Source organism: Schistocerca nitens, chromosome 4, assembly GCF_023898315.1.
Source record: "Schistocerca nitens isolate TAMUIC-IGC-003100 chromosome 4, iqSchNite1.1, whole genome shotgun sequence".
Classification (NCBI taxonomy): Eukaryota; Metazoa; Arthropoda; class Insecta; order Orthoptera; family Acrididae; genus Schistocerca; species Schistocerca nitens.
Genome location: NC_064617.1, coordinates 890,633,509 through 890,862,181, shown reverse-complemented (window position 1 = coordinate 890,862,181; position 228,673 = coordinate 890,633,509). Strand labels below are relative to the sequence as shown.

Sequence of the window (228,673 nt, the reverse complement as noted above, 5' to 3'; positions counted from 1 at the left end):
GAAGCGCCAAGAACCGCGCGGCCACAGCGGCCGGCTATTTAATAGTACTCCTTCGGATTCATAGAGAGTATTTGTAACGTATTGCAATCTGCATTAGTCAAGTACACCGCTCGTCCGGCCCAGTAGCCAGCACCAGCTGTGCGACCATGAAAACCAACATCTCCTCCCCTTCCAACTCCACAGCAAGCTACGTTTTTAGTGCAGGGTGACGACTCGTAATAATTTGATACGTAACAGACAGTAAGTTTCGCTGCATCTGCCTGTCGTTCCCATATGGATGGATTGTTTGCACGTACGATGGTTGAATGAAAAGTAATGCCTCCACCTTCGTTAATTGGTACTGGATGGGAATACTTTAATAAATCAAACGCAGAAATAATCCTTAGACTGTGATCTTTAATTACCAAAATTCACTTTTCCACATAATCACCAGCCAATTGGATACATTTCTGACAACAAAGATCAAGTTTCCTGAAGCCATCACATAAGAAGTCAACACTCTGTTTCCGCAACCACAGTCTCACAGTTCTCTCAACGTCTTCATCAGAAGCTTAAAGATGTCACACAGATCGTCTTTCATTATCGGAAACATATAGAAGTCAGATGGTGCTAAATCATGGACTGTATGGAGGATAACGTACAGTGGTGAGATTCAGTCTCTGAAGTTCTGCTGTGGTGGCATGGGAAGTTTGTGGTTTGGCACTGTCATACTGCAGGAAAACATTTCCCTTTTTATTTGAACCCTTGCTAGCCATCGTTTCAGAGTTTGCAGCATTGTGAAGTAATGCTCTGTAGTTATTGTTGTTCCACAATCAAGGAAATCGACATGGAAAACACCGTCTGCAAGTATTGGGCCAAGGGTGGTTCTGGAACACTCTGCATTGTTGACCGGATGCTTCCAAGATGGCGTCGTTTAGACTTGGCAACAGCGCAAGACGTCATTCAAGATGGCGGCCACGACATCATTCAAGATGGTGAATTTCGGTGGGAAGTTTGAATTTTGGCGGGAAGTTTAAATTTTGGCAGGAAAGTGCCACACCCCACCTCCCTAAGAAAAATGGCAGTAAGTCTAAATTCCAACACGATAATGCAACACACCACGGTTATCTCTACTAAGCAAATAAAATTTCGGGAAGATAGTTCACTTGGCCTAACTCCACTAGTCTATGTCACCCAACTGCCACCTCTTCCTACAAACTGGGGCCAAGTTTGAATTTTGGCAGTAAAGAAAGGTCACTTGGGGTTTCACTACCAACTTAAGAAAATTGCTAGAAAGAAAGGACATTTGGACTAACCACAGTCACTCAACCGCCACCTCCTCCAGGAAAATGGCGACAAGTCATATTCCAACAGGATAATGCATCACACTGCAGTTATAACTACTACGCTAAGAAAATCGTGGGAAGATAGGCCACTTGTCCTACCTTCACTAACCTAAGTCACCCGACCGTCACTTCTTCCTATGAACTGGCACCAAGTTTGAATTTTGCCAGTAAACAAAGGTCAATTCCCATATCTCTACTAAGCTAAGAAAATGGGGCGAAAGAAAGGACACTTGTACTAACCTCTGTCACCCTACCGCCACTTCCTCCTAGTGATTTGTGGGGAAAGGACTTGCACATAAGTCTTTATTTAATCATTTTCATGCTGTATGGCCAATATGTGTTTTCACTATTAGGCGTAGTAAACATCGCAACCAGCAGAGGGCGCTCTCATTTGGGACGTAATCCAAGATGGCGTTAAACAGTACATTCACCTAGTGCTCCAAACTCCAACTGACTTAGTACACAGTACCGGCACCAGGGTGAGCTGTCGTCCGTGATGTCATCTAATGACACGACTACCGTTATTCAAGATGTTGGCATACATTGTGGTTACCACGAGGCCTAGTACACATTGACTCCACCAGAGGGTACTACTGTGGACTTGGAATGAATTTTCGTGAATGCCACACCCACCTGGACTTGGAAGGAAATACTTAAACTATCCACCACGATCCTCAACCAAACGCCACATCCCCTACCAACCAATGTTGTCGGGCTAATGTACACTAATGTGCACCAAATTGTACTAATGTGTACTAAAGTGAACTAACGAGCACTAACATGTACTAATGTCCACAGTGAATGATGTCATCCAAGACAGTGGGGGGAAACGGCGTGAAAACGACTCTGCCTATGATGGACATAAGTTTTTATTTTGCAAGCAATGACTTCACCATGAGGTCTAGACTCCAACTGACCTAGTACACATTACTGCCACCAGAGGGTACTGTTATCCCTTCTGTGACCTAATTCCAGATGGTGGTCTTTAGGGGGGAAATGGTGTGAAAATGACTCAGGCTGCGCTGGGTTGCTGGGGAGAGTAGAGAAGCAGTGCACTCTAATTATTTTGGAACGTTTTGTTTAGGGATGGAGTATATTTATCACACTGACACATAACACTCACCCTTATGTGCCTCAGGTCACAATACATAGTCTACAGACACTCATGCAACTCCTAATTTACCCAAATAATTTCAGTACACACCAGCAAACTGTTCCTAAATAATGCAGCAAGTGATATGTAGACATGCTCAGTACTCGTAAACTGTCCAAATAACGCATATCACAACCCACAGACATGCTTGCAAAATAATGCAATCAACTCACGCAAGCACCCTCCGCCAACCCCTGTCCAGCAGAGCGCACAGGAGTTTAGCGGCAATCCCCGGCAAGTGACGTGGCCATCAACTGTCAAACCACGCACAGCTGCCCTCAAGCATGTGGTGGCGACATCCCATTCATACTTGACACTTGACAAATTCCTATCCAAATACGTGTTCACCTAGACACCGGTGCAGACGCTGCAGGAGCGTGCACAGCCACAAGCCGACGCCGGACGCAGGTGAAAGTTTCCCCTAACACAACATACAAGCTGCGTTATGCTGTGCATACCCGCAAAACGTCCACTTGGCGACTTGCCATCTAAAATGTTCTCAATGTTCTTCTTGCGTCACATGGCTTTGTAAAAAATAGCAGCCAAGTCGACCTCTCGGGAATTGTATAGTGTCCTAGTAATAGTAAACACTCGCTTCCTTGATGTCTCAGCTTGTATGTTGGAAATTCTTGCCCTAACAGAATCTGTTAACGAAAATAACAACGAATGAACTCTGCCCAGCGCTCCTAACTTTATAGCCTTCATGCTCACCACTATGTAGAGGCTCCTATATCCCAGCAGAAAAGATGTGAATAAATCGAGCATTATGATTGGCTCTTATCGAATTTACCTACCAAATTACTGATGCCACCGGTATCGAAGCACCGCCAGCCTTTTTTTTCCGTTTGTAGATGAGATTGTCAGTGGTTATTTTACCAGATCAACGAATTGCAACGACAACTAAACCCGCAAAGTGCCATAAGTATCGCCAAATATGGAAAGAATCTTAATCACGCTGCTCTTCCACCGAGAACAGGAGCTTCAATATTAGACCGTGAAACCGACCTGCGACCCATCAATATATCAATGCGTACCCTACATAACGTCAAATACTTAAAGACTCCTACTCAATTACTGTGCTCCCCCACCGAGGACAGGAGATTAATATTAGTGTGTGAAACCGAGCTCCAACCCAGCTATATATCACCACGTACTGTGTCAATGTACTAAACATACAATTCATATCCTCTGCCAAACAAAATCATTCCTTTTAGATCGGAGCACCCTCAGCGGACCAAAGTCACACTCAGAACTGTTCTACAAATTCGCAAACGTCAGCCCTCAGCACAAACACGTTACTGTTTCTGCTTCTTGCTTGCTCGCTTTTCTATGCACATCTCCAGACTTGGGGATTACAAGAACACACGTATTTTCACCATAATATTATACCATTTTCGCAGTGCTTCTCAATATCTAGCGCAAGGCAGCATCCTACCGATCACTAGCGCAACATAATTCCCAAGATATAGCCTGGAAATTATTTCTCTACAAACCCCAAACTTTTGCGAGGTGCAGTGTGCTGTAAACCACTGAGTAACTAGAAACAAATAGAGGAAACTGATATTCCCACTCTCGAACACCGAAGTCGGCTATGTAACATATTCCAAATCATTCCTATAATTCACAAGCCAACTAGTCTTCCCCATGTCTAGGGAACAGGCAAATGTGTCTTCCATACACCACAATTGATCTAATCTCAACTAAATAAAGACGCGAAATGTGCAGAAGCAGTCAACCGAACAATTTAAATGGGAGGGAATAATGGTCCAGCGCAAATGCACCATCTTCTCAAATTACCATTGATCACAAAAGCCACCCAACTCATACTAATTATTAGTTCGCTATTCGGTCGTCTAGAGGATGGGAAAGTAAACTCAGATACATTCCTATGCTCCAACAGGCCTCTGCCATTAACGGGAAATGTGAATCATTCCCACCACAGGCCATTCATGCACGGAATCAATCTAGAAAACCGCTCACATATATGTTTTATCATTATACTTACAATTAAATGTTACGATCGTGCTCTCATTGAATGGCATTCGACAATGAGCCAAGTATCGGAAATACATCCTGCTGTCGGCAGTGGCTATAGAAATAGAAATTCCTGCTTAGTAGAGATAACCCAGGTGTGTTGCATTATTGTATCGGAAAGACAGATTAGATACTGTAGAAGGTGGTGTCTTCATTGCAGTTGACAAATATATTGTGTCTACTGAGGTCGAAGTAGAGTGTGACTGTGAAGTTATCTGGACACGTTTAACAAGGCTAGGGGAAATAAAGTTAGTTGTTGGGTGTTATTACCGGCAACCAGGTTCCACCGTGACAGTTATAGAATCATTCAAAGTGAGTCTACATTCTGTGTCGCAGGAGTACCCTGATCATGCTATATTAGTCGGAGGCGACTTCAACCTACCTAGTATAGACTGGGATGTCTGTGGATTCATTAAAGGTGGTACAGACAATCAGTCATGTGAATTACTTTTGAACACATTATCCGAAAACTGTCTTGAGCAGCTAAATAGACAGGTAAAGCGTAATGTAAATATTTTAGATCTGGTAGCCATGAACAGAGCAGACCTCATCGACGGTGTCAGTGTTGAGACAGGGATTAGTGATCATGATGTTGTCATTACCACTATGGTTACAAAAGTTAAAAATTCGGTCAAGAAGGCTAGGAGAGTATTCTTAGTAGAAAGAGCAGATAAGTAGTTGTTAGCTTCCCACTTAGTAAATGAATAGACTTCATTTACTTCCAGTATGATGGACGTCGAAGAATTATGGGTAAATTTTAAACACATTGTAAATCACGCATTGGGCAAGTATGTGCCGAAAAAGTGGGTTACGGACAGAAAAGACCCACCTTGGTTTAACAGTGCAATTCGGAGAATGCTCAGGAAGCAATGACAGTTGCACTTGTGGTACAAGAAAGATCGGCAGAATGAGGACAGGCAAAAGTTAGTAGAGATTCGTGCTGCTGTAAAAAGAGTGATGCGCAAAGCATTCAACCACTACCACCGTCATACCTTAGCAAAAGATCTTGCTGAAAACCCAAGGAAATTCTGGTCTTACATAAAATCGGTAAGCGGGTCGAAGGCTTCCATCCAGTCACTCACTGATCAGTCTGGCCTGGCAACAGAAGACAGCAAAACGAAAGTTGAAATTTTAAATTTAGCATTTGAGAAATCTTCCTCGCAGGAGGATAGTACAAACATACCGCCGTTTGAGTCTCATACAGATTCCCGTATGGAGGACATAGTGATAGACATCCCTGGGGTTGTGAAGCAGCTGAATGTGTTGAAAATAAATAAATCGCCAGGTCCTGATGGGATTCCAATTCGGTTTTACAGAGAGTACTATACTGCATTGGCTCCTCACTTAGCTTGCATTTTTCGCGAATCTCTTGCCCAAAGTAAAGTCCCAAGTGACTGGAAAAAAGCGCAGGTGACGTCTGTATAGAAGAAGGGTAGAAGGACGGATCCTCAAAATTACATACCAATATCCTTAACATCGATTTGTTGCAGGATTCTCGAACATATTCTCAGTTCGAATATAATGAATTTCCTTGAGACAGAGAAGTTGCTGTCCATGCATCAGCACAGCTTTAGAAAGCATCACTCCTGCGAAACGCAACTCGCCCTTTTTTCACATGATATCTTGCAAACCATGGATGAAGGGTATCAGACGGATGCCATATTCCTTGACTTCCGGAAAGCGTTTGACTCGATGCCCCACTGCAGACTCCTAACTAAGGTACGAGCATATGGGATTGGTTCCCAAGTATGTGAGTGGCTCGAAGCCTTCTTAAGTAATAGAATCCAGTACATTGTCCTCAATGGTGAGTGTTCATCGGAGGTGAGGGTATATCTGGAGTGCCCCAGGGAAGTGTGGTAGGTCTGCTTTTGTTTTCTATCTACATAAATGATCTTTTGGATAGGCTGGATAGCAATGTGCGGCTGTTTGCTGATGATACTGTGGTGTACAGGAAGGTGTTGTCGTTGAGTAACTGTAGGAGGATACAAGATGACTTGGACAGGATTTGTGATTTATGTAAAGAATGGCAGCTAACTCTAAATATAGAATGTAAATTAATGCAGATGAATAGGAAAAAGAATCCCGTAATGTTTGAATACTCCACTAGTAGTGTAGCGCTTGACACAGTCACGTCGATTAAATATTTGGGCGTAACATTGCAGAGAGATATGAAGTGGGACAAGCATGTAATGGCAGTTGTGGGGAAGGCGGATAGTCGTCTTCGGTTCATTGGTAGAATTTTGGGAAGATGTGGTTCATCTGTAAAGGAGACCGCTTATAAAACACTAATACAACCTATTCTTGAGTACTGCTCTAGTGTTTGGGATCCCTATCAGGTCAGATTGAGGGAGGACATAGAAGCAATTCAGAGGCGGGCTGCCAGATTTGTTACTGGTAGGTTTGATCATCAGGCGAGTGTTACAGAAATACTTCAGGGACTCGGGCGGGAGTCTCTAGAGGAAAGGAGGCGTTCTTTTCGTGAATCGCTACTGAGGAAATTTAGAGAACCAGCATTTGAGACTGACTGCAGTACAGTTTTACTGCCGCCAACTTATATTTCACGGAAGGATCACAAAGAGAAGATAAGAGAGATTAGCTCTCGCACAGAGGCATATAGGCAGTCATTTTTCCCTCATTCTGTTTGGGAGTGGAACAGGGAGAGAAGATGCTATAGTTGAATTATTTTAACTTGGCGGCTCGCGCATGCCCGCCCAGACGCGGGAGATTGCTGCGTTGCCAGTTGCACACGACGCACGCGCCAAGAGAAGCAACGCCATAGTATAGTATAGTTCGCAAGCTTATGTTTAGGGGGGAGCGCGAAGTTTATGAAGTAAAGCCACCACGGCCGCATTAACCCTTTCGCTGCTATAGAGACGTGCTCTCCGCATTCCGCGCTGTGCGGGATTTTGTCACTGCACTGTTCGCCTGTGCTGACACATGGTGTTTCCGACTGCTTTGACACACTTATCATTCGATTCCACAAAAACTATTTGGCCCAAAAATTAGATTTTTACACATCTTCTTGACTGATACCTTCCCCCCACTTCCTTTGACTGATTGAAGTGCTTTAAAATAATGCCAAACGCACCTGGTGTAAATAAAACTTTTATTATAGTCACGAAAGACGGAATATTTCGCAGTAATACATACGACACCTATGTGGTACTTAAATTAAATGAGATATTGTTATACAGTAAATTTTATATGAAATTTAGGTACCTTGTCCACATGTCATTCTCAACATTGTCGCAACTAAAATCGACCATACGGAAAGTATACGCTATGGACTTTTACCTCTGCAAACTCTTCAAAATTTCGTGAAGTGGTTTACTAAATTTAATGCTGCACAATAACTGGGTTGAACATCGAAGCAAAATTAAGTCATTTATGGGGGTAAGGTATCAGTCAAGAAGATGTGTAAAAATCTAATTTTTGGGCCAAATAGTTTTTGTGAAATCGAATGATAAGTGTGTCAAAGCAGTGGGAACACCATGTGTCTGCACAGGCGAGCAGTGCAGTGATGACAAAATCGCGCACAGTGCGGAATGCGGGGAGCACGTGACTGCAGCAGCGAAAGGATTAATGAAGAGACAAAGCACTAGAAATTTCAAAAAATTGCATTCAAACGAATAAAATTCGTGAAGTAAGACACTTCGATATTGTTTTTAAATAAAGAGAATTTTTAGCATCGCAGAGGGTTTGAACTCTATACCTTCCACTTACTAACCTAACACCTTAACCGTTACGCTAGCGCAACTCGTTCTACAATGCTACTCCATAAGAAGTCTAACAGAGGACGCAAAATTCTGACAAACACTGTTGGTATGCCTATGAATTACTCGCACTTCGTCGAAGTACAATAGGAAATAAACAATTACCGCAGTTCTTTATTGCAAAAAAGCGGTTCGTGAAATTGATACAAACACCTTTCCTTGCTATCGCCTGAATTAAGAGTCTTATTGCTTGTTTGGCTTAATTAATAGAAAATGAAGCAATTGGTATAAAGAATGGGTTTCCAAACTTTCAAAAAACAAAGTCTGCTACCAAGACATTGCTTTTGTTCTATTACTTTATTTATGACTGAACGTTTCTAAAACTGAAGACACTCGTCCGTGCTCTGCTCTGCAGTCGAGATCTGGCAACGTCGTTCTCTGTTCATTGGCTGACTGTATTTTTTGACGTCAGATGCGCAGAACGAACCTAAACTCGGCTGCCAACATAAATGACGCACACTTTAGTTGTGGTACACGGTACCCTCTGCCACGCTCTGTACAGTGGATTGCGGAGTATGTATATAGATGTAGATGTAGAATTTGAATGTCCAGCCATTTTGCTTGGGGAGGGAGTGTGTCACTTGAATGACGTCATGGCCGCCATTTTTGATGTCGTCATGCGCTGTTGCCAAGTCTACATGACGTCATCTTGGATGACGTCATGGCCAGCATCTTGGATATATCTGGCAACAATGCAGAGTGTTCCAGAACCTGTCAATGAGATGAGGTGAATTGTGGAATCTTTATCTTTCGATGTGCTGTCGTCCTCCCTTTTGGTTAATATGATGTTGGTAACTTTCAGGCAAGGTCCATTTATGTGCAATAGAATAAAAACAGTTTTATCATGCCTTGTGTGTTTTGCCTTCATTTATTGAAAAGTATTATCAGCGGCATGAAATTATACATATCTCTGTATATACTATTTTGATTAACTAGTTAGATATTGTTGTGTAAGAGTGGGACCTTACAGGGAACTCATATTGAATGAGATTCAGTGTATCAAGTGAAAGGTATGAACAATAAATTTAAAGTTTTCCTAAGTCGATTTCTTGCCCCATTTGAAGCAGTTTTTCCAAAGTGAACTCTAAAAATTATTTCATTTCATGTTTGCAATCGACAGTAATCAGAAAATCCAACAAAACAAGACACCATATGGATAAGTTAAACTATCTGGAATACATTAATATGCTAAACAGTGTGATTAAAAACAGTATGTTCGTAAAGTCTGAAACTGACAGCTCAAAGAATGAAGTAAAAACTTTTTCGAAAATAGTAAAAAGCGAGATTGGTAGGCGCAATGGACAAAAGACAAATGTACTTTAATCGCAGAAAGGCAGTGGCAGTATCATCTGTTCTTCACAGTTGCAGTAATCGTTTTACTACAACAGCTGTTCGGATTGGTTGTAAGGAATTTGTTACTAAGGCAATTTGTCTCCAGCAATAGCTATAGACAACTCAATTAACCAGATTTGTGTAATCCTAATAACTTTAAACGAATTAGAAAAATGTATCAGAAAAATTAAAAATCGAAAGCCCACTGGTGTGGACAATTTATCTAACAAAGTTCTGAAGTACTCTTTTACATTCATAAGTCAAGTATCATCTATTCAACGAATCGAGCAACTGAAATACAGCCAGACGGGGTGGGCGAGCGGTTCTAGGCTCTACAGTCTGGAACCGTGCGACTACTGTGGTCGCAGGTTCAAATCCTGCCTCGGGCATGGATGTGTGTGATGTCCTTTGTTTAGTTAGGTTTAAGTAGTTCTAAGTTCTAAGGGGACTGATGACCTCAGAAGTTAAGTCCCATAGTGCTCAGAGCCATTTGAACCATTTTGAACTGAAATACACTCTCATAAAATCACTTTACAAGAGAATTAATAAAACAAAGCTCTTCAATTTTTGTCCTGTTACACCAGTGACGAACATTTCTTAATTTTTTGAAAAGCTCGAGTACAATAGATTTATGGAATATCTTATCGCAGCATGCTCAACAAAAACCGATTTGGATTTCAAAAAGTCATTGCAACTGAAGTGACTGTGTTCTCATTTGTAAATAAAGTTTAGAGTCCCTCAACAATAGCATGACACTAGTGGAAATATTTTGTCACCTCTCTACCACAACATGTTATGTCATGGAAATGTGGCTTTAATTGTATTTAAATAACGGGAACACATGCTGTTTCTAAACACAACACCAGCAGCCTCTGGCACTAACTTTTCCACATTTTTATAAAATAATAATCTGCTTATCTGTACAAGTGAAAACACACACTTAGCGCTATTTACTGATGACACTATCTTTCTAACTGATAGGTTCCCCCAACAACAGTCTGAACAGCCCTAGCACCACTACTTTTGAAAAGATTCTGGACTAATTTGAATCAAACAGTCTCTCTCCGAATGTCAACAAGAATAGATTTATACAATTTTGCACAATAAAGGAAATTATGAGATAATGTGACCAGAAAATGAAAAGATGAAGAAATATCAATGGTAGAATCTTCCTGATTCTTGGATCTAAATATTGTCAGCGGGTTCAGCTGGAGAGTACGCATATAGTTAGAGACAGAACACAGTACAGTTTCTATTCATATGGCTGTGTCTAACAGCTAAGAAAAAAGCGTAATATACCTGCAGGGAATTATTCGAAGAGGCAGGTTTTTCTGTAGAGTTTCCTTTCTGTAAACCAAGCTGTACAGAAACCAGAACATTATGTTTCTCTAGGAATGTGATCAACCTACTACACATAATCATCTCCAGAATGTTTGAGAAACCAGGTATTAAAGAGATTTGTCTGTACTTATATGGCACATTTGTCGCCTTTCTTGCATATTGGTATTACATTGCTTTTCTTCTTTTTTAAAAAAATACTCTCCTTAGAATCTGCAGTTTGCTGTAACAAACCAACACAACAAGTGTTCAGTTATTTCTTATTTTAACGTTTTGTTTCCAGGTATTCTGCCGAATTGTTTTTTCCGTTATATGCTGAATATTTTGATGACGGCTCAAGCTGATCACATCTACCTCACACTCTGCACACCTCTGCATAGTAAATGACAGAATGTATGTCCAACTGTATAAGTTTTTAGGGTTTCTTGCCGTTCCATTTACGTGTGGAGTGCAGGAAGCATAATTATTTTAATGGCTCTGTGCATGCCGTAATTAAAATTATCTTGTCGCCAAGATCCCTATCTGAGCGATACGTAGGTGGTTGCCATATATTCGGGGAGTCATAATTTAAAGCTGGATCTTGAAACTTTGAAGAAGACTTTCTCAGGCTATTTTACATCTATCTTCAACAGTCTGCCAGCTGAATTTTTTCAGCATCTCTGTGACACTCTCCCTTGCATCAAACAAACCTGTATCGCCCTTCTCTGTATATGTTTAATATCTCCTGTTAGTTCTGGTTGGTGTGGGTCCGCTCATTTGAGCTTTATTCTAGAATGAGTTGCACAGGTGACTTGTAAGCAATCTCCTTTGTACACTCATTGCATTTCTCCAGTATTCTACCAATAAGCCGAAGTCTGCCACTTGCTTCTGTGTACTTGCTTCCTGGATTCCAACTAGAATGTGAACTGTTGTTGTCTCACGATGCTGTTTGTAGCCGAGCAGCTAGCAGACATAACAGGAAATCTCTCAGCACCTGAAGAGGAAAAAGATATTGTGTATAAAATGGAAACAGCAACTCAGTAGGTCACCAGGATGCACACACTGCTTATCATTTGTGCCAAGAAAACATGCGCGATCACATTTCTTATTTTGCAATTTGGCTTTCACTGGACAGTTGTCGTCTATTTTTAAGAGTCCATTTGTTCTAGTTTTTCAGCATCTCTCAAGTATGTTCTCCTGTAGGACAATGAAAACTTTGTAGTAGTAGTAGTAGTAGTAGCTTGATTCATCTGCAGATCTCTTTTTTTACAAGGATATAGGACACGTCAAAGTATTTACAAATCAATTTAAAATAAGCTGATTCGTATACACATATATTTACAGACTTTTAGTTAGAGACAATAATTAGATTTACTCCTGGTATACAGTACTTGTTTTACAAATAACTTATTAAATAACTTATTAAATAATAATATCTCACTATCAGTCACTGCACACACTATAAACACATTGTTTCATAACACTTCACTCACTACACACACACACACACACACACACACACACACACACACACTGGTGGTCTCTGGGCTATTCCCTGTAGCGCAACCCATTTGTTATCCTGGAAAACTGAGTCAGCATCCCTCCATAATGAGTGAGATGTTGAGCTCAGAAAGAGGAAGAGGTGTTAGTCTTGTGCTATGCATAGCTCAGGGGTAAGTATTCAAATGGTTCAAATGGCTCTGAGCACTATGGGACTCAACTGCTGTGGTCATTAGTCCCCTAGAACTTAGAACTACTTAAACCTAACTAACCTAAGGACAACACACACATCCATGCCCGAGGCAGGATTCGAACCTGCGACCGTAGCAGTCACACGGTTCCGGACTGCGCGCCTAGAACCACGAGACCACCGCGGCCGGCGGGTAAGTATTTCTAGAAAGGTAAAACAAAAGAAAAAAACATAAAGTGGGGATGTAATTTGGAATGTTGGATATTTTATAATCATTATTATTGTTATTATTATTATTATTTTGTTGTATAACATTTTTTATCAAACCCCTACTCTGTTTTAGCTAAGTAGTCCTTGAATGTATCAAATGTATTGCAAAACAGGTACTTTTTAGCTGCCTTTTTAGATAAGTGTATTTTTGCAATTTCTTTAATCTCTTTTGGTAATTTATTGTACAGTTTTATTCCTTGGTAGAAAATGCTGTTCTGAGTTTTATTTTTATTTTTTCTTGGCAAATGTAAGTTGAGTCTATCTCTTGTTGCATGGTCATGGACAGAGCTGTTTATGCAGTAATTACCATTGTTATTTTTGATGTGTACAACTGACTGGTAAAGGTTTTCACATGGAGTAGTTAAAATCCCCAGTGTTCTGGACAGATTTTTACAATGAGCTCGACTAGTATTTTTAGTTGTTATTCTTATGGCTCTTTTCTGGAGTTTGAAAATTGTGTTTATATTTTGTGCATTTGTTCCCCAAAAAAGAATTCCATATATAAGAATTGTGTGTGCATATGGATAATATGTAACTAGAAGAGACTGCATGTTACACACTGATGATACTATTCTAAGGGCATAACATGCTGATGACATTCTGTTTGCAAGTACCTTTGTGTGTTCACACCATTTCAACTGAAAATGGTTCGAATTGCTCTGAGCACTATGCGACCTAACTTCTGAGGTCGTCAGTCGCCTAGAACGTATAACTACTTACACCTAACTAACCTAAGGACATCACACACATCCACGCCCGAGGCAGGATTAGAACCTGCGACTGTAGCGGTCGCCCCGGTTCCAGACTGTAGCGCCTAGGACCGCACGGCCACTCCGGCTGACCCATTTCAACTGAGAATCAATATTCATTCCTAGAAATTTTGATTTGTTACACAGTCTAGAGAGGTGCCATCTACATTTAATTTAACATTGCCATTTTTACTCTTCAAACTGAAATTCATGGCATTAGTTTTCTTTATGCTCAATGTCACTTCGTTACTTATTGACCAATCATAAACTTCCTTGAGAGTTTTATTTGCTTTCGCGGCAAGGAGTTTTCTTGTTTTCTCAAGGACTATAATATTGCTGTCATCAGCGAAGAGGATTTTTTCACCATGGGTAACACTACTGGAAAAACATTGGTGTGTATCAGGAACAGTATTGGTCCTAATATGCTATCTTGCGGAACCCCGATATTAATGTATTTTGGTACTGATTAGTGTTTTACCACATGTTTAGATCTATTTGAAGTGTGTGTTATCTCTACTGTTTCTACCCTATCTGTGAGGTAAGATCTAAACCAGTCGTTAGCTACCTCTCTTATTCCTAATGCTTCTAATTTATTTAATAGAATCTTGTGGTAGACTGTATTAACCGCCTTAGAAATATCCAAAAATATGCCTGCGACACACTCATCTTTATCAAGAGCATCAAGTGCAACTTTTGTAAATTCTACTATGGCTGACTCTGTATTTTGCCACTTCGGAAATCAAACTGTGATTCGCTTAACAGAGTGTATTGATTCGTATAATTCATTATTCTGTCTTTCATAATTGCTTCTATTATTTTTGAGAATACTGACAGCACAGAAATGGGCCGGTAATTCTCTATGTCTTCTGCATTACCTTTTTTAAGCAAAGGTACAACTCTTGCCTGTTTTAACTGCTTTGGAAATGTCCCTGATGTGAAGGATTTATTTATTATATTTATTAAGGGGCCTTGTATAATCCCTGTGCATTGATTTGGTACACACATTGGTACTTCATGTAAGCCTACTGACTTTTTATTTTTGAATTGTTTTACTGAGTTCATTCTCTGTGGTTGGAAGTAACATCATTGTATTTAGTGCAACATTATTTACAGGTGTTATATTTGCTTGGCGTATTTTTTGCTGTAACTTTTCTGCAATACTTAGAAAATGCTCGTTTACATAGTTTGCTAAGATGTGTGGATCATTTATTACTTTATCCCCAATATACGCCATCGATTTCTCTTCTTCGTCATATTGGGTAACTATACAGCAAGTAGTTGTTACATGTGACATGTTCTATATCCGAGTAATGCAGTTCCAAGGAACAGATCCAAGGAACAAGAAGTGAATAAAATAGAATATAACTAATCCCTATACCCTCTATTTATCGCTTCCTCCAGAATATCGATACATACAAGTCGATCACGTTCTTGTTTGATATGTATTTCACGTTTGTTTATTTAGTTGACATGTGACAGCAAAATATATTCTTTCCCGTGTTTGCGTGTTTATGCAGTATTTATGTTTCATGCACTGCAGTTTTGTGACAGATGAAATAAAATTTTCCGAAATTATGACAATGATAATGACAGTTTAGTCATCGTTTTGTATACTTACAAATGTGATTAATGAATGCACCAAACAAAAACGAGCAGAAAGGAAGTCACACTTCAGACAACATTAAATATTATCGTAGGCGAATGGTGAGTTGCGAATATGAATATTTGATGGATGGGTTAAGTGAGAGAAACAATTTGTTAAATGGATAAATGATGTGCCGACCGGTTTGTTCTGTATGTGTGGCGAAATTTTATATTAATGAGTTAGTTTCTGTGCTTTCTGTTGTCATTACGTTAAAACGGTTTATATTAATGGGTAGCTGAGAGTTAATTTATTTTTAAATGTCGAAAATTAGAACCAAGTATTACTTGCAGATTTAAACGTCTTTCCAGTTAAATCCACATTGGACGAGTAACTTGGACTAGATCATCTACCGGTTCTACAGGTTTTTTTGTGTTTTCAATTTCTCTTAGTACGCCACAGAATTACATATTTCATGGGCACTCTGTCGATTAATTTACATAAATTTATAAGAATTATATGTGTATGTGTAACACTATACTAGCCTCTTTTTGTAGGAATCTCTTGATCGCAATGTATTAGAAATTGATATTTTTCACGGAAAAATCTCCAAATCTCTTTTTTTAACCGAGAAACGGTAGAGTGGGCTGGACAGCTGAACTCAATCCGTAACCACATATTTCCTTCCCGCCCAAAATATTATGAGTGACAAGTTTTAAAATTTCTTTCTTACGCTCCTTCGTAACACATCATTTAAACTTGCTTCAACTTGAGGGCTACAGATTCTAATCAAATTCAGGAAGCGATTCGATGTTTAATGCGTCAAGGGCTTTAGTCCATGTAACCCTTTTCTTTACGATTATGTATCCCGAATAGTTTGAGTTTACCAAATTTCTTCGCTTTATCACAATCTGCTTCTAATTTATCATTAAATTACACATCCATTCGAAAATCTCTTTACACCATACTGTGCGAATGTTTCCCAGTATTTGTGACAAGGAACCTGCTCATGACCTGTTGGCACATAATAATGAAACACCTTTTACTCCCTCACTCTGCAGCTATCGACGTATGTTACCATAAGTTACGGGAAGATTCAGATATGATCTATGTTGTTTTTCATAGAATTTTTTATTCAGTGCAAGAAAATCACAGCCACATTAAGTGTGAAATGGTATAATAAAAATTGAGCTATTGTATGGCTTAATCTCAAAATTGTGATGGGGCTTTCTGAAACAAATCGAGAAAAAATATTTGTTCATTCCACATAGATGTCACATAATGGCCATGACGGTTATACTAGAATTGAATGGAAGGCATAATTTACTGTGCACCATCTGACGTACATTGACTGTAGTAGCTTGTGGATTACGTATAGTTGTATGCATATAGGCTACAGAAATTATTTAGAAGGGAGAACTTTTGTAATGTTCCTCATAGGTAATACTCCTGTTTGTGATTTGTGGTATTCTAGTACTGTTCTAAATTAAGGAATGCATAAGGAGCAGATAGAGTTATAGCACACTAAAGTTAGGTACAGTCTAATTTTTGTTCTTCAAAAAATTTAAGGTAATTACACGAGTTTATTATGTGAAAAAATATACATATCAGTATGAGGAGGGGGGGGGGCACACAATTGAATAAATAACTAATTTGCAATAAGTTGCACTAGATCATTTATAGCAATAACACACACATTCAGACACAGAACCACACAGATACCCAAACGCACACTCCTGTGATGATGGCAAGTCTTGCCTAGCCACAGTAGCCTACATTTTGGTACCAGTGTGGTTGTGTGGTGAGTGTGTGTTCTATTGTTAGGATAAGAACTAGTGCTCAAAGTTAGTGTGAGTGCTGTTTTGTCCACTGTAGATGAGTGGTTGCCTTATCCACTATGTGATGAAAAGTATCTGGACACCGCCAAACTCATATGTTTTTCATGTTAGGTGCATTGTGCTGCCAGGTACTCCGTATCAGCGACCTTAGTAGTCATTAGACATCGTGAGAGAGCAGAATGGGGCGCTCCACAGAACTCGCAGACTTTGAATGTGGTCAGGGATTGGGTGTGACTTGTGCGATATGTCTGTACACGAGATTTCCACACTCATAAACATCCCTAATTCCACTGTTCCTGATGTGATAGTGAAATGGAAACATGAAGGGACATGTACAGGGTCAATCGATATGAAGTGGTCCAGTGATGGTTGCTTGACCATTTTTAAATATTTTAATTTTTTTATATGTGATTGCCCTATATTTGAGAAGTTCAGAACAGTTTTTTAAAATAATTTATCTTGCACCTTTACTGGATGGTGGCCATTTTTATTTGTAGGCCCGTGACGATTTTTCAGTCTGGAGACATTGGCGAAAATTTGGATATCTCTGCACTGCGTTAAGTTACAACATTGCAATTGACATGATTGTTTTTAGAAAAGTGTCCTCTACAACATTGTCTATTACACGAAGTACCCTAAATTCAAAAATAACCACTCAAAATGACCTCCAAAGTTGGGTATCCAAATTCTCAAAAATCCACTTTTTAGGCCCAAAAATAACAAACAAGGCGTGCTTTATGAGAGTCTATTTTTTTCCTATAGTTACATAACATACACTACTAGCCTCATATTGAGGAAGAACACTTAGAAATGTTTTCTTAATTTTTTATGAATTTTTGAAATTTGAAAATTTTCATTTTTTTGTAAAGTTTAGGGTGGGTTATCTCAGGTGGGACTGAATATAAAAAATGATATTTGCACAGTTTGTACACCTATATGATAGCAATGTACTCTAAAAATTTCAACATTGATATCTGACTGTGAACAAAGATATGAATTTTTGAAAATGAGGATATAATTCTTTTTCCAAGGGCATGCAGCTCTACTGTATGGTTAAACGATGATGGCGTCCTCTTGGGTAAAATATTCCGGAGGTAAAATAGTCCCCCATTCAGATCTCCGGGCAGGGACTACTCAAGAGGACGTCGTTATCAGGAGAAAGAAAACTGGCGTTCTTCGGACCGGAGTGTGGAATGTCAGATCCCTTAATCGGGCGGGTAGGTTAGAAAATTTAAAAAGGGAAATGGATAGGTTAAAGTTAGATATAATGGGAATTAGTGAAGTTCGGTGGCAGGAGGAACAAGACTTCTGGTCAGGTGAATACAGGGTTATAAATACAAAATCAAATAGGGGTAATGCAGGAGTAGGTTTAATAATGAATAAAAAAATAGGAATGCGGGTAAGCTACTACAAACAGCACAGTGAACATATTATAGTGGCCAAGATAGACACAAAGCCCACGCCTACTACAGTAGTACAAGTTTATATGCCAACTAGCTCTGCAGATGACGAAGAAATTGAAGAAATGTATGATGAGATAAAAGAAATTATTCAGGTAGTGAAGGGAGAAGAAAATTTAATAGTCATGGGTGACTGGAATTCGAGAGTAGGAAAAGGGAGAGAAGGAAACATAGTAGGTGAATATGGATTCAAGATTCAAGATTCTTTATTAGCCATTGATCATGCAAGATGAAATAGGCTTCGTCAGTACATAAAATAATATTAATATTCCAGACACTATATATAAGGCCTAGATATAATTAGCATATGAGTAACTTACAAATAACCTAAACCTTAAGCAGGTGACTGCAATGCTTAATACATATTCTTGTTTCAGATACATACAAAGGTACCAAAAATGAGTTACATTGTAGTAGCAAACACAGTAGTTACGTAACACATCATAACACTGGCAAATAAAGTAGTTACCTAACACAGTTGAAATACAAAGGTATTAGATATGAAATATTTTGTAACAGTATATATAGTAGTTAATTGAGTTAATTATGCAATTACAGGTTTATCTCTGTGCTTCTCAGATCATAATATTCTTGCATAGAATAAAATGGATTGTCAGATAACCAATTGTACAAATTTTGTTTAAGAATTTTTGTGGGCATGTCCCGAGCAGATTGCGGTAGTTTGTTGAATATTTTTAAGGTATTCACTTTATGTGAGTTACTACTTTTTGTTAGTCTGTGTCTTGGTATATCATAATCTGCCTTCCTTCTAGTGTTGTAGTTATGAATTTCTTCCCTGACAACACCTTCCATACCATTGTTTTTAATGTGTAACACACAGATATAAATATACAAGTTTACAATGGTCAACAGTCTTAGCCTTATAAAGAGAGGACGACAGTGCTCCGTGGGACCGACTTTACACATTATGCGCAGCATTTTTTTCTGCATCAACAAAATTTTGTTACTGTGAGAGCTGTGCCCCCATATGAGAAGGCCATATGTAATATGTGACTGGAAGAGTCCACAGTACATTGTTCTCAGAAAGTTCATGCTAATCATGTCCCTAAGTTTCCAAAGGAGATAGGAGACTCTTGAAAGCTTTTTGCAGACCTGATTTACGTGTTCTTCCCAGTTAAGTTTGGAATCAATATGCATTCCTAATAGTTTTACAGTTTTGTTTTCTATGGTTTTGGGTAACCCTAAGAGAAGCTGTTGTGTTTTCTCTGAGTTACATAGTAATTTATTGGATGTGAACCAGTGGATGGCTGATTTGAGTGATTCCTGTGTGTTATTGTCCAAAGCTGAGATGTTCTGATGTGAGGTGAGGAGGGTTGTGTCATCTGCATAGCATATGGTAGTACTATTTATGTGATGAGGTAGGTCATTGATGGCTATGATGAAGAAGAAGGGTCCCAGAACCGAGCCCTGTGGTACACCAGTACTAACTGCTGCTACAGGGGAGTAATTATTTTTAACTGAGACAAACTGTCTTCTATTATGAAGATATGACTCTATTACTGCTAATGCTGGGTTACATACACCATAAAATTCTAGTTTTGCAACCAGGGTGCCAAAGGGAATGCAGTCAAAAGCTTTGCTCAGATCACACAAGACAAGTGACACCATATTCCGGTCTTCAAAGGCTGTTAATGTCTGGTCAACAATTTCCAGGATGGCCGCAGTGGTATTTCTGCCCTGTCGGAATCCGAACTGACTATTGCTCAAAAGGTTGTGTGTCTCAAAATAGCTACTTAATTGAGTGTACATAAGTGACTCAAATACTTTAGAAAATATTGGCACAATTGAGATTGGGCGATAACTTTTAGGAAGTTTGTCACCCTTTTTAAACACTGGAATAACTTTGGAAATTTTGAGGGAGTCGGGAAACACTCCTGACTGTAAACATTTATTAAATATGAATGCCAATGGTTTAACGATCGAGTCTACAGTTTTTTTTACTATGTAATTGGAGAGCCAGTAGCAGTCCATACTTTTAGAATTTGAAAATTTTGTGACTGTTCTTTTAATCTGAGCAGGTGTGATACTATACCAGTTAAAGACATGATCTACTGGTGGAAGGGCATTAAGTAAATCGCTTGCAGATGTATCTGTTTTTTCTATCTTACTTTCAATTTCTTTAATTGAGCTAATGAAGTAGTCATTTAGTTCCCTTGGAGTGAGCTGAGTTTCATGTGTGTGACGAGTGGGATTTTCTTGTGCTACAATCTGCCATGCTGCCTTGCACTTGTTTGTTGCACCTTCTATGTACCCTTCATAAGCAGCCTTTTTTGTCTGTAAGAAGTGAAAGAGGAAGCCGTCTGGTAGAATTTTTCACAGAGCATAGCTTAATCATAGCTAATACTTGGTTCAAGTATCATAAAAGAAGGTTGTATACATGGAAGAATCCTGGAGATACTAAAAGGTATCAGATAGATTATATAATGGCAAGAAAGAGATTTAGGAACCAGGTTTTAAATTGTAAGACATTTCCAGGGGCAGATGTGGACTCTGACCACAATCTATTGCTTATGACCTGTAGATTAAAACTGAAGAAATTGCAAAAAGGTGGGAATTTAAGGAGATGGGAACTGGATAAACTGAAAGAACCAGAGGTTGTACAGAGTTTCAGGTAGAGCATAAGGGAACAATTGACAGGAATGGGGGAAAGAAATAAAGTAGAAGAATATTGGGTAGCTCTGAGGGATGAAGTAGTGAAGGCAGCAGATAATCAAGGAGGTAAAAAGACGAGGGCTAGTAGAAATCCTTGGGTAACAGAAGAAATATTAAATTTAATTGATGAAAGGAGAAAATATAAAAATGCAGTAAATGAAGCAGGTAAAAAGGAATACAAACGTCTCAAAAATGAGATTGACAGGAAGTGCAAAATGGCTAAGCAGGAATGGCTAGAGGACAAATGTAAGGATGTAGAGGCTTATCTCACTAGGGGTAAGATAGATACTGCCTACAGGAAAATTAAAGAGACATTTGGAAAAAAGAGAGCCACTTGTATGAATATCAAGAGCTCAGATGGAAACCCAGTTCTAAGCAAAGTAGGGAAAGCAGAAAGATGGAAGGAGTATATAGAGGGTCTACACAAGGGCGATGTACTTGAGGACAGTATTATGGAAATGGAAGAGGATGTAGATGAAGATGAAAAAGGAGATACGATACTGTGTGAAGAGTTTGACAGAGCACTGAAAGACCTGAGTCGAAAAAAGGCCCCGAGAGTAGACAACATTCCATTAGAACTACTGGCGGCCTTGGGAGAGCCAGTCCTGACAAAACTCTACCATCTGGTGAGCAAGATGTATGAGACAGGCGAAATATCCTCAGACTTCAAGAAGAATATAATAATTCCAATTCCAAAGAAAGCAGGTGTTGACAGATGTGAAAATTACCGAATTATCAGTTTAATAAGTCACAGCTGCAAAATACTAACGCGAATTATTTACAGACGAATGGAAAAACTGGTAGAAGCCGACCTCAGGGAAGATCAGTTTGGATTCCGTAGAAATGTTGGAACACGTGAGGCAATACTGACCTTACGACTTGTCTTAGAAGAAAGATGAAGGAAAGGCAAACCTACGTTTCTAGCATTTGTAGACTTAGAGAAAGCTTTTGACAGTGTTGACTGGAATACTCTCTTTCAAATTCTGAAGGTGGCACTGGTAAAATACAGGGAGCAAAAGACTATCTACAGTTTGTACAGAAACCAGATTGCAGTTATAAGAGTCGAGGGGCATGAAAGGGAAGCAGTGGTTGGGCAGGGAGTGAGACAGCGTTGTAGCCTCTCCCGGATGTTATTCAATCTGTATACTGAGCAAGCAGTAAAGGAAACAAAAGAAAAATTTGGAGTAGGAATTAAAATCCAGGGAGAAGAAATAAAAACTTTGAGGTTCGCCGATGACATTGTAATTCTGTCAGAGACAGCAAAGGACTTGGAAGAGCAGTTGAACAGAATGGGCAGTGTCTGGAAAGGAGGATATAAGATGAACGTCAACAAAAGAAAAACGAGGATAATGGAATGTAGTCGAATTAAATCGGGTGATGGTGAGGGAATTAGATTAGCAAATGAGACACTTAAAGTAGTAAAGGAGTTTTGCTATTTGGGAAGCAAAATAACTGATGATGGTCGAAGTAGAGAGGATATAAAATGTAGACTGGCAATGGCAAGGAAAGCGTTTCTGAAGAAGAAAAATTTGTCAACATCGAGTATAGATTTAAGTGTCAGGAAGTCGTTTCTGAAAGTATTTGTATGGAGTGTAGCCATGTATGGAAGTGAAACATGGACAATAAATAGTTTGGACAAGAAGAGAATAGAGGCTTTCGAAATGTGGTGCTACAGAAGAATGTTCAAGATAAGTTGGGAAGATCATGTAAGTAATGAGGAGGTATTGAATAGGATTGGGGAGAAGAGAAGTTTGTGGCACAACTTGACTAGAAGAAGGGATCGGTTGGTAGGACATGTTCTGAAGCATCAAGGGATCACAAATTTAGCATTGGAGGGCAGTGTGGAAGGTGAAAATTGTAGAGGTAGACCAAGAGATGAATACACTAAGCAGATTCAGAAGGATGTAGGTTGCAGTAGGTACTGGGAGATGAAGAAGCTTGCACAGGATAGAGTAGCATGGAGAGCTGCATCAGACCAGTCTCAGGACTGAAGACCACAACAACAACAGCAACAATTCACATTACTCTACAACTGATCTTAGGGTGGTTGCCTATTTAAGTTGTTTATTGTTTCTTTGTAATAAAATTTAATTGTGACATATTTAGTTAACACCATCACCCAATATTCATCTAGTTTATTTATTTTTAATAATGCAATATGAAACGATAGGAGCTTTTGCTTTTGTTCTATTGTAATAAAAATACCCATGTACGTTTAGGTTTATTGTCAATAAAGAAGTACATTATTGCTGGGTGTGGCATTGTGGAAGTACATTATTGCTGCGTGTGGCCTTGTTGTAGTCAGTATGTTCTGAAACCTCTGTTAAAGTGGATGTACATACTTCGAGAGTGTAGGCTGTGTTAAGTGCTTTGTTCTGTGTGTAATTTGTAATTAATTTTGAGAGATTAACTGGAATGCAATAACATGGATGAACAGTGCTCTGTTGGATGGATAGCATGTGAAGTGTGTCACAAAACAGTTTATGGTTCAGTTTCAAAAAACTTGAAAAAGTCATTGACTATGATGAAGTTTGACAAACTTTGTTTAAATTCCGAGTAAGTTCTTCTGTAACATCAGTGTGTGAGTATCATGAGAAGAAATATATTCTGAAGTACAATCACATTTTTGGAAGAAAGTGCTGTGATCTACGTAAAGTTCATAAAAGCCTATTACTAAACGTTTGAGGGAAATAAAACTTGAACATTTTTCCTTGTTATGTGAGAGTGAAACAGCTTCCCAAGTGAAATGTAATGTGATTCTTGGAAATTCTCTGTGCCCAAATTGTTACTCAAAAATATTTGTTGTGAAAATCCAGAGCCAGAATCATGTAACCTTGTTAATGACATCTATATTCCTACTGAGGAAGCTGTTAGCACATTGGATTTTGCTTGTTCTTAGTTAGACGTATCTCCTGCGTCGAAAATAATAAAATGAAGTAACAGAAAAAGAAAAGCAGCTATTGAAAATAAGGTTCAACAATTTTCAGACAAAATTAGAAAAGACTTGGAATCGTGTTTTAATAATACAGATACTGTACCAACATTATTTCTAAAGAAGAAGGAAACCTACCACCAGCATCACCTGACACTGAATATTTGAGCTTAATAGAGAAATTAAAATTAAATGTTCAATGATATCTAAAGAGGAAAAAGTTAAAATTTTAAGTTGGCTCCCTGACTCATGGTCAAGAGAAAAAATAGTTCATGAATTCAATGTTTCTCATTGTTTGGTTAAACTAACCTGAAAATTAGTGAAAGAGAAAGGCATTCTTCCAGTTTTAGGAAAGAAAAAAGGAGTAGGTAAAAGTGAAGATTAGATTTTAAATTATATTAGATTAAGTATTCATTCCATAGACCCATAAAAGAGGGAATCATCCTGGGTGTGGAATATGTCAGACAAAGACATTACAGAAATATAATTAGAATAAGTTGAGTTTCATTAATTTTAATGATCCTCAGTCAGTAAACAGTAAAATTATGTACATGAATTAAATTTAAACTTCTAATATTTACAGGTTTAATATTTACATCTGTTTTCATTAAATCCATCATTCAAACATTTGCTAGTTTGTTGGCTGTTACAACCAAAACAATTAAAAAGATCCAGCAGTTTTTTTGAAGATGATGAAAATAGTAGAATGTGCCCAGGTTGCAAAGATAGCAAAAGAGTTGTTATAAATGGAGTTAAAGTAACAAAGCAGAAACGACCAATGCTGTCAAATTTAAATGAACTTTATGTAGCTTTCAAAAATTCTCATCCTGAATGCAAAATTGGAAAGTAAAAATTTTGTGACCTCTGCCCGAAGTGGTGTATTTTGGCTGGATCCTCAGGGACACACTCCGTATGTGTTTGTTTATATCACCAAAATGTCAAACTGATGATTGTGGGTGCATAACTCAGTGATCTTAACTACAAACAGTTACTAGATTTAATGGTATCACGAATATGATGAGGAAATGCCAGACAGTATTACCTTCAAATAGTGGGTCACAACTGACAGGGCAGAAATGATAACAATGGTTAAATCTCAGGAAGAGTACTTGGAATCTTTAATTGATAACTTAACAAAAACTCAAAAGTCACAACTATGTTTCTAAATCCAAAGTAAGTTTTTAACGGACAAAAAAGCACAACTTCATGAAACTGAATGCAAAGTGCTATCTGATTTTGTGGAAAATTTTACATTTGTGATTGAGAATGCAATACAAGGGTACTACTGGGCCAATGACCAGGCAACAGTGCATCCATTTATTCTCTACTTTAAAAATGAGAAAGATGAAGTTTGCAGTTCTTCAATTTGCATTCTAAGTGACTACTTGGAGCACAACACTTTGGCTCTACATGTGTTTCAAAAGTATGTAATAAATTACATAAAAGAAAATTTTCCCTATGTTGAGAAGCTGATATACTTTTCAGATGGAAGTGGTAGTCAGTATAAGAACAAAAAGAATTTTTCAAATTTGTGCAACCACAAAGTAGACTTTTGGTTGGAGGCTGAATGGCACTTTGTACATCTTGCCATGGTAAAAATGCATGTAATGGAGTAGGAGGTACAACAAAACATGAAGTAAATAAAGCCAGCCTACAAAGGCCAACCACAGACCAAATACTCACAGTACAGGATATATAAGACTTTTGCAAGGATAATATTAAAGGCATTGCATATTTTCTGATCAAGAAAGAAGAAGTGGTTCTGCATATGAAAACAACACCTCAAATCAGGTTTGAAAACTGTATAGCTATAAACGGAAGAAGGCATTTTCACAAATTCCTTGACATTGGAGAAAACTTAGTTTGATGTTATGTACCGTAACACGAGAAACCGAAATTTATGGGGATCATTATGTCAGTAAAATCACATCTCTGTCTTTAATGTTGAATGGCATAGCAGCATGTGTGAAAAATGGACAGTGCTGGCTTGCAGAGGTTGAAAGAATAAGTTTGGAGAACATTGATGTTTTTGTGCATTTTTACTACCATGCTGGTCCAAGAACATCATTCAAGAAATCTACTAGTGATAAAGTTTAGATACCAATGAAAAATGTTTTAAGGAAACTTTCAGTGCTTGAACTTAGCACAGCAACTGAGAGGTCTTCTTCTATATCAAAGAAGCTGTCTGAAGAAATAAGTGTTCTTAACATTCACCACCAGTTTTAGGAACAGTCGCATCTCAAAGGATGTTAACTGAAAATATTTATTTTTAGTATGTCAAAATAATATAAATGTTACTTTCAGTAATGCTTCCACTTTTTGTGTATAATTCAGTACCTTACTTCAATAATAATTGATTATATCCCGCCAATATGATATATGAATAGGCGACAGCCATAAGATCAGTTGTAGAGTAATGTGAAGTATCTCCTCATTTTCAAACATTCATATCTTTGTTCACAGTCAGATATCAATGTTGAAATTTTTACTGTATGTTGCTATCATATAAGTGTAAAAACTGTGCAAAAATCATATTTTTATATTCAGTCCCGCTGGCCGGTGTGGCCAAGTGGTTCTAGGCACTTCAGTCTGGAACCGCGCGACCGCTATGGACGCAGGTTCGAATCCTGCCTCGGGCATGGATGTGTGTGATGTCCTTAGGTTAGTTAGGGTTAAGTAGTTCTAAGTTCTAGGGGACTGATGACCTCAGATGTTAAGTCCCATAGTGCTTAGGGCCATTTTATTCAGTCCCACCTTAGATAACTAACCCCATACTTTACAAAAAATGAAAATCTTCAAATTTCAAAACTTCATAAAGAGTTAAGGAAACATTTGTAAGTGTTCTTGCTCTATATGAGACTAGTAGTGTATGATATCTAACTATAGGAAGAAAATAGACTCTCATAAATTACTCCTTGTTTGTTATTTTTGGGTCTAAAAAGTGGATTTTTGAAAAATTGGATACCAAACTATGGAGGTCGTTTTGACCGGTTATTTTTTAATTTAGGGTATTTTATGTAATAAACAATATTGTAGAGGACTCTTTTTCTAAAAACAATCATATCAATTGCAATGTTATAACTTAACCCAGTGCAGAGATATTCATATTTGTGCTAACGTCACTAAACTGAAACATCGTCACACGTTTACAAACTAAAATGGCCGCCATTCCGTAAAGGTGAAAGGTAAAATTTTTCTAACAACTGTTTTGAACTTCACAAATATAGGGTAATCACATATAAAAAAATTAAAATATTTAAAAATGGTCAAGCAACCAACTTAATTTTTATTGGACCACTTCATTTGGATTGACCCTACAGCACAAAAGTGTACAGGCCAATCTTGTCTGTTGACCGACAGAGACCGCCAACAGTTGAAGAGAGTCATAATGTGTAATAGCCAGACATCTATCCAGACCATCACACGGGAATTCCAAACTGCATCAGGATCCACAACAAGTACCATGACAATCAGGCGGGAGGTGAGAAAACTTGGATTTCATGGTTGAGTGTATGCTCATAAGCCACACATTAGGCCGGAAAATGCCAAATGACTCCTCACGTGCTGTAAGGAGCATAAACATCGGACGATTGAACAGGAAGATAACACTGTGTGGAGTGATGAATCGCGGTACACAATGTGGCGATCCGATAGCAGGGTGTGGATATGGCAAATGCCCGATGAATATCATCTGCCAGCATGTGTAGTGCCAACAGTAAAATTCAGAGGCGGTGGTGTTATGGTGTGTTTGTGTTTTTCGTGGAGGGGCTTCCACCCCTTGTTGTTTTGTGTGGCACTATCTCAAGTTCCAATCCTTAGGCATTACCTCCTTTATCCATATTTCCTTTATCAATTCATGGACTGCCTCCTCCATTTTCTTCCCCCCATATTTTAATAATTCGCCCTCTATGCCATCTTCTCCTGCTGCTTTATTATTTTTTAGGCTTTTGATAGCATTCTTCACTTCTTCTAGCTCTGGTCCTACTTCCTCTTTCCGATCCTCTACATCTAACTCTGATTCCAATTCTGAGTCCTGTTCCCTTTCATTCTCAATCACGGTTCCTTCTTCTTTATCCCCTTCTTACCATCAAGCAGTTCGATAAAATACTTTTGCCACCTTTCTAGGACTTTACTTTTATCTCCAATTAGATTTCCATCCTTATGCTTATAGAAAACTGCTCGCGGTTGGAAGCATTTCTTCAAATCTCTTGTTCTTTCATAGAACCTTCTGATCCCTTTATTGTCTTCCATTTCATCCAGCTGCTCTATCCTTCTCCTTTCATGCTGCCTTTTCTTTACCCTACGAAGCTTATCCGCTCTTTTACCTCTTTTCTCTGTATTGTTCTGCTGCTAACCTTGTGTTCCTTTGCAACATTCTTCGTCTCGTTTCATTTGTCTCGTGTATTACCGTTAAGCATTCCACGGCGAACCACTTAACCACCCTTTTGCTTTGTTCTCTTCTCAGTATCTCTTCTGCAGCCTCGCTAATTGCAGTTTTCAATGACTCCCATTTAGTTACCACATTATCTTCATTCCCTGTGTTTCTCCTTGCTTCCAGTATCTCTTCTAGTTTTTTCCTATATTTTTCCTGTGTTTCCTTCATTTGGGGTCTTTGTATATTGTGTTTCATTCTTATCTTATTCTTTTGGTTTCTTACCAAATCTGTCTTCTGCCTGTATCTAATTCATACTAAGTAGTGCCCTGTGTCTCCATCTGAACCTCTGCAGCTGCTAACTTCCATAATATCTGTTGCATGGCTTTTGTCTATGAGTATGTGATCTATTTGTTTTCTTGTGTTTTCATTGTGTGATACCCATATACATTTCTTAATATCTTTCCTTGGGTGATAGGTGCTTTTTATTATCATGTTCTTCTCACTGGCGAAATCCATCAGTCTGAGCCCATTATCATTACTGTCATTGTGTAGGCTTTCCTTTCCTATTATACTTCTATATATCTCTTCTTTCCCTATTTTTGCATTTAGGCCTCCAAGTATTATTTTCACATCGTGCTTTTGAATTTTACCAATTTCTTCTTCCAATTTGGCATAAAATATATCCTTTGCTTCTTCATCTGCCTCCTCCATAGGGGCGTAGACATTCACTGTTGTAACGTTAAAAAATTTTGCCCTTATCCTTAGAGAACACATTCTGTCACTTATTGCCATAAAACCAATTACATTAGCCTTCATAGAACTATGTAGAATGAAACCAGTGCCATAAAATCCTGTATCTCCACCATTGTACATCATTAAATGTTCCTCCGATGCTATCATTCCTTGCCCTTTCCATCCAGTTTCTTGTATTGCTGCTGTTTTCACTTGATACTTATCTAGTTCATTCCCAATTTCTTGTAGCTTTCCAGGCCTCTTGAGTGTCCTCACATTCCATGTAGCTATCTGAATATCCGTGTTCCTTCACTTTAACTGTGTTTCTTGCCGGGTCATCAACAGGCAATCCTTTCCGTTCTGAGGCACTTGTATAGTATCTGCAACAGCACTTTTTTCTGGGGTGGAGTTGTTAGCCACACGCCCAACCCCCAACTTGTGAGGACCTGGATTTTTTTAGGGTTACTCATCTAGGAGGGTTGGCTGCCCTACGCCTATAGAGACCCCCCACCCCCGCCCTACATTGTGGGACACACTTTGTCTGACCCCTCCATTGAGACCAATCTGGCTTGTGTGGCCCTGCCAGTAGCTACACTACTGCCGGCACAGCTCTGGACTTTGTCAGAGCGTGCAAACACTCCCGCCCAGCACTGAAGGTGCCTTCGATAAGGCGATGTCCCCTGGGAGGGAATGCCTATTATAAGCAGCTCTAATATGGTGCCTATTACGTCAGTACATACACATGGCAACAAACATGAAAATACATATAAATAAATCAATAACATCTCCCTCCAAAAATACAGTCAAACTAACAGAAAAACTGCGGAAATTGGGGGGGGGGGTGTTAGGGTGGGGCAAGCTAAATATAACAGTAAAAAAAAAAATTGCACCACTATCCCAAAACACACAAAATGACGAGAAAAAAAAACTCAACAAAATTACAACATTCCGCAAAACCAACAAAAGTCTACAGGTATTGGACAATTCACTTGACCTGTATAGGTCAGCCACAGCTGACAATACCAAAACACCAACACCTACAATTAAAACTATGAAAATTGTATTATCTATATAGATCAGCCACAGCTGACAATACCAAACACCAATACCTACAGCTAAAACTACAAAAATTGGAATTGGACATTTCCCTTGACCCAAATAGCTCAACCACAACTACTGATACCAAAAAAACCAACACCTTCAACTACGAAAAATAAAACCACAACTACTTAAAAATCAAAATATCCTGATGCTTGATAAACCTTATCCTAAGCACCTCTAAAGTGTTAACATTTTGTTTGTTGATCTCATACACCCATTTCTTATCTACAATCATTGTGCTGTTTTGGAAAGCTCTATTGCTTCTACGCTTTTCACATGTGATTTTTACTTTATAGCCGAAGCCTAAGAAAACAGTGTGTAATTGCACTTGTCCATCACACATACAACAAAGACATCTTTTTACTTCCTTAAACATTAAATCTATATTACAAATCACATTTCCTCTGTTTTCTGTAGATTATAAAGTAATGAAATTGCTATTCACTTTTTTCGTTGGTTACAGTTGCATTCCCCTGCAAATTACTATGTCTTTGTCCATGATAACATGCATTTTTTTTTTAATTTGAAAATGTTTTGCACTTTTTTGTTTCTAAATCAAAAAGTACCATCTCAATAATCGCAATAAAGCAGCTACAGAAAGTCATATGCACACTCAATAACATGACACAACTGAAGCAACAAAAAGTTCTAAAGAGAACAACTGAGGAACTGAACATTGCGTGACAAGTATGAGAAATTTATAGTGACATCTGGCCTCTGAGAAGTATGAGATGTATGTGTGAAAGGAAAACTCAGTCAGGAAACTAAAAGTTCTGTGTTAATGGCTGAAGTGAGTGTGGAATGTTCAAATAAGTGTTGGAATGAGAACAGTTCGTTAAAATATGACAAAATAGAACAGTCAGGATTGAAGCTTAAACATATCATAAACTTCACTCTTAAATGTGTGAGAAAGATAATATGAGGGAACAAAGATCCATTTTGGTTTGATTGCATTGTTAGAAGAATCCACATCTACATAGATACTCCACAGGCAACTGTACTGTGCATGGCGGAGGGTACCTTGTACAACTATTTGACATTTCCTTTCCTGTTCCATTGCAGATTGAGTGAGGGTTAAACAACTGTCTATATACCTCTGTATGAGCCTTGAGTTCTCGTATCTTATCTTTATGGTCCTTATGCGCAATGTATTTTGGCTGCTGTAGTATTGTTCGGCAGTCAGCTTCAAATGCCAGTTCTCTAAATTTTCTCAACAGTGTTTCTCGAAAAGAACGTCGCCTTCCCTCCAGGGATTCCTATTTGAGTTCATGTAGCATCTCCATAACTCTTACATGTTGTTCAAACCTACCGGTAACAAATCTAGCAGCTCGCCTCTGAATTACCTCAACGTCTTCCTTCAGTCTGACCTGGCATGGATCCCAGACACTTGAGGTGTACTCAAGAATAGGTCGTACCAGCATCCTATATGTGATCTCCTTTACAGGTGAACCACTCTTTTCTAAAATTCTCCCAATAAGCCGAAGCCTACCTATTGCCTTCTCTACCACAGTTCTCACATGCTTGTTCCACCTTATATCGCTTTGCACCATTATGCCCAGACATATAAATGACTTAACTGTGTCAAGCAGGACACTAATAATACTGTATCCAAACATTACAGTTTTGATCTTTCTGCTTATCTGCATTAACTTACATTTTTCCACTTTTAGGGCTAGCTACCATTCATCACACCAACTGGAAATTTTGTCTAAGTTCACTTAAATCTTCCTACAGTTCATCAACTTCAACATCTTATCATAACCACATCATGATCAGCAAACAACTGCAGATTGCTGCCCACACTGTCCGCCAAATCATTTATGCATATAGAGAACAACTGTGGTCCCGTCAAACTTCCCTGGGGTGCTCCTAACGATACCCTTGTCTCTGATGAACACTCGCCGTTGAGGACAAGATGCTGAGTTCTATTATTTAAGAAGTCTTCAAGCCACTCACATATCTTTGACTTATTCCATATGCTTGTATCTTCATTAACAGCCTACAATGGGGCACCATGTCAAATGCTTTCTGGAAATCCAGAAATATGGAATCTTCCCATTGTCCTTCATCTGTAGTTCTCAGTATATCATGTGAGAAAAGGACAAGCTCAGTTTTGCATGAGAGATGCTTTCTAAAACCATGCTGATTCGTGGATATAAACTACTCAGTCTCAAGAAAGTTTATTATATTTGAACTGAGAATATGTTCAAGGATTCTGCAGCAGACAGAAGTTAGAGATTTTGGTCTGTAATTGTATGGGTTCATTCTTTTATCCTTCTTGTACACTTGAGTCACCTGCTCTTTTATCCAGTCACTTGGGACTCTGAGCTGGACAAGAGACTCATGATAAATGCAACCTAGGTGAGGGGCCAGTGCCATAGGGTACTCTTTGTAAAAATGAACTGGGATTTCTTCCAGACCTGGTGATTTATTTGTTTTCAAATCTTCCAGCTGTTTCTCCATGCCAGGTATGCTTATTACTATGTCGTCTGTACGGGAGTCTATCCAATGGTCAACTGATGGTATGTTTGTACGATTCTCTCGGAACTTGGGCTTTCGTTTTGCTTTTTTCAACTGCCACACCAGACTGATTAACAAGAGACTGATTGGTAGCCTTGGACCCACTCAGTAATTTTACATAAGACCAGAATTTTCTCAGGTTCTCTGTCAGATCTTTTGTTAAGGCGTGACGGTGGTAATTGTTGTATGCTTCACGCGTAGATCTTTTCACAGATGCACGAATCTGTGCTAAACTTCACATGTCGACATTTGTGCATTCCCCTTTGAACCGAGAGTGCAACAGCTTCTGCTTCCTTTATCTACTTACTATTTACATAACTCTCCAGACCATGATTTACAGTCTGCTTAAACTTTGCCCATATTCCTCTATATCTATCTTACTGGAACTAAGTGATGACAATTCACTACCTAAATGAGATGCTAATAACCGCTTATCTGCTCTGTCTAGCAGGATACTGACTTTGTCGATAAGGTCCAGCCTATTTTTAGCTACAGGGTCTAAGATATTTACACTGCATGTGAGATACCAAGTTAACTGCTCAAGACAATTAAAAAAAAAAAAAAAAAAAAAAAAAAAAAAAAAAAAAAAAAAGTAGCGAATCATGTGGCCAGTGAAAACATCCAACAGTTAACTTTTTTTCACCTACACCATTTCTACGCGACCAGATGACCTTGACTGTCACACTAAACTTCAATTTCAATAGAGAAGGTACTTTGTCAAATGCAATGAACACTTCCCCTCCTATGGCATCTAACCTGTCTTTCCAATATACATTCTATTACTCGCTAAATATCTTGGAACTTTCCACTTCAGGTTTCAGCCAGCTCTGGATTCCAAGAGTAATTCAAGCACGAGAACTTTCCTCGAGGGCATTAAATTTGGGAGCTTTATTACATATACTTCAACAGTTTACTGATAAAATTCTCACAGTCGAACTGTCTTTACTCTGAACTCTGTTTGCCTTCCCTTGCTGCATATCGACTGGTGATTGCTTATAGCACCTCAAACTAGTGCCTAGGCTAAAAAACCCTCATGCACACTCCACAAGTACTCTGAGTAATTGCTTCCTTTGTGTATTGCACCCCTGACCTACCAAGGGGAGTCCTACAAATCCCCATAAGATAATGCAGGTCTAGAAATCTTCAGCCAAGACCTTCACAGAATTGACAAAGCCTTTGTCTGATCAGCCGCAGTAACGATGCTGCAAATTGTGTACTCTGGTTGCACTCCCCGTGTGTTCAGCAGTCTCCACCACCTCCACCGGTCGCCCATACGAATGTTGCAGTAGCAGATGTGTGCGTTGCATAAAAAGAGAAGGTAACATAACTAATAGGGAAACAACGTAACAAGGATCTCTTGTGCAGCGTAGATTGATGCATTACACGAAAAGACCTCAGTATACTCCTGTTCTTAAAAATGATTAGAGAACAGATGTACAAAATTACATTCCAGTATCTGCATCATGTGTCTGTTGCAGAATCCTGGAGTATATTCTTAGCGTAAGCTGTAGCTAATTTCAACAAACCAGCAAGGGTTCCAAAAAAGACGTCTCACATGAATTCCTGAGTATGTTTCAAAGAAAATGGATACCTACATTTGTACAAACAGAGTAGTTTACAGTACAGTACAATTTCTCGTGAAATTTCACAGTGAACATTCCTATGCAAGTAACAGAAATTTTCAATACTTGAATTTAGATAAAGAGATAATTTGTAGGAACTGTTGGTTATGTAGTGTGTTCTTATTTCTTTTTATTTTCTGAATTTATGAGGTTTCTCAATTTTTTGCTTTATATTAAATGAGGGACTGTTAAATTCCTTTACTCCAATGTACATACCTCCACTCTGAAGTACATTAAAATTATTTTTGGTTGTACTATTGTGATTTTGCAAATCACTGTTCAGCTGAAATGGATATGCCAAGGTTACTCAAAGTACATTTCTTTAATGTACTTTGTAATTGTAACCATGGACTCACTTGTTACTAAAATATTTATTTATCGTCGTGCCAAAATGCATAATGTGAAATTATTTGTTTTATATTTTTAATACTGATGTGTATTTTGCTCGACATAGAGTTTCACGACAGCATGGCAGTTAAATTTTAAATGTATTGCTACAAATAATTTTAAATTGTTCACCCTTAATTTTTTCACAGGATTATCATGCAGTTTTTCTTTCAGGCTCAATGGATAAATCAATAGAAGATATAAGAAAACAGCATTCAGAACAGGAATTTCTCGAAAGAACCATTTTGTCTCTAAATCAAGATTCACATGAGATCAGTCCAAGTGATCTTATTGTTATTTTGTTGTACACGTTGATGTTGGAAAGTGAATTCTCTCCATGTGAAACAGACTGTGGAGGGATCCATGAATCTGAAACACTAAATAGTGGAACTGCGAGTAATCTCCCTAATGCTTGGAAAGATGATCAGACTAATGTATACAAAATAACATTTATACTAAATCAGATTGCAGAACATAGATGCAGACTTGTTGGTTTCTTAATTGGTGATATTTTGGAGCTTAATCTGATTGTATCGAATATTGTCCCAAAAATAGTATTTGGTTTGAGTTTCCGTTGTTCTGATGTTATAAAGAAGACTCAGCCATCGACTCCTGTGTTAGCCAGATATGCAAATATAAGACAGTTAAAAGAGAAATTAAAGAAAGAGCTGCTGTACCCTGTGAGGTGTATTATTTTGAATGAAGTACATGTATTAAATGGTTCCCTCCTGGGTATTCCAGATGACCTAAAACATAAAATATACTCACAACTCAAATTAAATGATATTTATAGTTTATTGATGTCATGTCGCTACATGAACAACTTAATTGTATCTGACCGACGGCTGTGGAAGAAATTGTTTTGCAGATATTATCCAACTGCTTACAATGAGCTAATTGTAGACAACCGAGAAAACATTGACTGGAAAAAGGAATTGCAGAAGAGGAGGCAACAAAGGATTGCATCAAGGGGACCTTTTGGCTTTTCAGATTTCAGGGTACTGTCTTATTGATTGTGTGTTTTGCATGGGTATTTGAAGTGTGCTGTGTGTTCTTGTCACGTAAATATGTAATATTTTGTGTTCAGATTTAATAAAATTAGTGGTCAATTGATGCACTGAGAACCATAAGAACGCAAAGCACAGAGAGAAAGTTTTGAGAAAAACACATTGTGAAAATCGACTTTATAGACAAACCACCAGTCTCAAAGGTCTGACTTATTTTTTAATGAAGTGTTAACTACTATATTTTGTATGAAAAAATAATGTACCCATTTTATTAATGTTAATTCATGATATATCTATATCTATGCTGGTGACAGTAGTGTCTTTTAATATGTGTAAAGTTTATAATTAATTTTAAAATACAAACAAAACATAAAGAACAGACACTAAATGCACCACACATACACAGTTATGACCTATTCCAACACTTTATTGTCCTCCTTAACATTATTTTCACAAAGCATATTCTGTGACTTGAGGTTCAGATAAAACTGCTGATATACCTCTGGTTAAGAAGTACTACTACTATGTATGTGATGTAGACACTAAATTAAGTTGCCAAACCTAGATAACAATTGAGCAGCGTAGAGCAACACAGTTATGCATTTTGTTATGGGTCTGTATGGAAATAAATGTGCGAGAAATCAGGGAAACAGTTTTTCATGAATGTTCATATATACAGTGTTGGCTTACAGATATGGGCGAAGCTGGTTCACCATAAAATCAAAAGGTGTCAGGAAAATGCATACATGCTTAAATCTCAAAATCGATTATAGTGGGCTTTAAGTACTTGTGGTTCTCAGCACGTCAATTTGTTTAAACAATTGAAAGTCCAGGTTGCAATATCAATGATATTAGAAAAGTATAGATTCCTACTCATTATAAAGATGACACATTGAGTTTCAGACAGGCATGAAGGAAAGACCATTACATATAAGCTTCCAGCTAATGCCTTCTTCAGGAAGGAGAAAAACATGCACACATTTACACAAGAAAGCACACCTCATACACATGACCACTACCTCCAGCCAGACTGGCTGGAAGTAGCATTTTGTGTGTGTGTGTGAGAGAGAGAGAGAGAGAGAGAGAGAGAGAGAGAGAGCGAAGTGTGCTTGCTTGTGTGAATGTGTGCATGTGTTTCTCCTTTCTGAAGAAGGCTTTGGCCAAAAGTTACATGTAACAGTCTTTTCTTCGTGCCTGTCTGCAACTCAATGTGTCATCTATATAGGGTGAGTAGCAGTCTATCCTTTTCATAATACTGTCGACCAGCTTATTTTGTAAGCGGGTCATGTTTGCCATTTTACTTTTATGGAGTAGCAGTAATCACATATCTTTTTACACAAAATTTCAATTGGTAAACCAATTTTGGTTTAGCAGTCATTTTCATTTGCCTGTGTAATGATTGTTGCCATAAGGCTGTGTAAGAATATGTTGAGGTTCACCATATGTGCAAACATTATCAGTATAGTCTATTTATAGGAGCATTACACATGTGGTAATCATTGACTTATCTTGACTGATAGATAGAAATCAGGATAGATGCTGAATTATTTGATGTGGCTGTAATAAAATTTATTATTTTTTTATACAAAATATGTAACCGAGGACTTCCTTACTATTTATTTAAATCCATGATGAGTGTGATAGAAAAACTTATTTCAGTATTCAAAAATCACATGATGCTTCAAAATTGGGTTCCTCTTCTTCAAAAATGATGATAAAATTGATTAATGATATGGAAAGACATTCCTTTTGGTAGCCACTTACATTTTATCTATGTGAACTTCAGGCCTTTGTTTTTATGCTGTTCTAAGTTCAACTTCAGGCTTCCATTTTTATGCTGTTTTAATTGAAGTTTTGTGCAACAAGCAGCTTCATTGATTTATTCCAATCTTAATTTGTTGGGCCAACAGTGTATACTTGTATACAGAATAAATCTTTCACATTGCATGAGAAAATATGCCGTATTGAAACTCAGTAACTTATTAAAATTGTGTACTAAGCCTCTGCCTTTGTCCACTGACTGCAAATCAAACATGAAAATTGTAAAATGAATGCCAAAGTTGCAATTCTGATACATTAGCTATCACAGGCAAGTCATGAATAGCTACTAAGTGCGACTGTGGTGGGTGGATGCCATGTAAATTAATCACATGGCCAAGATAGTCAATTTCAGTGAGCAAGAAGGAATACTTAGAATGGGTGGATGTCAGTGTTGCTGTGGACAACACTGGAAACAGTGCCTCTGAATTTTTTTAAGTGTTCTTCTGGCATACGTCCAGATACAACTATATCATCTAAATAGTTAGAACAAGAAGTTTACTTGCAACATCCTTTGCTCAAGGTTTGAAAGGTAGCTGGGACAGAAGTGCTACTGAATGGTAACCGCTGAAACTGGAATAATTACTTGTGTGTGTTGATCACAAAAATCTTCTCTGACTCTTCACCTAAAGGCAGTTGCAAATAGGCCTTCTGGAGATTACCCTTACCTTGACCCTGACCTAAGTGGTTCATCAAATCCTCAGGGCAGGGCGACAGAAAAGAATCAACAACAATTTGTGGGTTGACAGTTGTTTTAAACTCGCACAGAGTCCCAACCCGACCGACGGTTTAGTAAGGACCGCCAGGGGTGACACCTATTGGCTGGTCGACACTGGTTTGATGACATCACTGTCCTGCAACTCTGCAGCAGCCTGGTCCCGTAATGCATAAGAGACAGTATGAGCGCAAAAAAACCGCACATTGTGTTTCAGTCCCTTGGGTCTCAAACCCTTGGGCCTTGTCTAAACTACCATGGAACAGAGAACTGGTCTTATCACATAATGCATTAATATTGGCAAGGAACTCAGCTGAATTAATTTTAACACCTTTTTGTGAACTGACAATCCAAAAAGGTCAAAGCTATCCTTGCCAAAAATGTTAGTAGACTCACAAGAGCACAACACATGAAATAACACTTTTTTAGTAATACCACGGAATGTGGCTGGCAAACTGCTCACTCCAAGCACTGGATTAGGTTTGTCCATTGTATGCGGTCAACAAGTTATATGGTTGCTGAAGCTGTTCCAACGTGTTTCATACGTGGCATTTTTGAGCATCGTAGCAGCACCCCTAGTATCTAAGTGGAAATTAACACATGCAACTGAACATACAACTTATTGGATAGCTGGTTGATAAGTTCAGAGTTTGTGTCCTGGCAATCTGCCGAAACAACAACAGGATTGGCAGATGAGCTCTTTTGGCTCCTAAACTGTTTTCCTCTTGTTACTCTTGACAGTAGATAAAGCAGGTGCTCGATCATGCTCTCAGTTACATCGACAGTGTCCTGTTGTGACTCAATGATTGACAGTACTGTACTGAGCTCAGGGTTTGGATGCTTTATTAATGCAGCACGAATATGGGACTCAGACATGTTCTGAGTAATTGCATTGCTTATCATAATGTCACTGTATCTTAACCCACATGGAAACTGAAAGAGACATTGTCTAGTAAGACCACTAAGTTCTGTTTCCCACTATTTGTAGGACTGTCCTGGCTGCTGTTTTAATAGGAAAAACTTATAACAAGTTGCTGCTACATGCACTTGTGATTTAAAATGATTTGACAGTTTATCAGCGCACTTGTCGCAGGGGGCCTTAGGAGGTTGATAATCTGGAAACAGTTTTACATCTGGCCGGAATACAGCTACATCTACTTCTACATCCATACTCCGCAAGCCACCTGACGGTGTGTGGCGGAGGGTACCTTGAGTACCTCTATCGGTTCTCCCTTCTATTCCAGTCTTGTATTGTTCGTGGAAAGAAGGATTGTCGGTATGCCTCTGTGTGGGCTCTAATCTCTCTGATTTTATCCTCATGGTCTCTTTGCGAGATATACGTAGGAGGGAGCAATATACTGCTTGACTCCTCGGTGAAGGTATGTTCTCGAAACTTCAACAAAAGCCTGTACCGAGCTACTGAGCGTCTCTCCTGCAGAGTCTTCCACTGGAGTTTATCTATCATCTCCGTAATTCTTTCGCGATTACTAAATGATCCTGTAACGAAGCGCGCTGCTCTCCGTTGGATCTTCTCTATCTCTTCTATCAACCCTATCTGGTACGGATCCCACACTGCTGAGCAGTATTCAAGCAGTGGGCGAACAAGTGTACTGTAACCTACTTCCTTTGTTTTCAGATTGCATTTCCTTAGAATTCTTCCAATGAATCTCAGTCTGGCATCTGCTTTACCGACGATCAACTTTATATGATCATTCCATTTTAAATCACTCCTAATGCGTACTCCCAGATAATTTATGGAATTAACTGCTTCCAATTGCTGACCAGCTATATTGTAGCTAAATGATAAGGGATCTTTCTTTCGATGTATTCGCAGCACATTACACTTGTCTACATTGAGATTCAATTGCCATTCCCTTCACCATGCGTCAGTTTGCTGCAGATCCTCCTGCATTTCAGTACAATTTTCCATTGTTACAAACTCCGCCACACACCGTCAGGTGGCTTGCGGAGTATGGATATAGATGTAGATGTATACCACAGCATCATCTGCAAAAAGCCTCAGTGAACTTCCGATGTCATCCACAAGGTCATTTATGTATATTGTGAATAGCAACAGTCCTACGACACTCCCCTGCGGCACACCTGAAATCACTCTTACTTCGGAAAACTTCTCTCCATTGAGAATGACATGCTGCATTCTGTTATCTAGGAACTCTTCAATCCAATCAAACAATTGGTCTGATAGTCCATATGCTCTTACTTTGTTCATTAAATGGCTGTGGGGAACTGTATCGAACGACTTGCGGAAGTCAAGAAACATGGCATCTACCTGGGAACCTGTGTCTATGGCTCTCTGAGTCTCGTGGACTAATAGCGTGAGCTGGGTTTCACACGATCGTCTTTTTCGAAACCCATGCTGATTCCTACAGCATCTGAGCCTGCGGTGGAGGAAAATAGTAAATACGCTGGTTACCTGTTATGCCATAGGCATTGAAATGTGCCATCAACTGCTCAACATAAGCAGCTCATTCTTTGCTTTTCCTCAGAATATCTTTGAATTTAGGCGGTTGAACTTCTTATGGAGTTGTTTCTGATTGAACAGGCTGGGGTAGCAGTCATGGTGCTGCCACAATTTCTTGCAGTGCTTGTAGTATGCAACAAGCCCACTAAAGAGACAGCTTACACTACACTCGTTCGTCCTCTGTTAGAATATTGCTGCATGGTGTGGGATCCTTACCAGGTGGGATTGACGGAGGACATTGAAAGGGTGCAAAAAAGGGCAGCTTGTTTTGTATTATCACGCAGTAGGAGAGAGAGTGTGGCAGACATGATACGCGAATTGGGATGGAAGTCATTACAACAAAGACGTTTTTCGGCGCGGCGAGCTCTATTTACGAAATTTCAGTCACCAACTTTCTCTTCCGAATGCGAAAATATTTTGTTCAGCCCAACCTACATAGGTAGGAATGATCATCAAAATAAAATAAGAGAAATCAGAGCTCGAACAGAAAGGTTTAGGTGTTAGTTTTTCCCGCGCACTATTCGGGAGTGGAATGGTAGAGAGATGGTATGATTGTGGTTCGACGAACCCTCTGCTAAACAATTAAATGTGAATTGCAGAGTAGTCATGTAGATGTAGATGTAGTAATTGTTTAGTCCTTTGTCATGTGACTGTATAGCTTGCATTAAAGACTCACCTGGAAGATTTATCATGAAACTCAATACGACAACATACACAAACAGAAAAATAACACTGCTGCAAGAGAGGGTTGTTGTTGTTGTTGTGGTCTTCAGTCCTGAGACTGGTTTGATGCAGCTCTCCATGCTACTCTATCCTGTGCAAGCTTCTTCATCTCCCAGTACCTACTGCAACCTACATCCTTCTGAATCTGCTTAGTGTATCCATCTCTTGGTCTCCCCCTACGATTTTTACCCTCCACGCTGCCCTCCAGTACTAAATTGGTGATCCCTTGATGCCTCAGAACATGTCCTACCAACCGATCCCTTCTTCTGGTCAAGTTGTGCCACAAACTCCTCTTCTCCCCAATCCTGTTCAGTACCTCCTCATTAGTTATGTGATCTACCCATCTAATCTTCAGCATTCTTCTGTAGCACCACATTTCGAAAGCTTCTATTCTCTTCTTGTCCAAACTATTTATCGTCCATGTTTCACTTCCATACATGGCTACACTCCATACAAATACTTTCAGAAAAGACTTCCTGACACTTAAATCTATACTCGATGTTAACAAATTTCTCTTCTTCAGAAACGCTTTCCTTGCCATTGCCAGTCTACATTTTATATCCTCTCTACTTCGACCATCATCAGTTATTTTGCTCCCCAAATAGCAAAACTCCTTTACTACTTTAAGTGTCTCATTTCCTAATCTAATACCCTCAACATCACCCGACTTAATTCGACTACATTCCATTATCCTCGTTTTGCTTTTGTTGATGTTCATCTTATATCCTCCCTTCAAGACACCATCCATTCCATTCAACTGCTCTTCCAAGTCCTTTGCTGTCTCTGACAGAATTACAATGTCATCGGCGAACCTCAAAGTTTTTATTTCTTCTCCATGGATTTTAATACCTACTCCGAATTTTTCTTTTGTTTCCTTTACTGCTTGCTCAATATACAGATTGAATAACATCGGGGAGAGGCTACAACCCTGTCTTACTCCCTTCCCAACCACTGCTTCCCTTTCATGTCCCTCGACTCTTATAACTGCCATCTGGTTTCTGTACAAATTGTAAATAGCTTTTCGCTCCCTGTATTTTACCCCTGCCACCTTTAGAATTTGAAAGAGAGTATTCCAGTCAACATTGTCAAAAGCTTTCTCCAAGTCTACAAATGCTAGAAACGTAGGTTTGCCTTTCCTTAATCTTTCTTCTAAGATAAGTCGTAAGGTCAGTATTGCCTCACGTGTCCCAGTATTTCTACGGAATCCAAACTGATCTTCCCCGAGGTCGGCTTCTACTAGTTTTTCCATTCGTCTGTAAAGAATTCGTGTTAGTATTTTGCAGCTGTGGCTTATTAAACTGATTGTTCGGTAATTTTCACATCTGTCAACACCTGCTTTCTTTGGGATTGGAATTATTATATTCTTCTTGAAGTCTGAGGGTATTTCGCCTGTTTCATACATCTTGCTCACCAGATGGTAGAGTTTTGTCAGGACTGGCTCTCCCAAGGCCGTCAGTAGTTCCAATGGAATGTTGTCTACTCCGGGGGCCTTGTTTCGACTCAGGTCTTTCAGTGCTCTGTCAAACTCTTCACGCAGTATCGTATCTCCCATTTCATCTTCATCTACATCCTCTTCCATTTCCATAATATTGTCCTCAAGTACATCGCCCTTGTATAGACCCTCTATATACTCCTTCCACCTTTCTGCTTTCCCTTCTTTGCTTAGAACTGGGTTTCCATCTGAGCTCTTGATGTTCATAGAAGTGGTTCTCTTATCTCCAAAGGTCTCTTTAATTTTCCTGTAGGCAGTATCTATCTTACCCCTAGTAAGATAAGCCTCTACATCCTTACATTTGTCCTCTAGCCATCCCTGCTTAGCCATTTTGCACTTCCTGTCGATCTCATTTTTGAGACGTTTGTATTCCTTTTTGCCTGCTTCATTTACTGCATTTTTATATTTTCTCCTTTCATCAATTAAATTCAATATTTCTTCTGTTACCCAAGGATTTCTACTAGCCCTCGTCTTTTTACCTACTTGATACTCTGCTGCCTTCACTACTTCATCCCTCAAAGCTACCCATTCTTCTTCTACTGTATTTCTTTCCCCCATTCCTGTCAATTGTTCCCTTATGCTCTCCCTGAAACTCTGTACAACCTCTGGTTCTTTCAGTTTATCCAGGTCCCATCTCCTTAAATTCCCACCTTTTTGCAGTTTCTTCAGTTTTAATCTACAGGTCATAACCAATAGATTGTGGTCAGAGTCCACATCTGCCCCTGGAAATGTCTTACAATTTAAAACCTGGTTCCTAAATCTCTGTCTTACCATTATATAATCAATCTGATACCTTTTAGTATCTCCAGGGTTCTTCCATGTATACAACCTTCTATCATGATTCTTAAACCAAGTGTTAGCTATGATTAAATTGTGCTCTGTGCAAAATTCTACCAGGCGGCTTCCTCTTTCATTTCTTAGCCCCAATCCATATTCACCTACTATGTTTCCTTCTCTCCCTTTTCCTACACTGGAATTCCAGTCACCCATAACTATTAAATTTTCGTCTCCCTTCACAATCTGAATAATTTCTTTTATTTCATCATACATTTCTTCAATTTCTTCGTCATCTGCAGAGCTAGTTGGCATATAAACTTGTACTACTGTAGTAGGTGTGGGCTTCGTATCTATCTTGGCCACAATAATGCGTTCACTAAGCTGTTTGTAGTAGCTTACCCGCGTTCCTATTTTCCTATTCATTATTAAACCTACTCCTGCATTACCCCTATTTGACTTTGTGTTTATAACCCTGTAGTCACCTGACCAGAAGTCTTGTTCCTCCTGCCACCGAACTTCACTAATTCCCACTATATCTAACTTTAACCTGTCCATTTCCCTTTTCAAATTTTCTAACCTACCTGCCCGATTAAGGGACCTGACATTCCACGCTCCGATCCGTAGAACGCCAGTTTTCTTTCTCCTGATAACGACATCCTCTTGAGTAGTCCCCGCCCGGAGATCCGAATGGGGGACTATTTTACCTCCGGAATATTTTACCCAAGAGGACGCCATCATCATTTAATCATACAGTAAAGCTGCATGCCCTCGGGAAAAATTACGGCCGTAGTTTCCCCTTGCTTTCAGCCGTTCGCAGTACCAGCACAGCAAGGCCGTTTTGGTTATTGTTACAAGGCCAGATCAGTCAATCATCCAGACTGTTGCCCTTGCAGCTACTGAAAAGGCTGCTGCCCCTCTTCAGGAACCACACGTTTGTCTGGCCTCTCAACAGATACCCCTCCGTTGTGGTTGTACCTACGGTACGGCTATCTGTATCGATGAGGCACGCAAGCCTCCCCACCAACGGCAAGGTCCATGGTTCATGGGGGGGAAGAGAGGGTTAGTTACACAATATGCCACAGTGACCTAATCACGAGCTGCAGCCTCATCGGCACTTTAGTTTTTGTGTCTGACTTCTTGGACACTAAGGTGGCTAGTAATAATACAGTTAATTAGAACACTCTGAATAAGTAATACTTTATTAAGTACAACAAAACTTATCTTTGCTCACCAGGCTCGGCTGTAACTATGAAACTGCACATGTGGACTTGTGGTTCAGAATGGCCATAGTATGGCTTCACTACAGTCACTAGAAAAAGCAAGTTTTTAGCCACTTGTTGACACAGTTCTGATGGGGTTGGTGCATAGGCAAACCTCTGCCCCCCTCCCCCCTCCCCCTCCCCCTCCCGCACACACACATACCAACACACATGAGACAGAACTGTCTTCACTCTGAGTAGGCAGGATGATGACGTTACTATGGCAGGAACTTTTCGGAAGTGGGCTGAGTCCAACCTCGAACAGAACTGCCCTCCTGTCCTCTGGTGATACTGTTTCAGGGCAGAGCCACAGTGGTAGCACCTCGGAAGTACAAGAGGCACTGCTTTTTCCTAGCATCTCATTGGTGTCTCATGATACCTCTTTGCTGTGCAGTATCTCTGTGGTGACTAATTCTTTTTCCCCTGCTTTCGATACTTAAAAGACACCGCAAAAGTCCTAAATTCTGTCTTCCGAACATGCTTAATTGAAAATCACCATAGAGCGTACCATTCATTCCACTGTCATGCAAATGAGGTAATGAAAGATATAGAAAGAAATGAGCACATAAATGAAACACAATTCCAGTTTTTCAATAGAGGAAAGGCCACAAGATTTGATGGTGTGCATTGTAGATTCTGTATTCAGTATGTGGAGGAACTGGTCCCACTTCTAGCATTATTTTACCATAGGTAAAGACTAATGTGCCAAACTATAGGACTATCTCATAGACATCAATTTTTTGCAGGATTATGGAAAATGTGTTCTGCTGTTGTTTGATGACTTTTCTGGAGACCAAACAATTCCGTTGTATGAATCAAGCACAGATCCTGTGAAACTCATCTTACTCTTTTCATTCACAAGTTCCAGAAGGTAGTAAAGTGCACACCATTGCCCAATAAACAGAATATGTATGCATGGTATGTGTCAACCTGTTTGTAAATTACAAAGTTGTGGCTGCAAAATAGGGACATGAACATGATAATTGGCCGTTGCAAAGATCTGCAGGTGACCCTAAACATAAGCAAATGTTATGTAAATGTTGTAGGAGAGTTCTTGTAGAATGTAAATTTGTTTTGATTAAAAGAGACCACTCACTGAAAAACAGAAGGGTTAAGCAGTCGACAGGCACACACAAAAGAAAGAAACATTGCTAGCTTTTGCAGGTGGCCTTTAATGAGCTAGAGTAAAAAGCATCCTCCCCCCCGCCCCCCCCCCCCCCCCCCGCCCCACACTCACACACACTCACACACAGACACACACACACACACACACACACACACACACACACACAAACACTGCTGTTCCCCTAATTGGTGCTGGCTAGGTTAACAGTGCCTAGGGTAGGGACTGGGGGTGGGTGGCTAGCATCTGGGAAAGAGGCGGCTGGTTTTTTGGCTAGGAATGCAGGAGGGAGGGGTGGCAGGTATATGGGTCTGCCTCCCTCTACCCACTGCATGCAACAGTACCCCCACCACAACCATTCCCTCTACCCATTGCATACAACAATACCCCCACCACAACCATTCCACCTGCCAAAAAATAACATTGGCACTGTTAACATAGCCAGCACCCTGTAGGGACATAGGTGTGTGTGTGTGTGTGTGTGTGTGTGTGTGTGTGTGTGTGTGTGTGTGTGTGTGTTAGTTTTACTCTAGCTCATCATAGGCTAACTCCAAAACCTACCAAGGTTTCCCAAAGTTTCTTTCTTTTGTGTGTGCCTATCGACAACTCAACGCTTCTGCTTTTCAGAGAGTGATCTCCTTAAATGCACATATAAATAGGTGAAAAGGTTGAACATCATTTGAATATATGACTGGCAATTGATTAGTGGAATAGGTCACAACCTTAAATGTTTTACGAGTTTATCCGCAGTGATTTAAAGTGGAATGATGGCATAAAGGTAGCCCTTGAGAAGATAGATGTCTTACTCATATCTGTTGGCACCATGAAGCTTGGTTATTAGGGGAGGACAGGGATGAAAGTCGGCCGTGCCCTTTTAAAGGAACCATCCCGGCATTTGCCTGGATGATTTAGAGAAATCACGGAAAACCTAAATCAGGATGGCCAGATGCGGGATTGAAACATCGTCCTCCCGAATGCGAGTCCAGTGTGCTAGCCGCTGCGCCACCTCAAACAAACACTGTGCATAATGATCATAACACTGTTGTTGTTGTTGTTGTGGTCTTCAGTCCTGAGACTGGTTTGATGCAGCTCTCCATGCTACTCTATCCTGTGCAAGCTTCTTCATCTCCCAGTACCTACTGGAGCCTACATCCTTCTGAACCCGCTTAGTGTATTCATCTCTTGGTCTCCCTCTATGATTTTTACCCCCCACGCTGCCCTACAATACTAAATTTGTGATCCCTTGATGCCTCAAAACATGTCCTACCAGCCGATCCCTTCTTCTAGTCAAATTGTGCCACAAACTTCTCTTCTCCCCAATCCTATTCAATACCTCCTCATTAGTTACGTGAGCTACCCACCTTATCTTCAGCATTCTTCTGTAGCACCACATTTCGAAAGCTTCTATTCTCTTCTTGTCCATACTAGTTATCGTCCATGTTTCACTTCCATACATGGCTACACTCCATACAAATACTTTCAGAAATGACTTCCTGACATTTAAATCTATACTTGATGTTTACAAATTTTTCTTCTTCAGAAACGCTTTCCTTGCCATTGCCAGTCTACATTTTATATCCTCTCTACTGCAACTATCAGCAGTTATTTTGCTCCCCAAATAGCAAAACTCCTTTACTATTTTAAGTGTCTCATTTCCTAATCTAATTCCCTCACCATCACCCGACTTAATTCGACTACATGCCATTATCCTTGTTTTTCTTTTGTTGATGTTCATCTTATACCCTCCTTTCAAGACACTGTTCATTCCGTTCAACAGCTCTTTCAAGTCCTTTGCTGTCTCTGAAAGAATTACAATGTCATCGGCAAACCTCAAAGTTTCTATTTCTTCTCCATGGATTTTAATACCTGCTCCGAACTTTTGTTCTGTTTCCTTTATTGCTTGCTCAACTTACAGTTTGTACACCTTAGGGGATAGACTACAACCCTGTCTCACTCCTTTCCCAACCACTGCTTCCCTTTCATACCCCTCGACTCGTATGACTGCCATCTGCTTTCTGTACAAATTGTAAATAGCCTTTCGCTCCCGGTATTTTACCCCTGCCACCTCCTGAATTTGAAAGAGAGTATTCCAATCAACATTGTTAAAAGCTTCCTCTAAGTCTACAAATGCTAGAAATGTAGGTTTGCCTTTCCTTAATCTTTCTTCTAAGATAAGTCGTAGGGTCAGTATTGCCTCACGTGTTCCAACATTTCTACGGAATCCAAACTGATCTTCCCCCGAGGTCGGCTTCTACCAGTTTTTCCATTCGTCTGTAAATAATTCGCGTTAGTATTTTGCAGCTGTGACTTATTAAACTGATAGTTCGGTAATTTTCACATCTGTCAACACCTGCTTTCTTTGGGATTGGAATTATTATATTCTTCTTGAAGTCTGAGGATATTTCGCCTGTCTCATACATCTTGCTCACCAGATGGTAGAGTTTTGTCAGGACTGGCTCTCCCAAGGCTGTCAGTAGTTCTAATGGAATCTTGTCTACTCCGGGGGCCTTGTTTCGACTCAGGTCTTTCAGTGCTCTGTCAAACTCTTCACGCAGTATCATATCTCCCATTTCATCTTCATCTACGTTCTCTTCCATTTCCATAATATTGTCCTCAAGCACACACAAGTCAACACTAATGTTCGAAAAATTCAAGGCTTCTTTCTTCCTTTGTAGCATCCACGAATGCAGTAGGAAAAGGGAAAAATTATTCTGGTACACCATGTACCCTCTGCCACTCAGTTTATTGTGACTGATGCAGGTAAAAGTGAATGACACAGTTAAAGTCAGTTAAGTACTTAGTAAGTGCCCCCCCCCCCCCCCCCACACACACACACGCGCGCACACACACCTCTACTTTGATGTAAAACTGTGGCAGTGCTCCTGCATCTTCTTTCATCTGCAGATGAGTGTGTAGTCGCCTTTTTTTTTTCCTGAAGTTTCTACCATCATAATACTATCTTAACAGCCGAGTATCATAAAGACTGTCTGAAAGCCTCAGTTGTCAGTACTGTCAATACCTCTCTCCTAATGGTCAAATTAGACTGTGCACCAGATATAGAATCACACCTAGATCCTTGCCTTTCAAAGTTGATGGAAAGGAGGAGAGAGATACTGTCAGATGAAAGGTTTCAATTGGGATGTGAAGTATTCTTAAACATTGCCTGTGGAAGGCAGTGGTCAGGTGTGAGTTTGTATGGCACACAGGTTTAATGTGTCAGTAATTTTAACTTAAATTTGTTGCCTCGCATAGTTATTCCTAATTTGACATAATTGAATGATCGTGGTCTTTTTAAATTCGAAATCACTGAATGGCATTACAAGTATGCTCTTATGTCATGAGTTGAGATTTGTTATAATTATGGTGATGGCTTTGAAGCTAGGAAAAAGCATTCAACAGTGCAAGAAGTCAGTTATATTTAGATAAATAGTAAAACACTAAGGTAATACTCAATTCTAGTGAACCCAGCAAAAGTTTGCAATTGCCTAGTATGTATGGAAATTGAATAAACATCCTAAACTCCTTCCTCCCCCCTCTGTCCATCTCCTCTCTCCGACCTTGAGCCTTGTTTATTGTTATTGCAAATGTTGGGAACTGAATTCGCTTAAAATGAATGGGTAAATCGGTTGGGATCATTGTTTTATGGGGCATGAGAGAGGCCTCTCCAGCCACTGGATCTGAGGAACACAAGTGGGTAGGATTATAAAGTTTTGGAAGATTCAGATTCCATTGTGGTATTCTGATCATAAGTCATAAATACAACTTTCATATTGTCTGTACAACTGACACTAAGTAAGAAAACAAAACAGCACATCATTGTGTATATAATTTTGTAAAAAAATTATGTATAAGAAGAAAAAAATTATATGGGAGAAACAATTTGTCTAATGATTTATGTGCCCTACTAGTGCAGTTAAAACTTACTTTGAGAAAAAAAAAAAAACATACATTTTCACACCACAGCGTTTTCTTTCTCATATCGAAGAAGCAATGAAGGAAATAATGTAATGGTTTGGAGGTGGGATTAAATTTCATTGTGAATGGGTGTCAGTAATGAGTTCATTGATTATGTTACTATTCTTTGTAAAAATATTGCAGAATTATAAGACCTGTTGACTGGAATAAACAGTCTACTGAGCTCACAATATGGATTAAGAGTAAACAAATTAGTATTGAGGAGAAGCAGTGACAAATTTAACATGAAAAAATGGCGGCCACATGGTAAATGAAGTGAAGGAATTCTCCTGAATCTACTAGTATCAAACATAGGTCTTAATTTGAGAAACCAGTCTTTCTGTATCTAATTGCATGATATTATTTCATGTGGCTACATCTGACTTATCGATTGCTTCAGTTTTGTGTGTCGATGATGAATCTTCCTTCTGTGCTCATGCAGACATTGATTTTGAACATAGTTCAAACCACTTTTATAACGGTAACTGTATAATAATCAGCCATAACTGCCCTGCTGTTTTGTGCAGGAGGTGCTTCTACAATCATGGCTACCAAGTGCCTTCCCTATTAACTAACTACTAACTACTTGGCACTGTGCAGTTGGTGTGCTCAGCTGCATATATAAATCACATAGCATGGCTGCCAACTCCAGCATTCCCTCTGTTGAGGTGAGCATTTTTTGCTTCATTATTTATATTTTTGCATTGCATTGAATTCAGCTGGTGCCTAGATGTGATATCAGAATCCTTTACAGAGCAAAATTAAGATAATAAGTCAAAGCTTTATACATATCTTACAAAAATTCAAAATGGGGGTCCTTCATGATATGGTAGATATCTTGTCAATGGTTCATTACCTACCATACTCAAATCAACATGTCTCTTGTAATAACAGCAAAGGCTTTTTGATCCACTCTTTCAGCTCTGTCAGGTCTTCAGGTAATGGTGGAACAAAGACACAGTCTTTGATAAAGCCCCATTAAAAGAAGTCGTACCAAGAGACCTCTAGAGCCATCTCAACAATGCTTCATCGTCAGCAACAATGTGACCTAACCAAACTGTCAGAGATGTTCATTCAGATACTCTCTCATGTCATAATGGAAGTGGCTGCAGCTCCAACCTGTTAGAAAAGAAATCTCAGGAGTCTTCCTCAAGTTGCGGTATCAAGCACATCTGGAGCATGTCAGGTATGAGTGTCCCATTACAATTTTTCTGCAAAGGAAAATGCCATAAAGCATCATTCTGCACATGGCAGTGAAGATTTTCAACTTGGTAAAATCTCAGGCATGCTCAGTGATTTGCCGAGAATGTTCTGCACCCCAGCTTTGAATATTATGCCCCTGTTGACTTTGCCATTGATATGGAAGGTTGCCTCACCAGTGAAGACTACCCTGTGAATAAAATTGACATTTTGTGGGAATCCCAAACTGTCTCCACTGAAGACAGTGGGTGCCTTCACAAGTTACAGTTTGTAAAAATTTGATGCCAAACACTCTTATGAAGAATGTCCCAGATTGTTGAACTAGGCAGTGCTAAACCATGGCTCACTTTTAGAACTCACTTCGCAGGCTGCATTGGAAGGATTGCCAAACTCTAACCACTGTCTTCTCTGAATGCAAAGGACAACCTGTATGTTTGCCTTGGCATAGTGAACCTGTCTCCATAAGTCGCCTATGCCAGTGTTTAATGTATTCGTTGTCAGATGGATTGAACCCAAACTCCAGCTGAAAGCTGGAATGAGATGTGGTAACGGACATTGTTTTTGCATATTCTGCTAGTCTGCAGGTAGACAGATATCGGTGCACGTGTCAGAGTTCCGAAGGATAAGGGGAAGTGGAGAAAGCTAACAGCGGGATGCCTCCTGTATAAGAATAACCCAAATTAATAGTAGATGAAATAAATGCAACAGATTGCTTTGGACAAGACAACAGACTAAGACAAGGACAAACAACCTACATGACAACTCGGTGCTACACAAAGCCATCACCACAACAATGACAAGAAGGCCAAGAACAGCAGAGAGACAAATCCAAGATGCAATCAAAGAGAGTAATCAGTTGACAAGCAAGGTAATTATCGAGCAGTCCCAGTACAGTGAAGATAGACCCTGAGGTACCAAGCGCGAAGACTGAAGTGCTTTGCAGCCACCTATATACCTGCCTCATGGAATGCTATTTGCTGCCATACTCACATGGCGAGACTATGGCATTCTCACTGTGCAAGCATAGCACTGTGTGGCCGCATTGCCCCCTAAGGGCTATTTAAGTCAATCTCCTCTGGTGGGCACTCAACATCTGTGCCGCCTGGTACCACATATTCTACAACACAGACTCTCTTTCGTTGTTGTTTGGGGGCAATCTGGAAAAACTCGTGGTGTTGGGAATGGCAGATATTCAAAAACGGATGTTCAAAAACTGAAATGTACTGCTGGGTGACATTCAATACAGTGTTGCTACATTTTCTGCATTGTAATATAGTTGGTTCCCCCTTGGTGTACTATACACATGATGAGCAAGATATTGCTGCACAACCCTATCCCACTCAGACAGTGGTTCTCCTGAGATTGTCTTGTGTGTGAGGATGATTTCTGTGATGATGCACTGAAAATTTCAGCTGGTCCCAAGTTGCTAAATCAAGTTCATGTTAGCATGTATGCAGGTCATTCCATTAGGTTGATTAGTACCTCCTGGAAGAAGGCATTAACAGATGGGTGTGGTGTGACTGCGCAAGCTTTCCCAGTGTAATAACTCTTGGTAGTCCCATCATGTTCGCTGCTGGATTCCAAAATCAACAAGACTCAATATTGTGGCAATCCTTCTGTCCAGCATCTTCAGGAAAGATGCTGCTGTTGCTGCTGAGTCCAGTTGAAACCTGATATGAAGGCCAGGAACCACCATCCTATACAGACCCCCTTACTGCACACAGTGCCTGGGCCACACACCTCTGGTGCTGCCCCAAAGACTGGGCTTGTGGCATGGCTCACAGTGGACACCCAAGCCAGTGTTATATCATAAAGGGTCTGGCTGCACCAAAGAACACTGAGCTTTGATGCAGGATAATACAGGGCTCCATGTCCTGCTAAGAGGAAAACTGTTATATCTATTAATCAAGATGTCAGCCAACATAATTTCAGTTGACTCCTTATAAACAACGAAAAAAAAAAAAAAAAAAAAAGAGAGCAGTCATACTGGCTACTATCTGGGTCGCATCTCATTTCATTCCAGGGCCTTCGTTGTAACTATGCTTTGCTACCAGCAATTTTTCAGGTTTTTGTAGCCTCATGTGACAGCAGTCTCTCATGCAGCTGTCATGAACTGCGTGAATCAAACAGTCAGTGCAAGTTTTCCCACACTAATACAGAATTTTATATATGCTGGCCTTCCTGAGTGCCAAATCATGCATTACAGAGCCAAGTAGTGCCCTAACACTGGCAGATGGACAAACCTCCTTAAAATTATTCCAGTCTTAAAATATATGCCCCCAGCATGCCTCGTCATGCACCTCTGCTCCAAACTCCTGAGGCTGATGAATCTCTCTCTTGGAGTATCCATTTTCCTCAAACTTAGATGCCATGTGTGCAGGTTCCTGTGTTGGACTATGTACATCAGAAATGGCATAATTATGCTCTGTGTACCAGTGTCCTAAGGATGACACTGTGTTGGTACTGTGGGTGGCATCTCTTTGTATGCAGATATTGGTCAGTATGTGTCTTGTTTCAATTAACACTTTGTCCCAGTCCTCACCACATTTCTTGTAAACTATTACATCCAAAAGTAGAAGCTATTCATCACTTTCCTCCATGGTAAATTTAATGCTGGAATGATTGGGGAGATTGAGTAAGAGCATCATGTCCATGGGTGTGATGTACTTGTGCTTTATATTCTTGAAAGACAAAACCTTCATTGGAATTCTGTGTGTACTAGAGCTGAACAGCGTGTTGGATGATCCTGTCTCGATACAGTTCAGCACTCCAAATTACCCTCAAGAGGGATAAGACATTTGGCATTCATAGACTATGAGATAGCGCGCCTGAGATTTGCATTGGTGGTTAATCATCTCCAGCCACTTCTTCAACGATAATCAGGTGTCAGACAAATCCTGCACTCATTGGTGAAGAGAACCTGATGTCATTGACCCGGGTTCAGTTCCAGGTGTTCCTTACTCTGCCTCCTTCATACACCATGCTTCTGAGGATTGATATGTTGTTCGTAATGATGCCTAGGGACCATATTGATCACATGGAGGCAGTTACATTAAAAAAGGCAGCACTCAGTTCTGTTGCATTGTTCTTGGGGTACCTAGGAGCTTTAAATGTGAACATTTTAGTTTAGGCTTTACCATGACTTATTGACATTAAATGAAACAACAAGTTTACTGTTACCAGTCACTGTTTATTTATTTCCATGATGTGTTTCAAAGATTTAAACCTCCATCATCAGATTGATTTACATTTATGACATTTGTGTGTGTGTGTGTGTGTGTGTGTGTGTGTGTGTGTGTGTGTGTGTGTGTGTGTTGCGTTATGATTTTTTGGAGAAACTTGTGGCACTGTCTAGTGGAGAAACAAAACACTATTTCAGAACATGGTTTTGGGTTTCTTTTGACAAAAAATTAAACGTGTATCTAATGGTAAACATAAAATAAGGAAAATAGAGTTTCAGTGTTACAACAGTGAAAGGAACCTGTGACCACTGGAGGTACTCAATTTTACTTATTTTGTGTTTACCGTTACATACACATTTAATTTTTTGCCAACAGAAACCCAGAACCATGTTCTGAAATAGGTTTTGTTTCTCCACTAGACAGTGCCACAGGTTCCTCCAAAAAATCGTAGCACAACACACACACAAATTTCATACTAAGAAATGTAAATCCACCTGATGATGGAGGTTTAAACCTTTGAAACGTGTTGTGTACCTAGGAGCCATAATATGTAAATAGTGGTCAGCAAACCAGCCGACTATCACTGTTGTTGTTACTGTGGGTGACCTCCAGATTTTTTTTGTCTCATGATAGCAGTTAATTGAATGATCTCATTGCCATGTGCACCATTTATATGGGCTACTTTCTGTGCTATCAATCCGTCACATCTTAAAGCAACAGTGTGCACACTGTCTAATGTTGAAGTGACCTTTCCAAGCTTGTGAACAGTGTACAGAAGCCACATTGTCCTGCTCATGGTTGGAGACGCGGCCCACACTACTGAACTGTACCGAGAATGCAGGTTTACTTTTACCTCCATTACGGAGGTGGCTTTGTGCAGAGATTTTCTATGGTCTGAAAACTACTGAGGACAATTATCCCAGTTATTATTATTCTTTTTAATACCAATTGTGCAGGTCATGAGGCTCCTGCAAAAGTTTTTCAACAGTTTATATTGGAGCAAAATTTTATCCGCTTATCTGTTTACAACATGCTTCCTCTCTACTAGTTTGAACTTCTACATTGTTCCACATTTGTAACCTTATTTGTTTTTGTATCTTCATAATCTGTCTTTATTTATGAAACTCAGTAATATAAATATTCAGTGCAACTCAACACAGTGACCCTTATCATGTAAAGAAATTTTAGTGAGAATTTATTTAAAAAAAAAAAAAAGAAAAAAGAAAAAAAAAGAAAGAAAGAAAGAAAGAAAGAAAAGGAGTGAAACTTCCCATTAACAACAGTAGAGGTGGTCTTGGGCAACAGACACCAGATTTTCCATTGTTATTGTTTTAGTTATGAAATCTTAAGAACATTAATACCTTTTGTATAAGTACTATGTTTCAAATTTATATTTTGTAGTTGATTTCAAACAAATATATTGAGCACTTAACCCGATTGAACTGTTTGTTTTAGGCTGACTCATTCCATTATCTCCCACTTGACTGGATAGAATAATATATTCCCAACATGACAGAATTTTTGGCTGACAATAACCCATGTGGTCAAACAATCTTACGTCTTGTATCCAGAGGAAATGCTATTATAGCAGAATTATTACGGCTGAAAGATTATGTTCCACCTGTTTTCAGGTAAGAGCATTATAGTCTTATTTATTAATTCTACTCTTAATGGGAAATGTTGTGTGTTTTGTGTCATAATAGAATAGCAGTGTTGTTTTGAATCACTGTTTGCCTCATTCATACACACATCATGTCCTGCAAAATACATAATGATGGACTGTTGTGTAAAATTAGTCAGTGTATGAGTTAAGATAAAAGTAGCTGTCAGAAATTACTTGTTCATGCTATATTAACTATTCTTGAAGGTAGCCTGATGTACTCTGTTTGTGCTTAAGAAAGAAAGAAAAAAAGAAAGAAAGCTAGTACACAAACCACTTCTATCAGAAAAGCTGCTGCTTGTCTAATTATGCTTAATAGCTTTAGAAGCTTAGGCAAAACTTTTAGAATTGCAGCATGTATGAGGATTCATGAGTGGCTGCTATTCATTTCATAGAGCAAGTTCTTCATTTCTTTGACAGTATTTTCACACATCTTCTTCTGCAAATACCAACAGATAAAGAGTAGTTTCAGGAATAAAGAAAAAACTGAGAAATGTAAATACTTTGGGAGTAAAGGAGACAACTCATTAAAAGGCAGAAGCATTGAATTGTTGACAGGCACACAGAAAAGGGCAAAAAACTTGCTAGCTTTCAGAGTACATCCATTTTACACACACACACACACACACACACACACACACACACACACACACACACACACACACACACACACTCGTACTTATACTTACTTTTCTTCTGACGATAATTCAATTAATAGAAAAGATGTTTGTAATTTTGCAAATCCACCGCAGCTTCGTATTGCTTACCCAAACCCTTTAGATCATTCCAGACCCTTGCATTATGTTATACACTCTTTCCATATTTTGAAGTGCATCAGAAATAATTGGTTGAATTTGAAAGATGAATGTCTGACATTTTACGTCCCGTCTATACGACTGCAAGCTTCATTTTATGCAATTAGCTCTATATTTGATATTGAAAGCAACAAATTATTAAAATTTGGGAATGGTTTATGTACGAAGTCACCGTGGCCTTCTTCGTTAGAAGATAAAATGTAAAGCTTGGTTGTCAAATTTTCAGTGACAACAACAGGTGTAGTGTGGTGTTCGAACCTAAAAATGACATTGAAAATTATGAAGGAACTGCTGAATTTATTAAAATAATAAGCATGTGGCAGAAAATTTTGGATCTGAAGTCTTCTTTCAAAAAATGGTTCAAGTGGCTCTGAGCACTATGGGACTTAACATCTGAGGTCATCAGTCCCCTAGAACTTAGACCTACTTAACCCTAACTAACCTAAGGACATCACACACATCCATGCCCGTGGCAGGATTCGAACCTGCAACCATAGCTGTCGTGCGGTTCCAGACTGAAGCGCCTAGAACCGCTCAGCCACACCGGCCGGCAAAGTCTTCTTTGAAAGGCATTAGACATACGGAGGAAATGCAAAAGCCTATAACAAGCCACAAGGATGATGAACCACATGGATTTGTCAGTTGGCCAGCTCAGTAAAGAAATACACTGCAAATAATCATACAACATATCTGTTATTAGAACTGAGAAATTATTGTCAGTCAGAGCTTGAAATGTCATATATGCCAACCAGAAAATTTAAGACTGATGCCTTAGAATCCAGGTTTGGACTGTATTGACAGCTTTGTGGATCCCAGTACCATGTATCAACAAGGAAAATATTTGAGGCAGATGGAAAGCTGAGATTTGCAACTTTGTTAGCATTTTTTGTACAATATGACTCAACTAAGAAAATGGTAAGTAGATCTCTGCAGATGTGTAATGGTTGTATATTATTATATCGCTAGTTTCGCTTTGGACATATACGTATTCAGCTTTTTTAATTTTATACTGAAGCCTCATACTGCCACCTAGGAGGTGTTAACTATTTACAGGAAGTATACTTTTTGTAAAAACTGCAGGACATAGTAAGGCTTCATTCAGACTTTTGACTTCAAGCAGGCTATGTAATAAATCTAGGTGAGACTGTATTCTTTCATATCCAAATGGAACAACACAATGTGCATTCCATTGTTCTGTATGATTTATTTTGCTGACAAATTGTATACTCAGTTAAATTAAAAGCCTCTCTCATTACACTTGCATTTTGTGGTGTGTAATGCTCACTGTGCTGTGTTGGGTGTACCGTTTGTTGGATACAAAATCCAAAACGTAAAATAGCTCTACTGCTTTTTTTTCTTGTAATATTGATTTGCACATTTAAAAGTGTGATTTTCACACTTTTTGTTTTCCTGCAAATCTGCTGCAAACCCAAAAATTTGTGAACCATCAATTTTGCAAAGAATGCCTGGAAGATGATATCATTTAAAAATAGTTTTTGTGTGCATTTATTGTTACATATTTCAGTAATTTTGTGCCCTTATGAGTAATGTATTGAAAAAAGTTCTTAATTATATGAAACATAGCTACATCAGCCTCTTAGCTTATTATGGAATTTTGTTGCAGGCTGGAAACGAAACAAGAGCAACAGAAATATGGGGAAATTATTTCAGACTTCAGTTATTTTAAAAAGTCTGATGAGTTTGATTCCAAAATAGATAATAATGAGGTAAGTTGTAGTTTATAGTCTTTGACGGATCAATAATTTTTGTATGCTCATAGAAACAAAATAATTAAAGCAACATTGGCCGACTTCAAACAGTAGATACGGGACGAAGGTACAAAAAATCAAATTCTGTCTTCACATAACAACAAAAGGAGTTCCTTGAGAAGGAGAAAAACACAGACAAGAAATGGAAGTATAAGAAATAAAAGTAATAGAGAGTAAGAAAGATGAGAAGGTATGGCAAGGTGGTCAGAAGTAGTGTCACTAAATGCCCAGAATAACTCAGGTATGCCCTACATTTCACCCTTCTGTTCAGTGTTCCGGAAGCATTTAAGAAATATCTTGAAGGCAATTCAGCTATACAAGCATCAACAATCTTAAGTGGAACTTCTTTTTCTTATGCAATTTCATGTGCAAGGGAAAGGGCATCTGCTGGTGTATTTAGTTCCTAATTAACATTGGACTATTTGTGTCTTGAATTGTGCTATGTGTTGCAGTTGATGTGGCAGTGCTTTATTTTCTCTCTGATAAAAAGTGTAGATATTGGCTTATGATCAGTGACCAACATAAACAACCAGTCTTTAAGCCGTGGGAGAATTTCTTTATGGAAGCATACAACTTGTGGTCATATGATGACCATCTGTGCTGTGACGTAGATAGTTTTGGAATGAAGAATGCCAACATCTCCCAGTGTTGGTCTATTTGTTGTTGAAGTTCAGCACCTATTCCAGTATTAGATGCATTAACCATCAAAGCAAAAGATTCTTGTGGAAAAGTGTGTGGCCCCAGCTATAGCAGTATTCACTTTGTTAAAAGCAGTTTCTGCTTCCTAATCCACTGTAATTTATCATGTGGTTTCAGTGAACCTTGCAAGAAGGTGGTCAGCAGCACATTGTTATGCACAAAGCAATGACAATAGTTACAGAGAGTATATGCCCTGTGACAACGGGAAATCCAGGAAAAACATGGGAATTTTTTCATCCGGGAAAAGTCTGGAAGAAACCCAGGAATTTTTAGAATTTTGGAAATTTTTAATTTTTTTAGTTTTCAGTTAAATTTTAGTAATTTTGACTGGTATGAGCTGATACTCTAATGAAGAATTTTACCTTATCCCGCTAGTGCAGAATAACAATGCAGCTACAAAATATACATGAGAAAATAACACCGAAATAAAACTTTAATTGCAAAGAAAATGCATCATACACAACAATAAAACATAGTGCAGACACAAATGTCTACAGACAACAAAATGTATCAAAGGCTTTAGGACGAAAACTCTGCACTACTTTGTATCAACAAACTGCTTCGTATGTGTGTGATGTCACAACTGTTTACATTTCTAACTGGCCGCTGTAAAATATTGTGAATGGTAGTTTGAGAAGCGTTACTTTCAAACTAAATTTTGTTTTATGCAAGATGAATTATGTTGCTTGTGAGAATGTGCAATAAATTTCGTAAATCATGGAGCATTTGACTCTCGTTCAGAACTTTATGCTTTGAGGACCAGCTACTTCGAGAAGTTTCAGGCCCAGAAGACCAGCTATTCAAGCCATTATGTAAAATTTTACTGGCATGTTTGTGTTTGATAGACTTTAAAGGGTAACACACGCAAAAAAAGACCAACCTTCCAGGTTACTTTTTCGTACTTATTTTAGTTCTTTCATAAATTACAAATTATGAAATAGTGATAGAAAAAAGTATAGTTATCCAGAAAAAGGTTTGGGGGGGGGGGGGGGCAAGTGAGTTCTTGAGCAATATCAGACGTTGTTGGCTTTTCCATGGAAGAAAAATTGAAGTGCTTGGCAGGACACGTAATCAGGTAACCCATGAAATGTTCAGTGCACAGCAGTGAAATTTGTGATCATGCTCATCAGTAATTTTCAGCCGCTGTGATTTAAGCTGTGCTCTTAGGATCCTGCATAACAACAGCCTCTGGGGAGGGGGAATGATGACCAGTATTATCGGTGAAAGATTACCGTAGCTTTTCTTGTAACTATACCGTATGTATTTTGTTTGGCTTACTGCATTACATGTCCTGTGCTCTGAATATCTGCTGTCGTTGGCTGGTGAGGTCACTTGACATGGAATATGATTAGCTGAAAATCTTGCTTTCAGTGCTTAGGAAGCTACTGTACTGTATTTCGTAACAGAAAAATATGCAGTTTACGTGTCACTGCTCATCAAAGATTTTCCCCAAACGCTTTTTTTTGAGTTTGATGTCTGAAAGTGCCAAGAAGTTCTACATCGGTGTATAAAACCTTCACCATTCAGAGGATTGAAGTTTTACAGTTCTGGGGGAGAAGGTGTATTTTCGCCCAGCAAAAAGTGAATTTTTAACTGGGAAATCTGGGATTTTTTTGTCCTCATGTACGCCCTTTAATTAAAAAAAAAAAATTCATCCTTTGCAGCATGTAGGCTGTGGACTGCCTTTCACTCACTCTTACATCAACCAAATTCTTGGGTGTTTATGGCATGACCCAGGAAATGAACTGATGCTCCACATATGCACTTTGATGTATTGAGGAATAAACCATGTGAGTGGAGATAAGTGAAGATTTGCTGTAAGTGGTGCAGGTGTTCTGTTTCGGAGCTGGAAATCACCAAAAAAATCATAATCAGTAAAGACATAAAAGAATTTGAAATTGTGTGTGAATTTGTCCATAAAGGGCTGGAAGGTTTGTGCAGTGTTGCATAATCCTAAAGGAATCCTAGCAAATTCGAATAGGCTGAATTTAATGCCAACAGTGATCTTAGATATGTCTTCCAGAACACTGTGCATTTCATAGAAAGCCTGTACCAACTGTGTTGTTTAGAAGATGTGTTTTCCATGGATATTGAATGAGAAATGTTCAACATACAGGACAGGACACCTGTCAGAAATAGTTGTAGTGTTAAGTTGCCTTTAATCGCCAAGTGGATGCCATCTATTGCTCTTCTTTAGAACTTTGTGGAGAGGCGAGGCCCAGCTGCCGTTTGACAGATGACCGATCCCTTGGGTGAACATAAAACAAAATTCCTGCTTCACTATCTTCAAATTCTCAGGTGGTAATTGACAGGGTTGAGCATGAATAAGCAGTCCTGGTATTGTTAGAACATAGTACGTTGTTGTATGCTGTATGGGCTCTAGAATGGGTGGCTGCTGAGTAATGTCAGGAAATTTCTTAAGGAGTTGTAGATATAGGATATTACAAGTGATCATGCATACAGCAGTGTTGTCTACACGGTGTTAACACCCGCGGCTAGCTAAGTTAGATGTTGTGTCAAGAAGATGGTGGTGTCGATGGTCTGATTGCAGGCCACAAAATCATAAAATATGCTCCAAGGATGGTGTGGATCATGTCTGTTACTATGATTTGCCACTTACACTCACAATGAAGCTGGAGTTAAGTGAGAATGTCGCATGAATATATGTCTTGATTGTGGAACAATTGGGAACAAAGGGGCTACGGCCATCACTGTTGCAGCGAGATAGCCGAGAAGAAAGGTATATCGATATATCAGCACCTATGTCTACTAGAAACTGCAGTTTTATACGGTTTTTGTTGACAGGCGATGGTTGCCATCTAGGAAGCATTACCGACTTCTGGGCACATTTCCCATCTCACACAAGAAACATTTTTAAGCTTCTGAGCTAAATCGTTTATTGTATCAGTATACGTTTTCAGCTGAAGGCAGTCAGTGATGTTTCCACTGCACATCAGCTCTGTGATGGGTGACTAGAGTATTGCGTTTGGAGAATGGCGACTTGTGCTTAGTGATGGGTGCTTATAATGGTGCCAAGGAAATGCCTGACTGTGGAAATAAGGCTGCAGTACATGTGGATGGATAAATCTCAGTAATACAATCTTTCATTTGTGCTAGGGTGTCAAGATTGCAGTCACTTACTGTGAGTAACTTCCATGTGTCAGGCCATAAATGATGCAGTCTGCAAAACAAGCACTTATAATCTTTATAATCTCACTGCAGCCGAGTCCTGGCAGCCTGTTGTGACCTATGTATTACATAGATTAATCGGAGAACTTCTTCATTAACAGCATTGGTAGATAGAGCCTGTATGTGATGCAATAGTTGTGAAGGTGTGTGATCACCTAACTCTTCTGTGTGGAGTAACTGTCTCAATCATTTGGCTTCTGATTGAGACAAGCAACTGATTACAGCATTTTTAATGACACACTTATGTCTTACATCCGTGTGTGTGTGTGTGTGTGTGTGTGTGTGTGTGTGTGATGGTGTCATTATTATTGCTAAAGGTCTGATGTCCCTACCACTGATGCAGTTCACTCGGGGGGGGGGGGGGGGGAATCTTTCCTCTGCTTTTTATTCTAGTTAACTGTGCACTAACACTCCACATATAAATTTTTTTATGCCATGGGTGCCGATGGGGGCTTTTGGAACCTAAAATTAAAAAATGCTGGGGATCAGCTGACCTTGATGTGAAGCTTTGAGGGACATCACTTCGCTCACGAAAGCATTGTTCCTTTCCAGGCGAGGCACTGCAGTGGTCTTGAGCTTGAGGAATGTGTAGGCACCACCCTAGCTGGTAACAGCTCCACACTGTGACATAGTGTGGACAAGTCGACCCATGTGCACATGTCAGAACAGTTGTTGTAGCTAGCCACTGTGCCCATGCTCATAGGAATATGAAAAAAATGTTCTAGTCTGTGAAATAACAACTATATCTTCATACATATACAGTGCCTCATGGCACCGTCTTTCATGTACACTACTTAAAACATAACTAACCCCTTGAAAATGCAGTGTCTACTAAATAAGCACTAGTACTCTCACTGCAGCTGACTACTGGCAGACTTTTCCTTCTCGTGGGAACTGCGGGTATTGTCGAAATATACTCTATGGGTCCTTGCTGTAAAGAACTTGGCATAGTGGCAAACTAATATTCTCATGTTTTAAACTGTTCATGACTTGTTTTATGTTTATTTCTGCAGTATGTACTAAAAAGATGTCCCTAATTCCTCATCAGTGCACACCACTGGGTTTGATTGTCGATGGTGGTGAGAAATCCAGATCTGCCTTCATTTGATTCAAGAAATTGGCTCCAAATTTCTGACTTAAATTGATATCCATTGTCACTTAAGATGCACTATGCCTTGATTATGTTTTCAGAAAAAATTCCTTGCAGTATCCTGACCATGATGTTTTCATTGGCCTTTCTAAAGGGATAAAGTTTTACAAATTTCAAAATCATTGCTTGCACTAATTTTTGTATGGCGGTAGGGAGTGTGTCATGAATAACATGAAAAATCTCCACCGGTGGGGTGGGGTGATGGCATTTAAAGGTAACTTTTTTATGTTTTTCTGTAACAACTTGAGAACCATGTCTTGTAGCACAAATGTTTCCCAGTACAAAAATAAACTACTTTCAATTTCCTGCAAAAAGGTCCTATTCACTTTTTTCTAAAGGGCTTACAGCTTCCCCATTGCAAGGGATGTAAAAGTTATAGATTTTTAAAAATAGTATTTCAGTAGTATAAAATTAATGTTTACTGTTAAGTGAAGTGGGTTAAGAACAAATATTAAGTGAGTGTACTATTTGTAAGAGCAGTAGAGGCATATTAAGGGATAACTTGTGTTTGGGGGCTGTATTTCGGTCTGGAGGGCCAGGGCTGGAGGATAGAAGCGTGAGGGAAGGTAGGTGTCAGGTTGAAGTCATGTGCTTCCCTCCTTTATAGATCTGAAAACTGAAGAGCAAGCAAGGGATTCTCCACTCTGTTTACCCCACTACACCACTACATCACAAGAAACAAATACAAAGTTATACTGACCTTCTACAGTAAGTCTTATGAATCACTGGTGATGCAGTGCGCAAATGTGCATGGAATGGGAAGGGGGGCAGCTGTTTATTTTCCACAAAGTGTTTTGACACTTCATGGAATGCAGATAAGAGTTATGAATAATAGTAATGCAAGACCTCATACATTCAGAATTTATGTAAATTGGTTCTTACTCACCCTGTACTGCAGCTGTAGCATTCGTTCAGAAAGGCAGCTTACTTCACCATGAGTGCTACTCGCCTTTCATTTTGCAGACAGAGTATAGCTTCGCAGCATTTCCTGTCCAGTTCTTTTAAGTGAGTAGACAAAATAAGTTCACTGAGCTCCTGTTTATATGTTGGAGTTATTCTCAGTTTATTAAATGTAAGTACTTATCTGCAGTTGTTAAGCGAGTTGTTGTAAAAAAAAGATCATCAGCTGGAGCCTGCAACTGTCTTCCAAAATGAAGAGTCTGTACCAAGGGTAACATGCTGTCAATATGTATTCGACAATGTTGATTTCTTTCTATCTATTTAACACTAGTTACCAGCAGATTACTCTTCTAGGCCTGAGGTCATGGGTCCCCTAAGCTTACACACTACTTAAACTAACTTAAGGGTAAATTTGGAAAAGGGAGTGCAGGGGCAAAAAATAAAAACCTTGTGGTTTGCCAATGGCATTGTAATTCTGTCAGAGATGGTGTAGCACAGTTGAACGGAATGGAAATTGTTTTGGAAAGAGGTTATAGGATGAAAATCAACCAGCGTAACACAAAGATAATGGGATGTAGTCAAATGAAATCGGGCAATGCTGAGTTCTTTAAATTAAAGATTGAGGCACTGAAAGTAGTAGATGAGTTTTGCCATTTGGGCAGCAAAATAACTTGTAGAGAAGATATAAAATACAGACTGGCATAAAGGGGATATAAAATTCAGACTGGGAGTAGCAAGAAAAGCAATTTTGAAGAACAAGAGGAGTTTGTTAACATCTGTTATCAATTTAAGTGTTAAGAGGTCATTTCCGAAGGTATTTGTCTGGAGTGTAGCCTTGTATGGAAGTGAAACATGGACAATAAACAGTTCAGACAAGTAGAGCGTAGAAGATTTTAAAATATTGTGTCCTAGAAGAATACTGAAGATCAGACAGGTAGATTACATAACTAATGAGGGAATACTGAATCGAATTGGGAAGGAAAGAAACTTATGGTACAACCTGACCAAAAGGAGGGATTGATTGATAGGACACATTCTGAGGCACCCAGGAATCTTTGAGATGCCAATGGAGGAAAGTGTGGAGGTTAAAAATTTTAGAGGCAGAACTTGGCTTGAATACGGTAAGCGGATTGAAATGGATGTAGGATACACTACTTTTGCAGAGATGAAGAGGCTTGCACGACTGAAGACCATAACAATAACAGCATATCCAGTGCCGTGTGAGTGTGAATAATGTGCTCAGTCATTCGACTGTTGTGGATCCCTACTTATCTTGCCACTCGGGAGTACCTTATGATGCTCCCATTGATATTTATGGTCATTGTTGTTTGCATGTTGTTCTTGCATGACTGTTGTGGTACTGAGATTAGGAAGGACCACTGTCTTAATGTTTGATAAGTGTGTGGACTACTTATCATCTTGGAGTGTAACATTTTTCTATCTTAATTGTTTTGAATTTATGAATTTACCTTCAAAAGTGTGTGTAAATGATATTCAAAGCTGTATTTAGGTTTTGAGCGATAAATTTGTGTTGTGACATATTATGTGATTTAAATACATTTTTAGAAAAAAAATGAAATTTGTATTGATAAACCGGTGAGATTTTTCAGTGACAGCAATATTTCAGTGACAGCAAGCATGAAAGTTGTCACTGAGAGCTACTGAAAACAATAGAGTATTTTTCTACTATTCCAGTGCATAATGCAAATGCTGAATGTGTTTCTTACTGGTTTTTCCCCAGTGGAAATATGAAAGAGAAAGATTCAATATTAACCCTCAAAAGGCTGCTATATTACTGAACTACTATAACAAAGATATTAGTTGCTCAGTAGTTGTTCAGAGAAATATGGTTAAAACTTCAAGAAAAGTGTTGATATCTGTGAGTACAGTATACCAGGGTAAGTCAGTAAATAAGTCAGAAATGTCAGTTTACCTTATACAGTGGTTGAATTACATGCACATGTTTTGGTGGCAGGTTGCGGCAAACATATGCTTGTCTCACAGGCTGCTAGATATAGCAAGGCAGCCAGTGCAAGATGGTGATTGTGCCACATGAGTGTACTGGGGTAGGACAGCATGCGATCATGCACTTTGTGGACCAAAAGACTGTTCATAGAAGTAGTGCATTGCAAAATGTGTCCTGTGTATGGTGACAACAGTTTATCACAGGAAGCTGTGTTCAGTTGGATCCAGGAGCTTAACAAAGGAGGGAAAAGCATCAAAGATTGAGAGCATCCGGGTCATCCTGTAGCGGTGACAATAGATCATTCGTTATGACCAGCATGTGACGATTGGTGACATTGTACGTGCTGTAGGCTGTTCACATGGAACTATATACAACACCATGCATGAGCAGTTGAGTTTTCATAAAGTTTGTGAACAGTGGGTGACCCACATGTTGACTGAGGAGCATAGAATGAACAAAATGGCTGCGTCTTTGAAGCACTTGTTTGGTACTCTGAGGAAGGAGAGAACTTCATAACATAAATTGTTACAAGGAACGAGCCTTGGGCTCACCAGTTTTAACCGTAAATCAATCAGTCATCTGTAGAGTGAAAACATTCCAGCTCCCAAACAACAACGAAGTTCTAGGCTGTTCCATCAGCTCACAAGTTCATTCTCACCGTGTTTTGGGATGTGCAAAGGGTCATACTAATGAAATGCCAGTCTCACATTGCACCACTCCATAGGAAATCCAACAGGGTGCTCGCTGCAGATGACCTGGTCTCCTAACAAAGAAAGCAATTTTTCTGGATGACAATGCCTACCCTCACACAGCAAGACAAACACAGGAGGTTTTGTGAACATTTCATTGAGAATGCTTGAAACATCTGCCCTATGATCCAGACTTGACCCCAAGAGACTTTCGTTTGTTTAGGCATCTAAAATCTCATTTGGGTGGCTGACGTTTTGAAAATAGTGATGATGTAGCCAAAGAGGTTGCACATTCACCGTGACAGCAACTAAAATACTTTGCTGCCTTATATCAAAGACTTTTAAGGAGATTGTGTGTGTCTGAATGTATACATGTGTAAATATCGTGAAGTTACATTGATTATTATTGCTGCTGTTCTGTTTTGTGACTTACTTGTTCACTGACCCTTGTATAAAGTAGTTATGTTTTAAAATAATAAAATAATGGAATGTCAAATCTTAGCTTTCAGTGTCTGATCCTCTGCTGTATCATGATGTTTTATGTTGAGGCCTACATTTTACTCCTTCATGTTCTACATTTCACTAAAACGATCTAGTAACCTCACTCAGAAGTAGTACACACACATTACTTAATACCATGGTTTGTGAAAATGTGAAATGTGATGGTGTGATTTAGGTGCTTTGGCAGTTTGAGGGGTCTGGCACTCATTTGAAAATTGATGTTGGAATCATAATTTACCTTTTATAACTAGATGGAGATTGTATTACCATATGCAATTTCCTTGTCTCTGTCACCATTAACTGATAGGAGTACAATAATGTAGCTATGTTAGTGAGGTTTTGTATTTGAACTTAGCTACACCAGGATGCCTGATCAGATCAAATTTCTGATTAAATTAAGTTTCGTTTTTCAGTTTGATGATTGTGTGTTATGCTTTTTATGTTCTGTGATGGTGCTTTCGTAAGACAGTATTTACAAAAATTCACGTGATGGTGCTTTCATAAGATAGTATTCATAAAAATTCACTACTGTAACTTTTTTAATGTGTGATATTGTTATTCTGTTCACAGCAACTACAAGATTTAGATGAGGAATTTCGAGAAAATTATACAGAAATTTTGACCAGGTTCTACTTAACATTTGAAAGTATTCACAAGTATGTGACCGATCTCAACCACTTTTTAGAAGAGCTGGAGGAAGGTATTTATATTCAACAAACTTTGGAAGGAGTACTTCTCGATGAGGAAGGACGACAGTTACTAGTAAGCAGGATTGATTTTTTGTGGTTGTTTGTTTGTTAATGCATTGATATTCTGTTCTCTATTGATTCTTAGCTATGACTCCATTAAAATTATCAAAGCTAGAATTATTGATTAATTGGAAAATATTAAATAAACAACTTTTTGGACATCTACTCAGATATTTACTGAAAAGTTTGTAGTTCAAACTGCTCCACCAAGATCTTCCACTTGGTCTGCTATTCATGTTTCTGAATAGAACAGCACCAATGTAAATGTCGCCGCTTTTTCCACGGTCATAAAATACTATCTGTCCATCAGGTTGCTGAGAAAGCAGGAGATGAAAGATAGTAGATTGGTAAGTAAGATGCCAGCTTCAGTTCAGAGTTGATAGAAGGGACAGAGTGAGAAAGATGGATTAAAAATTGAAAAGAAATTAAATTTGGAGAGAGTAATTCAGTTATTGAATAGAAAAAAGGAGAAAATAAGGAAGAGGAGAAAAAAGAGGGTGAGAGACAAGGAGGGAGTTGGGGGTATGAAAAAAAAGGGGGGGGGGTAAAGTAAATAATTACGTAGAGGATAAAGGGGAGCTTATGCCAGTTGAGATTAAAACATGGAAGGGTGCAGGATGAGGGGATATGTTGAAAAGTAAACAGTAGCCAACATGCCAGTTGGTAAACAGCAAGATTGGTTTTAGAAGTTGCTGTCTCTTAACTGTTGTAGGATTTACCAGTGTGGGTCTGGAGTTAAGTAGTTGTGGGTAAGTGCATTGGCAGGCCTCACAAAGGGAACGATTACAGGAGCAACAAACTTGCTGCACTGTAATGTTCACAGACCGTTGTCCACACCCTATTGTTGTCATCATGAAATATTTTCACTGTTAGACAATCTTGTAGCACTATCTGATTGATTTTGCTATGTCACTTACATGCTCTCTGATGGATGGCTTGAAACATTAATAGACTAGTGATAAGCCTCAGGCACTGATGAGCTTTATTTAGTTCCAACATTTGCAGCTCCATATCCTGCCATGCGGTACGAAACCCATGTTTCACTTAAAGAAAGACAATTTTTGTTTTATGAAACTTGGCAGTTGAGTTGTGTAACTTATAATGCCATACTTCCTGTGATTTAAATTTTTTCAACTTTATGTGTTGCCAATGTTAATTACCTTAAATTTGAATTCAATGTAGGGCTCCAGTGCATGGTACATTTTCAGATTTTCTTCTGTTTCCAGTGTGAAGGTCTGTACCTGTATGGTGTGATGCTGCTGTTAGTTGACCTCCACATAGAAGGAACGGTCAGGGAGCGCATGCTTGTTTCTTACTATAGGTACAGTGCACAGAGATCCAGTGCTGACAGTAACATTGATGATGTGTGCAAATTGTTGCGCTCTACTGGCTTTGTAAATACTCCTGGTGCAAAAAAAATACCAAACTATCCAGTAGAATACTTCAGGTAAATGTCCTATACTGATGCCAGAGTTTTTACGTCTATTTACTTTCTTTAATTGTATTATTCAAATTTGGCACACTTTGTGAACTGTATGGTGAAGTTGCTTATTACCAGCCGTCATTAGAATTCAGAAACATGCTGTATGAAAGTGAACTTGTTCGTGACTTTTGTAAACCCCTTCATGCAGATCGGCTGTATGAAATGCTAGTAAGTGTAATAAAATTCAACACAGAATACATTCCTATTCAGTTTAAATTTGTAGCCCAAACTATCTGGCCATTCAGTTTTTGCCAGTTTAGAGTGTAAGTTCTCATAACTTTATCTCAGTTATCATTGCATTTTAGATCAGCTTCTTATGTTCTCCTTGATTTATCCATCATCAGGGTCTATACACCCTAGGATAACCAGGAATTTTATCATATGGGCTAAAACAGGGAAAAACCCATGAATTTTTTAGAATTCCAGAATTTTTTGTCTTACCGTATTTACTCGAATCTAAGACGCACTCAAATCTAAGCCGCACCTGAAAAATGATACTCGAAATCAAGGAAAAAAAATTTCCCGAATCTAAGCCGCACCTGAAATTTGAGACTCGAAATTCAAGGGGAGAGAAAAGTTTTAGGCTGCACCTCCAAATCGAAACAAAGTTGGTCCATTGTAATATGAGAGACAATTTAGGTCGAATGAATGACGATACAGCTACAGTAGTTTGATTCGAGCCGTACTCTTAGCAGTTAAGCTTTACCAGGTAGCCATTTCTATGCATCAGGCACTCCGTCCGTATTTATACGGGTACCCTTCCTTTTTCACGTGCTTTGTCTGGTTTGAATTGATTGCTTATTTTTCTTTGATCTGATAAGTGCTGTTCTCTTTGTTTTAGGTGTTTACGTCACTCTAAGCTGAAAATGCATTACTGTACTGTGTCATGCATTGTTTGTCACATTCTGATGATGTGTTTTTGCGAGCCGGCCGCGGTGGCCAAGCGGTTCTAGGCGCGACCGCTACATTCGCGGGTTTGAATCCTGCCTCGGGCATGGACGTGTGTGATGTCCTTAGGTTAGTTAGATTTCAGTAGTTCTAAGTTCGATGACCTCAGATGTTAAGTCCCATAGTGCTCAGAGCCATTTGAATCATTTTTTGTGTTTATGACCTGTCGCCGCTCGCAGCATGGCTTACTTTTGTGCACGCTACCGCCGCTTACAATTAAAAAACGAAAGAGAGGAATCGTCTCATTAGCAAAACAATGCTGCTTTCTTCAATAATGATCAATAAGAACCAAATAATAGACTGCGTATGGTAGAAGATGTTCTGAATGAGAGTTTAGCGAAAATTTTTCTCCGTTTGAAAATCTTTGCAGACGCCTCTTTAGTACATTACATACTGCACCGAAATTAGAGTCATCTTAGATTTAAAAATCTAGTCAATTGCCGTGCTTCATTTCTGACTGTACCACTATTAGGCATAAGAATAATACAAATATAAACATGACATGATATGTATATTTTTCGGCATTTGCTGTTGTCTCACTCAAGTTTCGTAGTTTATTAGGCAGACTGGATTTAAATGAGATAGCAGCAAACACGAAACAATACATGGCAAAATATTTATATTCATATTATTCTTATGGTGAAGAGAATACTGCGTGTGATTCACAATACATAAAACCATCTCTTCTCACAGGTGGGAAAAAATTCAGAACGTAGAGTTGGCCATATTGACAAACATCCCAAACAGTCTTGCCAGTCGGATTTTCGTAGTACATTGAAATGCTGCTACATTTGAAGATGAACAATACGGAATTTGTATTTACTTCGTTGGATAATGTATGAAAATGCAGTGGTTGAAACTCGGGGTAGAGAAAAAAGCTCATCTTCCACCCCTTTTTTTTTTTTTAATTTATTTACTGACGCATAGGTTTTGGCGCCAGTATCTATCTCTGTGCCTGCAAAGCATGCCTGTGTAGCGCTACATATATTCGACGGCAGAACTTAGTTGTGGTAGCACCTACCAACATTTTTCAGAACTTCCGCTTACTTTGCACTCAATTCTAAGCCGCAGGCGGCTTTTTGGATTACAAAAACTGGAAAAAAATGTGCGGCTTGGATTCGAGTAAATACGGTAGTTTTCAATAAAATTTTTGTAATTTTTACTGGTAAGAAATGATAATCTAACAAAGAATTTTACTTTAGCCTGCCACTGCAGAATAATGTGCACCAATAAAATGTAAACAAAAGAAAAAAAACACCAAGATAAAACTAAATCGCAAAGAAAATGCTCAATTTACAACAACAAAACACAGTGTGCAAGCAAACATCTGTCGACAGCAAAATATGTCAAAGGCTTTACGATGAAGACTGTGCAGTACTTTGTAAAAACAAACTGCTTTTGGTGAGCATGATGTCACACTGTTTACATTTCTAACAGGTCACATGAAAATATTGTGAATTATGGTTTGAGGAGTGTTACTTTCAAAGTAAATTTCCTTTTATGAAAGATGAATTACATTACGTGTGAGAATGTGCGATGAATTTCTTAAATCAAAGAGCATTGTCTCTCATTCAAAACTTAACACTTTCAGGAGCACCCACTGAGCAAAATTTCGGATCCATAAGACCAGATATTTTATGTCATTATTTAAAATTTTACTGGCACATTTGTGTTTGATATATCTTATAGGATAACACATTCAAAAAATATTGATATTATATGTGGAAGCTTAGCTTTTCTTCTACATCTACATCTACAAGGTTACTCTGCAATTCACGCTTAAGTGCCTGGCAGAGAGTTCATCGAACCATTTTCATACTACTCTCGAATGGCGCCTGGGAAAAAGGAACGCCTAAACCTTTCCGTTCGACCTCTGATTTATCTTAATTTATTATAATGATCATTTCTCTCTACATAGGTGGGTGTCAACAAAATATTTACACATTCAGAAGAGAAAGTTGGTGATTGAAATTTCGTAAATAGATCTCGCCGCAAGGAAAACTGCCTTTGTTTTAGTGACTGCCATCCCAACTCGCTTATCATATCAGTGACACACTCACCCCTATTGCATGATAACACGAAACCAACTGACCTTCTTTTTGCACTTTTTCGATGTCTTCCGTCAATCCTACCGGATAAGGATCCCATACTTCGCAGCAATATTCCAGCAGAGGACGGACGGGTGTAATGTAGGCTGTCTCTTTAGTGGGTTTGTCGCATCCTCTAAGTGTTCTGCCAACAAAGTGCAGTCATCGTTTCGCTTCCCCACAATATTATCTATGTGGTCATTCCAATTTAAGTTGCTCGTAATTGTAATTTCTAGGTATTTAGTCGAATTGAAAGCCCTTAGATTTTTGTGATTTATCGTATACCCAAAATTTATCAGATTTCTTTTAGTACCCATGTGGATGACCTCGCACTTTTCTTTCTTTAGTGCTGACTACCACTTTTCGCACCATACAGAAATTCTCTCTAGATTATTTTGTGATTGGAATTGATCATCTGATGATTTTACTAGACGTAAATTACATTATCATCTGCAAACAATCGAAGGGGGCTGCTTAGATTATCACCTAGATCATTTATATAAATCAGGAACAACAGAGGGCCTATGACACTACCTTGCGGAACGCCAGATATCACTTCTGTTCTACTCGATGATTTGCCGTTTATCACTACGAACTGTGACCTCTCTGAGAGGTCAGTTTCCTCTCTGAGGGGAAATCACGAATCCAGTCACACAACTGAGACGATACTCCATATGCACGCAATTTGATTAATAGTCACTTGTGAGGAACGGTATCAAAAGTCTTCTGGAAATCTAGGAATATGGAATCAATCTGAGATCCCTTGTCGACAGCACTCATTACTTCATGGGAATAAAGAGCTAGCTGTGTTGCACTAGAATGATATTTTCTGTTGGTTATGTATCAATAGGTCATTTTCTTCAAGGTGATTCATAATGTTCGAGTACAGTATATGCTCCAAAATCCTACTGCTAATTGAGGTCAGTGGTATTGGTCTTTAATTCAATGGGTTACTCGCATTTCCTTCCTTCAATATTGGTGTGACCTGTGCTACTTTCCAGTCTTTAGGAACAAACCTTTCGTCAAGTGAGTAGTTGTATATGATCACATGACATGAGCTGTGATTGGCTAACAAAAACACATCACTATCTCGATTTCAGTGCTTCAGAAACTAACGTGCTGTGTTTGGTGGATTTCATGTTTATACTTTCGTATTATGAAAAATGTGGTGTACTTGCTGCTGCGCATCAAAGATGTTCCCAAAACACCCCTCCCCCCTTTTTTTCTGCGTTTTGTTCCCTAAAATGCCGGGATGTTCGCGCTGGTGTATAAAACCTTTACCATTCAAAGGATTGAGAAGTTTCCCAGTTGTGGGGGAAAGTATACTGTCACTTGAAATGGAAGAAGTGTATTTTCACCTAGGAAAAAGCGTCTTTTTAACTGGGAAATCCGGAAATTTATTTCCTTGTCTGCATATACACCCTGGTCGTGCATTACTTTGCTTTGAAGGTAGCAGAATTCCTTCGCTTCATGTACTATATGGTCCCAAATTTTGATGTTAATTTTATCACTAATCTCCTTTCTCCTCCTAATAATTCTTGTCTTGATTTGGTTTACTCATAGTCCATATACTGTGCTCATTTGACTTAATTGTGTTCAACAGGCCCTGTAATTCTTCGTCTGAGGATAGCAATGTCAGCAGTATATCTTACCAGTGGAATCCTTTCACTCTGAATTTTAATGCTATTGTAGAATCTTTTTTGAATTTCTGATGTTGCTTCTCCATTGTACAATTTGAATGGTAGGGGAGAAACCCTGCAGTCTTGCCTCACATCCTTTATTTTTCCTTAACAGTCAAATCTGGGCTTCACTGTACCCATTTTGGTGGAGTCCCTTAATATGCTGCAACTTAGCTGTGACTCTTGTCCTCGTCACAGAGATGGGATGGGTACTGTGGGTAAAAATGCTTAGGATCGTATACTACTGCATTGGATGATGAGTTTTGAACCTATGAACTTTTAATCATTATTTAAAGCAGTAATGTTGTGTACTGATTGATTTAGTTTCTGTTTTCTTACAGGCGATTTACAATAAATCCACTGTATGTGGAAATGGTTTTGGGTCGTTTGCGGTCAGATGATATTTATAATCAGCTTTCGGCTTATCCTTTACCTGAGCACAGGAGCACTGCACTGTCAACTCAAGCTGCAATGCTGTATGTATGCCTCTTCTTTGATCCAAATGTGCTGCACAACCAGACTGCCAAAATGAGAGAGATTGTTGATAGGTTTTTCCCTGATAACTGGGTAAGTTACATCATTCAGTAATACGTAGTCATCTTATGCCATGTAATGGGCCTAGGTGGTAATGTTTTAAAGTTAACCTTTTGTTTCATCATTTCACATTTTGTGATAAATGTTTTTTATAAATAATAAAGTAAAAAAATCAGTTATGTTTGCCTTTTGCAGGCATTTGTTTGATAATGGATACATAGGTGACAGTTGGCTGCAAGATAACACACTGAAATAGTTACAGTTCATCCAAAAATGACAATTTTGTGTCATGCAGTTTTTTAGCAGACTTCTTTCCAAAGACATCACAAAGTCTTCAGCCAAACTTCAACAAATTACAGTTTACTGGGTGGCTGCTGCTACTCACATTTCAGATCACTATGTATCAGTTACATAGAGCACACTATTTGCTATTACCAGTTCTATATAACAGCTCCCATTCTCCTTTCTTTCGTGGTTCTATATATAGTTTAAATCCGAGTGAATTCATACCAGTTCTTAAAAAATTATTTTAGGGGGCTTATTTCATATAGTTTATGTTAACATAAGTTTAGTTAATATCATAATAGAGTTAACACACACTTCCTTGTACCAGTTCATATTCTGTTTTAAGTTAAAATTACTGTGGTCCTACTTTTTATTGGTATGGAATCTAAACAGTATCCATTATTATGTTTTTATACAAACAGTTTCTTGTGTTTTTTTACTTTGTATGATACCGAAACATTCTGATCCAGCTCACGTAATGAAATATGTGCATAGCCATTTATTGGTCAAAATTATTCAGATCTGGTTTGGTTAACTGATGAAGATAATTGTTGACTAAACTATTGTTAAAGCCTGAGTACTAGAAGGTATTCTTAAACATAGTGAATAACTCAGCTCAGTGTAGGTCTCTTTGAAGTTGCAAAATTATTAATGGCGTTCTTCTGGGTATACAGCCAAGTTGTTAACATTTTTTCCACATTATTTCGATGACCAACCCGATCATCTTCTTCAGATGCTGTGAGTTTTGCTGTTGTGAGTAGTCACTACCTGGGTTCCAAAACCAGAGTGAACTATTGATATCCCATGCCACCATTTATAGCTGAATTCAACCCCTGACATCCACTATGCCATTTGACACTCGTCTGTTTTTCAGAGCCCATACCAACTTTTCCTGAAATGCACATTCTCTTAGTGTTTCCCTGGCCTAGTAGATGTGATAGTTAGAGACCTCTTAATAAATTGAGTGTCAACCCAAAGCCTCATTTAAATTGCAACCTCAACACTTACCAGTGCTGATACCAATCACCTGTAAGAAAGAATGAGTAACACTCAGAAACCTATGGCGGACAAAGAAACTGCAATTCTGACAGCCAATATGAGCATTGCTATTGTCCTAATGTCACATGTGGACTACAATAAAAAGATTGTAGATGTTGTGAATGGCATTACCTAGAGATAGCTAGATGTCTGTCCCACAGATAAAATCCAGAGGAAGACACTGACTCTTCTCAATGAGTCAGGCTGGCTGTGTGATGTCATTAAGGGTCTTGGAACTCAAGCAACTGTGCCACTACCATTATATGACCTTCCTAAGATAAACAAGGAAGCTATTTCTCTAAGATCCACAGTGTGTGGTGTGGCCACATGCAGCGATGAAGTTGAAAAGAGTTCCTTGAACATTTAAACTCTGTCCATCCTAATGTAACATTCACAATGGAAATTGAAAACGAAGGCAAGCTGTTAGTTAAGAGAAAACTGTATGGGTCCCTGGCTAACACTGTATATAGAAAATCCATGTGCACTGACTGTTATCCCCACATTTTGAGCCATTGTCCTCCCTCACAAAGAAATTCAGTATGAAAGACTCAGGTCCATAGGAACACTTTGGCAGGGACAGCATCACCAAAGAAGTGAAACATCTACAAATAGTGTTCTAAATGAACAGCATTTCATTAATTAATCACACTGAAAAATCTAGGAGATCACACTGGAGAATCCTCTCTCTAATGGCACTCTTCTCATAGACAGCACAAATCCTGCATTTGGTCATGTACAAAAAGATCTGCGTGTGTTAACAGTTACAAGACTTTATAATGACTGACTGTCAATACATGGTAAAAAGTGCCCCTGCAACACATTCTGGTGGTGAACAAAGCCTTTATGAATTTATGCTTGTTTAATAACATCAATTAAAGAAATGTGAAGCTATCATCAATGAGCTATTTGGTTGAACACTACAGTGTTTTACTAGGACTGATCCATTTGAAGGTGATATGCCCTCGCCTTTCTGTAACCTTTAACTTGACTCAACCAGATAGTTTTATAGGAATCTGTAGTTTGAGAGAGATTTTGAACTATGGTACAGCTTGGCAACTTTCAGTTATACAAATCATTGCTATAGGCCAGGGCCAGCCAAACGCTGCACAGTGTGCAGACGTGTGGAAGTGCTGCACATGTGCGCACGTGTGTGACAGCGACATCTGTTATTAGACATGTGTCCTAAATGAACGGCGGCGGCTCCACTTCCCTGTTTATGTGGTACACGCAAGAGCTTGTTTGTGAAAGATTTTTCTCGGTGATGAAAATGAATAAATCAAGGTTTCGATCAAGTATAAGTGATGAAAATCTTCGCAACTACTTGCGTTTGTCAATGAGCCATGCTTTTGTGCCCGATTTTAACTATATCATTTCTCATGATGAGTGATAAACGTGTTTGGATTTATTCCTTTCATAATTAATAATTATTGTTTACTAATTGTGCATTATTGCCTCATTCTGCTCCATGTTACACTATTATCAGGAAAATTCGTCATTAAACCGATTGTTCCAATGTATACTTACATTTAGGGTTTTTTATTAATGTGAGAAGGGCTACGCTCAGCTGAAGTCGATAAAACATAACATTCATCTAATTGTCGGTTATTATGGAAATTTCAGACGGAACTGATGAAAGATATAGCAATAATGGTATTGAAATAGCAGGTGATCATTGAGAGGTCTGCAGTTATCATTCTGTTCAGAGGTCAGTGAGACAGAAATTATGTGGGTGTAACTGAGGGCACCGAGAATTAGTTATAGGAAACCTTGCATTAGTTTAATGTTATTTGAAATCATGAATAAGGTTCGTTGGAAGTCGCTAAGTGCTCTCTTTCTTAAATACTAGATCAAAAACATTACGCGTATTTACGTGCCGTCAGTCAAGCTGCCTTAATAAAAACCCACGGTTGTTAACTGTATTGCTTGTCTTACTGGGTTAAACTGTTAACATAAAAGTAGACGTCTCAATGAGCAGACTGTGACAGTAATGTTTAATACGCGAAATACCTTCCCATGGTTGGCTTGCAAGCTGTGGAAAGAGCACTAGAATTCGCCGGTGCAGAGTATCCCAGCAAGTGGATAAAGCGACATATATGTGTAGAAACATGCACTACATGAACGCTGACGGCTGCGGCGTGCATGCTGTGACCTGGAAGTTGCACATGTGCAGGAGCACCGCACGCGTGCAGAATTTCTGGCCGGCCCTGCTATAGGCAAAAGAAGCAGTAAGTGTCAGAAAGAAATTCTTTGACTTACAGCAATGTAGAGAGAAAAAATATTTTTACAGGGCTACTTAAATGAAGCATCAGAAGGTATTCTGAGAGTAATGATAAGGAGAAATCATAGTTGTTTTCTCATTTTATGGTGTTTCTCCAATATTGTTGTCATGGAGTCAGGTAGAGATTTGAAGGAAAAATTATTTCACATTATAACTGTAATGAGTAAAGATACCATCTGACAACATAGTGACTAGTGGATTGGCACGTAAACAAACATAGTAACTTGGCTTATGGAAATATATTTTCATGTGTCTTGCCAACTCAAAATATATTTCTTACTTCCATATACAGATGAATTACTGGAATGTCACCCATTACTGCTACTCCTATGATGGGTAGATATACAGACAAATGCAACAGTACAGCTATTGTCTGAGCTACCACATTCAAGTTTTCGTTTACACTCTCTTCTCTCTCTCTCTCTCTCTCTCTCTCTCTCTCTCTCTCTCTCTCTCTCTCTCTCCCTCCTTCCCTCCCTCCCTCCCTCATGCTTCGTATATACTAGCATCTTCTTACTGTACGTCTGCCTCTGTAGCGTTACTGCCTGCCATGCAGGGGGCCCCGGTTCAATTCCCAGCAGGGGACTGGGTGTTGTGTGTCCTTCATCATCATTGACTCGCAAGTCGCTGATGTGGCGTCAACTAAAATGGACTTCCAATACAGTGGCCTAACTCCACCGAATGTGGCCTCCCGGCCAACAATGACATACAATCATTCCCCCCCCCCCCCCCCCCCCTTACTGTAGAGTTTCAATTAGAAGGGGAGTGTCATGTATTTATGTTAAGAATGAACTCCAGTATAAGGTAAGAAGTGACATTGTCTCTCTTGGTGAAGAAAAACACTTTGAAGTGTCAGCAATAAAGCTATCATATCAAAATGTTTCCAAAAAACCTTGTGATATTATGAGTATATCATTCCCCTAGTGATGATTTTGACATATTCTGTGAAAAACTAATATAGAGTCTAGAACAGGTATCAAACACAAAAAGTAACATTCTGCTATGTGGAGATCTTAAAGTAAACACAGCAAAAATAGATAATGTTACTAATGCTTTTCTGAGCATTTTATGTAGCTTTGGAATGGCATGACTAGTCAGCTATGCAACAAGTATAACAACACACTCAGCCTCTGCTATTGATCATATAGCCACTGATATTGGCACAGAAAACTGTGACTTAATATTCAAAAATCTGGGACTTTCAGATCATCTTTGTCAGATTGCACAAATAAGTGTTCCTATGGGAATAGCAACCAAGCTACAGGTATACAAGAGAATCTACTCCAAATCAGCCATGCAAAATTTTGCTGTACAATTAAATCGTGAAACCTGGGACGATGTATATGCACAAACAGATGTTCTGTCATTTCATGTCATTGTTTAAGCTCAAATTTGGAGAATCGTTTCCCAAAGTTCTACTTCCTATTGGAGCACAGATCGAAATGAAATGGATTACCAGTGGGATTACAAAATCTGCCTAAACCTTTAGACAACTCAGCTCTATAAAGAATACATGCAGTGACCCTGGTTTTGTAAGCTATTACAAAAACTGCAAAAAAATCTACAGAAAGATACTTCCGGCAGCTAAAAAGTCAGCTAATGACAAACTGATAAAAAATGTAAATAAGAAAAGTAAAGCTGCTTGGACTTTAGTAAAACGTGAGACTGGAAATAAAAAGAAAATGCACTCGGACACTAAAATCAAGAAATCAGGCAATACAATCAGTGATCAAAAAGACCTGACTAACTTCATAAACTCATACTTCACCAGTATTGCAAAAGACCTGCAGAGCAAATTTCCAAAAATGTTCCAGTGCAAAATTACATAAAAAATTCAGTGGTTCTGCTCCCCACTACTGAGAGAGAAGTAAGCAGTGCCATAAAACAATTAAAAAACAAATCCTCAACAGGACTGGACAAAGTCCCACTTTGCGTGTTAAAATAGTGCATAGGCAGCATTAAAGCCAGAATGAGATTTTCACTCTGCAGCGGAGTGTGCGCTGATATGAAACTTCCTGGCAGATTAAAACTGTGTGCTGGACCGAGACTCGAACTCGGGACTTTTGCCTTTCGCAGGCAAGTGCTCTACCAACTGAGCTACCCAAGCATGACTCGCGCCCCATCCTCACAACTTTACTTCTGCCAGTACCTCGTCTCTTACTTTCCAAACTTCACACAAGCTCTCCTGCGTACCTTGCAGAACTAGCACTCCTGAAAGAAAGGATATTGCGGAGACATGGCTTAGCCACAGCCCGGGGGGGGGGTGGGGGGTGGGGGGTGGGGGGTGTTTCCAGAGTGAGATTTTAACTCTGCAGCAGAGTGTGCGCTGATATGAAGTTGTGAGGATGGGGCGTGAGTCGTGCTTGGGTAGCTCAGTTGTTAGAGCACTTGACCACAAAAGGCAAAGGTCCAGAGTTCAAGTCTTGGTCCGGCACACAGTTTTAATGTGCCAGGAAGTTTCATATCAGCGCACACTCCACTGCAGAGTGAAAATCTCATTCTGGAAACATCCCCCAGGCTGTGGCTGAGCCATGTCTATGTAATACCCTTTCTTTCAGGAGTGCTAGTTCTGCGAGGTTCACAGGAGACCTTCTGTGAAGGTACTGACAGAAGTAAAGCAGTGAGGACGGGGCATGAGTCGTGCTTGGGTAGCTCAGTTGGTGGAGAACTTGCCCGCGAAAGGCAAGGGTCCCAAGTTCGAGTCTCGGTCTGGCACACAGTTTTAATCTGCTAGGAAGTTTCAGCATTAAAGCTCTTTTAACTGACATCATTAACCAGTCTTTTAAGATTGGCTGCTTCTAAGACTACCTGAAACTAGCTTAAATCATACCTCTGCAAAAAAAGGTGATGTTGAAAACAGGAAATTACAAGCCAATTGCTTTCTCTTCAAGTATTTTCTAAAATTGTGTAGACTTTAATGAAAACTAGACTTATGAGCTACTTAAATAAATATAATCTTCTCTGCAAGGAAAAGCATGGCTTCAGACTGGGCAGAAGCACTGAAATTGCAATAGCTCAGTTTACAAAAATTGTTCTTGAATCATTAGACAAGGACAGTTCTGTAACTGGAATTTTCCTAGATCTATCGAAAGCCTCCAATACTGTTGATCACGACATTCTTCTACACAAGCTGGAGTCTCGGGGAATCGGGAATGGTAAATAAGTGGTTCCAATTGTAAATAAATAACAGAGTGCAGAGAGTAGAAACTTCACATAGCACATCCAAATATGTGGTAAATCACTAATCTGACCCACAGTATGTTAATATAGTAGTCCCACAAGGAAGTGTTCTGGGCCCAATATTGTTCTTAATTTATATTAATGATTTCCCACAATGTGTGGAGCACAGAGAAAATTTACTTTTTGCCGGTGACAGTAATATACTGATTACCAGCAAGACACCTGACCTGATATTGGAAAAAACCAATGAAGCACTAGCAGATGTTTATAAATGGTCTACAGAGAACAGAGTAATTCTCAACATTAAGAAAACAAACAGCATGTACTTTAGAATAAACAAGAAGCACAAGTCTATAAATTCAAAACTACACAACACTTGAATAACATATGTAACCAACACTAAATTCCTAGGACTGCACATTGACAGCCAACAAAAAGGAGATGAACATGTCATCTCCACAGCATGCTGTGCGCTTAAGAGTTCTTTCGTCAGTATGCAGTGACATCTGTGTAAGGTCAGCTTACTTTGGTTATGTGCATGCCAGTCTTAGCTACGGAATAATCTTTTGGGGGAATAGTACCCAGAATCTACAAACAGTTTTCAGATTACAAAAGAAAGCTGTAAGAATAATGACAAAATGCAATAAATGAGCTCATTACAAGGAATTCTTTTAAAACCTGTGTGTTCTGACTGTTCCTTGTGAGTTTATTTTTCAGACCATAATGTATATCAGAAAAAAAATCTTGACAATTATAGCTTGAATAACATTATTCATGATCACAACACATGGTTGAGTCATTGCCTCCATTTAGATAGAATAAATAGGCTAAAAGCTCAGAACAGTGTTGATGAACAAGGCGTGATAAGCTGCCACAGAATATAAAAGAAATTAGCAGTATGTATTCTTTAAAAAAAACTTTAAAAGTGTTTTTGCAAGAGTGTTGGTTCTACACTGTGGACGAATATCTTAAATGAAAACCAATGAATTGTTGGGAACACCTAGCATAAGTTACACCTGACATATTTTTTCATTCATGTATTATGTATTTATGCCTATGTATTTATGTCAGCTAGTTTCATGTCAACACACCTAGGGTATTTATAAATTATATTTTTTCATTTATGTAATAAGTATGCAGGGCTTTGTATTTATGTATGTTAGTTCTACATCAAAATACCTATGCTTATTAAACGATGTAAAAGGCATTTGTTAAGAAAATATTTAGATTTCATGCCATAATTTGTACACTCACTGGCGACATCCATACAATGTAAATTGTCTTAAGGATGGATGAATAAATAAATAAATAAATAAAATAAAATAAAATATATTTAAATTAAGATAGCTAGAGTTTGTGTAAGCTATTTAGCAATAATTACAAATAAATTAACCTTTATGAAGATTTTTTAATTTTTTGTAATGGTTATGTATCACAGAGTGTTACTAAAATATTTTATTTGTTTGTAGGTCATTAGCATTTATATGGGTATAACGGTAAACCTGATAGACGCTTGGGAGCACTTCAAAGCTGCAAAGACAGCCCTCACTAATACATTAGAAATGTCCAATGTTCGAGAGTACGCTTGTAAATATTCATCCAGGTTACAGGTAAGAAACAGCGAAAATGCTACTTAATAATATTTGTGGATTTATGTACTATAAGACAGTATAAAGATCCTGTAGAAATCATATCTGTCAAAACCCATTGTTTCTTCATACTTTGGGCATGGACAAACAGTTACGAGAAACGAGATTACGAGGTAATTTAGTAGGAAAGCTGTGCCAAAGAAGCTACTGTGTTGGTTTGAAAGGGGGTTCTGCAGCTGGGTTGACTGACCCACTAATTTCTCAATTCATCTCTTTTCTCCCCACAGTTCTTTCAGCTTTTACAAAAATTCTTGACACAAAAATTGTGTTCCAATTAGATATGTGGACCAAGATCCTTACTTTTTGTGGGCAATTATTCTTACAAACTGAGTTATTCAAACTTGTCTCATAACATAAGTTTGCCAGTGTCTCTCTTGCTTTGCACAGACTTCGCTGCAAAGTGAAAAGTCGTGCAAAAAAACAACCCTTGAGCTACACGTTGGTTATCCTCCATGCCATACTTTCACCTGTTGTATCTGGTCCAGCAAGTACTTGAGAAGGGTTTCTGTGTTATTTTGAGTGTGGAAGTGATGGTGTAATGTTCTGTCCTAATCCACAATTCAATTACTGCTTGAATTTCTTCATTTCAATAACTTTCACAGTTTGTGATAAAGATTTATGTAAATAATAAACTCAGTGATCAGTAACCTTTGCCTGCTGCTGGCTTTTATTCAATAATCAACTCATTGTTGGATGATTGTCTGAAATGCAACACACTGAAACTGTTATAGTCCATCCAAAAATGTTAGTTTGCTCCTATGTGATTTTAAGCTCTTTTTCAGAATTCTGGACAGAGATACCCCAAAGGCATTTACCAGACTACAGCAAATCAAGGTTCTTTCGGTGGCAAGTGCTCTTCATTGCCTAAAATACTGCACACCAATTACATACAGAGCAATATTACTACTACTACTACTACTACTACTACTACTACTACCACCCCACTAGTGATTTTTATTTATTATGGAATTAACATGCACTTATTTCTACCTGTCAACAATTCATATGCCTTTTTAAGCACTAATTACTCTATTGGATTGAAATTTATATGACCAATGAAATCTTCAAATTAAAATAACTTCCAACTATGGCAAGTTATATAGAATCAAACAGAATTATTTGATGAGGAAATTCTGTGTTGTAAATTTGTTACAGGTCAATCGTCCAGTAAAAGTGTATTAGTTCAGTCAAAAATTTTAAAGCATATGGGGTTACAAAATTTTAAACATCAAGTTCTGTAAAATAAAAGTGCTTGTGAAAAAACTTAACTGCACCATAGGAATCAACAAAGCCCAAATTTCTTTCTGAATAATAAGAATTTAGGAAGAAAATTTCTGTGAAGTAATTGTGACAGTTATTTGGCAACATTGCTCAAAAGTAAATAAAAAACAGCATTTATTTGTTCTATGACTGATATCACAGTATAAGAAGCTCCTCCACTTTGCTACATTTTATGGTACTCCTGAAATTGTGTGAGAGGCCTAGATAACTCAGTCAGTAAGAGGACTACCCATTTAACACGAGGGTCTGGATTTGAGTTCTGACCTGGCACAACATTTTAATCTATTGGAAAGTTTGATCTACTTTTTTTCTTGATGTGATAAACTAAAGAAGTCATAAAAATTATTTTCTTTTGGTTATAATGAAAGATTGCATGCATTTTTCTGTTGAAAGAAACTGATACCACAGACGCAGCAGCTGTTAAAAGAAGGAGTTTTAGTGGAAGAAAATGTGTTGGACCATGTCAGCAAGGTTACAAATATCATACGTGAATGTAACGTGACTTTGCGATGGCTAATGCTCCACACTGCGGCCCCAGGAGCTGGTAAGATTTTTATATTTCTCATACTTTTGAGTGTGGTAGTCTGCCAGTAGAGTGTCATGTAGCTTGGAGGTATAAACTAAGACATCTAGATGACTAGTTGCTCACTTTCATCCAGTCTGTAAAAATTAATTATTCTGTGGCTTGACACCGCATGAACCTATCTAAGGGTGTCGAGATGGAACTTGACCTTCAGATAGGTGTTAACTGTTTAGGAGAGACATCACACAGCAGCGAGTCCCAGTGTCCAAATAAATTAGTAGAAGTAGAAGCTGAATTATTTTCAGTTAAGTTAGGAACTTAGTATTAAACAATGGAAAACCCAGCATAATTATAATAATAATAATAATAAAGTAAAATAGTAGTGTTATAATAAAGTATTAATGTTTTGAAAAATGTCATCATACCTGCTCTTAAAGTAAAACATTATTTTATCCCTACACAGACCACTCATCCATAAATTTCCACAAAGCCTCTTTCTGTTCCTTTTCCCCACCCTTGGGGAACGTGTCTGGGATGCTTTTGGGAATGTGTTCTGCATTTTCAGTAGCCTGACATCAGAACAACTCTCCCCAGTTTTTCATTCCTTTTTTTATTTCCTCATTCCCCTTCTCCTATCTTTCCTCTGCTTTGGCATTTGAGGTTCCTCTTTTTCTTCTTCCTGCCTGTGCACTCCCGAAGTCTCGCCCGTGCGTCTGACAAGTAACAGGTGACTGGGTAATGCATAATTCCCAGCCCCGGGTCAATAGGTAGGGTTTGTACCTACCCCCTGGTAGAGGCCAGACCAAGGGAGGGTTGATTGCCTGAGCTGTAACCTTCCCAAATTGCCAATTGGTCCCTCTGTAAGCTGTTTTGGAGGTGCGACCTGAAGTGTGAACAATCACCTAAGGTGTGTGCACCCCCCCCCCCCTCCCCCCGGTCCCTCCTTCTCTGAGGGGGCCCTCAGTTGGAAGGAGTGCACTATCAGAGACACTATCAATCGTGGGGGATGTTCTTGCAATTAGCCAGTCGTCTTCTTCACAGTCTGTGTCTACTACACATACCATATTTACTTGAATCTAAGCCGCACTTTTTTTCCGGTTTTTGTAACCCAAAAAACTGCCTGCGGCTTAGAATCGAATGCAAAGTAAACGGAAGTTCTGAAAAATGTTGGTAGGTGCCGCCAAAACTAACTTCTGCCATCGAATATATGTAGCGTTACACAGGCATGCTTTGCAGGCACAAAGATAAATACTGATGCCAAAACCTCTGCGTCACCACGAGTTTCAACCACTGCATTTTTGTACATTACTCAATAAAGTAAATACAAATTCCGTATTGTTCATCTTCAAATGTAGCAGCATTTCAATGTACTACGAAAATCCGACTGGCAAGACTGTTTGGGATGTTTGTCAATATGGCCAACTCTACGTTCTGAATTTTTTCCTACCTGTGAGAAGAGATGGTTGCTAATAGGAATTTTTATGAATTGTGAATCATATGCAGTATTCTCTTCACCATAAGAATAATATGAATATAAACATTTTGCCATGTATTGTTTTGTGTTTGCTGCTATCTCATTTAAATCCAGTCTGCCTAATAAACTGCGAAACTTGAGTGAGACAACAGCAAATGCGGAAGAATGTACATATCATGTCATGTTTATATTCGTATTATTCTTATGCCTAATAGTGGTACAGTCAGAAGTGAAGCACGGCAATTGAATAGATTTTTAAACCTAAGATGACTCTAATTTCTGTGCAGAATCTAATGTACTAAAGAGGTTCTGCAAAGATTTCTCAAACGGAGAAAAATTTTCGCTATTTTTTTATAACTCTCGTTCAGAACATCTTCTATCATACACAGTCTATTATTTGGTTCTTGTTGATCATTATCAAAGAAAGCAGCAGTGTAAGTAACAACAAATAGCGCCAGCCGGAGTGGCCGTGCGGTTCTAGGCGCTGCAGTCTGGAACCGAGCGACCGCTACGGTCGCAGGTTCGAATCCTGCCTCGGGCATAGATGTGTGTGATGTCCTTAGGTTAGTTAGGTTTAATTAGTTCTAAGTTCTAGGCGACTGATGACCTCAGAAGTTGAGTCGCATAGTGCTCAGAGCTATTTTTGAACAACAAATAGAAGTCTCTTGAAGTGACGTAAACACCTATAACACAGACAACGACACTGATCAGATCAAAGAAAAATAAGCAATCAATTCAAACCAGACAAAGCACGTGAAAAAGGAAGGGTAACCGTATAAATACGGACAGAGTGCCTGACGCATAGCAATGGCTACCTGGTAAAGCTTAACTGCTAAGCTTACGACTCGAACCAAACTACTGTAGCTGTATCGTCATTCATTCGACCTAAATTGTGTCTCATATTACAATGGACCAACTTTGTTTCAATTTGGAGGTGCAGCCTAAAACTTTTCTCTCCCCTTGAATTTCGAGTCTCAAAGTTCAGGTGCGGCTTAGATTCGAGTGCGGCTTAGATTCGAGTAAATATGGTAAAAAGAATGAGGCTAACAATTTGAAGACCCTCCCAGTTGCACCACAGTTCCTCTTGGTTTCTTGTACTGAAGATTGTCTGTCCTTTACCTATGGCAGATCTGTTTCTTATTCAGAAAGGTGTTGATGCAGTTGCTGACCATCTGAAATCCTGCTCTCGTTCATGCAATGGCACATTGTTTATGGAGACTATTTCTGATTCTCAAGCACAACAACTGCTTGCAGCTTCGCTCCTTTGTGATGAGGCCCATCGAAAACTGAATTCTTTGTGTGGTGTTATTTACAGTAGGCTGCTTGATGGTAGGCAGAAATCCAAACGTACTTCTCGGATCAGGGTGTCACTGCAGTCCATCACATGAGGAAAAAGGTAGATGCTGTGTTAGTGACCACACACACTCTTTTTCTCATGGTTGATAGATCAGTGTTTCCATCCAGATTCAAAGGAGGTTATGAAGTTGTCACAATTCAACTAATGGCTCTGAGTACTATGGGACTCAACTGCTGAGGTCATAAGTCCACAATTCAACTGCACATTCTGAACCCGATATGCTGCTACCAGTGTCGTCATTATGATGACACTGGAATGTCCTGTCAACATCCTACCAAATGTGTAACATGAGGTAGGGATGTTCGTGAGGGCAATTGTCCACCTCCTTCTCCCCCCAGTATCAATTTCAGTGGTGACCATTCAGCCTCCTCCTGAGATTGTCCCTTGTATTTCAATGAGCAGGCCACCCAGAAGATCCGGGTGAAGAAAAAAGTGCCTTACCTCGTTGCTCGCAAGTTGTTGGCTAGTTGGAAAGCCTGTGTTTTACCATCTGGCATATACAGTACTGTTCTTGCTGCATCTTGCTCAACATAGGACATGGATATGTAGACATGTTACCTCAAATTCAGCAACATGGTTGTAAAATCGCCCAGTGTCACGGTAGCATCACTGTCTCCCCCTCCTCCAGCTTCGCAGTGAGCCACCGAACTTTCACCTCGTGGGGCAAATTCACCTGCTATACAACTGGCAGGCCAGGAAGGACAGAAAGAATACTCCCGCGAAGATTTTTTACGTCCCTCCCGCCAACGAACATCTGATTCATCATCTGCCACATGTAAGGGCTCCAAGAAATCAGAGGCAAATGGTCTTCTCCTTCGCTGACTCGGAGATTCTCATTAACGGAGTCGCCTTGTGATACTGTCACCTGGCCAACCTCTATATTGCTGGTGCGCACCGCCAACCGTTTTTCTGCCCTGGGCTATGCAGACTGACAGAGGGAGAATGCCGACACCTCTGTAGGTCTCATAGGGCAGGATCCTCCAGCCTCTGCACCCTGTAGCAGTGAGTCTTCGAAGGCTGGCACTTGGCAGCCACTGAGGTGACACCCCTTAATTTTTTTCCCTCCTCCCTTTTTCTCATCATGACTCTTCTCCAGTGGAACGTTTGTGGCCTTAGATCCAACAAAGGGGAATTATGGCTGCCCTTGGAATTGCAGTGTCCACTTGTCCTCTGAAAACAAAATTGCATCCTCATGCCCGCTTTGACCTCTTACATATCTTTCTGGTCCACTTTGACCTTCCCCCCAAGGATGGAGTCATGGGGGAGTCATGCTGCTCATCCCGGATGAGCAGCATGACTACCTGGCTTCAAGCTGTGGCAGTCTCCATTTTCGTTCCATACTTAACCTTTTCCCTTTGTACCATTTACATCCCTCTGTCATTCGGTGTCACCAGGGCAGATTTCCCCCAGCTTATTGGGCAACTCCCTCACCCCTTTCTGCTGCTCAGTAACTTTAAAGTGCACCATCCCCTATTGGGTTCTCCCTGAACCTGTCAGAGAGTTACACTCTTGGCTGACCTTCTGAATTAACTTAACCTCATTTGTCTTAACAGAGGAGCACCCATGTTCCTTTCAGACTCCATGCACACCTATTACCATTTGGACCTCTCCTTCTGCAATGCCCAGATTGCCCGTCATCTTGAGTGGTCTGTTCTCTCTGACACATACTTGAATGACAATTTTCCATGTTCTATCCATTTGCTGACGCTTACCCCACCTAATATGCACACCAAAATGGCAGCTTTTTTAAGGCTGACGGGAGGTTTTACTCCTCCCTGATCTTCGATGAACAACATTTCCCCAGTTCTAATGACCCGGTAGAATACCTTACAAACATTATCCTTATCACTGCAGAATGTTCCATTCCTCACACTTCAACTTAAACGCACCGTCCCAGTCCCTTGGTGGACTGAGGTGTGCCGCGATGCAATTCATGCATAAACACTTGCTCTCCACTTTTTTATCCATCATCCTACGATGGCAAACTTCATTCGTTATAAACTATTGAACACACAGTGTCTTCGCATTCTCTGTGATAACAGTTCCATTCCCTCTTCCATTGTGAGGGCTAATCTCCGACAGCTCTCTGGGTCCAAGGTCCATTCCTCAATTTCCAGCCTGAATGTAGCAGATGATGTCATAGTGAACCATATTGCTATCTCCAACACCTCGGGGTGCTATTTTGTGGAGATTTTGTCCTCCACCCACTATCACACTGCCTTCCTTCATAGGAAACAAGTATAGGAGGCTCGAGCGATACCCTTCTCTTCTCAGAATGGTGAGTGCTACAATGTCGCCTTTACTATGAGGGAACTAGATCATGTTCTCACTTCATACCGATTCTCTGTCCCAGGGCTCGACAATGTTCACATTCAGATGTTGCAGAACATCTCTCTAGTGGGCAAGCACTTTCGTCTTCATACATACAATCGCATCTGTGCATAGGGCATGTTTCCTAGCCACTCTCATACCAGTCCCCAAGCCCGGTAAGGATGAGCACCTTCCTTCTAACAACCACCCCATTTCTCTCACTAGCTGTGTTTGCAGGGTGATGGAATGTACGATTCATGCCCGGCTGGTATGGTGGATCGAGTTTTGCAATTTCGAGCCTGCTGTTCTGTAGTTGACTGTCTTGTCACTTTGTCAACCCATGTCGTGAATGATTTTCGCAAAAATACTCGACTTGATCCATGTTTTTTGGTTTGGAGAAAGCCTATGACACCTGACGGCAGACAAGTATCCTCTGTACTCATTACGCTTGGGGCTTCCGTGGCTGCAAGCCCCATTTCCTTCAGAAATTTACAAAAGACCAAGTTTTCAAGGTATGTGCAGGTTCTACCTTGTCAGACACCTTTATCCATTCTGAGTGTCATCATCTTTGCTATCGCCAGTAACCCTATTATGGCCTGTCTCCCACCGGGCATTTCCGGCTCCCTTTATGTTGATGATTTTGCCACCTATTGCAGTTCTCTACAGATTTGTCTCCTTGAGCAGCATCTTCAGCATTGTCTCAACTGTCTTTACTCGTGGAGCATCAACAGTGTCTTTCACCTTTCCACTGACAAAACCGTTTGTATGAACTTCTGGTGGCACAATTGGTTTCTTCCACTGTCTTTACATCTTGTGCACGTTACTCTTCCATTCATTGAAACTATGCAATTCCTGTGGCTCATGCTCGATGGGAAACTTCTTGATCCTTCCACGTCTTACCTGGCATCCCTTTGTATGTGATCCCTCAGTGTCCTACGTGTCCTCAACGGTACTTCCTGGGGAGTGGATCAGACCACCCTCCTTTGATTGTACCAGTCATTTGTCCGTTCAGAACTAGATTATGGGTGTTTTGTTTATGCACCTTCTCAGTATAATCCACCATTGTGGCATCTATTTGGCCACTGGTGCCTTTTATACCAAACTACTGCTGTCATACCACCGTGAGTTTCTCCTCAGCAGATACACATGCCATTTGTCTGCCATGCCTGGCCACCCATCCTATGCCTCCTTTTTCGATGACTCATTTGATCGCCAGTATGGAGCACGTCCCTCTTCTCTTTTGGCCGTTGCTCTGGCATCTTCACTTCACACTACCTGCCACTTTCCCAATGGGTGTGAACCCTTCACCACCTTGACTTCGTGTGGTGGCCCGTGTTAACCTTGGATTTAATTTGCTTCCTAAAGACACTACTCCAGGCTTGATCTGTTGCCATTAAGTTTCTCGACCTTCGCACGATAGTATCTTTGTACCTTCATCATTGGCATGGATGATTTTTGGTATCAGCTTCCGGAACACTGCTCAGTATTTACAGTGGAGCTCTTCACCCTGTATCAGGCCATGTAGTATATTCGGCGACACAGGCTCTCCAATTGTGTCATCTGCTCCGACTCTCTCTGTGCCCTTCAGAGCCTCTGTGTGCTGTACACCATCCATCCCTTAGTGCAATGGGTCCAGGAAAGCTTTCACTTGTTCATTCATGATGGAGCCACTGTGATGTGTATGAGGGTCCCTAATTGCGTCGTTATGACGGCAAACGAGGCTGCTGGCACTGCTGCCAAGGCTGCAGTCCTCGTACTTTGACCCACTAGTTCTTCCATTCCCTCCAGTGATCTGTGTGTTATTGTCAGCATGTGGTGTCCCTTTGGCATAACCACTTGCCTTACCTTCATGGGAACAAACTCTGGGAAATTAAACCTCCCCCAGTGGCTTTTTAACCATCGCCATTTGTTAAGTGCTGATCCCCCACCACTTTGTTCTCATTGTTCTCGGCCTGTGATGATTCATTATTTCCTGATGGAATGCTCTTTTTTTAACCACTTACATTCTTATTTATGATTGCCGTCTGAGTTATCAGCCATTTTAGTGAACAACGCACGGGCTGTCAATCGCGTTTTACTTTGTACCCTTCATAGCAATATGGTGAAGGGTTTGTAGTGTAGTCACTTGTAACTCCTTTTTCGTCTTCGTGTTCTACCTTTCTGATATGGGCACATGTGGCCCTAGTTTTTTTTTTTTTTGTGCCCTAAAACAAAACAAAACAAAACAAAGCCTCTAAATAGTCCTAGTTGAATAGAATTTAAGCTTAAGCCTGACATATGTAACAACCAAAATATATCTGTTTGGAAAAAAATTCCACTGCAGGCTCTCTCAAATGAATACAAGTGTTGACTGCACAGGAATTTACTGTACATCTCTTCTCACACAAAATTTTCTAGGTGTTGGAAACTGAACATAACTTATAAAATCAGTGCCTTCTCAACTATGCACCCAACTAACTGTCCAGTTAAAACTGTATCTGTCTACAACTTGTGCTGTCCTGTCTCATCAAAGTTAACAGGGATCTCAACTGCCTACTGCTCACCCATGTGCGACTTTAAATACTCCAGGGGCACCTGCTTCAGTTTTCTGTTACCTTTAACTGCCAAATTAAGCTACATTTTACATTATAATTTCTACACATTAGGAAAAACACACTGTGAGAAAAAAATTAAAGTTTTAACCATGTAAGAAACAAGATTGTTAGTTGAGAACTCCACGTATTTTGGAAATTACAGACTCTTTGAAAGTAAAATAGACAGAAGAATCCTTGAAAGACACACATCATTTGTTGTTGCCATTCACAGTTTCGCAGAACATTTTTAGTTCCAAAATTGATATAAAGACTGTAAAGAAAAGATTAATGTCAGTTTCCTTGAAGTGTGAAAATAAATGTACACTGTAATTAATGCACATTTGTCATCAACCAAGAAACTTAATCAGATCCAGAAAATATAAATAACTCATGGAAAATGGTAGAAAATATAGTCTTCAAAACTCCGTAAAATCACGTGAAAATTCTGTGGGGTGTGTTTAATGGGCGCTTTGGGAAAGAGAGAAAATGGAGGAAAATGACTGGTGAATTTGTTACCCTTTTCCCATCTATGTGCTATAGTCTAAAAATATTAAAGACTGCAACAATTAAAACAAAAGAATGCAGGCACGCTATGCAAGTCCCTCTCACTGCTCTGATATGTGACAGTTTTCTGGGGACACAAAATTCATAGCATAACTGTTGTTTGAAATGCAAGAAAGAGCCTTAAGAATAATTTGTGGTCTTCAAGAGATGGTGTACTGTAGATTTCATTTTACTGAGCTTTGTGTTCTGAATATTCCCTGCTTATTCACTTATGAAACTTCCTTGCTTATTAGGGACTACCAGCTGAGAAAGGTCAAAATACTACAGAACAAGAACGTATACAACTAAGTACCGGAAAGAAATCAGATATACACCAAATCCATTTCAGACCAACATACTATCCGAGGAGTGGGATAACATTGGTCTCATACTACACAACAAAAAACCAGATGAATTGAAAATTGTTACATATCCAAAATTTAAAATGAAACTAAAGGCAGTTCTAATAAAGCACTGTTTCTATTCTGTAAAAGAATTACTGAATATTTAAAAATAAATGTTACTGAAACAATTAGATTGTAAGAATACATACCTAATCTTAGTTAGCATACATATTCTGCTGATAATACCACTATGTATTGTATCCTTATTTTGACCTACCTTAAACAGTAATGATATTACAGAAGGAAAGTTGCTACTCACCATATAGCTTAGATGCTGAGTCACGATAGGCACAACAAAAAGATCCACACAATTATAGTTTTCGGCCATTAAGGCCTTTGTCAGCAATAGAAACACATGCAGACGTGTATGCAAGTTGCGTTTGCATGAGTGTGTGTGTGTGCGTGTGTGTATGTGTGTCTATTGCTGAGAAAGGTCTTAATGGCCGAAAACTATAATTGTGCGGATCTTTTTGTTGTGCCTGTCGTGACTCAGCATCTAAGCTATATGGTGAGTAGCAACTTTCCTTCTGTAATATTGTTACATTCCATCCTGGATTTTCCATTGTTTGATTTAAACAGTAATGATGACTTTAGGTTATAAGAATATCTGCGTACTTACTTTCACTCTTGTTTTTGCTGATACTAATTTTGACTGTATCTCCATTTTGACCTGTCTGATATCAGGTGTTTGAACAAATAGACCAATCAAAATGGCGTCTGGTATCACAAGCAGAGGAACAAATCGTGATACAGATCACTACCTAACCCATGTGAAACTAAATTTAAAGCCCCAAAAATTCAACAAAAGGATTTCAGTAATGTCTAAAATTGATATGAGTAAAATCCAGCTGCTGCTAGTAGCATACCAACTTGATCAAATGCAGGCACTAAATTGGGAATGAATTGAAAACAAATTAATCAAACTTCCCCAAAACCGAATTACAAACATTGAAAAAGCATTGTTCATGGAATGAAGATTGTTAACAGGAAGTAAAATACAGCTACAACATATCCTACACATACAGTAGTAACAAATTAAAAAATGCTCTTGAGACATTCATGGCTACTAGGAAAGAACTTCAAAATTAATTAGACAAACAAAAAGATAATAAGAGAACAGTTGACTCTTGAAATTGAAGAATACTTCCCAACAGACTTGAACATTTCTAGATGTGAAATGCAACAACAAATAATGTGGCTAATTAGAGAAGGCTATAATCCTGTCTTATTCACTTGCCAACTGTTGCCTCCCTTGGATGTCTTTTGACTCTTGTAATTCCAGTCTGCTCTTGTTCATGTTATAGATAACTTTCTGCTTCATATATTTTACTCCTGTTAAGTTCAAAATTTCAGAGTTTCTTCCTGTCAACATTGTCAAAAACTTTTCTAAACCTATAAATTTGGGACTGCAGTTCTCCAATCTTGTCTTATGTGTAGTTGGTTTAGTATTGCTTTGCATGTTCTTACATTTCTCCAGAACACAAATTGATATTCCCGCAAGTTAGATTGTACCAATCATACCATTCCTGTGTAGATAATTTGTGTTAGTATTTTATGACCGTGACTGATGTTTCAGTAACATGCGTCACCACTTGCCTTTTTTGATATTCTTAGACTCTTCTCGAAGCCTGAGGGTATTCCACCTTTTCATATAGCTTGCCTGGTGGATGGAATAGTTTTGTCATCATTGTTTCTCCCAAGGATCTTAATCATTCTGAGAGAATTCCATCTCCCCTATGTGCCTTCTTTTGGGCTAGACTTTCAGTGCTCTAACAAACTGTTCTCTGTAGTACTGCATTCCTTATCCCCCTTTCATCCACTTCCTCTCTACACGTACATCTACAGCTACATCTATATAGATACTCTGCCAGCCACCGTAAGGTGCTTGTCAGAGAATGCCTTGTACCATTACATCATTTCCTTTCCTGTTCACTTGCTCAGTAGTGTTCCTCGAAAAGAACATCACATTTCCTCCAGGGATGCCTATTTGAGTTCCCGAAGCATCTCGCTAACACTTGCATGTTGTTGGAACATACCAGTAACAAATCTAGCAGCCCACCTCTGAATTGCTTTGATGTCTTCCTTCGATGTGACCTGGTATGGATCCCAAACACTTGAGCAGTACTCAAGAATAGGTTGCACTAGCTTCCTGTATGCAGTCTCCTTTATAGATGAACCACTCTTTCCTAAAATTCTCCCAATAAACCGAAGTTGATCATTCACCCTCCCTACCCATCCACAAATGCTCATTCCATTTCATGTTGCTTTGCAATGTTACACGCAAAAATTTGAACAATATCACTGTGTCAGGCAGAACACCACTAATGCTGTATCCAAACATTTTTCCTAATCATCCACATCATCTTCCTTTTTTCTACATTTACAGCTAGCTGCTATTCATCACACCAACTATATATTTTGTCTAAGTTATCTTGTATCTGTAGCCTCCTACAATCACTAAACTTCAAGACCTTGCCGTGCACCCCAGCATCATCAGCAACCAACTGCAGATTGCTGGTCACCCTGTCTGCCAAATCATTTATGTACATATAGAATAATAGCATCCTATCACACTTCCCTGGAGCACTCCTGATGATACTCTTGTCTCTGATGAACACTCACCATTGGGGACAAAAGGCTGGGCTCTATAGCATTTAGGGAATCTTCGAGCCACTCACATATCTGTGAACCTATTTCATATGCTCACACCTTCGTTAACAGCCTGCAATGGGGTACCATGCCAAATGCTTTCCAGAAATCCAGAAATATGGAATCTGCCTGTTGCCCTTAATCCATAATTAGCAGTATATCATGTGAGAAAGGGACTAGCTGATTTTCACCTAAGTGATGCGTTCTGAAACTATGGTAATTCATGGACATAAGTTTCTTGGTCTCAAGAAAATTTGTTATATTTTCATTGAGAATAGGTTCAAGGATTCAACTCTCCCCTTTCCATAAAAGTGTCTTCAAGTTTTTTTTTTTCCATTTTATAGCCTTTCCATATTTTCCTTCCACCTTTTAATCTTCTCTTTTTTTGCCTAGTAGTGGTTTGCCATCTGAACTCTTGAAATTCATTCTGGTTTTGCCAAACGTTTCTTTAATTTTCCCATTCGTAGCATCTATCTTTCCCATAGTCACGTGTGCTTTTACAGTTTTGCATTTCGTCTTAAGCCATTCCTGGTTTGCCATTTTATACTTCCCGTCAGTCTCAAAATCCACATTTGGCCTTGGGAATGTTTTGTGGTCTAAAATCTTGTTTGGAAAGTGAAGTCGTACAATTATGTGATTTATCTGAAGCTTTCCAAAGTTTCCATGTGTCTTCCAAACATACAACCATCTTTCATTGTTCTTAAACAGTGTTGCAATACTTAAATGTAATTTGTGCAAAATTCTATTAGGTGACTTCCCATTTCATTGCTTTTCCCCAGTCCGTGTTCTCCTACTATTTTTCTTTTTCTTCCTTTTCCTACTATTGGATTCCAGTCCCCCACCACAGTTAAATTTCCATGCTGCTTAACATTCTGAATAACTTATTTTGTCATCAAACCTTTTTCCCAATGTTTTCGCTATCTGTGGAGTTAGCAGGTGTATATACTTGTTACAGTTGTAATGTATTTTGTGGCCTTCTGGGCTATGATAATCTTTTAACTAAGCTGTTCATAAAGGGATGACCTTTTAAATTTTACAAACAGGCACTAGAAGGTGACACTGAGATGTAACAGTAGTTTTGTTTTCAAAATTTATACACTTTTAGCTCTTTGTGTTAGTTTTAACTTCTCTATTTTTTAAAAAAAAATAATAATAATAATAATTACTGCCCCCCACAATATGCCATCACATGTACTGCATGCCTGTTAGCTATTCTGCACCGTATTAATAAATTTTTGTAAGGGGAGAGGTAATCGAAGGATGACAATTAAGGGAATGGAGAGAGGGAACTGTGATGATAACTGTGGGAAAGAAAAAGAACAATATATGTATCATGTAATGTAATTTATAGTTGTTAGTACTCCCATTCTTGAGAAATAGGTGCATCTGAAAACTAAATACCCAAGGAATGATTTGAAACAGTGATAATGCTTTCAGTGAAATTTTGTAGTAAATTTTTGATGTGGCATGTGCACTTAAACCAATTTTCCAAAAATACCAAAAATGACTTCCTCAGGTAAATGCTACAGTTCTTTAATTCTAAATGTACAATTTGCTGATGTGCTCTTTCCTTTCACTAAGGTCCATATATTTTCTGTTGAATTTATAGGCAGTGGTAAGGGGCCCACGTGTGCTGCTCAGGCAGTCAAACTCGAAGATGCTTATGATACCGACTTCCTCCAACATCTCTACTTTCATATCAGTTTTCCCCTGCAATGACTGGTAGCAACTGAGTTACAAAGCTCTGCCAGCAGCTGCATGAATTAAGTGCAGTGGTGCCACATAAATCCTGTCTACTATAAACACCTGTTTTGTAGTTGTTGCTTCTTACGGTGCTACCTGGACAGCAGCTGTGGCATAACTGTTGCTATGAAAGGGAAGTTGAGCCACTAGTTTCGCTGTTCCCTAGTGAAGTTTGACTAAATGAGCCAGACCTGGCAGCCAGTATAATGAGTATTGCCATAGTCCGTCGATTATTTAGGCTTGATGTGGCAATTAATCTTCAGTAGCAATCAGTAGTTTATTTCCTAGACACACACACACACACACACACACACACACACACACACACACACACTGTTTGGTTTTCCCATTAATCTCTCTCTCTTTGTCTGCCTGTCTGTCTTCTGGAGCATACAACACTCTCCTTATTTTTTCATCTTTTGAACACATTCAAATAAAATGTCAGTTATTTAATTTGTGTGTATGGGTGAATTTGATGGAAGTGTTGTAAGGATAACGCACAGCACTCAACAAAAGATTAGAGATGAGGTAGGGACTTGAAATGCTTTTGCATGTGGAGATATGATGTATTTTATTGGGTACTGTGAAGAAAGTGCTGTTTATTTCTCTGCATTCAACTAACAATGTACACTAATTACTTTTCAGCATGGGATGGAAATAAACGGTGTAAACAGATACGTGATCAAGTCATAAATGATGCAAAATACACTCCTCTTCAGGTGTTTGAACTGCTTTTAAACACAGCTGAGTTTGAACTAAAAATAAAGGATCTTTTTAAGCATGTATGTAGAATTCTACTTAATTTGTTATAATATCTAAATGAAAAGTTTGTTTCATCATGTTATTGCTATGCTTCTGTTGTAACTTGATGAATATTAATATGCTATTGAAAGTCATCTCTTTTTCAGTTACTGTTAGAGAAACACAATAAGTGGGATAACTACAAAATGGAAGGAAGAGAAAGGATGCAAGAGTTATCAGAAGTATTTTCTGGAACTAAGCCACTCACTAGAGTGGAGAAAAATGGTATTTTGAATTTAAAGCTCTTGACACTATGCATTCCAAATAAGTCTCGAGAAATTGAATTTTGGTAATTTATTTTTCAACAGATAATTTGAAGATGTGGTTTTCTGCAATGGCCAAACAAATTGATTCCTTGAAACATGACGATGCTGCAGCCTCTGGAAGAAAAATCGCTCGTCTCATACAAGCACTTGATGAAGTTCAAGGTAACAGCTAAATGTAGATGTATTCAGGATAGAAGAAAAAATTATCAACTGTATCTCAGTTTTTTAAGTACAGATTGCTCTTAGAAAAAGTGTTTCCTAATGTTTAACAACAATATGAAGAGGACAGGCCGCTACTCATCACATGCAGCAATTTGCTTTCCTAGGTTATGAGGGTTATGGTGACACATGGGATGGAAAACGGGGAGGGATAGCAGTGTAGGGGTGGGGGAAGATGCTGTGTTGCCTGTAGTACATGGAGCACAGGAACTAGCGAATGTTTAAGGCTGGGGGGGGGGGGAGTATTACAGGAACAAAGGATATGCTGTGTGGAGAAGTATCACCAGTGCAATTCAGAAAACCTGGGGTTGCTTGGAGGAAACCAGATGACACAGGTTGTGAAGCAATCATTAAAATGAAGCACATTGCGCTGGGCAACATGTTTCGCAACTGGGTGGTCTAAATGTCTCTTAGCCACTGTTTGGAGGTGGCTACTAATGCAAACAGAAAATTTGTTAATTGTCATGACATATATGGTGGCACAGTGATTGCAGCTTAGTTTGTTGCTCCTACAGGTAGCCTTGTCTTTGATGGGGTAGGAGATTTCTGTGATGGACTGGAGTAGGTGGTAATGGGAATAGGAGTAAGTATAGGACAGGTTTTGCATCTGTAATTGAGTCAGCATGAGTTGATCCCTGACAGATTCAGCGGGCTGGTTGCAACAGCTTCAAGGCCCCACCTCTGCTAATAACCCAATGCAATTTTGTGAACATCTCTATGGTAGTGCCTCATTATTTGCACAACTATGTAGGTGGCTACTGTTTTCACCTGCAGCTGTTAACTTTTTGAAGTTGAAAGCTGGTAACAGTGCTGAGAGCTTTCAAGGATCTTCTTGCACCATGTTGACTACAGTTCTATTGCAGAGGTATGAGCCGTGAGGAGAGGGCATGGGGTGAGGGGTGGAGTTGGGGTATACAAGGATATTGCATAGGGTCAGTGGGTGGTGTAATACCAGTGTGGAAGTGGTGGGGAGGATATTCCTCATTTCCGGGCATGATGAGTGTTGGTCGATTTGTCCATCTTCGGCACTGTGAAACACATCTCTTGTACTGTAAGTTACTGTGAAACACATCTTACTGGACTTTTTTCCTTATTTTGTTTTAAGGCACCTGTCCCGAAATTTTGTAAAAGCATTATGAAACACCCTTTGTAGTAATTGCTTAAAGTTAAATTCATATGATCCTCCACAAGTTGCTATCATGTACCAAATCATTTCAGCAAGAATTAAAAAAAACACTGAGTTAAAGAATTCAAACATGTATGGATAGAAGAAAGACATACTAATAGAGATGTGTATAATGCATCACTTTCTTCAATTTGTCTTTTGAAATTCGGAAATTAAGAAGATCTAAATATCGTTGTTGGTATTCAGAGTGGTTACGTAAAGCTGGTATTTCAGACTGGGTTCTTTACTTACCACAGGATAATGGTGTACTGAATGCATGTTAATGCACTCATGCTGTTATAACTGTCAACAAGTTATTGTATTCAGGATAGCTTTCTTGAGAGATGCAATATTTAGTGTATTTAATTGGATAAATAAAAAATCTACTCATGGCAGAACACACACATAAAAGACTGTTGTGATTGGCAAGCTTTTGGAGCCAGTAGCTCCTTCTTAAGGCAAAAGGGATGAAGGGGAAGGCAGAAGGGTGAAGGAAAAGGACTGGAGAGGTCTAGGAAAAGGGGTAGATTTTGGGAAAGTCAACGAGAACTGCGGATCAGGGGAGACTCTTACTGTACAGGATGAGAAGAAAAGACTGATTGTTGGGGACTGCATCAGACAAAATTGAAAACCTGAGATCTTAAAGGTGGAAGACAGAGTAATATGCAAGACAGAGATTACTACTAAAACATCGTGCATGAGTTAATAAGAGTGAGAAGCTCAAGAGCAATGTACGTAATAGAGGTGGGAGGGAGCGGTGAAAGTTAGATGGGAAAGACAATGAAGAATGTAGAAAACTAAAACGAAGTGAATCAAAGAGTAGTTACAGTGAAGAAAAGCTGAGACGGAAGAAATTAACATAAATTAAGGCCAGTTGGGTGGCGAGAACAAAGGACATGTTGTAGTACTAGTTCCCACCTGCGGAGTTCTGAGAAACTGGTGTCAGGGGAAGAATCCTGATGGTTTATGTGGTGAAACAGGCGCTGAGGTCACGAATGTCATGTTGTAGAGCATGCTCTGCAACAGGATATTGTGAGTTGCCAGTATATACCCTCTGCCTGTGCCCATTCATCCTCATAGATAATTTGATGGTAGTCATGCCGATCTAGAAAGCTGAATGGTGTTTACATAATAGCTGGTACATGACATGTCGTTTTGCAGGTGGCTCTCCCTTTGATAGTGTATGCTTTGCCAGTTAACAGGGCTATTATAGTTGATGGTAGGAGAGTGCATAGGGCAAGTCTTGCAGCGAGGACATTACAAAGGTAGGAGCCATAGGGTACGGAGACGGGTGCAGAAGGAGCATAGGGTCTGATTAGAATATTGCGGAGATTGGGAGGGCAACAGAAAGCTATTCTAGGTGTGGTGGGCAAAATTTCAGGCAGGATGGACCTCATTTCAGGGCATGATTTTAGGAAGTCATGGCCCTGTTGAAGTAACTAGTTAACACATTCCAGACCAGGATAGTGAGTCACCAATGGTGTGCTCTGAATCTGTTTTGTGAAGGGATCAGCAGTACCAGAGTTGGGTGTGATGGCTCGGGAAATCTGCTTTTTAACTATGCTGGTGAGGTAGTTACATGCAGTGAAAGCTGAGGTGAGAATGTTGGTGTATTGCTGTAAAGAGTCTGCAGCCGAACAAATATGTTTGCCTCGGATGCCGAGGCTGTGTGGGAAGGAGCATTGGACATGGTAAGTGTGTCAACATTTTGCCAGTTGCCATCCTTTCTATGTCAAACGTTCAGTTCAACCCATTTAACTGGAACCAGTTGTCTAAGGTATCCAGTGTGCTTACAATGGAGCTCGAAATTTTTTTATGCATCAGCCTCTTCAATTAAAATTGAAGTATTGTCTGCAAACAGAACTGACGCAGAATTTATATTTATGGGTAAGTCATTTACGTAGAATGGGAACAGGACTGGCTCCAAAATGGAGCCTTGTGATAATGTACTCCATTTAGAATAATAATTCACTGCATCTGCAGTGATAGTTACCCTTTGTTTTCTGTTGTGTAAGTATGATGTGAGCCTATTTAGAGCTTTGTCCTTAATCCCGTATTTGTCTAATTTGTAGATAAGCAAGTCGTAGTTCACGGAGTCAAATGCTTTTGTGAGATCACAGAAGATACCTGCAACTTTACTCCTCTGATCCAGTGATTTGCATATCTTTTCAGTAAAGTTATTCACTGCATCCAGAGTGTTTTTTCCTGGTTGGAATCCAGCTTGGTTATTTATAATAATATCATTTTTTCCAATAAAGTTTTTGATCTAGTTTCAAGCAACTTTCTCTAACACTTTTGACAGGACTGGAATAATAGAAACAGGGCAATCGTTTCCCATGTCTCCCGTCTACCCTTTCTTCAACACACCGTTTTAATCACTTTTGTGGGTATCCGATCCCACCCAACGGAGTTTTTATTTTGTAATGATGATATAACATTTTCCACATCCTTTATTGTGACTTTTTAAAAATCTGTAAGATACCCAGCTTCTTGGTGGAGTACAAAGGAATTTACTTTACTTTGATACTGTGCTACATCAGTATCTCTGTCTTTTTCACATTTATGAAGAATTCATTTCAAAGACTCTGATATTTTAGCTGGGTTTACGATAAAGCTATCATCTACTTTAATCTTAGATGTTTCCATACTATTAACTCTTAACACCTAACTCAGATTTGACAACAGACCACACTGCTTTTGTTTTACTTTTATGTTCTACAATTAACTTTGTTTGCCATTTGTTTGGCTGCCTTCACAACTTTTTAAATATAGCTTTATAATGACGTACATACTAAGTAAAATGTCTGTCTTTATTATATTTCAGCTCATTGTGGAGTTTTCTCTTCCTGGCACTAGAAATTTTTATAGCCTGAGCTATCCATTTAAGTTTATTAATAGTTTCATTACATGTGGTTCTAAGTGGAAAAGTTACATTAAATATTTCAAGAAAGCTACTAAAAAATTGTTAAAGTTACTTTTACTCAAAATATAGCTGTTGTGTGGCCATTCAACTTCTCTTAACTTATTTCTTAATGTACTTGAATTTTTTCAATTAAGTTCCTTTTCAAATGGCTTTTGTTACATGAAATTTCTTTGTTCATTTTTGATATGCTTGCCCACTTGTATTTATTTTTGGTTCTTGAGACTTTTCAGCATGAGAACCATAGTGAAATAAAAACAGTAACAGCTGAAAGCAAATATGGTGTCATTTGTATTTCACTGTTGCGATACGGCATTTGTGCTATACATGCTCTGTCAGATTTAATATATGTATGGAAGCTGTGGATCCATATTACAAGAAAGCTTGACAAAATTATTCCATCTGGTGTGCAAGATATATGATACAGGCTAAAAAAACTCAGACATTCTGGAAAAATGTAATAGTTCTAATTCAAAATAAAGTGCTGACAGGTGTGAATATGACTGAACCGTCAGTTGATTGCAAAATATTTACAGAAGAATGGAAAAAACTGGTAGAAGCTGATCTCAGGGAAGATTAGTTTGGGTTCTGGAGAAAATTAAGAACACGTGAGGTAATACTGACCCTGTGAGTTATCGTAGAAAATAACTTGATGAAAGGCAAACCTGTGTGCATAGCATTTGTAGATTTTTGAGAAATCTTTTGACAGTGTTGACTTCACTAGACTCTTCAATATTTTGAAGGCAGCAGGGATAAAATACAGGGAACAAATGTTTGTGTACAACTCTTACAGAAACCAGGCTGCAGCTGTAAGAGTCGAAGGACATAACAAGGAAGCCATAGTTTAGAAGGGAGTGTGATGGGATTATAATCCATCCTCAATGTTATTTAGTCTGTACAATGAGCAAGCAGTAAAAGAAACCAAGAATAAATTTGGAAATGGAATTAGATTCCAGGGAGAAGAAGTAAAAACTTCGCTTTTAGTGAAAGACATTGTAATTCTGCCAGAGACAGTAATGGATTTGGAAGAACAGATAAACAGAATGGATAGTATCTTGAAAAGGCGTTATAAGATGAACATCAACAAAAGTAAAACAAGGGATAATTGAGTATAATCAAATTAATTTAGGCGATGCTTAGGGAATTAGATTATAAAACGTGAAACTAAAAATAGTAGATGAGTTTTGCTATTTGGCCAGTAAAATAACTGATGATGGTTGAAGCAGAGAGGATATAAAATGAAGGCTGTCATAGTACCAAGAAAAGCATTTCTGAAAAAGAGGAATTTGTTGACATCTAATATCAATTTTAAGTGTTAGGAAGTGTTTTCTGAAGGTATTGTTCTGGGTTGTAGCTTTGTATGGAAGTGAAACCTGGATGATAAGCAATTCAGACAAGAAGAGAATAGATGCTTTTGAAATGTGATGCTATAGAAGAATGCTGAAGACTAGGTGAATAGGTCATGTAACTAATGAGGAGATACTGAACTGGATTGGGGAGAAAAGAAATTTATGACACATCTTGACTAAAAGAAGGGATTTTTTGATAGGACACATTCTGTGGCATCGAGGAATGTCAGTTTGGTATTGGATGGAAGTGTGTGTAGTAAAAATTGTGGAGGGAGACTGAGATTTGAATGCAGTTAGCAGGTTCAAATAGATGTAGGTTACAGTAGTTTATGGAGGGGTGAAAATGCTTGCACATGATGGACTAACATGGAGAGCTGGACCAAACTGAATAAAACAGCAGCTGCGGCAGCAACAATACCTTAATCTATAAATACTTAGTCCTGTTTACAGTATATCACTGTTTGTCACATAGCTTTGCACCAAACACTGCTACTGGCATTGGCATGTAGCTAACATAACATTCTGTCCTTTGTATATAGATAATCAGATAATCTGTAGAAAGAGTTGCTCATAGTGTGTCTTGTATTTTGGCTTTGTATATCACTGTTCATCTGATACTGATTTTTGCTGTCAACAACAATAGGCATTAAGTAGTAAAAGTGCTGGGAAGTGAGTGTAAAGCCTAATTTATACTGAGTTTAAAAACATGTGTTGTTTCCAACATTGTTCTGAACAGTCTGCAACAGAATGAGATTTTCACTCTGCAGCGGAGTGTACACTGATATGAAACTTCCTGGCAGATTAAAACTGTGTGCCGGACCGAGACTCAAACTCGGGACATTTGCCTTCTGCGTACAAGAATCTCTACCAACTGAGCTACCCAAGCACGACTCACGCCCTGTCCTCACAGCTTTGCTTCTGCCAGTATCTCGTCTCCTACTTTCCAAACTTTACAGAAGCTCTCCTGCGAAACTTGCAGAACTAGCACTCCTGAAAGAAGGGATATTGCGGAGACATGGCTTAGCCACAGCCTGGGGAATGTTTCCAGTGCTCGCACTTGCCCGTGAAAGGCAAAGGTCCCGAGTTCGAGTCTCGGTCCGGCACACAGTTTTAATCTGCCAGGAGGTTTCATATCAGCGCACACTCCGCTGCAGAGTGAAAATCTCATTCTGGAAACATCCCCCAGGCTGTGGCTAAGCCATGTCTCCGTAATATCCTTTCTTTCAGGAGTGCTAGTTCTGCAAGGTTCGCAGGAGAGCTTCTGTAAAGTTTGGAAGGTAGGAGATGAGGTACTGGCAGAAGTAAAGCTGTGAGGACGGGACGTAAGTCGTGCTTGGGTAGCTCAGTGGTAGAGCACTTGCCCGCAAAAGGCAAAGGTCCCGAGTTCGAGTCTTGGTCCGCACACAGTTTTAATGTGCCAGGAAGTTTCAAAGTCTGCAACATGTTTGCAACTATGTTTGTTGTTCATGTCCTTGTCCACAAAAATGTCAAACACTTCTGTGTATGTGTTCACATTGTCTGCAACACTGAAGCTGGCAGCAAACATTTCACATTGTGTACTATGCCATTTCTTGACAAGAGAATGAGTTAATGACATGTGTGGACAGAAACATACTATAGCAGACAAGGAGGGAATGATATGCTGCGTGACCTGAATGTGGAAGGCGGCACTACTTTCCGTAACTGCACTAGGATGCCACCCTCCCACCCCACCACCACCACCACCACCACCACCACCACCAACACCAGCCGTATCTCAAATAGATCCTGCAGCTTGTGAAACATTGGTGAAAGGATTATGCAGAGGCAATTCAATTATGGAAATAACACTGAAGTATCTTTTACTGTATGTTGAATACTTATATTGTATCATATACAATCAAATGCTCTATTTTAACAGCATCTACTACCTCTTCTGCATTAATGTCATAGTCAGTTCTAACAAACGTGATGGGAAACCTGTATTGCTATAGATCGCCACGCTAGATCCAAACTCGCTAATGCTTTCTCTGTGCTTTTTATACATTCACTTCCACCTTATAGTGTACATGAAGAAATTTGTTTATACTGTGTTATCAGAGACCTCAGTGTTGTTCCTACTCCATTGCTGCAGACATCATGTACGGCACCAATTTTCTGTATGGATTCCTATTTTAATAAGAATTTCTAATAGTTTGCACCTCACCTCTTCCACAGGCACTCCCTCTGCATCAGTAGTGTGTGATAATATCAAACGTCTGTTATTTTGACATGGCTATAGGGCTTTGAATTTGTCAAACTTTGTGAGGCACCACAATTATTATGCTGTGGTGCAAGTCCCCGTGAAGTTAGTCGTGACATAAATAAACACTAGCACCATATGGTGACGTTAAGCAATAGGCCAGAAACAATGTTTGCTTTGATCTGTACCAGTAAAGCCACGAATTGCTATTTTTGTTTTTGCAGCATATTGCAAACATTGGTAGACCAGTGTTGTTGTTGTTTGTTGTTGTAGTCTTCAGTCCTGAGACTGGTTTGATGCAGCTCTCCATGCTACCCTGTCCTGTGCAAGCTTCTTCATCTCCCTGTACCTACTGCAACCTACATCCTTCTGAATCTGCTTAGTGTATTCATCTCTCGGTCTCCCTCTACGATTTTTACCCTCGACGCTGCCCTCCAATGCTAAATTTGTGATCCCTTGATGCCTCAGAACATGTCCTACCAACTGGTCCCTTCTTCTTGTCAAGTTGTGCCACCATCTCCTCTTCTCCCCAATTCTATTCAGTACCTCCACATTAGTTATGTGATCTACCCATCGAATCTTCAGACCAGTAGTACCCACAAACAAGGTTGCAAACATGGCTGCAAAACGTATTTCAAACTCAGTGTAAACTCAGCTTAAAAATTCAAAGATCCATAAAAAAAGTATTTGCAGTATATGCAGTTATTTACTTTACACACTATTCTTATTGCTTGGTTTTGCTGAACAAATTCATTGCTTTAGATGCTCTGTCTCAGATGAGTAATTTTTAAATGGGAATAAGTAGTCAGTTACACTTCTGTTTAATATCTTCACCAGTGACCAACCACTTCCTCTCCACACAAGAACCGTCCTATTTGCAGACAACCTGGCATTGACAACTCAAGGTAAGAATTTTGAGACAGTAGAAGAAAATCTCACTGCTGCTCTGAAATTTCTCTCAGAATATTATGAGGAAAATCATCTCAAGTCAAATCCATCAAAAACTAAAATATGTGCTTTTCATCTGAAGAACAGAGAAGCTTCTCGACAGCTGCATGTGGACTGGAATGGAAAGGAATTGGGACACTGCAGTGCTCCAGCTTACCTTGGTGTTACCCTGGACCGCCCCCTGACCTTCAAGGCACACTGCACCAATCTTAAAGCAAGGTTTCATCGCGAAATTGTCTACTGCGCAACGTGGCTGGTTCTGGATAGGGTGCCCACCCCCAGACAGTAAGAACAACTGTCCTGGCACTCTGCTACTCCGCTTCCGAATATGTCGCTCCAGTGTGGTACAATGTTGCACATGCAAAAAAAGTGGACACCGCCCTGAATGAAACCTGCAGGCTGATCACAGGCTGTCTGAAGCCAACACCAATACAGAAGCTGTATACACTTACAGGTATAGCCCCACCCAATATTAGATGCGAGATAGCTGCTAGCAGCGAGAGGCAAAAGGTCTGCAATAACCCGCCCAACCCCTTGCACGAACATCAGCCACCACCACCGCGACTGAAGTCCAGCAAGAACTTTCTACAGTCTTCTGTTCCAATTGACAGAGACCAAAGTATAGCCAGGGTTGAACTGTGGAAAAAAAGACATCCTGTCCATCCAGAGCGAGATGTAATTGAAGAAACTCTGCCACCTGGTCACCAAGAAGGATGGTGCACATGGAAGTCCTTGAACAGACTGCTCTCCAGCATTGCAAGAATGAAGGACAACTTGAAGAAGTGGTGCATTGCACAATGTGGAAACACATTGTGTTAGTGTGGAGATGAACAAACTACAAGCCATCTCCTGAAGTGTCGTTTCTGCCCATGTTCTTGTACAGGACTGGAACTGGCCTTGACTTATAGCAACACAGTCAATGTTGCCAAATACTGGACACAAGTAGTGCAAATGTGGCTATTATGTAAAAATTGATTTCTTACTCCTGTGCGTCTTATGTAAATATTGATTTCTTGCTGTTGTGTGTATTATGTAAATATTGATTTCTTTCTCTTTTTTCCCTATGTGTTCAATTTATTATCTTTATATGTCTCTGAATTACTCATGTATACAAATATGTATATTTTTAAATCAGCACAGTCTGTGTCCTGGTACTTCTGACACGAATCAATAAATATCCTGTAAATGATCTGTCTGTAGCAATAACATTTGTTGTTAGTATGATCTATGGTATATGGAATCAAGTGACTTACCAGCACAGCTACATTCTCCCATCACTGTGAGTCAACTGGAAAGTTCTTTATCTACACTTGTACTCAACGAGTGTAAGTGTGTGGTGGAGGGTATGAAGTGTACTACCAGAATCATTCGCCCCCACTTTTCCCCATTTGAAAGCAGGGAAGTTGTGAATAAAAACTTTTCATTGGTATTTTTGGATACTTTTTTATGCCACTGTTCATTTATTGTTTATAATGTTATCACAACTAAATTAACAATTGTCTTTCTACAGCATTTCATCAGTTGGAGGCCAATATGCAGGTAAAGCAGTTCATTGTAGACACAAGGCGTTTCCTGATACAGATGGTGAGGACAGGAAACATAAAAGAGGAAGTCCTAATCACATTGCAAATTGTAGGAGATCTCAGCTATGCGTGGGAGATAATTGACCCATATACTTCTTACATGCAACAGGGAATTAAGAAGGATCCATCTCTTGTGATAAAACTGAGAGCAACATTTCTCAAGGTAATTTCAGCAATATCATAATGCTTTAGGATATTTTTTTAAGTTATTCATTACAGTGGATGAAATGGATCGACAAATTTTAAATTTATTCAGAGAATGATTTTTATTCAGCTGTGACTGTTTAACATGTCTTTTTACATGTTTTCCCTGTTTATGCCCTGTGTAGTATTTAATCAAACTGAGATAGTCGTGATGTTTGGTTCTCCAAAGTTTGCTCTCCAGTCAGACTCCTACCACTCTAAGGAAAGAGAATTTGGATTGCATGTTTGTTGGCGTAGTTTGTGATCTCTTTTTTTAACCACATTCAGAAACATTGTTAGTACATCTCTTACCTCTCCATGCAGCTAAGTAGTGCTTTCTTTAGGAGTTTCATACAGTTCCCTCCTTCCAACGCCTTGTATAGCACTACTTCCTAGCTTATTCTGAGCAATCTTTTCATTAATATTCCCCCAGGGACTAAAGCCATCCTCACATGCAACATGGACCCTGATGTGTATCTGGATGTGATTTCCGATATGGTCGGTGTGCATTGTGTCACAATCACACAGGGTGTGCTCAGCAAAATCTACGTTTACATATATATTCTGCAAGCCGCCATATGTTGCATGACAGAGGGTATCTTTTGCCACTACTATTCATTTTCTTTCGTGCTCCATTTGTGTGTATAGCAGGAGAAAACTATCTATATGTCTTTATATGAGGCCTGATTCCTCTTATTTTCATGGTCCTTAAGTGAAATGTATTCTGGCAGCAGTAGAATCATTCTTTAGTCAGCTTCAAATGCCCATTCTCTAAATCTTCTCGGTAGTGTTCCACAAAATTTTTTTAATGGAAGTAAGTAGTCATTTACAATCCTGTAAATGATCTGCCTATAGCAATAACATTTGTTGTTAGTATGATCTACGGGATAGGACTCGCATGACTAACCAGCACAGCCACATTCTCCCATCACTGTGAGCCAACTGGAAAGTTCTTTATTTACATTTATACTCAACTTGTATAAGCATGTGATGGAGCACAAAAAGAAAATTGCCCTCCTTCCAGGGATTACCATTTGAGTTCGTGAAGCATCTCCATAATATTCGCATGTTGATTGAACCTACCAGTAACAAATATAGCAGTATGCCTCTGAATTGCTTTGATGTCTTCCTTAAACCCACCTGTTGGGTAGCCCAAACACATGAGCAGTACTCAAGAACAAATAGCGCTAGTGTTCTGTACAGTTTCCTTTGTAGATGAGCTACACTTTCCTAAAATTCTGCCAATAAACCAAAGTTGATCATTCAGCTTAGCTACTACCATCCTTATCTGCTTGTTCCAGTACATATCACTTTGAAACATTACATGTACACAGGTATTTTACCAACATGACTGTGTCAAGCAGCAGACTATTCTACTCATCTGCATTAAGTTACTTGCTTTCAATCCGGCAGCAGTTATCAGCTACATCTGGCACAACAAACATGTTTTACTTCTGAAATTGAACTATAGTTAGTTAGTTACATTAACTTCATTATTGATTCTGGAAGGTGCATGGAATAAATTCAGAAAAACACCATGTAAGTGTCAGCGGATTCAAAGACTCTCTCAAAATGTTCCATTTCCTCTTAACAAAATACCATTGACTAATATATATATATATATATATATATATATATATATATATATATATATATATATATATATATATATAATCTAAAAAGAAAGATGATGAGACTTACCAAACAAAAGCGCTGGCAGGTCGATAGACACACAAACAAACACAAATATATATATATATATATCTGCTTGTGAGATGTCTGCTTGTGTCTGTATATGTGTGGATGGATATGTGTGTGTGTGTGTGTGTGTGTGTGCGAGTGTATACCCGTCCTTTTTTCCCCCTAAGGTAAGTCTTTCCGCTCCCGGGATTGGAATGACTCCTTACCTTCTCCCTTAAAACCCGCATCCTTTCGTCTTTCCCTCTCCTTCCCTCTTTCCTGATGAGGCAACAGTTTGTTGCGAAAGCTTGAATTTTGTGTGTATGTTTGTGTTCGTTTGTGTGTCTGTCGACCTGCCAGCACTTTCAAGTGCTGGCAGGTCGACAGACACACAAACATACACACAAAATTCAAGCTTTCGCAACAAACTGTTGCCTCATCAGCAAAGAGGGAAGGAGAGGGAAAGACAAAAGGATGTGGGTTTTAAGGGAGAGGGTAAGGAGTCATTCCAATCCCGGGAGCGGAAATATAGGAATCAAACACAGACCTCCAGACTGTGAAAGCAATACATTCTGTAACAGAACACAATATCAGTGTCATCAAACTTTGTACTTGTGCCTTCCCTGTTAGTCTCATACAAAGTTTTCATTTATACGTGATCAATGGGGATACCTATAGGTGTTAGCTGAGAATAACATAAGTAGAGGTTTATATTTCTATCCTATACCTTTGCAGTTTGAGATATGGCAGAACATTGACGTAACAATTTACCAAACGATGTACTCTGTTTAGCCTACTATGTAGAAAGTGATCTTGCATTGTTTTGTTTTATAACACATTGCAGAAATCCATGTGAATGCTTTCAAATGTTAAATGGAATGGGCTTGGTCTTTTTTTCGCCATATTCTTCCTGTATTCAGGCTAATTCTCTGTGTCCAATGAATTTGTCATTTACAGGCTGCCAAACCATAATATTCCTTCCTTTTGTGGTCCAATCTGTAGATATTTGCTGATCATGCAAGACAATATTACTCCCAGCAGTTTATATTGCCCGGGGTGCCCGCTCATGTCTCTTGTTGAAAGGATTTACTACTCTACGTGTCTGCCAGCTTAAATTATTATCCACTACTAGTATTACCAATGCCACAAATTGCCGCCACCACACTCCTTTACTTGGTGTTACTATCTAGTATACTTTTTTAGTAAATATAACTTTCCCCACTTATAGCCAAACTTATTCTGTTTTCCATGTCATGTAATTTTTGTTCCAGCTTTCATCTGCATTGGAGATTCCTCTGTTACGAATCAACCAAGCTCGCAGTGCTGATATGGTGTCAGTTTCACAGTATTACTCTGGTGAGCTGGTGTCATACGTTCGTCGTGTGCTACACATTATCCCAGAAACAATGTTTGGGTTGATGGCTCGTATTGTGCACCTGCAGACAGATGTCATAAAGGAATTGCCAACACGGTTAGAGAAAGAAAGGCTGAGAGAGCTTGCACAGTTAGAAGAGCGCCATGAGGTACGTTGTCACTGTCCATCTACGAAGATGCAGGATTCGGTTAAGGATCATTTTGTTTTTTGTTACGTAAGGTGTAGTCCATATCAATTCAGCTAGGACAGGAAATATCTTACCTTCATAGTCTAGGATGTTATTGAATTTAGCATATGTTAAAATGAAGGACTAAGTAAGGAACACACATTTTTTTTGTTTTCTCCAAAAAAATTTCTGCTCTCAAGATACAACTCTCCAAAGATGACTCTGCGTATACCATTTTGAAGAAGCGAATTTTGGAAAAAATTTTGCTGGCTTTTTTATTTGAAAGATGATTGCTTTATGATTACAAAGAAATCCTCCATTTGGACTTATGTGTCAATGTTCTTTTACTATAGCGTTCTGAACTTTTTTTAGAATTTATGGAAATTTTTTTTCAAAAATGCCAGTCCATAAAATTTTAATTTTTTTTTCCCTACCTATTAGTACCATATAATCCTACACTCCCTGAAAAAACAATTGAAATTTTTTGCCATACATAAAATCTGTTTTATTACCACATTATCACATAACAGGCTCATAAAAACCTAGTCTTATTTAACATAATTTCAGTTTTGAAAAATGAGTAAGAGACTCATGTTTCAAACATTTTAAATGGTTCCAAAATGTACATGAAAGGTACAACTTCCGTGCACTCTGTTTTGTACTGAAATGAGCCAGTCAATGAAATAAAAATGTGTTTCACTGCTTCAGTATCTTCCTTTTATATGGAGTGATGCCTTCCTGTTGAACCAATAGGAACTGGAGCACTTACAGTCTTCAAAACATTGTGAACAGGAAGTAAGCACTGATGGCATTGTTGCTGTCCTTCAGCTGGAAACCTATATCCAGCAGCTGGTCCATATGGTAGCATAAAGTTCACTACAATTTTGTTTAACTCATAACTAGTGTCTATAATTTCTGCAATCCACCAGTCACAGTCATAAACACACTACAAACATCCCCTTTGTCAGGTTGTGAATCTGAATATTATCTTCTGAATTCCTTTCACAGGAGTAGTTTGTTTGGACCATTCTTCTTTTTTCTGCTCTCAGACTTCTTTAATTTCCTCTTTGGACAAAAGAATGAGGGCTGTGGACATGTAAGATTTTTTTAATGCCTAACTAATTATCATTAACATATGTGAGTATAATCTGCATTTTTATAAAAGAAATAGGTTGGCCCTTAGTCATAAAGAATATACCACCAGATCTAATTTTGTATTTAATTGATTTTCTAATTTATTTTGACTATGCCTAGTTAGTTTGTTTTGCCATAGGGTGAATTCAGTAATTGTTTCGTAACTTAAATTCTATTGTTGACTTATAAACAAATATAAACTGAACTAATTGTAAACATTTGGAGGATCTAATTGGCTCTATTTGAAAACATGTTCGCAAAGCTAGCCTTTAATTAATTCCAAACTAATTAACAGTTTTGTCAGAAGTACTGTTTGTGTAATGATATTTGTTAATTTCACAATTTAAACAAATCATTCTGCTTAACTTTTGAGTAGAAGAAACTGTTAAAAAGAAGGAAGTTTTCGATGTATTCAGTTAATAGAATGAGCTAAGTTTTAATTGTAATTTCTGTAAATTAAACATCCAACAGTGTGTAGTTTCAGCACCTATTATTGTGATAGGGCCCGATTTTTGGTCCCGAGACAGTCAGTCCACGCCCGAGTTTCAGACGCAGAACCCATGTTTGTTCGATTAACAACAGTGAATCAACTTAACTTTGAAATAAGTTTTACACCAATAGGCGATGTGTTAAAGCAATGACAATGTCTGTTCAACTTATTTGAAAAGACTGTGAAATGTGTGGTTAGGTTTTTACTGCTCATAGATGTTCAACAGTAAACTATTGTAGCAGTATGTGGATTATTGCCTGCAACCTATTAATGAGGCTTATCGAAAGTTAAAAATTAGTGAACTGGCCAAGTAACTGTGTATTATTGTGGGGAGGGGGGACAGTGAAAGTAAAGAACTGTGAAACACAAATGTGCACCTGTCGGCTATGTCATTTAAAGTAGTCAGTGTTGAACTTACACCCTCCATTTTTCAGCCAGTATCACAACGCTTTTTCTTCAACACCAAGGACAATCAACAATGAAATAAAGCAGGTGAACATCACAGACTCTTGTAAAATCCTCAGCATTCTGAATCACAGTTGTATGTGGTCTGGAAAGATTAAGTTTTGTAGCATGGTGCTTCAGCAGGTGCACTACACCATCACAGGGACCCTTCCCGTGACCAGTAGCACCCTATTCCTAGTCAGTTGGCACAAGCGACTTACTCAATTCAAACAGCTGGTAACGATTTTTAAAATGACTAGGAGCACCATCAGAAATAATGATGATCTTCTCTGCCCCTGTTTGCAGTTGAAGAATTTTGCGCATCACTAGCAAAGTGTGTGCTGAGTCATGTCCTGTGTCATCACTTATAACTGCTACACTTGTGGTCTTGTTTTGAAAATATGTTACTCCTGTAAAAATTGAAACCTGTTCATTACTCCAATGATACCCTTGTACTTCTTGTGGGAGAATTACAGACCAGTTCTCAGCAAAATCACAGTGAAGCACGAAACATAGTTCTTCAGCCTGTACACACCCTTTCACTTCTGCAATGTGTCGCTGTTGCAGTTTTTTCAGATGCTGGTGTGTTACTGCTTTCACTGACCATTTACCAAGTTGATCAGTGAAACTGTCAAAGGCAACAGTTTTCTTGATTAGTTTATTTTCCTCCCATGTCACGTATGTAATTTCTGAAGAGTTATCTGCTATGTCTTCCAGGCCAAGTGTCTGTAAAGACAGACCTCCTTTTCCAGGGCAGTCACCATACTCTTGAAACAAACAAGTCTCTTGCTTTACATCACAGACTACTAACGACTTCACACATCCAACCAAGATGTTATGTGTCATGTGCTCCAGGACTTGGAAGAGCAGTTGAACGGAATGTATGGTGTCTTGAAGGGAGGATATAAGATGAACATCAACAAAAGCAAAACGAGGATAATGGAATGTAGTCGAATTAAGTCGGGTGATGTTGAGGGTATTAGATTAGGAAATGAGACACTTAAAGTAGTCAAGGAGTTTTTCTATTTGGGGAGCAAAATAACTGATGATGGTCGAAGTAGAGAGGATATAAAATGTAGACTGGCAATGGCAAGGAAAGCGTTTCTGAAGAAGAGAAATTTGTTAACATCAAGTATAGATTTAAGTGTCAGGAAGTCATTTCTGAAAGTATTTGTATGGAGTGTAGCCATGTATGGAAGTGAAACATGGACGATAACCAGTTTGGACAAGAAGAGAATAGAAGCTTTCGAAATGTGGTGCTACAGAAGAATGCTGAAGATTAGATGGGTAGATCACATAACTAATGAGGAGGTACTGAATAGGATTGGGGAGAAGAGGAGTTTGTGGCGCAACTTGACCAGAAGAAGGGATCGGTTGGTAGGACATGTTCTGAGGCATCAAGGGATCACCAATTTAGTATTGGAGGGCAGCGTGGAGGGTAAAAATCGTAGGGGGAGACCAAGAGATGCATACACTAAGCAGATTCAGAAGGATGTAGGTTGCAGTAGGTACTGGGAGATGAAGAAGCTTGCACAGAATAGAGTAGCATGGAGAGCTGCATCAAACCAGTCTCAGGACTGAAGACCACAACAACAACACATGTACCTCTTCACTTTCACAATGTTTTGACCTTCAACTGTTACAGTTATAGGGTCTTTTTTGTTGGCACTCTGACGAGAACAGTCCCATTTATCTTCCAGATAAAACGTCTGCACTATTTGAACTTGAGCTGGTTCTACAGGATGACAATAATAGGGACCTGGTCTTCCAAAGACTTCTTTTACAGATCTCACATTTCTTGATTTGTCTACATGTACTTTGATACTAATGGAACATGGTACAAAAGTGTTTTCTTTGAAAATGTCTCTGGAATGATAGTTCAAACTTGCAGCTTTTCACTTTAGGGTGCACAATATTCAAAAGCTGAATTGATATTTGTGAAAAATTCCTGGTGATAGGTGCAAGAGTGTTTTGGTTCATTTTCTTCTGAAGATGGAATTTCTACTTTGAAGAGTGTGGTCAGTTGTGCTGTAGTGTATTCATCCATAGCTTTAGTAATTGCTCTGCACTTTCTTTATGCATAGAGCTTATGACTAGACCTCACTGACCACAGTTTCTTAACAGGACTAACACCTACCTTTGTAGTTCACTGATTCAGGGTATTTAATTCTTCCTCTATTGATGCAAAATCTGCATCATCTACACCATGGGAGGCTTCACTTGTTCAGATAGTATCATTGTTGTTATTCTGTCAAAACATTTAGAACACAAAAAGTCATCACTGGAAAAATCTTAACTTTGAAACAGAGTCTTCAAATGAGAACACTTATTCCCAACCTGAACAAAGTCTGTTTTTTTGTTTGTCTTACTTATCACTCATTTCACTCATTTATGGATATGCAAATAGTCTCCTGTGGCCGTAGTCAGAAGACATTTCAAACAGTTCTTTTTGCAGAATACACTGCAACTGTGTCAACTGGAAATTCCTCATGAAAACACAGAACTCACAGGATGGTCTCAGATTTCTTAGAAGCCTGTTCAGTAAACAAATTAGCACTGAACAACTACAATACAGAAACCTGCAATGAACAGCCACGACAAAGAAACTGACAAGAAACTATAACAAAGTGTAAGAAATAACTGCAACGCAGAAAGTGATAAGAAATAACTGCAATGAAGACAATAGAAATAAACATTGTAACAAAGAAATTACTAAGAAACAACTTATGTGAAGACATACATTACCCATGAAAGTTAAAAAAATGATTTTTTAAAATAAAACCTGTCCAAAGTAAAAGTGGAAGTTCTTGTTTACAGAGAATATAATATTACATGGTACTAATCAACAGATAAAATCTAACTTTTCTGGACTGGCATTAATTGGGGGTGGGGACTGTAAATTATAAACAAAAATTCAAAAGATGGCTGTAAAAGAACTTTAACAGATATGTCCAAACAGAGGAGACCATTGTAATCATAATTCAATTATCTTTCAAATTAAAAAAATACCTAGAACTGTTACAGAGGTACTGCATTTTTAAAAAAAATTCCGAAATTATCATCTTGAAAATGGTGTTCGCAGTGTCATCGTTGGAGGCCTGTATCTCGAGCCAGGAAATTTTTTGGAGAAAATAAAAAAATACATGTTTCTTACTTACTCCTGAATTTTAACATATGCTAAATTCAATAACATCCGAGACTATGAAGGTAACCCTGTGCCTGAAGTGATAAGGATTATGCCATAAAGAGTAGCTTATGGTACATTATTACAGCTATATTTTTTTATTTGTTATCACACATAAAATGCTTTCTATTTGCCATCTTACAAATATTGAGCTCAACTTTCTTCATTCTTTCCAACTCATAATTTCTTTACTCATTAATTTAATTAAAATGCAGTTTTTTTACCAACATTTCATGATTTATGCTATCAGTTGCTTTAAAAAGGTCTCCAAAAATGTAATCTGGCTCTGTTTCAACCTGTGGCATATTTATTGAGAGAAACTGTAAACAACATCCTCAGTTGATAAAGATTTATTAAGTATTTTCAATGGCGACCTATTCTTCATCTTCAGATGAGGACATTGACTTTGGAGATAACAATTTTTATCAGGGAGAAACACGGTGTGTGCAACTGCCAATTGAAAAAAAGCAATTAGACAGCAGTGCACTTTGTTATCCAAAAGCTCCATTAATGTGAAACTAATATTGTGTTATGTCATACTAGATAGTAATATGTCTTCGTTAATGCTAATTGCATTTCATTTCGGTTATATTTGGGCAGGATGCACATATACAGTTGTATGGTCCTTTATATCATATCTGCAAAGTGATTATTATTTTATAGTTCCTTCTCCTTTCAAAGAAAATGTTCTTAGAATTTGAAGTTAATGGTCATTGATGGAGAGTTTGCTGAATGTTGATAATCTACTTTTACTTTGTCAGGTTGCACGCTTAACACATGCTGTTTCAGTCTTCACAGAAGGTATTCTAAAAATGAAAAGTACGTTAGTTGGTATTATCCGTGTGGATCCAAAACAGCTACTGGAAGATGGCATTCACAAAGAACTTGTTAAACAAATAGCTACTGCACTCAACTCATTACTGGTTTTCAACCAGAAAAGCAAGGTTAGTGTAAACAGATTCTATGAATTCTGTTACAATAAGATCTAAATTTTTATAATGCTGTTGACATCTTGTTCCCCATCAGATAAACTAGTATTTTTCGAATTGCTGGTATATGTGTGAAAATCTTTTCATTCAGTACCTCTTGTTACCTAACATTAATTGTAACTGGATCGATAATTTCATAGGCAAGACACAGCATATTATCCTGTATAGAGAGTCAGGTATAGACGCTAGAGTAATGCTGCACTTGGTATGAACTAGAGAGGAGCTATAGGACAATTATTGTTCATGCTATACATTAATGATTTGATAGATACTAAATATCAGTTTCACTATGGCAATGGAAAGTCCTTGTAGAATGTAAATAGAAATAACTTAGGAGTAAAAGTAACAACTTGCTGCACAGTAGAGCTGTTGAATCATCAGAAGGCAAATGAATAAGACTGATAACTTCAGCTGAATCTGTTTTTTGAGCTAGACTACACTTACACACACACACATACGCCTATCAGCCTGTGTGAAAATAAGTTCTTAGGCTGGAGGAATACAATGTAATACATTTCTTGAAGCATAAATGTTATGTAGCCTTTGACTACTACATTAATGGCTCCTAACCTTAGTTAGTAATTCATGCCACACAATTGATACTAACGATGTGCCAAGATATAACATGGAACAGTCACATAGTTGTAGGTGAAGCAAATTGTAGGCAACAATTCCTTGGTAGGATAATGTGTGTCACCAATTTTTCTATAAAAAAGATTGCATGCAAAACTTTTGTGTGGCCCATAGGTGGGAATACTGTTCAAGTGTAGGGGTACTGGCATCTAGTTTATGCAAAGAAGGGCAGTACAAATCATCAAAAACATATTAGACTGATAGGAGAATGTCACAGAAACAGTAAAAAAATCTTGACTGGCAGACACACAATGGAAGACACTGTACATCTCACATGAACTGATTCAAAGCTCAAAAATCTTGTCTTCAGATCAGAAAGTATTAAAATACCTTGGTCCCCTAAGTATTGATCCTGTAGAGGCCATGGAGATAAAACTAGGAAAATAACAGCTCAGTCAGAAACTCAACAAGCAGTCATTCTTCCCATGCTATACCTGTTGTTTCTCCACTATACTCACTTCATGTCCCACTAAAACTTGATGTGTAATTTTTGTAATTGCTACAGTATAGTATTCAACTCACCTTCATAGTTGTACAGGGTGATTATAATTAAAGTTAAATTTTCAAAACACTGTAGAAATAACACCACTTGTCAGATTGATGTCAAATTGCAATGGAATATTATCGGAGAAGGGGGAAAATGTATGGCAGAAGAAAAAAAAAAATAGTGTGAAAATTGATCAATAGATGGCATTGTATGTATCAGAATACGTAAATGTAAATGCCTGTCATGTGCACGACCCATTGAAGTTGGTATAAACATGCTGGGTACAAGGCTTTTCCTCCTTTAGCGTCTGCGACGTTTTCCATGATGTCGCAATTGAGGATTGTGCTCTGCTTGTAAAGCTGTATTACAAGAATGATGACTGTGCACAAGTCGCACTGCAGAAGTTCTGGACACTGAAGGGTCTGAAAAAAGGCGTTGGTCCGATGACTGCTGTGGGTCTGGAGAAAATGATTCAGAAATTCGAAAAGATGGGTTCTTTTCGTGTGCAACCTGGTAGAGGGAGGAAACGAATTGATTCAACATCACTGAAAGCAGTGGCCACAGCGGTGCAGGAGGAGACGAAGTGGTGGTGTGCAAATGTGTAGTGCACGGAGAATTGCCCGAACATTGGACATACCCATGAGCACGGTGCATAAAATCCTATGAAACATCCTTCTTTGCTATCCATTCAAAATTATCCATGTGCACGAGTTGCTTCCTGTTGACATGATTTCCTACTTGCATGGAAGTGGAAAATGATTAGCCACGGAAGATTTTGTGGACAGACAAAGCCCACCTCCATCTGACAGGTTATGTCAGTATACAGAATTGTCAAATATGGGCAATGGAAAATCCACATGCAAATCAACCAGTACCACTTCATCCTGAAAAGTTCATTGTGTGGTGCGGGTTTATGGTATCATTTATCATAGGGCCTCTTTTTGAAGCGACACATGCTTCCAGTCCTGTTACCTATAACGTCACTGGTAAGTGCTAGGAGTGTCTTTTGTGCAACTGCATCATTCCAGCTCTCCAGCAGCGTGGATGTGTGGATGGGTTCATTTTTATGCAAGACAGACCACCTCCGCATGTAGCAAATCCAGTTAAGCAGTTGCTGAAGCGCCATTTTGGAAATGCTAGAATTACCAGCTGCCATTGCCATACAACCTGACTGTCCCGTTCACCGGGTCTTAATCTGTGTGACTTATGGCTGTGGGGCTATCAGAAAGATGTTGTGTTCAGTGTTCTGATTGCATTGAAGGCAGGCATTGCATAGCACATTCTGAACGTGTCCCCGGAAACACTTCTACGAGTTGTGGAACATGCTGTTCCTCAGTTTTAACCTGTTGCAGAAAATGGCAGAAAACGGTGGACAGCATATTGAACATGTTTTACGCCAGTCAAACAGAAATTAATAATCCGATTTGATTTTTATTAATGCTATTTATGCGGTTTTTGGCCTCAGGACAATTAAAAACTTATTTTTCCCAACTGATGTGACATGACCTTGCCGTGGTGGATGGGCTTACATAACTAACAGTATCACACCTGTACACCATAGGCATTGTTGTATAATTCATTTGTCATTTGTAGTCAACTACTATTAAATTATGATGCTTACAGTGCCATCTATTGCTGCATTTTGTAATTATTTATTTTTCTTCTGCCATATGTTTTCCCTCTTTTCTGATAATATTCCATTGCAATTTGACATCATTCTGACCAGTGGTGTTATTTCCACAGTGGTTTGAAAGTTTAACTTTTATTGTAATCACCCTGTACAATAGTTGTGTTCCAGCTTGTGAAAGCAGGGCCTGTGGCTTTAATGCTTAACACTTTGGGTGGGGGTCTCATGGGTAGCAGGAATTACCTGGGGACTGACTAAAATTTGTGATTTTTTTTGGAGGTTATAACTTGTGTGTTGAATTCTGTAGTTGGAAATTGAAAGCATTTTTAAGTTTATTCGACTACCTACTTTAAACATGCTTATTTTGGTATGGCTGGGATTAAATTAAACTCCAATTTAATAGTATTTGCTGCAGAAAAAAAAAAATAAATGAAAAGGAGTTCTAGTGTTACACTATTTTCAGATGACTTATTATGGGAACCTTCATTAAATACTTCATTTTCATGTTCTGGAGACTTGTGAGGGACTTAGCAAACCATTTGCTCAAAACATTTCTCCTCTTCACTGCACTTTTTGAACACAAAATCAACACAAAAATGCACAAAAGCATGAAACAGAGAGAAGTTGATTGTCAGTTAATGCCTACAAAGCAAGGGACAACAATAAAGACTTCAAAAATAACAATTATTTTCTCCAGTGATGCTGCTACCATCATCATCCATCGCAGCAGAAACAATGAGGTCTGCATACCTCACAGAAATTTGTGGGAGCCATAAATATGTGTTGGAGAACATGGAAAATGATAGTAATGATATGACGTAAATTATTTCCACTGCACACTCCAATTCCTACAATAGCCATAGTATTATGTCTGTTGCACACTAAGTGTTAAATTCAATATAATGAAAAGGATTGTTGCTACGCACCATATAGCGGAGACACTGAGTTGCAAAAAAAGCCTTCAGCCAACAAGGCCTTTATCAAAAACAGACAGCATACACACATGCACCTGTGCACACAAACACACACACACACACACACACACACACACACACACACAACTTACACTCACATGACCACAATCTCTGGCAGCTGGAGCCAGACTTGAAGCAGCAACACATTGTGGGAGAGCCAACTGGGTGGGGGCAAGGGAGGGGGGGTGGGGAAGGGAGTGGAAGGGATACAGGTTAGGGTTGGGAGATACTGAAGTCCTGCTGGGAGCATGCAGGGACAAGGTGGAGAGTAGGACAGCTAGTTGCAGTTGGGAGGTTAGATGGATGGTGGGGGAGAGAGGGGAGGTAGTGGAAATACAGAAAAGTAAAAAGACTGGGTATGTTGGTGGAATGACGGCTGTGTAGTGCTGGAATGGGAACAGGGAAGGGCTAGATGGGTAGGGACAATGACTAATGGAAGTTGAAGGAAGAGGGTTATGGGAACGTAGGATACATTGCAGGGAAATTTTCCACCTGTGCAATTCAGAAAAGCTGGTGATGGTCTGAAGAATCCAGATGGCACAGTCTGTGAAGCAGTCATTGAAATGAAAGACATCATCGCAGGGGGCATGCTCAGCAACAGGGTGGTCCAGTTGTTTCCCGGCCACAGTTTGTTGGTAGTCATTTATGTGGAGAGACAGCTTATTCGTTGACATGTCCATGTAGAAATCAGCACAGTGGTTTGAACTTAGCTTGTAGGTCACTTAACTGGTTTCATAGGTAGCCATGTCTTTTTATGGGATAGGTGAAGTTTGTGACTGGACTGGAGTAGGTGGTGGTCTATTACAGGTAAATGAGCCGTGAGGCAACGGGTTGGGGGGGGGGGGGGGCAGGGGTTTTTTAAGGATGGATGAGGATAATGTGTAGGTTTGGTGGGTGGTGGAATACCACTGTGGAAGGATAGTGGGTGGTGTAGCCTCCTGGCCTCAAACTTCGTCAGTCATTGATTGGACTTACCCACCTAGCCCCTTCCCTGTTCCCATTCCAGCACTACACTACCCTCATTCCACAAATGCACCAAGTTTTTTTACTTCTCTCCTTTTCTGCTCCCCTGCCCTCACTCTAACCTCCCAACTGCAGCTAGCTACCCTTCCCTTGCACACTTCCAGCTGCACTTTACTGTCCCCCCAGCCCCACCCTGTGTCCCTACCCCTCTCCTGTCCAGCCCCCTCTTTTCCACCCCATTGCCTCTCTCATAATGCGCTGCTGCTCACAGTCTGGCTCCAGCTGCCAGAGACTGCGGTCAAATGTGTGTGTGTGTGTGTGTGTGTGTGTGTGTGTGTGTGTTACACTGCATCCTGGATTATCCACTGTTTAAGTGTTAAATTCATTACATGATATGCAAGATGCACATTTAAAATTTGGGATGTGACAGTAACTTGAATTGACAAGTATAATTCCCACTCCTAATTTTGTATTGTCGTGTGAAAAGACATTGCTGCAGACATGCAGTGTCACCAAATACTACTACTACTAATAATAATAGTAATAAAAATAATAATAACAGCACTTGAATCACATTTAGAACTGCTGCATGTCTCAAGAACAGATAAAGTGATGTTCACCACATTACAGAATAGAAGTGAAATATTTTGTGACAAGTATCCAAATGCTTTCATGTATAGCAAAGAATTTGGGGTGTTGCAATTAGATAACAAGAATGTGCACCTCCAGCTATGCAATTGTGTGGGAAGAGGTGGCATTGGAATGTAGTTAACCTTGATACTTCTGGAACTACCAAACATCCTTTCATCTTTGTCTGCTTTGCTTTACTTTTGAGCCTTAGCTTTAGAGGAGCTGTAGAGGACATTGTTTAGTAATTGTGCTATGATAATGGTTGACTTAGAAAAATGACACCACATGAACTTCAGTAGTGTGCGTACTGCACTGTGAATTTAAAAAAAAAAAAAAGGATGTATACAGGACTTTTGAGCATCTTTATAAAGCCAGGAAAACCTGGGAATTTGATTTTTAAGTATTAATTTTATATATTTTAACAATGTAGGAAAACATAGATTGCTTCGTACTGTAAAGAAGACATGTTAAGTTGCAGACAGGCACAATTAAAAGACACTTATGTGAAGCTTTTGTGCCACAGCCTTCACCAGCAAAAGGGAACCAGAGAAACACACACCATTCATAGACACAAACAAGTTCAGGCCAGAATGCCAATGAATTCTGGCCTGAGCTGCTGGAGTTGGCGGTCATGTGTGTGTGAGGTTTGCTTGCTTGTTTATATGAATGGTGTGTGTTCTTTATTTGCTGATGAAAGCTGTGGCTTCTTTGTGCAACTGTCTTTTAGTTGTGCCTGTCATTAATTTAACATGTCTTCTTTATGGTAAGTAACAATCTATCTTTTCCTACATTGTTGATATTCCTATGTGGAGTTTCCAATGTTTTATATATTGTATATTAATGTGTAGGACTTTATTATTTTGAAGAGGAATTAAATTTATTATGTAGGCAATACTTTATGACGTCACTTCTACAAACACAGTGCAACACATCCGATTAATTTTACTTTTTTGCTTGATGTTCTTCACTTTTGGTAAACTTCGATTATCGGACTGGTGATAGCTCCTGCTGCAGTATGCAGTACAAAAGCTATGTGCACTTAACATAAACATGGTATGTTAAACATGCATAAACACCAGGTCAAGACCTCCAGTATTATAAAACAGCAGGATTACAGCACAAGATGATGTCACAACAAACAGCATCGGGTTGGGGGACTTAACTTCATAATTGCAAATGGTAACATTTTTTGTTATTTGCCACTACGTGTAGTCCATAGTCTTCTTTTTTTGCAGCTGGACTTAGTTGATTGATAGCTGTTGACTGTAAAAAAGGTAACTCATAGAATTTGTTTGAGTTTAAACAAAATTTAGGGTTAAGTGTATTGTTAATTATGTTACAAAAGTTGTGTTGTAGTCTGCAAAATTAATGTTATGAAATTTGATAGCCTTTAATTTCTCATTGCCTTATGTATTGATTTTTAAGAATGTTTTAATGCAAATTAAAATGCTGATATGATAATAATATACATGCAGGGAGAAATCATTAAATTAATTTTTTGAAGCTGATACACAGTATAGGAATGTTTTATGCATTTAAAACAAGAGAGTTTTTTTGCATGGAAAGATGAAAAAATATCCAATTATTTTGAACTGTTTAAAATACATAAAATACTATATTTAAACAATTAGGTGCCTTCACACTGGCAACAAACACCAATAAACTGAGTTTGCTGTAGATTATACACTTTCTAATATTATAGATATAATCCACTTTATGAGTTGGAGTATCCTTGGGTTCGAGCTGATCCAAAATCTGAAACCTCTGTATATAGTAGACGGTGCCATAAAAGTACAGATGTAGGATCAATGCGAGGAACCGCCCTCCGGAGTGATACTAAATCAAATCAGCACAAGCAGTATCTTGTTGTTGTTGTTGTTGTTGTTGTTGTGGTCTTCAGTCCTGAGACTGGTTTGATGCAGCTCTCCATGCTACTCTATCCTGTGCAAATTTCTTCATCTCCCAGTACTTACTGCAACCTACGTCCTTCTGAATCTGCTTAGTGTATTCATCTCTTGGTCTCCCTCTATGATTTTTACCCTCCACACTGCCCTCCAATGCTAAATTTGTGATCCCTTGATGCCTCAGAACATGTCCTACCAACCGGTCCCTTCTTCTTGTCAAGTTGTACCACAAACTCCGTTTCTCCCCAATTCTATTCAATACCTCCTCATTAGTTATGTGATCTACTCATCTGATCTTCAGCATTCTTCTGTAGCACCACATTTCGAAAGCTTCTATTCTCTTCGTGTCCAAACTATTTATCGTTATCTTGATACTATAACAAAAAATGTGAAATTAAGCTATTTTTCCAATAGTCTTCCTTAAAACAGGAGAGCATTGCAGAAAATAGTGTTATTGGTGAGATATTTTAGAAAACATAATTTTTATTGAATTTATCCGACAAGCGTGTACAAGGTACATTGTTACAAAATATATATTTTTCCTAGAAGGCAGAGAATCGTTAGTGACAGCACAAGTATCCAACTCTCAACAAGGAAGCGCGTCTGAAGCACCGGCATCAGCCATAATCTCAGGAAGTGGACTCAGAAATTTGTAAGCAGAAATAGTGTGGTGTTTGACTGCAGTTGAAAGACATTTCTATTTTCTAAGTGCAGCAGACACTGCTACAAATTTGAAAGCTATGTTCCCTTATAGTGAATTTGCAAGAAAAATACAATTAAAAAAAGGACAAATTAGTACAAGGGTGATTTGAAAAGTTCTCAGAATCACCACATGAGGGCAGCACTAGCGCAACGAGTTGTTCACGATATTCAATGGACTGTTGCCTGTAAACACGTGCCACATCAGTGCTCTTGGAGGAGAGCTGTGGCGGTGACATGGCTCTGTTGTTCCTGCGTAGTGATTTGCGAAGATGGAAAAAATCGAGATTCAAGTAGTGATTAAGTATTTCGTAAAGAAAGATATGAGAGCAAAGGACATTCATGCCAATTTCCAGAATACACTGGCGGACTTGTCTCCTTCATATTCAACTGTTGCCAAGTGGAAAAATGAATTTAAATTTGGTCCGAAGAGCTTAGATGATGATCCACCTTGTGGTCGGCCAAGATATGTTACTACTCAAGAAATCATTGCAAAAGTGCCCAAAATGGCTATGGAGGGTTGCCAATTGAAACTGCGTGAAATTGCTCATGCTTGCCAGATGTCATTTGAAAGGGTATATCACATTTTAACTGAAGAATTAAAAATGAAAAAATTATCTGCAAGATGGGCGCCCGCACACGTGCTGTCGCCGTGGCAAAATTACATGAACTATGGTATGAATTGTTGCCATCCCTGTCTTATTCACCTGATATGGCTCCGTCAGACTTCCATCTCTTCCCAAAACTGAAAATTTTTCTTGGTGGATGAAGAATCACTTCAAACAAAGAATTGATAGCTGGAGTTGGCAACTATTTTGCAGGCCTGGAGGAAACTCATTTTCAGGATGGGGTCAAGGCACTGGAACATTGTTGGACCAAGTGTATTAATCTACAAGAAGTCTACATTGAAAAATAAATGAAGTTTTAGTGACTTTTTCCCTATTCCGTTCCGAGAACTTTTCAAACCAACCTCATATGTACCATGTACACAGAAGAGCCAAAGAAACTGGTACACCTGCCTAATATCGCATAGGTCCCCCACGAGCACACAGAAGTGCCACAACACAACATGGTATGGACTCGACTAATTTCTGAAGTAGCGCTGGAGGGAGCTGACACCATGACTCCTCCAGGACTGTCCATAAATCCGTATGAGTATGAGGGAGTGCAGATCTCTTCTGAACAGCATGTTGTAAGGCATCTCAGATATGCTCAATGATGTTCATGTCTGGGGAGTTTGGTGGCCATTAGAAGTGTTTAAACTTAGAAGAGAGTTCCTGGAGCCACTCTGTAGCAATTCTGGATGTGGGGGGTGTCACGTTGTCCTGCTGGAATTGCCCAAGTCTGTCAGAATGCACAATGGACATGAATGTATGCTGGTTATCAGACAGGATGCTTACATATGTGTCACCTGTCAGAGTCATATCTAGACATATCAGGGGCCCCATATCACTCCAGCTGCACACGCACCACACCATTACAGAGCCTCAACCAGCTTTAATAGTCCCCTGCTGACATGCAGGGTCCATGGATTCATGAGGTTGTCTCGATAACCGTACATGTTCATCTGCTCGATACCATTTGAAACGAGACTCGTCCAACCAGGCAGCATGTTTGTCATCAACAGTCTGATGTTGGTGTTGAAGGACCCAGGCGAGACATGTAGCTTTGTGTCATGCAGTCATCAAGGGTACACAAGTGGACCTTCAGCTCCAAAAGCCCATATTGATGATGTTTTGTTAAATTGTTCGCACACTAACACTTGTTGATGGACCAGCATTGAAATCTGCAGTAATTTGCAGAAGGGTTGCAATTCTGTCACATTGAACAATTCTCTTCAGTTTTTGTCGTTCCCGTCCTTGCAGGATCTTTTTTCAGCTGCAGAGATGTAGATTTGATGTTTTGCTGGATTCCTGATATTCACGGTACACTCATGAAATTGCCGTATGTGAAAATCCCACTTTATCACTACCTTGGAGATGCTATGTCTCATCGCTTGTGCGCTGGTTGTAATACCATGTTCAAACTCACTGAAATCTTGATAACATGCCATTGTAGCAGCAGTACTTGATCTAACAACTGCGCCAGACACTTGTTATCTTATATAGGCATTGCCGACCTCAGCTTTGTATTCTGGCTGTTTATTTGTATCTGTATTTGAATGCGCATGCCTGTACCAATTTCTTTGGTTCTTCGGTGTAGTACATGGTGTATCTCCATATTTTCAAAACAGATTTTCAACAGATCTTGAAAAATGTTCTTTTATAGTTATTGGGTTGTGATGAAAGCTTAAGTAAGGTGTCCCAATGGCAACAAAGGGACATTCTAGTACATTATTGTGATGAGAAGCTTGGGCATGTACTAACAAAATATTATTCTTCAGTCTTTCTCAGCAGCACTAAAGCAAGTGATCAGAAGAAAAAAAAAAGTGCTACTCTCCTTTGATATATATAGTTCTGGCTTGCATGTGGTACATCCTGCTTTTAAAGATGGCATGATAGCTACACAGTGGAAAATAATGGAATTTTTGATCAGTTTATATTTTCTTTGCAAAGATTCACTGTCTAGAAGAGGATACTTCATGCTGAGTACACAGTATAATGTTTTTCCTCTAAAGTTTTATTCAGTTCAGTGGATTGAAAAGGTGAGGGTAGCCATGAGAGCAAATATAGTGCTAGGTTCCTTGAAAAACCCTCTGAACAAAATAATCATAATTTCAAAGTTGTCTCAAACACTCTGAAATATAAACTTCTCCCAGCAAAGGTATCATTTTTTATTACTGCTTCAACATTAGTTGAACTGTTTTTGAGAAACTTTCAGACAGAGAAGCCGGCGGCACCTCTCCCCTACCGAGAACTTGCATATCTAGTAACTTCTGCAATGGTCAGAATTGTAAAGAAACATGTGTTAGAGAATAAAACTTCATTATCAAAAAGTGATCTTGCATCACATCAACGTATTTTAATTGCCAAAGAAGTTGGCTTAGGTTTTTAAACTAATCGTGCTTTGAAAGCAAGAATTTGCCAGGACTACAATGTTGCATGTTCAATATGAGTGTTGTGAGGTGTATTTGGCCACCCTTAAAAAATGGTGGATAGATATCCTCTTTCTTTTGAGTTGACAAGAGCTATCTCCTGTCGTGATCCACGTATTATAGCAGAACAGCCTGCAATAGCGCAGCAGTGACTTCTGTCTTGTTTAGATATGTTAAGCACCCAGAATCAGTGGTTCTTGGGAGCAAAAGCAGACAAAATACAGCAAAAGCAATTTGCCTGGTGCAGCTGAAGCAATACAGAAATTCAATTTGGACACACAGACTCTGGATAAATTCTGGTTTTCTTTCTTTGCAGTCTTGCCAAAGCCTTGTTCAGTATCCCTTTTGTTTGTGAAGATGGTACTTATTCTTTCTCATGAAAATATTGCTCTTGAAAAAGGGTTCTCTGTTAATTCAGACTGCTTAATAGAGAATCAGCATGAGGAAAGTCTTGGTGCTTTGTGGGTTGTTCACGATGCTGTACAGAATGTTGGTGGTGCGTAGTGTTTCAGTCTCTTAAGAGCCTAATTCACACTGCACAAGATGCTCATTCAAAATACACTCCTGGAAATTGAAATAAGAACACCGTGAATTCATTGTCCCAGGAAGGGGAAACTTTATTGACACATTCCTGGGGTCAGATACATCACATGATCACACTGACAGAACCACAGGCACATAGACACAGGCAACAGAGCATGCACAATGTCGGCACTAGTACAGTGTATATCCACCTTTCGCAGCAATGCAGGCTGCTATTCTCCCATGGAGACGATCGTAGAGATGCTGGATGTAGTCCTGTGGAATGGCTTGCCATGCCATTTCCACCTGGCGCCTCAGTTGGACCAGTGTTCGTGCTGGACGTGCAGACCACGTGAGACGACGCTTCATCCAGTCCCAAACATGCTCAATGGGGGACAGATCCGGAGATCTTGCTGGCCAGGGTAGTTGACTTACACCTTCTAGAGCACGTTGGGTGGCACGGGATACATGCGGACGTGCATTGTCCTGTTGGAACAGCAAGTTCCCTTGCCGGTCTAGGAATGGTAGAACGATGGGTTCAATGACGGTTTGGATGTACCGTGCACTATTCAGTGTCCCCTCGACGATCACCAGTGGTGTACGGCCAGTGTAGGAGATCGCTCCCCACACCATGATGCCGGGTGTTGGCCCTGTGTGCCTCGGTCGTATGCAGTCCTGATTGTGGCGCTCACCTGCACGGCGCCAAACACGCATACGACCATCATTGGCACCGAGGCAGAAGCGACTCTCATCGCTGAAGACGACACGTCTCCATTCGTCCCTCCATTCACGCCTGTCGCGACACCACTGGAGGCGGGCTGCACGATGTTGGGGCGTGAGCGGAAGACGGCCTAACGGTGTGCGGGACCGTAGCCCAGCTTCATGGAGACGGTTGCGAATGGTCCTCGCCGATACCCCAGGAGCAACAGTGTCCCTAATTTGCTGGGAAGTGGCGGTGCGGTCCCCTACGGCACTGCGTAGGATCCTACGGTCTTGCCGTGCATCCTGCGTCGCTGCGGTCCGGTCCCAGGTCGACGGGCACGTGCACCTTCCGCCGACCACTGGCGACAACATCGATGTACTGTGGAGACCTCACGCCCCACGTGTTGAGCAATTCGGCGGTACGTCCACCCGGCCTCCCGCATGCCCACTATACGCCCTCGCTCAAAGTCCGTCAACTGCACATACGGTTCACGTCCACGCTGTCGCGGCATGCTACCAGTGTTAAAGACTGCGATGGAGCTCCGTATGCCACGGCAAACTGGCTGACACTGACGGCGGCGGTGCACAAATGCTGCGCAGCTAGCGCCATTCGACGGCCAACACCGCGGTTCCTGGTGTGTCCGCTGTGCCGTGCGTGTGATCATTGCTTGTACAGCCCTCTCGCAGTGTCCGGAGCAAGTATGGTGGGTCTGACACACCGGTGTCAATGTGTTCTTTTTTCCATTTCCAGGAGTGTATGTGGAATTTTTTAAGAAGAAGAAAGAACAGAGAAACAAGACAGTTGTGCAAGAAAGGCAAAAATGGCTACTTCAGAAGAAAAAAGAGCTAGAGATCAAAAACAAAATTTTTTACAAGAAGCAGCACCTAAAGCATCAGAAATAGATGTAACAATTAAGGCTATGCCACAATTTTTTTTTTATTTTATGTTTATTTTCCAAAGCTACACTGGTATATGGTGGAAATTTGTGTGAAAAACAATGAAGTCAGTGGACTAGTTTAAAAATAACAACTAAACTAATGAAGAATTAAAAATTGCCATTACCTCAAAGAAAAGCTTATATGTTACATTAAAAGTATAATATTTCTAAAACAGGAAGACTGTGTTGTTACTTTTATTAATATAATTCAGATAAAATTTGGATGGGAAATTAACAATTTTTTGAAATTGAAGAGATAAGACTTTCTAATTTAATCATGTTTTTAACAATATGTACGCAACTGTTTTTGTTTTCATAATTATTTAGATATTATGTAACAATTTGGCTTAAAAGAATATTTTGATCTGCCAGATTAGTTAACTTTTTGTAGCTGGATCCTGCAAGGATTTTGACGGGGGCAAAATTTTTATCAGTGTTACTTATATTTTGTTACTAAAATAAATTACAAAGTAGGATTTCTTTGTGGCTTGTGCACTCTGGTAATAACATGTAAGTAGCAAGCTCGAATGTGCATAAACACTTTTTCGCCCTTACCCTGTTAAAATCTCCTATAAGGTTCAGTGTGGCTCCAAATGAGTGTAGCAGTTGATAGGACTATAAAATCCTCAATCTACTATCAAAATATACATCATCTTAAAAATTAGAATTAATCAATAAAAAACCTGGAAGAAACGAGGCATTTGAAATTTGGTTTGGAGTAGACAGCTTGTTGAAGTATTAATGAAATTAAAAAGTTTCCAGTGGAATGTATTCAAATGTTAAAGGAGGTGTTTGGCAGAAAACAGTTGTCTGCAGGTCAGTAAGAGGTGAAAGATGATGAGCACCCAAGTTGACCTGTGACTGCAGGAACTGAAGAAAACATTCAAAGAATTAACGAATTCTCTGCAAAGATTGGCACGTATACGATCACCAGCATAATAAACACTAACAGTGAGTCTGTAAGACAAATTTAACATGATGAATTCAACATAGCAAAAATTTATGCAAGAGTAGTGCTGTCAAACAAAAAGGCAATTAGAAGAACATATGCCTTAACATCATGGGACAACTCGCACAACAACCTGACTTGCTCACAAGTGTCATCACAGCTGATGAAACATGAATTTTTTAGGATGACCTAGAAAGACACTGGAAGAACCCCAGATCACTAAGAATCAAGGGTGTTCCATGTGACTGAATGGTTGCCTTAGAGTCAAACTATTAGTCAGAAATACTACAAAGTATCATAACCCAGCTGTGGGAAAGAGTAATGGATAAAGGTTCACATCTGTGACGGAAAAACTCTTGGATTCTGCACCAGTACACCATTCCAACTCACTGTGCACTATCTATGAAGCAGTTTTTAATGGGGAAACACTTTCTTGTGCTCTAGCATTCTCCATATTCACCAGATCTTGACCCCCCACCCCCCCCCACCCCACTCGGCGACTTGTTCCTGCTCCTAAAAGTGAAAAATGCATTGAAGGGAACACAATTTGTCTATGGACCAGGTAAAAGCAAAAAGACAAGAATTATTGAACAAGTGCTACAGTTCTGCTTTGAATAATGGAATGTAATATGCAGCATTGTATAGACAAGAGAGGAGAATATGTTCTTTATTTTTAATAAATCATATTTCTATTGTTATTTGGTTGCTATATCTTGTAGGTTGGTACTGTGGTGCACTTGCGTATACATATGACAGATTTTAATATGAAAATAAAAATTCAGTCCTACAGTTTGATTGAATTCTCCTTCTTACAAAGAATTTACTTTTCTATATGTCACCCTACTACATTGTGCTGGTAAAATAAATATCACCAAGTGGTTGACAATGCTTTGTACTTTTAGGTGGACAATGCTTTGTACTTTTAGGTGGTAGGATCTTTTTATGCAGTTTGTGATGTGCGCCCTTTATTTCTTCGTTGATTGTCCTTGGAGTCGAAGTACTGCATTGCTACACTGGCTGAAAAATGGGGGTGGAAGTGAACAGGTGCACATTTGAATTTCACTGTTCTTTACTTTCACTGTTCACAACCCCCAGTAATACACAGTTATATGGCCAGAATAGGTTGCAAGCAAACATCAACATATTGCTACAATAGTTTCCTGATGAAGATATACGAGCAGTGAAAACCTAACCACACAGTTCTTGCTGCGTAATATGGTATGTATTGAACAGACACTGTCATTGTTTCAGCATACGGCCTATTACACCTATTTCACAGTTAAGTGGATGCATTGTTGTTGATCTAACCAATATGGGTTCCTTGTCTGAAACTCGGCCATGGACTGACTGTTTCTGGACCAAAAATTGGGCCCTTATATATCATCACAATAATAGGCACTGAAACTACACATTACATGTATAATTTACAGAAATTACAATTAAAACTTAACTCATTAAATTATCTGAATAAATTGAAAAATTGTGTCTTTTTAACAGTTTCTTCTACTACGTGAGTTATTCCGAATTATTTGTTTCAATCATGAAATTAACATGTATAGTAATGCAAACAATAGTTTGATAAAACTGGTAGTAACTTTGTAATTAATATTAAGAGCTGGCTTTGCTAACATGTTTTCGAATTGAGCCAAATAAATACTTAAATAATGCTATTAGTTGTTCCTCCAAATGTTTATAATTATTATAGAATTTATATTTGTTTATAAGTCAACAGTAGAATTTAAGTTACGAAACAATTACTGATTTCACCCTATAATGAAAGATATTAATTAGGAATAGTCAAAATAAAGTAGAAAATCAATTACATACATAAAACTAAGCACAAAATTATATCTGGTGTTATATTCTTTGAAACTGAAGGCCAACCTTTCTCTTTTTATGGAAATGCAATGCTCTCAAGTATCCAAAACATATTATTGAAAACTAAGATAAATCCTGTACCTAATAAGTTCCAAGTAGAGCTGTTGCAGAACTTGTTCCAATATACCCATGAAACAATTCTGGCTGTTCTGAACTCCCTTGTGCAACTTGGAAAGTCCTGTATCATCGAAGGATGGGTATATCCCGGTATAAAGGAAATTTGAAGAAAGGGGCTACGTTAGTACTTATGAGTGCTGTGGATATTGCAACCTTAAGGTTGCAGCAAATAAAAAGGCTATTCAGGCTGGTTTTTTCTGGACTAATTTTGAAATTTAAGCACCTGAAAACCTTGGTGGACACAATTTCCATTACCACCACAGGACATACTATATTAATAGTAACAATGTAGGAAAAGGCAGAGTGCTACTTACTGTAAAGAAGACATGTTAAGTTGTGGACAGGAACAATTAAATGACACTTACGTGAAGCTTTCGGCCACAGCTTTCATCAGCAAAAGAGAAATGCACACCTTTCATACACACAAGCAAGCACACTTCATGCACACATGACCACCAACTTCAGCCAACTCCAGAGTGCATTCTGGCAGAGATGCTGGAGTTGGCGGTTACAAGTGCATGAGGTGTGTTTGCTTGTGTGTATGAATGGTGTGTATTCCTCTTTTGCTGATGAAGGCTGTGGCCAAAAGCATTATGTAAGTGTCTTTTAATTGTGGCTGTCTGCAACTTCAGGGTGTCTACGACCCGGGAAAAACCCGGGAATTTTTTCATCCGGGAGAAAACCGGGAAAAACCTGGGCATCTTTTTGAGTTCTGGGAATTTTTCATTGTTTTAGTTTTCAGTTAAATTTTTGTGATTTTGACTGGTAAGAACCAATACTCTAACAAAAAAATTTACTGTATCCCGCTTCTGCAAAATAATACTGCAGCAACAAAACATGAACGAGAGAGGAAAACAAAAATAAAACTTAAGTCGCAAAGAAAAGGCGCCATATACAACAACAAAACACAGTGCTCATACAAGCTTCTGCCAACAGCAAAGTGTGTCAAAGGCTTTAGGAAGACTGTGCAGTGCTTCGTAACAACAAATTGCCTCCAATGAGCGTGACGTGACAGTTTTTTACATTAGATTCGTTTTAATGCAAGATCTTTTAATGTTTCACACATACGAACATGCGGGCTTCCTGCATCGTAGCTGCGCAAGTGCAGTGACGCCTGTTATCTGGCGCTCTCTGGCAACTGCTGAAATGTACCTTTCTAATAGGTCACGGAAAAATATTGCGAATATTGCTTTGAAAAGCATTACTTTCAAAGTAAATTTCCTTTTATCTAAGATAAACTATGTGAGAGAGTGTACGACGAATTTTTTAAATCACAGAGCGTTTGACTCTCATTTAAAAATCAACTCTTTGGGGACGACCATATGAAGAATTTCGAGCCCAGAAGATCAGACATTTACGTCGTTATTAAAAAAAATTTACTGGCGCATTTATGTGATGTATGACGCGCAAAAAAGATCAACAAGCTTAGCTTCTCTTGCAGTTTAGCAGTCTTATATGTGATAGCTTTGCTTTTCTTGTAGCAACAATTGTACATTAATTTAAGTCATTAATTTTTCTTATTTGTGTGTTCGCGCTACCTAAGAGTGATCTTGCTATTGGCGGACTACATCACGTGTCAAGTGCTGTCATCAGCTGGCGAGATCAGGTGACATGAGCTGTGACTGGCTTACAAAAGCGCGTCGCAATCTCGGTTTTAATGCTTCAGAAAGTAACATGCGGTGTTTGGTGGAATTCGAATTTATACCTTCGTAACACGGAAATATGCAGTGTGTATGTTGCTGCACATCAAATATCTTTCCAAAACGTGTTTTTTCCCCTGAGTTTCATTTTCTAAAGTGCCGGGAAATTCTACGCCGAGGTATAAAACCATAAAAGTATTGATAAGTGCGGAGAAAAAGTATACTGTCACTTAACACGGAAAAAGTGTATTTCACCTGGGAGAAAGTGCATTTTCAACCGGGAAATCCGGGAATTATTTTTCTTTGTCAATGTAGACGCCCTGAACTTAATGTGTCTTCTTTACGGTAAGTAGCAATCTGTCTTTTCCTGCATTTTTGATATTCCTACCTGGAGTTTCCAGTGTTTTATATTATTAATAGTGTATTTTTAACAAGTTGACTGGTTATGTTAGGTTTGTTTTAATACTGTAAATTACAATTTTGCTTAATAATTGTGTTGTTTCTATTTTATGGGGTCTTGGACAAGAACAAATGAATAAAAACCACAGCTTGAGTGCCACAGGACATTTTATCACACACACACACACACACACACACACACACACACACACACACACAAGTGTATACCCCAGAGGCTAAAGTGCAAGTTAATGTAGGAACAGACCTATGCCTTGATCCAATTGGCTTAAGTAGCTCCATGATAACACCAAGCAGGCAGAGTACATCCCATGAACATGCCATACCACTTGATAATATTAAGACACATGGGTATAGCATGTTTGGGCAGTTATCTACATCTACATAGTATGAATTATTTTGGAATTTGGAGGAGAAAGTTGGTGACTTAAAGTTTCGTAAAAAGATCTTGTTGCAATAAAACCCATGATTGCCACACCAACTTACTTATCACATTCACGACACTCTCTCCCCTGTTTTGTGATAATACAATATTAGCTGCCTTTTTCTGAACAAATTTGTTCATTATAGTCACATGCCCTACTTTTGTAAGCCAAGTTTTAGGGGTTGCAACAATGTGTAAAAAACCACACATGACACCACTTGCTTTGTTTGTTTACCCTATGAAGTTCCATAACTATTGCTGTTAATATATGTGAGAAAGTACCAGCATAGTTATATCTTGAGAATGTCTTTATTGTATCACACAAATAGTTTTGGCAGCACATTACCGCCATCCTCGGGCCCCACTCCTGCCAAAAGAGTATTTGATTTCCTTGGTGTATTTACTGTGGAATCCGTGTTACTAGCACACATGGGCTAGCTTTCATCAAGAGTCTATACTCGACAATGTGTTGTCTCCAATGCACATTGATTATACACTCATGATGAAAGCTAGCCCCTGTGTGCTAGTAACATGGATCCCACAGTAAATGCACCAGGGTCATTCCATGTCAATTCAACCAATTTGAGAAAATGTTCCAGCTGATAGTCTCAGATTTGGCTGAATTTAGCACACCAATGCTACCAAGTGTGGAACATTCATGTACAAAATTTTAAGCTCCCCTGCCAATTAGTGAAAGAAGGTGGCGTGACCCGGAAATTGCAACCTGCATCTAGCAATCTATCTTCAGACTCAACATCAGATCTTAATAACTTTGGAACTATTCTGCACAGTCCAGTGAAATTTTTACAACCCAGTAACATCCACTTAGAGAACACACTCTATGAATCAAAACACCAACAACATATTTCTGAGGGAAAATAAAAAATTCCAAAATGTGATTAAAAAAATATAATATGTTAAAAGGTACATGTTGTAGGTGCCCTCTATGCCAAATATAATTCACTCAAAAAGGGTATAAATTTTTTTTGCGGTAAGCTTAATGTGGCCTAAACACACACAGAACTCATCTTGCCCATATCAGTCACACAAACAGAGTTACATGCACATGAAAATACAAAAACTTGAAAAATTACCTGAAAAACATGGATTTTCTAAGTGTGGTAGCACAAAAGGGACAAGTGATATCCAAGCCAAATTTCAAACACTGCATAAGTAGACAATAATATAATATGTGGTAAAATTTCAACTTGTTATTGCAAGGCATTTGTGTACAATAAAAGCTGACAGAGATGTATTTGGTTACGTTTCTTTTAACATGATTTAGCAAGTAATAGTGATGATGCAGACAGCTTGTTTCAGATAAAGCTACAGCAATTGTTGGGAACCATCAGGCAACAGAAAGTTAAACAATGGTAGTTTTCAGGGACAGAATGAGTCATTGTTAGGCAGGAACAACAAAGGAAGCAAGCAACAATTAGAGGTTACTCATGTGTTTAAGATTCTAGTTCAGACTGGTTAGTACTGTTGTGGAAACTGTGGGCCGGCTGGGGTGGCCGTGCGGTTCTAGTTACTACAGTCTGGAACCGCGAGACCGCTACGGTCGCAGGTTTGAATCCTGCCTCAGGCATGGATGTGTGTGATGTCCTTAGGTTAGTTAGGTTTAAGTAGTTCTAAGTTCTAGGGGACTGATGACCTCAGAAGTTAAGTCCCATAGTGCTCAGAGCCATTTGTTGTGGAAAGTCAGTATGGAGGCAGAAGAGTGTACTAGTGGTGCTTTTGTTCAAACAAGTTGCAGTATTGGTAGAGCACAAGTGTCTGAATGTCATAAAACAACATATGGAACTAAATGTGGCATTTGCTTTGTACTGTATTATCTGGATGAGTTGGACCAAGATTTGTTGCTATGGAGATCCAGGATATACCCTGTGGGCAGAAGTAGTACAGTTCCAGGAAAGTTTAGTGTTTGTAATCATCATATGAAAGTGTTTCTGGATAAGTATTCTTTCCTACAAAGAAGTTGTTTTGATTCATTTCGGATTCATAAGAAGACAGTGAAGTACAGCCTCAGAGAAATTGATATAAAATCAGTATTGAAAGTGAATCAGTGCATGGGACTTAACATGAAACCAGGACAGAAGTTATGTTCCAGGTGTGTTACACTGCTAAAAAATGGAGAATATTCTGATAATTTACATGACAGTGATGAAGAATATCAGCCACCTACAACCCCACAGCGGATGAGCAATTAAATACTTCAGTGATTGCTCTTGGTTTGTGTCCCATGAAGACACAAAAGTTGGGAAAAGAGACAGGTCCAGCTATGGTAGAAGAAAACTACAAGAGGCTCAAATGGAATTAAAACACAAAATAGCTGACACACTAATGGTGGAAGAGGAAGAACTATCTGCTCCAGAGGAACAGAAATCATGCCAGAAATGCTCTGATTTGGAAAAAATTGTGCATGATTTGAAAGAAAAATGTGCCATATCCACACGCCAGAAAAAAGTAGCTATTCTTACCCTTGTACCTTCCAGCTGGTCTATTGACTACACTGCAAAGGAATGCAATGTTTCTACGTATATGGTAAAGCAAGCTAGGAAAATAAAAGCAACCCAAGGAGTGCTTCCACAACATCAGCAGGCTCAGGGTAAGCAATTGAGTTCAGAAATAAAGGTGCTAGTGTCGGAGTTTTAGGAAAATAATGACTACAGCCGAATAATGCCTAGAACAAACAGACTATGTAACGGTGAAAATGGGAAATGTACATGTACAGATGCAAAAAAGACTGTTGCTATGCAACATATCAGAACTATATGTAGAATTCAAGGAAAGGAAAAGCATCCCAATACCAAAGTAGGTTTATCATCTTTTTTCAATCTTCGGCCAAAATGGGTTGTGCCTGTAAGTGCAAGGGACACACACAGTGTTTGTGTATGTGAGACCCATCAAAATGCTAAGCTGATGTTTGCTGCTGTAAAGGATTCTGGTCTGGATTACGAAGGTGCAATGAAGCTGCTAGTGTGTGAGATCAGTTCCTACCAGTGCATGATACACAGGTGTGAAAAGTGTCCTGGTAAGGCAAATCTTGCAGAACACATGAATAACAAACTGTATGGTGAACTCCTTATGGATGACGATGAACTTGTTGCTTATAAACAATGGACACACATGGATCGCACAAGTCTTGAAACAAAGCTAAGTACAGTGGAAGATTTGGTTGAAATGTGTTTTCAAAAAACAGACAAACTGACCACGCACAGCTTCACAGCAACAGCACAATCAGCTTATCTCCAGTTTTGTAAGGATAATTTGAAACAAGATGAAATTGTAGTAATACTAGACTTTTCTGAAAATTATTCATTTACAGTTCGATGCCATGCAAGGATATCATTGGGACAACAGTCAAGCAACTCTCCAGCTGTTTGCGATTTACTATAGAGGTGAATCAGGTGATGTGTCGTCATGAACCTGTGCGTTTTTAGTGACTGTTTAATTCATGATGCCATTGCAGTTCATGCCGATATTCCCACTGTCATGGCATATGTGAAAAACAAGCTGCCTCACATACAATTTGCGAAATACTTCAGTGATGGGGCAGCTAGTCTGTACAAAAACTAAAAATCTCAAAAATTTATGCATGCATTACCATGATTTTCAGATTCATGCAGAATGGAATTTTTTCGCAACAAGTCATGGTAAAAATGTATGTGATGGTATTGGTGCTGCCATTAAGTGCATGGCATCACAAGCTAGTCTGCAGCACCCTACAGAAGGTCACATTCTAACACCTCTTCAGTTATTTACCTCGGTACAGAAAAATATCTCTCGCATACAATCATTCTATGTTCTGAAAGATGAGGTGAAATCAGTCAAAGAGTTGCTAAAAAGCAAACTAGAACACGTTAAAACTGTTGCAGGCACAAAGAGCCATCATCACTTCTCTCCAGTGGACTCGGACAATATGCAGATGAGCAGACTGTCCGGTTATAACTATAGGTTCATGCACAACATGTGTCTTCACAGTGTGTCTGACTCAGGATTCAGAAGCAAAAGCAGCAACATGCAACCAGGTTGCTATGTTATTGCTATTTATGATGACAAATGGTACTTAGGATGTGTTGCAGAGTGCTGTGAAGCAGAAGGTGATGTATTTGTGAACTTCATGGCACCAGCAAGATCATTTCATTAGCCATGTTTGGCAGACAACTGTTGGATTCCTTTTGAACATATTCTTATGACAGTTCCTACCACAGTGTCAGGAAGACAGTACAATTTGCGACTCAATCTACAGTGTACAGTAGCTAAAGTGTGGGAGAACTTCTGTTCGAAGCACAATCGACTGGTTTTTAGCAGTTAAGGTGCAGTAAACATTAATGATAGGTTGTGTTAATCTGTCTGCCTGTTATTGCTTAGTGATTAAACAGTTGTGGGAGAGGATAAGAAGAGGTAGAACAGTTTACGATATGTTTTTACAAAATTGTGTTGTGGTACAGTGGCCACATCGCCAAATACATCTGTCAACTTCCATTGTACACAAATGTCTTGCAATAACATGCTGAAATTTTGAGATATATATCATTATGGTCTACTTATGCAGTGTGTGAAATTTGGCTTGGATACCACTTGTCCCTTTTGTGCTACCACACTTAGAAAATCCATGTTATTCAGGTAATTTTTCAAATTTTTGTATTTTTGTGTGCATGTAATTCAGTTTTTCTGACTAATACGGGCATGATGAGTTCTGTGTGTATTTAGGCCACATTAAGCTTACAAAAAAAAAATTTATACCCTTTTTGAGTGAATTATATTTGGCATAGAGGGCACTTACAATATGTACCTTTTAACATATTACATTTTTTTAATCACATTTTGGAATTTTTTATTTTCCCTTCAAAACATGTTGTTGGTGTTTTGATTCATAGAGTGTGTTCTCTAAGTGGATGTTACTGGGTTGTAAAAATTTCACTGGACTGTGCGGAATAGTTCCAAAGTTATTAAGACCTGAAGTTGGGTCTGAAGATAGATTGCTAGATGCGGGTTGCAATTTCTGGGTCACGCCACCTTCTTTCACAAGTCATAATTCTGGAACTAATTTGCAGGGGAAACTAATACTTTGTACATGAGTGTTTCACACATGGTAGAATTAGTGTACTGAATTTCAGTCAAATCTGAGACTATGAGCTGGTGCCCCTGGTTGAACTGACATGAAATGACCCACCAAGGAACTCAAATACACTTTTGGCAGGGGTGGGTCCTGAGGATGGTGGTAATGTACTACCAAAACTAAAGTGCGCGTCATATATCTTGGCGGCCGAGTTTAGGTTCGTTCTGCGCATCTGACGTCACAAAACACAGTCAGCCAATAAACAGAGAACGACGTTGCCAGATCTCGACTGCAGTGCAGAGCACGGACGAGTGTCTTCAGTTTTAGAAACGTTCAGTCATAAATAAAGTAATAGAACAAAAGCAATGTCTTGATAGCAGACTTTCTTTTATAGAAAGTTTGGAAAAAAGCATTCTTTATACCAATTGCTTCATATTCTATTAATTAATTAAACCAAACATGCAATAAGACTCCTAATTCAGGCGATAGCAAGGAAAGGTGTTTGTTTCAATCTCACGAACTGCTTTTTCGCAATAAAGAACAGCGGTAATTGTTTATTTTCTATTGCACTTCGACGAAGCGTGAGTAATTCATAGTCATACCAACAGTGTTTATAAGTAGTTGGGGGAGGTGTTAGAGTCCTTATGGAGTTAAACTGTTCGATGGGCTGAGGTAGCGGAACGGTTAAGGTGTTGGGCTGCCTAGTGGAAGGTTATGAGTTCGAGCCGTGTGCGGTGCTTAATATTTTCTTTATTTAAAAACAATATTGGAGTGCCTTACTTCACGAATTTTAATCGTTTGAATGAAATTTCTAGTGCTTTGCCTCTTCATTAACTTTTTCGCTGCTGCAGACACGTGCTCCCCGCATTCCGCGCTGTGCGCGATTATGTCATCACTGCACTTCTCGCCTGTGCAGACACATGGTGTTCCCACTGCTTTGACACACTTATCATTTGATTTCACAAAAACTATTTGGCCAAAAAATTTGATTTTTACACGTCTTCTTGACTGATACCTTCCCCCCATAAATGACTTAATTTTGTTTTGATGTGCAGCATTAAATGTAGTAAACCATTGCACGAAATTTTGAAGAGTTTGCAGAGGTAAAAGTCCATAGCGTATACTTTCCGTATGGGCGATTTTAGTTGCCACAATGTTGAGAATGAAATGTGGACAAGATACCTAAATTTCATATAATATTTACTGTATAACAATATCTCATATAATTTAAGTACCACATAGGTGTCGTATGTAATATTGAGAAATATTCCGTCTTTCGCGACTGTAATAAAAGTTTTATTTACACAGGGCGCGTTTGGCTTTATTTTAAAGCACTTCCATCAGTGAAAGGTATGGCACATACACAATGGTATTCATGTTCTATTTATTGTTTTTGTTCCACAGTCGCAGTTTTACCAATGGTATTGAAATATATCCCTCTTCTGCAACTGTAATAAGCGATTTATTTAGATCAGACGCGTTTCTCTCTTTTGAAGCATCACAAGAGGACTGTATTTTGTGTCCTCCATTGCCAAGTCACCTTTCGTAGTTTTGTGCTGCGGTAGCACAATATTCAACGTTTGTGTTGGCTCATCAGTGTTTTAGCAAATAAATGCTGTTTGTGTGTGCCACACACAAAATTATATTTGACATAGCTCTGAGCACTTCACTGACAGACGGTATATTCAAGTCCTAATGTTTTTGTAAGTCCACAGTTTTGTTTAATGTATTTTGTCTACTTCCTTTTGATTGATTGAAGTGCTTTAAAATAAAGCCAAACGTGCCCAGTGTAAGTAAAACTTTTGTTACAGTCGCGAAAGGTGGAATATTTCTCAATATTACATACGACACTTATGTGGTACTTAAATTAAATGAAATATATAGGTATCTTGTCCACATTTCATTCTCAACATTGTAGCAACTAAAATCGACCATCCGGAAAGTATACTCTATGGACTTTACCTCTGCAAACTCTTCAAAATTTCGTGCAATGGTTTACTATATTTAATGCTGCATAATAACTGCGATGAACATCGAAACAAAATTAAGTCATTTATGGGGGGAAGGTATCAGTCAAGAAGATAGGTAAAAATCTAATTTTTGAGCTAAATAGTTTTTGTGGAATCGAATGATAAAGAGTGTAAAAGCAGTCGGAACACAATGTGTCTCCACAGGCGAGCAGTGCAGTGACAAAATCGCCCACAGCGCGGAATGCAGGGAGCACGTCTTTGTAGCAGCGAAAGGGTTAATGCGGCCGTGGTGGCTTTACTTCATGAACTGCGCGCTCCCTCCTAAACGTAAGCTTGCGAACTATGCTATACTATGGCGCTGCTTCTCTTGGCGCGTGCGTCGTGTGCAACTGGCAACGCAGCAATCTCCCGCGTCTAGGCGGGCATGCGCGAGCCGCCAAGATAAAAGAATTGAACTATAGTCATGTGAAAAATAAAGAAATTCTCAAGATTTAGCTGTGGTGGTAATTTTTCTCAAATATATCATGAGCTGAAGTCCCTCGTACATGCAATAAGGTGGGCATCCGTACATTGTTGTCAAGTGGTGTGTGAGCTTTCCTTTTCAGTGTTAATTGACAATAACTACACAAGTATTTTTTGAATCTGTAATAATGTGCAATCTCAAACAATCAGAAGACAGTTTCTGTGCACAAATATTAAAAAGTATTGAATCAAATTTTCAGTTGGTAATACAATGTATTTTTAAGGAGCTTTCAGTATTCTGTCACTCAAAAGTACTAAGTCTCTCATTGACTCTTTTTGATGTTGAAGAATAAATGTGTGTTGTTGTTAGTCATCTATTTGTGAGTACAAGTGTATAAATATAAAGCAAGATGTCAAAGTTTCATACATTGTGATACAATTTTTTCCATAAACTCTAATTGCAAGAGACTTTAAGATATTTGTGTTAGGAAGTACTTGTATGTATACTAATATTTATACATGTAATTTTTTTACAGACAAGTGAACTTATGACGAAACTAGAAAGTCTGGAAAAGATAATGGATGGATATCGTCGATCTTTTGAATACATTCAAGATTATGTTAACATATATGGGTTAAAAATATGGCACGAAGAAGTATCTCGGATAATAAGTTACAATGTGGAACAAGAGTGCAACAGCTTTTTGAGGAATAAAGTGCAAGACTGGCAAAGTGTGTATCAAAGCAGGACAATTCCTATTCCTCGCTTTCCTCCAGCTGATAATACATCTGTCAATTTTATAGGCAGGCTAGCAAGAGAACTTTTGCGTGTGACAGACCCTAAGTAAGTAGTTAAAGATAATTCAGTAAATAATAACTCTGTTCATAATTATAATAATTATTTTTACTTCACTTTTGCTATTGAATTTTTTCAGGTCTACAGTTTACATAGAACAGAAAACAGCATGGTATGACATGAAAACACACAATGAAATCATGAATATCAAAAGTTTTTCCAAAATAACACGTTCTGTAGGAACTGCGGGACTGACTGGATTGGACAGACTCTTCTCATTTATGATAGTTACAGAACTACAGGTACTGTTTACTGGAAGACTATGAATACTATCTGCTGATGATCTGTGACAATTAATTAATTAATTAATTGTATTTATTAGATGGATGGCAAATCACAAAATATAATGCACTTAACATTCGTCTTTTGATATTTGGTTTCTGTATTGTTTGATATTGTGTGGCTGAATGTGAGTGCTAAAGATGTAAAATATGTCACTAATGTATTTCCATTTTTCTTAGTGCAAGTTTTTGATTTAAAAAAAAATTGTTCATATGGGCCTACCCTTGTGGGAAAGGTCCTTTCTTATATCTCAGAAAAGAGAGGAAGAAAGCTAAATTGTAAAACAGTTGAGAATAGGCTGTAACATGACTATGTAAGCAATATCCATGTTTCCAAAACACTCTGCTTAAGCAGTGGTTTGTCTGATTGATAGTCTGATTTCATTTTAATTTAATGCTGATCACCGAATACAAAATAATCAATTAAGTCAGGACCTTAAGCCCATTTTCAATCATTTAACCTCTATTAAATTTAGATACTATGGCAGAAGAAGGAGTGTCTTTATACAGGTCTGTTTCATAGATAGTTTATTCAGTTATTCATCTTAAGTAGTGAAAAAATGTAACCTAGTATTTTGTAGTGCAATGTCTGAAGGAGTGCTGTGTGTTGTTGTTGTTGTTGTTGTTGTTGTTGTTGTTGTTGTGGTCTTCAGTCCTGAGACTGGTTTGATGCAGCTCTCCATGCTACCCTATCCTGTGCAAGCTTCTTCATCTCCCAGTACTTACTGCAACCTACATCCTTCTGAATCTGCATAGTGTATTGATCTCTTGGCCTCCCTCTACGATTTTTACCCTCGACGCTGCCCTGCAATGCTAAATTTGTGATCCCTTGATGCCTCAGAACATGTCCTACTAACCAGTCCCTTCTTTTTGTCAAGCTGTGCCACAAACTTCTCTTCTCCCCAATTCTGTTCAATACTTCATCATTAGTTATGTGATCTACCCATCTAATCTTCAGCATTCTTCTGTAGCACCACATTTCGAAAGCTTCTATTCTCTTCTTGTCCAGACTATTTATCGTCCATGTTTCACTTCCATACATGGCTACACTCCATACTTTCAGAAACGACTTCCTGACACTTAAATCTATACTCGATGTTAACAAATTTCTCTTCTTCAGAAACGCTTTCCTTGCCGTTGCCAGTCTACATTTTATATCCTCTCTACTTCCACCATCATCAGTTATTTTGCTCCCCAAATAGCAAAACTCCTTTACTACTTAAAGTGTCTCATTTCCTAATCTAATTCCCTCACCAGCACCCGACTTAATTCGCCCACATTCCATTATCCTCGTTTTGCTTTTGTTGATGTTCATCTTATATCCTCCTTTCAAGACACTGTCCATTCCGTTCAACTGCTCTGCCAAGTCCTTTGCTGTCTTTAGAATTACAATGTCATCGGCGAACCTCAAAGTTTTTATTTCTTCTCCATGGATTTTAGTACCTACTCCGAATTTTTCTTTTGTTTGCTTTACTGCTTGCTCAATATACAGACTGAATAACATTGGGGAGAGGCTACAACCCTGTCTCACTCCCTTCCCAACCACTGCTTCCCTTTCATGCCCCTCGACTCTTATAACTGCCATCTGGTTTCTGTACAAATTGTAAATAGCCTTTCGCTCCCTGTATTTTACCCCTGCCACCTTTAGAATTTGACAGAGAGTATTCCAGTCAACATTGTCAAAAGCTCTCACTATGTCTACAAATGCTAGAAATGTAGGTTTGCCTTTCCTTAATCTTTCTTCTAAGATAAGTTGTAAGGTCAGTATTGCCTCAAGTGTTCTAATATTTCTACGGAATCCCAACTGATCTTCCCTGAGGTCGGCTTCTACCAGTTTTTCCATTTGTCTGTAAAGAATTCGTGTTAGTATTTTGCAGCTGTGACTTATTAAACTGATAGTTCGGTAATTTTCACGTCTGTCAACACCTGCTTTCTTTGGGATTGGTATTATTATATTCTCCTTGAAGTCTGAGGGTATTTCGCCTGTCTCGTGTGTAATGAAGTGTAATAACAAGGTGGCATGTTGTAGAACACTCTTTCAGAGCAGTACTTCAACTGAGATGAAGGCAGTGCATAGAAAAATGTGATGGGACACCCTTTATGAAGTAAGATACTTAACCAAAGAGACTGTCCAGGTATGCCAAAGGGACTGTCCAGATATGTATGTGAAACAGTGCATATCTTAAAATTAGTATTTTGTAACGTTTTTCAATAAGGAACATGACCACAAGGTTTTAAATAGTCCATGCCTTAAAATTGTATTTTAAAACGTATTTCCATGAGAAACAGTACCACAATGGTTCTGTTGCTTCTGCCATTAGCAGAGTTAGAGAAATTACAACCCAAAGGACAAGAAGAGCCTATAACTAAGGGTGCCACCTGGCCTGTGGGCTTCTTTGGGGACAGTGCTCGTATAGTGCATATTGAAGGTGCTCCGCCATTTAGACATCAGCTGGATTTTGTGTTCTTTCGACACTGTGCAAGGTGTGATACCACAGGCTCACTTGTTGAAGGTTCATTTCTATCACTGGTTCACTTTGTGTAACTCCCACAGGGCTTCTTCAGTGCAGGTGCTCAACTAAATGACGTAATGACTTTTTAAAGAACTCTTCTATGTTTGGTTGTTCTGTGTAACAATTACAACATTGGTCTCTTATCAATCAGGACAACATACTGACATTTCTCTTCAGCTTCTTTCAACTGTTTGTGGCTGTTGTCATTGTAGGCAGAGCCTCTTGTTCTCTGCCTACCAGAACACCACCAAGCCGTGACACATGAGCATAAGTGATCCCTTCACAACAGGTGGAGATGCTCAATTGGTGTCGCACACTTGGTTACATTCTGTGCTTGCACATCTTGCTCCAACACTGTGCATTGATCAATCTGGTGCATGTTCAAGAAAAATTCTCTACATGCTAACTACTTAAAAATGTTTTTATGTAAATGTTTTTCTTCTGATTGTGAGGAAAAGGTGGAACAACCTGTTGCATCACAGATCCCCCCAGTAAGATGAAAGATGTCATGTAAAATAACTTACTTAACTGATTGCAATCTTTTTATAACCTCCACCTTCCGATAAATGCTTATCACTATTAAAATTAATGTCTTGTAGGACTGAATTCAATTTCATTTCTCCACATAACAGAACATGTATGATAGTATATCTTAAGGCAGTCATTTTGCTTTGTGATTCCTAAGCTTAATAACAATTTCATTTCCCTTTTGGTCATGTGTTTAGCATATATTTATGCTTACTTACCTAAAGGATTAAATGAGTTTTTACCAATTTTGTTTCCTTATCCTGTCTCGTTTTCTTAAACTACTATTGCCATCCGACTACTTTGTAATTACATTTTTAGATTTTCATAGAGAAAGAAAACCCATAAGAGAATTGCCATGTTTGACAAGGCTTGATCATTATTTCATTACATTTACTCAAAGGTAATCAGTTTTATGCTGTCATTAAATTATTGTATGTAACAGCACTATGTTCTCAAATTTATTGAGATAATCAAGGTGTAAGTCTCTATTTACAATAAGCAGTTACATGCTGATGATTACAGTTCCTTACATTTGTAAGAACTGCACTTACATCTTATCTTTCAGACAGGTACTGTGTACATACATTGTTATCTTTGTGATGTGGGTGCCCCATTCTTTATCATTATACATAAAAGAAATGGTACAGGTCATCATTATACATAAAAGAAATGGTACAGGTCATTCCCATACCACCGCTATGTGAAGATATTGAGTAACAACACGTCAGTCAGCAATGGCAAATAGTCTTTCATTTGTCAGTCTGTAGTCAATGGTTGCTCACAGTATTTCATCACTGTGAAACATACGTATTTGATTGTAAGTACCTTTGTACTTAACCACTGACAGTACCTACTTAACACCTTATATTAATTAACCTCCCCTAAAATAGATGTATAAAACCGAACCGATATTCGTAATAGGAAAGGAAAGGTAGAAAATCCCATGTACAAAACATGCAAAATAACTGTTCTTTAATTTGATTAATAAAGAATCTACTCATCAAGCGGTGGCAGAACACACACATAAAAGACGGTTGTAATTGGTCAGCTTTTGGAGCCAATAGCTCCTTCTGCAGGCAGAAGGGTTGAAGGGGAAGGAAGAGGGGTGAAGGTAAAGGACTGGAGATGTCTATGAAAAGGGGTAGATTTCGGGAAAATCACCGAGAACCGCATGTCAGAGGAGAATCACCTTACGGGATGAGAAGGAAAGATTGATTCTATGTTCCATTTAGTAATTGGCATAAAAGCAATTTCGTCTTGGGGCTGTTACAGCTCCCCTAAGTAGTTGCCCTATTGGAGCACAGCATTGCTGATACCTGCGTGTGGGCGAATCAATGTCGTGTTGAGCTGCTCCTTAGCTGACCAGCCACTGCAATGCGAACCGATGCTGCTCTGCCGTCACGTTGGTTGACTGCTGCCGGAAGTTGTGACCGCCCTCATAATTTCAGAATCAGCAGTCACAGGTCTTCCATTTTGTCAGTGTAATGTCTTTTAATTCACAAATCAAACATTTCTTCAACATGTAAAGATCTTTCACTGTTGGCCAGCTAGCTGTGGTCAGCCAATTACATTTACCTGTCTCTTGTGACAGTTTACACTTACTTGGTTTTTACAATCATCTATATTGCTATTTCTTGAGGTTGGCAATGTAGTATTTTCTTTTGCTACTTTTTAAAGATTATTCTTATTTTTGAAAAAGATCTCTTATTTCAGCACCTCTTACCTATGTCCTTCACTTGGGGTTAAAACCAATTCTGTCTCAGGTCTAAGGCAGATGAAGTATTTAAAAAAGGCTTCAGATAGTTGAACTGAACCAACAATTTGACGAGCAACCTGCTACCCTAGTACTCTTCATGATAACTTTTACCTTGATTATCTTCTTATATGGTCGCCTTTCTTGAGTTTTGTTGCTGCAGTGGATGTGATATGCTGGGCCACCAACTCTTGCCATGTGACTTCTTTTTTGTCTGCAGAGGATCAAAGGCTGTAAACTATCTTTATAGTATTTACACTATTAAGTGACATAACGACTTTTTAAAGAACTGTTTTCATACTTGGTTGTTCTATGCAACAATTACAAATTGGGTGTACAGACCTCTTATTAATCAGAACAAGATATCCAAAGTGTATCACAGAACAGAAGATAAGAGAATGACATTTCTCTTCAGCTTCTTTCAAATTTATTTGGCCATTTTCATTGTAGGCAGCACCTCTTAATCTTTGCCTTCCAAACCACCACCAAGCTATGATACCAAAGCATATTGTTACACATAGCTTATTAGCATTTGTCTCTGGGAAGGTTTTTCAAAGTATAGCAGATAAAATTTGCTATTGAAATAATGTCAGCTACAAGATTTTGTTGCATATGTTTTGAAATTTTGTACTGTTTAGTTAGTACGTCAGTGCAAATAACATATAGCAGACTTGCATATTATGCCTAGTATATGTTGTAACTGCATAGGAATATTATTTAGCACAATACTATAATTAGAACTTCCTTGTTTCAGAATTTTGTTAATTCGCTGCAGAGAGGCATTCTAAAAGACAAAGGGTGGCTTGATGTGTTTAGTGTGGTGTCCAAAGGGTTGTCACCAAATACTGATACAGTCAGTAAGTAAAACACACAAATGACCACACATTATTTATTGTAAAGAAGTATGCTGTCTTTAATTATCTACAATTTTGAGCAAGTGTCCAGGTTTAGATGTTTTTTGTGTTTTAGATGTTTTTGTGAATTTTACATTTGCATATGTGCAACAATTCATATAAAACGAGCAGGAAGATGCTCCTATTGGAGCACAGAAAAGCTGAATATGCGCCTGTTTAAAAGAACCTAACTGAAAAGTGGAGTACCAACCACCTCATTCTACCTTCCTCAGATCCTTTAAAAAATTTCCCAAAAATTTTGGCATGCAAACATATTCACCGTATTTTTAGTGTGCAGCTTACCTCTCACGCTCTCCTATCTGTAACTCACTCAAACCTACTAGTCCAACACTGTAAGTCACTCATATTCATCCACTCACACATCCCCATTCTCACTCACTCATTCAGCCCATCTCATTGTCATTATCTATTTGTCTCTCTGTAACTGTCACTGTCTCCTGTCTCACCGCCACAGTCTCCTTCATCCTGACCCAATAATACTTTCTCCTCTCACTGTCACTTGTCATTGTCTCCCTCTTACTGCTACTATCTAATTCATTCCTTCCCACTGCTGCTGTCTCATCTCATGCTCTCTCTATCTCTTTTGCTCATTTTCAGTGTCAAAGACAGTCTCTCATTATCACTGGCTCTCAAGCACTTCTATTTTCTCCATCTATTTATTCCTTTCCCACTGGCACTGTCTTCTTGAGTGTTTTCCTAGCACTGTTCTGTCCCTGTCAACTATATTTCACTGCCTCAGTGCCCCCTATTTCCTTTCACACTGCCGTTGTTTCTTTTGCTCTTTTTCTACCACAACCACTGCTTACTAGATTCTTACTTTTCTGTCTCTTTCCCAATATCACTGTCTTCTTTTCTCAGCATAAAAAAGTGCAAAAATGTTCACATGCCAAAATTTTTGAGAAAATTTTTAAAGTTGCTGAGGAAGGTAGAATGAGGCAGGTGGTACCCCATTTTTCTGTCAGTCTTTTAAACAGGAGCATATTTGCCTTCGCTGTGGTCTGATAGCAGCACTATTTCACTGGTTTCCTTCTTTTCCCTGGTACAGCAGGGGTGTCACATGTATGACTATAACTATATGGGTCAGTGACATTTTGGTATTTTACTTATTTGAAACTGAAATAATATGAAATTAATTTTACATCACAAACTGGATTTTGTGTGTGCACATAAATTTTGCATGTGCCTCAGTACTACAGCATGGGGTTTCCAGAACTGATCTGATGATAATAGACACACTTTACAGCACAATTTTGTGTGCTGCTCCAGTTTATAAACTACGTTTTGCCACAATAGATTATGTGTGCAAATTTTACGTGCACAGATAGGGTAACTTCGAACCTCTGTATTTCAGAAATGCCTAAAGATATCAATAAAATTCTTGAGGTTGTTTGAGATCATAATAATAAAAATATATTGTAAACATTTCAGCTGTTTGTTGTGCATAGTCATCTTGGAATCCGCAAAACTATTTTCGGGTTCCCTGAAGAACCACCCACAAACTAATGTGCCTCCACAAGCTGTTAACTTTCTCTGTAGACCACATCAAATACTAAAAGAACCAAATGATTTTCTCCATTTGCCTAAGCAGTAGGAAGTGCATAATATTCATAGTTTGACTCTGTACTGTAGGATAGTGACACTAAAATGATCCTTCTCTTGGATATACAAATCATCCCGAGCCCAAGGGCTGTCCCAAACACTTGACTCTATCACCAATAGAACCCGAGGTATCAGCCCAGACGAATCCTGTTTCTATGCATGGCATTATGGAACACATTAGGTAGTGCATGCTGTTACATATGTACCGATTTTCAGATTCCAGTTGTTGATAGGGTGAAGACGTGGGTGAAGGCAAGAGGCATGTTACTTTATCATTACTGTTAAATGTTTATATAATTCATTTTGAATGAAATATGGAAAATAAAATATGCCTTCGACACATTTGAACCGTTTTACTCTTCTTTGGCTTATGCTAAAGCTTTGTGGACATGTAGCCATGTATTACTGCAATTGTAAAACATCAGTTTATGTATTTCATTTTGAATTGCTGTACTCATTAAAAAAGGACAAAAATGCAACTGTTTTCTTGAACTTTTGCACCAACTTCCCACACCAAGTCTTCAGTGAAGACAAATTTGTAGTTCATCATGAACATTAGTACACCCTTTTTGTTACCATTCCATCAGTCATAGTGTTTTCTTCATAAATTACACTGTTCTGTTTAATCAGAACTTCATCAGTGCCAGTGTGTCTGTCACGTTCCAATCCTGTGCACCAACTGCTTCTGCCTCCCACGTTCCAATCCTGTGTGCCCTCTGGCCAACAGCCAGCCGTCTCCAAGCCTCCTACACATTGTGTGTGTGTGTGTGTGTGTGTGTGTGTGTGTGTGCGTGCGGTTAAGACCTTCGTCAGCAATAGACAGACATGAGCGTGGCGTGCGCGTGCCCCCCCCCCCTCCACACACACACACACACACACAAACGCAATTCACACACACGACTGATGATAACATTTTCTATTCTTCTTCTAATTTATTAACAGTACTGGAAACTCAAGGACCAAATTTATTGTCAGGCTCTTGTGTAGATAAAAACGTAAGGGACAAAAATTTTCGGGAAGCGATGAGTCTGTAATGTGCTTTGTAAGAGTGGGTGGTTTGGGAGAGATTGACTTTTTTCCACCAAAATGGTCTTTGTGGCCGTGTAATCCATTATTCTATATACGCTGATTCACACAGCCATCCAGTCTGTTCAGTGTTACTCATATAATCAAGTTCTACATTATACGTCTAGTCTGTATACAAAACTTCTCTGCTGCTTCCACTGTTCCTTCCAAAGTTGAAACATCATTTTTACTGATGAATTTGGTGACTTTTCAGTATCTTATTGTATGTTTACATTTGAAGCTTTTTACCCTGGTATCACCAGCAATAAATCGAAAAATCCAGGATGGAATGTAACAATACCAGAGAAGGAAAGTTGCTACTCACCATATAGTGGAGATGCTGAGTCGCGACAGTCACAATAAAAAGATTCACACAATTAAAGCTTTTGGCCATTAAGGCCTTTGTCAGCAGTACACACACACTCATAAAGGCAACTTGCACAAACATCTGCAGTCTCAGAGAGATGGGACCACACTGCGAACAGCAGCACCAGTGTATGATGGGAGGAACAATACGAATGTAGGTTGTGGACAGTTAGGAATGTGGGTCTCACGGGAAGTGTGCAAGGGATACGTCCCTGCAGTCGCACCATCCTCTATGCCCTCGGTGACTCAGATGGATAGAGCGTCTGCCATGTAAGCAGGAGATCCTGGGTTCAAGTCCCGGTCGGGGCACACATTTTCCGCTGTCCCCATTGAGGTGTATCAACAACACCTGTTGGCAGCTGAGGGTTTTGATGAATTATCGTTTCTTTATAGAGAAGCTGTATGGTCATTATTGGTATCTGTTCTTTTGGAACAGTTATTATCTTCATATAATGAAGAGCATTGGTGAAATTTTTTTTAAAAAATTATCATCAATAGTTGTTGTTTCGGTGTTCTGAACAATCACTTAACTGGTAGGAAACTTGTTTGATTTTCATTTTCCAAAAATGTTATAAGTTTTTATGGAAAATCACTGCAGACACATTTAGAGAAGCTGTTTCTCAACTGTTGGGACCTTTACAAAAAGTCGGTAAACAGTTGAAATAAGAAACCTTCAGCAATGTATAATCAAAAACAATTCCTTTTTAAATATATTAGTTAATTAATTAAATGAAGGTAATTGTAACTAAATTGATCATGTAGGTGTCCCCTCGACGATCACCAGTGGTGTACGGCCAGTGTAGGAGATCGCTCCCCACACCATGATGCCGGGTGTTGGCCCTGTGTGCCTCGGTCGTATGCAGTCCTGATTGTGGCGCTCACCTGCACGGCGCCAAACACGCATACGACCATCATTGGCACCAAGGCAGACGCGACTCTCATCGCTGAAGACGACACGTCTCCATTCGTCCCTCCATTCACGCCTGTCGCGACACCACTGGAGGCGGGCTGCACGATGTTGGGGCGTGAGCGGAAGACGGCCTAACGGTGTGCGGGACCGTAGCCCAGCTTCATGGAGACGGTTACGAATGGTCCTCGCCGATACCCCAGGAGCAACAGTGTCCCTAATTTGCTGGGAAGTGGCGGTGCGGTCCCCTACGGCACTGCGTAGGATCCTACGGTCTTGGCGTGCATCCGTGCGTCACTGCGGTCCGGTCCCAGGTCGACGGGCACGTGCACCTTCCGCCGACCACTGGCGACAACATCAATGTACTGTGGAGACCTCACGCCCCACGTGTTGAGCAATTCGGCGGTACCTCCACCCGGCCTCCCGCATGCCCACTATACGCCCTCGCTCAAAGTCCGTCAACTGCACATACGGTTCACGTCCACGCTGTCGCGGCATGCTACCAGTGTTAAAGACTGCGATGGAGCTCCGTATGCCACGGCAAACTGGCTGACACTGACGGCGGCGGTGCACAAATGCTGCACAGCTAGCGCCATTCGACGGCCAACACCGCGGTTCCTGGTGTGTCCGCTGTGCCGTGCGTGTGATCATTGCTTGTACAGCCCTCTCGCAGTGTCCGGAGCAAGTATGGTGGGTCTGACACACCGGTGTCAATGTGTTCTTTTTTCCATTTCCAGGAGTGTATTTACATATTGTAATCAGTAGCTTAACACTGTGAGGAATGAAATAAAAAGGATATATAGATACAGTAGTGGTGGGAACTGAACCTGAGTCTGCGAATTGCCTGTCGGTGCGCTTGACTACAGCACCATGTCACTTACTTGACAGATGTTACTCAAAAACCCCTCACTTTATACTGGAAATTTTTTAAAGTGTTTTACCTTGTTCTATGGTTGAATCAGGTATGATACTGTAGGAACTTGAAAAGGGCATCTACTGGCTACTACTCACAAAGTTTCAGCCAAATCACTGAGATGACTCGATGCGTTGAGAAGGACCGATTTGAGAGTGTAATGAGATTATTAAGGAAAGAGCAAAGACTCCACCACAGTGGTCCTGAATCATAGTGACTGTGCCTGAGGGCCTCTGCCTCTGCCTCTGCTTACAAGCCTTACAACAATGGTCCCATCCCAGAAGTCCAACATGATCTCAAGCAGCTCCTTAAGGCCTTATGAAACCTGGCACCTGAATCCAGCTCCCTTCTCATACCAGTAACACCCCTGCACTCCTACATTTTACCTACTCCCAACACTCCTCACTTGTGGTCATCCCATTGTGGCTGAATAAAATGTCCCCACAGAATGAACTTATGCCTTTTTTGACCAACACCTTCCAATAGTTGTCTGTAATCTCCCATCCTACGCTCAAGACACTGCTCACTTTCTTCTCTGTCTCTCCACAGCTCCTGTCAGACTCCCTGTTGGTCACTGTGAGTGTGATGTCCTTCACACCAACAATCCATGTGCCAATAGCGATGGAACACTCTCTTTCCCATTGTCCTCCTGATACCAAACCCACCATGTCTTCCTAATCCTCCTAGCCCTCACATCCTGACCCACAGTTATTTCACTTTTGAAGGCCAAATCTAAAAACAAATCCATAGTACTACCATTGGTACTCAAGTGACACAATCCTGTGCCAACTTATTTATGAGCCATCTGGAGGAATCATTCCTATCCAATTAACATTATAAACATCCTGTCTGCTTCAGATTCATAGATGACCTTTTCATGATCTGGACTCACAACAAGGATCTTTGCTCTTTCCTTGATAACCTCAACACCTACTCCCAAATCTGCTTCACCTGGTCCTTCTTAATTCACTGAGCCACCTTCTTAGATGTCAATGTCCCCACTCCGACAGCTTCGTAAGTACATCTGTCCATATCAGTTGCACTAACTACCACCAGCAGGAGCGGCAAAAATATACTGGTAACCTTACCAGAGCCTTTACTGACAGAAAGTATCCTATCCAGCTCATCCATAAACAAAGCTGATGTGCCAGCTGCTTGTCAGACACCAGAAAACGTGTCAATGAGCCTCCTGTCAGCACCCGCCTGTTCACCCAGACTCACTCTGGTCTTGAAAAGCTCAAGCGCATCATCCACTAGGGCTTCAATTACTTTTCTTTGTTTCTTGAGATGAAGAATATTCTACTACCCAAAATTCTACCCAGTAGAGTTTCGCCACCCACCCACCCTACACAATATTCTTGTCCATCTCTATTCCAATCCTACTCCCAATCCTGCACCCCATGGGTCGTTACCCTGTGGTTGGGCCATATGCAAGACCTGTCCCATACACCCACCCACCATCTCCTACTGCAGTCTGGTCACAGACATTTCCTACCCATTAAAAAGCAGGGCCACATGTGAAAGCAGCCATGTTATATATCATATATGCTGCAATTACTGTACAGCTTCTATGTGAGCATGACAAGTAACCAACTATCTATGGGCATGAATGGCTGTGACCAAACTGTCACTGTGCTGCACGCCACAACACAAATTACTTCAACAGCTGCTTTACTATGTGGGTCATTTGGGTACTTCCTTTCAGCACGAGTTTCTCTCATCTATATAGATGGGAATTCTTTCTCCAGCATGTCCTGCATTCTTCCAACCCCCTGCCCTAAACCTCTATTAACCTGTTCCCACTGCCTCAGATTACCATTTCCTTTCTATCTTCTGTCCACACCACTCCTCCCTTGTCCAGCTTGTGAACTACCTTCTCCCACCACTCTTCTCCCCTCCACAAGCAGGATCCCCCCCCCCCCCCCCACACACACACACCCCACACTCTCTTTCGCTCTCCCTCTCTCAGAGCCATCTCCCATTTTCTAGCCATTCCCATCACTCTCTCACTGTCTCCCCTCCATTTCTCCCTCTTTCTCTCCACCTGCCTCTCCTTTTTCCCCATCCTGCCTCCCCCTCCCTCATCCTATATCCCTTTTTCCTCTACCCTCTGTGCTCTAGTATCAAGAATAAGTTGGTTGGTTGTTTGCGGGAAGAGACCAAACAGCGAGGTTATCGGTCTCATAGGGTTAGGGAAGGATGGGGAAGGAAGTCGGCCGTGCCCTTTCAAAGGAACCATCCCGGCATTTGCCTGGAGCGATTTAGGGAAATCACGGAAAACCTAAATCAGGATGGTCGGACGCGGGATTGAACCGTCGTCCTTCCGAATGCGAGTCCAGTGTGCTAACCACTGCGCCACCTCGCTTGGTCAAGAATAAGTCTTGGCATGCCAACGTGAGTGTGTTTTTGGGTGTCTCTCTGGTTATCTGAGAGAATGTGTGTAGTTTCACTAGAAAAAGAGCAGATGCTTGAAAGCTAGTGTGAATGCTGTTTTCTGTTATGTGTCTCTGTACTCTGTGCACAAGTCTGCTGTAGGTGAGTGGCTATCTTTCCCTTATTTTAAGTATTGCTCCATCAAGGAATTTCCATTATTGTAATTCTTATGATGCTGTACCCTCCCCCTTTCCTCCTCCTCGATTAGATCCGTGCCTGTCGAGTACATTGTGCATGTATTCCCAGGTGATTGAATGGGTCTTAAAATATTGGCTTCACACAAATTTTTTCACTTGTTTTCACTGTCTTTTGTTAATTACATTCTAAGTGTGATGAAGCAACAATAATATAGAGTCTGCTGCGACAGAAATTAAGAAAAACTAACACAGCTGTGTGTACCTTAACACATTTATGATGGGAGGAGATGGCTGGAAGTTGTTCGAATTTTCTCTCTCTGTGCACTGATATTTGCATTTTGATATAATTGAATGTAGGTACTGGCTTATGCTGTCAGTTGGATTGGTTGTAAATGTTATTGGATTGGTTTTAAATGTTACAGGTAATCCTGGACGTTTTTATTCCCAGTACACTTCTAGAGCTCAAAAAGTTTGGCCACAGATCCTTGAGTGGGTGCTGAAGGTTGGCCAGATGCAGGTTATAAAGAAGCACATAGCCTATGAACTCAATATTTCATGCAAGTTTGAGTCCAAGAATTTGGCTTCAGCATTGCAAGCAATGAATGAGTAAGTAAATAATAACAGTATTGTGTCCTATGGAGTGTTGCTCATGTAATGTGTTATTACAGTGTTGTATTGACACACATTGGGAGTAAGATATAGTCAGTCACTCTGCATTAGGAATAATGAAGGAATCCTACTTTGCTGCCCAAGTGGAGGTCCTACTAATTTTGTTGCTCATTGTCCTGTTACCTGTTACCAAGTGTCAGGTTGCATATCTGTGTTGTATGGATGACTGTGATGAATGCATGTGCAATGTAGTGTTGTGTTCATGTCCTTATTGACAAGTAATGAATGAAAAATTGGGTGAAAGTGGAACCCAGAGCCAATACATAACTTATGCCTTGTTCACACCCCTAAGGACTCTGCCACTGTTAAATAATCTACATCTGCATCTGTACTCTACAATTCACTGTGCAGAGAGTATGTAGCATACAAGCCGCCCCACCCCTCTCCTCCACTTCTCTACAGTCTTGGAAAGAAAGACTATTGGCACCCTCTATATGGGCTCTGATTTCTCTAATTTTTGTGTTATGGTTATTTCATGAGATTTTTGTTGGACACAATTTCAAATATGGTTTCTTAATTCTTTTTGGCTAAGACCCCCTGCAAAGCATGTCGTCTTTCTTATAATGTCTCTCACTGGAATTTGGTGAGCATTTCTGTGTCAGTCTCATGCTGAGTAAATCATGCAGCTCTTCTTTGAATTTTTTCTCTCTCTTCCATTACTCCTCAGATTACATTACATTTATTTATGTTTAGAGTCAGCTGCCAATTAGTGCACCAGATAGGGGCAGCTGATAGTTAAAGGTTCTGAGGTGGAACTGCCTCAAAAAATATATTAAACTACATTTCTCACTAATTTATTCCAGAATTGAAATTACAGTAGAGTCTCGATAGTTAGAGTTTCCAATAATCCGAGCCTCTTTTTTCTTAAAAAAAGGAGGAGGAGGAGGAGGAGGAGAAGAAGAAGAAGAAGAAGAAGTTGCAACTTTTTTTTTACTGACATGATAAATAATCAAAAGATCATTGCAAAAGATTGATAGGGAGAGTACAGCTCAGTGACAAAGCAGACAACAATGGAATCAACACCAACGATTAGCTCGCTGCCCTGTTGCACAAACATCTGTTGTCAGTATGGCACGAAATACCCCGACTGCTGCCAGCTGCTACCGATCAAAACTGGGGAGTTCATACACTGCTGTAGTTCCCAGTACCTGTACTATACAGTGTTGTGTGTCATTTTGTTTGTTGACTGTGTGCCATTTTGTTTGTTGACTGTGTGTTCCATTGTCCACCTTACAAAGATGAGTGCTGTAACAAAAAAGAGGAAATTTGTGCCTTTGCATCTAAAATTAGAAGCACTAAGACGACTTGACAAAGAGGAAACAAAAAAAAAAAAACTTGCTCTCAAATATGGTGTTGGTGAAGTTACTGTTGGTGACTGGCGAAGAAACCGACTTAAATTGGAACAGTTTTCTTCACAGAAATGCTCACACGAATCTCTCAGTCGAAGAAGTATAAAGAAGTATAAACAAGTGAGGCATTGTTCATGTGGTTTACCCAACAGAGACAGACGGGTGCTCCGATTTCTGGCCCAATCTTGCAAGAAATAGCATTGTTTTTCAGAAACTAGCTGCAGGAAGGAGATGACAATTTCAACGCTCGTGCGGGCTGGCTCGACAAGTAGAAGAAGAGGTATGGAGTGCGTCAACTAGACATGTGTGAAGAAAAACTCTCTGATAATGCTCAGGCCGTTTCAAAATTTATCGTCGAGTTTAAAAAAATCATAACTGACGAAAATTTGTCTAATGAACAAATATATAACTGTGACAAAACTGGGCTAAATTTTAAAATGTTACCAGCAAGAACCCTTGCTTATTGTCAAGAACACTTGCTTATTGTGAAGAACACTTGCTTATTGTGAAGAAAAAAGTGCTCCTGGGCACAAAAAAAAAGCAAAGAATGGCTCACAGTTATGGCAGCTTCAAATGCAACTGGAAACCACAAACTAAAACTAGTTGTGATTGGGAAGTCTGCCAAGCCAAGAGCATTCAAGAATGTATCCATCTCAGCTCTTCCGGTTGTCTATACACATCAGAATAATGCCTGGATGAATCAGGAAATTTTCAAGAATTGGTTTTTTAACTCATTTGTACCTGACTGCAAGAATTTTTTAAAAGAAAGGGGACTGCCATGCAAAGCAATTTTGCTCATGGATAATGCGTCCTCACATCCAAGTGCAGGAGAACTGCAGTGCGACGATATCTGCGCCTTGTTTTTCCCCACCAAACGTTACCTGTCTCATTCAGCCCATGGATCAGGGCGTTCTGGAATATCTAAAAAAAAAGTATCGACGGTGATTGCTACAGTCAATTCTGCATTCCGAAGACAACGAAAGCATTGTAGGACCTTTGAAGAAAGTGACTTTGAAGGACGTCGTCTACTGTATCAGTGAATCTTGGAGCGAGATAAAGCCAGACACAGTTTCTAAGTCATGGAGGTAAATTCTACAGGAAAGTATGCCAGACACAGAAACTGAAGATTTAGCAGACGAGGACAATCAGCCATTGTGTAATTTAGTCAGAAGATTGCCAGGGTGTGAAGAGGCAGAAGAGGTGGAAGTAGGCAAGTGGTTAAATTCGGACGAACAGTTGGAAGTGACAGACTCTTCTATAATTGACATGGTTAACATTCCATCGCAGTGTGAGAGTGACGAGGATGACGAGGCAGACAGGCTGCACAGATGATGAGTCACACCAATGGCTACGCTGCTCTCGAGGCCACCATATGCTACATGGAACAACATCCTGAGGTGACACCAACTGACCTACTGCTCCTGAGACGGTGGCGTTGACATTGCCGCGTGGAAACATTGCAGCTTCGCCAAACAAAAGACACTTCACTATTACTTGGCTAAATAAATAATTACTGTTATTCTGCCAATGCAAATGCATGTGTAAATACTTTTATTTTAATAAAGTTCTTATTTTGACCTGTATTACTTACAGTATCATAATATTTCTTTTTCCCATTTAAATTTTGATAGTCCGAGTTTTCGATAGTTGAGGTGGTTCTGGTCCTGTTCACCTCGAACTATCGAGACTCTACTGTATCAGGATTAATTTCAAATATTTTCCACACAGATTTAACTGACAGTCAATATTTTTTTTGTAACTGTGATTATTGAGTGATGTTTTTTTCAAATAGGCAGAAGCCATTCTTTATGCTGCACCTTGAAAAGCCAGGTAGCTATATGTAGTACAGGTCTGACTCCTATGGAATACAGTCTTATGGGTCACTCAAAGGCTCTGTCCATTCAGCTTAAGTGTGTCCTACCAACTTCCACACGATTGTCATGTTCTGCTGCTTACATTAAAAGGGAATGAACAGGATGGCTAAACTTTGCTGTCAAATCCCTGTCTCTATATATCTCTTATGCTTTGATGTGCCATTAATTGGTGTTGTTTATTAATGTTTTGATTGTGTTTTAGATTTTTTTTAAATTTCTGACATTGGCAGTTATATCCACTGTAGGAATAAGTTTGTAAGTGCCTCACTATAGTGCACTAGAATATGGTGCTATAAATGTCACCATGTAGTGAGAGTTTTAGGAGTCAATACAGGCAATAAGCATGTGAAACATTTTCCATTATCACAGTCTAAACATATATAGTCACAACACTCCTGCAGATTGTTGTTATAAGCTGCGACAGCAGCACACGGAAGTTATAGATAAGCTACACTGCTGAATAAAATATTTGGTGAATGTATCATCGTTTACACTGATTTTTATCATGGTTCTTACAAAAGGGATCATATGTAGCATAATAAATTGCAGAAATAACAGAAGGAAGACATTACATTGATCATTATTTAGATTTCTTAAGGATGCTGAAAGGTATGAAACCATCATTACAACTGTCAATGAATAGAAAATTGCCACATAGATGTAATAATGAAACATCAAAACAGGAAAACTCCTTCCTGACAGAAAAGAAACTGATTCCACTGTTGTCCTACATGAGAGCCAGAAACAGATCCACTGATAGCAGAATCTCTGATGCAGACCTCATTTGAAAATTAAGTAATTAGATTACTTAAAATTATTCACTTGTTGGAAAATAGGGTGAAATGCAAAAATATGCAAATCTTTAGCCTTTGTGCAAAATTATTACTTGGCAAGGAAAGTGCCTGTCAGGAATAAGCAGCAACCAAAATGTTGTAGAATACAGGTGAAAAGACAAGCTTATATTAAAAAATATTGTATTCTGATACTTAAAAAAAGACATTCTTTATGTACTGTTAAGCCAAATCAGTATGTCATTGAATGGAAAACTTGGGGCAAGATGGAAAAGTTTCCACTAAATTGATTGTATTATATTACTCATCATGCAGTTTTTTGTCATCTTGCTTTATTCTTACAACAGTGTGTACCTTACAGATGTATGTTGAAATATGCACAAATAAAAAGTGGGATAAATAATTGTATATTCCATGTTTTAAAGACGAAGATGCAAAGGTTATGAGAAACTGATAAAAATGTTATTTGTCTATGGCTGAGATGTCACCAGTGCAAATTTAATGTACGATAGCTCTGCTGATTGTGATACTGGATTTGAGGACATGGTTTCATACGTACAGCATGGTTAGCAAACTGGATTGATTGATGATTAATGACATCTTTTCAAATTTTAAACAGTTATTACCACATATTCAAAAAGATTTCGGGCTTGCAGCTGGTCGTCGTTAGCTTCCATCCACGATATTTCGACTGGACAACTGCCAGCCATCCTCAGGTGAGACATCGAAGACTGACAAAGACGCCCTCCGTTCCGCAATATATAACGTGCAGCGAGTATTCCGCACATGCATCAAAATAGTATTGACAGAGGAACCACACCGCCCGCCAGCAGCGCCCTTGCTGGTGGAACTGCAGAGCTCAGCTGTATTCGGCGTTGTCAATTGCCGCGGCCATCGGAGTACTCTGACGTCTTCGTCTGCAGCAGATCTTAGAGATGACGGGGTTCCACGCATTATCTAGCTGGTAGCCATTGTCATGGTTCATAAGATTGTCTGCCACACGAATTTCCACTGATTCTTTTATGACGGAGTCCCAAAAGGATTTTGCTGTGGCCAAAATTGTTGTCTTGTCGTACTCCATTGAGTGTCCAGTGGAAATGCAATGCTCAGCAATTGCAGACTTGCTAGGTTGCAAAAGGCAAGTACAGCGTTGATGTTCAGTACAACGTTCTTCTACTGTTCGCAATGTTTGTCCTATATATGACATGCCACACTGACAAGGTATTTTATAAATTCCCGCCTTCCGCAATACCAGATCATCTTTCACTGATCCCAGCAGGTCGGAAATCTTCGATGGTGGACGGAAAATCACTTTCACTTCGAAACCGTGGAGGATTCTTGCAGTTTTGAAGAAAATGTTGCCAACAAAGGGAAGAAAAGCTAAAGATTTAGTAGGCGTGCTCTCTTCTTTCTCCTCTCACTGTTTCTTTGGCTTAATTGCAAGTGCCTTTCTAATTTGCCGGGTAGAATATCCGTTCTCTGTGAAAACCCTCTTCAGGTGGGCAATCTCTTCAGGCAAACTTACTGCATCTGACACTACGTGAGCTCTGTGTACAAGTGTTTTAAGTACACTCATTGTTTGCGATGGGTGATGGCAGCTGGATGAATTTAAATACAAATCAGTATGTGTGGGCTTTCGATAAACTGAATGCCCCAGAGAGCCATAACTCTTCCGTCTAACTAGCACATCCAAGAAAGGGAAGCAACCATTTTTCTCTAATTCCATGGTATACCGAATGTTCTCATGAATGGAGTTGAGGTGATCTAAAAACACCATTAACTTGTCTTCTCCATGAGGCCATACTACGAAAGTGTCATGCACTACCTCCAAAAAAACAGTTGGTTTGAGGGCCGCTGAATCAAGTGCTCTCTCCTCAAAATCCTCCATAAAAAGGTTGGCCACCAAAGGAGACAAGGGGCTACCCATGGCGACGCCGTCAATCTGTTCAAAATATTCTTGGTTGAACATAAAATATGTTGAGGACAGAGCGTGGCCCCAAAGCAGTCATTCCCACCTAAAACCTATTGCCAATCAGTGCCAAGGAGTCTGCGAGGGGTACCTTTCTAAAATGAGACACCACGTCAAAACTAACTAAAAGGTCAGAAGTACTTAGGCGGAGAGCCCCCAGTCTGTTGATAAAATTGGCTGAGTTTCGTATGTGATGTGGACATTTGCCCACGAATGGCGTCAGCAAGGATGCAAGATGTTGGCTAAATCGTAAGTGGGGGCCCCAATATTGCCAAATTTTTTTCGAACTGACCATTGGGAGCTGTGCATTTTACTCGTATATTTTCTGATATTGTCAAAATATTCACAGAAATTTGATTGGTTGTGAAAGCGTGTGATTGACCAAGGCTCATACTTTGTGGGATGAAGGCACAGACTGAGAACCACACCAGTTAATTCGTTGTTAGAAAATGAAGGGAGAAAGATGCTCTTTTTATGACACCCCACATTTGATGAACAATATAAGAAATAATTCATTCACTTATCAACAGTAGGCAATGAAAACTTGTAACTCCACCTGTCTGTGAAAACTTGTAACTCCATCTGTCTGTGAAAACTTGTAACTCCATCTGTCTGTGAAAACTTGTAACTCCATCTGTCTGTGAAAACTTGTAGTTCCAATAACCAAACAAAAACAAACACTGTCCGAACAGGACTTGAAGGCTCAACGGTACTGATGGGCCACCATGTCATCCTCAGCCCTTGGGCATCACCGGATGCAAATACGGAGGGGCATTTGGTCAGCACACTGCTCCACTAGCCATTGTCAGTTTTTGTGACCAGTACCACTACTTCTCAATCGGATAGTTCCTCAATTGGCCTCACAACGGCTGAGTGCAGCCTGCTTGTCAACAGCACTTGGCAGACCAGGAGAGTGACTCATTCAAGTGCTAGCCATACCTGACAGTGCTTAACTTCAGTGATCTGGCGGGAACCAGTGTTATCATTGTGGCAAGACCGTTGGCAACTCCAGTAACCAATAACTCCATTAGCAAAGAGATTTGAAAGTCCATGCGTTTCTCTAATCTGTCGATAACTAGACTTCTACTATATAGTTCCGACACTTTAGCACAACAAACTGTACTAAAAATAACATCTTTTGGTGAAATCTTTAATGTGGTACATGATTTAAATTACATATTTTCCTATACCAACAAATACCATATGTTAGCTTCACAAACGTTTAAAACATGCTGGCAGCTACACAGTTTTCTTCTGTTCACCGATCAAAGTACAAGGCCCACGACATCATGAAAACATCACTGCTTCATCTCTGAACTAATAAATGCTGAGGACTGATTACTGATAAAACTTTAAAATTATCAAGTTTGGAACAAAATAAATAAATAAAGATTAAGCCAGTAGTTAAGCTAACACGTCACATTAAAAATCTTTTCAAAAGGTGTATTTTAGTATGGTTTGTTGTGTCAGTGTCAGAAATATGACATTGGTCTACCTATAGAACATATCTTGTAGTTAGCTTTGGTGTTATTTAGTGGTCAATTATGAAATGGAAAGGAGGTACAGGATGTAAACTTTTGGCTAGAGTGAGACATGCCCCCCCCCCCCCCTTCTCCACCGCAAGAATTTTGCTTTTGGTGACAGATTGAGCTATAATGTAGCATGAGGTCCAAGTTTATTCCAATTAGTGAATTTCGCAGTCTTCCGCGATCTGGAAACCATGAATCTTGCCTACATCAAGTGCTGATCCAGATAGAAATCCTTCTGCATTTTATAACAAGTTTCGAATGATGTCACCTAGCTGTACACAAGTGCTTTGCCTTTGAAAAACGCCATAGAGCTGAGAGAGAGGGGAGGGGGAGGGGGAGTGGAGAGGAAGGGCGGGGGAGGGGGGTTGTTATATTGTTGGTTTGATGCTGTCTTCATTCCTGTTGATTGCCAGCTATCTTCTTCAGTTCATCACAACTGCTTCATCGCACATCATCAACAGTCTGCCTTTTGTACTCACTTCAAGACTGCCCCTGCTGTCCTTTCCTTCGACCATTCCTTTAGTAACAGTTTTCAGCACCAAAGTTATGTTGTAATATGTGCCCAACCATTCTGTCTCTTCATTTCATTATGTTCTTTATAACAATAATGGAAATTTTTGTGTGAAAAAAAAAATACGTAAAAATAAGGGAAAGGCTACCACATGCCAACAGAGAAATGATGCATTGCACACTGAAATCCATAATAGAAAACAGTTAACACTAGCTTTCGAGCTCTTGTTCTTTTTCTAGTAAGAGTACACACATTCATACACACCACACAACACCTAAATCTATATGCTCACCACAGCGGTAGCGAATCTTACTGCTAGCTCATGTGTGTATGTTTTGGTGTCAGTGTGATGTGTGTCAATGTGTGCATTTTTACTAGAAAAAGAGCAAGAGCTCAAAAACTAGTGCTAACTGTTTTCTTTTATGGATTTCGGTGTGCAAAGCGCCAATCCTCTATAGGAAACTGGTTGCCTTTTCTATGTTTTATCTATCATTCTGTTCTTTATTAGACTTTTTTTGTCATTGATTTGTTGCAAAATATAGTGACTACTTACTCAGTCAATCCATCTATCTTCAAAAGTCTGCTGTAACACAAAATTCCAAAGGTGCCTAATTGCTTCATTTCTGTATTCCCGTTTGTCCATATTTAGAGCTGTGCTATGGATGTACCTTTCCATGAATCTCTTTCTGGTCTCAAGGTTTGTATTTTCTAATTTTATCAGCAATTTCTTTTTATGGAAAGTCCAGTTCTTGTTGTTATGTCTTTCTTGAAAGTTTGACATTTAGCTACCCAACATGTCTACTGCTGCACACATCTTAACCTGAGTTTTGTGAATTAGTTGCAATAGTCTCTCTGTGTAAGCAAATTTGGTAATAGTTGACTTTAACCAGAATGTGTGTGATTTGAAATGGAAGGCATGATCACCATTGTTGATAAAAGCAGAATTTTTCTTATATCGTTGTCTACATTGCATTTTGTGCCCAGGAATCCTAGTGTTTATGGAATACTTCATCTTCCTGATACATGTAATTCCATTTCATATGTTACACCCCCTGATTTTATACAGGATGACAATTATTGAACTATATAAAATAAAATCATCATAACTTGCATTAGGACATTCAAACTGCGCAGTTGGCCGTGGGGAATGATGGAAATTAGTATGTTTTGGTTTAGCACCAAAGCCCACTTTCATTTGGATGGGTTCATCAATAAGCAAAATTGGCGCATTTGGGGGAATGAGAATCCACATTTTGCAATTCAGAAGTGTTGAATCCTCGTAACCAGCTTCAGTGTTGTCTCATTGTCTCTTTAGAGCTGTACCATGGGAAGGAAGGAGAGTATGTTGGTTCATAGTCGGTATCCTTGTTCTGTAACACAAACTGCACACAATTATTAACTAGGTTGTTTATTCATAAACAAAGAGCTACTTAACTTAGGCTTCCATGTGCTGTGGTACAAGCTCTCCGATATAGTCCACTTTAGCCTCACTGTGGTTGAAGTACAAAATTAGCGTAACAGGCTTGAACTGACTGGCCCTCTGGTTCATGGCGGCTATATAAATACTGGTGGCCGAGAGGGCATTGGCGGCGCATTTCCAGCGAGTCTGTCATTGGTCTCGATCGATCTTCTTGTGCCTTCTATGCCGCATGGTGTGCTGGCACCAGCTTACGCCAGTACCTTCCTCCTGCCCCAAATGCCACAAGGTTGTCGTGTAGTGAGACTGCGAATGACGACAAAGAAGAAGACAGAATGTTGGATATTGAGACGGGCCTGGAGCTGTGTCTGTGGAGGACGGCATACTCCCGACTGTGCTCTGCCATCTGGCTTGTGAGGCAATAGGAATGTCCTCTGGAAATCTTCTGCCAGGGCACACATCCAGGCCTGACAGCGTTTTCTGGGGTGATGATGGCAACTACGATGGCAGGTCCAGGACCATGGGGTCGGCGAGGGGGGATGGCAGGGGCAAAGGTGCATCCTCCATCCGCTCCTCCTGGGGTGCCCTGGTAGCACAAGCGGGCTGCTGTGAAGGCCTCGCGGTCCCATGAGGCTGTGAATCTGGGGAAAGAAAGGCAGCAGAATCAAGGGGGCAAACTACATGCACAAATTTGGTTCTGGTGGCAGTGCTGCAAACCATCAGGACCTGCAATTAAGTATGTATATGAGCCGATGCATTTCTGGATCACACTTTGCTTCCAGTGCCCACAGTTGCCATAAACCCTCAAAAGAACAAGATCGCGCAGCGCAAAGCGATACTTGTGGACCATTGGTGGTGCCGGATTCTGCAGTTGGTGTAGCAAGTGTAGCAGCGTCCAATGGCAGCAGCCTTGCAAAAGTTCTGCCAGTGATGGTCTATCTCTTGGTTGGGAGCGATAGGAGGCAAAAAAGAGTTGCAGCTCCTGTTCCTGTGTGTGGGTGGTGTGAAGCTTGGCCATCTGTTGCTTGAAAGTGTATATGAAGCATTCTGCTTCTCCATTGGACTGGGTGAAATGGAGTACTTGTTAGATGATGAATGCCATTTGATGCACAAAACTGTTAAAAAGTCATGCGAAGTGAACTGTGGTCCATTTTCTGACACAAGTACTTCTGACAAACCTTCTGTGGAAAATACAGAGGACAATGCGTGAATGGTTCTACTTAATGTGGTAGAGTTCCTAGGCATCACAAATGGAACTTGCTAAAAGAGTCTACCACTATGAGCCAACAAGTGTTTCAAAATAATACTGCAGAGTCTATGTGCACTTGTTGCCATGACAATTGAGTCTTTGGCCAAACTGAGAATGTCTGTGGCGGAGCGGATTGGTTCTCCGCGCATGTGCGACACTGTGCCGTCATCTGTTAAATGTCCTGCCAAGGTAACTGTTTAGGGCATATGATTCGCCAATGTTCTTGATGGAGCAGTCACAACACACCCTTCTGGGAATAATCACACGGGCTTGTTCATTGTCATTTTGAACTAGAAGCACACCTTGCTGAACTGAAAGGCTATGCCAACATGCAAAATATCGGGGCACAACTGAGTTCTGGGTACTGTTCAATGAACGAGGCCAAGACGTGCAAATTTAATGCAACAAAATCTTGACATCTGGGTCAGCTTCCGTGGCCTGTAGAATTTTTATGTAGTGCAAGGGAAAAGATTCCAGCAATTCAGAGCCCTGCCCATCGATTTGGCAACAAGATGCAGCAGATGCATCAAAATCAGAGTCTGGGCCAATGGGAAGGCGAGATAGGGTGATGGGCATTGCCATTATTTGCCATAGGTCATACACAATTTCATACTGATACTGCTAAGCAAGAGAGCCCAGCATTGCAATTTTTCTCGTAGTAGTGCGTGTAGAAACCGTGGTTGATGGATGAAGCAAGGACTGCAAAGGCTTGTGATCTGTCACTAAATAGAACTTGTGACCATACATATAATGCTTGAATGCATGGAGCTGCGATCTGCGCAGCGTTTGGTATGAACCGAATGTAGTATGTCATCTTGCCTAATACTGACTGCAGTTCAGACACATTGCAAGGAACAGGCAGGTCACGGATTGCAAGCAGATGAGATTGGAGGGGTGCACACCCTGATTGTTTATCACGTGAACTAAGTATGGTCAGTTTGAAAACAATCACACTTTTTGAGATGACACTTGAATCTTACTTTGACAATGCTCAAAAAAGAGTACACAAATTAGCAATGTGTTCCTCTGGTGTAAGACCGGAGACGACAATATCGTCACGGTAGTTTGAATAAAATGGCACTTTAGCAGTCAGTTGTTTCAAGTTATGTTGAAATATGGTGGGTGTGGAAGCACTGCCAAAGGGGAAACACAAATACTTGATAGGCCTAAGTGTGTATTTACAACAAACACTTCCTGTGGTTCTTCATTCAATGGAATTTGCAAATAGGCTTCACGCAAATCTATGTTTGAAAAGTTACACCCTGCACCAAGCTTGTCCATGAGTTCCTCAGGGCAAGGTAACGGATAAGTGTCAACTACTGTCTGTGGGTTGACTGTAGACTGGAAGTCAACACAAAGACGAATGCAACCAGAAGGCATAGGCAACAAAACGAGTGGACTGGCCCGTTTACTAACTTGAATGGGAGCAATTACACTATTATCTTGCAGTTCTTTCAATTCACTGGCTACTTTGTATCTTGAAGCAATTGGAAAGGGGCAGGCCCAAAAAAAGGTTAAGCTGTGCATTGTCTTTTCATTTGGAAAATAGTTCTGGAAATACTTTAAGGAAGCTAGCGACGTTGGCCTTATTGGCATATCACAAGCTGATATGGAAAGTACGTTGTCTTGATGCTAAGGCCAAATAAATCAAAAGCCTCTAAACAAAAATGTTCTCACTGTCTCTTGATTTAACACAGTCAAATTCACTGTCCTAGCGTGAGATTTGTAAGAGGCAGGCAAACTACACTGTCCAAGCACTGGAATTTCCTGTCCATTGTAAGAGGTGAGGTGCTTGCTGGATTTAGAAAGGCATGGTGAGCCTAACTGTTCGGGACGATTAAGCAAAGTGACCGATGCACCTGTGTCTAACCAAAAGTTCACATGATGGCCATTAATTCATAATTAGACAAATAGTTTGTTAGAACATTATTGCACAGCACTAGGGCGAGAAGGAGACACAACCTTAACCTTGCTTTTGTCAGAACCTGTTGTAGGTTTGGAAAACACAGCGTACACGGCATGTGCACGAACCTGTCATTTTCTGAGAGCGGGCAAAATTGGTATTTTAGTGTAGTTGCAGACAAACTGCTTGGACATGGCCTTTTATTCCACATGTGTAGCACGTTGCATTACATGATGGGCAATCTTGTCTTTCATGGTGAGCAGAACATCTAGGGCAAGACTTCAGTAAGTTCACAGGTTCATTTACGTGTTTACGTGGCTGTGTACACGCTCGCTATTGTTGCTGCTTGGGGTGGTAGCGAGCAAGGGGAGTCTCCACCCGACAAATCTGGGTCTGGTCATACTTATCGGCTACTATGCCATCTGAATCATATTGCTCTAAGATGTGCAACACTTGAGGAAGTGAAGGATCAGAATACTTCTGGATCTGTTCCCGCATCCTGCTGTCGGGGACATTGAATGTTATAGCATGCCATCCTCGTTGCCATTGTTGAATCCTCGTTACCAGATTTTATGTTGTCTTGTTGTCTCTGTAGAGCTGTACCATGGGAAGCAAGGAGAGGATGCTGGTTGGTGGCAGGTATCCTCATTCTATAACACAAACTGCACGCAATTAATAACTAGGTTCTTTATTCATAATCAAAGAGCTACTTAACTTAATCTTCCATGTGCTGTGGTACAAGCTCTCCTGTATACTCCACTGTAGCCACACTGCTGTTGAAGCACAGAGTTTGCTGTGACTGTGGTTCCATCTCGGTGTTGTACTAGAAATCACACGGTGTGCAGACTCAAACTAACTCATACTAACTAGGATAACAGGCTCGAACTAACTGGCTCTCTGGTCCGCGGTTGCTATCTAAATACCGACGGCCAAGAGGGTGTTGCGGCGTGTTTCCAGCGAGTCTGTCATTGGCATTGATCGATCTTCTTGTGACCTCTATGCCACATGATGTGCTGGGCTAGCGTACACCAGTACAAGAAGTCTCTTCACCTCAGTGGGTGACTGTGTGGTGTGCAGTGTCCAGACACGGAATAATTTGTGCAATATTCCTTGATGGCATGGTGACTACCGAACAGTACGTGAATGTTTTGGAAGATGATTTCATCCCCATTATCCAAAGTGGCTCTGATTTCGACAAGATGTGGTTCATGCAAGACAGCTAGATCGCATCAAAGCAGAATATTGTTTGATATACAGGAGGAGCACTTTGGGGATCGAATGCTGGCTCTGGGACGCCAAGAGACCACTGGCATAGGCCTGAATTGGCCGCCACATTCTGTGGATTTGAACATATGCAATTCCTTTTTGTGGGGCTAAATTAAACATAAGGTGTACAGCAATAACTGCAAAACCATTGCTGAGCTGAAAACAGCCATTCAGGAGGCCATTGACAGCATCAATGTTGTGACTTCAATGTTCTGACACTTCAGCGGGTCATGCAGAATTTTGCTATTCGTGTGCACCACATCATCGCCAATGATGGGAGGCATATCAAACATGTCATAACTTAAATCTGAATATCTATAGTGACGTTTACATGTTGAATAACGTGTGTGCACGCTGTAGTTTGTAACTAATTTACTTTTTTCATATAGCTCAATAATTGTCACCCTGTATATTGTACATATAGAATCTGGCCCTTTTTGTCCACTATCCTTTGAACTTAGAGATAGAAATCTCTGAAGTAGAATCTTACAGCATTACCTTTATGATTTAAAGTGAGAGAGTTAGTTGGTTAAGTGTCAAAACAGTTACACAAAGTTACTGGCTTCAATTTCTAGTGGGTGTTACGATTATTTCCTCCCACTTAAAAATACTTTCATCTCTGGAAGAAAATTTTGAGAGTGCAAAAAAATTCAAAGCAACCGCCATGTGTATCATCCCTGCATACGTTTGTTATCTAGTTGTTTCTTACTAACGACAGCAACCAGTAATCTGTAAATGCAGATTGTCCTAATGTATGACCCTGTATTAGAATAGCTCTTGTCCTTCGTCATAGGAGTGCATTGCACACTCTTATGCACTTGTCCTGGAGCTGCTCTGGCTGAAAATACAAGTCTCACAAGTGCTTATGCAGTTGAAACAGTCCTGTCTGGCAAGTTTTCAAATTGAAAAAATATTGAATGACAGCACGCCAGAAGGATCTGTGATGGCAGCCAGCACTGAAAGTGTCTGCATAAATTAAATATTTATTTTCCATTCACAGCAATCAAACTTGTGAATGGTGGCCTGCAGTGAAACAAATAGTGATCATAAATGAAGTTGAAATAAATATATGAAATATACTGAGTGAAGGTTGCATGCGTGGCAGACATATGCTAGTAGGATCCCTTATACAACTGTTTATTTTTAACTGGCATGTAAAGCAAACTATTCATCAAGCTGTATGAGCCATATATGACTTACCAAATGAAAGTGCTGGCAGGTCGACAGACACACAAACATACACACAAAATTCAAGCTTTCGCAACAAACTGTTGCCTCATAAGGAAAGAGGGAAGGAGAGGGAAAGACGAAAGGATGTGGGTTTTAAGGGAGAGGGTAAGGAGTCATTCCAATCCCGGGAGCGGAAAGACTTACCTTAGGGGGAAAAAAGGACGGGTATACACTCGCGCGCACACACACACATATCCATCCACACATATACAGACACAAGCAGACATATTTAAAGACAAAGAGTTTGGGCAGAGATGTCAGTCGAGGCAGAAGTGCAGAGGCAAAGATGTTGTTGAATGACAGGTGAGGTATGAGTGGCGGCAACTTGAAATTAGCGGAGATTGAGGCCTGGTGGATAACGGGAAGAGAGGATATATTGAAGAGCAAGTTCCCATCTCCGGAGTTCGGATAGGTTGGTGTTAGTGGGAAGTATCGAGATAACCCGGACGGTGTAACACTGTGCCAAGATGTGCTGGCCGTGCACCAAGGCATGTTTAGCCACAGGGTGATCCTCATTACCAACAAACACTGTCTGCCTGTGTCCATTCATGCGAATGGACAGTTTGTTGCTGGTCATTCCCACATAGAATGCATCACAGTGTAGGCAGGTCAGTTGGTAGATCACGTGGGTGCTTTCACACGTGACTCTGCCTTTGATCGTGTACACCTTACGGGTTACAGGACTGGAGTAGGTGGTGGTGGGAGGGTGCATGGGACAGGTTTTACACCAGGGGCGGTTACAAGGGTGTAACCGCCCCCGGTGTAAAACCTGTCCCATGCACCCTCCCACCACCACCTACTCCAGTCCTGTAACCCGTAAGGTGTACACGATCAAAGGCAGAGCCACGTGTGAAAGCACCCACGTGATCTACCAACTGACCTGCCTACACTGTGACGCATTCTATGTGGGAATGACCAGCAACAAACTGTCCATTCGCATGAATGGACACAGGCAGACAGTGTTTGTTGGTAATGAGGATCACCCTGTGGCTAAACATGCCTTGGTGCACGGCCAGCACATCTTGGCACAGTGTTACACCGTCCGGGTTATCTCGATACTTCCCACTAACACCAACCTATCCGAACTCCGGAGATGGGAACTTGCTCTTCAATATATCCTCTCTTCCCGTTATCCACCAGGCCTCAATCTCCGCTAATTTCAAGTTGCCGCCACTCATACCTCACCTGTCATTCAACAACATCTTTGCCTCTGCACTTCTGCCTCGACTGACATCTCTGCCCAAACTCTTTGTCTTTAAATATGTCTGCTTGTATCTGTATATATGTGTGTGTGTGTGTGTGTGTGTGTGTGTGCGCGCGAGTGTATACCCGTCCTTTTTTCCCCCTAAGGTAAGTCTTTCCACTCCCGGGATTGGAATGACTCCTTACCCTCTCCCTTAAAACCCACATCCTTTTGTCTTTCCCTCTCCTTCCCTCTTTCCTGATGAGGCAACAGTTTGTTGCGAAAGCTTGAATTTTGTGTGTATGTTTGTGTGTCTGTCGACCTGCCAGCACTTTCATTTGGTAAGTCACATCACTTTGTGTATATATATATATATATATATATATATATATATATATATAGTCCTAAGTCTACTGGCTTATAAACAGACAATAAAAATACACCGGTTTATCAGCCTAAATAAAAGAAACATCAATTGATAATTATACATGGCCTGCATGTATTGAGCATTGTTATGCGCTCTTTTTGATGATGCTCCCTCACTGTACATATGATGCACCATGCATCTTTATTAATAACCAAAGGAATACTTACTCATGTAACAACTAAGTACATTTCAACTACATACATATGATACATTGGGAGATAGGAATTCATCAATTTGGTGTCAACACATTTACATAGGTATAATTAAAACATGCAGTAACATTGATTATTTTTGAGTTTATAATACAAGATGATTAGTTGTGATAACTGGCTCCTTCAGCTATTGCTTGTTATTGTGGCTACAAGTGTTTGTGTGCTATTAATCTCCATTTTGTATAGGTATTCATTTATACACACTGTTGTAACTCTGTTAATTGTTGTACTGCAAAACTTTGTCTCTGTGTCACAAGCATTTTGGTGTATCTGGAAATTGTTGGTTTATTGTGGGTAATGGAAATAGATTTCTGCAATGTCGGTGTTGTTCACCAGACGCAGTATTGGTTAATTGCCCCTTTCTCTAGCGTTAGGGATTTCTGGAGTTTTGCTACTCTTTCAGCTCATCAAGAGATGACGTATTTACTTGCCATCCCAGATGACTGGTGACTGCCACACTCCCACAATTAGAACTCATCTCCACCAACAGCCAAACAGTTGGCTTTATCTTACAAGTGTTTGGATTCCATTTTAAATTACACCCTACCTCCTTCCCACCTGTTACTAAAGTGACTAGTGAATTGTTTGTGGGACAGAGAAACACAGGGCTTCAAAATCTTCAAGAAAACCATGTAGAGTAAAGCAATATAGTATTCCAAGCAACATTTATTTGGACCATTATTATTAAATTATTTTTTTATGGTTTCTTCTGGTACTTCTTGGTAGAGCAATTCCATATTTGAGGTTGAATTTCAATTACACTCTTTTTGTTCCACAGATTTTTGTTTATTTTAAACTAGTTTTCGGCTGATTGGGCCATCTTCAGGAAACAACTGGCTATTGTTTGAAAGGGACACTAGTTCTTAGGTAACCACATTATAAGGAAACATACAATCCCATTGTATAAACTGTTGTGCATCAAACTAGTTTCTTAATGTTGAAATTGCACTTCACACCATAGACAATATTGAGCATAAAAAATAATTAAACTACACAATATTACAGGCTAAATGGTTATAATGCAAAAGTTTGTGAGGTCTTGACATTGGTTGAGAAACTGTTAAACTGAGTGCTCTTCATTTATGTTGTGCAGCAAACAATGTTTTTAATATTGTAAATTAAACTTTAGGCAGTGGACAATATTATACACAATAATTTAATTTAAATTATTTTAGAATGAGTGATTCCATCATCTGTAACAGATAGAAGATAATTTTGATGTTCATCGTAGGTGAGGGTATCATCTGGAGTGCCCCAGGGAAGTGTGGTAGGTCCGCTGTTGTTTTCTATCTACATAAATGATCTTTTGGTTAGGGTGGATAGCAATGTGCAGCTGTTTGCTGATGATGCTGTGGTGTACGGGAAGGTGTCGTTGTTGAGTGACTGTAGGAGGATACAAGATGACTTGGACAGGATGTGTGATTGGTGTAAAGAATGGCAGCTAACTCTAAATATAGATAAATGTAAATTAATGCAGATGAATAGGAAAAAGAATCCCGTAATGTTTGAATACTCCATTAGTAGTGTAGCACTTGACACAGTCACATCGATTAAATATTTGGGCGTAACATTGCAGAGCAATATGAAGTGTGACAAGCATGTAATGGCAGTTGTGGGGAAGGCGGATAGTCATCTTTGGTCCATTGATAGAATTTTGGGAAGATGTGGTTCATCTGTAAAGGAGACCGCTTATAAAACACTAATACAACCTATTCCTGAGTACTGCTCTAGCGTTTGGGATCCCTATCAGGTCGGATTGAGGGAGGACATAGAAGCAATTCAGAGGCGGGCTGCTAGATTTGTTACAGGTAGGTTTGATCATCATGCAAGTGTTACGGAAATGCTTCAGGAACTCGGGTGGGAGTCTCTGGAGGAAAGGAGGCGTTCTTTTCGTGCATCACTACTGAGGATATTTAGAGAACCAGCATTTGAGGCTGACTGCAGTACAATTTTACTGCAGCCAACTTATATTTCGCGGAAAGACCACAAAGATAAGAGAGATTAGGGCTCGTACAGAGGCATATAGACAGTCATTTTTCCCTCGTTCTGTTTGGGAGTGGAACAGGGAGAGAAGATGCTAGTTGTGGTACGAGGTACCCTCTGCCACGCACTATATGGTGGATTGCGGAGTATGTATGTAGATGAAAAGACACTCTTGAGGGATTAACTATGATAGTTGCCAAAGACAAAGGAAAAATGAGGCAGATAGTTCTCAGGATGAAAGGAAAGCAACATTAGGAGTTCCTTTCCTCATTGGCCGTTTTTGTGTCTCCCTTTACTCAGAGTTGTGAGTGATACCTGCTCATTTGTTGAATAATTCACTACTCCACTTCCTTTCTTTCAGCAAATGAAGGAACCTCTCATTTGAAAGATTTTGTATTTGTTTTTATTTATTTTTGTTTATTCCACTACTAAGTAGAAGCTGTTCTACCTTGACACTGTAACTACTCAAATAAAATCTTAGTTTACAGGATGGAGAAACCTAAAATTATTTTCGGCCATGTTTCCTTGTAAGTTTTATGGTCTTAGTTCCAAAAGCTATTTTCCAGAAATACAATTTTCACACTATTGTTAAAGCATGAATTTGGCAGCATGAAGTTGCTAATTACATTCACTATCTGATCAAAACTATTTGGACACTCCTATGTATTGCAGAATTGACCACTAGATGTGGACCAGCCTGTAGAAAAGGAAGCAGGGAGTGTTGTGTTCTTGGTAGAGAAGCAGTAACAGCAGAATGAGTTGGTCATGAGAGCTCAGTGGTTTCAAACATGGACTGGTCATTTTAACTCTTCTAAAGCTGCTCAAGTCCACTGTTGGTGATATAATTGTGATGTGGAAATACAAAGAAATGTTGTGGGTATTGTTGTTGTTGTTGTGATCTTCAGTCCTGAGACTGGTTTGATGCAGCTCTCCATGCTACTCTATCCTGTGCAAGCTGCTTCATCTCCCAGTACGTACTGCAGCCTACATCCTTCTGAATCTGCTTAGTGTATTCATCTCTTGGTCTCCCTCTACGACTTTTACCCTCAACGCTGCCCTCCAATACTAAATTGATGATCCCTCGATGTCTCAGAATATGTCCTACCAACCGATCCCTTCTTCTAGTCAAGTTGTGCGACAAGCTCCTCTTCTCCCCAATTCTATTCAATACCTCCGCATTAGTTATGTGATCTACCCATCTAATCTTCAGCATTATTCTGTAGCACCACATTTCGAAAGCTTCTATTCTCTTCTTGTCCAAACTATTTATCGTCCATGTTTCACTTCCATACATGGCTACACTCCATACAAATACTTTCAGAAATGACTTCCTGACACTTAAATCTATACTCGATGTTAACAAATTTCTCTTCTTCAGAAACGCTTTCCTTGCCATTGCCCCTTGTGCATGGATTGGTGTTGAAAGAGAGTGTTTCTTGTCTCCCAAGCTACTTGAATGGCATAAACTTCTGAACTTTAAACCTTCTGTATTCACACTTTCCCTTACAAAAACAGTCTTGTACAAAAAGTGGGTTGACAGATCTTTTTTGCTTGGATAAGACCAAGCAAGAAGTATATCCACACAAGCCAGTTCAGCAGTAATTTGTCGCAGCGTCCATTGTAGCCGTGACCTTTCTTTCTTTTTCTCCTTGTCTTCCAAGCACCTTCAAACCGTAACGCCAAGGAACAAGTTGTCCCACTCCGCAGGTCAGGGTGCCCACTTGCCATCCTGTCTTATATATACAGTGTAATGGGTTGAAGACATTCTTCCTAATGCGCATATCGTAATATCATCTCTCCCAGTGGAATGTTCTGACACTTACTACTAAATGTGACAAACATCTTTCATTGTCACAGAAGCGTGGAAGTGGGACATATCATTTCATAAAAATTTCATATCACACTTCAACCATCATCACCATATTGAGGGTTTCCCAAAGTCAGTCCCACTGCTGTGGGTCTCTCCTTGCAACACATATCCAGATACTTTTGATCAGATTGTTTATGTGCCATCCTCTTTTTTGTTTATTTAGTGTATTTTTTATAAGTAAACTGTCCACTTGGGATCACTTGACAAATTCACGTGTTTTTCTTTGTTGCTAGCACTGCTTCATGGAGTCAGTGACCTTGTGCCTTAAGCTTGAAACGCTTTTTACTGTAATAAAACCCATGTGATTGTATGTATTACTCTGCAAGTCTTCTGTGACATAAGACAAAGATAACAAGACAATGTACTTTGTCCAATACTTCGGGCTCAAGGTGAAGCGAAGAGGAAGCCTTTCATGTAGTGATGCATTAATGAACTTTATTTTTGAAACTGTAATTTTTTGTTTGAGTGATACTGAAGTTGCAGTTTCTTTTATTTTCAGAGCACTGCTATCTGAGATAGCAGCTCACTACAAGGATCCAAGCAAACCATATCCAAAAGAGAGCAATCCATTAATGTACGAACTGTCAACGTATTTAGATTGGGCAGGAATGAGTAACCCATACTCCAAGATATATATAACCACCAAAAATTTGCAGTACTTGGCATTGTTACTGTTCCTTTTTGCAATATCACAGCTGGGAAGACTGCATTATGCTCGTAACTTAGGTAAGTTTGACAAGCCTAAAATACATTTGTTTGTCCACTTTTCTTGCTCATGTGTGACTGTATGTTTCATATGAACATAGGTACACTGATCAACAAGAAATCTCAAGAGCCCCTGGATGGCGTTCCATTTGTGGTGGGTGTGCAGACAGTGCTGCGACAGTTCCATCCAGAGATCAGAAACCAGTTTATCTTGTACGTGAGCCAGTATGTGAAATCATATGTGGAATCTGGAATAAGGTACAGAAAACCCAAAGACACACAGTTTAATGTTCTGAGCTAATAAAATTCGCTGTTCAGATACCGCCGGAATTTGTTTCAAACATTCTACAGTTCATGATAAAGGTTTTCATAAATAACAATGTCAGTGTTGAGTAATGGCTTCCCGGCTATTGACCTTCTTGTGCAAACGCACACACTATGCCCTAACTCGTACGGGACTTGGTAGATCAATCTGCCACGAGTAATGAGTATGATGGGCAAACATCTATTAGGCACACTACGAATGTTGTAGTGGTGTGGACATGTTGGGAATGTGGGTCTCACGGGGAGCGTGCAAGGGATAGGTCCCTGCAGGCGCTTTAGCCTCTGTGCCCTCGGTGGCTCAGATGGCTAGAGCGTCTGCCATGTAAGCAGGAGATCCCGGGTTCGAGTCCCGGTCGGGGGACACATTTTCAACATGTCCCCAATGAAGTACATCAACGCCTGTTTGCAGCTGGGGTGTCCATTTAATTATCATTTCATTTCTAGCAAAGCTGCATGATCATCAACAGTAACTGTTCTTTCGGGAACAGATACTGCTGTCATATATACTATAGAAAGTGTCTCTGATAATACAGAAGTAAACAATAGGAATTCAAAATGCAGGTATGGGGGTGGGGTGGGGAAGGGTAAATGGATGGTGGCTGAAGAGGGATGGGAGAGATACAGGAATATACATTGTTAAGCCAGGACTTATAAAATTAAGATGGTTAACAGTGTAATTAAGAGAAAGAGATGGGTTTGGAATCAAATATTGGGGGGGGGGGGGGGGGGCATGTCTAAGGACAATAATGAGTTGGAGAAATGGGAAAAGCAGTGTTACATTTTCATATAGGCAGGGGAAGGTGTGACATTTTCTTGCTTTATTTCTTCATTGATTGTTCTCGGCATCAACGTACTGTGTTGCTATATTGGCTGAAAAATGGGGGTGGAAATTCAACACTGACTACTTTAAATGCTGTAGCTGACAGGTGCACATAAGCGTTTCACAGTTCTTTACTTTCACTGTTCACAACCCCCCAATATACACAGTTAGTGTGGCCAGTTAACCATTGTTTAACTTTCGATAAGCCTCACTAATAGGTTGCAGGCAAACATCCACATACTGCTACAATAGTTTCCTGTTGAATATCTATAAGCAGTAAAAGCCTAATCACACATTTTATAGTTCTTGAAGAATAAAAAGGTACATATGGAACAGACACTGTCATCGTTTCAACACACGGCCTAATTGTGTTACACTTATTTCACAGTTAGGTTGATGCATTGTTGTTGATCTAACCATTATGGGTTTCTCGTCAGAAATTTGGCTGTGTACTAACTGTCTTGGGGATCAAAAATCAGGCCCTTATATATCCTCACAATGATAGGCACTGAAATTACACATTGGTTGATGTTTAATTTACAGAAATTACAATTAAAACTTAACTTATTAAATTGACTGAATACATTGAAAAATTGCATCTTTTTAACAGTTTCTTCTACTGCAAAAACCAAGCTGAATTATTTGTTCAAATGATTAAATTAATAGATCTCGTTATGCAAACAATACTTTTGACAAAACTGTTAATTACTTCAGAATTAATTAAGGGCTGACTTTGCTAAAATGTTTTCGAGTAGAACCAAATAGATCTTTTAAGAATATTATTTATTTATGTATTTATTTTACCTGGAGAGATTAGGGTCTTCAGGACCTCTCTTACACCTAACCAGGCATACTCAGATTGAACGAATTTCAGTTTGTACAGAACATTATGGACATTTCACGTTTTATACAGTATTAATGTTAAAGGGGGAAAAAGAGATTATAACAGTAGTTCAAGGATAATTATAACAATCAAAAAAATAATTATAACAATCAATAATAATAATAATAATAATAAACCCCGTGGAGGCCCGGGAAAAGAGTAGGCCTCCAATATGTTCTGCCAGTTGTAAAAGGCGACGAAAAGAACAAACCACTAATAGGGCTAACCCCCCTTTTAGTGTGATTAGTTGGTTCAGGACAGAACTAAAGAAGCCTCGGACAAGCGCCGTCATGGTCGGGGATGATGCTTGAACCCTATGCCCACCCACAATAGTAACGACACTGCTAGCCAACTGGAAAATGATTCAAATCCAAATAGAGGTGTTTTGCAGGGTATGCTTCCTGCAACCACCCTAGAAGGAAAACAAAGACAGAGGATGAGATGGTGAGATGAAGTTAATCGACACCTCATGTTCTGTTATTACCAAGAAACAAACCTAGGAACCCACACAACTGGATACAGATCACAAGTATACACAACATTTATTACCAGATACCCAGAATTAAAATTTTTAACAGAACAACGACTAGCTGATCAGATCCATGTAATAATAAAAAATAACAGGATACCCCAGTCAGAATTAGAAAACATCAAACAACAAGTATACCAAATACTGGAACAAAATAATGTGCAATCAGAAGAAGAAGAAAAAACAGTAATGGACTCAAACATCGCAGAGCAAACAAACAAAGAACAACTCGCATCAATTAAACAATCAGAGGAAAACGAAATCTTAAGACAGCCACCAGAACAAGCACAAATAGAACACGAAGTGACACACATGTTAGATATAAAAGAAAAATTTCAGCTGACATATATAGAATGCAAAGACACAAATACAGACATTTGACCATTTTTGCATAGACTGCCAAATAACCCACAAGTCGAAACAACAATTAAAACTATCAACACAATAATACACAACTATGGAAGAGTTACAACTACTGGTTTATATAGGAGCACTCACTACACTAAATATACACACTAGGCAGAGATCAGAACCAACCAACACACAGAAGAAACCCACTAAACCAGCATGGCAACACAGGCTACAGATCAGAATAGAAAAACTGAGAAAAGACATCGGACAGCTAACACAGTTTATAAGAAAAGAAATATCAGACAAAAAACGAAAAAGGTTAGGTAAAATCTCACAACAAGAAGCAATAGAGCAATTAGATGAAAAGAAGCAGAAATTACAAGCATTGGCCAAACGACTTAGAAGATACAAAAAAAGTGAAAACAGAAGGAAACAAAACCAAACATTCAACACAAACCAAAAGAAATTTTACCAGACAATAGATAACACACACATTAAAATAGACAATCCACCAAACATAACAGACATGGAACACTTCCGGAGCAACATATGGTCAAACCCGGTACAACATAACAGACATGCACGGTGGATACAAGCAGAAACAGACACATACAAGATGATACCACAAATGCCTGAAGTGATAATTTTGCAACATGAAGTCACCCGAGCAATTAATTCTACGCACAGTTGGAAAGCCCCTGGAAAAGATAAAATAGCAAATTTCTGGCTAAAGAAGTTCACCTCAACACATTCACATCTAACTAAATTATTTAACAGTTACATTGCAGACCCATACACATTCCCTGATACACTTACACATGGAATAACTTACCTGAAACCTAAAGATCAAGCAGACACAGCAAACCCAGCAAAATATCGCCCCATAACATGCCTACCAACAATTAAATATTAACTTCAGTCATTACACAGAAATTAATGACACATACAACACAGAACAAAATTATAAATGAAGAACAAAAATGCTGTTGCAAAGGAGCACGAGGGTGTAAAGAGCAACTGATAATAGATGCAGAGGTGACATATCAAGCTAAAACTAAACAAAGGTCGTTGCACTACGCATACATTGATTACCAAAAAGCTTTTGATAGTGTACCTCACTCATGGTTACTACAAATATTGGAAATATACAAAGTAGATCCTAAATTGATACAGTTCCTAAACATAGTAATGAAAAATTGGAAAACCACACTTAATATCCAAACAAATTCAAATAATATCACATCACAGCCAATACAGATTAAGTGTGGAATATACCAAGGAGACTCATTAAGTCCTATCTGGTTCTGCCTTGCTCTGAACCCATTATCCAACATGCTAAATAATACAGATTATGAATATAATATTACTGGAACATACCAACACAAAATCACACATTTGCTATACATGGATGATATAAAACTACTGGCAGCAACAAATCAACAACTCAACCAATTACTAAAGATAACAGAAGTATTCAGCAATGATATAAATATGGCTTTTGGAACAGACAAATGTAAGAAAAATAGCATAGTCAAGGAAAACACACTAAACAAGAAGATTACATATTGGATAACCACAGTGACTGCATAGAAGCGATGGAAAAAACAGATGCCTATAAATATCTAGGATACAGACAAAAAATAGGAATAGACAATACAAATATTAAAAAAGAACTAAAAGAAAAATATAGACAAAGACTAACAAAAATACTGAAAACAGAATTGACAGCAAGAAACAAGACAAAAGCTGTAAATACTTATGCTATACCAATATTGACCTACTCATTTGTAGTAGTGAAATGGAGTAGCACAGACCTAGAAGCACTCAATACACTTACACGATCACAATGCCACAAATATAGAATACATCACATACATTCAGCAACAGAAAGATTCACATTAAGCAGAAAAGAAGGAGGAAGGGGATTTATCGACATAAAAAACCTACATTATGAACAGGTAGACAATTTAAGAAAATTCTTTATAGAACGAGCAGAAACTAGCAAAATACACAAAGCAATCACTCATATAAATACATCGACTACACCAGTGCAATTTCATAACCACTTCTACAACCCTTTAGATCACATAACATCAACAGATACAAAGAAAGTAAATTGGAAAAAGAAAACACTACATGGCAAGCACCCGTATCATCTAACACAGCCACACATCGATCAAGACGCATCCAACACATGGCTAAGAAAAGGCAATATATACAGTGAGACGGAAGGATTCATGATTGCAATACAGGATCAAACAATAAACACCAGATGCTACAGCAAGCATATTAAAGATCCCAATACCACAACAGATTAATGCAGACTTTGTAAACAACAAATAGAAACAGTAGATCACATCACAAGCGGATGTACAATACTAGCAAATACAGAATACACCAGAAGACATGACAATGCAGCAAAAATAATACATCAACAACTTGCCAGACAACATAAACTAATAAAACAACACGTTCCCACATACAAGAATGCACCACAAAATGTACTGGAGAATGATGAATACAAATTATACTGGAACAGAACCATTGTAACAGATAAAACAACACCACATAACAAACCTGACATCATACTCACCAATAAAACGAAGAAATTAACACAGCTGATCGAAATAGCCATACCCAGTACAACAAATATACAGAAGAATACAGGAGAAAAAATTGAAAAATACATCCAACTGGCTGAGGAAGTCAAGGACATGTGGCATCAGGATAAAGTTGACATTATACCAATTATACTATCAACTACAGGAGTCATTCCACACAATATCCACCAGTACATCAACGCAATACAGCTACATCCAAACGTATATATACAGCTACAGAAATCTGTAATTATTGATACATGTTCAATTACCCGAAAGTTCCTAAATGCAATGTAACATATACCATACAGTTAAAAGGAAGTCACGCTTGATCAAGGTCCGCCTCACTTTCCATTTCTAACGAGACATAACGTCTGAGAAAGGGAAGAAATAATAATAATAGTAATGACTATGTATATGAAAGTAAACATATTTTTATTTTATGAATGTCAGTGCTATTGCTGGTTGGGAATTTTCTCGTTATGTTCTTGCAGCTTTTGAGTTATTCACATCGAGCAGAGACATAAGACGATAGAATGGGTGAAAGAGATATAGAAGAGGTAGCTAGCTTAGAGGAAGAGAAATAGAATGGTAAAATTCGAAGCTATGATGGAGAGGAGAAGGAGAGAGATGAGAGGGGCACAACAATGGTGGCTATACCATCCGTAATATGTAAATTTTGAGTTCCCTCTTGAATGTTGAGTGGTTCAGGATAAGACGCAGATCACAGGGGAACGCATTCCATAGTCATATGGCTGAGATGGAGAATGACACGGAGAAAGATTTTGTGTTATGTAAAGGTACTGTCAAGATGTTAGATGTATCCAATCTGGTATTGTGGTTGTGGAATGATGATAGGTGTTTAATGTGAGAAGATAAGTGTTGGGGGCACCAGTGACTAAGAAATCGATGAAGTAAGCACATCGTGTGGAGATCGCGTACCTTATGTGGGCGTATCCAACCTAGCTGGGAGTATGAAGGACTGATATGATCATACAACCGTATATTGCGCACATATCTAATGCAAGCATTCATCACTAGCTCGAGGCATCTCGAATTTTCACTATTTGTGCCGTGTTGAACTACATCACAGTAGTAAAGATTAGACAAGACTAGTGTTTGGACTAATTTTTGTTTAACATGGGTTGGAAATATTTTTCTAAATTTTTGGATTGCATGTAGGGAGGAGAGCGATTTCCGGCAAGCTGTGACTGTTTGTTCTTCCCAGTTTAGGTGTTCATCCAAGATTATTCCAAGGTCGTTTATTGTTTTTTAGTATGGTAGTTGGGTACCATTGAGGAGTATTTGAGGGACTGTTTCGTGAAAGTACCGACTGCTTAACTTTGGATGAGATATAAGAATGACCCAGGATTTGTTGGGGTTTAGTTTCAGACCTAGGTTCTGTGCCCATCGAGAAACAAGGCAAATATCTGCGTTCATACTCGCTACTGTGTCAGCAATGTTCTTGGGGCTTGCGCTTATGTGCAGTTGGATGTCGTCGGCATATAGATGGTAGTTGCAGGAGTGAATCACTGAAGAAATGTCATTAAAGTACAGTGAGAAGAGTAATGGACCAAGGACGGAGCCTTGGGGAACTCCAGAGCGCACGTTTTTCCACGATGACTTCTCCGACCCACAAATGACTTGTTGACTTCTGTTTTTGAGGTACCTGTCGAACCAGTGTATTGTGCTGTTTGAGAAATTCAGCTGTTTCATTTTAATTAGTAATATATCGAAGTCAACTGTGTCAAAAGCCTTGCTAAAGTCAAGCAGTGTTAGGATGGTAGCTTCACATCTGTCCATAGCATGTTTAATGTCATCAGTTACTTTGATTAATGCAGTTGCTGTACTATGGTGCTTTCAGAAGCCTGACTGATATTTATCATGGGTGTTACGAGTTTTGAGGTAATCCGTCAGGCTTTAGATATTACAGATAGTGTGCTGATTGGCCTGTAATCACCTGGCGACTTTAGGTTGTCAGTCTTGGGTGTAGGTTGAATTAAACTTTGCTTCCACTCAGTAGCATATGTACTACTGACTTGGGTGTAGGTTGAATTAAACTTTGCTTCCACTCAGTAGGATATGTACTACTGACAAGAGACAGGTTGAAGATATCTGTGGTAACTGGAATAATAGTGTCTACAACATTCTTAATCATGCCAATGCTCACTCCATCATTTCCTACTGCCTCGGAAGATATTCTCATAATTGCCTTGTGTACTCTGCCTGCAGTTACATGTTTTACGAAAAACTTGTCTTTCGAGAGATTGATAGCTTGGTGCTGGTAATTTGTTGCTGCGTGACAGTTTACAGCTGTTGAGAAGAAATCGTTTATATATTATTAATTGTTCCTCCAAATGTTTATAATTAGTACAGAATTTATATTCATTTATATGTCAACAATAGAATTTAAGTTACTAAACAATTACTGATTTCACCCTATAACAAAAGATGCTAACTAGGAATAGTCAAAACAAAGTAGAAAATGAATTACATACATAAAACTAAGCACAAAATTATATCTGGTGTTATATTCTTTAATACTTATCTGGTGTTATATTCTTTAATAATGAGGGCCAAACTTTCTGTTTTATGAAAACACAGATTATACTCACATTTGTTAACGGTAATTAGTTAAAAGTGAGAAAACGGGGAAGTAAAAATATCCCAGCTTGCTTCATCACAAAGGGGAGGGAGGTCTGAATAAAATTATATTTGATTAAATGTTGAATCAGAAGAAGTGGGAGAATGTTGGGGTGGTGGTGGTGGGTTGGGGAAAGGGGGGTGCAAGATGCAAGAGTGGTTGGCGGCTCAAAGTGGGTGGTGTGTGTGTGTGTGTGTGTGTGTGTGTGTGTGTGTGTGTGAGGACAGGAAAGGGGGGGGGGGGAGCTGGGTGGGGAACATTGTTAATAAGATATGATAAACATTATTCACTGGTGTATACAGTTGTGTTAAAGTACAGTTCTGTCATTAGGTGTTTGCCATTAAGGCTCTATTATCCCATGTCATACTGTTATAATGCATTTAAATGTTTGTGCTGAATATCACAGTTTCCATACATAACCTATTTTTGCCATGTATCCCAGGTGCTCACATGGTGACTAAATTGCAACATATTGATGTGAATCCTTGTGGCACAAAAAATAAAGATATGTTCCGTTAAAATTCTTTATCTCAAAAGCCCCAAATACAACAAATTCTTTTACTCACAGCAAATGTTGTAATATAATATTTTTCTAATGTACTGTGCCTGTTGACTTGCATCATAGCTACAATATTTAGCTATTATGCTATTTGCTACAGTAAGAGACATTTTACTTACATGTTGCCCATAGTTTTCCCAAAACAGTAGATGTGACAAAGGTATTATTATCTAATGTACACTGTTAAAAAAAATTCATGTAAATGAAGTGTAAGAACATTGTATATATTTGATGCTGCATTGTAGTTTGTGTGTACAAGTGCATCTATTTTATTGCTTCTGTCAGTGGCAAAATGAACATTAAATCTTCTTTAAGTCACACCGTATATACAATGTTTAACACTTTTATGTTCATTGCTAATAAGACACGGTGTACATGTGTACAGATATATTACTGCTTAGTTACATCAGAATTATTTTATTTGGGTGCTCTTTACCTACTAAGGAGCAATTACTCCAGACTATGGAATTTATAATGCATTGTTACATTCCTGCAGGCATATCACAGCTGTTATATACTTTTTAATGTGTTACATATGCATGGACCTTGCCGTTGGTGGGGAGGCTTGTGTGCCTCTGCGATACAGATGGCCGTACCGTAGGTGCAACCACAACAGAGGGGTATCTGTTGAGAGGCCAGACAAATGTGTGGTTCCTGAAGAGGGGCAGCAGCCTTTTCAGTAGTTGCAGGGGCAAGAGTCTGGATGATTGACTGATCTGGCCTTGTAACACTAACCAAAACGGACTTGCTGTGCTGGTACTGTGAACGGCTGAAAGCAAGGGGAAACTACAGCTGTAATTTTTCCTGAGGGCATGCAGCTTTACTTTGTGGTTAAATGATGAAGGCGTCCTCTTGGGTAAAATATTCCGGAGGTAAAATAGTCCCCCATTCGGATCTCCGGGCAGGGACTACTCAGGAGGACGTCGTTATCAGGAGAAAGAAAACTGACGTTCTACAGATAGGAGCGTGGAATGTCAGATCCCTTAATCGGGCAGGTAGGTTAGAAAATTTAAAAAGGGAAATGGATGGGTTAAAGTTAGATATAGTGGGAATTAGTGAAGTTTGGTGGCAGGAGGAAAAAAGACTTTTTGTCAGGTGAATACAGGGTTATAAATACAAAATCAAATAGGGGTAATGCAGGAGTAGGTTTAATAATGAATAAAAAAATAGGAGTTCGGGTAAGCTACTACAAAAAGCATAGTGAACGCACTATTGTGGCCAAGATAGACACGAAGCCCATGCCTACTACAGTAGTACAAGTTTATGTGCCATCTAGCTCTGCAGATGAAGAAATTGATGAAATGTATGATGAGATAAAAGAAATTATTCAGGTAGTGAAGGGAGAAGAAAATTTAATAGTCATGGGTGACTGGAATTCGAGAGTAGGAAAAGGCAGAGAAGGAAACATAGTAGGTGAATATGGATTGGGGGTAAGAAATGAAAGAGGAAGCCGTCTGGTAGAATTTTGCACAGAGCATAACTTAATCATAGCTAACACTTGGTTCAAGAATCATAAAAGAAGGTTGTATACGTGGAAGAATCCTGGAGATACTAAAAGGTATCAGATAGATTATATAATGGTAAGACAGAGATTTAGGAACCAGGTTTTAAATTGTACGACATTTCTGGGGGCAGATGTGGACTCTGTCACAATTTATTGGTTATGAACTCTTAGATTAAAACTGAAGAAACTGCAAAAATGTGGGAATTTAAGGAGGTGGGACCTGGATAAACTGACTAAAACAGAGGTTGTACAGATGTTCAGGGAGAGCATAAGGGAACAATTGACAGGAATGGGGGAAAGAAATACTGTAGATGAAGAATGGGTAGCTCTGAGGGTTGAAGTAGTGAAGGCAGCAGAGGATCAAGTAGATAAAAAGCCGAGGGCTAGTAGAAATCCTTGAGTAACAGAAGAAATATTGAATTTAATTGATGACAGGAGAAAATATAAAAAAGCAGTAAGTGAAGCAGGCAAAAAGGAATACAAACGTATCAAATCTGAGATCGACAGGAAGTGCAAAATGGCTAAGCAGGGATGGCTAGAGGGCAAATGTAAGGATGTAGGGACTTATCTCACTAGGGGTAAGATAGATACTGCCTACAGGAAAATTAAAAAGACCTTTGGAGAAAAGAGAGCCACTTGTATGAATACCAAGAGCTCAGATGGAAACCCAGTTCTAAGCAAAGAAGGGAAAGCAGAAAGGTGGAAGGAGTATATAGAGGGTCTATACAAGGGCGATGTATTTGTGGACAATATTATGGAAATGGAAGAGGGTGTAGATGAAGATGAAATGGGAGATACAATACTGCCTGAAGAGTTTGACAGAGCACTGGAAGACCTGAGTCGAAATGAGGCCCTGGGAGTAGACAACATTCCATTGGAACTACTGACGGGCCTGGGGAGAGCCAGTCCTGACAAAACTCTACCATATGGTGAGCAAGATGTATGAGACGGTGAAATATCCTCATACTTCAAGAAGAATATAATAATTCCAATCCAAAAGAAAGCAGGTGTTGACAGATGTGAAAATTACCGAACTATCAGTTTAATAAGTCACAGCTGCAAAATACTAATGCGAATTATTTACAGGCGAATGGAAAAACTGGTAGAAGCTGACCTCGGGGATGATCAGTTTGGATTCCGTAAAAATATTGGAACACGTGAGGCAATACTGACCCTATGACTTATCTTAGAAGCTAGATTAAGGAAAGGCAAACCTACGTTTCTAACGTTTGTATACTTAGAGAAAGCTTTTGACAATGTTGACTGGAATACTCTCTTTCAAATTCTAAAGGTGGCAGGGGTAAAATACAGGAAGCGAAAGGCTATTTACAATTTGTACAGAAACCAGATGGCAGTTATAAGAGTCGAGGGGCACGAAAGGAAAACAGTGGTTGGGAAGGGAGTGAGACAGGGTTTTAGCCTCTCCCCGATGTTATTCAATCTGTATATTGAGCAAGCAGTGAAGGAAACAAAAAAAAAAAATTCGGAGAAGGTATTAAAATCCATGGAGAAGAAATAAAAACTTTGAGGTTCGTCAATGACATTGTAATTCTGTCAGAGACAGCAAAGGACTTGGAAGAGTAGTTGAACGGAGTGGACAGTGTCATGAAAGGAGGGTATAAGATGAACATCAACAAAAGCAAAACAAGGATAATGGAATGTAGTCAAATTAAGTCGTGTGATGCTGAGGGAATTAGATTAGGAAATGAGACACTTAAAGTAGTAAAGGAGTTTTGCTATTTGGGGATCAAAATAACTGATGATGGTCGAAGTAGAGAGGATATAAAATGTAGACTGGCAAAGGCAAGGAAAGCGTTTCTGAAGAAGAGAAATTTGTTAACATCGAGTATAGATTTAAGTGTCAGGAAGTCGTTTCTAAAAGTATTTGTATGGTGTGTAGCCATGTATGGAAGTGAAACATGGACGATAAATAGTTTGGACAAGAAGAGAATAGAAGCTTTCGAAATGTGGTGCTACAGAAGAATGCTGAAGATTAGACGGGTAGATCACATAACTAATGAGGAGGTATTGAATAGAATTGGGGAGAAGAGGAGTTTGTGGCACAACTTGACAAGAAGAAGGGACCGGTTGGTAGGACATGTTCTGAGGCATCAAGGGATCACAAATTTAGCATTGGAGGGCAGCTTGGAGGGTAAAAATCGTAGAGGGAGACCAAGAGATTAGAGATGAATATACTAAGCAGATTCAGAAGGATGTAGGTTGCAGTAAGTACTGGGAGATGAAGAAGCTTGCACAGGATAGAGTAGCATGGAGAGCTGCATCAAACCAGTCTCAGGACTGAAGACCACAACAACATGCATGCTTGGATGCTGCACTGTTGTGATGCAGTTAGAGTCCCTTAGTCTCTATTCCTATTTATCCCCCCTCCCCTGTCCCCCATTTGCCCCCTGCCTTTCCTACTCCCAAAACATTTTCCACCCCTCCAGCTCACTATTTTTCTTACATTCACTACCCAAACATGTAATAAGTTTTGTGTATATTGCCTCTAAGTCAAGTCATGGTTAACTTAATGGCTGGAAAATCTGTAATATCCCTGTAATTAATAATCATCCTTGTAATAAATAAGTTCTGTATCTGTTGTGATTAAGATAGTTGTACAATTACGCTAATCTATTTATGCTGTGTAACTCAAAAGTGGCTTTCATGAGGTACTTTTTCCTACTAAGGATCAGCTACTTTGTTTTATGCACTTTTACATTTCAATAAGCATATTATGATTACTAATTGTTTTCCTACTTTTACTATATTTCATAAATATGGCACTGTGACTGCAGTCTCATGTTTTCTATCCACGTCGGACCCCCAACCCATCCCACACCAAACCCCCTCCAAAATGCGTACCCCCCCCCCCCCCCCCTGTTTCTGGTGTGTCTCCCATTCTCTCACCCCCTGCCAGCATTACTAAATGTGCCTGATCTAATGGATCACTACCCTTCCCTACCCAGCCCCTTTCTCCCTCCCTGTTCCTCAATGCTTTGTTTGACGTTATATATATCACTCTCTTTTGTCATCCCCCAACTTTGAGCCTTCAACCACTTGCCTATGGGTAGGTCCATTGAAGTTTCTTGCCCCCTGCCCCCAACCCACTGCCCCAACTTTCTCGCACCTCTTCACTCTCATTCTGATTTCTCCTGATTCAGCATTTAATCAAATATACACTCACATCCCTACTGTCATTTTGTTCAGCCCTCCCTCCCCATCCCCTGCATTTACGCACCTCTAACACTGCTTTTCACACTTCTACATCTCACTATTGTCTTTGACATTGCCCCCCCCCCCCATTCCCCGCCCCCCCCCCCTCCATATTTGATTCCAAACCCATCCCTTTCTCTTAATTACACAGTTAACCGTCTTAATTTTGTAAGTCTTGGTTAAACGAGGTATATTCCTGTATCTCTCCCATTCCTCTTCAGCCACCATCCGTTTACCCTCCCCCCACCCCTGCATTTTTAATTTCTGTTGTTAACTTTTGTATTATCACTGACACTTACTATATTCTTATATGTGATTTACTGTCTTTGAATTTTACTTCATTTTGTTCCTTTTAGACTTTAGTTTCTCATCCAACTTAAATAGGTAAATAGGTTCACTTACAGTTGTTGATGATCTGATGTACAGATGTTTATCACAAAAAGGGTGGTGCACATTGCCTCCCCAAAGATAATTATATATAGTCTGAAGATATTTAACATTGATAGTCATTTATCTATGACACTTTGTCATTTTAATATTCAGGTGTTCTATTACTCATACTCTTTGATTTCTTTATCATTACATTTCAAGGACATGTGCTCTCCTTTTATTTACCAACGTAAGCCTGTGTTTACTAAATATATCATGCTCCCACGATTATTTACTGATCTCTTACAAGATGGTGATTTTGCATCAGGTATTACATGAGGAGCCAATATTTTTCTTAATAGACATTTTACATTTTTTGAAATTTTTGCCTTTAGTAAATACTTGAAAATGGCATAAAAGTCTGAAATGTGGGCTGTATTGAAATAAACAATAAAACAGTCAAATGACAGTGTGTTCCTTTAAAAAACAAATTGTATTTATTTAATGAAAAATCTGGTGTGCTCTTTTGGTAGCACTGGTCAGATGCTGTCAATGCACATTTTTTGTTTTGATCTTTCAAGGCATTTGAAAGCTGGTCACTCTTTAATAATGAAGGTAGAGCTATATCTTTCAGTGTCTGTAGCTAACGCACTATTCCACTTACATAGTGGGTCTTTAAACATGATATCATAAATTTTTTTCTCATAATTGTTGAAGCTGTTATTAAATTTAAGTAAAAAAGCTGCAGATATTTACTCCCAGCCAAGCCAAAATGACTAACCAGGCAAGTGTCTCAAACATCAAAATACATTCAGGTATATCATTTGATGGAAAAAAATTGGGTCTTAATCTCTAAATTTACATTAAGCTTTATCAACTTTGTTTTGCATAATTAGAAATTATTCCCTGTAACCATAACATAAATGTCAAAGTCAAAATGGAGGTATTGGCTGACATCAACCACTGTCCCTCCTAGAAGGTTTCATTTTGCAAAGCAGTACTTAATGTTTATTTATTATTTGTTGTGAGACACCAGCATACAGTAGTATGCATAGTGGTCCTACTTGTCTTGAAACCTCCAAACTATTTAGTCATTCACTCAGAAACCAACATGAGATCCCCCCCCCCCCCCCCCCCCCCTGTAGGTTCTTGGAACACTCCTATAGAATACACTAGTATTCAGTGAAGTATGTCAATTTGTAGCCCGTGGTCAAACTACTACTTCTGATAATATTTCTCTTTATGAATCACAAGTAATCTATTAATTACTTACTGTATTTCATGAATTACTAAAATGATAGAAATTAATTAATAGTTAAAATAGGATTGAAAACTCGGAGTGGAAAACAAGCAATTTCAAGACCTTGTAAAGAGTAAAACAGAAGTTTAAATTTATATACCACATATTTATAACTAACAAATAATTTTAAGTATTAATTTTGAAGTACTCTGTGACATTTAGTGCCCAATCTAATTAAGTTAGGCAGCAAAATGCAGTGGAGAATTTGAATATTGTCAGTGTGCATGTTTATTTGAGCAAGTTAGTGATGGATGAATGATTATTGGAGATGGGTATCCTTAATTTAAATTATTCTTTGACTTGCTCTTAACACTTGTAATAAGAGGCACAGCATGTTTCCCAAAATTTGATTGTGAACTGTCAGTGTCATTAATGTAATTATTTACTTCTACAGTTTATTTTATTTACTGTAATTAATGGGCCACAGAAAACAACCTAGCCTGTGCTTAAGGATACAAATATAAATTAATTTCAAACAAAATATTTCATTTTTGTTGTTTACTTGCAGCTCAAAATCGCCCGAGTTTTCTGCTGAAGCTGCAACAGGGCTGCACTTCCTGGAAATGCTTGTCCATTACTCGGGCTTGCCACGAAATACCTTGGCAGACCACATACCTGAGCCTGTCCTCGATCAGTACCAGTCACTTGTCAGTGCATAATTGACAGACAGTGTCCGTAATTCCATAGTCTGTGACAGTTTTTCTTGAATCTTCTTAAATTTTTGGGTATTTATTGTAAATTGCGATTTACTGTTGTAATGCTCAATTTCTTGCTTTTGTAATAGCAGAACACAAAGCTTTGTAATGGACTGATTATATTTATCTATTATTATAGTATCCTTTTATTGTTATTTAAAGTATGTTAAATCTTATTCTGAAAGGACATATCTTTTTTGTATGTTGTTTTTGTTACAGAAAATGTCAGCATTGGGTTATTTTACAGTAAATTGTAAGAAGCTTCATTCTCTGTTTTTGTGCTATGTTTATAGAGTGCTGATTTGGTTAATATGTTAGTAACCAAGATTCTTGCTGTTAGTTGTAGTGTTTTGTTGTATGTTGCTAACAGGGCAGAAAAAATAGATATAAAAACCTGCAAGATTCGGTAAGTATTGGCTATTAGTCTACACCAATAGGAAAAAAATGTTATAGATCAGTAAGACATATGCAGTCTATCCCACACCTAATTTTTTTCTGAAGCCCAACACATGTGTGTAGGCACAGGTCAATAATATGAAGCTCAGAAGGCAGAGGGCCATTACAAAAATGCAGTTCAATTTTGTTTAGCTATGGCATTATTTCCATTAACGACTACTGCTAGTTCTTTAAAATTGCTGTTATCCACAAGACACCAACATTTAAAGTAAGTTAATTCCCATAGGAACATAATTATCCATTTATTTGTTTGTTTATTTATTTATTTACTATCCCTGGCATCACGTGGTGTACAATGCACAAAGATATAGGACATGGTTTACAGTAACAGTGTGGCAATTGTTCGAGTTTTTATAAGACATAGTACAAACAGTATTAAAATTAAATAATTTCACATGTATAAGCTTACATGTATGGTGGCATAAAAAATCATCAAAAAACTAAAAACAGATAGGGGAAAGTTTTAAGTGTGTGATTGAATTAATTTTTTTCGAAGAGATAATACAAACAGTATTAACGTTAAATATTTTCCAATGCATAAGCTTACACGTATGATGCCATTAAATATTGTCAAAAAGCTAAATACACATAGGGGACAGTGTACATTTATGATTGCATTGCTGGTGCTGCCGAACTACTGCTGATGGAACCAATGTGATGTTCAAGTGGGTCCCTGGCCACGTCGGAGTGTTGGGGAATGAAGCTGTCGATCCTGCTGCTAAAGCTGCAAGCCAACTACCTAGGCATTTAGCTATTTTGTCCTTCAGATGATCTTTGTGTTGCCACACATAGGAACATTGTGTCACTCTGGCATGTACACTGGTCTTCTCTATATGGGAACAAACTCCATGAAATTAAACGCCTCCCAACAGCTTGGGTGACTTCCTCTTGCCCCTGTCGTCGTGAGGAGATACTTTTAGCTAGGCTGCATATTGATCATTGTTGTTTCAGTCACCGTCATTTGTTAAGTGGAGATCCCACACTGCTATGTACTTACTGCAACTGACCATTGACAGTGCGCCATTTTCTGACACAATGCCAATTTTATAGCCATTTATTTTCAATGTATGTTTGTCATCTGAATCATCAGATATTTTAGCAGATACAGCATGGGCTGTAGATTGCTTTCTACTGTTTATTTGTCATAGTAACGTAGCAAAGGAAATTTAATTTTCAAATGTTTGAGCAACCCCTCAAAGGGAAAGTGATTGTTTTTAGCTATCCCTCTCCTCCAGTCAATTATGCTCTGTGTATTATCAACTTCAAATTCATTCGGTAATTAACCATTTTAAGTCATGACATGGGTGCTTAGGACCTCAGCTGTTTTGTGCCCTAAAGCAATAACCAACAACAACAACTACGGCCATAAGTGAAAGGTAAAATGCAGTAAAGGTTCAGGTTTGACCACAGCCACTAACCCCAGATGAGAGGCAAATAGATAACAGGACTGCCATAAGGGATGGGGAGAATATTTAAGGGGACTTGGATAAGGAATGAAGGAAAATGTAAAGGTACTTGATGAAGGTATGTCTCAAATATGTGAAAGCACTATCTCAAATTCTTCACATACAACAGAATTAAAATAAGATTCTGTCCGTAATATTAAAATTTCTACTTCAATTTTCTCTGGATTACCTGTTGAACTTCCTGATCACTCACATTCCTCATGTGTTGTGAAAAAGGAACCTGAGGCAGTTACTTCAGCTGAATCTTAACATTGTTCTAAAATACCTAATTTCTTACTAGTGCTTGAAATTTGTTTTTGACTCATATTTAATTTGCCAGACTGTTCATTTACCTTTTTTGTGATTACATTTGGATTCAAAGTTCGGTATAGTTGTTTTTAACTCTAATACCATTTGATATATCTGAGCCCTTATGTGATGTGACTTTGCAATGTGTTCCTCAAACTTACTGGTTTGTTGGTCTATTTTAGCCTTAGCTGTATCTAATTTGGCATGTAGTTTAGTGGTTTCTCAGGTAGAACTTTCTCAAACTTAACACTTAGAGCATATAAGTTAACATTAGTTTGTTATCATAAGTAATTTGTGCACTAAACTTTTTTGAATAAGTTTTCGAATGCTCTTCCATGTTTCAAGTTGAAGCTGGCATACAATCCAAATAACATTTTTTACACAACATTTCCCCAATTCACAGCAGTTCCCAACACATAACGGGGAATCACTGCTTACAATGAACCCAGTTTTTACTTAACACACGATGTCACATAAGGCAGAAAAGTAAAAAAATTAAAATTGTTCTGAATAAATACAGCTCACTTTACACTGCTGTGCAAAACACAGCATTCTAACATGGAGTGCTGTGTGCCACTGCAAATCAGAGATGCTGTGAGTTGTCTCTCACATTGGAAATCATTGCTTAATTCCAGGCCATCAGCTGCAGTTAGTTGCCATCTGACAAAGCAGCTTCATTTCCTCATCTTCAGTATTCTCTTAGTTGAATGTAGTGCTGTGATCTTAACTGCCTGTAATCTGCAACAAATTTCTTCATGATAATAGCCTTCTAACACAGTTAGCACTTACTTGCTTCAACCTGTGATTTATATTGGTGCCAATTGTAATGGCTCAGTTTCATAAAAATTCTGCAGGTAAAATAGGTTATTTTTCTTAAATATTTTCATTCAGTAATCTCTCTTATTGCTATTTGTCTAGTACTTCTTTCTTTTATCACTCTCTGTGGTATCCTTTACTCTCATAACAACGTTTTAGTTTTCATTACTCTTCCAGCAGTAAACTGAACTATTTTCTGCACTTATGTACCACAAATGTGGTATTTGAGTAGCTTTTGTAAAACAAATGAATGATGTTCTTCTTATTTTCTATGTTCTTATCATGTCTTCCTGTAAGGCTGTTTTTGGAGAGTGTCAAATTTATCTGTAGTGTTCAACAATGTGCCATGAAGTTTGGTCCCAAAACACATTAATAAAAATATTGGTCAGATGTAGTTGTCATACAGTTGACACCCTGAACAGCACATTTTAGAAGTGTTGCAAATGCACGTAGTACAGAAGAGAAATGCAAAAAGTTTGTTTCAGAACATTTTTTCACATCATCCCCATCTCAGTAGGGATTTCTTACTCCCCCAATGCTTTTGTACAAAAAATGTGTCATGTACATACCAAATTTGGTTGAAATGGTTTCATGAAAATAATCACAAAAAATTGAAATCCTATCACCCAATCTACCTTCCTCCCCTTATTTCTGCCAACCGTCTTACACCCTGCTACCCTGTACCTCTTCCAGCTGCCTCTTTACACACTGCCCCTCTTACATCTACCTTCACACAACCAATCCCACTTCCCTCGTCAGACCCTCTTCCCCTGCCAGCTGCCACCACTCTCCATGTTCTACCTGCCTCCTACACCATCTCCTTCCCCCTTCCTCTGTCCATCTCTCTCTCTCTGTCTCTCTCTCTCTCTCTCTCTCTCTGTCTGTCCTCATCCTCCCCCCTCACTCTGTCAACATCCTTCCCCCTCACTCTATATGTCAAACCAATCCTCCCCCTTCTCTCTGTCCATCTACTCCCCCCCCCTCTCTCAGTCTGTGTACTCCTTCCCCCTCTCTCAGTCCATCTACCCCCCACCCCCCACCCCTCTGTCCACCTCCTCCTCTGCCTTTCTCTGTCCATCTCCTCATCCCCCTCTCTCTCTGTCCATATCCACATCTCCCTCTCTCTGTCCCTCTTCCTCCCACCATCCCTCTGTTCAACTCCTCATCCCTCTCTCTCTCTGTGTCTGTCTCCTCTTTCCCCTCTCTCTATATCAATCTCCTTCTCCGCCTCTCTCTCTGTCCATCTCGCCCTCCCCTCTCCTCTGTCCATCTCCCCCTCCTCACTTCTCCGTCTATCTCCTGCTCCTGTCTTACAAGCATTCTTGACTAACGTCAACTCACCACATTGAATCTCAGAGGTAACTAACACTAATGACTGTTACAGCCTGTATTTAAAGCAAACATGATTTGCATCCTTGTAGTGGTGCTATTAGTGCCACTCGTGTGTGACCAGCGTGAAATTTGAATAGATGTCATCTTTCAGATGTATGAACATGCCTAACAACTTTTGTTGTCACACAACTCCTTGTTGTTGTGATTTACTTTTCCACATGTTCTCATTGATTTCCATATTTTGTTTTGAATCTGGGTAATGGTTATGATTATACATACTTTTAGTTGGACTATAACTGATCTTCAGGCCTACTTTAAACCTTACTTTAAAATATGCTTTGATTAATGAAGTTTGTCTTCACTAGACACAAACAGCATAACGTCATAAGCATACTGAGCGAGGTTCAGGTATGTTCCATTAATGCGTATTCATTTTTCGGTTTCCCAGTGTAATGATTTGAAAACTTCTTATAGGGAGTGAGTGAATATTTCGTAAGAAGTTGTGACTGTGTCCAAATTCAGCTCAAAGTTGTGCAGTCTATCTTGATGATGCCGTAAGCCAATAAATCACAGTAATTGTCAAAAATACCTTGGAATTATACTTGGCAATTCCTGATTTTTTCAGATCTGATGTCACAATGTGTTCTCTTTCATCTAGGTGGTTAGTTTGGATGTCCTTTGCCATGTTACCAGCAGAGCAGAATCTCTGAAGTCATTACAGACATGTCAGAAGTGTAAAGATGGGATAAGAGAGGAGCAATTACTAATCTATGAGATAACCTGGTTTTCATTGAGAACGACTTTGTACTATTTTGTCCTATGATGCCTCTGAAGTAGTGATTTTTCATCAGGTCCTTCATGATGCCAGTTGAGTCTATCAGTAGATCGGATTGCACTAGGCAAGGCCTGCACCTCAATAGGTGTGGGAAGGGGAGGCTGGCTAAGCTTATAGGTTACAATGTAGTGGGTGGTGCTGGGATCACTCATGCAAAAATTCCTGTAGTAGTTGGTGTTAGACAGCACCTTTTTTAGATTGAAGTCAACTGATAAGTATACCTGCTTAAAGGAAGTTCCTCAAACAAAGCAGTCGCCTTCAGAGGACATGTTTCCAAGTAGAGAAGGAATTAACATATTTCATCAAAATACAAGAGGTATTAGAGATAATAGCGAACTGCTTATAGATGTTGACTCTGATATTATCAGTATATCGGAGCACCACTTAAATAATTTGACAATTCAGGGGCTTCCTTTACCGGGATACAGATTAGCTGGCCGTTTTTCAAGGAGTTCCTTGCAGAATGAGGGAGTGGTCATGTACGTAAAAAACAGTATTCCGTTTGAGTCCATAGATGTATCATGGCACTGTACTGAACAGACATTTAAATGTTGTGCAGGGGCTGTTGAATTTAGTGAAACTAAACTTCTAATTGTATATCTAAAAACAAAGATGATGTAACTTACCAAACGAAAGCATTGGTATGTTGATAGACACACAAACACACACACAAAATTCGAGCTTTCGCAACCTAAGGTTGCTTCATCAGGAAAGAGGGAAGGAGAGGGAAAGACGAAAGGATGTGGGTTTTAAGGGAGAGGGTAAGGAGTCATTCCAATCCCGGGAGCGGAAAGACTTACCTTATGGGGAGAAAAGGACAGGTGCACACACGCACATATCCATAGGCACATATACAGACACAAGCAGACATATATCTCAAGGATCAGTGTTGGGGCCACTCCTGTTCCTTATTTATATGAATGGTATGCCCTCTAGTATTATGGGGTAATTCTAAAATATTTGTGTTTGCTGATGACACCATCTTGGTAGTAAAGGATGTTGTGTGCAATGTTGGTTTAGTTTCAAATAGTGCCGTTCATGACCTAAATTCAAGGCTTGTAGAAAATAAACTAATGCTAAATCACTGTAAGCCTCAGTTTATACAGTTTCTAACACACAATTCAACAAAACTTGACATTTTAATTTCACAGAATGGGCATATGATTAGTTAAACTGAACAGTTCAAATTTCTGGGTGTTCTGACAGATAGTAAACTGTCATGGAAAGCCTACATTCAGGATCTTGTTCCGAAACTTAACCCTCGCACAGAAAGGTGTACAGTATACTGCTGCATCCATTTTCAATAAGCTATGACAAGAATTTAAAAATTTAGCAGTAATCCATGTGCTTTCAAATCAAAATTGAAGAGTTTCCTCATGGATACTCCTATTCTGTTGAGGAGTTCCTTGAAAAATTAAGCAGATTCTTATGTTATATTGTTGATTGCATTTACTTGAACTTGTGGCTTGACTTTTTTTGAGTTCATAAACATTTTATTTTTATCTGTTATTACCTTTATGTTGTAATTTCATGTACTGACATGCTCCTTGACCTTGGAGATTTGCTCCTCAATTTGGTTCTAAGGAACTTGATGTGCAAATAAAATAAAAAATAAATGAGTCTGGTAAGTTCTGAGCAGGGAATCATTTTCTTAAGCATTGGCTGGAGCTATTCATCACACACGGTCATAAGTGGCAGTAACGTCCACAAAGCCAACCACAATTTTTAATGAGTTCTGTAATCTTCATTCAGTTTGTGGTATGATATTTCCTTGACATACAAAAAACTAACCAGATAAAACTGATGAGTAGAAAAACCATAATAACAAAATTGGCAGGAACAACCTCAGGACTGCAAGCAGGTATTGTATGCATGACTGCACAATATCACATATATTCTACCACAGAGAAGTGTGCACCAGTATGGTTCAAGATCAGGCAGACTAATGAAATGGATGTACAGACGAATATGCAGGATGGATTTTGTCAAAATGGATGTACACCTAAATGAGTCGGTGTGCATTTTAACTGGAATGCTGATATCTACACACCACTGTGGCTTCATGCACTTGTAGAAAGAGCTCTTCCAGACCTGAGATGAAAACAGGTTAATTTTAGAGAATGGAACAAGCGTCATGCTCCCATACTCCCAACAACACTTCCAATTCACATCATACTGGACAATGATCATATCTGAAGTCTTGCAGACCTGTGTGGGAGGATTAAGCACTGTTTCTTTCTGAAGCAAACACAAATAGAGATGGAAGTCTAACAAAGATTTCAATCATGATGGCTATATAGATCATACTGTATCAGTGCAAGTGGTTGAACTGCTGAGGAAGACTTGGTGCAGCCTACACAGGATCTGAACAGCCCATACTCGAACTATGGCTACCACACAGATGGAGAGTCATTGCTCTTGCTGAATGTGACAAATGAGCTGACCATGGACATCATGCAACAATGCAGCAAGAGAAGGGGCTCTGAAAAATTGAATAACATCCTGGAATGTTCAGTGAAAGATGTTAACTGGATATCTAACACTGATATAGGTTTGTGTACATATAACATTGTGATATTATTGTGTAGAATAAGTAATTTAGAACTTGTAGATCCTATTTTGCTTATGACCAATAAATAAATTATACCCTTGTCAACTGATTCGGAACAGATTCCGTACTCTAATATTTGTGTAGTAGTGTTCCACTGCACTGTTTCTATATCTTTTCATCTCATTCTTCAGATGATGACACAGCAGTATGAAGGAAACAGACCATTACCAACTACTCGAAAGGTGCTTAATGACTTCCCTCATAGCCAGCACAGACTTGTGATATACGAAATGGGCATCCAAATCCCCCTGATCACATCCAGCCCTCGACCACACTGGAATTTCAATAAGGCCAATTGGCCTGGCTTCACAGAAGAACTTGATAATTGTATACATCAAATACCACCTACGTATGAAGCTTATGAATGATTTATAGGAGCTATGATATCTGCAGCAAAGAAACATGTCCCTAGAGGGTACCGCAAAGAATATATTCCTCGGTAGAGTGAAGAAAGCGAAAACCTTTACCAACAATTTACTGGGAGCAATGACCATGAAATTGCAGATCATTACACAGCCTAGATGCCACCAGGAGGAAAAAATGGGAAGATAAATTTAGCTCACTTGACTACACAAAATCAAGCCGAGAAGCTTGGTCTCTTCTAAGGACGCTTGGAGATGGAAAAACAACTGCATGGACAACAAGATTGCCTCGCATATAGTCATGATTTCCAAAAACAAATGGAGCAAAAATCTTACTTGGGATATAAAGAAAGAAATGAAACTCCTTAAAGGTAGCTCCCCAATGACACAACCCAAACCATTCAACGCAAAAGACATAAACACCGCCATCAGTGGCACTAAATTAGGTAAAGCCCCAGGTGAGGACGGTCTACACCCAGAGTTCTTCGCTCACTGTGGAAGACAGGCTCGGGCCTGGCAAGCCAAATTCTACACTGATATTCTTGAAAGAGGCCAGTTAACAAAACTCTTCAAACAGACAAAGATTATTGCTATACTGAAGAAAAATAAACCAAATGAAAAGCCAGAAATCTGCCCTATTGCCTTGCTCAGCATTGCATATAAACTTCTGAAAAGACTTTTACTGAACAGAATTGGTCCTGGTATACTCAAGATAATTCCAGTGGAACAGGTGGGCTTTAGGCCACACAGAAATACAACAGATCAAGTTATGTCTCTTACAACTTACGTAGAAGGAGGCTACCAACGAAAACTCAAGACTTCAGTGGCATTCGTAGATTTAACAGTGGCCTATGATACAGTATGGAAATATGGAGTACTCTGCAAGCTCCTTAAAGTTATACCGTGTAGAAGAACTGCACGACTTTTGAACACCATGTTGAGCCAAAGATAATTACGTGTGTATAAGGGGAATGATATAAGCAATAAAAGATCGTTGAACAATGGGTTACCTCAAGGGTCGGTTCTTGCTCCCTTGTTGTTTAGTCTGTACATTTCAGACATGCCAGAGACGCTTTCAAGGAAATTCGGATGTGCAGATGACTGGGCAATTTGCTATCGGAAAACAAACCATTGAACAAACGGAAGAAATCCTGACAGAAAACCTCAAGAAACTGACTCAGTACTTCAAAAAGTGGGGACTCAAACCAAACACCAGTAAAACTGAAGTTAGTAGCTTTCATCTAAACAACAAAATGGGTAATTGGAAGTTAAAGGTGTGCATGGACAACCAGCAATTGAGACACAATAGATACCCTAAATACCTAGGGGTCACATTGGATAGAACGCTGCCTTTCAAGCATCATCTCCAGAATGTTGCTGCAAAGATAAGAACTCTCAACAACATAATTCATAAACTATGTGGAACAACTTGGGGATCTACAGCCGCAACTCTGCGATGCTCAGCTCTAGGGTTGGTGTACTCTACTGCTGAATACTGTGCTGCTGTTCGGCTCAATAGTGCCCATACAAATATCATAGATACCCAACTAAATACCACAATGCGTCTTATGACTGACACAATCAAATCTACTCCCACACATTGGCTACCAGTACTAAGAATGAATGAATGAAATTTTATTGTCGTTTAGCTATTACAGCAATTGACAAAGTCAAGTTACATATATACAAGTTATACAGCATATATACATGGGTTAAAGATCAATATGTGACATAGGTTTTACATAAAATACAATATTTAAAATGAAATAATATGAAAGCATTGCATCATAACTGATTCAGTTAAAGAAATTATGCTGCACTCTCCAAATCGGTACCACTATGATATTTTACAGTCGTAAAATTCCTGAAGTGAGTAGTATGGATTTGCAGCTAACCAACTGAACAATTTGTCTTTAAATAAATCAAATGGAGCTTCTACCCATTCTAGTGGCAAATTATTAAACATCTTCATACCCACCACTTCGTAGCTGTTCAATGACTTGGATAATCTGTAGTAAGGTATGTCAAGATTGCTACTATTTCTGGTTCCATGAGAGTGTACATCTCTTCTACACTGGTATTCTGATAAGTTGCTCTTTATATGCAGTAGGGCAGTGTAAATATACATGTTTATCACAGTTAATATTTTTAAGTTGATAAACAGTGGTTTGCAGTGGGCCAGTTTATCACTGTTTGTGATAATTCGAATTACTTTCTTCTGAAGTACCAAAATGTCCTGAAGGTGTGAGCTATTGCCCCATATTAAAAGCCCATAAGATATAATACTTTGAAAAAAAAACAAAGTAGGCTGATCTTACATAGGCCGCAGGTACATGGTTTATTAAATTCTTTAACAAATACACCACTCTAGACAGCCTTGCACTAATGTATTTAATATGTGGCTCCCAAGTCAGTTTAGTATCTATAACAATACCTAAGAACTTAACGCTATTCTTGAAGTCTTCTGCTGGCGGATCTCTCAAACTAAATACAATCTTTTGAGTTTTACTCTCATTAAGCAGGAACCCATTAGCTCGGAACCAGACTGATGCCTGTGATATTGTGTCGTTTGCCACAGTTTGGAGCATATCAATGTCTGAGCTGATATTGAAAAAAGTGGTATCATCTGCATAGAGAATGGAGTGAGTATTTATGTAGGATGGTAGATCGTTTGTCATTAGGATAAATAGCAGAGGTCCTAATACTGAGCCTTGTGGCACACCGCACTTAACTTCAGCTAGCTGTGATCTCTGTTTACCAATACAAACAATTTGTCTACGGTTGCTGAGGAAAGATTCAAAAATGTTGTCAACTTCACTGTTTGTGATTCCGTAATAAACTAGTTTGTTGAGGAGTGAAATATGCTCCACAGAATCGAAGGCTTTGCTAAGATCACAAAAGGTAGCCTGAGCAAAATTTTTTCCTTCATAAGCATTAAGCACTTTTTTAATCAGGTAGTCAATGGCATGGACTGTGGATTTGCCCTTCCTAAAGCAAAATTGTACCGCAGTAATAATGTTATTACATGTCAGATAATCACACAACTGGGAGTTAATGATGGATTCCAAAACTTTAGATAAAATAGGTGTCAGGGATGTTGGGCGATAGCTAGATGGGCAATTTTTGTCTCCTTTCTTGTAAATGGGCACTACCCTAGATAAGCATTCTGGGAATACTCCTTCAGTTAGACATCTATTTATTCATTTAGTAAGAGGATATACTATGTAGCCAATTATATTTTTTAAATATTACAAGAAATACCATATATATCTTCACTATCAGAGGGTCTAAAGTTATTTACGAGAGTTAAAACAACATCTGGTGTGACTTCTGTTAAAAGGAATTTATCGTTCAGGGTGTAGTCTACATTATGGTATTTAATGAGATCAGCAACAGTCTCTTGTGGCCTCACAATGCTTTCCCTAATTTGGTTAACAGATTTTATACAGTAGTTATTAAATTCGTCTGCTGAAATTACTACCTCAACTTTCTGCTTGGTTTTGGCCACTGAATTTATTATAGTCCATGCTTTTCTGCATTTATTTTTTGATGACTCAATGCTGACTAGGTTATGTTGTTTTTTGGCCTCATTTAAAGCATACTTATATTCCTTTTGTGCTCTTGAGTACCTTTGTTTAGCCATATCAGTTTGGGTGTTATCCCACCGCCAGACCTCAGACGTAAAGACGTTCTCTTAAGAGAATTCAACAAAATAATGGACAATCCAGAACTACCGATACATTCTGACATCAGAAACGCAAATGCCTGCTTTCGAGAAAACCACCGACAAAAGATGGCATGAACTTGAGGAACAGCAACTACCAAACTACTATTGAGTGGCAGAGGAGACTTAACGACAAATGCTGCCCAAGAATGCCTCCTGTGAAGAAGACGTCGCCACCTGGTTTCAACCTCCCTCGCAGACAATGGTCCACACTAACCAGAATTCGAACCAACAATGGGAATTGTGCAGCCTCGCACATCAAGTGGAACATAACTTCAACGTCTGAGTGTGACTGTGGTGCTACATAACAGACGATCCAGCACATCATCACCGAATGTAGGACAAGAAAGTATAATGACAGTGCTAGTGACTTTGCTCTCGTGACTCCACAAACTATAGACTACATTCGTAATCTAGATATGCAAGTGTAAATTTCAGTCATGATAGATTTGTATCTCTAGCCATAAGCTAAATAAATAATAAATGTATCACGATATAAAGTTCGTCTCAATGTACCCTGCCATCATACTCAAAGACACTGAACTTGTTTGTACACATCTGCAAAATTCATGTCACTTAAACATTATGTATCTTCATTAATGTAGTTTTTGTAAACTGCAGCTTACTTATTCCCTTACAAATGGATTCCCTCTACCATTTTTGAATAATTCTCCTTTAATAATCCCACAGATCTAGGATAGATTTTTTTGCCGTGTTTGTGAAGAAGTTCTGGTGCGTGTTTAAGATTACTTATCGTGAGGTTTCTTCATCTTTGCAAACAGTTTCTCTTCTCACTCAAATTGTCATATTACACAAGCCATTGTGCTCTGTGAGACACCAAGAATGTGGCAAACTTTTTCTCACATACTTTCTCTTTAAAGCTTGATGTGAACCTCTAGACAACATGCTCGTTCCTTGCAGTATAACAAACAAACTACATGTTTATTTTTATATTTTATAAGATAATTTTTTGAACTTCCGAACAGTGGTAACACCTACTTCCAGTACAGACGAAGCCGTCCACCGGTACGTTATCAGTCTGAATAATGCATCTAGTGAGTTGATAGCTCAGTTGATTACATATTAGGATTGTGATGTGGCAGTTCCAGTTTTCAACCTGATTATGCTGTTACCGTGGCTTCTTGCTACCGTGATGTTTTTGCATAATTAATTCACTACATGAGTTTTGTCTATAACCAACGTGTTCTAAGGAATTATGCTTATATCATCTTGATATTGTTTCGGTATCTGTGCTGAATTAAGCAAAATTCATAAAGCATAAACGCTTATTTAGTATAAAACCGGTCATTATGGATAGAAATGGGTGTCATTTCTTAGATACAAAAGCATAATAAAATATATCACACTTATTGTTGAAGAATCGGCAAAAAATGAATGTTTCCTCTCAAACTGATATTTCGTCTTCTACTTCTGTACAAGCGGCGAAATAAATGAGTCAACGTGCGACAAAAACGGAAATTCGCTGATTAAGTATAATTCAGTCGTTAGTAAGGAGAAAGAAATGTCAGTGCAATTCTTTCACATGGCCGACTGTAAAACCGATAACCATCGCATTAATATAGAGAATTTCAGAGAAATCAGGTTGACTGGCCTACTACTACATGTGTAATACTAATACAAGTCGTTCAGTTGCTAAATTAGTGCTTGATTTAACTTATAAACGGGAAAGCTGTGCCAGGAAGTGACAGCTCCATTTAGCGTATTGCGTGGTGACATTAACTCGGCCGTTTTTCTCTGTCACGTGACTTAGATATTAGAGCAGCATTTGTTACATGTGCTAAAATATCTCGAAATATGGTTAAAATCAGTGACTCGTTGGTGTATGCTGCCCTGCATTTTACACCCTGGCGGAACCCGCTTTGTGAAGCAACGCCACTGCCCCGAACCGCGAGGTCGGCCGCGACAGAGCGGTCAGCGGTGGCAACGAGGCCTACGAGAAAGACAGGCCGCGGCGCGTACGTCACGAAGGTAGTCCTGCGCTCGCTCAAATCAGCAGACAGACTACGTTCCTACACCTGTTAACTCGCAACTAGGCGTGCCCTACAAACGAAAACTGAATCTTGTACTGGAATCCGCTGTTATGGAATCTTACTGTTATTAGTCCTATAATGATGGGAAGTCCATGGGCCTACTTATAATTTGTTATGGCTGTACTGGCGTACAAGAAAATCAAATCATGCTAAAATGATTATCAGTTGCATAAGGCACCACTTCCAGCATGTAATGAGTACTGTGAAGCAGAAGAGACTGAATGCTTTAAACAAGCCGTTATAGCATTTTTATCGAGTATTGATCTTAAATTAAATTTTGCTGTAGTACTGTTAATCAGTAAGACTTCACGACAGCAGATTTTTAGTACTTACACTCCCAGCTGCGAGTTAACAGGTTTAGAAACGCATTTTGTGTGCTGAGCTGAGCGAGAGAGCGAGTTCAGGACTGCCTTCGTGACGCACGCGCCGCGGCCTGTCTTTCTCGTGGGCCTCGGGTGGCAATAGGTGACGTCAGTGTCTGGGTGCCGCCTCTGCCGCCGGATGGCGCCACGAGCCCTCGGAGCGAGCTGGCCTGACTCAGCTAGAGGATGGAGTGGGGGTAACCTAGTCAACGGGAATCCCTGCGGACTGCGCTGTGCCCGCCATCGTCGCTCAGGCCTTTCGGTTGCAATGCGTGGGACCCCACGCGCGACATGCGACGATCGTCACATACACTAATTGAAAAAAATTGCAACACCAAGTAGGTGTAAAGCGACAGAAACGAAAGTTGGTAGGCATGTTTCTACGCCTGAAGGATGTCATTTCAAATTTCACTCCAGTTGCGTATGAGTCGCGCTAGTAGCGCCACTACGAGAATGCATTAATACACGCTGTGACGGTCGTGAGCATTAGTTACTTTTGTGATTGGAAATTGAACGTCGTGAGTTGATGTTAGGCCGTATTACACTATCAAATTTCTTTGTCAAAGATTTGATCAAATATTCGTCAAATATATTTGAGAAAGATCTTTGAAGTGGCGCTAAAATGGGGTATTACACTGTCATCATATTTTTCGCCAAAGTTCAAGATGGCTGACAACAACAACTTGTTGTTAACCGCAGCAGTTGCATGTACCACAACTGCACTGTGTGCACATGCGGAAGAGAAGCGGGGGAAAAAAAGAAACGTACCTGGGTGAAGCCGTGGGTTTTACGACGACACGATAAAAGCATTCAACAAAATTTGTTACGTGAGCTTATAGTGAAGGACGTCAAGTCGTACATCAGTTACTTACGAATGGATGAGCATACATTTCAGTATGTGCTCAGTGAAGTGTTTCCTCATATCACAAAGCACAATACTTACTTAAGAACTGCTATACCTGCAGAAGATAGGCTCACTGTAACACTCCCGATTCCTATCTACAGGAGAGAGTTAGGTTATGTTTGGTTAGGTTAGGTCAGGTCAGGTCCCCAATCTTCTATTTTTGTATTCAGGGTGCCTCACGTTGAAAAGCGCCTCGTCAGCTATATACATCTCTATTAATTTTGTAGTTGTCGGTACAAAAAATGGCTCCGAGCACTATGGGACTTAACTTCTGAAGTCACCAGTTTCCTAGAACTTAGAACTACTTAAACCTAACTAACCTAAGGACATCACACACATCCATGCCCGAGGCAGGATTCGAACCTGCGATCGTAGCGGTCGCGCGGTTCCAGACTGAAGCGCCTAGAACCGCTCGGCCACTCCGACCGGCAGATGTCGGTACACACCAATTGTATTTACCGGCAATGTTTATAAAAACACTACAGACGGCAGAACGCTGCGAGATGCTAGCGCTCCACGTGGTAACATGTCACAGTGCAGTGGACAGAAGACAAGCGTCTTCTTTGATCAAATTTACAGCGAGGCCCTAGATTTGATCAAATATTTGACGAGGTTCCCTATTACACCATCAAATTTCTTTGGCAAAGATATTGGGCAAAGAAATTTGATAGTGTAATACCGGCCTTAGTCAAAAATATTTTTAAGACGACAAAGACGCCATTATCAATACCTCATTGACTTTGAACGCCACCCCCCCCCCCCTCCCTCCTCTCCCTAGCGGACCGCCCGTATTGCCACTGGAGCCGACCCCACCAGTCAGCCCCCGCAAGCTATTAGTTCGTTTCTTTCGTCAGTCGACTCGACTAAATCGAGTTATCGAGTAGTTGTACTTTCCTATGTAGCACGCGCGTCGCTAACACACATATTTTTTTTTTTTACGCTAGCTCGATATCTTTAGCGCCCTCTCCTTGAGGTTTTTCTGTATTCACCACTGGAACGAAGTTGTGTAATAGGACTACGACGAGCTGGATGTTCCTTATGCAATATTGCAGGAAGACTTGACGCACAACGGACGGGCGTACCTAGTAAGGCTAGTACGCCCGTCCGGGATTACATAAAAAAATGAAATTTGGAATTTCCAAAATCTAATGATACTGATACGTTCTTAAGGACTAAAAATGCATGTATGCCAAATATTATAGTGTTCTGTTAAGACGTACCGACTTTATAGAAGAACAAAGATTTCAGAGACTAAGTCCCATAGGGAACTCAATGTATAAGAACTTTAACTTTTGTCGCTTAATCGAAACATGATTTTTCTAAGTCCAACAAGTGAAAAATTGAAAATGCTTTGAAATGAAAATTTGCTATATGGCGTAGTAGCTGTAGATGTAGGAAGTATGCAGCAGACCTCAGCAGTTACGGTGGCTAGGACAGTTGCAAAGTCTAGGAGAAAGAAGAAGGTTCTGCTGTTAGGTAGTTCTCATGGTAGAGGTGTAGGCCAGCAGTTGCAGGAAGTTTTGGGGAGTGAGTACCAGGTCACCAGCATAGTGAAGCCTAATGCAGGATTGGCTCAGGTGACTTTTAACATAGGGGGGTTATGTAGGGATTTTACTAAAGAGGATCAGGTAGTGATTGTGGGTGGGGCTGATAATAGTATTGATAGGGATGGGGAGTATGACATAGATGGTGACCTGGAAAAGATAGCCACTCAGACTGGCAACACGAATGTGCATTTAGTGGAACTGTTTCAGCGTCACGATCGGCCTCATCTTAATACAGCCGTCAGGCGTAATAACATGAGACTTGGGGGTGCGCTGATGACAGAAGGCATGAGTCACATTTCAGTGGTGTCGGTGGAGTCTATCGGCAGGACGGGTTTCACTAGACATGGCCTACACCTCAACAGGTATGGGAAGGGGAGGTTGGCAAAACTTATAGGTGACAGCATAGGTGGGGGTGGTGGGATCACTCATGGGAAAATTCCGGTAGTTGTGGGTGTTAGAGCTGTACCTTTTTTAGATTGAAGTCAGCTGATAGGTATTCCTGCTTAAGGGAAGTCTCTCTAACAAAGAAACCACTTTCTACAAAGCTTGGGTATCCGATTAATGAGGGAATTAGTATATTTCATCAAAATATACAAGGTATTAGAGATAAAGTTAGTGAACTGCTTATAGATGTTGACTCTGAAATAATTGGTATATCTGAACACTTCTTAAATAAGGAGATAATTCAGAGGCTTCCTTTACCAGGATACAGGTTGGCTGGCAGCTTTTCTAGGAGCTCTTTGCGGTGTGGGGGAGTAGCCATGTATGTGAAAAACGGTATCCCATTTGAGTCAATTGATGTTTCAAAGTACTGCACTGAAAAGTTGTTTGAATGTTGTGCAGGTGTGGTTAAATTTAGTGGAGCTAAACTTCTTACTGTTGTTATTTATAGATCCCCAGACTCCGATTTCACAACATTTTTGCTAAAGCTAGAGGAGGTTCTTGGTTCACTTTATAGGAAATACAAAAAGTTAGTTATATGTGGTGACTTCAATATTAATTGTACAAGTGATTGTGCAAGGAAAAGGATGCTGGTAGACCTCCTTAATTCATATAATCTTATGCAAACCGTATTCTTTCCAACGAGAGTGCAAGGGAACAGTAGAACAACCATAGACAATATTTTTGTTCATTCGTCATTATTAGAAGGGCATTCTGTTAGCAAAAAGGTGAATGGCCTTTCAGATCATGATGCACAAATTTTAAGTCTAAAAGATTTTTGTGCTGCAACACATGTTAAATATAGTTACCAACTTTTTAGGAAATCTGATCCAGTTGCTGTACAGACTTTTGTAAACCTTATCAAGGAACAAGAGTGGCAAGATGTTTATAGTGCTGATACAGTAGACGATAAATATAATGCTTTCCTCAAGCTTTTCTCGTGCTCTTTGAAAGTTGCTTTCCGTTAGAACGTTCAAAACATGGTACTAGCACAAACAGGCAGCCTGGGTGGCTGACTAAAGGGATAAGAATATCTTGTAGAACAAAGTGGCAATTATATCAAAACGTTAGAAACAGTCACAATCTAAATGCAGCAGCCCATTTCAAACAGTATTGTAAGGTGCTTAAAAAAGTTATTTGGAAGGCAAAAAGTATGTGGTATGCAGATAGAATAGCTAAGTCTCAGGATAAAATTAAAACCATATGGTCAGTCGTAAAGGAAGTGGCTGGTCTGCAGAGACAGGTCGAGAATATAGAATCAGTGCGTAGTGGGGATGTCCATGTTACTGATAAGTCGCATATATGTACAGTACTTAATAATCACTTTCTGAATATAGCAGGTGAACTAAATAGAAACCTAGTCCCAACAGGGAATCATATAGCGCTCTTAGAAAAAAGTGTTCCGAGACTGTTACCTGAAATGCTCCTCCATGATACTGACAAGAGGGAGATTGAGTTAATAATTAAATCACTAAAGACCAAGAACTCTCATGGATATGACGGGGTATCTAGCAGAATACTGAAGTATTGTTCCACGTATGTTAGCTCAGTACTTAGCCATATCTGTAACTTTTCCTTTAGGAGTGGTCGGTTTCCTGACCGATTAAAGTACTCGGTAGTGAAGCCACTTTATAAAAAGGGAGACAGGGATAATGTTGACAATTATAGACCTATTTCTATGCCATCGGTGTTTGCTAAAGTTATCGAGAAGGTTGTATATACAAGGTTACTGCAGCATTTAAATTCACATAATTTGCTGTCAAATGTACAGTTTGGTTTTAGAAATGGCTTAACAACTGAAAATGCTATAGTCTCTTTTCTCTGTGAGGTTTTGGACGGATTAAATAAAAGGTTGCGAACGTTAGGTGTTTTCTTCGATTTAACGAAGGCTTTTGACTGTGTTGACCACAAAATATTACTGCAGAAGTTGGAACATTATGGAGTAAGGGGAGTAGCTTACAATTGGTTCGCCTCCTACTTTAAGAACAGAAAGCAGAAGGTAATCCTCCGCAATATTGAGAGTGGTAATGATGTTCAGTCCCAATGGGGCACTGTTAAATGGGGCGTTCCCCAAGGGTCGGTGCTGGGGCCACTGCTGTTTCTTATTTATATAAATGATATGCCTTCTAGTATTACAGGTGATTCAAAAATATTTCTGTTTGCTGATGACACCACCTTGGTAGTGAAGGATCTTGTGTGTAATATTGAAACATTATCAAATAATGTAGTTCATGATATAAGTTCGTGGCTTGTGGAAAATAATTTGATGCTAAATCACAGTAAGACTCAGTTTTTACAGTTTCTAACTCACAATTCAACAAGAACTGACATTTTAATCAGACAGAATGGGCATGTTATAAGCGAGACGGAACAGTTCAAGTTCCTAGGCGTATGGATAGAAAGTAAGTTGTTGTGGAAAGCCCATGTTCAGGATCTTGTTCAGAAACTAAATGCCGCTTTATTTACCATTAGAACAGTATCTGAAATAAGTGACATTTCAACACGAAAAGTAGTATACTTCGCATATTTTCATACGCTTATGTCATATGGTATTATTTTTTGGGGTAATTCTTCTGATTCAAAAAGGGTATTTTTGGCTCAAAAACGGGCTGTTCGAGCTATGTATGGTGTAAGTTCGAAAACCTCTTGTCGACCCCTATTCAATAGTCTGGGAATTTTGACATTGCCCTCACAGTATGTATTTTCTTTAATGTCGTTTGTTGTTAGCAATATTAGCTTATTCCCAAGAGTTAGCAGCTTTCACTCAGTTAATACTAGGCAGAAATCCAATCTGCATGTGGAATGCACTTCCTTGACTCTTGTGCAGAAAGGAGTGCAGTATTCTGCTGCATCCATTTTCAATAAGCTACCACAAGAACTCAAAAACCTTAGCAGTAGCCCAAACACTTTTAAGTCTAAACTGAAGAGTTTCCTCATGGCTCACTCCTTCTATTCTGTCGAGGAGCTCCTGGAAGAGGTAAAAAATTAAGCAAATTCCAGTGTTACATTCTTGATTTTCTTTATTTAAACTAACGACTTGTCGCCTGAATATGTTTCTTATATTTCATTTCATTCTGTTTCTACAATCGTGTTATAATTTCATGTATTGACTCGTTCCATGACCATGGAGACTTCTCCTAAATGTGGTCCCACGGAACAATAAATAAATAAATAAATGTACCACTGTACAAGATTGTTGGGAGGGGTGGACACGAGAATGTACTTTCGCCAGAAGAAGGGGTTTCGGACGGCCACGTGGTACTACCGAGGGGGAAGACCATCGTGTTTGGCGTATGGCTGGGGCGCATCGTGGTGCCCCTGCAGCAGCAATTTGAGTAGCAATTGGCACCACAGTAGCACAACGAACTGTTACAAATCGGCTACTTCAAGGACAGCTCCGAGCCAATCACCCTGCAGCGTGCATTTCAATGACCCCAAACTACCAGCGTTTGCGACTTCAGTTCTGTCAAGCGAGACCTTATTGGAAGGCAGGGTGGAGGTTTGTTGTGTTTTCTGGTGAAAGCTGGTTCTGCCTCAGTGCCAGTGATGGCCTGCAACCAACCTGTCTGCATGCTAGACACACTGGAGTTGTGACCTGGGTTGCGATTTCGTATGCCAGCAGGAGCACTCTCCTGGTTATCCCACGCATTCTGACTGCAAGTTTCGTAAGTCAATCTGATGACTGAACCTTTTGTGCTGCCATTCATGAACAGCATTTAAGGAGGGGTTTCCCAAGACGATAACGCTCGCCTGCGTAACTTCCAGAATGTTAATATTTTGCCTTGGCCTACTCGATCACCAGATCTATCTCCAATCGAGCACATATGGGACATCATGGACTACAACTCCAGCGCCACCCGCAAACAGTATTAACCGCCCCTATATTGACCGACCAACGGCCTGGAACTCAACCCCACAAACTGACATACAACACCTGTACAACACAATGCATTCTGGCGGTTACACCATTTGTTAATGCACCAACATTTCATACTTGCAATGGCTTACTACTTGCGCTTACATTAACCTGCGATCTTGCAATGCTACTTAGGAAAACATATTCCCAAAATTTCGTTATTCCACATTAATTACTTTATGGTGTTGCGATTTTTTCCGTCAGTGTATATTCCTTGATTGCAACCACGATTTTGTACACCGGAAGTGTGCCTTGTATATTAGTAATCTACATAATTACTCTGTAATTTATCCTTTAGTGTTTAGTAGACGATGTTGGACATGACAATCAAAAAATTCATGTACTCTTCCACTCTGGAACAGTGCGTAGAAAAATTGAACATCTATACCATTCCGTGTGAGCCTTGATTTCCCTTATTTTATCGCAGTGAGTATTTCTCCCTGTCTAAGTCGGAGGCAACGAAGTATTTTAGCAGTGTGAGGAAAAAGTTACCGATTAAAATTTTGAGGAAAGATTTTGACACAATAGAAAATTCCTTTGCTTTAATGATTGTCGATCCCAGCTCGCTTACCATGTCCGCGGCACTCTCTTCCCTGTTTCGTAAAAATAGAAAATGAGCCGCCCTTCGTTGAACGTTGTCGATCTCTTCTATCTGGTAAAGATCCCATGTCATTAAATGGACCTTTTGCAGTTTCTAAGTGTATTTTCAACAGGACACAGTCTTTGGCATTTCTGTCCCTATATATTTTTCGAGCTGTTACTAACTGTATTCCTTAGACGTTCAGTTGAATCGACTATCTCTAAATTTGTGAAGAAATTCAAAGGAATTCTCTTTGTACTCATGTAGCAGACTTTACATCAGGGAACGGCACTTTTCAAGTCTCTTGTCTAGAATTTTCGCGAGGAACTTGTAGATGATAGATTAGTGACTAGCTTGTAGATAACAGATTTGGAGTAATATTATTTTGTTCTTGCTCCCATTTTGTAGTATTTTCCTTCCTGCAGACATACTGCGAAAGCTTCATACAGAATTCAGCTGATAATGGACGAAATTGCAGCAGTTATTAGCCTGTCTAGCTGACATCAGAGAACGCTAGACAATTGGCAGTGAGTTACCGCTTCAGAATTCTATGCACTATGTCCAGTGTGCATTGGGGAGATGAACTGCAACGTCTCAGCAAGCACCATGGACTCTTCAAAGGTGTGTGCACCGCTCTTACTCAGGAGTGTTTTTGCATGCCAGTAGAATACTTGGATCACCACACAGCGTGTACACTGATCAGCCGGAGCATTATGAACGCTTACATAGTAATCGGTATGTCCACCTTTGGCACGAATAACAGCGGCGCCACGTCGTGGTATGGAAGCAATGAGGCCTTGGAAGGTCGCAGGAGGGAGTTGGAAGTTGGAACCACATCTGCACTCACCCACACGTCACCTAACTCCCGTAAATTCCGAGGAGGGGGACTATGAGCTCTGACGCGACGTTCAATCTCAACCCAGATGTGTTCAATTGGGTTCAGGTCTGGCGAGTTGGTGGGTCAGCACATCTATGGGAACTCTCCACTGTGTTCCTCGAACCACTCCATCACACTCCTGGCCTCGTGACATGACGCATTATTGTGTTGAAACATGCCACTGCCATTGGGAAACATGGCCGTCATGAAGGGGTGTTTGTGGTCTGCAGCCAATGTACGATACTCCTCGGTCATACTGGTGTTTTGCACGAGCTCCACTGGACTCGTAGACGCACACGTGAATGTTCCCCAGAGCATAATGGAGCTGCCGCCAATTTGTCTCCATCCCTTAGTACAGGTGTCAAGAAGCTGTTCCCCTGAAAGATGGCGGATTCGTGCTCTCCGATCAGCATGGTGAAGGAGATATCCGGATTCATTAAACCATGCAACGCTCTGCCACTGCGCCAACGTCCCCTGCGAATGGTTACGTGCCAATTTCAGTAACAGTTATCAATGTCGTGGTGTTAACATTGATATATGCATGGGTCTTTGGCTGTGGAGGCTCATCGTTAGGGGTGTTCAGTTCACTGTGTCTTCAGACACACTTGTACTCTGCACAGTGTTAAAGTCAGATGTTACTTCCGCCACAGTTCACCGCCTGTCCTGCCTACGAAGCACAACATCTGTAATGAGAGTTGGGGAGGGGGGGGGGGGGGTGGCTGCCCAACCCCACAACGTCTGGACGCAGTTTCATCTTGGTGTCGCCATATGTTGAAGCCACTCACCACAGTACTCCTTGAACACACGACAAGTCAGCAATTTCCGAGTCCAGGCCATCACAATCTGCCCTCGGTTAAACTCACAAGGGGAGGCCGCCAAGTGTGCAATTCAGATTCGATTCATACTGCGCATAATAAAAGCTCATGGCCAGAGGTGTAATGTGGTAAAGCACCAAGATGCACTTCTCAGCCGTTGTCGAGAAAATCGACAGTTAAAAGAAACCGTTGCGGTGAAATACTCTCTACGATTAATAATTTTCTACAACGTCGTGGCGCAGCGGTAAGCGCTCGGCTTCGTAATCCGAAGGTCGCTGGATCGAATCTCGCACCATGCAATTTTTTTATTATTAGTTTTTTGTAATTCAAATATATATACAGGGTGATTCAAAAAGAATACCACAACTTTAAAAATGTGTATTTAATGAAAGAAACATAATATAACCTTCTGTTATACATCATTACAAAGAGTATTTAAAAAGGTTTTTTTTTCACTCAAAAACAAGTTCAGAGATGTTCAATATGGCCCCCTCCAGACACTCGAGCAATATCAACCCGATACTCCAACTCGTTCCACACTCTCTGTAGCATATCAGGCGTAACAGTTTGGATAGCTGCTGTTATTTCTCGTTTCAAATCATCAATGGTGGCTGGGAGAGGTGGCCGAAACACCATATCCTTAACATACCCCCATAAGAAAAAATCGCAGGGGGTAAGATCAGGGCTTCTTGGAGGCCAGTGATGAAGTGCTCTGTCACGGGCTGCCTGGCGGCCGATCCATCGCCTCAGGTAGTTGACGTTCAGGTAGTTACAGACAGATAAGTGCCAATGTGGTGGCGCTCCATCCTGCTGAAATATGAATTGTTGTGCTTCTTGTTCGAGCTGAGGGAACAGCCAATTCTCTAACATCTCCAGATACTGTAGTCCAGTTACAGTAGCACCTTCGAAGAAAAAGGGACCAAAAACTTTATTGGCTGAAATGGCACAGAAAACGTTCACCTTAGGCGAGTCACGTTCATACTGAGTTGTTTACCGCGGATTCTCAGTGCCCCATATACAGACATTGTGACGGTTGACTTTCCCGTTAGTGTGGAAAGCTTTCTGTTGAGCGGTCGCCATCTTAGCATCAACTGACGCTGGCGCCTAGTCAACAGCGCCTCAAGCGAACAAATGTACAACTAAATGAAACTTTATAGCTCCCTTAATTCGCCGACAGATAGTGCTTAGCTCTGCCTTTTGTCGTTGCAGAGTTTTAAATTCCTAAAGTTGTGGTATTCTTTTTGAATCACCCTGTATATATACTATTAATGAATTGCTTATGCATGTTGGCGAAGGCGGATCGCTCTCCAATTGTACCGCCTCCATTTTTCCGTTTTTTTAACAGGGTGTACCAAAGCTCTCCCGTCCGCACTGATTTTCGACTGTGTTATAAGTTGCGCTAGGGACCGCATCTACCTTCTTTCGAAGTTAGCAGGCAACTACGCTGTTATGCGGCGGCTCGTTTCGGCCCATTCAACATCTGTCCTTCAAGTGTAACGAGCGAGTAACAGAGTTTATATTTCATACCTGCCACAGCAAATTTGTGTTCGTGGGGTCTCTATTCTAATTCGAACGTTTGACTTACGCTATACGTATTCGTTTCGGAATATCGTTTCTACGTCTTCCGTTAACTATACGTGGTTAACATTATGAAGACAATTAATAAAAGTTGTGAAATACAACTTTGTTTGCGGAAAACATAATGATGTTCGAAGTCGCCAGTTTACCACGACAAACCACTTTCAACAACTTATTATATGCATAATTGTTGCAACTGATTGCCGGGAATTATATATATATATATATATATATATATATATATATATATATATATATATATATATATATACGAGGGGCGTTCAGAAAGTAAGCTCCGATCGGTCGCGAAATGGAAACGACTATGAAAATCCGATAAAGCTTTGCACAGATGTGTTGGGTAGTGTCTCTAGTATAACCCCAGTTAGCATCACGTCGCTCTTCTCATTTCTGAGCTCGCAGTGAGTGCGTAAAGATGTCTAGAAAATAGTGTCTGCCGCCAAGTACGAGGGCCTGGTGAGAAATTTCGCCTGAAGCTATGCAGCTAACATTACATAACTGTCGTGCTGTTTCTTCTTCAAGACAATTCTCAGCCGCATTCTGCAGGGGCAATGAAGATGCTCCTGCATCGTTTTCAAATGGAAATGTGAGAATACCCACAATACAGTCCGCAATTGTCTCCCCCTGAGTTTCATCTCTGGTCACATGAACCGCTGTCTTTGAAGACAACATTTTGACACAGACAACGAGGTGTAGGCCAGCGTGGAGAATTGGTGGAAAGCACTGGCGGCTGCCTTCTATGATGAGGCTATTGAAAAGTTGGTACAACGCTATGACAAAAGTCTAAGTCAGAACGGCGACTACGTAGAGAAGTAGCTGAAAGGTGTAGCTAATTGTTACAAGTAAAACATTTCTGATGTTCACTGTGGTTTCAATTTGGCAGTCAATCGGAGCTTACTTTCTGAACAGGCCACGTATATATATATATATATATATATATATATATATATATATATATATATATATATATATTTGAATTACAAAAAAATAATTAAAAAAAATTGCATGGCGCGAGACTCAATCCGGTGACCTTCGGATTACGAAGCCGAGCGCTTACCGCTGCGCCACGACGCTGTAAATGATTTAATCGTAGAGAGTATTTCACCGCAACGGTTTCTTTTAACTGTCGATTTTCTCGACAACGGCTGAGAAGTGCATCTTTGTGCTTTGCCACGTTACACCTCTGGCCATGAGCTTTTATTATGCGCAGTATGAATCGAATCTGAATTGCACAATTGGCGGGCTCCCCTAGTCAGAGCCATTTGAACCATTTTTTTTACACTGACACAGGAAACGCGAATCGGAAGGAAACAAGACATACTTCTTGGCCCTGGATCGATATCCACAACCTTTAATTCACCACCAAACGACAAGACAGATGTAAATATGCAAGAAGGGATTACAATGTATACGCGACATGGAAATATTTAGCTTCCCGGATACTGGTCGACGAGATCTCAACTTTGATTTACGCAAGTCGAATGCATATTTCAGCAGCGTCAGGTGTTCAGTAACATGGATAAGTTTTATATTGTGGTCGTGCATCTGGATTTAGAGATGATTGGGGAAATGGAAGAAATCTTGTCGCAAAAAAATTTACACTGCACTAAAGGAAGCTCTCGTAAGGTGCTGTGCACTATCACCCGAACGGCGATTACAAAAGATTTTCGCAGATGAAAACATGGGCGGTAAAACTAAGCCACAAATGTTCAAAACTGTACTTATATTAGTAGGGCCAGAACTTCTACCTGAACAGTCTTTATGCATATTATGGCTTCGTAAACTGCAAGCCACCATCCGCACCATCATTGCGGCGCGAGCAGATGTACCATTGCAAGAGCTAGCAAAGAAGGCAGACACCACTGCAAACAGTGTAAATGAGGCTTCCATGCGTGCTAAAATCAGCAACAGACAAGACCTGGGGGCAGGAGAATGCAAGGAAGTGGAACCTGACGGCACTGGTCCCGTAAAGTACAAAAATCCTTCGCACCAACAGCACACATCGGACGACTCCATCTTGGAGCAAATAGCAACAGAAGTGGCAAAATTAAATATGTAGGTAGGCACGTACCAGAGGCAACTATGAGGCCGCAAATGGAAGAACGAGAAGGGTGGCACTGGTATCACGGGCGTTTTGACAGCTTCGTACGTTGGGCCATCCAGGTTTGGTTTTTCCATGGTTTCCCTAAATTATTTAAGGCAAATGCTGGGATGGTTCCTTTGAAAAGGCACGGCCAATTTCATTCCCCATCCTTCCCTAAACCTACCTTGTATTCCGTCTCTAATGACCTCGTTGTCGATGGGAAACACCAATCTCCTCCTATAACTCCGTACGTCAATGCAATCAACTCTGCAGTCATCCGTATTTCGAAGACGGGAGCTAGAGGACGCTAGCGCCCGTCGACAGTAGGATAAGCGCCCAAACCAGAGATAGAGAAGAAGAAGATATGCAAACGCCACGTTAGCAGCAGTCAAACACTCACACCAATTCTTTATACAGGATCAGTTATCCCCAGGTGAAAAGTTTATTATCGACACAGGTTCGGAAATTAGTGTCTGTCCAAGAGGTGCTGGTGACATACCGACGGCAACAGTGCAACACATACTTACTGCGACCAACAATATTCCAGGGTCGTTACCTACGGTGAAAAACGATCGACTCTACACCTGGATTCAAACTTCCACCCGACACGGACTTCTTCGATTGCAGATGTGCCTCATCACATTATCGGAGCGGACTACTTGCGTCATTATCGACTTATGCCCGACCCAGTTAACAATTGATTAGTGTCAGAAGGCACAGCACTCATACCTTATACCGTCCTTTCCGCGCCAGAGCAAACTCAGTGCTACCTGCCAGGGGTTTTCCGCACGAAGATGTCCAGCGTCGCTACTGTGTCATTCGTGTCGGAGTAAATTGAATCGTTTCCGTACCCGCAACAACGGGAGGCGCACACTTCTGCGTCACGTAAGAAGAACGCCAGGCGTTGTAATGGCTCATGTGCAGTAGGATAAATCATGGCGTCATCGGAGGAATCACCTTTTCATAGCCTAATTTTAGACTTTCCGGCAGTTACCGAAGTCTTCTGTGTCACCAGGAAACGCTCACACAATACTAAACATCGCATGCGCATCACACGAGACTAAATATTTATCATTTCCTGTTTTTTCTTCGCAGTATATTTCTTAAACTTCGTGCGAGTTTTTCTGTTTATGAGGTTTAATCTCACGTTTTTGTAAATGTAAATTCATTCAGCCTGTAGCGCAGTAGTTGTTCATTTGTTTTGTTTTGAAGATGACCATTCGTTTCCTGAGTAAGCCTGTCAGTTATGCCCCAGCTCTTGGCTGATACACATCTACAGAGCAACAAGTTAAGTGTTTATCTATTCCTGTGTTTCCCTCGTAGTATATTTCTTAAATTTCGTGGGTGCTTTTCTGTTTGACATGTAGGCTTGCATTTTAAAGTGTAAATTCAGGTAGTCTGTAGTGCAGTTTTAATTTCTTCTGAGCAGCAAGCTACATAGGTCATTGAGGTATCATCGTCCATTGGTGACACACTGCAAGTTGCATATCTTGGATTCTGTCTGCTTTTATAGTTCACTTCTTCAGTTTGATTTTCTAGGATGGTTATGATGTGTGCAAGCTGTCTGTGCAGGAGGAACTGGCCGCAGTTCGCGAACAGTTGAATGCACTTTTGGCTACAGTCAGTCAGTTTCAGGCTGCTCTGTCTCGGGGTGTAGTGGTGGCGGAGAAACTGGTGCGTCGAATGGGATACCTCGGGTGTCGCTTGTTTTACCCAAGGGCTCTACTGCCGTGGCTTCTCTTTGTGTACACGAGGCGGTAGATCTACCCTCACAGCAGAGTGAGTGGCGTGTGGTAACACGATTAGTGGGACAACAGGGGCATCACCCCACGTTGCATTATTGCCAAATTTATTCAAGATGGCGGAGATAGATGTGGCTATGTCGCAGTGCGTCATGGCAGGAAGTTCAAATTTTGGTTGGAAAATAGGTCGTCTGGGCCACCTCTACTAATCTAACACCCACCCATCCGCTCCCCCCTCCCTCTCGCCCCCTCCCCCTCCAGATACAGATACATAGCTTTCAGAGATGATAGCTATTGTGTGATGCTATCATCTGAGTTATTGTTTGATGAAATCGCATGAAGCCTTTAAAAGTTGTTAATTGAAAGGTTCATTGTGAAAATGTTTATTTGCTGTGAAATATTAACTTCTGTCGTTATAAAGATATTGTAATATTGTTACGTCTTTTGGTGTGCCTCATTTTTCTGAGACTGCAGATGTATTCAGATTCTCTTTAATGTGTAACTGTGATTCATTGTCGAGGTTTAGACAGTTGTAACTTAGCGAAATTTAAGATTTGCTGACACTCCGCTATTTCTTGGACATAGTCTGTGCTTCTAAGCGACTGTCCTGGAATTTAGGCACGTCCAGTCCTTTGCTGCTAGTCTGAACCTGAACTCGCTCGTATCCGTCACCCAGTCGGAAAACTGCTTCGGCGCGCCCTGAGGCCTTGGCCCGTTAGCGTTCAGATGTAGAAAAAATTCATCTTAGCTCGTGTCAGTACTGGGTGGCCGATTAGCTTACATGTGACCTTACAAGAAGCGAACTGTGAATAAAAATAGGTACATGTAGCCATAAAAAATTCTATACTGCCTATGGAGAAGGTGTATGCTGCATAAACTCACTTAATAATTTTAAGTATAGTTTAGCTCCTTAGTGTGCTTAAACTTACGGCGGATTCACGATCTTTCGTTTACAATCATTTTATCTTCAAACTTTTCCATTGGTCCATGTTTGCATGAAGCAAAAATTGTGTTCCTTTGTTAATGTGCAGTGTAACATAAATTCGTAAATGAAGTAATGCAGGGTAGCATTTATGCTGAACTATCAGAAGTAGAATGTACCGGGTGATCAAAAAGACAGTATAAATTTGAAAACTTAATAAACCACGGAATAATGTAGATAGCGAGGTAAAAATTGACACACATGCTTGGAATGACATGGGGTTTAATTAGAACAGAAAAAACACAAAGTTCACAAAATGTCCGACAGATGGCGCTGGACAGCAAAACGTCAGTGACTGCGCATGACAATCGTGTATAAAAGGAGCTGTAATGAGAGAGAGAATCACATGCGCCAGCAGTCGCATTATGTTGACGTTACCTGAAAAGGCACTTTTAGTGAAGCTGTATTATCAGAATGGGGAATGTGCTAGTTCAGCGTTACGATCCTATCGCCATAGGAAGGGGATTCGAACTGGTAAAGGTCCGTTGACAAATGCAGATGTGGCGAGAATGATTTAGAAGTTCGAAGCCACGGGTTGTTTAGACGATAGACCACGTAGTGGCCGACCGAGCACAAGCCGTAATGCTGCTGAGACAGTTCAGAAAGAAATGGAGACTGTAGCGGGTTCGTCTATGCACGGGGAAGTCAGCGCTCGTGCAGTCGCACGTCGCACTGGCATTCCATACACTACTGTTTGGTTGGCACTGAGGCGTACCCTCCGATGCTATCCGTACAAAAACCATCGGCATCATGAACTGTTACCTGGCGATTTAGTGAAGCGGAGGGCATTTGCGGTGTGGGCGTTTCAATAGATGGTGGAAGATGACGACTGGTTGAGTA

The 228,673-nt window shown here is 39.5% G+C and overlaps 2 protein-coding genes and 1 non-coding gene across 9 annotated transcripts; all 3 read left to right on the top strand.

Annotated features, from left to right (window-relative positions):
* The first annotated feature begins 15,104 nt into the window (after positions 1-15,104).
* Positions 15,105-198,247, top strand: LOC126253432 (WASH complex subunit 5-like). 7 transcript variants are annotated; one of them, XM_049954769.1, is made up of 23 exons: positions 15,105-15,347; positions 35,734-35,863; positions 50,743-50,883; positions 56,053-56,228; positions 58,697-58,799; positions 68,506-68,697; positions 69,911-70,131; positions 75,223-75,448; positions 83,666-83,806; positions 85,520-85,670; positions 99,348-99,484; positions 99,611-99,728; positions 99,812-99,931; positions 110,102-110,337; positions 113,309-113,560; positions 119,592-119,774; positions 146,391-146,698; positions 146,790-146,952; positions 152,540-152,642; positions 160,542-160,725; positions 182,051-182,277; positions 182,358-182,514; positions 197,861-198,246. In XM_049954769.1, the coding sequence occupies exons 4-23, from the start codon at positions 56,107-56,109 to the stop codon at positions 198,009-198,011; spliced, it is 3,495 nt and encodes a 1,164-aa protein (XP_049810726.1). In that variant the 5' UTR covers positions 15,105-15,347; positions 35,734-35,863; positions 50,743-50,883; positions 56,053-56,106; the 3' UTR covers positions 198,012-198,246. The 7 variants fall into 7 exon arrangements, with proteins under 7 accessions (XP_049810726.1, XP_049810723.1, XP_049810729.1 ...); XM_049954766.1 differs by having other exon boundaries at positions 35,040-35,863; XM_049954772.1 differs by lacking the exon at positions 119,592-119,774 and having other exon boundaries at positions 35,040-35,863; positions 197,861-198,247.
* LOC126252646 (F-box only protein 7-like) lies at positions 35,045-35,878 on the top strand. Its single transcript, XM_049953549.1, has one exon. The coding sequence runs from the start codon at positions 35,045-35,047 to the stop codon at positions 35,876-35,878; it is 834 nt and encodes a 277-aa protein (XP_049809506.1).
* Positions 182,868-182,941, top strand: Trnat-ugu (transfer RNA threonine (anticodon UGU)). Its single transcript has one exon. It is a non-coding gene; the product is annotated as a tRNA-Thr (tRNA).
* Positions 198,248-228,673: the final 30,426 nt, after the last annotated feature.

Coding starts and splice junctions, on each gene's coding strand:
- LOC126252646 (XM_049953549.1), top strand. CDS start 35,045: ATGGATAAATCAATAGAAGATATAAGAAAACAGCATTCAGAACAGGAA.
- LOC126253432 (XM_049954770.1), top strand. CDS start 56,107: ATGACAGAATTTTTGGCTGACAATAACCCATGTGGTCAAACAATCTTA. Junction 160,726..182,050: donor GCATTGCAAGCAATGAATGA/GTAAGTAAATAA, acceptor TTTTATTTTCAG/AGCACTGCTATCTGAGATAG. Junction 182,278..182,357: donor GCATTATGCTCGTAACTTAG/GTAAGTTTGACA, acceptor ATATGAACATAG/GTACACTGATCAACAAGAAA.